This window comes from Mastigoproctus giganteus, chromosome 2 (assembly GCF_048544385.1).
Source record: "Mastigoproctus giganteus isolate SK-2022 chromosome 2, ASM4854438v1, whole genome shotgun sequence".
Lineage (NCBI taxonomy): Eukaryota > Metazoa > Arthropoda > Arachnida > Uropygi > Thelyphonidae > Mastigoproctus > Mastigoproctus giganteus.
In genome coordinates, this window is record NC_143576.1 from 72,642,040 (window position 1) to 72,897,496 (window position 255,457).

The 255,457-nt window shown below is 37.5% G+C and overlaps 1 protein-coding gene across 2 annotated transcripts; it reads left to right on the forward strand.

The window, feature by feature from the left end:
- The first annotated feature begins 552 nt into the window (after positions 1-552).
- Positions 553-185,490, forward strand: Smn (survival motor neuron). Of its 2 annotated transcripts, XM_090368511.1 has the most exons (7): positions 553-696; positions 30,529-30,606; positions 44,227-44,316; positions 95,877-96,095; positions 130,613-130,813; positions 142,293-142,421; positions 185,244-185,480. In XM_090368511.1, the coding sequence occupies exons 1-7, from the start codon at positions 652-654 to the stop codon at positions 185,322-185,324; spliced, it is 843 nt and encodes a 280-aa protein (XP_090224637.1). In that variant the 5' UTR covers positions 553-651; the 3' UTR covers positions 185,325-185,480. The 2 variants fall into 2 exon arrangements, with proteins under 2 accessions (XP_090224637.1, XP_090224638.1); XM_090368512.1 differs by lacking the exon at positions 130,613-130,813 and having other exon boundaries at positions 185,244-185,490.
- Positions 185,491-255,457: the final 69,967 nt, after the last annotated feature.

The following is a 255,457-nucleotide window of genomic DNA, read 5'->3' on the forward strand; positions in this document are numbered from 1 at the left end:
AAGGCAATGATCAGGCCAAGGGTTGAGTACTGCGTAGAACTCTGGAAGCCTGATTCTACGAGGCCTGATTCTACTGGACAGATCCTCAATTTGGATCTGTGCCCTCTCAGGTTCTTAACCTGAGCAAGCGGAAGTATCCCATGAGCATTGAGCCTGCTGTACGCATTGAAGGCCTTGTAACCCTCATTCAGATCACCTCGCAGGTGCCTACTCTCCAGATCTATTTATTTATTTCAAACCAATGGAAAGATTTATCTCTTCTTTTTTACCGGTATGCTCCAAAGCGATGCAGAATTTATTGTTTTTTTTTTTAATATTATTATTATTTTTAATATAAAGCTATATTTTATTTAGTGTATTTCTAAGTGCTTTTTTAAATTTTTGTTAAGAAATATTATGTATAGTTTAATTTTTTAATTTTATAATTTACTTCTAAGTTTCTGAAAATTACTGCAGTACTGTATTTGCATTATTATTGATTTTTTTTTTTCGCTTTTATTAGATAAACCATTTTGTTTTATAGAGGGAATTTACTTTCTAAATAGGAGGCGCTTGATGCAGTACTGTTTGGTGCTGTTAATGGTTTGTTTTGGTGGTGGTTTCTGAAATTTGTTTTACAGTGCTTTTAAATTTTTGTAGACTGAATCACTTATGGCATCTGATGATGGTGAAATTGTTTGGAGAAAGGGAAATAAGGTAACTGTATACATCTGGAAGTTTTTTATTTAAGTTTTTTTTTTTTTTTTTCATAGTTGTTATTACAAAACCGAATTTTAATGCATTCTGAAAAATTTCTTACTTGACTTCTTTACTTATATAAACTCTAAAATGAAGGTGATGAATCAATTTGGTCCGCATGATATCAATGGTTTGACCGTAGATGAACATTCTCAGATAGATGCCGAAACTAAATGGTATTTTGCATCTACATTCACACATGAGTTATTCAAGGTGGAGAGGGCATGATGTTTATCAAACTCTAACAGTGAGTTAAATTATTTTGTAATAGCCGAGAACAAAGTGGAGGAGAAATTGTTGAAGTTAAATATAAGAAAGGCACCTGTGGTAGATGGGATCTATCCAATTAGTAAAGGATGTAAGCAAACCCTTAGCCATAATTATGAAAGCATCCTTGGACTCACGTGAAGTCCCTAAGGACTGGAGATGTGTAGATGTGACTCCAATTCACAATGGGCGACAAGTAATTACAGACCTGTTACTTTGTGTTCTGTCCCAGGAAAAACATAATGGAGTCACTGGTTAATGAAGCATTGCAGGATCCTTTAGACAAGACTGCAGCAATAATTCAGACACAGCATAGATTTGTCAAGGGGAAGTCTTGTCTGACCAATTTTATTGGATACTATGATGTGGTCACAATGGAACTGGATGCAAAAAATAATTTTGATGTCATATACTTATATTTCTGGAAAGCTTTTGATACTGTTGCACATGGAAGACTACTTTACAAATTGGTGCAGTATGGCATTAATGGCAAGTTGCTACAATGGATAAAAGGATTGTTGAGTGGAAAAGGACAGTGTGGTGGTGAATTTGTACACGTAAATAACATTAGTCGACTGTATGTTATTGTGGACTAATGTTATTAGTGGTGGCCCTCAGAGTTCGGCCCACTGTTGTTTTGTATGATATTGATATCAATGATATTGATAAAGGCTTGATGTCGAAGTTTGCAGATGATACAAAGGTTGGCAGGGTTGTTAATGACAGTAATGGCAGTGTGCTACTGCAACAGGATTTGGAAAGGTTGGATAGATGGGCGAGAAGTGACAACTGAAGTTTAACATTAACAAATGCAAAGTCTGCATATGGGTAGCGGTAACCCCATAGAAATGTACCAACTATGTGGTGTTACACTCAGGGTACTGGAGAATGAAAGAGTCCTTGGGGTAATTTTGTAGTCAGATATGAAGTTTTCTGAGTAGTATAGACAGGCTGCCATTGTAGGTCATGGGGGTCTTGTCAATGATATACAGGAATTCTGTGAGCAGGGATAAGGATGTGATTATTGCCTTGTATAAGGCAACAGCTGCGAGACTTCTTTTCTTCTTTTCCTTGGTTGGATTACTGTTTCAAAACTTCTGATGTCAACGTTTGTTCAGATCATGTCAGTGAAATTATTCTTGCAGGAATGGAATCCTTTATCTCACACTCCACTTTAAAATCTTGTCCTTTATCTAAACCTTGGTTTTCCAATAAATGTGCTAAGGCTGTTCAAGAGAAGAATGTTACATATTGTAATTGGCTTGTTTCTAATTCTTCAGTTTCATTTTCTGCCTACACCAAAGCTCGCAACAGTTGTAAAGCAGTTATTAATCAGTCCAAGAGTTTGAACAGGGTAAGAGTAGAAAACTTGCTTCTTGCCCTAATGGTAGCTGAGCATTCTGGTCTCTTGCCAAAGCTATTGGCCGCAACTTTTGCCCATCTCTGCCCCCTCCTCTGTCCAAACCAGATGGTTCTGTTGTCACTTAAGGATAAAGCTGACCTGCTAGCATCCCATTTTTCTTCCAACTCATGTATTAATAACCTTGGTAAAACACCATTCCCAACACACTCCATTCAATGCCTCCTGTGGTCCTCCGTCAAAAGGATGTCAGAAGGATTTTGACGAATCTTGATGCATCAAGCTAAGATACCCAATGGTATCTTGATACCGTCGGGACCTGATGCTCCAGGTCCCGATGGTATTTCTCCACTTGTTCTCAAAACCTGTGCTCCTGAACTCACGTCTATTCTTTGCCGCCTTTTTTCACTTTCTTATTTCAAAGGTGTTTTTCCTTCTGCTAGGAAATTTGCTCATATCCAGCCAATTCGTACAAAGGGTGACAAATCCTTCCCATCCAATTATTGGCCCATTGAAATTACTTCTACTCTTTCTAAAGTAATGGAGAAATCAATTAACCGGCAAATCTTAAACTACCTAGAAACCTTCCATCTGATCAACAATCGCCAGTATGGATTCCGTCAGTGTCGATCCACTGGTGATATTCTGGCTTATGTTACCCATTTATGGACTAATTCAATGGAAAGGTTCAGTGAAACACAAGTAGTTGCTCTTGACATCTCAAAGGCTTTTGATCGTGTTTGGCATAAAGGTCTTCTAAACAAGCTTCCATCTTATGGTTTGCCAACTGTTTTTAGTAATTGGTTATCCAGTTTTCTCTCTGATCGCTCACTGAGGGTGATGGTAGATGGCTCTCTGTCTTCTAACTTCTCCACTAATGCCGGTGTCCCCCAAGGTTCAGTTCTTTCCCCCACCCTTTTCCTCTTGTATATTATTGACCTTCTTCCATTGACTGGAAATCCTATGCATAGTTTTGCCGATGATAGCACATTGCATTCCACTTTCATTTTGAGAAACCTTGTCCTGCTCAATCAGCTTCAACTTCTCAAAAATCTGCTACCAATTCCTTAAATGCTGATCTTTGCCAGTGGGGCAAAGACAACCTAGTTGATTTCAACTCTTCTAAAACTCAGTCTTGTCTTATATCTCGCAAAAAGGATTCTTCTGCTCCTATGCTTATCTTTAGTGACATTCCGATTTCTAGGAAAAATGATATATCTCTTTTGTGGATTACCCTGACTTCTAATCTCTCTCTTGGCACAAGCACATCACAAATATTGCTTCCTCTGCATCTAAAAAACTTGGTTTTCTTTTTCGCTCTTGGCGTTACTTTTCTTCCAAACAGCTGCTCACTCTGTATAAATCGCAAATCCGCCCTGCCATGGAATATTGTTCCCACATCTGGGGTGGTTCCCCCAAAATCTCTCTCAGGCTTCTTGATTCCAATCAAAAGAGGGCAGTTAGTTAATTATTGATTCATCTCTAACAGAGTCTCTCCACTCGCTGTCTCATAGACGCACTGTTTCTACTGCATGCCTCTTCTACAGATACTTTCTCCAGGTGGGAAGGAGCAGCAGTGCGTAGCACACGCTTCTTGATTAGACTGGGGTTCTAGCCCATCACCACGAAATGCGGAGGATGCGGAAAGGTCAGGGAATGACCACCGCATATTCCCGGAGCAATATGGCCTTAGTTGCTAATGCTCCTGAAAACCAAATAACAAACAAACATAACAGATACTTCCACGGGCACTGTTCTTCTGAATTGGCTTCTATAATTCCCGCTCTCTCTTTCAAAACAAACCAAACATGTTCCACCACCAGCCAACATCCATTTAATGTCCAACTTCAAACTCACAGAACCAACTTTTCATCTTCCTAATTTATTCATTCAACTGCCGTTTTCGGGAACAATCTTCCTTCATACATATTTCCCTGAAAATTACAGTCTACAGAAGTTCATGTCCAATGCCAACAAATATCTTCTTTCGTCTTCTCAACCTCCAACCCAAGCACGGTACTAAGTACTATAGGGTCTAATACCTCTCGTGTTTGGGGTTTACATAAAAAAAAACAAAAAAAAACAGTCAGGCCACCCCTTGAGTACTGCATACAGGTGTGGATGCCCCATTTTAGGAAGGGTGTAGAGTTGTTAGAATGAGTACAGAGAAGGGCAAGACTGGAGAAGGAAACAAAGGGGTGCTCTTAGGAAGAAAGGCTTAAGTTCTTCTAATTGCAGCTGGAAACTACTCTAGCTAAAGGTGCCTACCTGCGAGGCAACCTGATTGAGGTGTATAAGGCCTTGAATGGATTGAGTAGGATTAATGCTGATGGGATTCTTCCTCTTGCTTAGATTACAAATCTGAGGGAGTATAGATTCAAACTGAGGAAAGACTGTTATAGAATAGATGTGTGGAAGTTTGCCTTTAGCCAGTAGGTAGTTGATTGCTGGAACAAACTTCCATCTGTTGTTGTGTAAGTTGATAGCTTAAATAAATTCAAGGCAGAACTAGAGAAACATTTGGAGTGAAATGGGAAGGAGTTTTTTTTTTTTTTTTTTTGGCTGATGCTGTATAATCTTGCCTTCTTACATGTGCCTCTGATAATGCTAATTTGTTACAGTTTAAACTAATAATTAAAATATTGACGACACAACGTCAAATGGATTTATAAAAAAAGCCGTATTCTACTTGACTATATGTTGTTATTATCACGTTATATTTTTAATAATTGCGTCTATTGTGAAATTGCCTAAAAAAACAGAGGTTAGTGCAATTGAATCATGTCTCTATGCAATAAATTAAAGGAAGTTATTATAGTGGCTTCATTTCATTACATCTCATATCTTCACATTGAGTTGCCTATCATCTTATACCACCCATGTAATTTGGCCCTTCATTCTTGGGTGGGAAGGTACCCTGATGGTAAACAGCTGAAAACCTAGTTGTGAAAATTATTTCACAATATGAGAGATACCAAATGGTGTTTAGTAGTTTAATACTTAACAAAAATTTAAGGTCATAATAATAAGAGTATTATAATAAATTTGATCCATTTGTAGTATTGGTTAAGTCTTCAAATGCTGTTATAGGAAGATCAGAAACATTGCGCCACTGAGAAATAGATGTACAGTTTGAATACATGAGTATAATAACAAATAAATAGGCATAAATATTCATAATAATATTATTATCAATCTTTATTTATTATTCATAATAATAAATAAATAGGAGTAAAAATGGCAGCAAGGAGAAGAGAGGGAAAGCAGTGATTGGTGGGTGGAGACAATGCTCCTCGACTGCACGTTAGAGGCAGATGTCACACGACATGCAACCACTGATTCTTCCTCGCCCGAACATTACTAGACAATTTCATGAGCATTAACAATGAGTATTGTTGATGCATGTCAATAACGGTGCTTTTTTTGGGGACTGCCACCCCCATACCTTCGCTTTTGTGGCTTTCGCGTTATGGTTAACAACAACAGATGTAAGTTTGTTGAACAATCAAGCACCGCTGACTGAAGGTAAACTTCCACACATCCATCCTGCAACCATACTTCCTCAATTTTAATTTTCGTTTCCTCACATGTGAAGTCTCAGCAAGAAGAAAGCCATCACTATTGAGGTTGCTCAGTCCAATCAAGGTATTAAACACTTGAATGAGGGCGCCTCCGTAGCCAGGTGGGCAGGATCAGCAGTGCGTAGCACACGCTTCTTGATTAGACCGGGGTTTGAGCCCGTGACCGCCAAATACTGAGGATGCGGAAAGGTCAGGGAATGACCACCGCATACCCCCGGAGCAATATGGTCTTAGTTGCTAATGCTCCTAGAAACCAAATAACAACAACAACAACTTGAATGAGATCTCATTGCATGTGCCTAGTTTATAGATGCTGCAATTTTCAGAACTGAAGCCTCTCTTGGTACGAGCACCTTTTGTTCCCTTCACCAATCTTGTTGCCCTTCGCTGCACTTGGTCTGTCTAGCAGACCTACATCTTTCCTAAAACAAGGTCTCTGGACTTGAATTCAGTACTCAAAATATAACCATTGCCTTGTACAATGGAATAATCGCCTGCTTATCTATTCTAGCAGAGGTTCTGTACAACATTGACAAAATTTCATGAGTGGTCCTTTCATGCAGCTTATCTGCATGGCTTACAGAAATTCAAATGACTGCACAATTACCCCTAGGCCATTTTTCACTACCCTGAGTGTAGTACCACACAGTTGGTATGTTAATCTGGGATTACCGCACACCATATGCCAGTGTTTCCCATACTTTTTTGGTCACAGAACACTTTTCATCTCACAACATATTCACAGAACACGTACGAAACACAAGTTTATTGGAAGCCAAAGAACTGTTTGCTAATATTTTATTACATACAACACACTGTGCATCAGGAGCATCTTTATTTCCAGCACATGTAAAGCTGAGATTCAAATAACTGGCATTATACTTTCGTTTTGGTCTTTTATTAATTGATTCTTGTTTTTTCACTATGGATTTTTGGGGAACAAAAGGTTGCGATTGTTCATCGTCACTTTGAAATATGACATTATTGTGTTCGCTTTCATCAGTCACAGTTACACTGCTAGAAGTACTTTGCTTCTCATTTTAAAGTTCCTTTTTTCAACCTCAAATCCATGGTCACATATTTTAATAATAATATTTTGAAATACTAATAATTATCGAAAAAAATTTATACAAGGAAGTGAGTTTAGTTATGATATTGGTTTGCTTCCCCCTCCTTCAACCCGTGTATTCCAGGCTAAATCACATAAGAATGGCATATTAAATCACTAGATTGCTACTTTCGTAGATGTCACTACCTCTATGCAAAAGCCCGCCAAAATAGTGTTTAGTGGCCTATATGATTGTAAGTCTATGCCAGTATATTAATAACCAAAAAAAAAAACTGTTAAATATTATAATGATACAATAGTGGTGTATGCTATAAATATGCAAATTTTATTTTTTTAATTATTAATTACAATTTTTTATGGCACACTTGTTTACATCTCATGGAACACAGTTTGGGAAATGCTGCCATATGCAGTACCTTTCAATTGTCATTGTTAAACATCAGTTGCCTATTTCTCAGCCCATCTGCCTAATTTTTTTAGATCTTGGTTTCAGTAGCTTACCCTTATTTCTCATTAACCACCCTGCCAGCCTTTTTATCATCTGCAAACTTAGGCAGTAAGCTTGATATATCTTCATAAATATCATTAATAAATATAGAAAACAAAATTGGGCCCAGCACTGAACCTTTGGGAACTCCACTAATAACATCTTTCTAAGAAGAGCAGTGTTCATTGGTAACCACTCTGTCTTCTCCCACTCATCCACTCTTTTATCCCTAGTAGTAACTTGATCCTAATGCCACGCTCTCTGATTTGTACAGCAGTCTTTGATGTGTTTATACATAAAAATATTACACAATATTACAAAATATTACACATAAAAATATTTACTCTTTCCTGATTAGTACAATGTTTTTTTTTTTTCCCTCCATTATTCTACGGTTTCATTTTTATCACTGTTTCAGTTAATAAAACTTCCTTCCTTATTGTATATTTATATATATACATACAGTGGTACTTAAAGAAATTACTTCACCTCAATTTTTAGATTTGTCCTTATACTGGCAGCTAATCTTTTAGAACTATTTGAAAGAACATAAGTAATAATTATACACATGCAAAACTATTAAGTAAATTCTATAAACGCAGCGATTTTTTTTTTTTTTTTCATTACTTTGCTCGTAGTAAGATGACAAGCAGGTATATAACCAAATAAACATAATGAAAGCACATTGAAGGTCGATTCATGCTAGTGGTGCACTGAAGAGACACATCCTCAGGAAAAAAATAATTACTGTATTTTGAACAAGAGTATTCACACCAGAAAGTATTCTCCCTTCACGCTGCAGTGAAGTGAGTATACGCAATCGTTCAGGAGAATTCTTGAGTATCCTTGACCATGAGTGGAGTGCTAGTCTGAACAGGTTGATCATGGCGAGTGTGCGCGCCTGCCTTTCCCTTGGTTGCTGATTCTGGTTTTTTTTTTTTTTTTTGTGTGTTTTACCTGTTTTGCTTTTTCTTTAATGCCACTGGATCACTGCTATGGATGAAAAATTAATAGAGCTTGTCTGTGACAAGCCTGATCTCTGCTATATGGGATTTGCCAGTTACAGCGATAACATACATAAAAGTAAAATGTGGAAGGATAAAGGGAAAATTTTAAACAGAAAAGGTAAATTAACATTTTTATCTGGATACAATTTAGTTTAAAACCTTTTCAAATATTATCTAGTTGCCACAAAACAGATTCAGCTTCTCAATTAAAAGATTTTGTAAAAATTTTTCACACTTCAAAAGCCACCTCACTAGAATTACCTGCTTGCCTTGACAAACGCAAAGTACTGCATATGGGTAGCACTAACCCCAGTGAAAGGCCACCATTGTTTTTCGTATCAGTATAGGAGATACTGGAAATTTCTACCTAATTTGTAGCAGTGTAAACAGTGTCAGCAGAGAATTATAAACTATAAATTAATAATTTAACCTGTCTTGTAGATGTAACATACGACAATAATAACATTAGTAGAGCTTTTAGAATCGGTGATTTGGCATAGATAGCTGGCATCAGAGTTCAAATCACGTGGGTGGCAATAGATAGTTAAATTTATTACCTATTATAAATACTTCAATTTTACAAAGGTAACGTTTTAACTTTAATACATATAACCACTTAGATTTTACAAACATAACATTATAACTTAGTACATATAACTTAAACTTGACAGGAGACACGAAATTAATAAAACGTAATTTGGAAGGAGATAAAACTTGATACTGAAATATATATATAATGTTATAATATAACTGCATTGGGATAGAAGTTTAGTGTAATATTTTAATTGTATTAAATTTATATTTGATTTGTATTAAAATTGAATTGAAATAATGCCTCAGATCAGAGCAGCAAAGCAAAAGGCAGTGGGAGTGCCTTGGCCCAAGGAAGAACTGAGGGGGTAGTTGTCCTCTGAATCACAGCCTTTTGAAATGTACTGCTTGTGTGCTGTTTGTGAAGCGATCAGTAACAAGACATGATATTGCCAAGGGGAATGTCTTTGTGTGTGTTTGATGTAAGGAGCATGAGGAAATGAGGTGTCAACTCAGTGTTGTTATGGGCCTTTATGAGAGCTTGAAGAACAGGGTAGATGCCCTCGAAGGACTTAAATTGAGGGGGGCCTATCAAGCTCTCATCTGCCCATATCAATGCCAGAGCTTGCACTTGAACATCAGGCAACACAGTGGCAATTGCCAAGGCAGAATGCACTTGTCCCACAGGAACTAGTTGTTGTCAGTGACTCCATCATCAGGGAAACGGGGAATATAGTGTGCAAAAAGGATAAGTGGAACAGGGTATATCTGCTTGGGGCAAAAGTTCACTTTGTAGAGTAGATTTTTTTTAAGGGTGCAAAAGGTGATATTGTTGTACACATTGGCACCAATGATATTAAGAGTAGGAGAACGGCGGAATTACTTAGAAAGTACAGGTCAATGTCGAAAAAAAGCCACGAGTTAGGGTTGAATCTGAAGGTGTCTGCAATTCTGCCCAGACTCAATAGGAGGGAGAATATGATGAGACCCTTGTCAATCAATTTGGCCCTGGAGAGATTGTGCAAGGCTCATTGGGTAGACTTTTTTTCAGCCTGGTTTGTGCTTGTTAACAGGAGAGACTGCTTCTACAGGAATGGGATATACTTAAATAGAAAGGGTGCAAGAATATTTGCTGATGCTATCAAGGCAGTGTTAGGTGTGTCAGAAAACTGATAGCTTGGGATTCCCCAAGCTATCAGAGGTGAATGTGATTCTTGCATCGGTTCTATTGGAATGAGCAGCAGCAGCAGCTTGGAAAATAAGGTGTAGGTGCTGGGGATTTCAGTGACTGCTGGGATTTATTGCGGAACAAGTAAATACATGAGCTCTGTTAGGGTAGCTAAGAATAAGAACATGTGCATGTACACTTGCGTGTACACCAATGCTAGGAGTGTAGTAAATAAATTTGATCAATTTGAGATGCTGGTCAAAACATTAGTCAGATATTGTTGGGATATCAGAGACGTGGTGTCACACAGATATATAATGAAGAATTGGAATTTGGGGGCACAATGTGTACAGGAAGGGGGCACAATGTGTACAGTTGACATGGGTGGAGACAGTGCAGTGTTGAGTCAGTTTAGTGTGACATAAGCACTGGGAAAGCAAAATTGAGAGTAGGAGTGTGCTATAGGCCCAGTGACTCTGATGAGTTTAATGAACAGCTGTACAGGCAAATATAGTTTGCTAGTAAATCAGATGGTCTTATAATGAGGGATTTTAATTTCTCAGATATTGACTGTAACTTGTGGGTTAGTCATCATTCACACACTAGCAATTGTGGATATAGTGGATGATTGTTTCTACAGCAGCATGCTTGGGAGGCAACCAGAGGGAGTAATACACTTGATTTGATTATCAGTAATTATTCTTCATACATTAAGAATATGCAGATAAAGAAGCCACTAGGTGGCAGTGATCACAGTGTGCTGATGTGGGATTTACTCAAAGGGGTAACTACCAAAAGGGGTAAAGGGAAGAGTTTTGCTTTCGTAAAGGTCTGAGATACGGAGGTCTGAGACAGTTTTTAAAGTCTGTACAGTGGGACCAACTGATGAGGTTACCAACCGCATATTCTAAATGGGAAGCATTCAAAGGATTAATCTTGGAAGCTATTAGGCTTTTTGTACCAACTAAGAACTATTGTTCAAGGTTTAGACCTAAATGGATGTCAGATGAACTAATGAGACTTATCGCAGAGAATAAAAATGCATGGAATATTTATAATTTAACAGGTGACACAGAAGCCTATGGAAGATATAAGCTGGTCTGTAATCAAGTCACAAAGTAGGTTGGGCAGGCAGAGGCAGATTACCAGTAATCTTTGGCAAAGAATGAAAAGAAAAACAGCAAAGATTTCTTTACTTATTTAAATAAGTAAAGTAAAGAATGGATTAGATTGTTCCACTTGATATCGTTGGTCCAACTGTTAATGATCCTGCTCAGGTAGCTAACAATAAGGTAATAATTTACAGACGAGGGTAGTAAGCTCAGGTAGTAATTTAGACGAGAAGTTATTCACGGAGGGGAATATCAGAGGTGTAGTAAACTATGGTAGTGAGTTAAATGATTTTTTAATAACTTATAGAGCAAAGTGGAGTAGAAATTGTTGAAGATAAACATAAAAAAGGCACCTGAGGTGGATTGGATCCAAATAGTTATATTAAAGGAGGCGGCAAAGGAAGTAAGCAAACCCTCAGCCATAATTATGAGAGCTTCTTTGGACTCAGGGGAGGTACACATGGACTGGAGATGTGCAAATGTGACCCCAATTCATATTTGCACATCTCCAGTGTGAAAGGAGGATGAAAGTGAAAGGGTGACACAAGTAATTACAGACCTGTCAGTTTAACTTCTGTTCTGAGGAAATAATGGCAGCACTGGTTAAACAAGCACTGCAGGATCATCTAGACAACACTTTGGTTATAGTTTGGATACAGCATTGGGTTTGTTAAGTCTTGTCTGACGAATATGATTGGATAAAATGATGTGGTCACAAAGGAACTGGATGCAAAAAATAATTTTGATATCATATACTTGGATCTTAGGACAACTTTTGATACTGTTGTACATGGAAGACTACTATACAAATTGGAGCAGTATGGCATTAAGGGCCGACCGGGCTAGCCGAGTGGGTAAAAGTACCTGCCCGGCAACCCAAAGGTCGCGGGTTCGATTCCCGCCTCGGGCTTGGATCAAAGTACTGCAAAAACCTTGTGAGGGTGCAATATGGCCACAGAAGCCGATGCGCCAACAACTACCAAATCAAAAAAAAAAAAAAAAAAAAAAAAATGGCATTAAGGGCAAAATGCTGCTAAAGGGATGGTTGAGTGGGAGAAGACAGAGTGGTAATCAATGGACTTCATGGACTGTAGTTATTAGTGGAGTCCTGCAGGGTTTAGTGCTGGGTCTATTGCTGTTTTCTGTATTTATTAATGATATTGATGAAGGTGACCAGCTGAACCATGAGGCCGAAATCAAAAGCAGAATTGAACAAGCCAGGCAGGCATTCACCAAATGGAGAACCCTCCTCACTGACAGAAGCTTGAACATCATGCTCAAATTACGCACATTGAAATGCTACATCTGGCCAATACTGCTCTACGGTGTAGAAACCTGGACTCTAACATCAGCCACTACAAAAAAGCTCCAGGCCTTCGAAATGTGGCTCTACCGAAGAATGCTGAAAATTCCGTGGACAGCCAAGATAACCAACGCACAGGTCCTGCAGGACATGCACACGGAACGGGACCTGCTCAAAACCATCATCAGCAGGAAATGCAAATACCTAGGTCACATCGCTAGGAACCAACAAAAATATCACCTACTACCACTCATCCTGGAGGGAAAGATCGAAGGCAAGAAACGCCCAGGCAGACCGAAAATGGCATGGCTAGATAACATCAACACCTGGCTTCACATGACAACAGCACAAATTCTACACGCAGCGCTAGACAGAGAACAATATCAAAACGAAGTCGCAAACGCCATTCGGCAGCATTAAAGAAGAAGAAGATTGATGAAGGTATATCAGGCTTAATATCTAAGTTTGTAGATGATACGAGGGTTGTTAATGTCACTAATGACAGTACGCTACTGCAAGAGGATCTAGAAACGTTGAGTAGATTGGCTGAGAGGTGGCAACTGAAGTTTATATTGACAAATGTAAAGTATGCATATGGGTAGCAGTAACCCCAGAGTAACATATCAACTTTGTGGTACTGTACTCCAGGTGGTAAAGAATGAAAAGAACCTGGGGTTAATTGTGCAGTCAGATATGAAGATTTCTGGCATGTTGTCTTGTCAATGATATATATAGGAATTTTCCTAGCAGGGATAACGTGGTGATTATCCCCTTGTATAAGGCCACAGGTCACAGCTTGAGTACTGTATACGGGTCTGGAGGTCTCATTTTAGGAAGGATGTTGAGTTGCTGGAACGGGTACAGAGAAGGGCAACAAGATTAATGAATGAAACAAAGGATTGCACTTACGAAGAAAGGTTAAGATTTTCAAATTACCGTGTCTGACGACTAGGCACCTGCTTGATTTGTTGTTTGTTTGTTATTTGGTTTTTAGGAGCATTAGCAACTAAGGCCATATTGTTCCGGGGATATGTGGTGGTCATTCCCTGATCCCTCCGCATCTTCCGTATTCGGTGGTCACACGCTCGAACCTCAGTCTAATCAAGAAACGTGTGCTACGCACTGCTGCTCCTGCCCACCTGGCTACAGAGACTCCACCTGCGAGGTGATCTGATTGAGGTGTATAAGGCCTTGAATGGTTTGAACAATCTCAATGCTGATGAGATTCTGTCTCTTGCTCAGATCAGTCACCTGAGGGGACAAATTCAAATTGAGGAAAGACAGTTGTAGAATGGATGTGCGGAAGTTTGCCTTTACCCAGTGTGTGGTTGATTGCTGGAACAAACTTCCGTCTATTGTTGTTGAAGTTGACAGCTTAAATAAATGCAAGGCATAACTAGATAAACGTTTGGAGCGAATGGATGGGTAAATTGGAAGGTTCTTTTTTTTTGGTTGATAATATGTTTGCTTTCTTTTGTCATATGCCTCTACTAATTCTAATGCTAATGTACTGACTGTGTGGTACTACACTCAGGGTAGCAGGGAATGAAAAAGAACAAAGAACTGGGGGTAATTGTGAAGTTGCATATGACGTTTTCTGAGCACTGTAGATAGGCTGCCAGAGCATGTCATGGGGTTTCTTTAATGATATACAGGAATTTTGCTAGCAGAGATGAGGTGATTATTCCTTTATATAAGGCAATAAATAGTCAAGCCACATCTTGAGTATTACGTAGGGGTCTGGAGGGAAGGATGTAGAGTTGCTAAAATGAGAACAGAGAGAAGGCCAACAAGATTGGCGAGGGGAACAAAGGGGTTCTCTAAGCACCTGCGATTTGATCTGAATGAGGTGTATAAGCCTTGATTGGTTTGAGCAGGCTCAGTGCTGATGGGATTCTTCCTCGTGCTCAGATTACAAACCTAAAGAAAGATAGATGTAGAACAAATGTGCCAAAATTTGCCTTTAACCAGCAGATAGTTGATTGCTGGAACAAACTTCCATCTGTCATTTTGTAAGTTGATAGCTTAAATAAATTCAAGGAAGAAATGGATAAAAGTTTTTTAATGGATTGACGAAATGAGAATTTTTTTTTTTGTCTGATTCTGTGTAATCTTCTTTCTCGTATTGTATGCTTTTACTTATGTTAATATCTTAAATTTCCAGTTACCATTTATGTATTTTCAGAAAAAGTAGAAATTTCTGGCTGAATAAAATTGGGTAGAATATATATAGTTAAAATTACTTTATCAGCATATTCAGTATTTAATTTTAATCTCTGGTAGATTTAAAATTTTTGAGTAAAAATGCCAAATGCATATTTTGCTACCCTCCAAGCACAACATAACCTATAATTAAAGAGTAGACTGTCAATTGTATTTTCAATATTAGTGCAGGATATATCTTCAACAAATATTCATTGAAAAAGCTGGATCTCCAACTATGACATGTGGTGCTGTTTGTTACATTCTAGGAAGCGGTTTGCCTTCAAGAATTTCAGGAGTTGCATTTTCTAAACGTTTTTAATGTTTAGAAGTCGTGTAAATGCAACCATCTCTATTTCTTCCGTACGATCCAATATCAACAGTGATAAATGTGTAACTGGCATCAACGAATGTTAATTGAACTATGGAAAATGTTTTTTTATAATTAAAATACAATGGGCCAGTGTTTTGAGGTGCTTCTGTTATTATGTGCTTGCCCTCTAAAGTACCTAAACAGTTTGGGAAATTCCACTGAATCTAAAAATTATTAGCTGTATCTTCCCAAATATAGCTAAAAAATTCCTTAGCTATTAAATTTGTTTAGCTTTATCTTCCCATATAGCTAAAAAATTATTATTACCTATATCTTCTCAATCTTTTCTTTTGGCATAGGAATTCTTTCTCATAATAAATTTTTAATGATTGCTTCGCAATCTTCATGACCAATCTTCTGCACAGTAGAATGTCCAAGCCTGTAACTGAACGCAATCGCTCGAAATGGGACTTCAATTCCCAGAAACCTGCAAATGAAAATTGTCAAGAATTAAATTTTTGTGGTAACTGTTTAGAAAAATTTTTGTTATTTATGTATTTTCAGGAAAAACTGATAAATTAATGAAACATTATATGTTCTTCTTCCAGTCACATAGCTCCCTGAGGAGCTGCTGTGGCCACCAACAAATTACTCCAACTGCATCGATCATGTGCTATACGAGCAGCATCACAAAGTGTCATGCCCAGAAGTTCACTGATCTCCCATCCTTCCACCTAGTAGCAGGTCTTCCTCTACACCTCTTCCCCTTGGTTTTTTTTTTTTCATTATATTCTTCAACAGAAAATTTTCCCTTCTTACTATATGACCAAAAAACTTTTTCTTTTGTTGATTCTATGAAGAAGAAGAATTTTAGGCCTGCCAGTTTTATTCAATACCCACTCATTTGTTCTGTGATCCAAGTAGGAAATACACACTATTTTCTACTTGGATCTCCTGTGTTACAGGAGAATACTTGGACACAGTATTGTAACACAACATTTCAAATGCTTCAATTTTTTTCCTGTCAACTCTTTTCAGATTCCATCCTTCACATCCATAAGTGGCAACTGGAAAAATTAACGAATCAATGATTCTCAGTTTCATCTTTAGGGCCAGATCATGATATCTCCATAATTTTATCAGCTCAGCGACTAATGTTTTAGCCATTGCCTGTCGTCTCTTTACATCATTTGAGCAGTCACTATTTTTTTATTTATTCTTGACTCTAAGTAATAAAATTCATGAACTTCTTCGATATGGCGCCTCCGTAGCCAGGTGGGCAGGAGCAGCAGTGCGTAGCACATGCTTCTTGATTAGATTGGGGTTCGAGCCCGCGACCACCAAATACAGAGGATGCGGGAAGGTCAGGGAATTACCACCGCATATCCCTGGAGCAATATGGCCTTAGTTGCTAATGCTCCTAAAAACCAAATAACAACAACTTTTTCGATATCTTGCCCATTAACCCTCACTTTACTGGAATCAAGATTATCACCAACCACCATAATTTTAGTTTTACACACATTCAGAAACAATCTTTTTTTCTTACTTGCTTCACATACTCTCCTCAGAGTTCCTTTAAGATGACCCTTAGAATTACAAATTAGCACAGTATCATCTGCATAACGAAGGTTTTTTTATCTTCAGTCCTCTAAGTTCCAATTGATGCCAGTCTCTAAATCTTCCAGAGCTTCACGCATGATATCTTCGGCATAAGGATTTAAAAGGTGAGGTGACAAAATACAGCCCTGCCTGACACCGTTACCTATTGTGAAAAAGTCCTTGTTTCCCATGTTCATTCTCACAGTTCCTTCCTGTTCCTGGTACAGTAGCTTAATCAGCTGAATTATGTGGATTGGGAAACCCATAATAGTCATCGTTTCCCATATAATTTCTCACGCTGAACACAATCAAATGCTTTTGCATAATCTATAAAAGAACAAAACGAATGGAACATTGAATTCTTTGCATTTTTCAATAATCGATCTTAGGCTTAAGATCTAGTCTCTGTTTCCTCTACCTATTCTGAAACCTACTTGCTCTTCTGGCATTTCTTTTTCAAGTTTTCTTGAGATTCTGTTCAATATGATTTTAAGAAGAATCTTGCTAGCGTCAGAAATTAGGCTAACAGTCCTGTAATTCGAGCAGATTTTCAGATCTCCTTTTTTTGGTAAGGCGATGAAAAGTGATTTCTTCCAATCTGATGGCCACCGTCCCATTTCCCAAATTTTTACAATCATTTTTATGAGAAAACTCGGCACCCTTCACACCTGTAATGAATTAATGTAATGAATGGGAAGCATTAAAGGAAGTAATTTTGAAAGCTACTAGGCTTTTTGTCCCAACTAAGAAATACTGCTCAAGGTTTAGGCTCAAATGGATGTCAGATGAACTATTGAGACTCTTGGCAGAGAAGAAAAATGCATGGGATGCACATAACTTGTCAGACAACACAGAAACCTATGGTGGTTACAAGCTAGCCTGTAATCAAGTCACAAAGGAGGTTAGGCAAGTGAAGGCAGAATATGAAACATCTTTGGCAAAGGATGCAAAGAAAAACAGCAAAGACTTCTTTACTTATATAAACTCTAAAAGGAAGGGGATGAATCAGATTGGTCCACTTGATATGAATTCTTGATATCAGATCATTCTCTGATAGCTGCTGAACTATATGAGTATTTTGCATCTGCATTCACACATGAGGAGTTATTGAAGGAAGAGAGGGCCAGATGTTTATCAAACTCTAACAGGGAGTTAAATGATTTTGTAATAACTGAGAGCAAAGTGGAGGAGAAATTGTTGTAGCTAAACATAAGTAAGGCACATGGGGTAGATGGGATCTATCCAGTTATATAAAAGGAGTCAGCAAAGGAAGTAAGCAGGTGCTTAGCCATGATTATGAGGGTATCCTTGGACTCGGGAGATCCCCCACGGACTTGAGAAGTGCAAATGTGACCCCAGTTCTCAAAGGGGCATTGAAAGGTGATACAAGTAATTACAGACTTGTTAGTTTGACTTCTGTTTCAGGGAAAATAAGAGTCACTGGTTAAAGAAGTTTGCAGGATCATCTAGACAAGACAGCAGTAATAATTCAGACTCAGTGTGGGTTTGTCAAGGGGAAGTCTTGTCCGAACAATTTGATTGGATACTATGATGTGGTCACAAAGGAATTGGATGCAAAAAATAAGTTTTATATCATATATTTGGATTTCAGGAACGCTTTTGATACTGTTGCAGATGGAAGACTACTGCACAAATTGCAGCAGTATGGCATTAAGGGCAAGTTACTGGCTAAAAGGATGGTTGAGTGGGAGAAGACAGAGCGGTAATCAATGGATACTGCTCTATGTGGACTAATGTTATTTGTGGTGTCCCTCAGGGCTCAGTGTTGGATCCATTGTTGTTTTGTATATTTATCACTGATATTGATGAAGGTATATTAGGCTTAATGTCCAAGTTTGCAGATGATACAAAGGTTGGCAGGGTTGTTAACAACAGTGATGACTGTGCTGCTGCTGCAACAGGATCTGGAAAAGTTGGGTAGATGGGCTGAGAAGTGACAACTGAAGTTTAACATTGACAAATGCAAAGTACTGCAAATGGGTAGCAGTAACCCCAGAGAAATGTACCACCTGTGTGGCATTACACTGAGGGTAGTGAGAATGAAAGTGACCTGGGGGTAATTGTTCAGTCAGATATGCAGTTTTCTGAACAGTGCAAACAGTCTGCCAGAGTAGGTCATGGGGTCTTGTGAATGATATACAGGAATTTTGTGAGCAGGGATGAGGTGATTATCCCCTTGTACAAGATGTGGTCAGGCCACACCTTGCGTACAGGTCTGGAAGCTTCATTTTAGGTTGGATGTAGAGTTGCTAGAATGAGTATAGAGAGGGGCAACAAGACTGGTGAAAGGAACAAAGGAGTATTCTTATGAAGGAAAGCTCAAGTTTTGCAAATTGCAGCTGCTGGAGTCTAGGCATCTCTGAGGCGATGTGATTGAGGTGTATAAGGCCTTGAATGGATTGAGCAGGCTCAGTGCTGATGGGATTCTTCCTCTTGCACAAATTATAAACCTGAGTGGGCATTGATTCAAACTGAGGAAAGACAGTTGTAGAATAGATGTGCAGAAGTTTGTCTTTAGCTAGCATGTAGTTGATTGCTGGAACAAACTTCCATCTGTTGTTGTGGAAGTTGATAGTTTAAATAAATTTAGTGCAGAACTAGACAAACGTTTGGAATGAATGGATCAATGAAATGGTATGTTCCCCCCCCCCTTTTGGCTGATGCTGTATAATCTTGCTTTCTTGCATTGTGTGTCACTACTAATGCTAACTATAAATAAGTAAAGATACTGCTTTTTCTGCATAAGCTTAATAGGACTATTAAACAAAAGAAAAGGAAAGAAAAGGGTACCAAATAATGTTACAACCACACACTGTCCACATATGCAAGAACCTGTATTTGTCTCATCTGATTTTTTTTTTTTTTTTTTTTTTGTACATGTGAAGCTTTGTGGAAAACACTGAGTGATGAGGAGCTGAAAAGGCAACAGACAGGCTGGTTTCAACAGCAGGGTCAATATTTTTACCACAGCACATGTAAGTTGATAAACAAGGTGAGTATCGATAAACAAGGTGAGTATGTTATTCTGTGTAGTTCACCTTGTATTGATAAACAAGGTGAGTACGTAGAATAATGTACACATGATTCCCAGTTTTTGTTGTTCAATAAATGATATAACTTTAAACTTTATCTGTTGTCTTTGATACATCTGTGCCCAGAGGCATTACTTTTGGACCAACTGTTGTATAAATTGAAATTTTAACTTTTCTTGTTCTTTAATTTGTTTAAAATTATTAGTTGATTTGAGGGACCCAGGATGCTGTAGCACCCCCTAGCCTGTCTGTGCTTGTACAACTATGTAAAATATGATTCTATAAATAATGACCCAAGTATTTCATTACGATTCATTTTACTTTTAAAAGGTAATATATTGCTGAAGTTGAGCAAGAGTTTGTAAAATCCAGTTATGAATTCGTAAATCAGATGCAGTGTCTGAATTTTTTGTTGTTTGTAAATCAAATGTTTGCAAATTGGAACATAATTATGATAAATTTTTCTGAATCGTCAATTGTTGGACTTTTGGAGTTTGCTGTATTGGTTAGGATAGGACCCCTTCCTTATTGTATACAGAATTAGTCTATTTCATGAAGGATGTTGAACTGCTGGAGAAGGTGCTGCGAATAGCAACACATTTATTTACTGATATAGTGAAGCATCCAGCAAAAGAGACTTCATTTTTATGCATTATAAAGTCTTGAACAGATTTCATTACTTAATTGACTGAAACTTTTCAAAGCCTTGCATATCTTGGCTGGACCAAGGTGTTCAAGGCTTAGCATTAGTTGAGGCATAGGATGCAAGAAAGCAAGCTTATGCAGCATCAACCAAAAAAATAATAATTAAAAAAACCCTTCCCATTTCCGTATCTGTTCACATCAAATGCCTGTCTAGCTCAGCCTTAAATTTATTTTAGCTATCAATTTCAACAACAAGAGATGGAAATCTGTTCCAGCAATCAACTACCTGCTGGCTAAAGGAAAATTTCCACGCATCTGTTCTACAACTGTATTTTCTCAATGTGAATCTATGCCCCTCAGGTTCTTAATCTGAGCATGAAGAAGAATCCCATCAGCATTGATCTTGCTCAACCTGTTCAAGGCCTTATACACCTCAAACAGATCACCTTGCATGTGCGTAGTCTCCAGGCGCTGCAATTTGCAGAACCTAAACCTATCTTGGTAAGAGCACCACTTTATTCTCCTTGACAATCTTGTTGCTCGTTCTAGCAACTCAACATCCTTCCTAAAATGAGGCCTCCAGATCTGTACGCAGTACTCAAGGCATGGCCTGACCATTACCTTATACAGAGGGACAATCACCTCCTTTTCCCTGCTAGCAAAATTCCTGTATATCATTGACAAAACCCCGTGACCTGCCCTCGCAGCCTGTCTGCATTGTTCAGAAAACTTCATATATGACTGCACAATTACTCTCAGATCTCTTTCATTTTCTACCACCTTAAGTGTAGTACCACACAGTTGGTATGTTTCTCTGGGGTTAACTCTACCCATATGCAGTACTTTGCATTTGTCAAGGTTAAACTTCAGTTGCCACTTCTCAGCCCATCTGCCCAAATTTTCTAGATCCTGTTGCAGTAGAACACTGCCATTACTGTCATTAACAACCTTGCCAACCTTTGTATCATCTGCAAACTGCGACACTAAGCCTGATATACCTTCATCAATATCATTGATAAATATACAAAACAACAGTGGACCCAACACCGAACCCTGTGGGACTCCACTAATAACATTTGTTCATGAAGAGCAGTGTCCATTGATTTCCCACTCTGTTATCTTCCACTCAACCATCCATCGTAGCACTGCCCTTAATACCATACCACTCCAATTTGTGTAAGTGTTCCATGTGGAACAGTATGAAAAGCTTTCCTGAAATCCAAGTATATAATAACAAAATTATTTTTTGCATCCAGTTCCTTTGTGATCAGATCATAGTATGCAATCAAATTGGTCAGACAAAAACCTCCCTTTAACAAACCCAGAGCTGTGTCTTAACTATTATTGCAGTCTTGTCTAGATGATCCTGCAATGTATCTTTAACCAGTGATTCCATTATTTTACCTGGAACACAAGTTAAACTAACAGGTCTATAGTTACTTTTGTCACATTTTTAACCCCCTCTTTGTGAATTGGGGATACATTTGCATACCTCCAGACCATGGGGACCCCTCCTGAGTCCAAGGAAGCTCTCATAATTATGGCTAAGGGTTTGCTTATTTTCTTTGCTGCCTCCTTTAATATAACTGGATAGATCCCATCCACCCCAGGTGCTGTCCTTATGTTTAACTTCAACAATTTCTCTTCGGCTTTGCTCTCAGTTATTGCAAAATCACTTAGTTCCCTGTTAGAGTTTGATAAACGTCTGGCATTCCCCTCCTTGAATAACTCCTCATTTGTGAATGTAGGTGCAAAATACTCATTCAGTTTATCAGCTACCTGAGCATGATCATCAATAGTCAAGTCATTTATGTAGTGGCTCAATCTGATTCATCCCTTTCCTTATAAAGTTTTAGCATTAGCATTAGTAGAGGCATATGATGCAAGAAAGCAAGCTTATGCAGCATCGGCCAAAAAAAAAAAAACCATTTCATCTTCAGTCGTTCTAAATACCTGTCAAATTCAGCCTTAAATTTATTTATGCTATCAACTTCCACAACAAAAGATGGAAGTATGTTCCACCAATCAACCGCATCGGCCAAAAAAAAAAAAAAACCATTTCATCTTCAGTCGTTCTAAATACCTGTCAAATTCAGCCTTAAATTTATTTATGCTGTCAACTTCCACAATAAAAGATGGAAGTATGTTCCACCAATCAACCACCTGCCGGCTAAAGCAAATTTCTGAGCATCTATTCTATAACTGTCTTTCCTCAATTTGAATCTATGCTCTCTCTCAGATTCTTAATCTGAGCCGGAGGAAGAATTCCATCAGCATTCAGCTTCCTCAACCCATTCAAGGCTCTATACACCTCAAACAGATCGCCTTGCAGGTGCCTACTCTTCAGGTGCTGCGAATTGTAGAACTTAAGCCTTTCTTTGGTAACAGCATCCCTTTGTACCCCTCACCAATCTTGTTGTCTTTCTTTCTTTGTACTCGTTCTAGGAACTCTGCATGCTTCTTAAAATGAGACCTACATACCTGTACACAGTACTCCATGTGTGGCCTGACCAATGCCTTGTACAACGGGATAATCACCTCCCTGTCTCTGCTAGCAAAATTCCTATATATATCATTGACAAAACTCCATGACCTGGCCTGGCAGCCCATCTGCACTGCTCAGTGAACTTCATATTTGACTGCACAATTCCCCAGGTCTTTTTCACTTTCCATTTCCCTCAGTGTAGTACCACATAGTTGGTACATTTCTCTTGGTTTATTGCTACCCATATGCAGTACTTTGTATTTGTCAATGTTAAACTTCAATTGCCACTTCTCAACCCATTTCCCCAAATATATCCAGTTGGAGTAGCATACTGTCTTTACTGTTGTTAACAACTCTGCCAACCTTTGTATCATCTGCAAACTTGGAGATTAATCCTAATATTCCTTCATCTATATCATTGATGAATACACAAAACAACAATGGGCCCAACGCTGGACCCGGGGGAACTTCACTAATAACATTTGTCCATGAGGAGCAGTGTCCATTGATTACCACTCTGTTGTCTCCCACTCAACCATCCCTTTATCCATTGTAGTAACTTACCCTTAATGCCATACCTCTCCAATTTGTACAGCAGACTTCCATGTGCAACATGGAAACATTAGTAAAGAAGTCTCCGCTGTTTTTCTTTAAATCCTTTGCCAAAGATTTTTCATAATCTGCCTTCCCTTGCCTAACATCCTTTTTGTCTTCATTACAGACTAGCTTGTATCTGCCATAGTCTTCTGTGTTGCCTGACAATTTGTGTATCCCATGCATCAGCCTCAGTAATTCATCTGACATCCATTTAGGCCTAAACTTTGAACAGTATTTCTTAGTTGATATGAAAAGACTATCAGCCTCAAAGATTAAGTCCCTGAAGGCTTCCCATTTAGAATTCACCGTTGGTAACATCATGAGTTGATCCCACTGTATACAATTTAAAAACTGTCTGAGACCGCCGTAGTCTCCTTTGCAAAAGGCCTTCCCTTTACCCTTAATAGTAGTTACATCTCTAAGTAAATCTCACATCAGTACACCATGATCATTGTCACCCAGTGGTTCCTTTATTCTCAAATTCTTAATGCATGAATAATCACTGCTGATAATCAGATTAAGAGTGTTACTCCCTCTTGGTGCCTCTCTAAAATGCTGCTGTAGAAAACAATTATCCAATAAACCCACAAAAGCCTTGCTAGTGGGCAAGTGACCACCCCACATTTTCCAGTCAGTATCTTGGAAATTAAAGTCCCACATCATAACACAATCTGATTTACTCCCCAACTTTATTTCTTTGTATAATTGTTCATTGTACTTATCAGAGTCGTTATGCTTTTAACAAGCTCCTATTCTCATTGTTGCTTTCCCAATGCTTATGTCACACCTAAACTGACTCAACATTGCACTGGTCCTTGAGGTTGTCACAGACATTTTCTCAGATATGCCACTTGCTACATGGGAGTACTTGCTACATGGGAGTCTAAAATGCTGATGGAACTGATATTCAGGTGACACTCAAGTCAAGTGGACCCAATTTCGGCAAAGTCCGGACAGTCTGTGACAGCCAAATCCTATGCTTGCACCTTCACGATTGTGGGACTGTTAGTAATCCTCGGTATAACCTCCATGCACAAGTACATGGTGGATGACCACCCAGGTGTGAACCAACGTAAGCAGGGGTTGAGATGTGGCGCCCACACCACATGGAGGAACGCTGACCCTTTATGTTACCAGGCAGTACTAGGGGGTAGATGACTCTCATTAACCGGTGAAATACCACCACTTTGCTTATTGGAGGCTTGAAGTGGTGGAACCCATGTTTAGTCTCTAGAGCTAAGTTCCGGTCAACCCTTCCCTATCTCTTCCATCATGCAGTATGATTGATGACTTTTGAGGTTATGATGAACGTCGTGGCGAGATCCAATATTCCTTACATTTCGAGGGTACAGCTCTAAAACGGTGTTCGCAGGCCGGCCGCTAGTTAGTACACTGGTCCGAACCTATTAGTAACTCTCTAGGAGGCTTCTGAATCAGTTAGTGTATAATCTTGCTACGTTTACTCTGCCAGATAGTGACTGGAGGGAGTCCGAGTAGTGTGTATGTGGGAAGCATTGTCGAGGCCACGTTATGTCAAGGATCTAGGTATATTCTTACCACGTGTACGCCATATCCAAAACTTTCATTACTTCATACAGCATGTCCCACCCACTTTTTCTTACCATTGAATACACCATGAATTGTCAAACTAATAGAGCAAGCGTATCTGCAAAAAGATCTAAACCTCCCAAGCACTTCCTAATTCATTTCACAAATATACGTGGTCTCAATTCTAATCTCAACGATGTCCATTTCCACTTGCAGTCTGCCAAACCCCATGTACTTTTTCTGACAGAATCTCAGTTATCGGTTGATTCAGTTACTGCTCATCTCAGATACCCAAATTATTCGCTGTATGATTCCTTTCGCCTCAAAGGTGGTACTTGTGCATATGTCTGTTCTGATATTCCCTGTCAGAGACTTGGCAATTTGGAATCTCCTCTCTTTGATCTTCTCTGGCTTAAAATCTCTACCTCATTGTGTAAAATTCATCTGTTGTCTCTACCGTTCTCCCAACTCCACTAATCACTTGGAGCTCTTTGACATCCTCTCTTTGCAACTTGACTTTCTCCAGTCCAACTCTCCTAACAGTGAGGTAATTTTCCTTGGTGATTTTAATGTTCCCAACTCCAGCTGGCTTCCATTTTCTAGTCACACCGACCCAGCAGGTTGAGATGCTGAGGCTTTTGCAATTACTAATGACCTAGCACAGATTGTTCATTTACCTACAAGAATACCAGACAATCCGAATCATACAGCCAATACGCTTGATCTTTTTCTCAAAACAACCCTTCTAAGTACACGGTCGAAGTGAGAGCTCCTTTAGGCACTTAAGATCACAACTTGGTGATTGTCTCTTCTCCAATGGAACCTTTATCTCATGGCTATTCCCAACCTTGTGTTGTTTGGCATTACAAGAATGCAAAATGGGATGACCTGCGAGACTTCTTTTCCTTGGTCGGATTACTGTTTCAAAACTTCTGATGTCAACGTTTGCTCGGATCGTGTCAGTGAAATTATTCTTGCAGGAATGGAAGCCTTTATCCCACACTCCACTTTAAAATCTCGCCCTTTATCTAAACCTTGGTTTTCCAATAAATGTTCTAAGGCTGTTCAAGAGAAGAATGTTGCATATCGTAATTGGCTTGTTTCTAATTCTTCAGTGTCATTTTCTGCCTACAACAAAGCTTGCAACAATTGTAGAGCAGTTATTAATCAGTCCAAACTAGAGTTTGAACAGGCTAAGAGTAGAAAACTTGCTTCTTGCCCTAATGGTAGCCGAGCATTCTGGTCTCTTGCTAAAGCTATTGGCCGCAACTTTTGCCCATCTCTGCTCCCACCTCTGTCCAAACCAGATGGTTCTGTTGTCACTTCAGCCAAGGATAAAGCTGACCTGCTAGCATCCCATTTTTCTTCCAGCTCATGTATTAATGATCTTGGTAAAACACCTCCCACCATTCCCCAACACACTCCATCAAAAGGATATCAGAAGGATTTTGATGAATCTTGATGCTAAGAAAGCTCCAGATCCTGATGGTATTTCTCCACTTTTTCTCAAAACCTGTGCTCCTGAACTTACTCCCATTCTTTGCCGCTTTTTTCACTTTCTTATTCCAAAGGTGTTTTTCCTTCTGCTTGGAAATTTGCTCATATCCAGCCAGTTCCTAAAAAGGGTGACAAATCCCTCCCATCCAGTTATCGTCCCATTGCAATTACTTCTACTCTTTCTAAAGTAATGGAGAAATCAATTAACCAGCAACTCCTAAACTACCTAGAAACCTTCCATCTGATCAACGATCGCCAGTATGGATTCCGTCAGTGTCGATCCACTGGTGATATTCTGGCTTAAGTTACCCATTTATGGACTAATTCAATGGAAAGGTTCAGTGAAACACAAGTAGTTGCTCTTGACATCTCAAAGGCTTTTGATCGTGTTTGGCATAAAGGTCTTCTAAACAAGCTTCCATCTTATGGTTTGCCAACTGTTTTTGTAATTGGTTATCCAGTTTTCTCTCTGATTGCTCACTGAGGGTGATGGTATATGGCTCTCTGTCTTCTAACTTCTCCACTAATGCCGGTGTCCCCCATGGTTCAGTTCTTTCCCCCACTCTTTTCCTCTTGTATATTAATGACCTTCTTCCATTGACTGGAAATTCTATGCATAGTTTTGCCGATGATACCAGATTGCATTCCACTTTCCATTTTGAGAAACCTTGTCCTGCTCAATCAGCTTCAACTTCTCGAAAATCTGCTACCAATTCCTTAAATGCCGATCTTCATGTAATTCTCCAGTGGGGCAAAGACAACTTAGTTGATTTCAACCCTTCTAAAACTCAGTGTTGTCTTATATCTCGCAAAAAGGATTCTTCTGCTCCTGTGCTTATCTTTAGTGACACTCCGATTTCTAGGCAAAATGATATATCTCTTTTGGGGATTACCCTGACTTCTAATCTCTCTTGGCACAAGCACATTACAAATATTGCTTCCTCTGCATCTAAAAAACTTGGTTTTCTCTTTCGTTCTCAGCATTACGTTTCTTCCAAACAGCTGCTCACTCTGTATAAATCACAAATCTGCCTGCCATGGAATATTGTTCCCACATCAAGGGTGGTGCCCCCAAAACCTCTCTCAGGCTTTTTGATTTCATTCAGAAGAGGGCAGTTAGGTTAATTAATGATTCATCTCTAACAGAGTCTCTCCACTCGCTCTCTCATAGACATACTGTTTCTGCTGCATGCCTCTTCTACAGATACTTCCATGGGCACTGTTCTTCTGAATTGGCTTCTATAATTCCCTCTCTCTCTCTCTTTCAAAACAGTCCGAACACGTGCCGCCGCCAGCCAACATCCATATACTGTCCAATTTCAAACCCACAGAACCAACTTTTCAACTTCCTCATATATTCATTCACCTGCCGTTTTCTGGAACAACCTTCCTTCATACGTATTTCCTGAAAATTACAATCTACAGAAGTTCAAGTCCAATGTCAACAAATATCTTCTTTCGTCTTCTCTACCTCCAACTCAAGCACGGTACTAAGTACTATAGATTCTAATACCTCTCGTGTTTGGTGTTCACATAAAAAAAAAAAAAAAAACTGTCCACCAATGTCAACTGGATGTACTGCCTTAGATTTTGTTCTTAACTAACAGCAGAACCCCTCCCACCCTTTTTGTCTTGTCTATCCTTTCTGTACATGTTGTACTCCCCAAATTCCAATTCTGCACTGCTTATATATATATATGTGACATCACGTCTCCGATATCGCAGTAATATATGCCTTTGATGTCTTGACCAGCACTTCAAACTCATCAAAATTATTAACTCTACTTTTATCATTGGTTTACATGCAATTATACATGCACCTGTTCATACTCTTATTTTCGTTACCACAGCCCATGCATTTACTTGTTCCACTATGACTCCCAGCAGTCCTTGAAATCCCCAGCACCTTGCATTCCAGGCTGCTGCTGCTCATTCTAATAGAGGCAGTGTAAGAATCACTTTCGCCTCTGCATGTGGCCACTGTTAATCTTTTAGTCTGTGTATCCCCTCAAGCTAGCAGTTTTCCGACCCACATAACACTTCCTCGATAGCATTAGCAAATATTCTTGTGCCCCTGTCGTAAGTGTACCCAATCCCTGTAGAAGTAGTCTCTCCTGTTAAAAAACACAGAACCATGCTGAAAAAAATTCTACCCCCATGAGCCTTGCACACTTTCTCCTGGGCTGAATTGATTGACAAGGCTCTCATCATATACTCCCTCCTATCGTGTCTGGGCAGAATTGCAGACACTTTCAAATTAAACCCTAATTTGCGACTTATTTTAAACATTGACCTGTACTTGTTAATTAAATCTGCAGATCTCTTAATGCCATTAGTTCCAATTTGTACAACAATATCACCTTTTGTGCCCTTAAAGGATGAAATCTGCCCTACGTTCAACTTTTGTCCCTTGCTTTGAAAGGTTTGAGGTAAATTAAATAATGAGAATACAGTAAACCTCCGCTATTTGCGGCATCTGTATTCGCGGTTTCGCGGTCGTTGATTTAATATAAAATGAAACCTAAAAAAAAAGTGAATTTTAAAGTGCCGTGAACATTTTCTCCCATAAAAAAAAATGGGCGTGGCTAAAATTATCTTTCCTGGTCAAAACAGCGCTCAGTGGGTGGGGGGAGAGGGGTGACAAAATCGTGAGCGTGGATGTTTCTCGCTAATCCTTGTTCAGTATGTGTTATGCGCTTGTCATGGAAGGTTTCGTCGTTTGCTTTTAATTTATATGCTTATAAATTGAATAAATTTATCAATTTATAAATTGATATGTTTACAAAAATGATAAATCTACCGTTTTGCAGACTTTTGAGTGTGTTAACGGAACAAAGTGATTTTATTGTGGACAAGTTCTTTCTAACCCGTACAAAAATATGGCTACGAATAACAAGGGAAATGTGAAAAGATCAAAGAAGGTGATTACATTGGCGAATAAAATTGAGTTATTAGACAAAATTTCTAATGGTGAAAGTGTCTCCTCAGTGGCAAAACATCATAAAATCAATGAGTCAACGGTACGAAATCAAGAAATCGGAAGGAAAAATCCGCCGTAGTGTCCGTGAAAATGCGCTAATTGCTTCAAAAATTTCCTCTGTAATTCGTGATGTTAAATTAGAAAAAATGGAAAAGGCTTTAAATCTGTGGATAGAAGACTGAACTCAAAATAAAATTCCGTTAAGTTCACTCATCATTCGTGAAAAGGCAAAACTCCTTTATCAACGCTTTAGTGAAACTGGTGTAGTACTGGCGGGATAAGTTTTTTTTAGCTAGCAAAGGCGCTGGATTGAAAGATTTGTTTGAAATTTCTAATAAATATTACATTTAATATTAAATTGTTTCTTATTTTCATTTCGATGCCTTATGCTTGCATTTCAATATGTACTGTCTATGTACATATAATACATACATAGACAAAATTTTAGACTAGTTTTTCTTATATATTTCATACTTTGGAACGGAACCCTTTATATGGGAGCCATAACTCAGTATTCGCGTTTTCGGTATTCGGCGCATTTCTCAGGAATGTAACCCCCGCGAACAGCGGGGGTTTACTGTATATCTTTATTTCCTAGGTAACATATATACTAAGTAAATTGAATGAAGGATAGTTTGTGTTTGGATTTAAGAATTTTATTTTAATTATTATTTGGAACCTCTTGCAATGTAATATTGTAGACTGAGCTTCTCTAGATTTAAGGGAGGGGTTGAACAGGTATCTATATGAAATGAGATGAAAGTTTTTTAATTTTTTTTAAATTTAGTGTATTGCTAAATAATGCTTGCTCGCTTCCTTCCTATCATCACTTTTGTTTTATTTTATTAATATTAATGCATATGTATTTTTTTTTATAAAAATGACTAATGGAATAGAAATAGTTATAAACAGTGAGAGAAATAGTTGTATTTCAGTTACTATAAACTATTCTAATAATTTTTTCTTTTCTTTTCCCTGCAAAGCATGATATTGACAATGAAGATGTATGGGATGACACTGCTTTAATTAAAGCTTATGATCGGGCAGTTAATCGTGTGAAGGTAAGATGAAATTAATTTTTTTCTTACCAGCTAAATTTATACAGTTGATATTACTCTGAAACCCTTTACCCAATTTTATTCATTATTAACACCAGCTTTGTGGAAGTAACACCATATGGGATCCTGATTCATAAATACAGTGATTGATAGTTTAATTTCTTGATTGCCAAATGATTAAGTATGAATTAACATGAAGATATTTGAGTGCTGAATAAGGTCAAACCTTGACAAATTTCTTTGAGATCTAGGTATTGCCACGAAACATTAGTTATCAGGTGAGGGTGGACTGCATACTAAAAGGTCTTTCTTTTCGATGTCAAGTGGACCAATCAGATTCATCCCCTTCCTTTTAGAGTTTATATAAATAAAGAAATCCTTGCAGTTTTTCTTAGCATCTTTTGCCAAGAATATCTCGTAATCTGCCTTCGCCTGCCTAACCTCCTTTGTGACCTGATTACAGACTAGCTTATATCTGCCATAGTCTTCTGAGTCGCTTTATAATTTATATGCATCCCATTCATTTTTCTGTACATTTTTTGCTGCTTGAGTTGTGATGATGTAAAACTACCTGTTATGTTAAATTCAAGTAAGCTCCTCAAAGCTGCCAATATCAAACTTGTGCTAGCCCATTAATAATGAACATGTTAAAATTTCAGCAAGATTAGCTTTTATTGTATGTTAAATTAATTAAACTAGGTTATCTGGGGCAGAAACCTCCTAGTGACTTCTCCTTTAGATGTCTGCTTCCATCGACTCTGCAGTAGCTGGTAGTGCTGATAAGATCCTTTTTTTTCCCCTGTTATTATGTCAGCTTCATTGTTTATAGTGATCCTAAGAAGTTAGTTGGGATTTGCTTCTTCAGGCTATAATTAAGGCCTCTTGTAATTATTTCTAGGTCTAATGGCAGTTCCCCCTTCCAGGACCTGAAGCAGGTGTAGATGGTGCAGCATGCCTTTGTGGTAGTTAAGAGCATAATCCTCTGTATGAACTCTAGCTTCTTTTAATTTGTTTAGAGTGACTGGGTACCATACTCCTGTGCTGTAGGCAATGACTGGGAGGAAGATAGCCTTGTAGATAAGTACAAGTGGCCTCCTTTTTAGTCCCACCAGTCAGCGTGTAATTCTATCAATCAGACTAGCATAATTCATAAATTTTTTTTTAGCTAAGTTTGCAAGATGTGGGTAGAAGGTTAACTTATTACGAAATATTATACCTAAGTATTTCAGTGTACTACTAGAGCTACTCTCTTATCTGCTCTTTTAATCCTGTACACATAATTGTACAGGAACTCCCCGACTTATGTAAGGGTTGCATTCTGTGGAACACTACGTAAGTCGGAATTTCACCCCTGCTTGTGCAGCTCTTGCAACTGTGCTCGCTGAATTGTTCAAAACAGAAATGTTTGATGAACATGTAAATAGAATTATTTATTGTATTTATTCAATTTTTTATCTCATGTGCAGGAAAAATTACAAAAGCATGCAATTTAAAAAAATTTCAAAATTATAAAAAAAGAGAGAAGACAGGCATAACGTCAATTCTTGAGAGGTAAAACTTAGGGTTTTACCTCTCGAGCATTGTTGCCAGAATTGATGTCTTCAGCTGATAAGTATGCCGCTGCAGAGGGTAAGGGCTGTGGAGATTTAGAAGGGGTCGGCTGCTCAATCTTACGAAAGAACATATTAATGGATGACTGGACGGTAGCTTTTTTCTTTTTATTGTAGATTTCTTTGTAGCAAGCAAGCATATCATTCAACCCTCTGTTAACTTTTAAGAATTGTTTGCTGTCAGGATCTATCTTCTTAAACCTCTCCATTTCTGATGCAATTTCACAAAATGCGATTGCCATCTCTGGTGATGAAGCGTCTTGGCTCATCATTTGGTTCACTTGAGCTTTGTCAGCATTTTCTTCTTTCACTATCACTGCCTGCAAGTCAGTAAGTTTGTTAGATAATTCCTTCTCTTCCTCTATTAACTCCTCCACGTCTTTGGCAGCAACTTCCAACTGAAGTAGCTCTGCAACCTTTACAATCTTATCTGTAACCTCTTAATATGATTCATCTTTTTCAAATATTTCGAAGCCTTTTACTTGCCGTTGGCATATTTTCTTCCATGCGCCATTTAAACAACTTTTAGTAATTTCCACCCAGGTCTTATTAATGTTTAAGATGGCATGGTAAATATTGTAAGATTTCCAAAAGTCTCTTAACATGAAATTTTCTCATCGTCTACTCCAGACATTAGGTGCCTCCGTAGCCAGGTGGGAAGGAGCAGCAGTGCGTAGTACACGCTTCTTGATTAGACCGGGGTTTGAGCCCATCACCACCAAATACGGAGGATGCAGAAAGGTCAGGGAATGACCACCGCATATCCTGGAGCAATATGGCCTTAGTTGCTAATGCTCCTAAAAACCAAATAACAAAACAAACAAAACAAACTGCAGAAAATGCCTGAGTAAGTGTTGTGCACAAATAGTATGCTTTTAAATACATAGTATGAACCAGAGCCATAATGCTCAATACGTTCTACATTGATATCAATATTCGTAAAATAATAAGAGACGTTTACCTCAATATAGTACATAGAACACTTCCGTATGATACTCTACACAAGAATTAAAATGAAAAAATCGAAAAACTTAACATTAGAGTAACCAATAATTTAAAAAAAATAATTAAAAATCAATTTAACACAATTAAAAATAAGAAAATTAATTAAAAGAATTTAACAAAAAAAATTGCAAAATGATTTTCCTTCCTGAAGCTGACGCTTTTCGACCATTTGTCATGATCACAGGAATGAAAATGAATAGGGGTGAGTATGAAACTTAAATAGGGATACTTTGCGCATGCGCATAAAAGCCCATGAATCGGAAATGAGATATGGCCGACAAACATTAACAGAATTTTCGTGTAATTTAATTTCTACGGTTTCTGCATTTAATAGTTGCGTATTATTATGTTGGACACTAAGTATTTTGGTCTTGTTAAATAAAAAAGTGTGTTTTTCGTTAACGGCGTGAAAGGCTAATTCTGACGCTGCTGAACGAGAACCACTAACTGAGGCCGCATGTTGATTAATAAGAATATTCAAAGGAAAATGCATCGAACCCTGGTAAGACGAGTTGCAATCACCGCAAGAAATGTTGTATACCAGGTCATTAATTTGTGTTGCGAACAAGAAAAGGACTGAGTGATTATTCAGTATAGTGTGTAATTTCCGTATTGGCCTGGCCACAATTTTAAATTCGGTATCTTTAAATAATCTGTTAAGCTGTTTGTGTCACTGTTTAACATACGGGACAGAAATAAAGTATTTTTTGATATTACTATTGTTGGTTGGTGTAGTATTTTGTATCCTATCCTTAGCTTGTACCCTAATTCGGTTTATTGTAGCAAGGGGATAACCCCTGTTTAAGAATCTGCTGGTTAATATTTGTATTTCTGAGCCCAAAGCAGATTCCATCATTGAATATTTGTAGGCATTTAGAAATTGATTAAAGATAATCGATCTTTTGTAGGTGAATGGGCGATAGCTGCTATAATGTAGAAACATGCCGGTGTTTGTAGGTTTTCGATAGATGTTAAATTGGATTTTATTTGAGTCCTGAGTAAGTGCGAAATTTAGAAAATTTAATGATTTTTGTATCCGTATCCTCCCTTTCCAATGTAAATTTGAGCCTAGAATGAATATTATTAAACGAATGTAAAATGTCTTGGATAGTACTACTATCGGTAATAACTAGAACATTGTCTAAATACCTCCCATAGTATGTGATATGGGGTCGAAAAGGCGCCAAATGTATATGCTCAATTGTTGAGAGATTGATCTCCGATATTAAGCCGCTCAGGCTCAATCCCATTGGCAAACCAAAAATTTGTTTGTACACTTTGTCTCGAAAGGTGATATAGTTGGCCTCACTTAATAGTTTAATTAAGTGAAAAATTTCCTTAATAGAAAGCTTCGTATAATTAATTGGTATCTAGTTATTATTTAACATATCCCAAATAATATCTAATGTTTATTCAACGTTTAAATTTTTATATAATGAGGTAACATCTAGTGAGAATAAATTGTCATTGTTGCCAAGTCCACAGTCTTTAAGGTTATTAAATAATGTATCGTAGTTCTTAATCCCAAATTGTATCGCCTGTCTAAAGGGTTTTATAATGCTATATACATGTGTGGCTAAGGATGAAAATGCTGAGTTTCTGTAGGAAACAATAGGCCGAATAGGAAATTCAGTCTTGTGTAATTTTACCTGACCGAAAAGTGCAAGAATATTGTATGTTCTGGCCTTCAATTCCTTTAACTGAGCCATAGTAATGTAGTCGTTTTTTTCGATATGTGGTTAATGTTTTATTGTGTTGATTGACTAAATTGGTAAATAATGCTGGGTCAACTTCAAGATAAGTGGAGGTATCTGAAACAACTGATTCTAATGTATTAATATAATCAGGTTTATCGAGTATTACCACTGTATGTTCTTTATCTGCCCTCTGTATAATAATGTCTTTATTTTCCCGAAGTTCACGTAAAGCTGAACTGTCATGTGTACTCAATTTAGGAAGTCTCATTTCTTTTATGCTATTCACCCCTTGATTAACTTGTTGAATAAATAAATATTTTTGTGGAACCTTACAAAGTCCAAATTCAATATCAATTACTCACTGTTTTTTAGGTAGTTTTCGAAGTGCTAAATTATAATTTAATCCTTTGGATAAAAGTCCTTTGAATAAAAGTGACTATTGCTTTGCAATTTTTTTCGTTAAATTCTTTTAATTAATTTTCTTATTTTTAATTGTGTTAAATTGATTTTTAATTATGTTAATTGTGAGTTTTATTGTGTTAAATTGATTTTTAATTATTTATTTTTTAATTATTTGTTACTCTAATGTAAGTTTTTCAATTTTTTTTTTTCATTTTAATTTTTGGAGAGTATAATATGGAAGTGTGTTCTACATTGAGGTAAACTTCTTATTATTTTACAAAAGCTTTTAAATACGAAATAACACCCTGATCCGTAGGTTGGATGAGTGAAGTCGTGTGTGGAGGTAGAAATATGATTCTCACGCTCGAATTGAAATTATCTAGATGCATAGGATGTCTAGGAGCATTATCTAATAGAAGCAAAATCTGGAAAGGAATGTCGTTGTCTTTACAATATTTTTCAATCTCGGGAATGAAGCAGCATTGAAGTGGATTTATTGATGCCCTTAAACGCAAGATGATTTCCGGAATGGTACACAAGCAGTGGTTTTAATCTGCAATCTCCTGCTGCATTAGACCCAAGGAAAAGCGTGGCCCTATCTGTTGACGTCTTGAAACCTGGCAATGTACGTTTGATCTGGCATTTTTTTCCAATACAGAGCAGTCTCGTCAACTTTAAAAATTTGCTGGGTTGAATCGCTGCCTTCATCAATAATTTTTTCCAGAACATCGCAAAATTTCTTTGCAGCTGCAGAATCAGCACTGGCGACTTCACCTCATACTTTAATGTTGTGGAAACCAGCGCGATGCGTGAACCTATTAAACCACTCGTTGCTTGCCACAAACTTGGTTTGGGGTTCGCCGTACTTATCCTTAATATCTTTATAAATACTTGTTGCTTTTGGTTGAATGGTCATTAGACTCACTCATGGGCACTCACTTATGAATCTGATTTTCTATCCATATTATTAACAGCTGTTCCATCTTCGATATAGCACCTGAATGCTGTTTTGTGATCACTGTTGATCCTTTGACATGTTCTTTTATATGCTCACTGTCCTTTAAAATAGTATTCACTGTTGAAGCAGTGAGACCTAATTCCCTTGCAATAGATGACAAACTTTGTCCTGCTTCGTTCTTCTTAATAATTTTCATCTTCATTTCTAAATCAATTTTGTTTTGTTTCCTGGCACTACCACCACTTGCACTTTTCGTTGGTTGTTTTCCCTTCATCATTGTAATAAGTTGAATATTATGTAAGTCAACGAGTTCCTGTACATATCTGTTAAAGTTACCTTTTAACAGAAGTGATTTAGTTTTACTGCTGGATATTATTAGTTGTGTATACTTACCCATTTCTAGAAGGTATTGATTTCTAAATTGGCATGCTCTTCCAAAACAGCCCTGGTATTGGTTTAATGAGCAAGACAAGGTTATCACAAGGCTACCCTGGCTGTTGTACCTATGTCCATCCCAGGAATTTGTACAGTATCAGGTTTGAGAAACAGTGACCCAGCACCGAACCTGGGGGGGGGGGTGTCCTTTTGTTACTTTTTTGGCGATACCCTAGTATCTAGTGCTAACATAGCTCTTTGTCTGTAAGGTAATCTTGTATTATCTGGTACAGAATTTGTGGTATTCCAGCATATCACAATTTTGAAAATATGCTGGGCCACCATAGGGCATCGCAGGCTCTTGCAAAGTCTATTGATATGGCAAGTACTTAAGTTTCTTCTTTTGTAGTTGCTGTTTTGACTATGTAATTCATTGCATCCTTGGTGAAGCTTCCCTGTTTAAATCATATTGTCTGTCCACTTGTAAGTTTACATTCAGGTAGTGGATTTCTAACCTGACTAATACAGCTTTTCCAATACCTTCCCCATAACTGGCAACAAATCAATCAGTCTGTATGTTTTTGGTTTATGGCCATTTGTTTGGCCAGCCATAAATGCGGATATGTTGTGAGTTTTTCTGGATTCTTTAATATTAACCTCAGTGTTCTCCCCAGAAAAATTTGCCAGCTGGGTGGCATTATGAAGTAGCTGGGTGGTGAGGTGTAATACTTGGCAGTATTATAAAATTTTCTGTTAATTTTAAATGTGACTTAAGTGATCCAGAGCAAAAATTAATTGCATAATTTAATATGCTTAATAATATGCTCCTGTCGCATTGACCTCAATCACATAGTATGTTCGAATTAATATTGATCGAGATTAGTGAGCAGAACCATATGGTACCGCAAGAATCGCTTAAATTTTAGCTGGGCGGTTAGTTAAATTCACTGAGCGGTACCCCCCCATTCAGTAGGGCCTGGGGAGAACACTGAATCTTATGTTTTCCTGTTTCCATGAAGTTGGAAAAATCCCCCTTTGTAAATAGTTATTAAATAGCTGCAGTGATGGTGTCGATGGCTTTTGGCTAGTTCTCTTTCTATTTCTGTTTCAATTAGATTATTGTCTGAATATTTTTTGTTTTTTATTCTATCTAATGCTTCTGAGACTGAAAGGCATTTCAGTCTCCAGATTTTGATAGTTGTTTTCAGTGCATTTGTTGTACTGGTCTTCTATTGTCATTTATTGGAAATGGTGCATTAAGAATATTGCTGACTGTTTCCTCCCAGGTGTTGGTAGTCTGGCTAGCCTCATTGTATGTGGTGTTAACCACATCGCCTTTTGGTAGCTTGTTGGTAGCGATATGGAAAACCACTCCCCATGGGCAAGAATTATCAGTGGTACCAACAAGCACTTGCCAGAATCTTTTTTTTTTTTTAATGCTTTATTAGGATTGTGTATTAGTTCCTTAAGTTTCGGTATTCTTCTCTTCTGGCATTTACCTCTGCTGGTGGCAAATTTGTTCTGGATCTCAGGAAAGGAACCAGGCAAGTGCTTCGTTGCCTGGTTCACCCTTTGCTAGAGAGAGTATCCATCTCTGTGCACCACCAGGGAACTGCATAAGGTCTGGGCAGGGATGGAATGGCCATAAGACCTACTGGGGAAACCCTGGTGGGCTGGAGGCTAGTGTGACTTTGGCCATAAACAATAGTGTCAGGCTGCTACAAGTTTTTGCTGCTAAGAATTTTTGACCCAGTCTGCCTCTCGGTCTGGGTTTTTTTTGCTCATGGAGATGTCAGCTGCTCTGATAATAATATTTGTAAGTCTCTTGACCTGTTCATTTGGATGGACTTGGTTCTATTTTGGTGGTATCTCTGATAAGAGGAATCCTAGGGCTTCTTGATATTTTCACCAGTTTGCTCTTTTGATATGATATTGAATAATATCATATTGGTGGGGAGGAAGTATGATCCAGTTGGTGCACCAGCTGAAAGGTTATAGCATGGTGGTTGGATGTTGCCCATGCCTCTTGCACATGCCAGTTTATGAATTTGTTTGCTTTAGTGTGTGTTGCCATAGTATAGGCAACTCTCGGTTTACGAACGAGTTCTGTTCCAAGATGTTTGTTATACATTTTGTTCATTATGTGTACTTGTATTCCTGAGCTTTTATGATACGTATTGTATAGTTAGCAGCCATTTTAAAGCATTAAAACTATGCACTAAACATTGAATGGTCTACACAATATGTTTTAATATAATGTATGTATGCGTTATGGTTTATCCTATACCATACATAACATAAAATTAAATAAGAAAAGAATAAAAAAACAAGATATCGTACATTTTGATTTTAATTAAAAACATAGAGTTACAAAATAAAAATAAAGAAAATGAGTACTTACATAACATAATATATGTGGTGTACGTACATATGCATTCAACTTTTACTTGTCAATATCTTCATCAGAGTTCAATATTTTCCCCATAAGAGACACTAGGTGCAGATGAGGTAGATGGAAGGGCATCTGATAATGAAGAAACAGGTGGGTTTCCACTTTTTTAAAGAAGATTACATAGTTAGTTTCTTTTTTCTTCAAAAATCTCACTGTAGCATGCTAGACATTCACAAACACCTCTTTTCACTTTTGCAATTCTTTCTGTATTTAAGTCTTCTTCAAAGATTGCCAATCCCTCAGAAATCGATTTAAAAGCTGTAGCCATTTTCTGCCTTGTAAATGTTCTGGGAGGCTGTGGAATATCAGGTTCTTCTGTTACTTCAGAATTTAGATGTGTCTCTATTTCAATTATTTCATTGGTTGTTAATTCCTCAAAATGAGAGTCCAAAAGCTCCCTCACATCAGTGACATCAAGGTCGAGGTCCATTTTATTGGACCTCGACCTTGTGGACAAGTTTTTCCACACACCACTTTTAAGTTTGTTTCTTTCACATTCCCCAGGCACCAGCAATATTTTGCAGTGCATTATAAATGTTGTTTGCCTTAGTTTTCTTAACTGAGAACAGTTCAGTTTAATTATCATATAATAATTTTCTGATAATTATTGTAATAAATAAATATTTTTAAAGTTTATTTATTTAAATCTTACAATTATGTTCACTATATGTTTGACATTTCGTTTTATAAGGAACTCTATCTATTGGCGACTTTAAGAAATTTTGAATGAATTGCGACGTTTGTTACAGCAAATGTTTGTAAATCTAATGTTTGTAAACAGAGAGTTGCCTGTAATGTCAATCACACTTTCATGCAACGTACTGCTGTATGTTGGCAGATTGTGTGGCTAGTATAAGACTTTATGTAATGGAAGTTCTTGTCATATATGTCTCCTAGGATTTCTTTCCTGCCTTTACTTTTGTCAACACCAAAAATAGTAAAATTTGAGCCTTTAGTTTTGGGTTTATCTGTTCTTAATCGTAGGTCTGTTACTTCAGGGTTATTCCTGATATTATCAGCATCCTCCTTGGTTGCTGCTTTTTTAATTACACCAGTGTTGTGTATCTTCCTGAGACCTTTTATCTTGACTTTTTTTTTTAAACTGCTGTTCTCAAGGTTTTTAGTGATAGCTACTTTGACAGCTTCACTAGAGTCAAATTTACTGTCCATTATAGGTCTAAGTATTATGACATTCTTTCTTTTTTGAGTAGTAGTCATAGTCTGATTCTTGGTTGATATGGGTATGGGTTTATTTGCCTTTATTGCTTGATTGGGAAACAGTGCTGCTTCTCTTCTCGTTCAGATTCTTTAGTCTTAAGTTTTGCTTTTAAGATCTCATTTTCTGTATGTAGGTCTATGACAAATTGTACTACTGTTGTCCAGTATTGTAGTATTTTTTTCTTTGCTGTTGCTATAATCCTGCTAGTTTGAGTAGCTATAAGCTTCTCTAATTGAAGGTGAGCACTAATTACTTTGTCAAGGGCAGAGCCAGCTGCCTGGAAAGATTGCCCAGAATTCTCTGTAATTGTTTCTGTCATATTTGGTTCTGCTTGTTTATTTTACACATGTTGTGAGGACTCTGTTCTTGATTTTGCTTTTAAGCAGTTTCTCTTGCTGGAAACAGGTCCAGGTCTAGTATCCTTGCCTTCAGAATTATTCTGGGAATTGTTATTGCGATCTGTTCATTTTAGGTGAACTGTAGGCCTGCAGATCCTGAGGGTTAGCCTTAGAATCTGAGGTTATTTTCTCTGCCTTCTTTTTTTTTTTTTGTTCTTTGCACTTTCAATTTATTGATTTTTGTGACATATTTGGGTACAGATCAGGAGATAATTTGTTGAAAAAGTGTTAGCAGTATTTTGTGGATGAAGTGAGACTCATTATTTGGCAAGTTCTGGCCACTTAGGATAAGTTCACATGTAGAGAGGGATGGAACCTCCCACTAGTTTAGTTGTGTATGTTACTGAATCAAATGTAACAAACAGTGAATCAAAATGGCTCACTCTACGTTATTACAAGGTGCCTGAGACTTAAATCAATTTCTACATGATGGAAGGGTTATCCTTCACGTATACTTTCAGTTTTAGTTTGATGACATAAGCACTGGGACAACAAAAATAAGAGTAGGAGAATGTTATAGGCCCAATGACTGATGAGTATGCCAAGCAACTAAACAGAGAAATAGAGGGGGCCAGTAAATAAGAATGTCTTATAACGGGAGATTTTAACCTTCCAGATGTTGGCTGGAATTTGTAGGTTGGTCATGCACACACTAGCAAGACTTTTGTGGATTTATTGAATGATTGTTTTCTGCATGTTAGAGAGGCAACAAGAGGAAGCAGTACTCTTAATTTGATTATCAGCAGTGATTCTTCATGCATTAACGATCTGAGGGTAAAAGACCTACTGGGTAGCAGAGATCACTGTGTACTGAAGTGGAATTTACTTAGACATAACTACAGTAAACAGTACGATTTAATGCACTAATAGGGGAGGAGGGGTGTCCTTTAATCCAAAAGTCCGTTAAATCGAATTTAATCTTGGGGGGGGGGGGGGTATTTTTTATTGTTCTTAATGTAAAAAAAAAAAGCTTTAATACAATATACAGTACTGTACAATATAAAACGTTGCAATTTGGCCTTTAATTTATGGATATCAGAAACAGTTTGTTTTTTTACGCCATAAATTTCACAAACACTTGCTACTGAGATGCCTTGTTCTAATTTCTCAATTAGCTTTAATTTCTGTGCCACATTTAAGTTCACATGCTTTCTTTTAATTCCTCTATCACTTCATGCCATTTTAAATTGTAAGGATTGCAAAATTATTTAATAAATAAAGTCACAATTCAGAAATTACAGAAACACTCTGTATACAACCTGATCGCACGATAACTTAAGGCAGACTGAGACTGAAACAATGGGAGTCGGTAGACCTGCAGTTTAGTGTCCCTAGTCAAGTTCAGCCGCCTGCTCTTATCTGTAATCTGGGAAAAACAGCTATTTGAACACATTTTTAGAAAGAATAAAAAACAATTTCCTGAATTTGATTATAAAAATAAAAGTAAGTAATTAACAAAACAATAATGGAAATAGGTAATTATTATTAATTTTTAATTAATAATAACACTGAAGTTTTGTATAACCTAAAAAAAATAATATGGTCAAGATTAATATGTACATTACTGTATTATTATTATTATTATTTGTGTGGTCCGTTGTATCGGGGTCCGTTAAATTGAGGGTTTACTGTACTGTCAAGGGTAAAGGGAAAGGCTTTTGTTTTCATACGAGTTACTACAGTGATCTCAGACAGTTTTTAAATTCTCTGCAGTTTGACTAATTGATGATGTTACCAACAGCAAATTCTAAATGGGATCTATTCAGAGAAATAATTGTAGAGGCTACTAGGCTTTTCATACCAAATGTGAAGTACTGTTGAAGGCTTAGACCTAAATGCATATAAATTATCAGGTGATACTATGGTAGATATAAACTAGTTGTAATCAAGTCACTAAGGAGGTTATGCAAGAGAACAGCAGAAAAGACCTCTATGTTTATATTAGCATTAGACAGAAGGGGTTGAATCACAGTGGGACCCTAGATGTCAGTGGTTTAATTGTTGCTGACAAACTGAATATATACTTTTGCATTTACATTCACAAATAAGGAATTCTTTAGGACACATTAAGCTAAAAGTTTATCAACCTCTGATGGGGAGCAAAATCATTTTATGATAAATGAAAGGAAAGTGAGAGAGAAATTGTTGAAGCTAAACATAAAAAAAATGTGTCTTGGTTCAATGGGATCTCTCCAAATATGTTAAGGAGGCAGCAAAGGAGGAGCAAACCTTAGCCATAATTATCAGAGCATCCTTGGATTCAGGGAGCTTCTGTGGACTGGAGATGTAGGAATGCATCTCTAGTACAAAAAGGGGAATCAAAAGGTAACATGAGTACAAACCTGTTAGTATCATATCTGTTCCAGGGAAAATAATGAAGTCACTGGTTAAAGACATAATGCTGGACCATTTAGACAGGAACGTAATTATACTGCAGTCATAACCTGGATTTGTTAAAGGTGTGTTCTTGTCTGACCAATCTGATTGGATCCAGTAATGAAGTAACTCAATGCAAAAAATAATTTTGATTATATTCTTGGATTTCAGGGAAGCATTTGATAATGTTGCGCATAAAAAACTGCTGTTCAAATCGAAGCATTGTGGCATTAAGGACAAGTTACTGCTATGAATTAAAGGATGGTTAGGTGGGAGAAGACAGACTGGTTATCAGTGGACACTGCTCTTTATTCACTAATGTTATTAGTGGAGTTCTCCAGGATTCAGTTCTGGGCCCATTGTTCTTACTGAAAGTGTATGTCTAAGTTTGCAGATAATACAAAGGTTGGTAGGGTGGTTAATGGCAGTAATCATGGTAAGCTACTGCAAGGAGATATAGAAAAATTAGTGCTGCGAAGTGGCAGTTGAAGTTTAACATTGAAAAATGCAAGGTATTGCATATGTGAACCGTTAATCCCAGATTAATATACTAGCTGGTACTACACTCAGCACACTGGGAAATGAAAAAGATCTGGGAGTAATTGTGCATTCAGATATGAAGTTCTCTGAGTGGTATCCGAATACTTGCTGCATCCAGTGAGCATCGATTTACTGTCTAATTTCAAACTCAGAGAACCTTTCTTCCTCATTTATCCCTTCAATTTCTGTTTTTTGAAATTGCCTTCCTTCATATGTATTTCCAAAAATTACAATCTACAGAAATTCAATCAACAAGTATCCATTTTCTGATATTATCTTTCAAACTTCACCCTGTGCCTGGTACTGTAGGTCTTTTTTTATGAAAATCCAAACCTTTCACGTTAGGGGTTTCATAAAACAAATTTCATGTCAGCAAATTAACAAAATAATTATGCTGGGCTACAGCTTGCACCATTACCAAAGTAGTTGCTGCATTAAGGGTCCTTAAAAACTACCATTCACCAGACATAGAGTAAAACTATTGTTAACAATTATTTGATAATGTGATATGTTAGTATATTTAGTGTTTTTTAAACAGTTAAAAATTAGAAATAAAAATTAAGAAAACTGACTACTTGATCTTTTTTAAAGGATGAAATTGCACAACGAAACAAAGAATTTGTAAGCACCAGTGGAAAAAGTATCCAAAAGTCAGTAAAAAAAGGAAAAAATAAACTGAAGGTAATAATTTTATTTTGCTTTTATAATTAGTTGTACATGAATAGTGGCCTTGGACACTCTGGTCTTCATCTACCAAATGTCTTACCAGAAATGTTTAAAACATTTTAAGTAACTGCCAATTAAACTAAGGAACAGGAAGCAAATAATAGTACATAGAAATTTTTAAAAATGAAAACAAGTGCTTTTTTTACATTTATAAGTTTTTCAGTAACACAACCTGTTCTTTAATCTGTGAAACAAGTTTTGCTCTTGGAATGGACAAATTAACAATAAGCTTTTGGTTAAAATCTTTTGTGATATTCCTGTTCCATTCAATAATAGAATGTGGTGAATATACTTTATACCTGCAGTATCATATAGATTAAATGCCGAAGCAATCCAGTGAGATGAAATGATTTTGTCTGCCAAAAAAAAAGGTTAAGTAATCTTAGCTTCTAGTGATCTGAATAACATCTGAAGTGCTATAAAACTGGACAGTTTCATAATGAATCTGTGACAATAGCTTAAATCAAGAATTTCTGAAATTGACCACCACATACTTATTCTCACCCGTTAAACAAGCATTATGCAGATATTCTTGATGGTTTAATCTTCAATAATTTCTTCTAGCAGTGCACCACTGGAAGATACTGGAGATAATAAGTTGCTTTTTGAAACAAGCTATTCATTAAATGTGAAGTCACCTCAAAAAATATCAGTGAATAAAAAGTATGAGAGAAATATATATTCTGGAGTTTTGATAGTTGATGCTTTTTTACTGAAGCTGCACTTTGGTCCACTTTGTTTCTCCAGTTTGGTGAACCCTTTTCTCTTTGTTAAGCTTTATTACTGTAGTAATCTATGTTTTATGGTATTTAATTACTCTATTAAAATTATTAAATTTCAAAATATAGCAATATCTACTGTATTTCTGTTCAGTTTATTCTAGTTTTATTTAAAACTTATTTTCAAGCAATATCACCTATATTTCTGTTGTTCAGCTTATTTTAGTTTTATTTAAAATATATTTCCACCCCATTTCTCTAAATATTCGTTTCTTTTATAAAGTATTACATTTGTTTGTTTTTGTATTCTATCGTCTTAAGTGGTGTATTCCTTTGGTTAGACATTTCTCCGATTTATACTGTACATTCTGTAGTTATGGGTGTGCTTTAAATATTACTGGTAGTATTTACTGTTAATTGATATCATTTCTTTTTACTTTAGTCTTCCTTTCCTGGTTTAGCATATTTTATTATGTTTTATTGTATTTTCAGCATATCTCAAAAACATGATTATTAGAGTGCTTTTATTTGGCATTCCTATATTTTAAGTTATATTTTTTTTATTTTGGCATTAGCATTGTTAGTGGCATATGATGCAAGAAAGCAAGGTTATACAGCATCAGCCAAAAAAAAAAAAAAGAAATTGTGTCTGAAAAGAAAACGCAAGTTTAGTGAAACTTCTTTAGGCGAATATTTATCACTTGACCGAGGATCCCGTATTATCTCTATACATCAAAAAGGTTTTCCTCCAAGTGATATTTATTCAAGCCAATGGGAAAAGAGGGTGAGGCAATTGTGTCACTACAAATGCAATTAATTATTAAAAACTGCCTCCATAACATTCACCAACCTCATGCACGTGCTTCCCTGTCTAACATTTGATGTTCCGTTCTAATGTTTTTTTGTATATTAATGAATATTATGTATTTGTAAATATTTTAAATATTTGTATAGTTTGTGAATATTTAACTGAAATATTCACAAAGTCCTACTCTTTCGGATGCAACAATATTTCCATGCATTATGGAACCCGAAGCAAAAGGCCTTTGGCTAAAATCTATTATTTGGGTACCATTTCTCTCCGTGCAGTGGGCATGGCCGTAGAGCGGACTGATTGTACAGTTGAGGTCTGTGATTGGGTGGTTATTGTGAATGCGTTTTGTTTCTGATTGTTTTGTGTCATCGAGGAGGGGGTTGCTTAGCTTAGGTAGGGTGTCTATCCCCCCATCCAGCTGTTTTAAAATCAGAAAATGAGTTCCTGATTTTAAAACAGCATCAAGTGGGCGATAAATACCCTAGGCATGTCAACCTAGGAGGAAAGTGGGCAGGGCTAAACAGTGAGTGGCACCTGCCAATTACTGCCTTCCTTATTTGAAGTATGGAGTTGGTACCCAAGTTTTGAATTTTTTCCAGGCATTTTCCTAAGTGACCTATGTAAACACAGGTATACATAGTGATCACATAATTACTTAGTGATATTTATTCGACCTTGAGAATGTCATTCACTACAAATGCACAGGTAAATAATTACATAGGTCATTTCCTGAGTAGATATTGATTAGTGCATTTTGACTGGTGTCTTTTATATAGAAAAGATTTTACTTACTCTGTCATACCTCTACATATTACAATAGAAAAGCATGCGCAGGGGGTGGAGCCTCCTAGTTATTACTATTATTATTGGTCTTATATTATTGCTTCCTGATTGAAGGTTCCACCTCATGATGGGTATTGCTACCAAGGTACACAGGGTGGTTGTTGCTATGTTTAGTGTTATTGTTAGTTAAGGAACTCTCTGACTATCCTACAGGTGTTCAAGATTGTGACTTTCTGGAGTTCCTTGTAGATGTTTGCTGGGAGACCTATTGCTGCTAGGCTGTTGTTTAGGGTCTTTGTCGCTATACTGGTGGTTGACACTATGATCGGAATGGTCATTACTTGTTGCATATACCACATCTCTTTGATCTCCTTGCTGATTTTTTCCCCATGGGTTTTCTGCAGGTTGGCAGTGTTGGGTACAGCTGTGTCAATCAGATAGATAGCCTTTTCCTTCTTGTCCACAAGTCTGGACTGTTGTGCAGTATTGTCTTATCTGTTCTTACAGTCCCAGTACAGCTTGTGGGTTGGAGTCTCTAGTACTGTTTGGGGTTTGTACTTGTAGTACAGTGCACTTTCTTCGATCATCTGGTATTTCCTTGCCAGCTTATGATGCATTATCCTGGCTACTTGGTCGTTTCTATGAGTGTACTCAGTCTGGATGATCACCTTGCATCCTGCAGTGATGTGGTGGATCGTTTCTAAGGCCAGGTGGCATTGTTGGCATGTGTCATTGGACACTCCGGGCTACTTGGCAATGTGTTTCCTATAGTTTTTGGTGTTGATTACCTGGTCTTGGATGGCGAGCATAAATCCTTCAGTCTCTGAGAAGAGCGTCCCGCTCATGAGCCATGCATTGGAAGCAGTTTTATGTATGCGATCTTGATGGAGGTCATTATAGATTCTGCCCATCTTCTTTGCCCATCTTTCTAGCTTCATTTGGTGACTTCTGGAAAGGAGGGGACTCCTAGTTTAGATTGAGTGGGGGTATACCGCTTGTCTATATTCCTTATTGCCTGGTGATGGAGTGCTGCTGCTGTGTGTTTCTGCAAGTAATCCTTCTGGTGAGCAATCGCTGTTTTCTGTTGCGGCTCTTGGTCATCATTGTCCTTGTCTTTTTCATGATATCTTCCAGCTCGGTGTTAATCCAATCTATAATCCTGAAGGAGTATGTTAGCACTGGTACTGCATAGGTGTTTATGGCTTTAACCGTGTTCCCTCTGTTCAGTTTTTCTTTCAGTAGGCTTCTGAGTTTCTGATGGTATTTTTTGGTCAGTTAGGGCTTAATTTCCTTGTGCTGTAACTGCTGAGCCTGCATCATCCCCAGGTATTTGTAGGCCTCTGTCATGGCTTTGATCTCTTTACCAGTCTGCAGACAGTAGTTTCAGTTGACTAATTTTCCCTGGTGCAATCTGTGGATCTTGCATTTGTCTAGACCAAATTCCATCCTATTATCATTGCTGAATTCTTTGGTGATTCGGTGTAGTTGCCTTAGTTGCTGTGTACAGCTTTATGTCATTCATGTACATCAAGTGGGTGAGGGTGTACAGGTTCTTCCTTCCTTCAGGTTATATCCATACTTGCTGCTGTTGAGCATGGTGGCTAGTGAGTTAATTGCTAGACAGAACCACAGTAGGCTCAGGGCATCTCCCTGAAATATTCCTCTCCTGATAGGGATTGGCCCGGTTGTGATGTTCTTGACCTTAATGGTCCATTTTGCCATCGTTTCTCCTAGGAAGTTTATCACTATCGGATTGACTTTGTAGATGTTCAGGGCCTCTATTAGCCAGCTATGAGGCACAGAGTCAAAGGCCTTGCGGTAATCAGTGTAGGCTGTGTACAGGTTGAGTCGCTTGTAGGCTTGCTCTATAACTGCGGCCTCTATAGTTAATTGCTTCTTGCATCCTTTCTGCTATTCAGCTATTATGTTCTGGCTCTCCAAGTGGTCTGATATCTTCTTGGATATGCAACTGGTCAGGATCTTGGTCTTGTTTTTTTAGCAAGCTGGTTGGTAAAAATTTATGAACACACTAGCTATTTGTTTCTCAACCATAAACATCAGTTGGTTATATTTAACAAAACTAAACAAATAAACAGACCATCTTTAGGTCAACCTAACAAATAACAAAAGAAAAATAGATTTAACTAATGAGCAAACTTTGGTCTCTTGGCAGAGACGGGGACACCCCCACCAAGAGGAGGGAGTTTATATTATCTATTGCTCACAAATCTAATCTAATCAAACCTATTCTAGTAGACTATCACAACTTGAAAGGCCAACAGTAATGGACAATCACATTACCTTAAGTCCTCACACCACCAGACACTGTGGTGCTAACTGGTCATGACACTGTGTTAACAGCAATGGACTATCACATCACTGAAACAAAAAAAAAAATCATTTAGACCTACTGGCCAACCCCCAATGCTAGAAACCCCAGCCTCAACAACAGTGCAACCTCAGAGATGTCAACCGAGGCAGTGGCAACATGCTCTGGAGCACTACAAAGCCATTCTGATTTAGTGGCTTCTGACTTGCTCTCGCTTGGTGCTATTTGTTGGATCAGTTGTATGGTCAAGGATTGTGGCTGGAAGACTCCAGGTTCAGGATGGAGGATGCAGTGTTGTATAGATACCAGTTTCCATTTGTTACAGTCTTTCATAGCTCTAGTGAACCAAACACCATACCATAAGTAATGATGGGTAGAAATATTGCCGTGTATAGAAGATCTAGTGAGTGCTGGTTTAGTCCCCAATCAGTCTTGCTGATCCAGGGGATTAGGGCAGTGTAATTCCTAATTTTGTTATGCAGGTGGTTCAGATGGGGGTAAAAGGAGAGTTTTGAATCCAGCATAATCCCTTGGTGCTTTAGTTCTGTGACAGTTTAATAGTTTGTCCAGCAATTTTGATCTGTGGTTGCATCTGATTGCACAGCCAGATTAAGGAACTTGTCCAGAATGTTATTCCACAGGAAAGGGCCTAGGATGGAGCCCTGAGGGTTACCTCCCTGTTGATTGGGCAGGACAGTGTGAGATAGGATGAGGAGACCATGATTTTCCTGTTCAATAGGTAATCCTAGATGCATTTGAAGAGATTGTGTGGAATTTGAGCTTGGCAGAGTCTTCAGAATACACTGGACCAGCAGAGCATGTCAAAGGCACCAGCAAAATCAATGGTAATTACCAGAAATTCTTGGAGGTGGAAGAATGATAATCTGATTTAGGGCATCCTATATACAGTGATCCATGTGGAAGCCATGTTGCCTATCCATTAGCAAGGCAGCAGTGTTGTAGTGCCGACCGGGCTAGCCAGGTGGGTAAGGTGCCTGCTTGGCAACCTAAAGGTCGCGGGTTCGAATCCCGCTTCGGGCTTGGATCAAAGTACTGCAAAAACCTTGGGAGGTGCACTATGGCCACAGAAGCCGATGTGCCAACAACTACCAAAAAAAAAAAAAAAAAAAAAAGTGTTGTAGTGGAGCTGCAGGTAAAATTGAAAAGGGAGCATTCTAGGGTATTGCTTTTGATGGGTTCTTTAATATCAGCTGAACATTTATCAGTCTTCAGGGAAGGTGCCAGAGCTTAGACACTGTGGAAGTGTAAATTTTTTTTTCTTTTTATGAAAACCCCAAACACGAGACGTATTAGAACCTATAGTACTTAGTACCGTGCATGGGTTGGAGGTTGAGAAGGCAAAAGTAGATATTTGTTGACAGTAGACTTGAACTTCTGTAGATAGACTGTAATTTTTAGGAAATACGTATGAAGAAAGGTTGTTCCAGGAAATAACAGTTGAATGAATAAATGAGGAAGATGAAAAGTTGGTTCTGTGAGTTTGAAGTTGGACAGTAAATGGATGTTGGCTGTTGGCAGCACATGTTCGGACCGTTTTGAAAGGGAGAGAGAGAGAAAGCAGGAATTATAGAAACCAATTCAGAAGAACAGTGCCCATGTAAATATCTGTAGAAAAGGCATGCAGCAGAAATAGTATGTCTATGAGACAGAATGTGGAGAGAGAGACTGTTAGAGATAAGTCATTAATTAACCTAACTGCCCTCTTCTAAATGGAATTTAGAAGAGGGCAGTTAGGTTAATTTTTTGCAATTTGTACAGAGTGAACAGCTGTTTGGAAGAAAAGTAATGCCGAGAGCGAAAGAGAAAACCAAGTTGTTTAGATTCAGAGGAAGCAATATTTGTAATATGCTTGTGCCAAGAGAGATTACAATTCAGGGTAATCCCCCAAAAGAGATATACCATCTTGCCTAGAAATCGGAGTGTCACCAAAGATAAGCATAGGAGCAAAAGAATCCTTTTTGCAAGATATAAGACAGGACTGAGTTTTAGAAGAATTGAAATCAACTAAGTTTTCTTTGCCCCACTGGAGAATTACCCGGAGATCAGGATATTTGAGAAGTTGAAGCTGATTGAGCAGGGCGAGGTTTCTCAAACTGGAAAGTGGAATGCAATGTACTATTATCAGCAAAACTATGGATAGGATGTCCGTTCACTCGAAGAAGGTCATTAATATATAAGAGGAAAAGAGTGGAGGAAAGAACTGAACCTTGGGGGACGCTAGCATTAGGAGATGTTAGAAGATAGAGAACCATATACCATCACCCACAGTAAGTGGTCAGAAAGAAAACTGGATAACTAATTACAAAAAACAGTAGGCAAACCATAAGATGGATGCTTGTTTAGAAGACCTTTATGCCAAACATGATCGAAAGCCTTTGAGATGTCAAGAGCAACTGCTTGTGTTTCACCAAACTTTACCAAAAAGGAGCAAAGATGGACATAAATAGACATGCCACTTATGGATCTCATGATCCAGATCTCTCAAACAGAGAAGACTTAAATGCAAGAAATGCAAAACAGCAGAAAAAAGAAGGAACAGAAACCCCTGCTCCTCTTTTTTTGATACTGCATTCTTTGACTGACAATCCTTTGAGTAAGCTCTCCCCATTCTTAATACAGAAATGTCTTGAGAATGTGGCGGGCCCACCAAAAATGGTTCGAAGATTAAAATCCGGAGACCTTCTAGTGGAGATGAACGAGAATAAACACTCGGAAAAACTATTAAAAATATCGACGTTTGGTGGAATTCCCACAAAGCTTACCGCGCACGCCACCTTAAACTCCTCTAAAGGGGTAATAGCCGAGTGGGATCTCCTTAACGTATCTGAGGAGGAAATCGTTCAGGAATTAGGCGATCAAAATGTAATAAATGCCAAAAGGATAGGCATTAAGAAAGATGGGGTTCTTACTCCTACCCGAACGGTCATTCTGACATTTAAAACACTAATTTTACCAACAACTGTTAAAGCTGGATATTTAAGGTGCAAAATTCGACCTTATATTCCAAACCCAGTCCGGTGTTTTAAATGCCAAAAATTTGGACACTCACAAGCAGTCTGCAGGGGTGTAACCACCTGTGCCTCCTGTGGTTCAAAAGAGCATGTTCACACAGACTGCCCCACTGAAATACAAAGCTGCCCAAACTGCAAGGGGAAATCATTCAGCATTTTCAAAGGAGTGCATCCAGTGGGAGACTGAAAAGATTATACGAAAATACAAAGTGGAACACAAGGTGCCATACCAAGAAGCAAAAAGACTGTTTAATTTCAAATAAATTGCCATCTTATTCTTCAGTTGTAAAAAAGCAACGATCCATAACAGTACAAACAGATTGTTCAGTTCCGCCAAGCATCCCAATTTCTGATTGGGCCAGGTCAGTCCTCTCTATACTAAAAGAACAGCCTACCCAACAGCAATCAACTCATTCGGTAAACACACCATTGACAATACCGCCAGATAAAAATTCTGTACAACAGCCAGTTAATCAAACAAGCTCTGAAAGAAATAATCAAAAAACCAGTACTGATACCATGGACATAGAAAGAAATTCACACCGAGATGACCCACTTCTTGAACTTCATGCAGAAGAGGAGGACATGGACGTCACTAGACCAAATTTCCCAAAAAGGGAAAAAAGACTAGACAGGCGCAAACAGACCACATCCCGTAAGCAAACAGACACACCCGATAATCCTCAATAATGCGTAGAATCATTCAATGGAATTGTTGCCGACTCCAAGCTAACTTAGACGATGTTTATGACTTAATTACTGAATATAAGCCTGCTGTTCTTTGTCTACAGGAAACAAACCTGACCCCTAAAATAACTATGAGCATAAAACATCATATAATGCTTAGAAATGATAGGAACGACTCTAATACAGCACATGGAGCTGTAGTATTGCTAGTAAACTCCAGAACTCCTTTCAGACCAGTCCCACTGCAAACAACTTTAGAAGCAATTGCTGCTAGAGTTATGGTTAAGATAGCGGTAACAGTTGTTTCCATATACCTTTTGCCAAACTATTCATGCTCTCTAGCAGATTTGAATGATTTAATTACTCAACTGCCACCACCTTTCTGTATCTTGGGTGACTGGAATGGGCATCGCCCCCTATGGGGTTCCTCGCACCTTGATAAGAGAGGTCAGTTAATTGAAAAATTTCTTGATATGCACAACTTAACATTATTAAACAATGGGACTCACACGTACGTGCATCTTTCCTCAAGGTCAACTTCTGCAATTGATCTTTCAATATGCTCGCCAAACCTCCTTCCTCTTATTGATTGGACGGTCACTGATAACCAGCGAAATAGTGACCACTTTCCAGTAATATGCACACTATCGGCTAACTCTCCTCAAACTGAGATAAAAACTGTTTGGAAATTCGACAAAGCTAACTGGAAGAAATATCAAGAGCTGGCACATCTAGATATTCAGACTGTTGAGACCCTCACCATTGACTCTGCCGTAACTTACATAACTCAGCAAATGATATCAGCTGCAGAAACCAGTATACCCAGATCATCCATGAAAACTCGCTCCCACCCAAAAATATGGTGGAATGAAGCCTGTAGCGATGCGAAAAAAGAGAAGAATAGATACTGGAACTTATTTCGTAAATACCCAACCACAGCTAATCTCATACAGTTCAAGAAAGCTAGAGCTAAATCTCGTCACATACAACGAATAAGCAAAAAAGAGACATGGTCTAAATATGTCTCCTCTATAAACAGGACCACAAATATCAGAACTGTTTGGACTAAAGTTCGAAGAATTAATGGAAAATACCCACCTATAACCACTCCGATAATATATCTAAAAGGCAAAGAAATCTGCAATCCTCTCGATATTTCTAATACATTAGGTGAAACCTTTGAAAAAATCTCCGCTGTAACCGCATTTGAGCCAAGTTTCCAGGCACATAAAATATAAGCAGAAAAATATAATCTCAATTTCAGTACTTCACGACAGCATGCATATAATGTACCCCTTACCATGGCAGAGTTACGTAGCGCACTTGCAAGATACAAAAATAGTGCTGCTGGCCCTGATGGAGTGTACTATGCCATGATATATCACTTGAGTGAAGAATCCCTTTCTGCTCTGCTAAAACTGTATAATAGAATCTTTGGCGAAGACTACTACCCTACCAGTTGGCATCATTCTATTGTATTAGCTTTCCCAAAACCAGGAAAGGACCATTCAGATCCAGCAAATTACCGACCGACCAATAGCGTTAACTAGTTGTATGTGAAAAGCATTAGAAAAAATAATTAATGCCAGATTGACATGGTTCCTAGAGACTGAATGCATTCAAGTCAAAATCAATATGGATTTCAAAGAACTAGATCAACACTTGACCTTATGGTCAAAGCTGAAGGAAACATCCGAAATGCATTTCTCAGGAACGAACACCTAGTGATGATATGTCTTGACATCGAAAAAGCTTTTGATACAACCTGGCGGTATGGAATTCTTCACGATCTCTATGAATCCGGTATTCGTGGTCATCTTCCAAAATTTATCCATAACTTTTTGAGCAATAGGACCTTTCAGGTACGATTTCACTCTGCTCTCTCACAAACATTTGTGCAAGAAGAGGGGGTCCCTCAGGGTTCTGTGCTTAGTGCCACGCTCTTCTCTCTCAGGATTAATTCCATTACAAAATGTATTCCCGACACAGTTGAAACTTATCTGTATGCCGACGATCTGGCAATATCAAGCCACTCACAAAACATGCGTTTCATTGAAAGGCAGCTTCAAGGTACAATTAACAAGCTTGTTCAGTGGGCCAAAAATAATGGATACAGACTTTCAAAACAAAAAACAACAGCAATTCATTTTTGCCGTAAACAGAATTTACATCCAGATCCCGATTTACATCTTGATTCTCATCCAATTTCTTTTCAACAGAGTATTAGCTTTCTTGGACTAATTCTGGATAGAAAACTTAGTTTCTTAGAGCATATTAAACATATTCGTACAACCTGTCTAAAGAAGCTGAATCTCCTCAGGGCAATTTCCGCTATGTCATGGGGTGCAGATCGGTACATGCTGCTGCATTTATACCGGTCGCTCATAAGATCCAAACTAGACTATGGGTCACCTGCATATGCCTCAGCTAGAGAAAGTGTATTAAAATGGCTCTACCCAGTACATCACAATGCCCTCCGAATTGCACTGGGAGCTTTTCGTACATCGCCAGTTCAGAGTCTCTATATGGAAGCACATGAACCACCCCTATTTCTTCGTCGGCAAGCTCTGTTATTAAGTTATGCAGCAAAAATCAGAAGTTTCCCACATCATCGTATAAAACAGTATTTATTCACCCCAAAATGACATAATTTGTACCAAAATAAACCTTTGCAGAATAAACCATGTGGCATTAGATTACAAAGCATAACTACGTACAGGGAACTAAATATGAATGACATAATTCTAGATATTAGCACGGCTATGCCACCATGGCAAATACCTTTGGCCAATGTTGACCAACATTTCCAACAATGGGGAAAGAATGCACTTCCAAATTTCAGTATTCAGCAGATCCATGCAACTCACTCTTTTCAGTTCTCTAGTTTTACCCAAATTTACACTGATGGTTCCAAGACAAATAGTAAAGTTGGAGCAGCTGCAGTTCTACCAAACAATACAATATCCCAGCAGCTCCCTTTGGAGTACAGTATTTACACCGCAGAACTGTATGCTATCCTGATGGCTCTAGACAACATAAAACAGTCATTATATCCTCAAACTATTATCTACACCGATTCCTTAAGTGCTGTATCTGCTCTTCAGTGTAAATTTCCTTCCAGTCATCCGTTTCTACAACAAATTCAAACCAAGTTGGTGCAACTTCTTGCAAACAGGCAAAAATTAATTTTCTGTTGGATACCTGGGCACTCTGGAATCAGAGGAAACGAACAAGCGGATCTTGCAGCCAAGAACGCCAGTCACATAAAATCAGACATGCAGATACCTTACACAGATTTAAAACGCATCATACATACCAATGTTAGAAAAAAATGGCTATCCATTTGGCAGGGAGAAAAAAGCAATAAGCTTTTTCAGATTAAAAACGATCACAAGAAGTGGCTATCAAGCCTAAGAGGCAATAGAAAGGAAGAAGTAGTACTTGCTAGAATTCGAATAGAACATACTCACCTAACTCATAGTTATTTACTCACTCAGGATGACCCTCCACCATGCAGCAACTGTTAAACTCAACTCACAGTAAACCACTTGATCATTGAATGCTCATTATATCTGAGAGAACGAAAAACAGCTTTCTCTTCACATCTATATTCTTCTAATAAACTTACCTTACAACAGATTCTCGGAGACCGACAAGATATTAATGATGTTTATACATTCCTCAAATTGATAAACAAATATCACCTGATCTGAATCCTCTTATTTAATATAACAATCATGTATCAAATAAGATTGAAATAGGTGCATTATGGCTTTAGTAGCCCTTGCACCAATAAATCCAACAAACAACAACAACCAAACTTTACCATTGAATTTGTCCATAAATGGGTAACATAAGCCAGTGAATATCACCAGTGGATCGACATTGATGGAATCTATACTGGCGATCGTTGATCAGACGGAAGGTTTCCAGATAGTTTTAAGAGTTGGTGGATAATTGATTTCTCCATTACTTTAGAAAGAATAGAAGTAATTGCAATGGGAAGAAGGCGCTTCCGTAGCCAGGTGGGAAGGAGCAGCAGTGCATAGCACACGCTTCTTGATTAGACCGGGATTCGAGCCCGTCACCACCAAATACGGATAGGTCAGGGAATGACCACCGCATATTCACGGAGCAATATGGCCTTAGTTGCTAATGCTCCTAAAAACCAAATAACAAACAGCAATGGGAAGATAATTGGATGGGAGGAATTTGTCACCCTTTTTATGATAAGAAATTGAAGAAATTTTTATGGAATAAGAAAGTGAAAAAAAAGGTGGCAAAGAATGGGAGTAAGTTCAGGAGTACAGGTTTTGAGAACAAGTGGAGAAATTCCATCAGGACCTGGAGTTTCTTAGCATCAAGATTTGTCAAAATCCTTCTGATATCCTTTTGACAGAAGACCATAGGAGGCATTGAATGAAGCATGCTAGGAATGGTGGGAGGTGTTTTACCAAGATCATTAATACATGAGTTGGAAGAAAATTGGGATTCTAGCAGGTCAGCTTTATCCTTGGCTGAAGCGGCTACAGAACCATCTGGTTTTGAGAGAGGTGGGAGTGGAGATGGACAAAAGTTGTGGCCAATAGCTTTGGCAAGAGACCAGAGTGCTCGGCTACCATTAGGCAAGAAGCAAGTTTTCTACTCTTTGCCTGTTCAAAATCTTCTTTGGACTGATTAATAACTACTTTACAATTGTTGCAAGCTTTGGTGTAGGCAGACAATGAAACTGAAAAATTGGAAACAAGGCAATTACGATATGCAACATTCATCTCATGATCAGCCTTTTCTTGAACAACACATTTATTGGAAAAAAAAGGTTTAGATAAAGGACGAGATTTTAAAGTGGAGTGTGGAATAAAGGATTCCATTCCTACAAGAATTATTTCACTGACATTCAGATTAACCTGAGCCACTTTTTTTTAACAACTTCTGGCTCAGTGAGTTTGGGGCTGGAGCACTTTGTCTTTTGTTCCGTGGAGGGCTTTTTTGAATTTCATCAATGGTGAGTTATTCCTCAGTTTGCTGGTCACCATATGCCATTTAATAGGTAGCTTTTTCTTTGTTGGGGTGTTTTCAGCTCAGGTGGATTGCAGAAGAGCACATCCAGGATGCTAGCAGTAGATTGTTCCTATGTGTTTGTTATTTTGCCTTGTGGGAGAATTGGTAACTTCTCCTCTGGGGAGCATATTAGAGTTGATGCGATACACCACTTTGCATGGTGTATCACATCAATATTGCCAGTAGTAGTGACGAGCCTTCCCAGGATGCTTATTTGAATTGGCAGATAAGGGTGTGGGGGGGTGCAATGATACTGATCAGAAAAGCCATCAACTTCATCCTGCGGCGAGATAGAGCGAGCACATTCGAAAAGCTTTTTGAACAGTGTGTATACCAGAAAGGACAGACAGAACAGGAGGGCTGGGGTATTCTTTTAGTTAAGAAGCATATTAAATCTAAGGCAGTACATCCAGTTGACATGGGTGGCAAGTGCAATTTTGAGTCAGTTTGGTGTGACATGAGCACTGGGAAAACAAAAAATGACAGTAGGAGTGAGTTATAGGCTGAATGATTTGTCATGAGTACAGTAAACAGTAAATACAGAGAAATAGAGTGAACCAGTAAATCAGAAAGTCTTATAATGGGGGATTTTATCTTTCCAGATATTGACTGTAACTTGTGGGTTGGTCATTCACAGACTAAGCAAGATTTTGTGGATTAAATGGATAACTGTTTTTTACAGTAGCATGTAGAGAGGCAACAAGAGAGAGCAATACTCTTAATTGGATTATCAGAGATGATTCTTCTTTATTAAGAATCTACAGATAAAAGAACCACTAGATGGCAATGATCACAGTGTATTGATGTGGGATTTACTTAAAGATGTGTGTGTGTGGCGCCTCCATAGCCAGGTGGGAAGGAGCAGCAGTGCGTAGCACACACTTCTTGATTAGACCAGGGTTCGAGCCCCTCACCACCAAATACGGAGGATGTGGAAAGGTCAGGGAATGACCACCGCATATCCCGGAGCAATATGGCCTTAGTTGCTAATGCTCCTAAAAACCAAATAACAACAACAACTTAAAGATGTAATTACCATCAATGGTAAAGAGAAATGTTTTGCTTTCATAAAGGAGACTAAAGTAGTCTCAGACAGTTTAAAAAATATACAGCGGGACCAACAACAACCAATTCTAATTGGGATGTGTTAAGGGAAATAATCATAGAAGCTACTAGGCTTTTCATACCAACTAAGAAATACTGTTCAAGGCTTAGATCTAAATGGATGTCAGATGAACTGATGAAACTTGGTGCAGAGAACAAAAATGCATGAGATGCATATAATTAATCAGGTGATATAGAAGCCTATGGTAAATATAAAGTAGTCTGCAATTAAGTTACAAAGGAGGCTAGGCAAGCCAAGGCAGATTATGAAAAGTCTCTGGCAAAGAATGCCAAGAAAATCAGCAGGGACTTTTTTATTTATATTAAAGGTGGAAGGAAGGAGCTCAATCACATTGGTCTATTTATTGTCGATGGATTAATTGTTGATAATCCTGCTTAGATTGCAGGCAGGCTGAATAGATATTTTGTAGCTGCATTCACATATGATGAATTCTTTTGGGAGCGGGGGGAATTGCCAATAGATTTTCAGAATTTAACAGATTTTTGGAAAGTGGAAGAGAAATTGTTGAAGTTAAACAAGAAAAAGGCCTGGGGTGAATTGGATCTATCCAGTTATATTAAGGGATGCAACATAGAAGGTAGGCAAACCATTAGCCTTAATCCTGAGAGTACCTTTGGATTCAGAAGAGTTCACAGGGAACTTGAGATGTGTGTATCTCCAATTCACAAAGGGCGATCAATGCGTCATATGAGTAATTACAGATCTGTTAGCGTAGCATCTGGGAGCAGGAAAAATAATGGAATCCCTGGTTAAAGAGGTAATGTAGAGCCATCAAGGCAGGAGTGTAGTTATATTTTTTTTTATGAAAACCCCACACACGAGTATTAGAACCTATAGTACTTAGTACAGTTTTTTAGATGCAGAGAAAGCAATATTTGTAATGTACTTGTGCCAAGAGAGATTAGAAGTCAGGATAATCCCAAAAAGAGATATATCATTTTGCCTAGAAATCGAAGTTTCACCAAAGATAAGCATAGGAGCAGAAGAATCCTTTTTGCGAGATATAAGACAAGACTGAGTTTTAGAAGGGTTGAAATCAACTAAGTTGTCTTTGTCCCACTGGAGAATTAGATGAAGATCGGCATTTAAGGAATTGGTAGCAGATTTTCGAGAAGTTGAAGCTGATTGAGCAGGATAAGGTTTCTCAAAATGGAAAGTGGAATGCAGTCTGGTATCATCGGCAAAACTATGCATAGGATTTCCAGTCAATGGAAGAAGGTCATTAATATACAAGAGGAAAAGAGTGGGGGAAGAACTGAACCTTGGGGGACACCAGCATCAGTGGAGAAGTTAGAAGTCAGAGATCCATCTGCCATCACCCTCAGTGAGCGATCAGAGAGAAAACTGGATAACCAATTACTAAAACCAGTTGGCAAACCGTAATATGGAAGCTTGTTTAGGACACCTTTATGCCTGTGACGATCGAAGCTTTTGAGATGTCAAGAGCAACTGCTTGTGTTTCAACAAACTCTTCCATTGAATTTGTCCATAAATGTGTAACATAAGCCAGAATATCACCAGTGGATTAACACTGATAGAATCTATACTGGCAATCGTTGATCATATGGAAGGTTTCTAGGTAGTTTAAGAGTTGGCGGTTAATTGACTTATCCATTACTTAAGAAAGAGTAGAAGTACTTGGATGGGAGGGACTTGTCACCCTTTTTAGGAACTGGCTGGATATGAGCAAATTTCCAAGCAGAAGGAAAAACACCTTTGGAATAAGAAAGTGAAAAAAGGTGGCAAAGAACAAGAGTAAGTTTAGGAGCACAGGTTTTGAGAACAAGTGGAGAAATACCATCAGGACCTGGAGCTTTCTTAGCATCGAGATTCAGGTGCCTCCCTAGCCAGGTGGGCAAGAGCAGCAGTGCGTAACACACACTTCTTGATTAGACCAGGGATCGAGCCAGTGACCACCAAATATGGAGGATGCGGAAAGGTCAGGGAATGACCACTGCATATCCCCGGAGCAATATGGCCTTAGTTGCTAATGCTCCTAAAAACCAAATAACAACAGCATTGAGATTCGTCAAAATCCTTCTGACATCCTTTTGATGGAAGACCATAGGAGGCATTGAATGGAGCGAGTTGGGAATGGTGGGAGGTGTTTTACCAAGATCATTAATTAGTGAGTTGGAAGAAAAATGGGATGCTAGCAGGTCAGCTTTATCCTTGGCTGAAGTGACAGCAGAACCATCTGGTTTTGACAGAGGTGGGAGCAGTGATGGAGCAAGAGACCTGAATGCTCGGCTACCATTAGGGCAAGAAGCAAGTTTTCTACTGTTAGCCTGTTCGAAATCTATTTTGGACTGATTAATGACTACTTTACAATTGTTGTGAGCTTTGGTGTAGGCAGAAAACGAAACTGAAGAATTGGAAACAAGCCAATTACGATATGCAACATTCTTCTCTTGTGAACAGCCTTAGCACATTTTTGGAAAACCAAGGTTTAGATAAAGGATGAGATTTTAAAGTGGAGTGTGGAATAAAGGATTCCATTCCTACAAGAATAATTTCACTGACATGATCTGAGCAAACATTGACATCAGAAGTTTTGAAATAGTAGTCCAACCAAGGAAAAGAAGAAAAGAAATCTTGCAGGTCATCCCATTGTGCATTCTTGTAATGCCAAACAATACGAGGTTGGGAATAGCCATGAGATAAAGGCTCCATTGGAGAAGAAACAATCACCAAGTTGTGATCTGAGGTACCTAAAGGACCACTCACTTCGACCGTGTACTTAGAAGGGTTGTTTGTGAGAAAAAGATCAAGTGTTTGGCTGTACGATGAGGATTGTCCGGTATTCTTGTAGGTAAATGAACAATCTGTGCACGGTCATTAGTAATTGCAAAAGCCTCAGCATCTCGACCAGCTGGGTTGGTGTGACTAGAAAACAGAAGCCAGCTGGAGTTGTGAACATTAAAATCACCAAGGAAAATTACCTCACTGTTAGGAAAGTTGTACTGGAGAAATTCAAGTTGCAAAGAGAGGAAGTCAATTGCCTCAGCCATTTCTATAAATATGGCGTTGGAAGGGTATCCATGCTCATTAGTATCCTGTTTTGCAGAGGTTTAAGCATAGCTCCATGTGCTCAGTTGACACTAAGAAAAAAATGAAGGGCTTTCTACACGTGCTTTTGCTGATAAAATAGCCTGCCACCAGTCAACTGTATCTCGGGTGCTGAAATTAAAGCATGAAACCAGTAATGTGAAGAGAAGGTCTGGATCAGGCCGTAAGAGAGTGATTACGCCTTCCCACGTCATGCTTTCGTAATTGCCAGTCTAGTGCTCCTGATCTAAAACTGCACTTTGCGATGGCTCTGGTTGAAACAAGTGCACGAACTATTCAAAGATGGCTTTTGGAATGTGGTCTGCATGCCTATGAGCCCAAGAAGAAGAAGAAGAAGCCATTGTTGACCCAACAAATGAGGAAGAAATGACTTGCTTGGGCTAAAACGCATGTTTCATGGACAAAAGAGCAATGGAACACCATTGTATTTTCTGATGTATCGAAATTCAACCTGCATGGCTTGGATGGGAAGCGATATGTGAGAAGACAAAAATCGGAGGCATACCATCCTGACTGCATAACACCGACTGTAAAGTTCCTTGCCGGACAGATGGTCTGGGGATGCATAACAAGCAGAGAGGTGGGGTGACTTAAGTTTATTAACGGAACAGTGAATGCAGAAACCTATACTGCTATCTCGTAGGAGTGCCTGAAACCCGTTATTAGGGATCACCACACAGACATCCAAAACTGCATTTTTCAACAGGATTCAGCAGCTTTCCACACAGCAAAATTGGTAAGTTTTATACTATTTAGATTTAATGATGAGTTTGTCTTCTTCTCTCACAAGGCTTAAAACATACATAATGTTTTCCCTAGTTTTTCTACCTTAAGTTGCAGTCATACCTCAGAAATGCTGGCATTACAATGTTGCACTAGCCTGGCAACAGTCTAGATTTGAACCCTATTGAAAAGCTGTTGTCTAAAATTGTTCAGAATAAGCCAACAAGTAAGATTGAGCTGCAGAAGAGCATTGTAAGGGTGTGGTACCACGAAATTGGGCAGCCATTTATCCAGAAGTTGATTAACTCTATGCCAGATCGTTGCAAGACTGTAATTGTAATTGCAGCTCGAGGAGGAACAACAAAATATTTAGGACTTATTTTGCTGATTATGTTAAGTTAAAGTAATAGTATTGTGTACTGATTTACAGTACATAATACTATTACTTTAACTTGTCATTTCAGTTTTTTCAAATAAATGCAATAAAATGTATGTTTGGTTGTCATGATTGCCATTTGCATGATTTCTCATATTTCCATTAATTACGCATTTTATCCTTTGGGAAGTGTTTATGTCAATTACGTATATCAGTGGAGCCTTTTTATTGGATTTCATTCACAGAGATATCTATCTGATCAAATAAATGTGCATTTCGAAAATTTCTGCAACCAACAATGCAGCACAAAACACATCATTTGCAAAATTCAAAAGTGACGTAGTTTTTTTGTCCACCCCTGTAGGATAAGCTTGCTTTCTTGCATCATTACCCTTATTGTTAATTGGTAATGATGGTTACCCTTATTGGTAACCATCATTACCCACTGTTGCTACTTATACTAATACTAACAGGACCAAGGCATGAATTTAGTTATATGGCATTTGTGACATGGATTTGTTAAGGAGTGAACTTGTCTGACCAATGTGATGATATTATGATGTAGTAGTAGTAGTGGCATGTGATACAAGAAAGCAAGTGTATGAGCTTATGCCAGCATCAGCCAAAAAAAAAAAAAAATTCACACAACCATTCCCGCTAAATGTTTCTCCAGTTCCTCCTTAAATTTATTTAACCTATCAACTTCCACAACGACAGATGGAAGTTTGTTCCAGCAATTAACCACTGGCTAAAGGCAAATTTCTGCACATCTATTCTACATCTGTCTTTCCTTAATTTAAATTTATGTCCTCTTAGGTTCGTAATCTGAAAAAGTGGAAGAATCCCATCAGAATTCAGCATGCTGAACCCATTCAAGGCCTTATACACCTCAGTCAGATCACTGCGCAGGTGCCTAGTCTTCAGCCACTGCAATTTGCAGAACTTAAGCCTCTCTTGGTAAGAGCATCCCTTCATTCGCCTCACCAATCTTGTTGCCCTTCTCTGTACACGCTCAAGAAAATCTACATCCTTCCTAAAATGAGGCCTCCAGACCTGTACGCAGTACTCAAGGCGTGGCCTGACCATTGCCTTATACAGAGGGACAGTCACCTCCTTTTCCCTGCTAAAAAAATTCCTGTATATCATTGACAAAACCCCATGACCTGTCTCGGCAGCCTGTCTGCATTGTTCAGAAAACTTCATATCTGACTGTACAGTTACTCCCAGTCATTCATTTTCTACCACCATAAGTGTAGTACCACACAGTTGGTACGTTTCTCTCGGGTTACTTCTACCCATATGCAGTACTTTGCATTTGTCAAGGTTAAACTTCAGTTGCCACTTCTCAGCCCATCTGCCCAAATTTTCTAGATCCTGTTGCAGTAGCACACTGCCATTACATTAACAATCATTAACAACCCTTCCAACCTTTGAATCATCTGCAAACTTCGACATTAAGCCTGATATATACCTTCATCAATATCATTGATAAATATACAAAACAACAGTGGACCCAACACCGAACCCTGTGGGACTCCACTAATAACATTAGTCCATGAAGAGCAGCACCCATTGATGACCACCCTCTGTCTTCTCTCACTTAACCATCCTTTTATCCATTGTAGCAACTTACCCTTAATACCATTCTGCTCCAATTTGTACAATAGTCTTTCATGCGCAACAGTGTCAAAAGCTTTCCTGAAATCCAAATAGATGATATCAAAATTATTTTTTGCATCCAGTTCCTTTGTAACCATATCATAATATCCTATCAAATTTGTCAGACAAGACTTTCCCTTAACAAACCCATGCTGTTTCTGAATTATTGCTGCAGTCTTGTCTAGACGATCCTGCAATGCATCTTTAACCAGTAACTCCATTATTTGACCTGGAACAGAAGTTAAACTAACTGGTGTGTAATTACTCGTGTCACCTTTCGATCCCCCTTTGTGAATTGGGGATGCATTTGCACATCTCCAGTCCATGGGGACCTCCCCGGAGTCCAAGGATGCTCTGGCTAAGGGTTTGCTTACTTCCTTTGCGACCTCCTTTAATATAACTGGATAGATCCCATCCACCCCGGGTGCCTTTTTTTTATGTTTATCTTCAACAATTTCTCCTTCACTTAACTCTCAGTTATTACAAAATCATGTAGCTCACTGCCAGAGTTTCTCACCTCTGGCATTCCTCTCCCTGAAGAACTCACACGAGTTCTTCAGGGAGAGGAATGAAGAACTCATGTGTGAATGTAGATGCAAAATTCTCATCCAGTTTGTTTGCTATCTGAGCAAGATCACCAACAGTCGAACCATTGATATCAAGTGGACCAATCAGATTTATCCCCTTCCTTTTAGAGTTTATATAAGTAAAGAAATCTTTGCTGTTTTTCTTAGCATCCTTTGCCAAAGATTTCTTGTAATCTGCATTCTCCTGCGTAACCTCCTTTGTGACTTTATTAGTTTATTTGATAACTATTTAGGCCTAAACCTTGAACAATATTTCTTAATAGGTATGAAACTTTTAGTAGCTTCTGCGATTAATTCCTTGAATGCTTTCCACTTAGAATTTGCTGTTGGTAACATTATCAGTTATTGGGGGGGGGGGGGGGGGAATTGCTATAAAATCACGGCAACCAGATTGTGGGGGGGGGAGTGAATTGCTAGAAGAGTCTATAATTGTTATAAAGGCTGTCATTAAGAGGTGTTTGCATGATTAAATTTTCTCCTTAATCAGTAAACTTCCCCCCAACATAGTTATGGCTTAATCTGTGTGTCTGGTGGCTTTGTTTAGGACCAGATTTCGTATATCCTAATACATAATAGATGAGATGAATAATCTATTTCCTCTACTATGCATGCGATTTGAATCTGTTTCTTGCGTTGTGTAACTAAGAAAGAATTTAATTAATAATTTAATTAATTATATATATATATATATATATATATATATACATATATATTTCCTTCCTAGCGCAATATTTTTAATTGAACTTAATCAACCCCAGGTGAATACTGATGTGATCTGAAGTCAGCAACGAGGCAGTAATTGTAACAAAACAATCATTTAATAGAATATATATAAAACACATTACAAAAAGAAAATACACATATATATATATAACTCATTCACACTTTTATAACATTTCATCCTCTTATTAAAGATTAAGAAATTATTATCATTTGATTTAAACCATTTTTAGATTATACCATGATTCCTTATAATTATATTTCTCTTACAAGAGCCATACCATTAATATAACAATTTATACGATCCATAAACATATATATATATTTCTATTGACCTTTGTTGAATATCAACTGGGTACCATCGTCTTTTCTCCCCTTTCTCTTCTGTTTAATATTTAAGACCTTTAGTATTTGTGAACGTTTCAACATTTAAAACATTTATTATTTTAAGTGTATACATTAGGATATCAGATCTTTATGTTAACCAGTTAATATTCATGGTACCTAACTGTTGTACCGCGGCATGTACATAATTCATGGGTAACATATATAAAACATAGAAAGAAATCAATTTAGAAAGGAATCATCTTTTAAAAGCTGCGTCACCGTAATATTCCATTTAAACTATCTCTCGTTCTCACACATACATGATGAAACATTTTAGCTTACCGTTTTTCTGTATCTTCCCTCTTTCGATTGAGATTTCCTCCTTCTCAGGATGTTTCCCTCTGCTTGATTCTGCCGCTGGAATTGCTTGACTTTTCCACGATGACTTTCACGCACAATTCTACTAGGTAAGGTTTACACGACAGACAAAAGAGTCGCGACTGTTTGAATCTTCTAAGATGAACTATTTTCTAATTCTTTACTAATACTATACTATCAATTCTCTTTCATACGCACTTCTTCTCTCTCTCCCCTCTATTTTCTCTCCTTTGATTTTATATTGAGGGTCACATCCTTTGGGTATCTTTCCATCGCTCTCATTGGATGGTCTAATTCCAAGGCCAGAATTTTAGGTAATCTCAGTTGCTATGTCATGGTCAAAGCATCTGTTGACTCTTCTTCTAGACCACTTAACGAGCAGCAAACCTTATGTACGTCATGGCTACTTACACTGGTGTTACTTTCCTGACCATTTTTGGACAAGCGAGATGTTATTCAATATCACCATCATTCGGAAAGAACTCAAGGTATTTTGTTGTTTATGCGGGGAGGAACTGTCCTTCCCCTGTTATAGCATCTTCCCATCGTTGTAGAATGCTCATGTGTTTATAGGAGAAGACACTTTTCCCTTGACATCTTGACCCACCAACGGAAGTTTATACGGCCGAAACTGTACTGTATATACTTTTTCCAAAGCAAGGTTACGAGTGGGCTGGGCCTTTAGAGGATGTTTAATATTCTATTTCTAATTTCGAATAATGTTTACTTGACTTTACTGATTTCCGTCCTTGCTGATGATATTACAATTTCTATGAGTTTCAACACAATCCAAATATACATCAGCAACCAGGGAAATCAGACTTAATAATTACTTCATCCTTTACCGAATATTTAATTTATTCGAAAGAGAAAGGTGGGATTCATACCGCTCGTAACACAGTTGATCCCACTGTACAGAATTTAAGAACTGTTTGAGACCACTGGACTCACCTTTACAGAAGCAAAAACCCTTTCCCCCGATGGTAATTATATCTTTAAGTAAATCCCACATCAGTACACTGTGATCTCTGCCACTTAGTGGTTCCTTTATCTGCAAATTCTTAATACATGAATGATCACTATTGATAATCAGATCAAGAGTATTACCCTCTCTAGTTGCCTCTCGAACACGCTGCTGCAGAAAACAATCGTCCAATACATCCACAAAATCTTACTACTGTGTGAGTGACCAACCCACAAATTCCAGTCAATATCCGGGAAGTTAAAATCCCCCATTATAAGACTGCTGGAAGTCATTGCGGTACAAGTAAACACATGGGTTGTGTTAGGGTAGCTAAGAATAGAAACAGGTGCATGTATACTTGCGTGTACACCAATGCTAGGAGTTTAGTAAATAAATTTGATGAATTTGAGGTATTGCTCAAAACATCAAAGGCAGATATTGTTGGGATATCAGAGACATGGTGTCACACAGATATAAGGAATGCAGAACTGGAATTTGGGGAGTACAACGTCTACAGAAAGGATAGACAGGATAGGAAGGGAGGAGGGGTTATGCTGTTAGTTAAGAAACACATAAAATCCAAAGAAGTGAAGCCAGTCGACATCGATGGACAGGGCAGTGTCGAGTCAGTTTGGTGTGACATAAGCATAGGTAAATCAAAATTGAGAGTAGGAGTGTGCTATAATCCTAATTAGATATAATAAGATACTGTACAGGGAAATAGAATGGGCCAGTAAATTAGAGAGTCTTATAATGGGGGATTTTAATTTCCCAGATATTGACTGGAATTTGTGGGTTGGTCACTCACACACTAGCAAGGCTTTTGTGGATTTATTGGATGATTGTTTTCTACACCAGCATGTTCGGGAGGCAACAAGAGGGAGTAATACTCTTGATCTGATTATCAGTAGTGATTCTTCATGCATTAAGAATCTGCAGATAAAGGAACCACTAGGTGGCAGTGATCACAGTGTGCTGAAGTGGGATTTACTTAAGGAGGTAACTACCATCAGAGGTAAAGGGAAGGGTTTTTGCTTTCGTAAAGGCGACTATGATGGTCTGAGACAGTATTTAAATTCTATACAGTGGGACCAACTGATGATGTTACCAACAGCAAATTCAAAATGGGAAGCATTCAAGGAACTAATCTTGGAAGCTACCAGGCTTTACATACCAACCAAGAAATATTGTTCAAGGTTCAGGCCTAAATGTTTGTCAGATGAACTAATGAGACATATGGTAGAGAAGAAAAATGCATGGGATACATACAAATTAATGGGTGACATGGAAGCCTATGATAGATATAAGTTGGTCTGTAACCAAGTCACAAAAGAGATTAGGCAGGCAAAAGCAGATTATGAGAAATCCTTGGCAAAGGATGCAAAGAAAAACAGAAAAGAGTTCTTTACCTATTTAAACTCAAGAAGGAAAGGGATGAATCAGATTGGTCCACTGGATGTTGATGGTTCAACAGTTGAGGATCCTGCTCAGGTGGCTAACAATCTAAACAAGTATTTTGCATCTACATTCACACATGAGGAGTTATTCAGGAAGGGAAATGTCATAGGTGAAGTAAGCATTGGCAGTGAGCTAGATGATTTTCTAATAACTGAGAGGAAAGTGGAGGAAAAATTGTTGAGGATAAACATAAAAAAGGCACCCCGGGTGGATGGGATCTATCCAGTTATATTAAAGGAGGCAGCAAAGGAAGTAAGCAAACCCCTAGCCATAATTATGAGAGCTTCTTTGGGCTCAGGGGAGGTACCCATAGACTGGAGATGTGCAAATGTAACCCCAATTCACAAAGGAAGATCAAAGGCTGACACAAGTAATTATAGACCTGTTAGTTTAACTTCGGTTCCAGGAAAATTAATGGAGGCACTGGTTAAAGAAGCTCTGCAGGATCATCTAGACAAGAATTCAGTTATAGCTCAGACACAGCATGGTTTTGTTAAGGGCAGGTCTTGTCTGACTAATTTGATTAGATACTATGATGTAGTCACAAAAGAACTGGATGCTGGGAATAACTTTGATATTATATATTTGGATCTTAGAAAGGCTTTTGATACCGTTGCGCATGGAAGACTGCTGCACAAATTGGAGCTGTGTGGCATTGGAGGCAAATTGCTGCTATGAATAAAGGGATGGTTGAGTGGCAGAAGTCAGAGAGTGGTAATCAATGGACACTGCTCAACGTGGACTAATGTTATTAGTGGAGTTCCTCAGGGTTCAGTATTGGGTCCATTGTTGTTTTCTGTATTTATAAATGATATTGATGATGGTATATCAAGCTTAATGTCCAAGTTTGCAGACGATACAAAGGTTGGCAAGGTTGTTAAGGACACTACTGATGCTATGCTGCTGCAACAGGATCTGGAAAGGTTGAGAGGTGGCAAATGAAGTTAACATTAACAAATGTAAAGTACTACATATAGGAAACAGTAATCCCAGATCAACGTATCAACTCTGTGGTACTACGCTGACACTGGTAGAGAATGAAAAGGACCTGGAGGTAATTGTGCAGGGAGATATGAAGTTCTCTGAGCAGTGCAGACGAGCTGCAAGAGTAGCTCATGGTGTCTTGTCAATGATATACAGGAATTTTTCTAGCAGGGATAGGGATGTGATTATTCCCTTGTATAAGGCATTGGTCCGGCCACACCTTGAGTACTGTATACAGGTCTGGAGGGCTCATTTCAGGAAGGATGTAGAGCTGCTGGAACGAGTACAGAGAAGGGCAACAAGATTGGTGAATGGAACAAAGGGTTGCTCTTACGAAGAAGGGCTTAAGTTTTGCAAATTGCAGAGTCTGGAGACTGGGCATCGGCGAGGTGATCTGATAGAGGTGTATAAGGCTTTGAATGTCTTGAGCATGCTCAGTGCCGATGGGATTCTTCCTCTTGCTCAGAATAATCACCTGAGAGGGCATAAATTCAAATTGAGGAAGGACGGATGTCGGATAGATGTGCGGAAATTTGCCTTTAGCCAGCGTGCTGTTGGTTTGTGGAATGGACTTCCATCACTTGTTGTTGAAGTTGATAGCCTAAAGAAATTTAAGTATCAGCTGGACAGGTATTTCGAATGAACGGAGGGGTGAAATGGGAGTAGTGGTTGTGTGTTTTTTTTTTTTTTTTTTGCCTGATGCTTAATAAGCTTGCTTTCTAGCATCATATGCCTCTGCTGATGCTAATGATTTACTAGCCCACTCTATTTCTCTGTACAATTGTTCATTGTACTGATTCGAGTTATTAGGCCTATAACACACTCCTACTCTTATTTTTGATTTGCAGTGCTTATGTCACACCAAACTGACTCAACAGTGCACTGTTCAACTGTATCAACTGGATGCACTTCTCTTGATTTTATGTTTTTCTTAATTAACAGCATAACACCTCCTCCCTTCCTATCCTGTCTATCGTTTCTGTACACATTGTACTCCTCAAATTCCAATTCTGCATTCCTATTATCTGTGTGGCACCATGTCTTTGATATCCCAACAATATCCTCCTTTGAAGTCTTGACCAACATTTCAAATTCATCAAATTTATTCGCTATACTTCTAGCATTGGTATGCATGCAAGTATACATGCACCTATTCTTAGTTACCCTAACACATTCCATATACCCACCTGTTTCACGATGACTGCCATCAGTCCCTGAAACCCCAGCATCCCTCACTCCAGGCCACTGCTTATTCTAATAGAAGTAGTGCAAGAATCACCTTCACCTCTACCTTCAGCTACTTTTAAACTTTTAGTCTGTGAATCCCTCCAAGGTAGCAGTTTTCCAAATGTAACAAAGGAACTTGATACAAAAAAATAATTTTGACAACATATACTTAATTGAGTAAAGCTTTTGAACTTATTGCATATGAAGGACTGCTGGACATATTGGAGAAGTTTGTGGCATTAGGGACAAGTTTCTATTATTGATAAAGGAATGGTTTAGAGGAGAAGACAGAGTAGTTATCAAACGTCACCATTCTTCTTGGGTTATTGTTAAGGTTCATTGCTTTACCCATTGTTGTTTTCAGTATTTGTTAAGGATATTATTGAAGTCATATCAGATTTAATATCTTAATTTGCAGATGATATAAAGATTGGCAGGGCAGTTAATAACAATAATTAAAGTATGCTACTGCAACAAGATCTAGAAAAATTAGGCAGATGGCTTAAAAGTTGCAATTGAAATTTAACATTTACAAATGTGGAGATCTGTTGGAATGAGTGCATTAATTCCAGAATAATGTACAAACTGTGTGGTGCCACACTAAAGGCAGTGGAGACTGAAAAAAGTCTGAGTAATTATGCAGTCAGACATTAGGTTCTGTGAGCAGTGCAGGTAGGGGCTTCTAGAACAGCTCATGAGGTTTTTTCAACTATGTACAAGAATTTTGCCAGCAGGGATAAGGTTATATGGTTTTGTAATGCGAACCCAATAACATTGTTTTTTGGTAATTCATTCCAAGACCTCTAAAGTTTAAATTTTTGTTATGTAACTAAGATATTTATCTTTCTAAAAGGCAATTTTTATAATGGAAATTGTACCTATTGATTAAAACTAATATATTGATTAAAGCAAAAAAAAAAAAAAAAAAAATCAATTCAACTAAAGGATGGAAAAACAAAACACATGGCCAACATGTTTACAAACACTGCTATTGGCTGAGAGGAACGACCAAGTGGTCCAGTTGGAGACAATTGTAAGCCCATTGTAAAGTTAAATAAATAGGTGCCAGTTAACATGATCACTGATTAGTAGAATTAGCTGCTTTATAGAATCAAATTTCATAAAACCAATTCAAATCATTAAAATGCTCTACACTTTCATCCTTAAATGTTTGGTTACAAGAATCAATTTTAAATGCCTTTGTGATATTTTTCTAAAGCACATTTCTAGAGGTCACTACCATAAAACAATAAAAACAATTTGCATTTTCCAGTTTATTGGGCTTTACAACCAAAAAAAAAAACTATGTACGTAACCATAAATTTAGTTTTATTTGGCTAACCGTCGGAAAATATTCTTCCGATTTTCATGTATCATTTAATTTTGTTAATTGGCAAGGTAATAAAGTGTAAATTTGTGCTTCATATCTTTACTTTTAGTCTGTGGATAATATTCCTCCTATTTTTGCTTATTAAGAACCGCTGTTTAATAGAATTAAAATTCAATTCGCAAATGTGATCGCAATTATCGGCACTTTACATGTCGTTTAGCGAATGATATTTTATTATGGAGAATCCATTGTAAAATGGTTTGATCGTACAGTGAACCATTTGTAAAGCAGGGGTCCACTGTGTTAATATTAGTTTGATTACACATTGAGAAGTTATGGTGGCAGGATTTTCTATTTATTCCTGCATTATACTACTACTTATTCCTTTCATGTCATAAGCTTATATAAGGTGTTTCAATTAAAAGGCACCAGAGTCTAATTTTTTTAGGTTTTGGTTATTTGTCACATCAGGGCTAAAATTTTTGAATTGAATTTTAAAACCAGACTAAGCATTACCATTTAAGTTTTATGATTCTGAGCTTAAATTTTTCCGAATAGCAGCTTTTTTTTTTTTCATTCTTTAAAAATCTTAGTGAGGTGATTTGAAACAAAATCTGATTTGAACCAGTTTTATTTCAAGAAAAGAAAAAGGTGAAAAAAATGAAAAAGAAAAACATTGGTTACAAACATGTGGAGATGCAACATGTAACTGCCATCTTACTGCTAAAGATGTATATCGAAGACCAAACATTTCATAACTGATGCATGTGTGTTTTTTAATTCATATAAAATCAACTTGCATTCTTCTCAGGAGTACATCAATGATATCTTTAGACTAAACCAAGAACAGAGGGACAACTTTCCCATTAAGAAAAAAGCATTTGAATAGGCAAAATTTTTATTTAAAAATTAAAATATGAATGATAATATTTAGTCCAATTATAACATCACATTCAGATATTTCAACCCAAATAGGACAAAGAAAAAAGTACATATAGAAAATAGCCAAAACCTACAAATAAACAAGTAGACCCTGGAACCTTTTAATTGAAACATTCATATGTAAACCAACCTTAAAAACAGGTCAGTCAGTTTGAGTTGTTAGTTTGTTGTTACGTGTTATTAAACTCTTTCTTTAAAAATGTCTTGTCAGTAAATTAATTTAACAGTAGCCATACAGTGCAAGGAAGTCGAAGCTTTTGCTCTACTAGCCAAAAAAAATTTGTGAATTACCCTGAGAGAGAGAGAGAAAGAGAGAGAGAGAGAGAGAGAGAGAGAGAGAGAGAGAGTAGAAGGAAATCACCAAGAAAGGAAAGAATGATGGTATCCAGCTCAGGATCCTGGGTGTGCCAAGCGCATGCTCGCCAGATGCCCCTCGGGTGATTTTGTCTGTAGTAATTACACAATTAAATCTCAGAAATTTAATTGGGTAATATATAATGCCTCTATTAAAAAACACACATGAACTTCATTTTTGGCTGCAAATTGGGTGGTCAGAATTAGAAATGAATTCCTCATATATGCTGCACTAATTGTGCTTCGTGTCTCAGGGACTGTTTAAAAAAATAATCAAAGTATCACGCCATTTGCTGTTCATGTGGTGTGGAGGGAGCCCAAAAAATCATGCGAATGACTGCAGTGTTGAGTATCCAAATATCCTGTCAGGCCATTAGACCAATCAGTTTGCAGCAAAACAGAAAATCAACCTCAGAACACTCAATTTATAGACAGTATAAATGGAGTAATATGGCCATAGTTGCTGATGCTCCTAAAATCTTACTACAACAACAGCAAGAACAAGGAGCAATCAGTCACAGTGATGAACTACAGGTAATCCTGTTTAACACAGTACAGGCATACCTCGGTTAACGTTACCTCTGATAACGAAGCCTCGATATAACGAAGTCCGCAATTTCAAGCCCCATTTAACATAAAAAAATATTCCATTTTTGTTTAATCACCTGAAATCTAAACAAACTGAAGAAATTACGGAAACCTTTGGGGCTTCTCGTGGTTGGTTCGAGAAATTTAAAAAACGAGCCAGGATTCATAGTGTAAAATTAACAGGAGAAGCTGCAAGTGCAGATGTTGAAGCTGCAAATAAGTTTCCAGAAAAACTAAAGGAAATAATTAAACGTGAAAATTTTCCACCAAATTTGGTGTTTAATGTTGACGAAAGCGGTTTGTTCTGGAAACGGCTACCAACAAAAAGCTTCATTTCTATTGAAGAAAAATCAGCTGCTTGGTTCAAAGCAGCCAAAGACCGTTTAACGTTACTCTTTGGATCAAATGCCTCTGGCGATTATAAATTAAAATTGTTATTAGTTTACCATTCAGAAAATCCGAGGGCGTTAAAAGGTAACATAAAAATGAATTTACCTGTAATATGGAAAGCAAATAGAAAAGCGTGGGTTACCAAGGAGTTATTTACTGATTGGTTTGTTAACCACTTTTGTCCTGGAGTAAAACAGTATTGTCAAAAAAACAACTTTGAAGAAAAAGCTCTTTTGTTAGACAATGCTCCGGGACATCCTACTGATCTTAACACGTTGGACACATGCATTCCTGTCAAAGTTGTGTTTCTTCCAGCAAACACAACTTCCCTGATTCAACCATTGGATCAGGGAGTAATAGCATCATTTAAAGCTTATTAACTGCGTCGACAGTTAAAACTTTTTGGAAAAACTACACCATTAAAAACGCAATAGAAAGCATTGATAGTTCTTGGAAAGAAGTCACTAAGAAATCCTTAAATGGAGTTTGGCGCAAAATATGGCCAGAAGTTGTACTAGAAGAAGAAAATAACATCCAAGAATTAGAAATGAAGTTATCCAGATGGCTCAATCAAATAGGTTTCGAAAATGTCGATGAAGAGGATGTTAGAAATTTATTGAATGCAGAAGATGATGGTTTTTCAGTGGAAGATTTAGAAAGCCTTGTTAGCAACGAAGACGAAGATAATGAAGGCGAAGTTAAAGAAGTACCTGCCGAAAAAGTGTTAACAACCAAAGATTTAAAAAGGTGCTTAAATGATATTGAAAACGTTTTAAATTTTTTTAGTGAAAATGATCCTGACTTAGGAAGAAGTGATAATTATAGTTAAGCGATCAGTGTTAAATGCAATAACTCCGTATAGGCAATTGTTAAATGAAAGAGAAAAAAAGCATAAACAATCAACTTTAACCTCATATTTTAAAATGTGATTTCACTTTGTATGTAAGTTGACTGTTTATTTAATAAAACTTTTCTTTGTTCGAAAAAAAGCTTTTCATTTTCTTTACGTAGGAACGTATCCCTATTCTGGCCATAGTATTTTTACCTCTGAAAACGAAGTTTCGCTTAACGAAGTAATTTCGTGGAATGCATCCTATTCGTTAATCGAGGTATGCCTGTACATGTACTTCTAAACACAGTTTCGAAGTACATGTACTTCTAAACACAGTTTCGCTCTAACACGATTGATAAATTGCAGCAATCCTCGCACAACACGGTACTTCTACAACAGGATTTTGATCTAACATGGTTTGAGAATTGCTGGAAATCTCGCATAACACGGTATTTTTGAGCTTTTGTGCTGGGAAAACCCTGCTATTATGTTAGATGTAATTTTCAACTTTTCCATTCCTTTTTGTGAATCCTTGCTGTTGACTTGCTAGTCGTTATCACCTTCATGGTATTTTTCTAGAGCACTATTCTGGAGTTCACTACCATAAACAATAAAAACAATTTGCGGTTTCTGGTTTATTGGTCCTTTTCTGTTAGTGTAATTAATTATAAATGGATAGTAAACTCGATCTTGCATTTGCTATAGTACCGATAGCTGGAATTCTGTGGGTTTTCACGTTATTAAAATGTGTTTCCCTTTCACTGAAATATTCAATCAAACATAAATAAATTTTCAGAAACTCATTGCTCTGTATCTCACTTGTGCATATCGTGTTATTTGTTATTAATTTTTACTGTTTTAAATTTTACGACCAAAAAAAAAAAAAAAGTCAATAAATAGAAATATCAATTAGTTAGTATGTACATATTACAGTACATATTAATAAAGCTATATATGTAAACGTAAATTTATTTTTATTTTGCTAACTGGAAAATATTCTTCCGATTTTCACGTATCATTTAACTTTGTTAATTGGTTAATAAAGTTAGATTTGTGCTTTGTATCTAAGCGGGGGGTCCACTGCATTTTGTTGGGAGATCCCTGGGTTGGGTTCTGTGTTATTGAACTTGTGCTTGTTTGAGACCATAAAATTTGTAAAGTCGAAGCGTCCAGAAGGTACATGAAATCTAGATGCTGCAGAAGAGATTGTGCTTAGCAGCGATAAAAAGGAATAAAATTATATGAACATATAAGTATCACAGTATATAAGTGACATATAAGTATCACAGTTTGTAAGGTAAGACATTTGTTCAGTTAGTACTACTTAAGTTACTATTATTATAAAAATAAAGTTAAAATATTAAGTTATTACTACTATAAAAATGAGTTTCCGATAGTTATAAAAAAAAAAAAAAAAAGTGTAAATTTGTTAGCTTTTGGAACGTAACCCCCCCCACCTTTCGGTACTGGTTCTTAGTCCCGTATAACATGGTTTCGCATTACACGAGATTTTGTAGGAACCAAACTATCGTGTTATATGAGGGTTACCTGTACATAATACTCCAGAAACCTGGTCATTAGAAAGTCCTTACAAGCTCTGAATCAGAATGTGAATGAACAGACCCAAATTTGATGAGTCAATAAAAAGTCTCCATTGTGTAATAGTGTAACTAATTCCTAAAAAGTAGGGGACTATTCTCCTTCTCTGTGTCTGTACCATGAGAAAAAGTCCCATGTGCTAGAAGATTTTTTGACTTAAGTCTAGAACCAAGGATTTCTGTAGATTCCTTTGGTAAATTTAAATCTTTTACCAGATCATTGAATTTATGCTGTATAAACAATTGAGGGCTCGACTCATTGTCTTCAGGCATGCAGACTACAGTTTCACCTTCAGAAGCTTCAATTTCAGCACTCTCTACTGCTAAATTCTCCAATATATGTGGAGGGCATAGAATCGGCATGTTATCTCCATGTGGGACTGGTCTTATGGCAGATGATATATTAGGATACACAGTGCCCTGCTTACTCTTTGCATTGTATCTCTCTCTCTCTCTCTCTCTCTCTCTCTCTCTCTCTCTCTCTCTCTCTCTCTCTCTCTCTCTCTCTCTCTCTCTCTCTACATTAACTAAGCAAAAGTAAGTCATTACAGTTGTTTGTAGGCTCCTAACAAATCATGGGAATTACAAATAGCATAGCCTTCTTTTTATAATTTTTCCACAATCCCAATATTTCAACACAGGTTCGGTAAACTTTATGTGGAGCCCATTGTTTATGTTGGTCACCAAGTTTCACTCCAAAATAAGCACAATACACATTTTATACAAATTCTATAATATCTTGTCTTTGTTTGGGAATACATAACTTCAACAAATATAACAAAATAAGTTTGGATTGTTGAAGACTTGCATGAAGACATTTTACTCACTTCTCAGCACAAGTTTGACCTGATAACCTCAAAAATAACCTAGGCAGTGTTTATCAGTGTGATCTCACACTGCTCCATGAAGCTCTCAAGGTCAAGAAACAAATGACTGAAGGCAATGTTGCTAACATGCGAAGATTTAGTTTCCAAATTCCCAGCAGTTATCCTAACTTAATACATTTAATAATATAACTCATGATCAACTTAAATGATTGTGAAAAAACAGTACGTGGTAGGAAAAATGAGTAACATTTCTGAAATTAGTGTAAAAAAACTGAGTTAAAAAGAGCTATTAGTTTACAAACACTGAAAACCATGCAGAATAGTGTTATTATTTATTAACCCTTTGTGCAAGGTCCAACATTATTTTTGCTGTCTTCCCCATGCAGTCCAACTCTATCAGTCAAACAAATGACTAGTTGAGATGTAATGTTCAAAAATAATTTATTTTCGGGGGTTTACATGAGCTAATATATAAAACAGCATGACAAGACAGTTTAAAAACTGTAATTTAATATTTCTTCCTAGAAGCAAATATTCATAAAACCTTCCATCCGGATAATTGACAATGTTTTTTACTTTGATCCCCTATTCTGAATTGGATGTTTGAGTGAGCAGAGATGCACCATCCAAAATATCTGTAGAAATTTCTTCCTGCTAGATACAGTCTAGAAAAATATAATTCTTTCTGTCCATTCTTCAGACCAATATTTATATAATTTTTTTTCATTTAGTCTCATGTTGATAATAAATCCAAAAACCTCCTTTAGTTCATTTAGTGAAACCTAAACTGAGTTACATCATATGCAACAGTTGAAAATTATCTTATTTAAGAATTTCTTTCTCTCCCCCTCTCAATTTCTTCAGAATGGTCTGACAATTTCTCAATTTTTCCATGAGAAAGGCTCTTTACTAGATCTTGATGGTATGTGTAAATACTTCACTCTAATACAGAGTATAAATTACTTTGTGACTTTTACACAAAAAAAAAAAAAAATGCTGTCTTCTGTTAACAGTCGAATATAAACACCAGTAAATATCCACTTAGTTTTTTCAGATTATTTATATGAATTATAAATGGAAGCCGTACAGCAGGAAAAGAGATTTCATAATTGGAAACTTCAACAGCCATGCCTGTTTCCACATTGGACTTGAGAAGTGGTGGGGGGGTGAGAAAAAACACCTCATTTGGTTAACTATTGAATGTAAACAACCGGCTATTCGCGGTTTCGCGTATTCGGGGTCGCTGATTTAATATAAAATGAAACCTAAAAAAATGTGAATTTTAAAGTGCCTTGAACATTTTCCACCATAAAAAAACATGGGTGTGGCTAAAATTATCTTTCCCGATCAAAACAGCGCTCAGTGGGTGGGGTGACAAAATCGTGAGCGTGGATGTTTCTCGCTAATCCTTGTTCAGTGTGTGTTATGCGCTTTTCATGGAAGGTTTCGTCGTTTGCTTTTAATTTATATGCTTATAAATTGAATAAATTTATCAATTTATAAATTGATATGCTTACAAAAGTGATAAATCTACCGTTTTGCAGTGTAAAACAGACTTTTTCGAGTGTGTTAATGGAAGAAAGTTAAAATATGGCTACGAATAACAAGGGAAATGTGAAAATATCAAAGAAGGTGATGACATTAGCGAATAAAATTGAGTTATTAGATAAAATTTCTAATAGTGAAAGTGTCTCCACAGTGGCAAAACATTATAAAAATCAATGAGTCAACAGTACGATCAATCAAGAAATCGGAAGAAAAATCCGCCGTAGTGTCCGTGAAAACGTGCTAATTGCTTCAAAAATTTGCTCTGTAACTCGTGATGTTAAATTAGAAAAAATGGAAAAAGCTTTAAATCTGTGGAAAGAAGACCGAACTCAAAATAAAATTCCGTTAAGTTCACTCATCATTCGTGAAAAGGCAAAACTCCTTTATCAACACTTTAGCCAAACTGCTGATAGCACTGGCGGGATAAGTTTTTTAGCTAGCAAAGGCGCTAGTTTGAAAGATTTGTTTTAAATTTCTAATAAATATTACATTTAATATTAAATTGTTTCTTATTTTCATTTCGATGCCATATGCTTGCATTTCACTGTGTTACTGTCTATGTACATATTCATATTATGAAGGTACATATAATACATACATAGACACAATTTTAGACTAGTTTTTCTTATATACTGTATTTCATACTTTGGAACGGTACCCCTTTATTACTATTCACGGAATTTCTCAGGAAGGTAACCCCCGCGAATAGCGGGGGTTTACTGTATTGATTTAGTTTTTCAGATTGTTTGTATGAAGTATAAATAAATAGAAGTACACTAGGAAAACAAATTTCATAATCAGAAATGCCGATAGTTGAGACATTTGTATTTTGAGATGGACAAAAACAAACAAACAAAAAACTGCCTGTTTTTAACAACTGAATATAAATGTAGATTTAGTTTTTCAGAATCTTTATATGAAGTATAAATTGATGGTTGTACAATAATCGAGTCAGTACAGTGTGAAGACAAATTTAATAATCAGAAACACCAATGTTCTCAGTGTCAGCAACAATATTCAACTGAAATAGAACTAAAAAGCAACATTGTGAATGCTTAATAATTGAATATAAACATCAGTAAACATGGATTTAGCTTTTAGATTGTTTACATGAAATGTAAATAGATGTTAGTACATTAATTGTGCGGTACAGCTCGTAAGCAAATTCTGTAATTGGATACACTGTTTGGGGCGCTGGATGATATTAATATAAAAGTAAAATAACATTAATATAATCAGTATTAATTATAATTAATACTGGTTATATCAATTAAAATTAATGTAGTCAGAAAAGTCATCTGGGCACTTTACAGAGTTACCAAATTGAAAAGTGTAACAAGCAATGACTAATTACTGGCACTGACTTATGTTCACATCCAGTTCACAATTCAAAAGTTTTGAGAGTTGTCAAAGTAATTCCAGGCTATATCACAGGTGACCTTTTGTTATTAAAAAAATATTGCCGATTGCCAAATCAAAGGCAGCTGCCCTAGGTGCTATTATTGGAAGGTTGTTATCTGCAGCTGCAACATTTGACATCTTGTTCTGAATAACCTGAAAGCATGTGGGATTCCTTGTTCTGGTAGGACTAAAACTCAGAGTGGCAAGGGTATTAAAAGAGGAGATTGAGTGTGGTGGTAGTAGGCTCTCCTTATTAATTTGTGCACTGAAATGTGTTGCATGCCTTTCTGTAGGAAAGATAGATATAAACATATCGCTACCACTTATATAAGCATATATAAGTGGTAGGAAAGATAGATATAAGCATATCTGCTGCCACTTATATAAGCATATATAAGTGGTAGGAAAGATAGATATAAGCAATTTCAACTGATGCATTGTGCTGAAGTAAAACTAATTTTACAGCACATGTACACGTTGGCCTGCTTTGGTTGAATGTGTAACTAACTGGTAGAATAGTGGAACCTTTGAAAAATCTCTAGAAGGGATTAAAAGTAGTCAGGAAACCATCTGAGCACTTTACAGAGTTACCAAATTGAAAGGGGCAATGACTAATAATTGGCACTGACTTACTCAGATCCAGTTCATGATCCCAAAGTTTTGAGAGGAGACAAATCGATGAACTTAAAGAAAAGAACATCGAAAACATGAGATGATAATACTAGGCATATTATCCTCATTCGTGCAGAAAGTCTGTTCTTGTTTCTTTATTCTGGCTTGAATAAAGAATTTTGCTTCTTTTGAGACCTTTCTTTTTCATTTAAAAATCCTAACGTAGCTCTTAAATTCACTGTGCCTTAAATCCATATGATGAGGTTCTTACTCCTAGCTGTATTGAAGAATGTTATGCACAAATTTGTCTTGCCAACAATTTTTGATTCTTTCAATTCCATTTTGGAAGATGATTATCATAGCAAACTAAACAAGGATGAGTTTGACTTAGTCATAGATATTTCTACTGCCAAGATTGTGGAGAGTCTAATATAAGAGAAGTCTCTCTTATTTTGCTCAGTGAGGAAGTACAGAGGGATAAATCACTCCCTGTTTTTAATAACTTTGTTTTAATTTATTTCAGTGAAACAAGTGTTAATTGATAGGTAATTTATTGAAATTTTTAACACATCTTAAAATTCCACACGGTCCACAGCATTTTCAACACAATTACTTAAAGTTAATTGGAATGTCTGTGAGAACCTTGTTATATATCTTGTTATATATTCCTTGGCCCTCGCCCAAACAAGGAAATCACAAGGTGCCAGATCCAGTCTGCAGGTAGGCAATTCATGCACACCACGAATCTTCCAATGTCTGCCAATCCATTGCCCTGGGAAATGATTATTCTACCATGTATGAACATTTTTTACAGAATAAGGGCCTACTCCATCCTGCATAAAATTACGAGTTTCATTGTTGGCCCACTGTGACATAACTGGCCATACATGACCTACCTTGCTTTTATGGTTTGAAAGATAGTGGTTCTTCCTTGAGGATGGTCACAACTGCATAATGGAAGAATCTACTTCACGAGCTCCCACTGATTTCTTTGAACTCTTTGAGAACATCTCCTTACTGTCACAATGCAGTCTGGAGCCCATTAGGTTGATGGCCTTTCAATTCTTTTCCTATTGGTGACAGCCTATTCTCATTAATATCTGATGGAATTTTTTTTTATTGTTTTTACATCCAGTTTTATGTGGATTCCAAATTCAACCATCAACCACCTTTGAACTCTTATTAGGATCCCCAAACCTTGTAGCAGGCTGCAACTTTTCTTCTCTCTAGCACACTTAAAACTGGAAGCATGATTCATCTGTAAAAACTAAAATTAACTTTCATCAAAACCAGTTAAAAATTGAGGAAGTTAAAATAATTTAAAAATAGAATGTCACTTTATTGGAGGCCTGAAGTTGTGAAACCTATATTTAGTCTCTAGGGCAAAGTTTCTGGCATTCAAACCCCCCCCTCCCCCCAACACCTATCTCCTTCAACCCATGCATGGTACCAAGTACTATATGTTTTGATACCTTTTGTGTTTGAGGTTTTCATAAAAAAAAAAAAAAAAAAAAAACCTCATCACACACCCTGTAATTTATAGCTGTATGTGAATATGTGGTGCACAACTTCCCATTAAAAATGATGTTGTTATAAAAGCTGAAGTAGCATAAATATTGATGAAGGTATATCAGGTTTGATGTCCAAGTTTGCAGATGATACAAAGGTTGGCAGGGTTGTTAACGACAGTAAAGACAGTATGCTAGTTGGGCAAATGGGCTGAAAAGTGGCAACTGAAGTTTAACATTGACAAATGCAAAGTACTGCATATGGGTAGCAGTAATCAAAGAGAAATGTATCAACTGTGTGGTTACTACACTCAGCGAAGTTGAAAGTGAAAAAGACCTGGGGCTAATTGTGCAGTCAAATATGAAGTTTGCTGAGCAGTGCAGAGGGGCTGCCAGGACAGGTCATGGAGTCTTATCAATGATGTATAGGAATTTTGCTAGCAGGGTGATTATTCCATTATACAAGGCAATGGTCAAACCACACCAATGGGGGGGGGGGAATTGCTTATTCCTTCACAATGTTCATGCAGGCATCTTTTTCCAAAATAATTCTTTCTCATCAATGCCGAAAATTTGGCGAGAAGAATAACCTCCTTTGATTATATTGGAGAAAGCATTCATGAATTTGTGAGCAGCTTCTTTATCTGCTTTGGCAGATTCTCCAGTTGCTTATTCCTTCACTATGTTCATGCAGGCATCTTTTTCCAAAATAATTCTTTCTCATCAATGCCGAAAATTTGGCGAGAGAATAACCTCCTTTGATTATATGGGAGAAAGCATTCATGAATTTGTGAGCAGCTTCTTTATCTGCTTTGGCAGATTCTCCAGTCATTATAATATTATATAAACACGCCTTGATTTTGAACCTGTTGAACCAGCCTGAAATTCCAGAATATCAGCATTTCCTTCACCTAATTGTCTCTTCCAACCTTCATACAAACTGTGAGTCCCTTAGCTTGATGGATTGAAAGACTCACAGGGATATCTTTTTAATGCTAATCATCAATCCATGTCAAAGATCGTTCCAATTCTTCCTGCACCATGCCAAGACTTTTTGATAATCTTAGACGAAATGTTTTCAGCATTTTCTATGTATTTCTTAAATGTTCTTCAGGATTGAACATACTTTCGACGAGCATAAGTTGTGTGAACATCTGATTGAAGCAAAAGATTTGCTTCAATCAGACGTGACGAGTTTTTGAGATCTAAATATTTTTTCACTCGTAAAAACACTATAATCTTTTCATTTGTCATTCATGTTTATGAAATAATAAGGGTAAAATGCACAGAAATACTTCAAAGTTTAAATATAGGTTAAGCCTTGAATTCATGCTCGCAACATACACAGTACTATGAGTAGCATCCAACACTAGATTAAGTTGAAATTAGCATTGGCAGTAGTGCATATAGCACCATTGCAGTTGCATATGATGGTGCCGATATCAATAATTTGACTTCATAGGTTGTATTTAATTGTGAGTTTGGTGTACAAAACCTGATTTAGTGGTGTATGGTGTAAATGTATAATGTACGAAAAAGTGACTTGTACAAAAGTCAAACTTACAAAATTCGAGGACTGCTTGTGGTGTGGAATGAACGAAAAACAGACCTTCCATTTTTTCCAAATCAGTTAGAATTGCATGAATTGTTTCTCTTTTAATGTACAGCTTTTCCATCATTCAAAGAGTCATTTCATGATATGATGCAATTGTATGCTAACTTTTTGGCCATTTTTGGAGTTCATATCACTGTTGGACATACACGGGGACCATCATCTTCCCAGTCCTTATGATCATTCCAAAATCTTGCAAACCAGTGAAAAATGTATACCGATAACGAAGCAACATTATTGTTGTTGTTTGCAGTATTAATAAATAAACTTAATCCAGAAAAACTAATTTTTTTTTTTTTTTTTTTTTATTATTATGTAAACCCCAAACACGAGAGGTGTTATAACCTATGGTACTTAGTACCGTGCTTGGGTTGGAGGTTGAGAAGATGAAAGAAGATATTTGTTGACATTGGACTTAAACTTCTGTAGACTGTAATTTTCAGGAAATACGTATGAAGGAAGGTTGTTCCAGAAAACGGTAGTTGAATGAATAAACGAGGAAGATGAAAAGTTGGTTCTGTGAGTTTGAAGTTGGACAGTAAATGGATGTTGGCTGGTGCTGGCACGTGTTCGGACTGTTTTGAAAGAGAGAACAGGAATTATAGAAGCTAATTCAGAACAGTGCACATCGAAGTATCTGTAGAAGAGGCATGCAGCAGAAACAGTACGTCTATGAGACAGCGAGTGCAGAGACTGTTAGAGATGAGTCATTAATTAACTTAACTGCCCTCTTCTGAATGGAATCAAGAAGCCTGAGAGAGGTTTTGGGGGCACCACCCCAGATGTGGGAACAATATTCCATGGCAGGGCGGATTTGCGATTTATACAGAGTGAGCAGCTGTTTGGAAGAAAAGTAACGCCGAGAGTGAAAGAGAAAACCAAGTTTTTTAGATGCAGAAGAAGCAATATTTGTAATGTGCTTGTGCCAAGAGAGAGAGAGAGAGAGATTAGAAGTCAGGGTAATCCCCAAAAGAAATATATCATTTTGCCTAGAAATTGGAGTGTCACTAAAGATAAGCATATGAGCAGAATAATCCTTTTTGTGAGATATAAGACAAGACTGAGTTTTAGAAGGGTTGAAATCAACTAAGTTGTCTTTTCCCCACTGGAGAATTACCTGAAGATCGGCATTTAAGGAATCGGTAGCAGATTTTTGAGAAGTTGAAGCTGATTGAGCAGGACAAGGTTTCTCAAAATGAAAAGTGGAATGCAATGTGCTTTCATCGGCAAAAGTATGGATACGATTTCCAGTCAGTGGAAGAAGGTCATTAATATACAAGAGGAAAAGAGTGGGGGAAAGAACTGAACCTTGGGGGACACAGGCATTAGTGGAGAAGTTAGAAGACAGAGAGCCATCTACCATTACCCTCAGTGAGCAATCAGAGAGAAAACTGGATAACCAATTACTAAAAACAGTTGGCAAACCATAAGATGGAAACTTGTTTAGAAGACCTTTATGCCAAACACGATTGAAAGCCTTTGAGATGTCAAGAGCAACTACTTGTGTTTCACCAAACCTTTCCATTGAATCAGTCCATAAATGGGTAACATAAGCCAGAATATCACCAGTGGATCGACTCTGACGGAATCCATACTGGTGATCGTTGATCAGATGGAAGGTTTCTAGGTAGTTTAAAATTTGGCGGTTAATTGATTTCTCCATTATTTTAGAAAGAGTAGAAGTAATTACAAAGGGACGATAATTGGATGGGAGGGATTTGTCACCCTTTTTAAGAACTGGCTGGATATGAGGAATTTCCAAGCAGAAGGAAAAACACCTTTGGAATAAGAAAGTGAAAAAAGGCAGCAAAGAATAGGAGTAAGTTCAGGAGCACAGGTTTTGAGAACAAGTGGAGAAATACCATCGGGACCTGGAGCTTTCTTAGCATCAAGATTCGTCAAAATCCTTCTGACATCCTTTTGATGGAAGACCATAGGAGGCATTGAATGGAGCGAGTTGGGAATGGTGGGAGGTGTTTTACCAAGATCATTAATTAGTGAGTTGGAAGAAAAATGGGATGCTAGCAGGTCAGCTTTATCCTTGGCTGAAGTGACAACAGAACCATCTGGTTTGGACAGAGGTGGGAGCAGAGATGGTTAAAAGTTGCAGCCAATAGCTTTGGCAAGAGACCAGAATGCTCGGCTACCATTAGGGCAAGAAGCAAGTTTTCTACTCTTAGCCTGTTCAAACTCTAGTTTGGCCTGGTTAATAACTGCTTTACAGTTGTTGCAAGCTTTGGTGTAGGCAGAAAATGAAACTGAAGAATTAGAAACAAGCCAATTGCGATATGCAACATTCTTCTCTTGAACAGCCTTAGCACATTTATTGGAAAACCAAGGTTTAGATAAAGGACAAGATTTTAAAGTGGAGTGTGGAATAAAGGATTCCATTCCTACAAGAATAATTTCACTGACACGATCTGAGCAAATGTTGACATCAGAAGTTTTGAAACAGTAATCCGACCAAGGAAAAGAAGTCTTGCAGGTCATCCCATTTTGCATTCTTGTAATGGCAAACAACACAAGGTTGGGAATAGTCATGAGATAAAGGTTCCATTGGAGAAGAGACAATCACCAAGTTGTGATCTGAAGTGCCTAAAGGACCTCTCATTTCGACCGTGTACTTAGAAGTGTTGTTTGTGAGAAAAAGATCAAGCGTATTGGCTGTATGATTAGGATTGTCCGGTATTCTTGTAGGTAAATAAACAATCTGTGCAAGGTCATTAGTAATTGCAAAAGCCTCAGCATCTTGACCAGCTGGGTCGGTGTGACTAGAAAATGGAAGCCAGCTGGAGTTGTGAACATTAAATTCACCAAGGAAAATTACCTCACTGTTAGGAGAGTTGGACTGGAGAAAGTCAAGTTGCAAAGAGAGGAAGTCAAAGAGCTCCAAGTGATTAGTGGAGTTGGGAGAACGGTAGAGACAACAGATGAATTTTACACAATGAGGTAGAGAGATTTTAAGCCAGAGAAGATCAAAGAGAGGAGATTCCAAATTGCCAAGTCTCTGACAGAGAATATCAGAACGGACATATGCACAAGTACCACCTTTGAGGCGAAAGGAATCATACAGCGAATAATTTGGGCATCTGAGATGAGCAGTAATTGAATCAACCGATAACTGAGATTCTGTCAGAAAAAGTACATGGGGTTTGGCAGACTGCAAGTGGAAATGGACATCATTAAGATCAGAATTGCGACCACGTATATTTGTGAAATGAATTTGGAAGTGCTTGGGAGGTTTAGATCTTTTCGCAGATAGCTTGCTCTATTAGTTTGACAGTTCATGGTGTATTCAATAGTAAGAAAAAGTGGGTGGGACATGCTGTATGAAGTAATGAAAGTTTTGGATATGGCGTACACATGGTAAGAATATACCCAGATCCTTGACATAACATGGTCTCGACAATGTTCCCCGTATACACACTACTCGGACTCCCTCCAGTCACTATCTGGCAGAGTAGAGGCCTCCATAGAGAGTTACCAATAGGTTCGGTCCAGTGTACTATCTAGCGGCCGTCCTGCAAACTCTGTTTTAGAGCTGTACCCTCGAAATGTAAGGAATATTGTATCTCACCACTATGTTCATCATAACCTCAAAAGTCATCAATCATACTGCATGATGGAAGAGATGGGGAAGGGTTGACCTGAACTTAGCTCTAGAGACTAGACATGGGTTCCACCACTTCAAGCTTCCAATAAGCAAAGTGGTGGTATTGCACTGGTTGATGTGAGTCATCTCTTTTAGCATAAAAAATAATTTCATGAAATTTATTTTTATTATTTTTTTTTGTTTGTCTCTGTTAAACTTTTTATGCATAAGCCCAGCTGTTTATTTCCTCACTTAAATTAATGCAGGCTCTGATTGCTAAGTATTTTACTTGAACTGAGTTTTATATATGTTGTTTGTTTTTTAAAAAATAACAAGCTTCTTTCTCTCTTAAAATAAAAAGAAATGTGTAAAACAAATTATGTACAAGTTAAAGAGTGTATATAGCTGGTTTCAGCAAAAGCTAATATACTAAACTCTTCCGTATTCATTTTTTCTGATCTCATATAGTTGCTGTATATTTCTAATCAAGAATATTTTTCTACTATACTAGGACTTTGATAAACAACTAAACTCTTCTACCTTAATAATGAAAATTAAGTGTTTAACCTTAAGCTTGAAGAGCAGAAGAGTCTGCAAATGCAACATAAACAGTTTATTAAATTACTACTGTAGTTTCAGTTTCCAGTCTGAAACAACTTGGCATTATGGCATCAACAAAGAAGTAATATTTTTTGTTAGAGTTCCTTGTGATTTTAATAACTTTGCACATGATACCAGTAAGGAAAACGAAAAATGTTTTTATCCTATCTTGGAATATCATTTTGGATTCTGTTCTTCAAAACGACACGGCATCAATTGAAGCAGTCCTTGGTTATAAAATATTTCATTGCCAGTGAGTTAATTTTCATTTGCAATCTTGTGGTTGCATAGGCAACCACAAGAATGCAAATGAAAGATAGAATGCATTCATCTGCTGAACATAATTTGAACATGCATGGAATATTAAAAAAAAAAAAAAAAAAGTTTGGGTAACATATACAATTCATTACATTTCAGGCACTGTTCATTAGCAGTAGAACAGACTTCTAATAATGCTACAGTAGCAGAATTATGGTAATATTCACTTGTGAATTTTTCAACTTTTGCAACTTCTACTAAATTCTTAACTCACTTCTGTTATCCACTTTTTAAAAAATCCATTCTTTTCCCCTCTTCTGCCCTCTCTTTGTTACTAATGACCCCGTGATGTGTTTAACACATTATTATACAATTGTATTCTCTCACTCATAGATTGGGGTGGTGATTCTATGTATTTTGGGGTCCGCGTGTGCATTGGATTGTTGCTCTTGTCTTCGAGGGAGCGGAATACATGTAAATCTATTTGTATAATTATTCAACTACAGAGCATATCAGCACTGAAATGTTCTAGGAGGTAAATCTTCCTTTTCTAAACTAATTATCATACATCACGTGTCAGGTGCGAAACAATTCAAACAATATTTAAAAGCAGTAGCAATGTTTAGCATTAACAAAGGTGCATGATACAAGAAAACAAGCTTATATATCATCAGCCAAAAAAAAAAAAAAAAAAAAAAAACTTTATTTCGCCCACCCACTTGCTCCAAATGTTTGTCAAGTTCTGCCTTGAATCTATTTAAGCTATCAACTTCTACAATGACAAATGGAAGTTTGTTCCAGCAATCAACCACCCGCTGGCTAAAGGCAAACTTCCGCACATCTATCCTACAACCGTCTTTTCTCAATTTGAATTTATGCTGTCTCAGGTGATTATTCTGAGCAAGAAGAAGAAGAATCTCAATCTGTATTGAGCATGCTCAAACCATTCAAGGCTTTATACCCTTCAATCAGATCACCTCGCAAGTGCCTAGTCTCCAGACACTTTAATTTGGAAAACTTAAGCCTTTCTTCGTAAGTGCAACCCTTTGTTCCATTCACTAATCTTGTTGCCCTTCTCTGTACTTGTTCCAACAGCTCTACATCCTTCTTAAAATGAGGCCTCCAGACCTGTATACAGTACTCAAGGTTGGCCTGACCATTGCCTTATACAAGGGGATAATCACCTCCTTATCCCTGCTAGAAAAATTCCTGTATATCATTGAAAAGACACAATGAGCTACTCTTGAATACCGTCTGCACTGCTCAGAAAACTTCATATCTGCCTGCACAATTACCCCCAGGTCCTTTTCATTCTCTACCACTGTCAGTATGGTACCACAGAGTTGATACGTTTCTCTGGGATTACTGTTTCCCATATGTAGTACTTTACATTTGTCAATGTTAAACTTCATTTGCCACCTCTCAGCCCATCTGCTCAATTTTTCTAGATCTTGTTACAGCAGTGTACTGTCATTAGTGTCATTAACAACCCTGCCAACCTTCGTATTGTCTGCAAACTTGGACATTAAGCCTGATATACCATCATCAATATCATTCATTTTTATTTATTTTTATTTGTTTGGTAGTTGTTGGCGCATAGGCTTCTGTGGCCATAATGCACCTCCCAAGGTTTTTGCAGTACTTTGATCCAAGCCTGAGGCGGGAATTGAACCCGCGACCTTTGGGTTGCCAGACAGACACTTTACCCGCCCTGTAGCCCGGTCAGCAATATTATTTATAAATACAGAAAACAACAATCGACTCAACACTGAACTCTGAGGGACTCCACTAATAACATTAGTCCGCAAAGAGCAGTGTCCATTGATTACCACTCTCTGTCTTCTCCCACTCAACCATCCATTTATCCAAAGCAGCAATTTATCTCCAATGCCACACTGCTCCAATTTGTGCAGCAGTCTTCCACGTGCAGCATTATCAAAGGCTTTTCTAAAATCCAAATATATGATATCAAAGTTATTCTTTGCATCCAGTTCTTTTGTGACTACATCATAATATCCAACCGAATTAGTCTGACAAGAATTCCCCTTAACAAATCCATGCCGTTTCCGAGCTATAACTGAAGTCTTGTCACTAATCGATTTTAGATACTTTCTTAAAATCATCTTCTGCTTTTCTCTTATATGCTTTCTCAGATTTGAGCCTCATGGCTTCATGTCTCAGCGATAAGGCCTTGTCATCTTCATCATCAATTTTCTTCTTGCATGTGTTCTTTAAACTTGTATTTTTTCTCTCTGCCAAAGGTTTGTCATCATCATCATCGCTTAATGGTTCCTGTTTAACAGAAAGAGTCTCTTCATTCAAGTGGCTGGTATTTAACTTATTAGAATGTCCTTTATCTTTTCATTAGGTTAGATAAAGGAACCACCGCATATCCCGGAGCAATATGGCCTTAGTTGCTAATGCTCCAAAAAACCAAACCAACCAGTCACCTTTATGAAAGAAAAACCCTTCTCTTTACCCTTGATGGCAGTTACCTCTACCTCTTTGAGTAAATCCCACTTCAGCAAACAGTGGTCACTGCCACCTAGTGGTTCCTTTATCTGCAAATTCTTGATGCATGAAGAATCACTACTGATAATCAGATCAAGAGTATTACTCCCTCTTGTTGCCTCCCGAACATGCTGCTGTAGAAAACAATCATCCAATAAATCCCCAAAATCCTTGCTAGTGTGTGAGTTACCAACCCACAAATTGCAGTCAATATCCGAGAAATTAAAATCCCCCATTATAAGACACTCTAATATACTGGCCCACTCTATTTCTTTGCACAATTGCTCATTATACTCATCCGATTCATTAGGCCTATAACACACACCTACTCTCATTTTTCCTTTCCCAGTGCTTATGTCACACCAAACAGACTAAACATTGCATTGTCCACCCACATCAATTGGATGCACTTCCTTAGATTTTATGTGTTTCTTAACTTACAACATAACCTCTTCTCCTTTCCTGTTCAGTCTATCCTTTCTGTACACATTGTACTCCCCAAATTCCTGTTCGGCACTGCTTATGTCTGTGTGACACCATGTCTCTGATATCCCAACAATATCTGCCTTTGATGTCTTGACTAGCACTTCAAGCTCATCGAATTTATTAACAATACTTCTAGCATTGGTGTACATGCAAGTATACATGCACCTGTTTCTACTCTTAATTACCCTAACAAAGTGCATGTATTTACTTGTTCCCTTATGACTCCCAGCAGTCCTGGAAATTCCCATTGCCTTGCTTTCCTGGCTGCTGCTCAATTGCATCTCAATTGCATTTCAGTAGAAGTAGTGCAAGAATCACTTTTACCTCTGCCAGCGGCTACTGTTAATCTGTTAGTCTGTGTATCCCTACAAGCTAGCAGTTTTCGACCCACATAACTCTGCCTCGATAGCATCAGCAAATATTCTTGCACCCTTTCTATTTAAGTGTATCCCATCCCTGTAGAAGCAGTCTCTCCTGTTAACAAGCACAGACCAGGCTGAGAAAAATTCTACCCCTTGAGCCTTGCACAATCTCTCCAGGGCAGAATTGATCGACAAGGCTCTCATCATATACTCCCTCCTATCATTGGGCAGAATTGCAGAGACTTTCAAATTCAACCCTAACTCACGGCTTTTTTTCAGCATTTTCTTGTACTTAAGTAATTCTGCTGGTCTCCTACTCTTAATATCATTAGTGCCAACGTATACAACAATATCACGCTTTGTGACCCTTAAAGGATGATATCTGCCCTACAATGTCATCAACCTTTGCCCCTGGCAGACATACCTTGGTCCTGTTCCATCTATCCTTTTTGCACAATATGTTCCCTGTTTCCCTCACAATAGAGTCACCTACAACTAGTTCCTTTGGGACCAGCACATTCTGCCGCTGTGTTGCGTGATGTTCAAGTGCAAGCTCTGGCATTGATGTGGGCAGCTGAGAGCTTGATGGGTCCCTCAATTTAAATCCTTCAAGGGCATCCACCCTGTCCCTCACATAAACCCATAACAATGCCGAGTTGGTGCCTGATTTTCTCGCACTCCTTACATCGTGCACACACAAAGACATTCCCCTTGGCAATATCATGTCCCATTCCTGATTGCTCCAAAAACATCAAACAAGCAGTGCCTTTCAATAGACTGTGATTGAGAGGACAACTGCCCTCCTCGGTTCTCCCCTGAGCCACAGCACTTCCACTAGTTTGAGTCTTTTGCTTTGCTGCTCTGGTCTGAGTCATGAGTTTTATTCAAATTCAATAAAATTCCAATACAAAATATAACCCTAAACCTATATCCTAATGCAGTTATAACACTATATATATATATATATTTCAGTATCGAATATTTTCTCCGAGTTTCGTTGTATGACTTTCTTATCCCCTGTCAACTTATATGTATTAATTTATGAAGTTACTTTTGTAATGACTAGGTTGCTATATTTATTTAGTTAAAAAAGTACAATTCAGTTGACAATGAAATTTAATAAGATTATTAAATTTTACTGATTAATTGATACTACACATTGTATCGTATAACAATGGCGGCAAGTTATGAACGGTTAATCTATGGACATGAGGTATTATTTACTTTCCAAATTGTGCTATCTAAATTCAAAATAAACCACGGAGCTTGACTAGGTCTATAAGCTACTTATAGAAAATAATTTAATGTAACCATTAAGTCAATAAACAGCTAAGTATAATTAAAAACTTTTCGTTCGTGGGAGCTACAAAACCTGTCCACACGTGGATTCGATACCCTTACCGATATTAAGTAATAACCTACAAAATCTCTATCTAAATTCAATTTAAACTAAAGTATTATTACTAGGAATATAAAGCAACTCTAAAAAATAAATTTATATGCCAATTTAAGTCAATAAAAAAGCAAAAACTTCTCTATTTGCTGGAGTCGTAAAAACTTCGCCTGTTCACATGTACTCTCGCACCCACTCTCCATATTTATCAGATACATTAAAATTTGAAAAAAAGCAAATTATTTATACAGTGATTTTAGAGCATGTAACTTCCACATACATTTTAGAATAACAGAACAGAGTTCCAAATTTACAGCATAAAGTTCGTGAAAGGAATATAATATTTCTGAAAATTCTCTTTTGGCATTGTGCTTAAAAAACTATCAACAATTAGAAGTTTTACAGCCTTACACTTGATTTGCAAATTTGTAGGTTTCAGTTGCATTTTTCTCAAACTTAAAACAGAATTTAATGCTTGTTTTTGTTCGATCACTTACGCAAGTATCTTGACAATACTGCTCTAATGCTTTGACATGCATGCTGTGGACCCAGTTCTATAACTCTTTTTTTTTTTTATAATCCCAATCGCGAGAGGTATTAGAACCTATAGCACCTTAATACCATGTATGGATTGAAGTTTGAGAAGATGAAAGAAGATACTTGTTGACATTAAACTTGATTGCAAAACCTTGTATTTGATTTACCCCATAATTAATATTATGAGGTGTTTGAAAAGGCCTTGACACTGGCACTTCTTATATGGAATTAGAACTGTTCAGAGCATTTAAACAGCATAATTTTTGAAATAGTGGCCTTCTCAGGTAATTCACTGCTTTTATCATTCTCTCCACATCTCAAACAGCAGGCTGCTCTTTTGACATCAATTAATGTATTGGTGGTGACAATTTTTTATCCTATGTTGTTACTAGATTTGTGTCCTCTTGGCTCTCAAAAATCATATGGGATGAAATCCATTATGCGAGGTGAATGTTCTAGTGATGCATATCTGATGGCCATTAGTACTTTTTGTTCCACATGTTCAACATGCAATCTAGCATGTGGTGCATGTGCAACATGCTGTTATATTATCGTGCAACAGAAATTGCTGCTTATTAAAATGTCTGGCCATTTTTCTGAATTGTTTAAATCAGGTGATACTTCTTTAGTAATTGTATCACTTCTGAATTATCGGCCGTTGTTTGCTCATAGGATGCTAAGTGTTTCAGAACCCATCCTTTATCAGGAAAGAAGATTAGTATAACCTCTCCTGTGAAAAGAACACTCTCCCTAATGATCATCCTGCCTTCACCACCACTTAAATGTTGATGCCCACATAATGCATCCAGTTGATAAGCTTGTAGATAAACTCCTGCATCTCCTGATCACTTTTTTCTGCCTTCCCACAAAATTCAGTAGCACATTTACTTTCAAGATTAAAAAACATACTTTATTTTCTACACAAATGCAGTTAGATTTAATGACTACTTTTATGCTATTAATTCAGCATCTCTTCAACTGTCACTGTTGTTGTGGCATGCCTGCTGCCCCACTTCAGTCTCTTACAGTACAAAAGAGTGGTTAATCTCAGCACTTTCAAACACTTCCCATATTTATTGTTCATTGCAATTAATTTTGAATCCAAGATAATATCTTTAACCTAATTGCCTGATTTTAGAGAAACAGATTCACTTCAAATATTTTTAGAGTGTTTTAAGGTGAAGTTCCCTCCCTCCCCCTTTTATTTTCAGTGGAAAGTGGGAGATTATTGTCAAGCCATGTTTTCTGCAGATGGACAGTTTTATGAGGCCTGTATCACACATGTTAATGAAGCTGAAGGGTTAGCTGGAGTTCAATACATTGGCTATCAAAATGAAGAGGAAGTAAGTTTGGATGAATTACAGCCATCTCAAGGAAAGATTGCGAGAATTCATCAAGAAGAGGAGGCTAAAACTGAACTTAATACTGAGGTAAACCTCTTTAAAAAAAAAAAAAAAAAGCACATTTTTTAAAGAAATGTTTTGTCTTAACATTAACCCTGCAGTTGTGTCAAATTTTAATGTAAGTAATAATTTTTATATCTCTAATAGTTTTTTTTAAAGATATTTTCAAGCCTGAGTGTCCTTTTTGTATCACAAAGCTGTAGAATCCTGTCACACAGTGGTATTTAGTTCTCTCCCATAATTTCTTTTTTTTTTTTTTTTTTTTTTTTTTAATGTAAACCTCAAACACGAAAGGTATTTTTTTTATGAAACCCCAAACACGAAAGGTATCAAAACCTATAGTACTTCGTACCGTGCATGGGTTGAAGAAGTATGGGGGGAGGGGGATGCCGGAAACTTTGCTCTAGAGCAGGGGTGGGCAACTTTTTTCGTCAGCGGGCCGAATGAAATTTTCGCATCATGATGCGGGCCGAATGAAATTTTCGCATCATGATGCGGGCCGGAATAGTTGAACGATTTAATAAAAAAAATCAGAACCTAAAAAATGTTATATTACTTGAATTACCAAATTATTAATGTATTTTTTAAAAAAATATCTGAATGTCCAATTATCATTGAAAATGCGGCATTCAGCATCAATTTTTCTTTTTTTTTTAATTGGCTCATTTTATGGGCTATAAATTATATTAAATTAAAAATTGTAATAATTAGAAAAGGCATAAAACATAAAATATCTCGGACCAATATTATTTTTTTCAATAAGAAGTCAAACCCAAAGGAACTTCGTTCGATCGATGCTACAATAATAATTAGGAAATAACTCTTTGACGCTGCGTAGAATCACTTGGTTACTGTTGTACTGGCCGCGATTCTCGATTGAACCGAATTAAGCCGAACGTTTACGGCGAGTGTAGTCAGGTATGGATTTTCTATATTTATGCATTTACCGAGGGGGCCGGATTCAACATTGTCGCGGGCCGGATGTGGCCCGCGGGCCAGCTGTTGCCCACCCCTGCTCTAGAGACTAAACATGGGTTTCACCACTTCAAGCCTCCAATAAGCAAAGTGATGGTATTTCACCGGTTGATGGAAGTCATCTACCACCTACAATTAGAACCTATAGTACTTAGTACCATGCATGATTGAAGGTTGAGAGGATGAAAGAAGATACTCGTTGACATTATACTTGAATTTTGAATTTCTGTGGATTACAATTTTCAGGAAATTGAATGGAGTCTAGAAGCCTGAGAGAGGTTATGGGGACACCTCCCCATATGTGGGAACAATATTCCATGGTAGGGTGGATTTGCACAGAGTGAGCATCTGTTTAGAAGAAAAGTAACACTGTAAGCGAAAGAGAAAACAAACAGTTTTTTAGATACAGAAGAAGCAATATTTGTGATGTGCATGAGAGTTTAGAAGTTGGGGTAATCCCAATAGAGATATGTGATCTTGTCTGGAAATCTTAAGTATTGTCAAAGGTAAACAGCATATGAACAGAAGAAGAATTCTTTTTGCGAGAAATAGGATAGGCCTGAGTTTTAGAAGGATTCGAATTAATTAAGGTATTTTTTCCCCACTGGAGGATTACCTGGAGATCTGCATTTAAGGAACTGGTAGTGGATATTCAAGAAGTCAAAACTATTTATGTAGGACAAGGTTTCTCAAATTGGAAGGAGGAATTTTTATGAAAAAAAAAAAAAAAACCAAAAGAGGTATTAGAACCTGTAGTACTTGATACTGTGCATGTGTTGAAGGTTGAGGAGATGAAAGAAGATACTTATTGACATTGAATTTCTGTATTTTGTAAATTTCAGGAAATACGGATGAAGGGAGGTTGTTCCAGAAAACAGAAGTTGAAGAAAACAATCATGAAGAAGAAAAGTTGGTTCTGTGAGTTTGAAGTTGGACAGTAATAGGATGTTGACAGGTTGCAGCACCATGTTCAGACTGGTTTGGAAGAGAGCGCAGGAATTATAGAAGTAAATTCAGAAAAAACAGTGCCCATGGAAGTATCTGTAGAAAAGGCATGCAGCAGAAGCTGAATGTTTTTGAAACAGAGAATGGAGAGAAATCAATGACATTAGAGATAGGTCATTAATTAACCTAACTATCGTTCTTTTGAATGGAATCTAGAAGCCTGAGAGCGGCTTTGGATGCACTGCCCCAGATGTGAGAACAATATTCCATGATAGGGCAGATTTGCAATTTGTACAGAGTGAACAGCTGTTTGGAAGAAAAGTAATGCGGAGAGCGAAAGAGTAAATCCGGTTTTTTTTATTCAGAGGAAGCAGTATTTGTGATGTGCTAATGCCAAAAGAAATTAGAAGTCAGGATAATCCCTAATAGAGATATCTGATCATCTCTAGAAACCAGAGTGTCATCAAAGATAGCATAGGAGCAAAGGAATCCTTTCTGTGAGATTATGAGACAGGACTGAGTTTTAGAAAGATTGAAATCAACTAAGATATCTTTGCCGCACTGAAGACTTAGCCGGAGATCAGCATTTAAGGAATTGGTAGTGGATATTTGAGAAGTTGAAGCTGTTTTTGCAGGGCAAGGCTTCCCAAACTGGAATGTTGAATGCAATGTGCTCTCATCTGCAAAACTATGGATAGGATTTCCAGTCAGTGGAAGAAGTTCATTAATATACAAGAGAAAACTGTGGCAGAAAGAACTGAACCTTGGGGAACACCAGCATTAGTGGAGAAGTTGAAGACAGAGAACCATCTACTATCACTCACTGTGAGCAGTCAGAGAGAAAACTGGATACCCAATTGCAAAAAAAATTTCCGAAACCATAAGGTGGAAACTTATTTTGAAGAACATCTTTGTGCCAAACATGATAAAAAGATTCTGAAATGTTTTCAAACTTTTCATTAAACTTTTCCATTGAATTCGCCCATAGATGGGTAACATAAGCCATTATATTATCAGTGGATCGACACTGACAGAATGTGCATATGATCAGCAAAATTATGAATAGGATTTCCAATCAATGAAGAAGGTCATTAATGTACAAGAGGAAAAAGAGTGGGAGTAAGAACTGAACCTTGGGGAACAAGGGAACAAGAACAAGGAAAACTTTTAAGGCTGAGCTGGACAGGTATTTGAAACAAACAGAGGGGTGAAATGAGAGTGTTTTGTTTTTTTTTTTTGTTTTTTTGGCTGATGCTGCATAAGCTTGTTTTCTTGCATCATATGCCTCTGCTAATGCTAACACCAGCATTAGTGGGGAAGTTAGAAGAGACCCATCTACCATCGCCTGTAGTGACCATTCAGAGAGAAAACTTAATACCCAGTTACAAAAACATTTGGCAAACCATAAGATGGAAGCTTGTTTAGAAGTCCTTTATGCCAAACACAATTAAAAATCTTTGAAATATCAAGAGTGACTACCTGAGTTTCACCAAACTTTTCTTTTGAATTTGTCCATAGATGGGTAGCATGAGCCACTATATCACCAGTCAATCGACTCTGACAGAATCCATACTGGTGATTATTGATCAGACGGATGGTTCCTAGATAGTTTAGCAGTTGTTGGTTAATGGATTCCTCCATTACTTTAGGAAGAGTAGAAGTAAGTACAAGAAAGTGTAAAAAGGTGACACAAAACAGGAGTGAGCACAAGTTTTGAGGTAAAGTGGATAAATACCATCAGTACTTGGTACTTTCTTGTTTCGAAGTCCTGATGGTATTTCTCCCATGGATTTTTGTAACATGCGATATACATGAAATATCTCATCAGTAAATATTCTTTTTGTAGATATTAAAAATATAGCTGTTGGAGTGCATATAGTTTAGCTACTAATGGGATATTTACTGACAATTTTTTTTTCTGGTTAACGGTGCTATAAACAATAAAAAAAATAAATGTTAAAATCGCATATGTACCCTGTACTCACGAAGATGTTTTTTGTGTAAACATCTTTGATGACACCTACTAAAGTTCGAACAACTAGAACCAAAATCATGAACAATGTAATTTATGCTCATGCCCATTACTTACTCTCTAGCAATTCAATGTTAGTGATAAATAGGATACACATGCCCACTGCTTACTCTACGAAATCAACATTTGGAACAGGTTAGGCCAATAGCCTAATTACCCATTTGATTGTAGCCATTTATTGAATAGTATGATTGCAGCGATACAAGTACAGCAGACTCTCGATTTACCAGGAAGCGGATTAACCAGGACACTTCAAAGTTCCAAATTAAAAAAAAAATCAACCAGAAATCATAACATTCAAGTAATAAATAGAATAGGTATAAATGGATGTTTTTCAAGTCGTAAATAAGCGACAAGAAGTGGCGTTATAAGTCATCATTAAGAAATTAGTGTGCCTATTATCTTACAACCCCCGCTGTCTTCACACCCACCACTCAAACTCTCCCCTCCATGTTTAATTTGTTTTAGTGCGTCGCATCAATTGTCGTGTTCCATTGCACCGCAAAAGGACAAATTTTGTTTCGTTATGCATCTCAGGGATGTCGGAATTTTTTTTATATAGTAACTTTTTTTCCTTTTTTTTTTTTTTTTTTTTTTTTTTTGTTTAGAAATTGCAAAAATGATGGGCAAGTGCAAGAGTTGTGTTTTCATTTAAACAAAAACTTGAAATTATTCAAAAGTTTGAAAATGGTGCTTTAAATCTCTAAGGCCCGAACCATTATAATGTTGGTGACCAAACCATACGCGATATTGTAAAAAGTAAAGGGAAGCATCATATTGGCCATGCGAGTAGTGCATGGTAAACTCCATTTATCGCCATACTTTTTATGTAGGTTGCTGAACATTTTTCGATACAGTAAGTCAACGACTTATGTAGCTTTGGACTTTATGTTATTTATAATTTTTTTATATGATTGAAGATTTCAAGTGAAGGGGACACACATTTCACCATAATGTAACAACAACCCACAGAATTCAAGCTATCGGTATTATCGCAAATGCAATAAGATCGAGTTTACTACCCGTTTATAACAAATTGCACTAACATAAAAGCCCAATAACTCGGAAAGTGCAAATTGTTTTTATTGTTTTATGGCAGTGACCTCCAGAAACATGTCAGCTTGCATGGAGTGATAATAGTGAGTTTTCGCCTTAGCCCTGTGAAGTTCTTTTCAGAAAATTTCGTTTTGACTGTTGGTGCTTACTAAGAGAATAAGTGACAGCGGTAGTAGTAAATAAATCTATCAAGAAAAGGAAAGCGATTGAGTTGGAATTAATGTTTGGTAATTTTCATAAATCCTTATTTTAATTTTAAAATAAATAAAATTAAAATAAGGGTGCATGAAAATTGCCAAACATTAACAAGTATCACGTGGAATTCAGATTTGTCAGTGGCAATGGTGAACACAATAAAGGTGAAAGACAATACGAGAAACGGTCTGCACCAATGAAGGTCTACTATAATAATCAGGGTTACGAAATACATACCAGTTTTTACAGTACAATAACATTCATTTTTTTCTTCCTTTTATGTTTTCTTTTCTTATGTGCCACTCAGGCTACTTCACCGCTGGCCCCAGTGACAACTTCCATGTCATCCTTTATGGTTTGAGATACACTGAAATCATTCTACCTTATCACACACTGTTTATTCGTTGGAACTCTGAGATGGCAGATTCTTGGTGTGAGTAGTATTGTATATGCATGTTTCGAGTAGGTGACCTGGCATACCCAAATAGAATTTTATCCTGTAAAACTATAACAGATAATTATTTTGACCCCCCATTTTTGTTTCCTTTATCATATTCTACAGGGAAAACTAAAATGATAAGAAAAAATAAAGAATTTTCTAGCAGGGATAAGGAGGTGATTATCCCATTGTGTAAGGCAATGGTCAGGCCACATCTGGAGTACTGTATATAGGTCTTGAGGCCTTATTTTAGGTAGGATATAGAGCTGCTGGAACGGGTACAGAGAAGAGTAATAAGACTGGTGAGAGCAACGAAGGGGTACTCTTACCAAAAAAAAGGCTTCAGTTGTGTAAATTTCAGGATCTGGGGACCAATCACCTTCAAGGTGATATATGATTGAGGTTAAGGCTTTGAATAGCTTGAGCAAAATCAGTGCTGATGGGATTTTTCCTCTACTCAGACAATGCACATGAGGAGATATAAATTCAAATTGAGGAAGGATGGTTGAAGAATAGACGTGCAGACGTCTATTCTGCAATGGGTGGTAGATTGCAGGAACAAGCTTCCATCCATTGTTGTATAAGTGGATAGAGTGGATAGTTTGAATGAATTCAGGGAAATAGACAAATAGTTGGATGGGATGGATAGGTAAAATGGAATTTTTTTTTTTTTTTTGGCTCATGCTGTATAAAGTTGCTTTCTTGCATCATCTGCCACTACTGCTGCTGAGTGTAGTATTTACCAACTTTTGTGTACTTTAATTTATAGTGAAGATTAATTTATTTTTAATTTACTAATGTACAGTTGTTTTATTTTCATTAAATAAAAAAGATAGAATGCATTCATCTGCTGAACATGCATGGAACATTAAAAAAAAAAAAAGTTTGGGTAACATATACAATTTGTTACATTTCGGGAACTATTGGTATATCTTAAGTTAAATAAAAAGCAGTTCCACAGAGAGCAGTTATGAATGGACACTGCTGTTCTTGAACTAAAGTTATTAGATTCCCCAGAGTTCAATAAAATAAAATCTGGTAAAATCATTGACAAAATTTTACGTATAAAATCTGCAGAGTTTGCAGGTGATTCAAAGGTTGGCAGGGTAGTTAATGACAGTAATCAGGGTATGCCACTACAACAAGATCTAGACAAATTATGCAGATGGGTAAGAATGTGGTGGCAACTGACATTTAATATTGAAAAATGGGAGTAATAATCCCAAATTAACGTACCAGCTGTGTGGAGCATCTCTCACTCAAGTTAGTGGAGAATGAAAAAGACATGGGGGGGGGGGTAATTGTGTGGCCAGATATGAAGTTCTCTGAGCAGTGCAGGCAGGTTGCCGAGACAGCTTGTGGGATTTTGTCAATGATTTACCAGAATTTTTCTGCTAGCGATTGTGGGGGGGGGATAATTATCATTTTGTATAAGGCAATGGTTTGGCCATTTCTTTGTTGAGCATTGCTGTGATTAAGATGTTAAATTGACAGAAATATTGGGTTAGAAGTATGTTATATGTCCTTCACAAGAGTTAAAGCTTTGATTATTTACATTATATGACAAAGTATTTGGACAACCCATCCATAAATATTGTGTACTGTGCCAGAGATTCCCCATGCATTCATATAATCCGTATATAAGGCCGCTGTAGCCTAGTGGTCAGGCAAAAATAATTTTTAAAAATTTAGGGAAACGCATAGGATGATAGGCTTAATTTCCTTTATATTTATTTTTTATTTTATTTTATTTTTATTTATTAATTATTATTATTTAGTTATTTATTTTATTTATTTATTTATTTTTTTGTTTTTATCATTGTTTTGTTCGGATTTTTTTTTTTTTTTTGGCTGGTGCAGCATAAGCCATAGGCTTTCTTGCACCATGCAGCCGTTACTAATACTAATATTGGCTCACTCGTACTGATATAAATCTTGGTAATACTGGTACTGCACAAGGTTTGCCTGTGTGATGATAGCAGGACAAATCAAGCAACAATTTTATGGATGTACTCTGATGGTCCTTGTTGGCACTGGTGATGATGATGATGATGATGATGCACTCTTTTGAAGAAAGTGAGACTAGAGTTTAACTTATTAGTGATGATTGTGGTAGTCATAGGTGCATCTTCCCTCCCAAAGAGCATTTTCTTATATATAATATAATTGTATAGTATTGTGTGTTGATGCTTATAAAAGCACCAGTGTGGAACGTACACCTATAAGAATGTCTGTGACAACCGTCAGAATCCCTGAGCCTTGGCGTAGTCATTCTTACAGTTATGACAGCTAGGGATTCTAAAATGCTGATGGATCTGATATTCAGATGCCACTAAGTCAGGTGATCCAAATTTTGGTGAAGTCTAGTTGTTTTGTGACAGCCAAATCCTTTTCTTGCACCCTCAGTAACACTCCATGTGTTACTGGAAACCTGGGCAGTAGAAACAACCCCAGGGCTAAAGGAGTAGAAATGGATACAAATGGCTATCCACCACTAGAGCCAAAGTGCCCTCATCATATTGACACTCATGAAACTGATCATTATCTCTACCCCCCCCCCCCCCAAAGAGACCTAAAACTGATTTAAACAAACAGGAACCTCCAGCATTCCAGATAATATATGTATTATGAAATCAACTAATGGGGAAACTCCCTCTTTTTTGCCATATATATATATATATAGAGAGAGAGAGAGATGATTAGAAAACGTAAACAAACCATCGAAATGGTCAAAAGGCTTCAATTAAGTGACTCATTGATTGAAACTACATTGATTGTTTCCAAACTGAATGTTCAGACTACCTTTAAACATACACAGCTTTTAAAGCTCATATCATTAAGTGGGATTCTATTTGAAGTTTTTCCACATGCCACACTAAACTTCTCCTTGGGGGATTAGAAGTGAATGAGACCAGGTAAACTGTTCAGGCGAGAAAATAGTTCAAGAGCTACAAGGTCAAAAAGCTACACAAGCAAAGAGAATAATGATCCAGAAATATGGTAGCCAAATTCCAACAAACAAGATCATTCCAACTTTTAATTCATTGAATTTGCTGACCTCTGTTAAAGCAGGATACTTAAACTGTCAAGTTATACCCTACATACCTATCCCTTTGTTGTTGTTGGTGTTATTGTGATGTATTATGTTATGTCATCACGATATATACATTGTGATGATATGGTAGGTGGTAGATGACTTTCATCAACCGGTGAAATACCACCACTTTGCTTATTGGAGGCTTGAAGTGGTGAAACCCATGTTTAGTCTCTAGAGCAAAGTCCCCCCCCCCCACCCCCCAATACTTCTCCTCCAACCCATGCACGGTACTAAGTACTATAGGTTTTGATACCTTTCGTGTTTGGGGTTTTCATAAAAAAAAAAAAAAAGAGATCAATCAAAAACGATCATATAATTTTATCTGTTTAAGAAGGCAGAAAAACTCTTAACAGATTAGCAATGCTACATTACCTGTGATATGGTAGAGCATCAGAAGTTCTTTAAGGTTTGGTAGAAAACTGAATGAGACTTGCCAGATATGAGTGTACAAGGTATATTCAACAAGAATATGCTCCATTGTAAGCAGAGAGTTGCATTGTGCATGTTGTGGGAGATTATTACCTGTGAGAAGATAAAGATGAGTAAGCTGACTGTAACCAATTTGTGCTCTGGCTAAGATGACTTCCTCCTTTCTGTTTACATTGAAATTAGAGGCCCATGAACTGCAGTTCATGTTTCATTTGATGGAGTTTGTGTTTTAGCTTGCCATAGGAGTGTCCATTATTTCTTACATATTCTTTGTATACAGTAATACCCCGAAGTGACGTGATAGGTGGGGCCGACAAAAATCGCTTAAGTCGAAATCGCGTAAGTCGGGGTACAACTTTACATATAAATACATATAAATTTTGTTTAAATTGGGACCAAGGACTAACAAAAACACTAGTTTAGAAGAAAAATATTTAATAAAATTGCAGTTATTTATACATATTAATACAAAATATGTATTAAAAAAATAAATGGGCTATGTAAAAAAGTTATTTTGATGTCGATGGCTTCATAAAATCTAACAAATTGATCTGACGACAACGCCTTCTTTTTTTCATGCAGAATTTCTCTGTAGCAAGCTAATAATTTTTTTATTCCTTGCTTTGTAGCTATAACGCGTTCTTCATTGGAGTCTATGTTTTCTAAAATTTTTAAGCCCTTTTCAATTGAGCTGAGACCTTCTGTCAAGCTTGCAATTGTCATGTGTTTTTCTGGTGGAACTGGGTCTGAAGTGTCGGATAGTTCAGTGACGTTTTGTTCACACATCTCTTTGGGCTCATTCATTTTCAGCTGCTGACTATGTGAATCCAACAGCTCGTTGACATCATCACCACGGACTTCCAAATCTAATTGTCTGGAAAGATTAACAACTTCTATCACATGAGCGACATGATCAGTTTCTGGTGTTGTTTTTGTCTCGGTTTTGAAAAAAAATGGACAAAGTTACTTCCAGACATCATTCAATGTTTTTTTGTGAATTTCATCCCAAGATTCTTCAGTGATTCTTACGGCATCTAAAACATTGAATTGTTTCCAAAAGTCTTTAACAGATATCTCACTATTTTGTCTCATAGCTTCATTCAGATGTGCAAACGAACACCTAGTGTAGTAAGCCTTGAATGTTTTGATGACTCCCTGGTCGATCAGTTGAAGCAAGCTGGTTGTGTTTGGAGGCAAAAACACAACTTTCACACGTGGGTCGAAATTAATTAGGGTGGCAGGAGGGTGACTGGGTGCATTGTCAATAAGAAGCATCACTTTAAATGGAATCTGCAATAACATTCGACTTCGGGTATGAAGTGGTGACCAAACCAGTCCTCAAAAACGGAAGCTGTCACCCAAGCTTTATGATTTGACTTCCAAATCACTGGTAAGCTAATTTTAGATATACACCAAATGAAAAAATCAAGAACCGCATAACTCAGAGTTCGTAAGTCGGGGTATTACTGTATTAGATTTGTGGTAAAAATATGGAACATCATAATGCGACAAGTCTGTGGATGGCTGCATAGTCCATGCATTCATTTCCCAATATCCAAGTATGGCCTTGGATCCAGCAAAAGATGACCACTTGCTGGCGCTTCTGGATACACATCAGTTTAGATTTTATGTACTTTATTAAAAGATATGTAGGAGAGGAGGTATTCTGTAAGGGCTATAAGCGCACTCTGCAAGTCTATATATATATATCATGCTTTTTTGAATGGACGATTGGAGAATATTTTCTGGTGCAAGCATGATGGCAGCTGTATAGCTTCTGCATTCAGGGAAGTATTACAGCGATGGTGTTATGAGGGAAGACAGCTGCAGCACCCACTCCACTATCAGACTTTAGCATTAGTAGAGGCATTTGATGCAAGAAAGCAAGCTTATGCAGCATCAGCCAAAAAAAGGGAAAAAAAAAAAACCCACTTCCACTTCACCACTCTGTTCGTTCAAAATACCTGTCCAGCTGAGCCTTAAACTTATTTAGGCTATCAACCTCCACTACAAGGGATGGAAGTCTGTTCCACCAACCAACCACCCGCTGGCTAAAGGCAAATTTCAACACGTCTGTCCTACATCTGTCTTTCCTCGATTTGAATTTATGCCCTCTCAGGTGATTATTCTGAGCGAGAGGAAGAATCCCATCAGCATTGAGCATGCTCAAACCATTCAAGGCTTTATACACCCCTATCAGATTACATCGCTGGTGCCTAGTCTCCAGACACTGTAATTTGCAAAACTTAAGCCTTTCCTCGTAAGAGCACCCCTTTGTTCCATTCACTAATCTTGTTGCCCTTCTGTGTACTCGTTCCAGCAGCTCTACATCCTTCTTTAAATGAGGCCTCCAGACCTGTATACAGTACTCTAGGTGTGGCCTGACCATTGCCTTAAACAAGGGAATAATCACCTCCTTATCCCTGCTAGAAAAATTCCTATGTATCATTGACCATGAGCTACTCTTGCAGCCTGTCTGCACTGCTCAGAGAACTTCATATCTGCCTGCACAACCACCCCCAGGTCCCTTTCATTCTCTACCACTGTCAGTGTAGTACCATAGAGTTGATACGTTGCTCTGGGGTTGCTGTTTCCCATGTGTAGTACTTTACATTTGTCAGTGTTAAACTTCATTTGCCACCTCAGCCCATCTGCTCAACCTTTCCAGATCCTGTTGCAGCAGCATAGTGTCAGTAGTGTCCTTGACAACCCTGCCTACCTTTGTATCGTCTGCAAACTTGGACATTAAGCTTGATATACCATCATCAATATCATTTATGAATACAAAAAACAATAATGGACCCAACACTGAGCCCTGAGGGACTCCACTAATAACATTAGTCCACGACGAACAGTGTCCATTGATTACCACTCTCTGTCTTCTCCCCCTCATCCCCCCCTTTATCCACAGCAGCAATTTTCCTCCAATGTCACACTGCTCCAGTTTGTGCAGCAGTCTTCATAGTACAGCGGTATCAAAAGCCTTTCTAAGATCCAAGTATATAATATCAAAGTTATTCCCTGCATCCAGTTCCTTTGTGACTGCATCATTGTATCCAATCAAATTGGTCAGGCAAGACTTCCCCTTAACAAAACCATGCTGTGTCCGAGCTATAACTGAAGTCTTATCTAAATGATCCTGCAGTGCTTCTTTAACTAGTGCCTCCATTAATTTTCCTGGAACAGAAGTTAAACTCACAGGTCTATAATTACTTGTGTCAGCCTTTGATCCTCCTTTGTGAATTGGGGCCACATTTTCACATCTCCAATCTGTGGGTACCTCCCCTGCGTCCAAGGAAGCTCTCATAATTATGGCTGGCCGACCTGGCTAGCCGAGTGGGTAAAGTACCTGCCCGACAACCCAGAGGTCGCGGGTTCGATTCCCACCTCGAGCTTGGATCAAAGTACTGCAAAAACCTTGGGAGGTGCAATATGGCCACAGAAGCCGATGCGCCAACAACTACCAAATCAAAAAAAAAAATAAAAATAATTATGGCTAAGGGTTTGCTTACTTCCTCTGCTGCCTCCTTTAATATAACTGGATAGATCCCATCCACCCCGGGTGCCTTTCTTGTGTTTATCTTCAACAATTTCTCCTCCACTTTAATCTCAGTTATTACAAGATTCTCTAGCTTACTGCTAGAGTTGAATACACCTCTGGCTTTCCCCTCGCCAAATAACTCCTCGTGTGAATGTCGATGCAAAATATTCATTTAGTTTGTTAGCTACCTGAGCAGGATCATCAACAGTTGACTCATCGATATCAAGTGGTCCAATCTGATTCATCCCCTTCCTTCTAGAGTTTATATAAGTAAAGAACCCTTTGCTGTTTTTCTTTGCATCCCTTGCCAAATATTTCTCGTAATCTGCCTTCGCCTGCCTAACCTACTTTGTAACTTGATTACAGATCAACTTGTATCTATCATAGGCTTCCGTGTCATGTGTTAATTTTTATGTATCCCATGCATGTTTCTTCTCTGCCATATGCCTCATCAGTTCATCTGACATCCATTTAGGCCTAAACCTTGAACAATATTTCTTGGTTGGTATGTAAAGCCTAGTAGCTTCCAAGATAAGTTCTTTGAATGCTTCCCATTTTGCATTTGCTGTTGGTAACATCATCAGTTGGTCCCACTGTATAGAATTTAAATACTGTCTCAGTCCATCATAGTCGCCTTTACGAAAGCAATAACCCTTCCCTTTACCCCTAATGGTAGTTACCTCTTTGAGTAAATCCCACTTCAGCACACTGTGATCACTGCCACCTAGTGGTTCATTTAACTGCAGATTCTTAATGCATGAAGAATCACTGCTGATAATCAAATCAAGAGTATTCCTCCCTCCAATTGCCTCCCAACCATGCTGATGTAGAAAACAATCATCCAATAAATCCACAAAAGCCTTGCTAGTGTGTGAGTGACCAGCCCCCAAATTCCAGTCAATATTTGGGAAATTAAAATCTCCCATTATAAGACTCTCTGATTTACTGGCCCACTGTATTTCCCTGTACAGGTTCTTATTATACTCATCAGAGGCATTAGGCCTATAGCACACTCCTACTCTCAATTTTGATCTCCCAATGCTTATGTCACACCAAACTGACTCGACACTGCACTGTCCAGCGATGTCCACTGGCTTCACTTCCTTGGATTTTATGTATTTCTTAACTAATAGCATAACCCCTCCTCCCTTCCTATCCAGTCTATCCTTTCTGTAGACATTGTACTCCCCAAATTCCAGGTCTGCATTCCTTATATCTGTGTGACACCATGTCTCTGATATTCCAACAATATCTGCCTTTGATGTTTTGAGCAATATCTCAAATTCATCAAATTTATTTACTAAACTCCTAGCTTTGGTGTACACGCAAGTATACATGCACCTATTTCTATTCTTAGCTACCCTAACACAACCCACGTGTTTACTTGTACCTCAATGACTCCCAGAAGTAAACACATGGGTTGTGTTTACTTGCACCTATTGCGGTACAAGTAAACACAACCCATGTGTTTACTTGTACCACAATGACTCCCAGCAGTCTCTGAAATATCCTGAATCTTGTTTTTCAGGCTTCTGCTCATTCCAATAGAAGCAGTGCAAGAATCTCTTTCACCTCTGCCAGTGGCTACTGACCCATCAGTATATATTTTTGTAAATTGCAGATCATATTTTGTGTGGGCAATATGGAGTTGTATGTTGACATTTGCAAGGGAGTTCTTTTCGCAGTTTAGGAAGTAATAATCACAGATAGGAGTAACAGAGGATCAAGGGGCATCTAGACACTTTGAATCTTGGCGGATTTTGTTAAGATGAATATTCCCAGTTTGCTCTAGTTTATTTCTAAAGTACATTGTGGACTGTGGATCACTAAGTATTGGCCTACTGGGATGGATAGGTAGACTTCGAATTTTAGCTGTGTAGTTCAGAAGTAACATCTTTCTCCTGAGGCTGAGAGGAAGGTCATGTGCTTCACTATAAAGACTTTGTACTCCTCAAATTGTACTGGAAACATTCTGTAAGCACCTATAGCAATTCTGAGGGCAGAACGTTGAACAGGGACAAGCTGTGCTGGCACACTCTTCCTAGCAGGATTATACACCCGCATACCATAATCAAGGCAAGATCTGATTAATGCTCATTACCAGGGGTGTCAAACTGGCTGCCCGTGCCACCTCCATGGAAAAGAATGATGTTTCTAAGATGTGTCTACTTCTTTCCACTGCAGTCTGCTGCTTTCTGTGGTCATGCAATTTCCAGAGGCGACTCCGTAGCCAGGTGGGCAGGAGCAGCAGTGCGTAGCACAAGCTTCTTTATTAGACCGGGGTTGGAGCCTCTGACCACCAAATACGGAGGATGTGGAAAGGTCAGGGAATGACCACCGCATATCCCCGGAGCAATATGACCTTAGTTGCTAATGCTCCTAAAAACCAAACAACAACAATTTCCAGAATTTTCTGTTGTCTGTTTAAGCGATTGTTTCGTGCCCTGAAAGTTAGTTTTACTGCGGCTTTCATACTGTTCGAGTAGGCTACATCATAATGCGAGTGAGCTAATATTTGTGTTGCCGTTTCTATTTACTAGTCAGTAAGTTGTGTTGTGACTCTTATATACACGTGATGTCGCTTTTAAAGCCAACCAGAAGAAGAAGAAAGGTTGTTGATGACGGGAGACAATTCCAAGAAAGATGTGAATTGAGTTACTTTTGCACAGAGGCAAAAGGTAAAATTGTATTATTTGCAATGAATCGATTAGTATTGTCAAAGAGTACAATATTAAACAACACAGATAGAATTCACAAAGAAAAATTTTCCCGCTTCAAGGATAAATTCAGAGAAGAAAAACTAAAGGATATGAAGAACTCACTTCAAAGGCAGCAAAATGTAATTACAAAAATTAATGAAGGCAGCGAATCGGTAGTGAAAGACAGTTACAATATCATCTATTTACTGGGAAAACATCCCAAACCTTTCAATGAAGAAATCCTTGGTTAAGGAATGCTTGATAAAAGTGGCTGAAAACATCTGTCCCAGAAATATGAAAGTGTTCTAGGAAATTTCGTTGTCAAGAAACACAGTGGCTGAAAGGATAACCGAGGTAGCAGACAACTTGCATGAACAACTGCAGGAAGCATCTGCAACGTTTCAGTGTTTTTCAATTGCACTTGATGAAAGTAACGATATTCAAGACGTGCGACAAGTTTTTTATTTTTTTTATTTTTTATGTAAACCCCAAACACGAAAGGTATTAGAACCTATAGTACTTAATACCGTGCTTGGGTTGGAGGTTGAGAAGATGAAAGAAGATATTTGTTGACATTGAACTTGAACTACTGTAGAATGTAATTTTCAGGAAATATGTATGAAGGAAGGTGGTTCCAGAAAATGGCAGTTGAATGAATAAATGAGGAAGATGAAAAGTTGATTCTGTGAGTTTGGAGTTGGACAGTAAATGGATGCTGGCTGGTGGCGGCACGTGTTCAGACTGTTTTGAAAGAGAGAACGGGAATTATAGAAGCCAATTCAGAAGAACAGTGCCCATGGAAGTATCTGTAGAAGAGGCATGCAGCAGAAACAGTATGTCTATGAGAAAGCGAGTGGAGAGACTCTGTTAGAGATGAATCATTAATTAACCTAACTGCCCTCTTCAGAATGGAAACAAGAAGCCTGAGAGAGGTTTTGGGGGCACCACCCCAGATGTGGGAACAATATTCCATGGCAAGGTGGATTTGCGATTTATACAGAGTGAGCAGCTGTTTGGAAGAAAAGTAAAGGCGAGAGCGAAAGAGAAAACCAAGTTTTTTAGATGCAGAGGAAGCAATGTAATGTGCTTGTGCCGAGAGAGAGAGAGAGAGAGAGAGATTAGAAGTCAGAGTAATCCCCAAAAGAGATATATCATCATGCCTAGAAATCAGAGTGTCACTAAAGATAAGCATAGGAGCAGAAGAATCCTTTTTGCGAGATATAAGACAAGACTGAGTTTCAGAAGGGTTGAAATCAACTAAGTTATTTTGCCCCACTGAAGAATTACCTGAAGATCAGCATTTAAGGAATTGGTAGCAGATTTTCTAGAAGTTGAAGCTGATTGAGCAGGACAATGTTTCTCAAAATGGAAAGTGGAATGCAATCTGCTATCATCGGCAAAACTATGGATAGGATTTCCAGTCACTGGAAGAAAGTCATTAATATACAAGAGAAAAAGAGTGGGGGAAAGAATGAACCTTGGGGGACACAGGCATTAGTGGAAAAGTGAGAAGACAGAGTCTACCATCACCCTCAGTTGAGCAATCAGAGAGAAAACTGGATAACCAATTACTAAAAGCAGTTGGCAAACCATAAGATGGAAGCTTTTTTAGAAGACCATTATGCCAAACACGATCGAAAGCCTTTGAGATGTCAAGAGCAACTACTTGTGTTTCAAGGCACCTCCGTAGCCAGGTGGGAAGGAGCAGCAGTGCGTAGCACACGCTTCTTGATTAAACCGGGGTTCGAGCCCGTCACCACCAAATACGGAGGATGCGGAAAAGGTCTGGGAATGACCCCCGCATATCCTGGAGCAATATGGCCTTAGTTGCTAATGCTCCTAAAAACCAAATCACAAACAAACTTGTGTTTCACCGAACCTTTCCATTGAATTAGTCCATAAATGGGTAACATAAGCCAGAATATCACCAGTGGATCGACTCTGACAAAATCCAAACTGGCGATCGTTGATCAGACGGAAGGTTTCTAGGTAGTTTAAGAGATGCCGGTTAATTGATTTCTCCATCACTTTAGAAAGAGTAGAAGTAATTGCATTAGGACGATAATTGGATGGGAGGGATTTGTCACCCTTTTTAGGAACTGGCTGGATATGAGCAGATTTCCAAGAAGAAGGAAAAACACCTTTAGAATAAGAAAGTGAAAAAAAAAAGGCGGCAAAGAATAGGAGTAAGTTAAGGAGCACAGGTTTTGAGAACAAGTGGAGAAATACCATCAGGATCTGAAGCTTTCTTAGCATCAAGATTCATCAAAATCCTTCTGATATCCTTTTGATGGAGTGTGTTGGGGAATGGTGGGAGGTGTTTTACCAAGATCGTTAATACATGAGCTGGAAGAAAAATTGGATGCTAGCAGGTCAACTTTATCCTTGGCTGAAGTGACAATAGAACCATCTGGTTTGGACAGAGGTGGGAGCAGAGATGGGCAAAAGTTGCAGCCAATAGCTTTGGCAAGAGACCAGAATGCTCGGCTACCATTAGGGCAAGAAGTAAGTTTTCTACTCTTAGCCTGTTCAAACTCTTGGACTGATTAATAACTGCTTTACAATTGTTGCGAGCTTTGATGTAGGCAGAAAATGAAACTGGAGAATTAGAAACAAGCCAATTACGATATGCAACGTTCTTCTCTTGAACAGCCTTAGCACATTTATTGGAAAACCAAGGTTTAGATAAAGGACGAGATTTTAAAGTGGAGTGTGGGATAAAGGATTCCATTCCTGCAAGAATAATTTCACTGACACGATCTGAGCAAACATTGACATCAGAAGTTTGGAAACAGTAATCTGACCAAGGAAAAGAAGAAAAGAACTCTCGTATTTCATCCCATTTTGCATTCTTGTAATGCCCAACGACAACCACACGAGGTTGGGAATAGCCATGAGATAAAGGTTCCATTGGAGAAGAGACAATGACCAAGTTGTGGTCTGAAGTGCCTAAAGGACCTCTCACTTTGACCGTGTTCTTAGAAGGGTTGTTTGTGAGAAAAAGATCAAGCGTATTGGCTGTATGATTAGGATTGTCCGGTATTGTTGTAGGTAAATGAACAGTCCGTGCAAGGTCATTAGTAATTGCAAAAGCCTCAGTATCTTGACCAGCTGGGTCGGTGTGACTAGGAAATGGAAGCCAGCTGGAGTTGTGAACATTAAAATCACCAAGGAAAATACCTCACTGTTAGGAAAGTTGGACTGGAGAAAGTCAAGTTGAAAAGAGAGGAAGTCAAAGAGTTCCAAGTGATTAGTGGAGTTGGGAGAATGGTAGAGACAACATATGAATTTGACACAATGAGGTAGAGAGATTTTAAGCCAGAGAAGATCAAAGAGAGGAGATTCCAAATTGCCAAGTCTCTGACAGGGAATATCAGAACGGACATATGCACAAGTACCACCTTTGAGGCAAAAGGAATCATATAGCGAATTATTTGGGCATCTGAGATGAGCAGTAGTTGAATCAACCGATAACGGAGATTCTGTCAGAAAAAGTACATGGGGTTTGGCAGACTGCAAGTGGAAATTGACATCGTTAAGATTAGAATTGAGACCACGTATATTTGTGAAATGAATTAGGAAGCTTGGGAGGTTTAGATCTTTTTTCAGATAAGCTTGCTCTATTAGTTTGACAATTCATGGTATATTCAATAGTAAGAAAAAGTGGGTGGCACATTCTGTATGAAGTAATGAAATTTTTGGATATGGTGTACACATGGTAAGAATATACCCAGACCCTTGACATAACGTGGCTGCGAAAATGTTCCCCTCATACACACTACTCGAACTCCCTCCAATGGCTATCTGGCAGAGTCGAGGTAGCAAGATTATACACTAGCTGATCTGGAAGCCTCCTAAAGAGTTACCAATAGGTTTGTTCTGGTGTACTAACTAGCAGCCGGCCTGTGAACACCGTTTTAGAGTTGTACCCTCGAAATCTAAGGAATATTGGATCTCGCCACGATGTTCATCATAACCTCAAAAGTCATCAATCATCCTGCATGGTGGAAAAGATAGGGAAGGGGTGACTGGAAATTAGGTCTAGAGACTAAAAATGGAATCCACCACTTCAAGCCTCCAATAAGCAAAGTGGTGGTATTTCACCGGTTGATGAGAGTCATCTACCACCTAGTACTGCTTGGTAACATAGAGGGACGATATTCCTCCAAGTTGTGTGGGCGCCACATCTCGAACCCTACTTACGTTGGTTCACACCTGGGTGGTCACTTGCCATGTACTTGTGCATGGATGTTATACCCAGGATTACTAACAGTCCCACCATCGTGAAGGTGGAAGCAGAGGAATTGGCTGTCACAGACTGTCCGGACTTCCTCAAAATTGGGTACACTTGACTTGAGTGTCACCCGAATATCAGTTCCATCATCATTTCGAGCCTGCGATGACAATTTGAAAGTAACTGAAGAGTTTTTGGAAATGATTCCCATCCATGGAACTACTACTGGGGAAGACATTTGTGATGCTGTATGGAGCATTCTGGAGAAATAGAAGCTTCCTTTCAAGAGACTCGTAGCTCTGACTACTGATGGCGTTCCAGCGATGACAGGCAAATTCAAAGGATTTGTATTAACATTAGAAGCAAACCTGAAGGACGAGTATCCGGAGAAACAAAAATTTTCACTGCATTATTCATCAGCGGGTTCTCTGTTCGAATATACTGAAAATGGACTATGTGCTCAAGACTGTGAACTTCATCTGGTCCAGAGGACTGAATCACCACCAGTTTGCCCTCCTTCTTAAGGACTTGGAAAGTGAATTTGAAGGGCTGCTGTACTACACAGAGGTTTGCTGGTTGTCTTGCCACAACATACTAAAGAGGTTTTTTTTTTTTACTTTTAGAAGAAATAATACTGTTCCTAGAAATGGTCAGGATGTATCGCTTCTGAAGGCATCAGTCTTGGGTACAAGATCTGGCCTTCCTAGTGGATATTACATGTCATCTAAACATCAAACTACAAGGGAAAGATGAGTTGATAACAGACATGCATGATGCACTGGCTAGTTTTCAAAAAAGTTGATTGTGTGGCAAAATCAATTAAAAGAGAGCACTCTGACTTACTTTTCTATGTGGGAACAGTAGTAAAATCGGAGTAAAAGTTATACCTTTTCAAAATATTGTGACAGAACAGAAAAGATTAAAGACGAATTTGCTTTAAAGATTTCAAGGAGCACCAAGAAGATATTTCGCTTTTCACTGGTCCTTTTTCTTTTAATGTCGAGAGAGCTCCCATTTCCATACAACTGGAACTAATTGATCTGCAGAATGACTTAATTTTAAAAAAGAAATGCAGAGAAGTTGGGATCTCAAAATATAAGAAAGTTTGCCAAACAAATTCTGTGTTACTTTGGGAGCACATATTTATATGAACAACTGTTTTCGCATATGAAAGATAACAAAACAGCCCACAAATCAAGGCTAACCAGTGCCAATCTTTCTTCCATAATGGAGGTTGTGTCTTCTGAATCTTTGACTTAAAATCTCACAAAGCTGGTTGCAAGCAAACAAGAGTCAAGTGTCTTGCAAAAAGGCCTAGAGTATCTAATTTTGTGTATATTCCCCTATTGAAATATTGTATTATCTGGAATAAACTAGCATTTCATTATTTGTTCTGTTGTTTATTCAGACTTTTATTTCCTTTCAATTAGTTATTAGTGCATTCTCAGCTGCAAGTATCAATGAACAACAACTGAGAAATTAAAAAGCTTCTTTAGGCTTAGCAATGGCAAGGTTTGTAGCTTGTGTGTGGCCCTCACGAGGTACACTAATATGGGGAATGGCTTGTAGACCAAATGAGTTTGACACCCTTCTCTCTATACAAACGAAGTAAGCTGTAATGATCTGTACCCCATGATGTAGAAGAAATGTGTGTTTTTGCATTTTGGACAGTTCAGTGTTTTAGAATCGCAGTCTGTGTGCATATGTGCCTTTGACCCAGAGTTTGGACAAACTATCTCCTTGATAAGCCATTTGCAAATGACCAAATTTTTAGCACTTGTAGCATCTTATAGGATTCAGAATATATGATCCAGCTCGGCAGTTGAGATAGCCAGCTTTGACACTAGATGGTAAGATAGGTGTACTGAATGTCAGGATGATGTTGCTTGTGGGAATAAGATATCCATCTTTCCTGATCGTGATGCATTTGGCTTGTATAACTTTTTGGTTTTTCAATTTCTAGACCAGTTCATCTTCTTTTATATTGACCAGGTCCCACTCTGCAATTACTCCCTTTGAGGCATTTATAATTATTATTATTATTATTATTAGCTGTATGCTGCAAGGAAGCCTAAGGCTTATGCTGCACCAGCCAAAAAAAAAAATTCCCAAGTTACCTTGAGAGAGAGAGAGAGAGAGAGAGAGAGAGAGTCAGAAGCAGAAAGGAACCACCAAGAAAGAGAAAAACAATGATATCCAGCTCAGACCCTGGGTGTGCCAAGTGTTCCACCGGACTTGTTTTCTCTCTGTTATAGCGGAGACAATCACCAATCACAACTTGGTGATTGTCTCTTCTCCAATGGAACCTTTATCTCATGGCTATTCCCAACCTCGTGTTGTTGTTGGGCATTACAAGAATGCAAAATGGGATGACCTACGAGAGTTCTTTTCTTCTTTTCCTTGGTTAGATTACTGTTTCAAAACTTCTGATGTCAACGTTTGCTCAGATCGTGTCAGTGAAATTATTCTTGCAGGAATGGAATCCTTTATCCCATACTCCACTTTAAAATCTCGTCCTTTATCTAAACCTTGGTTTTCCAATAAATGTGCTAAGGCTGTTCAAGAGAAGAACGTTGCATATCATATTGGCTTGTTTCTAATTCTCCAGTTTCATTTTCTGCCTACACCAAAGCTCGCAACAATTGTAAAGCAGTTATTAATCAGTCCAAACTAGAGTTTGAACAGGCTAAGAGTAGAAAACTTGCTTCTTGCCCTAATGGTAGCCGAGCATTCTGGTCTCTTGCCAAAGCTATTGGCTGCAACATTTGCCCATCTCTGCTCCCACCTCTGTCCAAACCAGATGGTTCTGTTGTCACTTCATCCAAGGATAAAGCTGATCTGCTAGCATCCCATTTTTCTTCCAATTCGTGTATTAATAATCTTGGTAAAACACCTTCCACCATTCCCAACACGCTCCATTCAGTGCCTCCTGTGGTCTTCCGTCAAAAGAATATCAGATGGATTTTGATGAATCTTGATGCTAAGAAAGCTCCAGGTCCTGATGATATTTCTCCACTTGTTCTCAAAACCTGTGCTCCTGAACTTACTCCTATTCTTTGCCGCCTTTTTTCACTTTCTTATTCCAAAGGTGTTTTTCCTTCTGCTTGGAAATTTGCTCATATCCAGCCAGTTCCTAAAAAGGGTGATAAATCCATCCAGTTATCGTCCCATTGCAATTACTTCTACTCTTTCTAAAGTAATGGAGAAATCAATTAACCGCCAACTCTTAAACTGCCTAGAAACCTTCTGTCTGATCAACGATCGCCAGTTTGGATTCTGTCAGTGTCGATCCACTGATGGTATTCTGGCTTATGTTACCCATTTATGGACTAATTCAATGGAAAGGTTCGGTGAAACACAAGTAGTTGCTCTTGACATCTCAAAGGCTTTTGATCGTGTTTGGCATAATGGTCTTCTAAACAAGCTTCCATCTTATGGTTTGCCAACTGTTTTTAGTAATTGGTTATCCAGTTTTCTCTCTGATCGCTCACTGAGGGTGATGGTAGACTCTGTCTTCTAACTTCTTCACTAATGCCGGTGTCCCCCAAGGTTCAGTTCTTTCCCCCCCCCACTCTTTTCCTCTTGTATATCAATGACTTTCTTCCATTGACTCGAAATCCTATCCATAGTTTTGCGATGATAGCACATTGCATTCCACTTTCCATTTTGAGAAACCTTGTCCTGCTCAATCAGCTTCAACTTCTCGAAAATCTGCTACCAATTCCTTAAATGCCGATCTTCAGGTAATTCTCCAGTGGGGCAAAGACAACTTAGTTGATTTCAACCCTTCTAAAACTTAGTGTTGTCTTATATCTCGCAAAAAGGATTCTTCTGCTCCTATGCTTATCTTTAGTGACACTCCGATTTCTAGGCAGGGTGATATATTTCTTTTGGGGATTACTTCTAATCTCTCTTAGCACAAGCACATTACAAGTATTGCTTCCTCTGCATCTAAAAAACTTGGTTTTCTCTTTTGCTCTCAACGTTACTTTTCTTCCAAACAGCTGCTCACTCTGTATAAATCGCAAATCCGCCCTGCCATGGAATATTGTTGCCACATATGGGGTGGTGCCCCCAAAACCTCTCTCAGGCTTCTTGATTCCATTCAGAAGAGGGAGTTAGGTTAATTAGTGATTCATCTCTGACAGAGTCTCTCCACTTGCTTTCTCATAGACGTACTGTTTCTGCAGCATGTCTCTTCTACAGATACTTGCATGGGCACTGTTCTTCTGAATTGGCTTCTATAATTCCCTCTCTCTCTTTCAAAACAGTTCGAACACATGCTGCCACCAGGCAACATCCATTTACTGTCCAACTTCAAGCCCACAGAACCAACTTTTCATCTTCCTCATTTATTCATTCAACTGCCGTTTTCTGGAACAACCTTCCTTCATACGTATTTCCTGAAAATTACAGTCTACAGAAGGTCAAGTCTAATGTCAACAAATATCTTCTTTCGTCTTCTCAACCTTTAACCCAAGCACGGTACTAAGTACTATAGGTTCTAATACCTCTCGTGTTTTGGGTTCACATAAAAAAAAAAAAAAAACAATTAAGACTTACTGTTCTTGTATATTTAACAACCCTAACACAACCCTTGAAGTTTTTTAGTCTTGCTTCCCTGGAATTAGCGACCCGCTCACTTGAAACGTTTCTGCCCCCACAACATCTAGATAATATGTCCAGTTGGGGTTTCAGATAAGAACTCTTGAGGTTATGTGCAAGAGTTACTTTGACCAATATTATCAGATAAATGTGTGTCAGTATTACCCACATCCCCCCACCCTAACTAGCAGTTTCCCTGAACCTTTAAGGTATCCTCAATAATTCTGGCAAAAACTTTTTCACCTCCTTTGTTTAAGTATATCCCGTCTCTACAAAACAAATTCCTTCTAAGTACAAATGTGGCCATGCTGATAGAAATTTCCCCCTCTAAAGCCTTCCAGAGTCCTTCAAGTCTTGAGTTAATCTTGGGTAGAGAGGTTTTAAGCAAAAAAAAGATTGAAAAGAGGAGATTCTGAATTACTGAGTTTCTGACAGGGAATATCAGTGACTATGCACCAGTACCACCTTTAAAGCAGAAGGAATCATATGAATAATTAGGACAACTGAGATGAGCAGTTGTTGAATCAACTGATAATACATCATGCCCAACTAATTTTATTAGTTGGGATGCCCTTTCCATGTATACTACTTGTAATCCTCCAGTCAGAGGACTATAATCTTGCTGCTCTACTCTACTCTGTTTTCTGGCAGAGTAGAGCAGCAAGATTATACACTAGCTAATCCAGATACCTTCTAGAGTTATCAATGGGTTTGTTCTGGTAGACTATCTAGTTGCCAGCCTGCAAACACCATTTTAAAGGCTGCCGCCCCCAAAATGTAAGGAAGATTGGATCTTACCATGGTGTTGACTGTAACCTCAAAACATATCACGAGAAAAGAGGTTGCCACAGCATTGCTCTGGAGTCTGACCATGTTTCACCACTTTAAGCACCCTATAAGCAAATTGTGATGGTATTGCGCCACTAGATAAGAGTCAGCTAGTGGGAGCCAGACGTGTTCAAAGCCGCTAAGTGGATTTTTCTTATTTATTGATTTGAAATTATTGTTTTCTAAAACTTTTGATTTAAATTTAGTAGTATAGCATTATTTTGTGATTTTCTGATTAATCTGGTGTATTTATTCTTTACTCGGCCTTGTAATTGTATAAAAGTATCGTAAGGGTATCAAATCCACGTATTACAAGTTGTAGCTCCGCTGAACAAGAAGTTTTTTAGCCATATTTAGCCTCTTTATTGACAGTTTTTTTACATCAAATTATTTTCTATAAGTAGCTTATAGACCTAGTCAGGATCATTAGTTTATTCTGAATTGAGACAGCGAGATTTGGAAGTTAATTAATACTTAAGTGTCCATAGATTTAATGTTCATAACTTGCCACCTTTGTTATACGATACGTTATATTCCGAACTAGATAGTGATAGTATGGTATAGTATAATATTATTAGTTAATCAGTAAAATCTATTAAACTTGTTAAACTTCGTTGTCAATTAAATTGTACTTTTAACTAAATATATATAACGACTTAGATTACAAACGTAACATCTTCTTCAAGAGGAGTGTTTCCATTTACAATGGGTTTTCTCAGCCTACAAGTTATTTCTTGTTAGGAATTTTTTCCCACCATAAAGTGCGGTTCAAGGTGTCTTGGTCGGTTAAGCCTCGGGCTGTCATGCAACCCCGTACTCCATCCATCCCTGTCCTCCTAGGTCTTCCTCTTCTCCTTCTTCCAGGAGGGGTCCATTCCAGGATAGCCTTTGGATATCTGTTTTCTAGCATCTGTTTTACATGTCCATACCATGTTAGATGCTTTTCTCTGATGGTGTCGATAATAGTCTTTTTCACTTCCATTTTTTTCCTTTATGTCTTCATTCTGTTTTCTGTCTCTTCTAGAAGTTCCTGCTGAACGTCTCCAAAAATCCATTTCTGTGGAGAGCAATGTTTTCCGCTCGACTATTCAATGTCCAGGTTTCCGCTCAATACAGTAGAAGACGTTGTACAATCGTTTGAAATATAAGTTTCTTTGTTTTATGTAGGATATTTTTGCTCCACAGAACAGAGTTTAACATGCCGATAGCCTTTCTGCCATCTGTAATTCTCTTATTAATCTCTGCTTGGGATGATCCATCACTTTGTAAGATTGATCCCAAATATTTGAATTTATCGACTTGTTTGATTTTAAAACCTGCAATATTTAGAACGTGTCCTGGCCCTGAAGACAACATTTCAGTCTTGCTAAAATTGATTTTTAGACCCCATTGTTTATATTTCTCAAACAATTGACGACATGCATACTTTGCATCTTCTAAGTCTTGTGCTATCACAACCTGATCATCTGCAAAAAGTAAATTGTGAATATAGGTGTTCTTATTAATCGGCAATCCCATTTTATTACATTTTTTTGACCAGGATCTTAGGCAGATGTCGATATAAATTTTGAAAAGTGTTGGTGACATGCAACAACCTTGTAATAAGCCTTTTGAAGTGTGGAATTCAGGTGACAAAGCTGATCCCAAACAAACATAATTAATTAATAATAACTTGATACGGAAGTTATATAAAGGGAACTTGTAGATAATTAATACTTGATACTGAAAAATATATATACCATTATAACTGTGTTGGGATACAAGTTTAGGGTTATAATTTTGTACTGAAATTGAAATTTTATTGAAATTAAATCGAAATCATGACTCAGAGCAGCAAAGCAAAAGGCTCAAGCTAATGGGAGTGCTGTGGCTCAGAGGAGAACTGAGGGGGGGGTCAGTTACCCTCAGAATCAGAGCCTTTTAAAATGCACTGCTTCCATGATGTTTGTGGAGCAGTCAGGGACGGGACATGATATTGCCATGGGGGATGTCTTTGTGTGTGTGTGTGTGTGTGTGTGTGTGTGTGTGTGTGTGTGTGTGTGTGTGTGTGTGTGTGTGTGTGTGATGCAAGGAGTGAAACGAAATAAGGCAACAACTCAGCGTTGTTATGAGCCTATATGAGAGCTTGAAGGACAGGGTCGATGCCCTCGAAGGAACTAAATTGAGGGGGCCCCATCAAGCTCTAAGCTGTCCACATCAATGCCAGAGCTTGCACTTCTTCATCACGCAACACAGTGGCAACCCCCAAGGCAGAATATGCTGGTCCCACAGGAACTAGTAGTTGTTGGCGACTCTATTGTCAGGAAAACGGGGAACATGCTTTGTAAAAAGGATAGGTGGAACAGGACCAGGGTATGTCTGCCAGGGGCAAAGGTTGATGACGTTGTAGAGTGGATATCATCTTTTAAGGGCACAAAAGGTGATATAATTGCACATGTTGGCACTAATGATATCAAGAATAGGAGACTGGCAGAATTACTTAACAAGTACAGGTCACTGTTGAAAAAAAGCCGTGAATTAGGGTTGAATTTGAAAGTGTCTGCAATTCTGCCCAGACACGATAGGAGGGAGTATATGATGAGAGCCTTGTCAATCAATTCGACCCTGGAAAGATTGTTCAAGGCTCAAGGGGTAGAATTTTTTTCAGACTGGACTGTACTTGTTAACAGGAGAGACTGCTTCTACAGGGATGGGATACACTTAAATAGAAAGGGTGCAAGAATATTTGCTGATGCAATCGAGGCAGTGTTAGTTGGGTCGGAAAACTGCTAGCTTGTGGGGATACAAAGACTAATAGATTAACAGTAGCCATTCACAGAGGTGAAAGTGATTCTTGCACTGCTTCTATTTGAATGAGCAGAAGCCCGAAAAACAAGATGCAGGATATTTCAGAGACTGCTGGGAGTCATTGGGTACAAGTAAACACATGGGTTGTGTTAGGGTAGCTAAGAATAGAAACAGGTGCATGTATACTTGCGTGTACACCAATGATAGGAGTTTGGTAAATAAATTTGATGAATTTGACGTATTGCTCAAAGCATCAAAGGTGGATATTGTTGGGATATCAGAGACGTGGAGTCACACAGATATAAGGAATGCAGAACTGGAATTTGGGGAGTACAACATCTACAGAAAGGATAGACAAGATAGGAGGAGAGGAGGGGGTTATGCTATCAGTTAAGAAACACATAAAATCCAAGGAAGTGAAGCCAGTAGACATCGCTGGACAGTGCAGTGTCGAGTCAGTTTGGTGTGACATAAGCATTGGGAGATCAAAACTGAGAGTAGGAGTGTGCTATAGGCCTAGTGACTCTGATGAGTATAATAACAAACCGTACAGGGAAATAGAGTGGGCCAGTAAATCAGAGAGTCTTATAATTGCGGATTTTAATTTCCCAGATATTGACTGGAATTTGTGGGTTGGTCACTCACACACTAGCAAGGCTTTTGGGGATTAATTGGATGATTGTTTTCTACATCAGCATGTTCGGGAGGCAACTAGAGGGAGTAATACTCTGGATTTGATTATCAGTAGTGATTCTTCATGCATTAAGAATCTGCAGATAAATGAACCACTAGGTGGCAGTGATCACAGTGTGCTGAAGTGGCATTTACTCAAAGAGGTAACTACCATCGGGGGTAAAGGGAAGGGTTATTGCTTTCGTAAAGGTGACTACGGTGGTCTGAGACAGTATTTAAATTCTATACAGTGGGACCAACTGATGATGATGTTACCAACAGCAAATTCAAAATGGGAAGCATTCAAAGAACTTATCTTGAAGCTACTAGGCTTTACATACCAACTAAGAAATATTGCTCAAGGTTTAGGCCTAAATGGATGTCAGATGAACTAATGAGACATATGACAGAGAAGAAAAATGCATGGGATACATATAAATTAACACGTGACACAGAAACCTATGATAGATACAAGTTGATCTGTAACCAAGTTACAAAGGAGGTTAGGCAGGCAAAGGCAGATTACGAGAAATCTTTGGCGAAGGATGCAAAGAAAACAGCAAAGAGTTATTATGTAAACTCTAGAAGGAAGAGGATGAATAAGATTGGTCCACTTGATATCTATGGGTCAACTGTTGATGATCCTGCTCAGGTAGCTAACAAACTAAATGAATATTTTGCATCGACATTCACATATGAGCAGTTGTTCAGCGAGGGGAATGCCAGAGGTGTATTCAACTCTGGCAGTAAGCTAGAGAATCCTGTAATAACTGAGAGTAAAGTGGAAGAGAAATTGTTGAAGATAAACACAAGTAAGGAACCTGGGGTGGATGGGATCTATCCAGTTATATTAATCATCATCAGCCATTTTCAATCCACTGCAGGATGAAGGCCTCTCCAGCAACTTTCCATTTCCTTCTGTTTTGAGCACTGGCCATCCATTTACTACTCAAAAACTCATGAATTTCATCTATCCATCTCCGCCTTTGTCTTCCAGGTTTTCTTCTAGCTCCTCTTGGGTACCATTCTGTTATTTTCTTAGTCCATCTGTCATCATGTCTTCGAGCTATGTGTCCTGCCCAAGACCATTTTAGTTCTTTAGTTTTGATAAGAATGTCCTTTACTTGAGTTTGCTGCCTAATCCATGTGTTTCTCTTCTTATCTAACAGTCTGATTCCCAATATAATTCGTTCCATTCTTCGCTGTGTAGTTCTTAGCTTCTCTTCCATTCTTTTGGTGAGTGCCCAAGTTTCACTTCCATAAGTCATGGTGGGGAGTATACATTGATTCATTATTTTACGTTTCAGACAAACTGGGATATTGCTCTTCAGTATGTGACTATATTTCCTGAATGCCATCCATCCAAAATTTATTCTTCTCTTGACTTCCAGCCATTTATCATTATTACAGCTAATAACTTGTCCCAGATAAGTATATGACTCCACCTTTTCAATTACTGCTCCTTCAATCATTATTTCCCTTTCTGTGGCATACTTGTTCATCATTACTTTTGTTTTAGCCATATTCATCTTTAGTCCAAAATCCTTACTAACTCTGCATAACTGATTAAGATTTTCCTCTAATTCTTTGGGATCGTGGCTTATGACCACAATGTCATCTGCAAATCGTAAATGGTTTAGGTACTCTCCATTCACATTGACTCCTTTCTGCGACCAGTCTAATCTTCTGAAAGCTTCCTCAAGGGCAGCAGTAAACAGCTTCGGAGATATTGTGTCTCCTTGTCGAACTCCTTTCTCGATTTTAAATTTGCTACTGTCTTTGTCTAGTCTAATAAAGGATGTAGCACTCTCATATATTTTCTTCAAAATCATAATATATGGAGTATCTATGCCTTGTCTTTCCAGTGCCCGAAACATTGCCTTATGCTGTATGGAGTCAAATGCCTTTTCATAATCCACAAATGCCAGGCATAATGGTGTTTTATATACATTTGCTTTCTCCATTAGCTGTGATATTACGTGAAGGTGATCCATAGTTGAGAATCCTGTCCTAAAGCCAGCTTGCTCTTTCGGTTGATTCTCATCAAGTATTCTTTCTAATCTGTTAGTAATGACCCTTGTGAACAACTTGTAGATATGGGATAACAAGCTAATTGGTCTATAATTTCTAATTTCTGATTTATCTCCTTTCTTATGCAGCAAAACTATGATTGCATTATTCCACTGCTTAGGCGTCACACCTTTTCTAATGCACTTTGTGAAGAGCCTTGCCAGTTTTTGTGTTGTGTCTCTTGCTCCCAATTTTAACAACTCTACAGTAACTTCATCTTCCCCCGATGCTTTCCGATTCTTCATTTTCTTCAATGCATGTTCTATCTCATCAGGAAGAATATCGGGTATGTCGTATGTGTTGCTACTTTGCAATCCATGTTCCCCACTGCTGGTATCATTCCCTCGCTCCTTATATAATTCTCTATAGTAGTCTTCTGCTATTTGAATTATGCCTTCTCTGCTGTTTATAAGTACACCATCGCTATTCTTCAGTTTCAGTATCATTTGTCTTTCTGTATTACTGCTCATGGCTGCTGATTTAAATCCTTTGTTTTCCCTTAATGCTTGTTCTACTTTTCTTGTGTTAAATCTTCTTATGTCCTCTCTAAGTCTCTTTCTAATGGCTTTGCATAACTCAGTATACTCAATTTTCTCCCTGTCAGTGTTTTTCTTGCTCTTCATTTGTCGTCTTTGGTTCATCATGACAAGTGTTTCTTGACTAATTTTTTCTTCTTTGGATTTCTGTTTCCCTATAGGTTTCTTGGGCTTTATCACTTTCAGAAAGTTGTAATATTCCTCGTCGATATCTTGGTCCTGAGCAGTCTGCAGAAGCTCAAACTTGTTCTTAAGTTCCAGTACATACTGCTTTTTCTCCTCCTCTGTTATTTCAAAGACCTTTGTATTATTTACTCGAGTCAGTTTTTTCCTTTCCTACATCTATATCAAGTGTACATCTTACCATTCTGTGATCACTTCCAACATTTACCTTATTCAGGACGGTAACATCATTCACAATATATCTTCTGTTAGTGAGGATGAAGTCGATTTCATTAGTTGTTAATCCATTTGGACTCTTCCATGTCCACTTTCTGTTCACCCTTTTCTTGAAAAAAGTGTTCATTACTGACATTCCTTGAGATTCTGCAAATTCCACAAGTCTTTCACCTCTTTTATTTCTTTCACCAATTCCAAAATTTCCTATAGTTCCTCTTTCTGCACTGTTTTGCCTTTTTCCAACCTTAGCATTGAAGTCCCCCATAATAATAGTGTAGTGGGTTTTCTGCTCATCTAGAAGACTCAATTTCAGTGTACATTTCTTCAACCTCTTCATCATCATGGCTCGATGTTGGTGCATAAATCATTATAATCTTTAGCTTGTACCTCTTAGAAATCTTGAGTATTAGTCTTGACACCCTTGGTGATGTACTTTTGAATTCCAAAATGTTGTTTTTAAAATCTTTATGGACCAGAAACCCAACTCCACCTTCACTCCTTTCACTGTTTCCATTGGTGTACAGCAGATTTCCACTTGATAAACTTATAAGTGATTCATTTCTTCTTCTTGTTTCAGCCAAACCGATGATATTCCAATTCACATTTTCTAATTCCTTTTCCAGCTCTAATATCGTGTCTTCACCGATGAGTGATCGTACGTTATAACAGGCCAAGTTCAATTTCCGTGCATGGCAGCCTGGTCGTACCCAGAGATTCTTAGCACCCTCTGCTTCCACTCTGATCCTCTCGCTGCCGTAAGAGGGAGAGCGAAAGCTGCTGGGGACTGAGGGCCATTTGTATTGTTGTGCTCTCATTGCTGGAGGGTTTGGTCTTTTCCTCTTCATGCTGACCAGGCGTCTTGAAGAGAACCACTCTACACGTTCGTTGCCACCTAAGTGACGTAACAGGGCTTACCATCGAGAAGGTGTGCATGAGTGGATTTTAGGGAGGCAGGCCAACCGGACTTCTCCTAAATCTTTTGTAATGGAGAGATATTGGATCCATCAGTGTTTTAGGCTGAGTGTCTGATAACACACAGGATACCTGTTCCCCCTCTAAGCCCCTCCAGTTATATTAAAGGAGGCAGCAAAGGAAGTAAGCAAACCCTAAGCCATAATTATGAGAGCCTCCTTGGACTCAGGGGAGGTACCCACAGTGAGATGTACAAATGTGACCCCAATTCACAAAGGAAGATCAAAGGCTGACACAAGTAATTATAGTCCTGTGAGTTTAACTTCTGTTCCAGGAAAATTAATGGAGGCACTGGTTAAAGAAGCACTTCAGGATCATCTAGACAAGACTTCAGTTATAGCTCGGACACAGCATGGTTTTGTTAAGGGGAAGTCTTGCCTGACCAATTTGATTGGATACTATGATGCAGTCACAAAAGATCTGGATGCAGGGAATAACTTTGATATTATATACTTAAATCTTAGAAAGGCTTTTGATACTGTTGCGCATGGAAGACTGCTGCACAAATTGGAGCAGTGGCATAGAGACAAATTGCTGCTATGGATAAAGGGGTGGTTGAGGGGGAGAAGACAGAGAGTGGTAATCAATGGATACTGCTCATTGTGGACTAATGTTATTAGTGGAGTACCTCAGGGTATAGTTTTGGGTCCATTATTGTTTTCTGTAATTATAAATGATATTGATGATGGTATATCAAGCTTAATGTCCAAGTTTGCAGACGATACAAAGGTTGGCAGGGTTGTCAAAGACACTACTGACACTATGCTGCTTCAACAGGATCTGGAAAGGTTGAGCAGATGGGCTGAGAGGTGGAAAATGAAGTTTAACATTGACAAATGTAAAGTACTACATATGGGAAACAGCAATCCCAGAGCAATGTATCAACTCTGTGGTACTACACTGATAGTGGCAGAGAGGAAAGGAGACCCGGGGGTAATTGTGCAGGCAGATATGAAGTTGTCTGAGCAGTGCAGACGGGCTGCAAGGGTATCTCACGGTGTCTTGTCCATGATATACAGGAATTTTTCTAGCAGGGATAAGGAGGTGATTATTCCCTTGTATAAGGCAATGGTCAGGCCACACCTTGAGTACGGTATACAGGTCTGGAGGCCTCATTTCAAGAAGGCTGTAGAGCTGCTGGAACGAGTACAGAGAAGGGCATCGAGATTAGTGAATTGAACAAAGGGGTACTCTTACGAAGAAAGGCTTAAGGTTTGCAAATTAGTTTTTGGAGACAAGGCACCAGCGAGGTGATCTGATAGAGGTGTATAAAGCCTTGAATGGTTTGAGCATGCTCAATGCTAATGGGATTCTTCCTCTTGCTTAGAATAATCACCTGAGATGGCATAAATTCAAATTGAGGAAAGACAGATGTAGTATAGACGTGCTTAAATTTGCCTTTAGCCAGCGGGTAGTTGGTTGGTGGAACAGACTTCCATCCCTTGTCGTGGAAGTTGATAGCCTAAATAAATTTAAGGCTCAGCTGGGCAGGTATTTCGAACGAGTGGAGGGGTGAAGTGGATGTGGGTTTTTTTTTTTTTTTTTAGCTGATGCCGCATAAGCTTGCTTTCTTGCATCATATGCCTCTACTAAAGCTAATCTGCCATCCATTATTGCCTGGTGACACAGAGGCATTCCTCCATGTTGCGTGGAAATCACACCTCGACCTCTGCTAACTTTGGTTCATACCTTGGTGATCTCCTGCATTATACTAGCTGCAGCATATCAGGACTTGCACACTGGGGTTATGCTCAGGGTTACTAACAGTCCCACTGTCTCTTATGCTGCAGCAGCTTCCTTGCTTCTTATGGCATGTACTAATAATAAATGCTTTAGACATAGTGATAGTTTAACAGTATTGGTATGTAAACTGTTATTCAGTTTTAGTCACTAGAAAAGTTTTACTTGATCTTCCTAATTATTTCGAAAAATTATTAGGTCTAAAACATTTGAGGCTAGTGATCAGTTTCATTAATCTGATTTTCTTGTATTTCATCAGATTAATACTGGTAATAATTATGAAATTTCCTTAGGATTATAGCTTAAACAGTAGCAGAACAAGTAGTCCACCTTGTAAAAAGCAAACAAAGCAAGGGCAGAATCGAAGGTATCATAACATAGAAAAAGGAACCACTGCATCTTCTTACCATCACCGTTGGTTTCAAATTCCACCACCACCTCCTCCTCCTCCTCCAGTAGGACCTATGGCTTCATCAAATTATTCTCATTCTCATGTATGTATAAACTTTTAATCATTTCAAATAAGGCATTTTTTTATTATCATATGTTAGAGTATAAAAGTTAACATTCAATATTGTTTTATCCTCTTAGGATATAGCTATGATACAGTTAATACTACATTTGTTTGCAGTTGCTTACTGGTTGAAGTGGACTGGCTAATGACACCAAAATATTCAATACCACTCCAGTAGAGTTTGCCTAAATTCCAATTTGCTGTCTGGAAATTTTTGTAAAGTCAACTATTGTTTACACTGGAAAATTTACAGTTCTTTCATGATTTGTTTGTTCAAGAAATAGAAGTGTTAATGAGTAGTCTGCTCATAAGCGAACTGTTTGGCTAAATTATCTTTTAGTTTTTCAGATCTGTGGATAATACATATTTAAGATAAAACCTGAACTCTACAGAAATGTAGATCCTGTAACCGACATTTCTGCAGAGCTGGGTTGCCATTTAAATATATTATTAACTGACATAGTAATTGTTGGATAAAAATGAGGTGATTTAACTTTTTTGTTTTAATTCCACATGCTGTTTTATTATATTCTGATAAGTAAAAAATATTTAAAATAATACAGTTTTAAAATTATAAATATGAATACCATAAAAATAAACTTCAAAAGTATCATTACTTGGGTTTTTTTTATATATATTTTTTTATTAAAAATAAACTGGAAATGTTAGGATTCAAATATGATAATTATTGATTTCAGAGTTTGGTTACATAAATTTTAAATTTAGAACTCTATACAGGGTGTTTCAATTAAACGTTTCAGAACTTCTAAGAGGGGTAGGGTACATCCTGACAACTCGAAATCATATAGCAATGTGGGGTCGGAAATGCTTTCCTGAAGCGGTGTTGTACACAGAAGTCGTCGTGCGACGTCGTGCAGCACAGATTCGATTTTCGGTCAATGTATGGGCCGGTATTATGGGAGATCACCTCATCGGACCTTACCTGTTACCGTGTCGTCTAACCGGACCTATCTACTTGATCTTTCTGCAGCAAGTATTGCCACAACTTTTGAGAGATGAACAGATTTCTGCATCGACGCAACAGACAATGTGGTTCCAACACGATGGAGCCCCTGCCCATTATAGCGGAGATGTTCGTAACTACCTGGATGTCACATTTGGTCAACAGTGGATCGGACGTGGTGGTCCCGTGCGTTGGCCTGCTCGGTCACCCGACCTATCATGTCTTGATTTTTATTTCTGGGGTCATATGAAATCGCTAGTTTATGACACCCCTGTTGACAATGCTGAGGAGCTGGTTGCAAGAATCGCAGTAGCTGCCGAAGAAATTCGAAATTCGCCTGTAGTATTCCAGAATGTTCGGATGTCCATGCGTCGGAGATGTGAGGCGTGCATTGTAGCCCGTGGAAGAAACTTTGAACACTTACTTTAATCCGTGTACCTTTTGCTTCTTTTCATGTATTATTAAAACGATTTCTCACTTACGGTCTCTTTTCTTTATGGTGCTTCTGTGTACAACACCGCTTCAGGAAAGCATTTCCGACCCCACATTGCTATATGATTTCGAGTTGTCAGGATGTACCCTACCCCTCTTAGAAGTTCTGAAACGTTTAACTGAAACACCCTGTATATTCATGACATTCCATTCCATTTTCCATTTATTTGTACACACAATTATTACATATACAGGGCTGTTAAAATTAAAGTATCCCCATGTAGAGAGCTCTGGAGTGAGTTCTAAGGCTCGTACTGAAGAAAAATTTGGAAACAGGTACAATAAAGAATGCACTCGACATTTATTGGGCGAAAAAAATTAGTTACAAAATTTGTCACTATATGGCGCTGTGGCAATACAAAGCAATTGAACAGTGCCAGAATTGTTCAATATAGGGTATATGCCATCAACCCCAGGAGCCTTACTGACCTGTAGTCTTGAAAGTTTTTTCATTAAATAAACGTAAAATTGCAACTTCATTAATTACGTTTTTTTTTACCTTCACTCCAATAATATCTCATTGACACAAAGGGTTTTTCTTCTGTAAATATCGATGCAAAGTAACTGTTGAGTTCAGCTGTGGTATCTAATACTATCCCATGTCCATTACATAAGGGTCCAATCTGGTTTGTCCTTCTCCTGTTTGCATTTATATATGTCAATTCCTTATCCTCACTCTTTGCTAGCAATTTCTCATAATCTGCCTTTGCCAGCCTAACTTTTTTGTGGCTATTACAGATTAATTTTAGCTGTTATAGGCTTCAGTACTTTTTATTGCTATGTAACTGATCCATGTAGTCTTTTTCTGGTCAAGTAAACTGGCAATTTCCTTATTCTTCCAACTTGTAATCTTCCTTGTGGAGTATTTTTTTAATGGTATATTGGCATTCAAGGCTTCTGTGACTAATGTTTTAAAGGTATACTATAATTTAATTGTATTTGCTCTCTGTGAGATGTCTATCCAATTTATAAATGCCATGTAGCATCTTAAGGCATTGTAATTTCCTTTTCTGAAATAACTCATTCCTTTGCCTTTTACTACTGCTCTCTCTCTCTCTCTCTCTCTCTCTCTCTCGTCCACTGTAGAACTCTGTGATCACATCCTGCTACTGGTTCCTGTACTGTCAGCCCTATTATGTCATCTGGTTCAGTTAGAGGCAAATTAAAATCACCCATAATATGACATTGATGCTTACTTGCCCATTCCATTTGCATGTAGAGGTTCTCATAATAATCTTTGCAATCATCTGACCTGTAGATTACTCCCACTCTCACTCTCATTATACTGTTGCTTCCAACTATTTCACACAATACAGATTCTATACTAGCATGTGAAACGTCTGAATCCAGGAAAGCTTTCGTTGTGCTCAGGCTGCTTTTGATAAGAAGCATGACCCCCACCACCCCTTCTATTTTTCTATCCTTCCTAAATACATTATACGTACCATACTGAAACTCTTCACCCCCCTATCTCCGGGTGGCACCACGTTTCCATAAGCCCTATTATGTCAGCGTTACTTGTCCTAACCAGCAGTTCGAATTCACTCCTTTTATTGACAACACTTTTGATATTACTCTATAAACAATTAAGACCTAATGTTCTTGTATATTTTTACCCTGACACATCCCTTAAAGTTATTTAAGCGTACTTCCCTGGCATTTGCCACCCGCTCATTTGAAATGTTTCTGCCCTCAGAATGTCTTGCTGATATGTTCTTTTACAGTAACAAACAAGAACTCTTGAAGTATGTGCAAGTTTTACTTTGACCAATATTATCAGATAAATGCATATCCTGTATTACCCTTGTCCCCCTAAACTAACAGTTTCCCTGAACCATTAAGGTATCTTCAATAATAATGGCAAAAACTCTTGCACCACCTTTGTTTAAATGTATTCCATCTCTACAAAACAGATTCCTTCTGCCTATAATTGCTGGCTAAGCTGATAGAAATTTCCCCCAAAAAGCCTTGCTGACACGGTTCGCCCTAAGTTGTGCGCATGCACAGCTGTGCACTGATTTCTATGAAGTTGCACAGGTGCTTTTACTTCCCCCGCACACAGCTGACAGATGGCGACAGGAGTATTAGTGGAAGAATGGATATAGGAAGGGGGAATAGCTCATGCCATAAGATTTGCTATTGCACATCTTTTATTTACAAATACATAGTGCATAGTTATGTGTTGATTTTTATTTATATGAAAAAAAATTATTACATTACAAATATATATAAAGGATAGTAGTGGTTGTAGTTTATATTGTATGTTTTTAAGGTGAGTTTATTGTTATAAAAATAATATAAATACCACATAATATTGGAAGGTCAGCATTTTTACCTTCCGTCCACTCAACCACACGCATGCACAGTATATGTAGGGGTAGAGTGTATAAGGAATGTATCATGGAAATTTTCGAAGTTGAGTTTTTTACGTATTAATTTTTACTAATTAATATGTAAAAATATGTGGGCGGAATGTTGGCGGATCTACCGATCCAAATTTTTTTTTATGTATAACTATTTATACATAAACAGTTATACATTTTATGTAAAAATACATAACTATTTTATTAAAGAAGGTAAAATTATGAAAAATTAAAGTTTTTTTATAAATTTTTATAAACTATTTAATGATGCATTAAAAATATGGGATTTTTCCTAATATTTTATAATAACTTCATTTACAAAATACAGAGAATTAATAAAATTCTTTAATTTTAAAATTTTTCAGATAAAAAATGTCCAAAAGAAAAATTGAAGATGTAAATACTGTAAATAAAAAATATTGCAAAACATTTAAAAAGGATTGGCTTGTAAAATAAATTAATGCTGAAATTCCATCAACAAACAAAACGCAAAGCCTAAAACTAGGAGATATTTTTCAATACAATGAAGAAAATGGTGTCTTGTATACTTTTTTTTTTGTACAGAAGCAGAAAGTACAGGAAGAAAATGGGAAGAATGGAAACTAGATTATTTAAAGTGGCATCTAAGTCAGAAGATACATATAGATGCAGTTACCAAGTTAAGTAATCTGAAAAAAGGTGGAGTTTTAAGTATTTTGACAGAAACTGTAGAAGTATTTAACATAAAAAAGGAAAGTGAACGATTGAAATCAAATTTTGATATGGTTATGGCTTTAATTAATGATGTGATATTAGCCATAAAAATTAATGCATCAATGAACTCTGTACAAGACATTCATGAACACATGGAAAAATTTATAGATATACCAAAAAATTGGAGAAGCAAAAATTATTCATTTGAATTTGTTGAATATATAAATTCTGTTCTCTTAAAAAATATCCTGAATGAAATAAGAGAATCTGCTTTCCACACGCTAATTGTAGACGAAAGTACTGATATTTCAGTACAAAAAGTATTAATTTTGTATTTTAAATTTCAAGTGAAAAATGAAACATATTACAAAACAGTATTTGGAGGTATTTTGAAGCTTACAAACTGACAGTGTCATTTTAGAAAAAATTTAATTTTTGTACGACGAATATAATCTTTATATTCAAAAGATGGTAATGTTCACATCAGATGGAGCAAGTGTTATGCTTGGAAGGAAAAAATGGAGTAGCAGCAATTCTCAAAAAGGGAATATTACATCTATCTGAATAACATTGTGTTGCACACCGAGAAGATTTAGGATTGGACAATGCATGGAAAAATGTATCTATTATGCAAGATATAGAGATGTTACTTAGAACTGTATACACAATGTTTAGCAGGTCTAGCATAAAAAAAAAATGAAAATGAGAAGAATTAGCCCAGGTTACAGAACACGATATTGTATCTTTTAGACCATTAAATGAAGTCAGATGGTTATCTAGACATTTTGCAGTTGATGCTTTAGTAAAATATTATGAAATATTAATCAAATATTGCAATGAGCAGGTTAACGAATGTAATGATCCTATTAGTAAATACTGTTTACAAATTTTGACAAATTCACAATATCGTGGCATTAATTGCACTCAATGATGTATTAGGAGTGCTTGCATCGCTTTGCAGATATCTACAAAAAAGTTGTTTAAACATTATTGATGCACATCAATATGTTAAAGCTAAATTAAACAAATTAAGAAGCCAATATCTTGGAAAAAATATTTTCTGGAGCGAAAATGTGAAAGGAGTATTATCAAAAATTCAAAGTGACGTTGACACTGCAGCTGTAATTCGGTTTATCAAACGTGTATGTCATCACTTAGATAACAGATTTCCTGATGATGAATTAAATGATTGGAAAGTATTTGATATTAATGCTATCACAAATGAAAGCAATAATTTTGACTTTTTGAAGCTTAATGTGATACACTTTGCAAAAAAATATTCAAGATTTATTACAAATAACGAAAATGATGTTATTTATAAAATATCAGAAGAATATTTAGAATTAAAATTTTTAATTGCCGAAAAAACTAAAACTGGAACATTTAAAACTTTCAGTGACACTTTAAATTTCGTACTTACAAATTTAGAGTTTTGTAACATATCCAGCCTGGCAACCCAAAGGTCGCGGGTTCAAATCCCGCCTAGGGCTTGGATCAAAAGTACTGCAAAAACCTTGGGAGGTGCATTATGGCCACAGAAGCCGATGCGCCAACAACTAACAAAAAAAAAAAAAAAAAAAAAAAAAGTAACGTATCCATTCTCTATGATATTATGGGAACATTTCAAGCATCAAGTGCAGACTGCAAGCGAGGATTTAGCACTATGAATTCAATTAAAACAAAAAATCGAAATAGAATACATGAAGATCATTTAAGTGACCTTATGAGAATCAAATTGCATTTAGCTAATGGTGCAACAATAAATGTAGAAAGAACAGAAGGGAAAAATTCCAAGAAAAATAAATAACTAACTGTAAAGTCAGGTCGGCAGGAGCAACAGTGTGCAGCACACGCTTCTTGATTAGACCAGGTTCGAGCCCATGAGCCACCAAATATGGAAGATGCGGAAAGGTCAGGGAATGACCACCACATATCCCTGGTGCAATATGGCCTTAGTTTCTAATGCTCCTAAAAACCAAATAACAACAACAACAGCTGTAAATTTATTGTTAACATTTTTTTTATTATTATTTATGTTCCTACTTATAATTAAAACAATTTGTAAAAATATTGCACATATTTAATCTTGGCTGAAAATGTTTTACTCAGGTGCATTTCTGCACTGTGCAGCTATAAGAAAAATTAGAGGGAACATTGCTTGCAGAGTCCTTCAAGTCTTGAGTTAATCGACAAGGCTTTCAGCATATAATCCCCCCTATCGTGCCTGGGCAGAATTGCCGACGGCCATTGTGACCTAACTCGTGGCATTTCTTCAGCATGGTCCTATATTTGTCTAACAAATCATCAGATGCTTAATGTCATTAGTCCCCACCTGAATAATAATATTCTGTTTATCCCCCTTAAAATCTGACAGGCTGTTGGTGACATCATTAATAGTGGTTCCCGACAGACATACCCTGTTTCTAGTCCACCTATCCTTATTACAAAAATATTTCCCGTTTCCCTGACAATGGAGTCTCCTAATAGAACTAAGTCCTTTTGAACAAGAGTAGTAGTGTACACTTCTTCTGGGGGCCCGAATCGGGAGGACATCACTTGGTAGGTTACTAGAGTCTTGAGTCCCTGATGAGTTCCCAGTTACATTATTCTTGATGGCAAGCACCCATTTTTTCAATGACTCAAATTGTTCTAGCAATGCACCAAATTTTAACTTAAGATCAGTACACTCCTTACAACGGTGACAAAGAAAAGAATCTCCAGGTGAGCTGTGATTATCTAGGTTGACCTATGAATACGCGCCACAGGTTCTGCAAAGGATAAAATCATGACTCACCCAGAAATCTGGCTATTTCCATATGAGTCATGGTACCCTCTGACGAAGTATTCAAGGTGGATCTTGTAACAACCATTGTAAATTTTATTAAATATATCAATAAAAGAAACTTTCAAAAATTATATTCATAATATTAAAAACAAACTATTACAGGGAAAAAGAAAACTTATAAAAATAAACTTTACAAATGTAATGAAAATTAATAAAATATACTAGGGGTGATCATTTAATTTGCAAACTGGTGCAAAGTTTTATGTTTATCCCGCAAACTTTTCATAACTCCCACTGGAGGTGCTGCCAGTACTTGTCGAGCTAGTGTTGCGGGAAGAGAGCTTTTTTAGTTGTGAGTCACTAACGATTGTTTTGAAGCAATCGTTTGTGATTGCTTGAAAGATGGAACAGTGATATGTGAATCATTATTGTGTCAGATGGGGCTTAAATGAATCAGAAACAGTTAAAGAAATGAATGAAGCTTACAGTAATGAGTGTCTTGGTAGGACGGCCATATTCTGGTGTGACTGAACTTTCCTGTTTTAAGTGGTTTCTCCATCAAAACAGTGCCAGGCCCTGTATGGCTAATATTGATCACTGCCATATGTGTTCAGGTTCTACCACACCCCCTTATTCACCGGACCTAGCCATGTGTGATTTCTTCCTGTTTCCACATCTAAATAAAGTGCTAAAAGGCAAGCATTTTGTGTCCGACCCGACAATGCCCACAGAGCCACAGTGGAAGCACTTTGCAGTCTTTCGAAAAATGGCTTGCAAGAAACATCTAATGCGTGGGTCAATGGTGGTGAAAGTGTGTAAAGTTCAAGGAAGAGTATTTTGAGAAGAAAAAATCTACAGAAGATTCAGATGATGACAATTAAAATAAGATCTTGCACCAGTCCACGAATTAAATGATCACCACTTGTATATACAGAAGATTGCCAGACATATAAAGCTGGAGGATCATGGGGATGAAATAATTGTGTTAATAAACAATATGTCACAACCTTTAAAAGTGAATTTTTTTGTGGGGGGGGGGTGATAAAATAGGAAAGAAGAGCAAGAAGCAAACTGCTACATTGGAAAAAGCTTATTGGTCACTGTTTTCTGTAGAACTGTATGTCTCTGCACAGCCATGCAGTAGCACTACCTATGATCAGGTTAGAATCACCCTTCAGATTTAGTCTGCTATAGTAATCAATTTTCAAAAGGGAAGCGAAAGATATAAGAATTGTTGGTTTAGCAAATTTACACATTTCATTGAAGAGCTAAAATCAGATCTTAAAATGCTGGCAAATCATCACAATCCAGAGGAATAATTGTAACATGGTTACTCATACTGCATTTGAAAGTGCTCATATTTTTTTTATTTTATTTCTAGAAAAAGGTTTTTGTATTCAGTTTGTGAGGGTATACCTATGTTTTGACCATTTATTAATGAATTTTAATTTTTTTTAATATAATTTTTTTCTGATGAAAAATTTGACTATTAAAAGAATTAAAAATACAAGGGTTATCCCCAAAGTAATGCAGAAAAGTGGCCAATTTAAAATGCATTTATTTTATAACAATTTATATTAAAAACCTTCAGTGAACTTTGACTTCACACCTTATGACTGCTTCTCAACAAAACTTCTCAAGTAAAGTTTGAATGCTGTTTAACTGTCTTCTGAAGTAACCTGTTTGATACATTTGGTAGCTGTACTTATTATGTCTGAAGTCAAATTTTTGTCCATGTAACAGTATCTTGATGTTGGGGAATAGATCATAATTGCAAGGACTCATATCAGGACTATGGGAAGGGGTACTTTCCACTTGCAGTGAGTGAATACAAACTTACATATTGTGTGATATGAGGCCTTGCAGTTTCATGTAGTACAAGCACACTATCATCCAATTTCTTTGTCTGTTTCTGATGAATTTTCAGGTTGCGTAGTAGTCTCCAATTACTGATCTTTCAAGTGGCACATGATTGAGCTGCGGCAATAATGCCTTCATAATTGTAGGTCATGATGACTATTTTTTTCACCTTTTATTTTTGCTATGACATTTAGAGGGATGTGGCAAAGGTGGATGCTTCCACTGAGCTGATTGTGACTTCAGGTTCAGACTTGTGTGGCAAAATTTCTCTTGCTCGTGTCTCATCAATGTGTTTTAAAAACTTTACCTTCTTGTCAGTAACATGTGAGTAACTGTGTTGCAATTCCTTTATACTTTGCTTGTTGTTTATCTCACAACAAGTGTGGGATTCATCAAGCAGCAACCTTTTTTTTTTGGCAGGTCATATTATCTACAGAGAAGGGCAACAAGATTAGCGAATGGAACAGAGAGAGTTGCTGTTACCAAGAAAGGCTTAAGTTCTACAAATTGCAGCATCTAGAGACTTAGACACCTGTGGGGTGATCTGATTGAGATGTATAAGGCCCTGAATGGTTTGAGCAAGCTCAATGCTGATGGGATTTTTTTCTATTGCTCAGATTACTCACCTGAGGGGACATAAATTCAAATTGAGGAAAGACAGGTGTAGAATAGATATGCGGAAATTTGCCTTTAGCCACCAGGTTGTCGTTGGAACAAGCTTCCATTTGTCGTAGTGTAGGTCACAACTTAAATAAGTTCAAGGCAGAAATAAACAAATTTGGAGAGAATGAGAGAATGGGTGAATGCGAAGGGTTTTTTTTTTTTTTCTTTTTTTGGCTGATGCCGTATAAGCTTGCTTTCTTGTATCATATGCCTCTACTAATGCTAATCTATCTTCCTCTAAAATGGTGGTATAATAGTGACTGCTGATGTGTTGTCCATTGGTCTATCTCAGTGCTTCTTGTCTTGAACACTGCTCAGATCTTGGCAAAACTTTGGAGATCAACCTGAAATTGTGCTGTCATCTACTTTGACTCACTATACTTCCCATTACATTTCATAAATTTGTTCAGCGGTCGACCACATGGTTTCAATTTTGAAAGATCTTTAGATAAAACTCCAGATCTTGGGTACAAGTCCATATTTCGACTTACGGTCAGATATAAAGCAATGATTGGGAGATGCCACTCACTGCTTTCCCCACCCACATGTAACACACCAAAAACATCGTAAAACATCGAAGTCTAAATAAAGATAAGGAGAAATGGCAATACGGAATTAAGATGTGAAAATAATTACAAATTTTACGTTTTTTACTTAAATTACTCCCGAAGTCGCATAAAAACTAATCTTTGTTAAAATATCTCTTACCACTGTTTTTAAATAGGGAACTTGTTTTCCGTTGCAAAAACAGTGGTAAGGCAAGGAATAAACAGCCTAACTAAGACTAAAGATAGCGAGGGCATTCACAATAATCACCCAATCACAAAACTTGACCGTACAATATCTCTGTTTAAGACCACGTACAATATCTCTGTTTAAGTACAAGTTGTGAAGAGACAACTTGTACCCAAAATCTGGAGTTTAGCTGATCTTTGATCTGAAACTGTAATCTGACCTGTCATGATATCCATTTTTCAATGCAGGAACTCCATTTAAAGCACTAATGTTGAGTTAAACTTCAGTTTATTATCTTGATCAATGTCATTTGCACAGGTATATGAAATGAGGAAGGATGTGCACAGTATGCATTACTTTTGGGATAACCTCATATTATACATGATCTTATTTTTATTGCAAATGTTAATATTTTAGTGGTTAATATTTTTCATGTCAAGCTTTATTTGCAGAAAGTGTTCAGATCAGTGGTTTTCAACTAGGGTGCCGAAATAACATTCCAGGGGTGCCACGTAATTTGGGTTTAAGTTATGTAAATCTATTTTTTTTAAATTTAAGTATTTATTTCATAAAACGGTACATCTTTATAATTATATTATTACAATATAACTATCATATAACATTTTTTAAATATTTTGCACGCGCGCGCACACACACACACACACACACACACACACACACACACACACACACACACACACACAGATCTGACAGGCAGAAAATTGGGTAGGGGTGTCACTACTAAAATAAATTACTTAAGGGTGCTATTATTAAAAAAAGGTTGAAACCACTGGTTCAGATCAATAGAATAATACTTGGTATATTGATGATTTTACTAATTCTGCCACAAATTTCGAATTCTTTTGACTTTTTTTTATTATTATTATAATTTTATATTATATAGTTAAAAATACCACCACTGCCACCACCTCCAATTTTTCCTTCTGAAAATGGACAAGTATCTGATGATGAGGCTTTGGCATCAATGTTGATGTCCTGGTATATGACTGGGTATCACACAGGTTATTATCAAGTAAGTTGTATTGTTTATCGGTGGAGTTTTTTTTTTTTTTTTATGAAAACTCCAAACACGAGAGGTATTAGAACCTATAGTACTTAGTACTGTGCATGGGTTGGAGGTTGAGAAGACGAGAGAAGATATTTGTTGATGTTAGACTTTAACTTCTGTAGACTGCAATTTTCAGGAAATATGTATGAAGATAGGTTGTTTTAGAAAACAGCAGTTGAATGAATAAACGAGGAAGATGAAAAGTTAGTTCTGCGAGTTTCAAGTTGGACAGTAAATGGATGTTGGCTGGTGGCAGTACATGTTCAGACTGTTCTGAAAGAGAGAGCGGGAATTATAGAAGCTAATTCAGAAGAACAGTGCCCATGGAAGTATCCGTAGAAAAGCCATGCACCAGAAACAGTACATTTATGAGACAGTGAGTGGAGAGACTCTGTTAGAGATGAGTCAAGAATTAACCTAACTGCAGTCTTCTGAATGGAATCTAGAAGCCTGAGAGAGGTTTAGGACACACCGCCCCAGATGTGGGAACAATATTCCGTGGTACGGCAGACTTGCGATTTGTACAGAGTGATAAACAGCTGTTTGGAAGAAAACTAATGCTGAGAGCAAAAGAGAAAAAAAAGGTTTTTATATGCAGAGGAAGCAATATTTGTAATGTGCATCTGTCCAGAGGGATTATCAGTCAGGGTAATCCACAAAAGAGATATATGAATTTCCCTAGAAATTGGAGTGTCGCCAAAGATAAGCATAGGAACAGAAGAATCCTTTTTGCGAGATATAAGACAAGACTGAGTTTTAGAAAGATTGAAATCAACTAAGATGTTTTTGCCCCATTGAAGAATTACCTGGAGATCGACATTTAAGGAATTGGTAGTGAATATTTGAGAAGTTGAAGTTCATTGAGCAGGGCAAGGTTTCTCCAAATGGAGAGTGGAATGCAATGTGCTATCATCAGCAAAACTATGCATAGGATTTCCAGTCAATGGAAGAAGATATTAATATACAAGAGGAAAAGAGTGGGGGGAAAGAACTGAACCTTGGGGGACACCAGCATTAGTGGAGAAGTTAGACAGAGATCCATCTACCATCACCCTCAGTGAGCGATCAGAGAAAAAACTGGATAACCAATTACAAACACAGTTGGCAAACCATAAGATGGAAGCTTGTTTAGAAGACCTCTATGCCAAACACGATTGAAAGCCTTTGAGATGTCAAGAGCAACTGCTTGTGTTTCACCAAACTTTTTTATTGAATTTGTCCATAAATGGGTAACATAACCCAGAATATCACCAATGGATCGACACTGATAGAATCCATACTAGCGCTCGATGATCAGACTGAAGGTTTCTAGGTAGAGTTGGGGTTAATTTATTTCTGCATTACTTTAGAAAAAGTAGAAGTATTTGCAATGGGATGATAACTGGATGGGAGGGATTTGTCACCCTTTTTAGGAATTGGCTGGATATGAGAAAATTTCTAAGCAACAGAAAAAACACCTTTGAAATAAGAAAGTTAAAAAAGGTGGCAAAGATCATGAGTAAGTTCAGAAGCACCAGTTTTGAGAACAAGTGGAGAAACCATCAGAACGTGGAGTTCTCTTAGCATCGTTTTTCTAAATCTTTTTGACATCCTTTTGAGGAAGACCACAGGAGGCATTAAAAGGAGTGTGTTGGGAATGGTGGGAGGTGTTTTAACAAGAAAATTAATACATTAAAATTAATTAGTTGGAAGAAAAGTGGGATTGCTAGCACGTCAGTGTGGGGGGGGGCATTGTCGAGGAGCTGAGTATATTCTCTCCCCCTCTGCAATTTTTCTTGTTATTGAATACACCACGAATTGTCAAACTAATAGAGTAAGCTTATCTGTGGAAATATCTAAACCTCCTAAACACTTCCTAGTTCATTTTGCAAATATGCGTAATCTCAATTCTAATCTCTATGATTTCCATTTCCACTTCCAGTTTGCCAAACACCATGTACTTTTTCTGACAGAATCTCACTTACTAGTTGATTCAACTACTGTTCATCTCAGTTGTCCAAATTATTCGCTTTATGATTCCTTTGGCCTCAAAGGTGGTACTTGTGTATATGTCTGTTCCGATTTTCCTTGTCAGAGACTTGGTAATTTGGTATCTCCTCTCTTCGATCTTCTCTGGCTTAAAATCTCTCTACCTCATTGTTTCACTTTCATCTGTTGTCTCTACTGTTCTCCCAACTCCACTAATCGTTTGGAGCTCTTTGACTTTCTCCAGTCCAACTTTCCTAACGGTGAGGTAATTTTCCTAGGTGATTTTCAGCTGGCTTCCATTTTCTAGTCACACCGTCCCAGCTGGTCGAGATGCTGAGCCTGTTGTAATTTCTAATGAGCTTGCACAGCTTGTTCATTTACCTACATGAATACTGCATAATCCTAACAATACAGCTAACATAACATGCTTGATCTTTTTCTAACAAACAACGCTTCTAAGTACACGGTTGAAGTGCGTGGTCCGTTAGACACCTCAGATAACAACTTGGCGATTATCTCATAGCTGTTCTCAACCTCGTGTTGTTTGGCATTACAAGAATGCAAAATGGGATGACCTGCGAGATTTATTTTCTTCTTTTCCTTTGTTGGATTACTGTTTCAAAACTTCTGATGTCAGTGTTTGCTCAGATCATGTCAGTGAAATTATTCTTGTAGGAATGGAATCCGTTATTCCACACTCTACTTTAAAATCTCATCCTTTATTTAAACCTTGGTTTTCCAATAAATGTGCTAAAGCTGTTCAAGAGAAGAATGTTTCCAATTCTTCAATTTCATTTTCTGCCTACACCAAGGCTCGCAACAATTGTAAAGCAGTTATTAATCAGCCCAAACTAGATTTTGAACAGGCTAAGAGTAGAAAACTTGGTTCTTGCCCTAATGGTAGCCAGCATTCTGGTCTGTTGCCAAAGTTATTGGCTGCAACTTTTGCCCATCTCTGCTCCCACCTCTGTTAAAACCAGATGGTTCTGTTGTCATTTCAGCCAAGGATAAAGCTGACCTTCTAGCATCCCATTTTTCTTCCAGCTCGTGTATTAATGATCTTGGTAAAACACCTCCCACCATTCCAAACACACCCCATTGAATGCCTCCCATTGTCTTCCGTCAGAAGGATTTTGATGAATCTTGATGCTAAGAAAGCTCCAGGTCCCGGTGGTATTTCTCCACTTGTTCTCAAAACCTGTGCTCCTGAACTTACTCCTGTTCTTTGCCGCCTTTTTTCACTTTCTTATTCCAAAGGTGTTTTTCCTTCTTTTTTGGAAATTTGCTCATATCCAGCCAGTGCCTAAAAAGGGTGACAAATCCCTCCAATCCAGTTATCATCCCATTGCAAATACTTCTACTTTTTCTAAAGTCTGATATCGTCGAGATATCAGAGATGTGGTGTCTCCCTGATATTAGGAATGCAGAATTGGAATTTGGGGAGTACATTGTGTACAGAAAGGATAGACAAGATAGCAAGGGAGGAGGTGTCATGCTGTTAATTAAGAAAAACATAAAGAAGTGCATCCAGTTAATATAGATGAACAGTGCATTGTTGAGTCAGTTTGGTGTGACATAAGCACTGCGAAAGCAAAAATAAGAGTGGGAGTGTGTTATAGGCCTAACGACTCAAATGAGTACAACGAACAGTTTTACAGAGAAATAGTGGGGTAGTAAATCAGAATGTCTTATAATGGGGGAATTTAACTTCTCAGATATTGACTGGAACTTGTGGGTTGGTCACTCATACACTAGTAATACTTTTGTGGATTTATTGGATGATTGTTTTCTGCAGCAGCATGTTTGAGAGGCAACCAGAGAAGGTAATACTCTTGATCTAGTTATCAGCAGTGATCATTTGTGTATTAAGAATTTGCAGATAAAGGAACCACTAGGTGGCAGTGATCACAGTGTACTGATGTGGGATTATTACTTAAAGATATAATTACCATCAGGGGTAAAGGAAAGGGTTTTTTGTTTTCGTAAGGTGAGTACAGTGGTCTCAGACAGTTTTTAAATTCTGTAAAAGTGGGATCAACTGACGATGTTACAACAGTAAATTCTAAGTGGGAAGCATTGAAGGAATTAATCGTGGAAGCTACTATAAGTTTCATACCTATTAAGAAATATTGTTCAGGCCTAAATGGTTATCAAATGAACTAATGAGACTCATGACAGAGAAGAAAATTGCATGGAATGCATATAAATTATCAGATGACACAGAAGCCTATTGCAGATATAAGCTAGTCTAATAAAGTACCAAAGGAGGTTACGCAGGAGAATGCAGATTACAAGAAATCTTTGGAAAAAGATGCTAAGAAAAACAGTAAGGATTTCTTTACTTATATAAAGTCTAAAAGGAAGGGGATAAATCTGATTGGTCCACTTGATATCGATGGTTCGACTGTTGATGATCCTGCTCAGAGAGCAAACAAACTTAATGAGTATTTTGTATCTACATTCACACATGAGGAGTTGTTAAGGTTTGAAAATGGCAGAAGGTTATCAAATTGTAGCAGGATACTTAATGAATTTGTAATACCTGAGAGCAAAGTGGAGGAGAAATTGTTGAAGTTAAACATAAGAAAGGCACCTGGTGTGGATGGGATCTATCCAGTTATATTAAAGGAGGCGGCAAAGCAACTAAGCAAACCCTTACCCTTAATTATGAGAGCATCCTTGGACTCAAGTGAGGTTCCCACGGACTGGAGATGGGCAAATGTATCCCGAATTCACAAAGGGGGATCGAAGGGTGACACGAGTAATTACAGACCAGTTAGTTTAACTTCTGTTCCAGGTCAAATAATGGAGTCACTGGTTAAAGATGCATTGCAGGATCATTTAGAGAAGACTACAGCAATAATTCAGCCACAGCATGGGTTTGTTAAGGGAAAGTCTTGTCTGACAAATTTGATAGAATATTATGATGTGGTTACAAAGGAACTGGATGCAAAAAATAATTTTGATAAATGGATGGTTCAGTGGGAGAAGACAGAGAGTGGTAATCAATGGGTGCTGCTCTTCGTGGACTAATGTTATTAGTACTAATGAGTCCCATAGGGTTCGGTGTTGGGTCCACTGTTGTTTTGTACATTTATCAATATAGTGTCGAAGTTTGCAGATGATACAAATGTTGGCAGGGTTGTTAATGACAGTAATGGCAGTGTACTACTGCAACAGGATCTAAAAAAGATGTGCAGAAATTTGCCTTTAGCCAGCGGGTGGTTAATTGCTGGAACAAACTTCCATTTGTCGTTGTGGAAGTTGATAGGTTAAATAAATTTAAGGATGAACTGGACGGGCATTTGGAGGGAATGGTGTGTTTTTTTTTTTTTTTTTTTGGCTGATGCTGTATAAGCTTATACACTTGCTTTCTTACATCACATGCCACTACTACTACTTCCTTCTATCCAATCAATGATCTCCAGAATGAATTCCATCAATGTCGATCCACTGGTGATATTCTGGCTTATGTTACACATTTATGGACTAATTCAACGGAAAGGTTCGGTGAAACACCATTAGTTGCTCTTGACATCTGAAAGGCTTTCGATCGTGTTTGGCCTAAAGGTATTCTAAACAAGCTTCCATCTTATGGTTTGCCAACTGTTTTCTGTAATTGGTTATCCATTTTTCTCTCTGATCGCTCACTGAGGGTGATGCTAGATGGCGCTCTATCTTCTAACTGCTCCACTAATGCTGGTGTCCCCCATGGTTCAGTTCTTTCCCCCACTCTTTTCCTCTTCTGTATTAATGACCTTCTTTCATTGACTGGAAATCCTCTCCAAAGTTTTGCCGATGATCTTCAGCCAAGCTTTATCCTTGGCTGAAGTGACAACAGAACCATCTGGTTTTGAGAGAGGTGGGTGCAGAGATGGGCAAAAGTTGTGTCCAATAGCTTTGGCAAGAGACCAGAATGCTCGGCTACCATTATGCAAGAAGCAAGTTTTCTACTCTTAGCCTATTCAAAATCTAGTTTGGACTGAGTAATAACTGCTTTACAATTGTTGCAAGCCTCATGGTGTAGGCAGAAAATGAAACTGAAGAATTGGAAACAAGCCAATTACGATATTCAACATTCTTCTCTTGAACAGCCTTATCACATTTATTGGAAAACCAAGGTTTAGATAAAGGAAAAGATATTCAAGTCGAGTGTGGAATAAAGGATTCCATTCCTGCAAGAATTATTTCACTGACACAATCTGAGCAAATGTTGACATCAGAAGTTTTGAAACAGTAATCCCACGAAGGAACAGAAGAAAAGAAATCTCACAAGTCATCCTATTTTGCAATGTTGTAATGCCAAACAACACGAGTTTGGGAATAGCCAGGAGATAAAGGATCCATTGGAGAAGAGACAATCACCAAGTTGTGATCTCACTTTGACCGTATATATATATATATATATAGAAGGGTTGTTTGAGTGAAAAAGATGAAGCATGTCGGCTGTATAGTTAGGATTGTCCGGTATTCTTGTAGGTAAATGAATAATCTGTGCAAGGTCATTAGTAATTGCAAAAGTCTGAGCATCTCGACCAGCAAGCTGGGTCGGTGTGACAAGAAAAAGGGAAGGCAGCTGGAGTTGTGAACATTAAAATCACCAAGGAAAATTACCTCAATGTTAGGAAAGTTGGACTGGTGAAAGTCAAGTTGCAAAGAGAGGAAGTCAAAGAGCTCCAAGTGATTAGTGGAGTTGGGAAAACAGTAGAGACAACAGATGCATTTAAGAGAATGAGGTATAGAGAGATTTTAAGCCAGAGCAGACCGAAAAGTGAAAAGATTCCAAATTACCACATCTCTAACTGGGAATATCGGACCGGGCATATGCACAAGTACAACCTTTGAGGCGAAAGGAATCATAAAGTGAATAATTTTGGCAACTGAGATGAGCAGTAGTTGAAACAACCGATAACTGAGATTGTCAGAAAAAAGTACATGGGGTTTGGTTGACTGCAAGTGCAAATGGACATCGTTGAGATTAGAATTGAGACCACATGTGTTTGTGAAATGAATTAGGAAGTGTTTGGGAGGTTTTGATCTTTTCGCAGATACGTTTACTCTTATTAGTTTGAAAATTTATGGTGTATTCAGTAGGAAGAAAAATTGGTGGGGGGGGGGGTCATGCTGTATGAAGTAAGGAAATTTTTGGATATGTCATACACATGGTAAAAATATACCCAGATCCTTGAGATGATGTCGCCTCGACAATGCTTCCTGCATTCACACTACTCGGACTCAATCCAATCACTATCTGGCAGAGTAGAGGTAGCAAGACACTAGCCATTCCGGAAGCCTCCTAAAGAGTTACCAACTGGTTCACTCCAGCGTACTAACTAGCGGCCATCCTGTGAACACCATTTTACAGCTGTATCCTCGAAATGTAAGGAAGGTTCGATCTCGCCATGATGTCCATCATAAAGTCATCAGTCATACTGCATGATGGAAGAGATGGGGAAGGGTTGACTAGAACTTAGCTTTGGAGACTAAACATGGGTTCCACCACTTCAGGCTTCCAATAAGCAAAGTGGTGGTATTGCACTGGTTGATGAGAGTCATCTACCATCTATCATTGCCTGGAAAACAGGGATGGCATTCCTCCATGTGGTGTAGGTGCTGCACCTCGACCCCTGCTTATGTTAGTTCAGACCTGGGTGATCACACACAATTTGCTTATGCATTGGGGGTTATACCCAGGATTACTAACAATCCCACATCGTGAAAGTGCAAGCAGAGGATTTGGCTGTCACAGACCGTCCAGACTTCGCCAAAATTGGGTCTGCTTGACTTGAGTGTCACCCGAATATCAGTTCCATCAGCATTTTAGACTGCCAGGTAGCAAGTACATCTTTTGTGTCATATCTGAGAGAATGTCTGTGACAACCTCAAGGACTGAAATTAGAAAAATTCTGGTGTAAAAATTGTTGATCGTATTAACCAGTCTTCAGAAATATTTCCTCCCTTCCTCCCAATTCTTAGTAAGTTATAACTCAGGCTTCATAATTGTGCATGCAAAGAACAGCAGTTAATTGAGATATTTGGGAATAAGCTATACTTTTTGAATATGCTAAACACTCAAGTTAATTAATGGTATAAAACATTATTTAAGGATCTGTCTGCGTGTGTGAATGTTCACTTTATTTTTATTCACTTTATTATTCAAATTATTCACTTTATGCGTGTGTGTAAAAACTATTCCAGTGTTTATTTCCTGTTGAACATAGAAACACATTTAGCTAGAGTTATTTTTCAAATGTTTAGAAACATTTTCATTATAAAATAATGTTATATTAAAATGTAATGTTACAAAAATAATATAATTTGAAAATCAGCTTCTGGTGTAATCCTTTATTAACTGTTGATAACTGGATTTTATTATTGTATTTTTTTGGATAAGTTTAGTACTATTGCTTTGGTTTTTAAGTCATAAATATTTGGCTCAAATTCTAGTGCTTAATCAGTTCATTTGAATATAGTGCCAGTCTGTTAATTCTCTTTGGCACCAGGCATAGCATACCAGATTTAGGACTTATAAAAGCAATTTGGAAGTATGGTACTGGGGAAATTTGTCAGAAGTTAACCAGAGGAGAATAAAAAGTTTAGCATAATTTTTCGGATACTCTTTACCAACATCACCCAAACTCACTCCATGATATGAGACCACACAGCTTGTGACCAGTGACCAAAAAGGTTAACAGCATTTAGGGAAAAAAAATTAAAGGCTCTAAAATTATTTTGTTTTATAATTAAAATTATAAAGAGTATAAAATTATACTCTTTATAATTATAGTATAAAATTATACTATTAATTATTATATTTTATTAAATTATGAAAATATATTTAAATTTTTTTTTCGGTAATTACAAAATGCTTTTTAGATGTATAGTTTGAATTAGGGCTTACAATACCGGTCAAAATCTTAATACCAAAATATCAGTATTCCAAAAACAAACATTTTTCTCAATAAATTTTGATGACAGTTAGGTGCAATAAAGTAATGAAAAAGCAAGTACTGTAATTACTTGATTACTTGAATGAAAAAGCAAGTATTGTAATTACTTGAATTCAAGTTTTAAATAAACATTTATTGCAATAATAAATATTCTGAAAAAAATCATTAAAAATACAGTTATTCTAAAAACAAAAAAATACATATTGTTACTGCAAAGTTTAGTTATGTTTAAGCATCCACACTACTTGTCTGAATAAAGTGAGCTCTTAAGAAACATAAGCAATCAATAGTATGATCGTTTAAAGTGGATCTAATTTTGGTACATATTTGATTAGCAGCAGAAAACGCCCTTTCGGATTCTATTCTGGTACTGTTGTAAGGAGATAATTGTAGACGATCTCAGTCCATATTTTCTAGGCTTTGAGTTTTTTTAGAAAAAATAGTTAAAAGTATTTCATTAATTTCTGACTCATTCATCTTTTAAAATCTCATTGGAGTCTGACAATTTCTTATTATGGAAAGAATTTGCAGAACACTGATGTTCTGTTCCATGTTGGTCTTCCATGGTTGAATTATGTTCATCATTTTCTGAAGGAGAAAGACCTTTTATTAAGCGAAGTATAATTTTAGCTATAGTATCTTTACTGAGTCTGTGAGAGATCAAATAGTGGGGATAAGGAATAAAGAGAGCAAACACATATAAATGCAAAGAAGAGAAGGACAAATCAGATCGGACGCATATGTAATTGCATAGGATAGTATTAGATACCCCAACTGATGTTGCAGATGAACTCGACAGTTACTTTGCATCGATATTTACAGAAGAAAAACCCTTCACATCAATCAGAAATTATGGGAGTGAAGTTGAAAAAAATGTAATTAATGATGTTGAAATTTCACATGGTGATTTAATGAGAAAATTTTTTGCCCACAGGTGAGTAAGGCTCCTGCGGCTGATGGCATGCCCCTGTAATCTTAAAGGATTATAGTTGGCAAGTGAGTGCATTGAACCATTAAGGCTAGTTATGAGAGCATCACTGGACAGGAGAGATTCCGTTGGATTGGTGTAAATTGGAACATAAAGGGGGGTTCTAGAAGTGTAACAGGAAATTACCGACCAGCCAGTCTAACTTCAGTAGTAGGAAAATTAATCATGGAAGCAATGATCATGGGTGGAATTCAGAATCATTTAGATGGAAATGGAATTTTGTAGGATACATAGCATGGTTTTGTAAAGGGAAAATAATGTTTAACAAATCTGGTTAGCCATTTTGATGGTTCACTCGTGAGCTGGATTTAGAAAATAATTTCAACATTGTTTATTTGGATTTCAGCAGAGAATTTGACTCAGTCCCACATGAACGGTTACTTTATAAGTTGGAGCAGGCTGGAATCATAGGGAAAAATCCTTAGATGGCTAGCACGTTGAGGGCACCAGGCAGAGAGTTGTGATAAATGGTTATTCTTCAGATTGGGTTAATGTAAGAAGTGGGGTTCCCCAAGGATCAGTATCGGGACCACTCCTGTTTTTGATCACATTAAATGACATCTATGAAGGGATATAGGGTGTGATGTCTAAACTTGCGGGTGATGTAAAGATCAGTAGAGTAAATGAATGCTGCCAAGCAGAGCTTCTTCAGGGTGACCTAGAGAGACTTCTGGGATGGTCAGAAAAGTGGCAGCTATATGCTTTAATTCAGCAAAATGCAAGATCTTACACCTGGGGAACAGCAACCCCAAAATAACGTATACACTTGGTGGAGTTGAACTAGTCAGTAGTGCAGGAACGGGACTTGGGAGTTATGATACAGTCAGACATGAAGTTATCCGAGAATTGTGGACAGGTTGCAATGTTGCATGGTGTCCTATCGATGATTTATCAAACATTTGCTAGAGATAAGGACGTCATAATCACATAAAGGTGATTTTATAACCTTTATGTGATTAAATTATAAACTTTTTTTTTTTTTTTTTTAATTAGTACCGAAAAACCGGTATTTTTGTATCAATACCTGTATTTGAATACCGGAAAAAAATGACCGGGATCTCAGTATTGTAAGCCCTAGTTTGAATGACATAGTTTGGCAAAAAAGGGGATTGAAAATATGGTTGTAATAGTAAAATAACTGCTTGTAACAGAATAAATATTATGATGAATATATTAAATGAACATAACATGTGAGGGATAAATTTAATTGAACTCCTGGTTGTATGGTTGACAACTGCAGCAGTCAATGGCCATATATTAGCTGAGGAATTAATAATTACAAAACACTGTAGTGGATCATGGAAGAAAGCCATGAATGAAATATAAGGATGTGTTTGTATATACAGAGATGCCTAACTACCTTCTTTGCTGATTAATTGTGAAACGTCTGGTATCTTATTATAGCTTCTATAATGATTTAAGTGTTATCTATTCTGATAATACGTACAAGGTGTGATTGAAAATTTCACTAAAGAAAACTACATAACTTACAGATTATTACAGGTTGCCACTTCAGTGTAGTCACCTTGAGCTTCACAATGATTCCAGAAAAGTTTTCACTTTTGAAAGCATTTCTATAAGTTATCTTTTTATTTCAGAGCATTGAGGCTGTTTTCTTGGATCACACACCAGCAATTTTAAATCTTGTACATTTAGAGTAGCAGTTTTATTTATGAGAATAAATAGAAATCAAGAAAGGATCTCTTAAGAACAAAATGACTGCATGTGCTTTAGGAGCCATACTTTTCATTTGTTACAGCTCCTTCCATATTCTCATTAATCATTACTTTGCACCACTACTACACATTTTTCCCAACTAATTTAATGTTTTTCATAAAGTTATTAATGCAGTTGAATATGTCTTCATTTGTGTTGCTTTGTAGAGATTTACACAAGAGCTGGTCCTCTTCAGTAGATTTATCAAATCTGTAATGGACAAATGCAGCACAGCAAGCCCCTCCCCCACTTAGCAACTCAATAAGTCCACTACAGCATTAGTGGACTCATCTGTGAGCAGTTGCCACAAATACCATCACAGATTTTCATTCAGCAAGCCATCTTCTTTTCTATGTCAGCAGCAAGGTTTTGAATACAGTGTTCAGCAGTAATGTTTGATGGGTGTACTGTATCAATTATTTTACTAGATTCCTTATTAAATATGCACATTTTGATATCTTTAGTGCCTAGCTTGACATGTGTTCCTGGGTGATATTACTTCTCTGAGTACAATACAATAACTTACTTGGTGATTCTTTCATCTTTGTTGTCATCAGTTGGATTGAGGGTGTTTTTCAATTCTCCAGTCATTCTCTGATGTAACCTTTTTGGAAATTCCTCTCTGGTGAAGAAAAAGTGAGGACCTCAGTCCGATAATGCTGTCTCTTCAGCAGCCTCCTTAATACTTTAAGGGAGGTTAAGACTAAACAAGTGGTGCTTCCTTCACAGTGGATTAACAATGGCTCTATGAATTGTTGCTTCTGGATTATCCCCATTCACACTCTGTGGTCTAAAGTATTGCTGGTCCTTACCTAAATAGCTTTGTTTTGTGGTGAAAGCTATTTAGGTCCTTACCTAAATAGCTTTGTTTTGAAATGAAATGGCATTTTTATTTAACCTGCAAGAGTGACTGTAATTTCCAGATTTTCCACTCATGGAACAGAATATCTGTTTATTTGAATTCTTGTTGGAACAACTGAAGTGGCAGGTGCATGCATTGCTAGGTTCTCCTTTTGAGTAAGAAAAGTGATCTTGTTGACTTGCAATTTTCTGATCTGTTTATCGCTTTGAGTTTGAATCTTGAGATCAGTAACAGACTATATCTGCTCTGTTTTCTTGTTTGGATTTTGTTTCCTTATGACTGTTAGCAGATCTCTTAGGCTTATTTTCAAAGTCAGAATTTTCCATTTCCTTACAAATATCTAAAGCTTCCTCAACAGTTATCTGAATTACAATTGAATATTTGTAAACTCATCAGATCCTTTATTCCTACAGTAAACTGATGGAAGATGAGTTGGTGATTAGTATTGGCCATACAGTCAAGGAAGCCATATAGTTATGGCTTCCTTGACTGTATGACTACAAAATATATATATTTTGTAGTGCAACCAAAGCCATAGGCTTTGGTTGCACTACAAAAAAAAAAAAAAAAAAAAAATAGAACAAATTATGCATTTGCATCCTCACACAGATAACCATCCAGTTTACCTTAGAATTACCTAAAATTGCCAGACAACTCACATTAAAATAAATCTTTCAACAAACTAGTCTACACACCCCTTCTCCTGTAATTTGAATTTACATCTCTTAGCTCTGGAATTCTTTGTAACAGTCAAAATTTTGCCTTTATTCCTTTTACTATCCTCTCTCAAAGCCTTCTAGACTTTCAAAATCTTTTCTCATAACATCATCCTTTTCCCTTCTCACCACTAGTTTCCTGTCTTTGTACCCTTTCAAGAAACTCAATGCCTTTTTTGATTAGGTCTCCATACCTGGATACATTATTCCAAGTGTAGTCTTACAATTGCCTTATACAGTGGGATTATGACCTCCCCCATCGCCACAGGTTATTGTTCAATAAATCATCAATGGGACACCATGGGCTTTCCCACCTGCCTGTTTACACTGCTGAGAGAACTTCCTATCTGCCTGATATTCACCAAGTGGAAGACCTTTCCTTTTTTAGCATTAGCATTAGTAGAGGCATTTGATGCAAGAAAGCAAGCTTATGCAGCATCAGCCAAAAAAAAAAAAAAAAAAAAAACCACTTCCACTTCACCCCTCTGTTCGTTCAAAATACCTGTCCAGCTGAGCCTTAAACTTATTTAGGCTATCAACCTCCACCACAAGGGATGGAAGTCTGTTCCACCAACCAACCACCCGCTGGCTAAAGGCAAATTTCCGCACGTCTATCCTACATCTGTCTTTCCTCAATTTGAATTTATGCCCTCTCAGGTGATTATTCTGAGCTAGAGGAAGAATCCCATCAGCATTGAGCATGCTTAAACCATTCAAGGCTTTATACACCTCTATCAGATCACCTCGCTGGTGCCTAGTCTCCAGACACTGTAATTTGCAAAACTTAAGCCTTTCTTCGTAAGAGCACCCCTTTGTTCCATTCACTAATCTTGTTGCCCTTCTCTGTACTCGTTCCAGCAGCTCTACATCCTTCTTGAAATGAGGCCTCCAGACCTGTATACAGTACTCTAGGTATGGCCTGACCATCGCTTTATACAATGGAATAATCACCTCCTTATCCCTGCTGGAAAAATTCCTGTATATCATTGACAATACTCCATGAGCTACTCTTGCAGCCCGTCTGCACTGCTCAGAGAACTTCATATCTGCCTGCACAACCACCCCCAAGTCCCTTTCATTCTCTACCACTGTCAGTGTTGTACCACAGAGTTGATACGTTGCTCTGGGGTTGCTGTTTCCCATGTGTAGTACTTTATATTTATCAATGTTAAACTTCATTTGCTACCTCTCAGCCCATCTGCTCAACCTTTCCAGATCCTGTTGCAGCAGCGTAGTGTCCTTGACAACCCTGCCAACCTTTGTATCGTCTGCAAACTTGGACATTAATCCCGATATACCATCATCAATATCATTTATAAATACAGAAAACAATAATGGACCCAACACTGAGCCCTGAGGGACTCCACTAATAACATCAGTCCACAATGAGCAGTGTCCATTGATTACCACTCTCTGTCTTCTCCCCCTCAACCACCCCTTTATCCATAGCAGCAATTTGCCTCCAATGTCACACTGCTCCAATTTGTGTAGCAGTCTTCCATGTGCAACAGTATCAAAAGCCTTTCTAAGATCCAAGTATATAATATCAAAGTTATTCCCTGCATCCAGTTCTTTTGTGACTGCATCATAGTATCCAATCAAGTTGGTCAGGCAAGACTTCCCCTTAACAAAACCATGCTGTGTCTGAGCTATAACTGAAGTCTTGTCTAAATGATCCTGCAGTGCTTCTTTAACCAGTGCCTCCATTAATTTTCCTGGAACAGAAGTTAAGCTCACAGGTCTATAATTACTTATGTCAGCCTTTGATCCTCCTTTGTGAATTGGGGTCACATTTGCACATTTCCAGTCTATGGGTACCTCCCCTGAGTCCAAGGAAGCTCTCATAATTATGGCTAAGGGTTTGCTTACTTCCTTTGCTGCCTCCTTTAATATAACTGGATAGATCCCATCCACACCGGGTGCCTTTCTTGTGTTTATCTTCAACAGTTTCTCCTCCACTTTACTCCCAGTTATTTCAAGATTCTGTAGCTTACTGCTAGAGTTGAATACACCTCTGGCATTCCCCTCGCTGAATAACTCCTCATGTGTGAATGTCGATGCAAAATATTCATTTAGTTTGTTAGCTACCTGAGCAGGATCATCAACACCTGACCCATCAATATCAAGTGGACCAATCTGATTCATCCCTTTCCTTCTAGAGTTTACATAAGTAAAGAACTCTTTGCTGTTTTCCTTTGCATCCCTTGCCAAGGATTTCTGCCTTCGTAATCTGCCTTCGCCTGCCTAACCTCCTTTGTAACTTGGTTGCATATCAACTTGTATCTATCATAGGCTTCTGTGTCATGTGTTAATTTGTAAGCATCCCATGCATTTTTCTTCTCTGCCATATGCCTCATTAGTTCATCTGACATCCATTTTGGCCTAAACCTTGGACAATATTTCTTAGTTGGTATGTAAAGCCTAGTAGCTTCCAAGATAAGTTCTTTGAATGCTTCCCATTTTGAATTTGCTGTTGGTAACATCATCAGTTGGTCCCACTGTATAGAATTTAAATACTGTCTCAGTCCATCGTAGTCGCCTTTACGGAAGCAATAACCCTTCCCTTTACCCCTAATGGTAGTTACCTCTTTGAGTAAATCCCACTTCAGCACACTGTGATCACTGCCACCTAGTGGTTCATTTATCTGCAGATTCTTAATGCATGAAGAATCACTGCTGATAATCAAATCAAGAGTATTACTCCCTCTAGTTGCCTCCGGAACATGCTGATGTAGAAAACAATCATCCAATAAATCCACAAAAGCCCTGCTAGTGTGTGAGTATCCAGCCCCCAAATTCCAGTCAATATCTGGGAAATTAAAATCTCCCATTATAAGACACTCTGATTTACTGGCCCACTCTATTTCCCTGTACAGTTCCTTATTATACTCATCAGAGTCATTAGGCCTATAGCACACTCCTACTCTCAATTTTGATCTCCCAATGTTTATGTCACACCAAACTGACTCCACACTGCACTGTCCAGCGATGTCGACTAGCTTCACTTCCTTGGTTTTTATGTGTTTCTTAACTAATAGCATAACACCTCCCCCCTTCCTATCCTGTCTATCCTTTCTGTAGACGTTGTACTCCCCAAATTGCAGTTCCGCATCCCTTATATCTGTGTGACACCACGTCTCTGATATCCCAACAATATCTGCCTTCGATGTTTTGAGCAATACCTCAAATTCATCAAATTTATTTACTAAACTCCTAGCATTGGTGTACACGCAAGTATACCTGCACCTGTTTCTATTCTTAGCTACCCTAACACAACCCATGTGTTTACTTGTACCGCAATGGCTCCCAGCAGTCTCTGAAATACCATGCATCTTGTTTTTCAGGCTTCTGCTCATTCTAATAGAAGCAGTGCAAGAATCTCTTTCACCTCTGCCAGTGGCTACTGTCAATCAATCTTTTGCGGCATTAAAATGTAGCTCCCACTTTTCTGATTGATTTGAAGCCCGTTGAAGTCATTCTGAAGGAGCAGTGCTTGGCACTGATCATTAATCTCTCTCTCTCTGTCATCTAAAATTTTTACATCACATCCTTTGTTCTTGGTCCATCCAAGAACCGATCTGCTTCTTTTGTTCCACCAATCTAAATAATATCCACTAATTACAACCCTCTGCCTTGAAGCCACTCTGCAATCTTTCCATCTTAGAATCTTCCCAGTAATACCAGTGTATTCCAGTTTATACAATAACCTTTCATGAAGAACTGAGTCAAATGCTTTGCTAAAATCCAAATAAACTATGTCGAAATTGTTCCCACATCCACTCATAAGTAACTGTGTCAAATAGCTTTTAAGCATGATTCTCCTTTAACAAAATAATGTTGTCATTTTTATCTAAATGTTCCAGGATTGCACTCTTAATCATTGCCCCTTAAGATTTTCTCTACCACTGAAGTCAGACTAACTGGTCTGTAGTTACCGACTTAAAAAGTCTTTCATCAGTAGAGATCAATGGGAAAAACTTTATGTATTGACAATATGTTGGCATTTCTCCACTCCCAAGGAATATCTCTTTTGGAGTGGAGAAACGATGCCCTCATAATTAATCTCAGTGATTCAATACACTCTGGCCCCCTCCCTCAAAATTACTGAGTATATGGGTATTCCAGGAGACCTGCTTGCCCTTAGATTTGAAGGTTTTTCTAATAATCTTCTAAAATTTCAGTATCACTAATTTCATGCTCTTCAGCTTTACTCACACATCTGCTCCTCACCATGAAAGGTCTTTCATCCTTAAAGATCGATGTTATATATATATATATATATATATATATATATATATAACATATATATATATATATATAGAGAGAGAGAGAGAGAGAGTCTGATCTAATGGGAAGAAAACTGAGTAGAGGTGCCACAAAATAAATTTTTTTAATAACGGCCCCAGGTATGGGCCGTTATTAAAAAACCCACTGCTTTAAGCTTTCATATTTGCCTAGCGGAAAGTTGAATTTGTGCTGAATCTGCTAAAACTCTTTGAAACAAAATCATATTAAAGACATCCTCTTTTGCTGTATCCATCATGCTCACGTTTTACTAAAGCTTGTTTCTGGAGGTCACTACCATAAAACAATACGAACAATTTGCAGTTTCTGTTTTATTAGGTTTTTCTGTTAGTGCAATCTATTATAAATAGGTAGTAAACTCGATCTTATTGCATTTCCAATAATACCAATAGCTGAAATTCTGTGGGTTTTTACGTTATTAGGGTGTGCCCCCTTCACTGAAATCTTCAGCCATACAAAAAAAAAAAAAACATAAATAAATTTTCAGGATCTTCTCTTCATTCCTATTTTTTAAGCGAAAACTTGTAACTCCATATCTCACTTGTGAAATCTGTGCATACTGTGTTTGTTATTAACTGGTGGTTTTTTTTTAACTGTTTTAAATTTTACAATTCTAAAAAAAATTTACTTAAGACCGAATTTATATAACTCGGACTTATGTAAGTAGGAGACTTACAGTATATGAAACAGCCTGATACAAGATCGTGTGAAAATGCTTTCTTATCAAGACCTGCTCTATATATACAGGGTGTCTCAAAAATATTGGTACAAACGTTTAGGGGAGGTAGGTAACATCTAAAGGAATGTGAATCGCATAGGAACCCACACCTGGAAACGTCACGGGAAAGTAGTAGCAGAGGCACAAGAAGCAGAAATAACACAAGACAGTAATTAGTGGCAAACATTTATTTGACATAATATTAACAGTGGAGTGCGAGACGGATGCATTTCATGATGTTACAACAGATGCTCGAAGGTTCCACCATGAGACACGATGCATGCGTGACACCGATGCAGCATGGATTGGCGGACATGGTCGAACACACCTGGAGTTTCTTTGGCAGTAGCAGCAGCGCAGACGAGTCTCACCGCGAGATCCATTTCCATCTCCACAGGTGATTCGTACACGATAGATTTGAGGCCCCCCCATAGAAATAAATCAAGACTCGATAAATCAGGCGAGTGTGGGGGCCAAGCAACGGGCCCACCACGGCCAAACGATCGACGCCCAAAACGCCTTTACAAATGGTCACACGCCCCATCATGTTGAAACCAAATGTTGCATCTCACATTTGCTGGAACATCGTCAAGTAACCCTGGTAGAACTTGTTCAAGAAAGATCCGATATTTAGCGGAGTTCATCCGGGATGGTAGCAGATACGGGCCTACTAAGTAGTCACCAACCATACCTGCTCACACATTTATTGCGAAGCGATGTTGTGCTGCATAGGGGCACACGCACCGTGTGGGTTGTCGTGAGCCCACATATGAGCATTATGCTGATTGAATAAGCCTTCCCGAGTGAAATAAGCCTCATCCGTGAAAAAACATAGGCTGGAAAATTCAAGTCTTGAACACTTGTTTGGAGAAACCACTGCTCAAAAGCCACACATGCAGGATGATCTTGGGGGAGCAGTAACTGAATCCTTTGGAGATGAAATGGGTGTAAGGAATCATCGGACGAGACACACTGTACACTGCAACGAGACACTCCTAAGGCAGAGGCAACGGCACGTATACTGGTAGTAGAATTATTTTGGACGGCATTCAACACACTTTCTTCCATGGCGGGAGTTCGCGTCGAACGTATCTGCTTGCGCTACTCCTGTTACCTCTAAATGACCTATAATTGCACAAATTTTGATGCACACGTGCAAACAAACGGTGGTCGGTACATGAAAACTCCGAACACAAAAGATATTAGAACCTATACTACTTAGTACCATGTATGGGTTGAAGGTTGAGAAGGTGAAAAAGGTACTTGTTGACATTAGACTTGAATATCTATAGATTGCAATTTTGAGGAAATATATGTTAAGAGATTTTGTTAACAGGATAAATGAGGAAGGAGAAAAATTGGACAGTAAACGAAAGTTGCAACATGTGCAACGTTCATTTAGTGTCCATGTGTTCGAACTGGTTTAGAAGTGGGGGGAATTACAAAGACACTTCAATAGAACAGTGCCTATGGAAGCATCCAGCAGAAACAGAAGATTTATGTGACAGAGAGGCACTGTCTCAGATGTGAAAATGGTATTTCATGATCAGGCAGATTTGAGATTTGTACAGTACGAGTAGCTGTTTATAAGAAAAGAACACCAAGAGCAAAAGAGAAAAACCCAGTTATTTACATGCAGAGGAAGCAGTATTTGTGATGTGCTTATGCCAAGACACATTAAAAAACAGAGTAATATCTAATAGAGTAATCTTGTCTAGAAATCAGTGTGTCATCAAAGATAAGCATAGCAGCATAAAAATCCTTTTTTTGCGAGATATAAGACAGGACTGAGTTTTAAAAGGACTGAAATTAACTAAGTTATCTTTGCCCCACTGGAGAATTATCTGGAGATCAGCATATAAGGAATTTTTAGCAGATATTTGAGATGTTCCAGCTGTTTGTGCAGGGCAAGGTTTCTAAAACTGGAATGTGGAATGCAATGTGCTGTTATCAGCACACTGGAATGTGGAATGCAATGTGCTGTTATCAGCACACTGCATTCCAGCAGAAATAGAATGACCTTTTTCCATTGACTTGGAAATCCTATCTATGGATAGGATTGAAGAAGTTCATTAATAGACAAGAGGAAAAAGAGTGGGAGAACGAAATGAACCTTGGGGAACATGAGCATTATTGGAAAACTTGGAAGACAGAGAGCATCTACCATCACCTGCAATGAACAGCCAGAAAAAAACTGGATAACCAATTACAAAAAACAGTTGGTAGCCATAAGATGGAAGCTTAGAAGACCTTTATCCCAAACACAATCAAAAGCCTTGAAATCAAGAGTAACTGCTTAAGTTTCACTGCATTTTTCCATTGAATCTATTCATGGGTAACAAAAGCTAGTATATCACTAGTGGATCAACACTGACAGAATCCATATTGGTGAATATTGATCGGGCGGAAGGTTTCAAAATAGAATAGGATTTGTTGGTTAATGGATTACTCCAGTGATTTAGGAATAATAGAAGTAAGTGCAACGGAATGATAATTAGATTGGAGGGATTCATTACCATTTTTAGGAACTGTCTAAATTTGAGCAAATCTCCAAGCAGAATAAAAAATAGTGGGAATAAGAAAGTATAAAAAGGTGACACAACAGGAGTAAGTTCAGGTTGACAGGTTTTGAGATCAAGTGGAGAAATACCATGGCAACAAGGTTGGTCAGAATACTTCCTTTTGATGGAAGAGCATGGAAGCCATTGAGTGGAGTGTACTGAGAATGTTAGGAGGGTTCCCAATATAAATGTTGGAAGAAAAGTAGGATGCTAATAAGTTGGCTTTATGTTTATCTCTGGTGGCAATAGAACCATCAGGTTTTAATAGAGGGAGGTACTATGGGCAAATGTTGCAACCAAGAGCAGGCTAAGAAGCAAGTTTTCAACTCTTGACCTCTTCAAAATCTAGCATTGACTGATTAATAACTGCTTTTCTTTTGTTTTGAGGCTTCATGTAGACAGAATCTGTAGGTTTGGATGCAAGCCAGTTGCGATGTGCAAAATTCTTATCTTGAACAGCCTTAGCACATTTATCGAAAAACCAGGATTTCAGATCAATGGTTCCCAAAAAAGAGTAATACTGGCTATTGGGGTCCTAAGAGGTGTTGGGTGAAACATATTCGTCTCTTCAATTTAACTTTTTACTGCTCATCACTTTAAAGCAAAGAAATCAACTCTAGATTACTAAATATGGTGATTTAAGACTGCAAAACTGGTATCAGTTCATTGAGCCCATTCATTACATTAAGAATTAATTGAACAATGAAGTAATTACTAAATATGGTATTTAAGATACTTGCTATACGACTATCAGATCATCAAACAAGCTGGTATCACTGGATCAAGTTCATCGATTTTGTTGAATTAGTGAAACTAAAAAGTTTTGACTTAATTTTTAATAAATGTACAATTAGCATAGCATTGGCATATGATGCAAGAAAGCAAGCTTTATACAGCATCAGCCAAAAAAAAAATAAATAAATAAAACCCTTCCCATTTCACTGATCCATTCATTCCAGATGTTTGTCTAATTCTGCTTTGAATTTATTTAAGCTATTAACTTCCACAACAACAGATGGAAGTTTGTTCCAGCAATCAACTACTTGCTGGCTAAAGGCAAATTTCCATGCATCTATTCTACAGCTGTCTTTCCTCAATTTGAATCTATGCCCCTCAGGTTCTTAATCTGAGTAAGAGGAAGAATCCCATCAGCATTGATCTTGCTCAACGCGTTCAATGCCTTATACACCTCAGCCAGATCACCTCGCATGTGCCTAATCTCCAGGCGCTGCAATTTGCAGAACTTAAGCCTTTCTTCGCAAGAACACCCCTATGTTCCCCTCACAAGCCTTGTTGCCCTTCTATGTACTCATTCTAGGAACTCTACATTCTTCCTAAAATGAGGCCATCGGACCAGTATACAGTACTCAATGTGTGGCCTGACCATTGCCTCATACAAGGGGACAATCACCTCCTTATCCCTGGTTGCAAAATTCCTGTATATCATTGGCAAGACCCCATGACCTTCTCTGGCAGCCTGTCTGCACTTCTGAGAAAAAACTTCATATCTGACTGCACAATTACCCCCAGTTCTCTTTCATTCTCCACTACCCTGAGTTTAACCCCACCCAGTTGGTACATTTCTCTGGGGTTACTGCTACCCATACGCAGTACTTTGCATTTATTGTGCTATTATCTTCCTTAGTGCATTATGCAAACCGCTAATCTGAATAATGCTTTTTATAGGGTGGGGGCTCTGGGGATGAGTTTAAAGAACCGGGACAGTGGGCGAAAAAGTTTAAAAACCAATGGTTTAGATAGAGGACATGAATTGAAGATGGCGTGTGGAATAAAGGATTTCATCCATTCAAGAATAATTTCACTGATATGATCTGAGCAAACATTGACATCAAAGGTTTAAAACGGTAATCCAACCAAGGAAAAGGTAAACAGAAATCTCAAAGATCATCCCATTTTTGTAATGGCAAGCAACGTGAGGCTGAGAATGGCCTTGAGAGAAAGGCTCCATTGCCAAGTTGTCATCTGAGATGCGTAGAGGACCACTTACCTCAGCCATGTACTTGGAAGGACTATTTGTAAGAAAACGATCAAGCATGTTGGCTATGTGGTTAGCAATGTCTGATACTCTGGTAGGAAATGAACAGTCCGTGCAACATCATTAGTCATTGTAAAAGCCTCAGCATCTCAATCAGCTGGATCTGTGTGACTAAAATACTGAAGCCAGATATAGTTTTAAACATTAAAATCACCAAGGAAAATTACTTTGCCGTTAGGAAAGTTGAACTGGAGGAAGTAGAGTTTCAAAGAAAGGAAGTCAAAAAGTCGAAAGTGATTAGTGGAATTGGGAGATTGATAGAGGCAACAGATGAATTTGACAAAATGGGATAGACAGATTTTAAGCCAGACTAGATCAAAAAGAGGAGATTACAAATTAATTTCTGACAGGGATATTCATGTGTTGTTGTGGCAGACCCCAGAGTTCCTCCAATTAGCCGTTATTGTACTTCTTGTGTTGAAGCTTACGCCAAAACCAGCCATTTGCATGTAGTATGTTAGGAGTGTAAATGTTATATGTTCTGTTGTTATATTGTCGGCCAGTACCTGGTTCTTAGCAGTTGAGAAGCAGCAACACCTGGTCACCACATACCACCCCCATCGCTGCCACATGGAGCAGCCAGAATTTACTATCATCTTGCTGATCCATACCAGGGTAAAACCCTAGCATAGATCAAATTTAGTGAATGAAAGGAAAATTGGATACAGTGAGAATAGTATGGGATGGTAGGGGAAGGAAAGTATAGAAAAGCGGAGGATTAAACAGAAGAATCTGCCAAAGAAATGGAAGTTACAGAAGAACAAAGATTAAAGACATAGTCGGAATTGGAAAAATACAGATCTTTCAGGAGAAATTTTCCTTGAGAAATTCCATCCCAACATACTACAAACAGCGCATTCGAAGATCTTCAGCAAGTTAAAGTTATCTTCATGATCCGATTCTCTTGAGGGAATGAAGAAGGTTGATGTACCACATCAGTCCAGAATTAGCAAGGTAATTTCCTCTTCTTGGTCCATCCTTTTGAAGAAATACAGAATGAAGTTGATAGTCTTCAACAAACCAACAATGATATGGAGTAGAGTTTCGTCCCGAGTCCAACAATGACACAGTACTGAATTCAAGATATCGCACAAACATTAAGATTAAACTTGTTATTCAGTTAATCAGATTTCACCCTGTGAACTACTCCACCAATAAAATCCCAGGAGAACAGTTAGGAATTTCACATCCCAAGAAATGAATACTTGATATACAGTTTATATACAAATATACAAGTCAATCAACATAGTTTATCCAAACAAGTTTTCAGTGTAGGTGAAATTTTAAAACGCCAGGAAATAAGTTTATCTGACGATACAACGTAACAGAGATCTGTAGCATAACAACCAAGTAAATTTCCACCTAGCCATCAATCACTTCAATGACAGAATTCAACATGTCAATTGCTAGTTAATCAGCCATAAGAGACGATCTAAGTTCCATTCTTCTCTGGAAATACGCATAGTGAATAAGTTGAATGCCTTAAAAGCATCTAAGGTTCGAATCAAATGTGCCTTATTATCACTAGAAAAGACACCTGTAGGTTCATTTCTAAAATCGCTATATATTATTATTTATTTTTTTTATGGAAACCCCAAACACGAAAGGTATCAAAACCTATAGTACTTAGTACCGTGCATGGGTTGAAAGAGAAGTATGGGGGGAATGCCGGAAACTTTGCTCTAGAGACTAAACATGGGTTTCACCACTTCAAGCCTCCAAAGATGGCAATCCACAAGATTGTGATTAACATCTTCCTCGAGCCTACAAATACATAATGGAGTGGGAGACAATCCTAGTTTATAGAGTTTACTATTCAAACTCCCATGTCCAGTCAGTAAATAAGATCCATACAGAGCAGGGAAAAATCAAAAGAAATTCAATGATAGTAGGAATGAATTCTCGTTACCTTACCAAGCAGAGAAGTGTTCCGGTCATCTTGCCATTTGTTAACAAAAATGGATTGAAGACGTTTCAGCTCTGTAGAAATTGAAGCATTTAAATCAAGTTGTATATTACTGAGAGAAGAAGAATATCCCTTTTTTTAAGTTATATTTAAAGTACCTGTATTGTACTTCATAATTAATAGGCAACCTTGCTGTTAAAACTTGAAGTGCCACAGTTGTGGTAGTCCTGCAGGGCCTGGTCATCATGAGAAGGTCTGTTCACTGTGCTTGAAGGAGTTGCTTGACGATAGCTGTCTTTGTGGCTCTATATCCCAAAGCACCAGTGCCATAAGCATGGATGGAAAGGAAGACACAATTGTAATATAAACATAACGTGTGGCCCTTCAAGCCCTACTCTTTTCTGGTAACTTGACGCAGTTTAGATAGAAATGACTTGCATTTTTCTTTGATAAATTTTGCATGCGGGATGAAGCTCTAGCATAATTCCTAGATCTCATAAAGGCCCATAACAACTCAGCATTGTTATGGGCCTTTATGAGAGCTTGAAGGACAGGGTGGATGCCCTCGAAGGAAATAAATTGAGGGGCCCATCAAGCTCTCCGCTGCCCACAACAATGCCAGAGCTTGCACTTGGTCATCATGCAACACAGAGGCAGCCCCTTAGGCAGAATGCGCTGGTCCCACAGGAACTAGTAGTTGTTGTTGACTCGATTGTCAGGGAAACAGGAACATGCTTTGTAAAAAGGATAGGTGGAATAGGACCAGGGTATGTCTGCCAGGGGCAAAGGTTGATGACGTTGTAGAGAGGATATCATCTTTTAATGGCACAAAAGGTGATATAGTTGTGCACGTTGGCACTAATGATATTAAGAGTAGGAGACCGGCGGCATTACTTACAGGTCACTGATGAAAAAAAGCCATGAATTAGGGTTGAATTTGAAAGTGTCTGCAATACGGGCCAGACACGATAGGAGGGAGTATATGATGAGAGCCTTGTCGATCAATTTGGCCCTGGAGGGATTATGCAAGGCTCAAGGGGTAGAATTTTTTTCAGCCTGGTCTGTACTTGTTAACAGGAGAGACTGCTTCTACAGGGATGGGATACACTTAAATAGAAAGAGTGCAAGAATTTTTGCTGATGCTGTCGAGGCAGTGTTAGGTGGGTCGGAAAACTGCTAGTTGAGGGGGATACAAGGACTAATAGATTAACAGTAGCCACTGGCAGAGGTGGAAGTGATTCTTGCACTGCTTCTATTGAAATGAGCAGAAGCCTGAAAAACAAGATGCGGGATATTTCAGAGACTGCTGGGAGTCATTGCAGTACAAGTAAACACATGGGTTGTGTTAGGGTAGCTAAGAATAGAAACAGATGCATGCATACTTGCGTGTACACCAATGCTAGGAGTTTAGTAAATAAATTTGATGAATTTGAGGTATTGCTCAAAACATCAAAGGCAGATATTGTTGGGATATCAGAGACATGGTGTCACACAGATATAAGGAATGCGGAACTGGAATTTGGGGAATACAATGTGTATAGAAAGGATAGACAGGACAGGAGGGAAGGAGGGGTTATGCTATTAGTTAAGAAACACATAAAATCCAAGGAAGTGAAGCCAGTCGACATCGATGGACAGGGCAGTGTCGAGTCAGTTTGGTGTGACATAAGCATAGGGAAATCAAAATTGAGAGTAGGAGTGTGCTATAGGCCTAATGACTCTGATGAGTATAATAAGATATTGTACAGGGAAATGGAGTGGGCCAGTAAATCAGAGTCTTATAATGGGGGATTTTAATTTCCCAGATATTGACAAGAATTTGTGGGTTGGTCACTCACACACTAGCCAGGCTTTTGTGGATTTATTGGATGATTGTTTTCTACATCAGCATGTTCGTGAGGCAACAAGAGGGAGCAATACTCTTGATCTGATTATCAGTAGGGATTCTTCATGCATTAAGAATCTGCAGATAAATGAACCACTAGGTGGCAGTGATCACAGTGTGTTGAAGTGGGATTTACTCAAGGAGGTAACTACCATCAGAGGTAAAGGGAAGGGTTTTTGTTTTCATAAAGGCGACTATGATGGTCTGAGAAAGTATTTAAATTCTATACAGTGGGACCAACTGATGATGTTACCAACAGCAAACTCAAAATTGGAAGCATTCAAGGAACTAATCTTGGAAGCTACCAGGCTTTACATGCCAACTAAGAAATATTGTTCAAGGTTTAGGCCTAAATGGTTGTCAGATGAACTAATGAGACATGTGGCAGAGAAGAAAAATGCATGGAATACATACAAATTAATGGAAGCCTATGATAGATATAAGTTGGTCTGTAACCAAGTCACAAAGGAGATTAGGCAGGCAAAGGCAGACTACGAAAAATCTTTGGCAAAGGATGCAAAGAAAAACAGAAAAGAGTTCTTTACCTATTTAAACTCAAGAGGGAAAGCGGTGAATCAGATTGGTCCACTGGATATTGATGGTTCAACAGTTGAGGATCCTGCTCAGGTGGCTAACAATCTAAACGAGTATTTTGCATCTACATTCACGCATGAGGAGTTATTCAGGAAGGAGAATGACGTAGGTAAAGTAGACATTGGCAGTGAGCTAGATGATTTTGTAATAACTGAGAGGAAAGTGGAGGAGAGATTGTTGAGGATAAACATAAAAAAGGCACCTGGGGTGGATGGGATCTATCCAGTTATATTAAAGGAGGCAGCAAAGGAAGTAAGCAAACCCCTAGCCATAATTATGAGAGCTTCTTTGGACTCGGGGGAGGTACCCATAGACTGGAGATGTGCAAATATAATCCCAATTCACAAAGGAGGATCAAAGGCTGACACAAGTAATTATAGACCTGTTAGTTTAACTTCTGTTCCAGGAAAATTAATGGAGGCACTGGTTAAAGAAGCACTGCAGGAGCATCTAGACAAGAATTCAGTTATAGCTCAGATGCAGCATGGTTTTGTTAAGGGCAGGTCTTGCCTGACCAATTTGATTGGATACTATGATGTAGTCACAAAAGAACTGGATGCAGGGAATAACTTTGATATTATATATTTGGATCTTAGAAAGGCTTTTGATACTGTTGCTCATGGAAGACTGCTGCACAAATTGGAGCAGTGTGGCATTGGAGGCAAATTGCTGCTATGGATAAGGGAATGGTTGAGTGGCAGAAGACAGAGTGGTAATCAATGGACACTGCTCAACGTGGACTAATGTTATTAGTGGAGTTCCTCAGGGTTCAGTGTTGGGTCCGTTGTTGTTTTCAGTGTTTATGAATGGTATTGATGATGGTATATCAAGTTTAATGTCCAAGTTTGCAGATGATACAAAGTTTGGCAGGGTTGTTAAGGACACTACTGATGCTATGCTGCTGCAACAGGATCTGGAAAGGTTGAACAGATGGGCTGAGAGGTGGCAAGTGAAGTTTAACATTGACAAATTTAAAGTACTACATATGGGAAACAGTAACCCCAGAGCAACGTATCAACTCTACTGTACTACACTGACAGTGGTGGAGAATGAAAAGGACCTGGGGGTAATTGTGCAGGCAGATATGAAGTTCTCTGAGCAGTGCAGACGAGCTGCAAGAGTAGCTCATGGTGTCTTGTCAATGATATACAGGAATTTTTCTAGCACGGATAAGGAGGTGATTATTCCCTTGTATAAGGCAATGGTTAGGCCACATCTTGAGTACTGTATACAGGTCTGGAGGCCTCATTTCAAGAAGGATGTAGAGCTGCTGGAACGGGTACAGAGAAGGGCAACAAGATTAGTGAATGGAACAAAGGGTTGTTCTTACGAAGAAAGGCTTAAGTTTTGCAAATTACAGAGTCTGGAGACTAGGCACCAGCGAGGTGATCTGATAGAGGTGTATAAGGCTTTGAATGGTTTGAGCATGCTCAATGCCAATGGGATTCTTCCTCTTGCTCAGAATAATCACCTCAGAGGGCATAAATTCAAATTGAGGAAGGACTGATGTCGGATAGATGTGTGGAAATTTGCTTTTGGCCAGCGGGTGGTTGGCTGGTGGAACCGACTTCCATCATTTGTTGTTGAAGTTGATAGCCTAAACAAATTTAAGGCTCAACTGGACAGGTATTTTGAACGAACGGAGGGATGAAATGGGAGTGGTGTTTTTTTTTTTTTTTTTGGCTGATGCTGAATAAGCTTGCTTTCTTGCATCATATGCCTCTACTAATGCTATTTGGTACTAGAAGTACAGTAAACCCTTCCTAATCTGGAGTAATGGGGGGGGGGAGAGATCAACTGGAATAAGTGATCCAAATTAATGAAGCAAAAGATAGCCCTAAAAGACAAAAAAAAAAAAAAAACTTAGAAACAAATAAATGAAAAATTAATGATAGCTAGCACTGAGGAAAATAAATTTGAAAAAATGTATCACTGAAAAAAAATGAATAAAAAAAAATATATCACTGTAAAAACTATGTCCAGACAATACATTTATTCATTTATAGATGAATAAATGTATTGTCCTTTTATACATTTATCAGGTGGTGCTGGCATCACACTGCCAATGCCACTTGATCGTTGCTGGGCATATCACTTCTTCCAGAATAAAGCTTCTTCCAGCAACACTTCTTTTAGCTTTTTTAATATCTGTCTATTTGATACACTGATTTTATCACTCCCCACATGAATTTTAAAGGAAATGTCTTTATAGATTCTTTTTGTTTTTTTTAATATCTGACACAGCCTTTTGGCCAATACCAAATTCTTTGGCATTTTTTTTTCCAAGAACACCATTTTCATGTTGTTCTATCACTTTGAGCTTATTAATGATAGTTAAGTAAAGTGTTTTCTTTTTATTTCACTTTTTAATTATTTAGAACCAATAATTATATAAAATATGTTATATAATTATTGGTTCAATCTATAAAGAAGTATGCAAATGAAGCTATATAAACAATAACATCCATCCTACTCAGAGTCAACAATGATAGTGAACAACACACAAGACAATATAATGTATGTTCCATCCCTCTGTGCAGTCAATCAGAACGCAGTGAGAGTTACTCATCTGCCTTCCTAAGTCCCATTTGTCTTTCAAAGTACTGAACTGTGAACAAAATTTTTCATATTTCGATCCAGATTATCTGACATCCGGATTAACTGTAACCGGATTAGCGAGGGTTTAGTATATATTTAATTGGTTGTCCATTATATCTGATCACAGCAGGATGCCCTTTATCCAATCTGCCTTTGAGCAACATCTGTGATATTTTTTCATTAGACACCTGTAGCATATGAATATCTGACCAGCTGAAAGTTCTTTGAGGATATGATTGGCAACGTCTTCTAGTGACTTCCTAGAATTACCATTAATCAGGATTGTGATGTCATCTGCATATGCTATCATGGCAGTAGCATCAAACCTTTTAGACAGCCATGAATAAAACACTAAATTCCAACACAAGAACACCAAGATGGAACCCTGTGGACAGCCTCTGGTAACATTCCATAAAGAAAAACAGCTTTTCAATGGGTTAAACAGAGGTAAAGAAACTTCAACTTTCCAGAACCTCTCCAGGGCACTTTGCCACCCTTTGGTGGTAAAGTGCCCAGGAGGGGCCTTTATCAAAAGTCCCTTTGAAGTCCACAAAGAGGCCAAGAAGGTATTTTGATGTACATTATATTGGAGAGCCAGTAAGGAGGCAAAAGCATCTTCAGTACCTTGTCCTGGACAAAGCCAAATTGTGCAGATGATGATAATCCCCTGGAGCTGTACGCATTTAAAAGCCTGGAAGCAATGACTATCTCTAATGCCTTGCCCAAGATAGGGAGCAAGACAATAGGACGATAAGAAGCTAGATCTGAGGCAGGCTTGTCATGATTTTTGAGTAGTATCTTCGGATTGGCAACTTTCCAAACAGCAGGGAAAGTACCGTGTGCAAGACATGACATGATTAAACAAGGTTAGAAAAACAACAGGAACAACCTTCCAGACCCTCTTAATAACTTTGACCTCTATGCTGCCATATCCCGGACACTTACTGGAACATGTAGTCTTCAAATCAAGGTCTATTTCATCAGATGTAAAAACAGGTTCTTCCGAAGAGCCAGAATATTTTGAATTCTTACTTTTAATTTCTTATTGTAGCGGAGAAAACTCTTCACGTTCTTTTTGTATTATAACGTCTAGTATCCTTCTCATGGTTGAAACCTAAGAAGTGGTATCCTTATTTGTAGTCTTGACAGAAGTGAAAAATTCTCTGGCCAGAAATTTATTGTTTCCCTAGGTGTCAACCAGGCTCTCCCATGTCGCTTTCTTGGATTGATAAATTTCCTGGTGGTATTTCCTTCGAGCATCCTTATATCTAATTTGTAATATAACTACATGAATAACGGAGGGAAACCTATCCCGCTTCGCACGTTGATATTCTCGTCTTCCGCTTCTGAAATTTAATTGATTGTTCACAAGCAGCGATATTATTTTGAACAAATCTTACCTGCTCCTTTACACTGTGTTGTCAGTAAATTTAAATTTTCCTGAGAATAGAATTCCCAATCCAGCAGCGAGCATTTCTACCAGAGCCAACCATAATCGGATCCGATTGAATTACCGTATATTGGGTAGGAAGGCCTTTGATCAAACCTTTATAAGAATAAGGCTCTTGAAGAGCCATAATATGAATCTGGTTTTCTTGTGAAACTTTAATAAGATCATTAGTGACAGAGATAGACCATTGGCAGCTTAACTGCCAAAATCTGAGCTTATTGTGTTGCAAACTTCCTGTAGTTGTATTAGATATATTGTAGTTATCCATAATAGGTTTTGGAACGTACTGCTTCAATGGCCTTCAAATACTCCTGACACTTGGGATCTTTATATGAATGTGCACTGTTTTTCTTTCTTTTCTGACAGGGCAATCCAGGGTTTTTCTTTATTTGGACTGTCTGCATAATTGTGGTAATATTGTCCACAGTGACCACACGTCTGTTCTTCTTGAGAGCAAATTCGGGCTAAATCTGCTCCCAAGACATTGGAAGCATCTGGGAACAATGGTATAATCCTTGACATATGCGAGGTCCATCCTAGATAGACTAGATGAGATGTCAACAACCTTGCAAATATCACCTGTAACCTCAAGGATCCCGGTTGACAATAGATTTATTAGGCTTAGCTCTAGTAGCAAAATGCAGTTTAATTTGTTCCTTTACATCTTCAAGAGTGTAACCAAAATCTTTCTGTTAGATGTCTTCCAAAATATCATCAATTTTGCTGTCTTTCTATATATCATAACAATGTTCGCGCCTAATTTTCTGGGCAACTGAGGTTTGAGATCACAATTCTTCAATTCAACACAGTTTTGAATTTTATGTACATCATGAGATATTGCCGTTTCAGTTAATACACTGTTGGCCACAATTTTCTTCATTTATTTTATTTTTACATCTTTTATGTTTGTTGTCAATTTTTTTTAAATTTTCTGTTTAACTTCCTCACTAGTTGAGAGAGAGCTACCCTCCTGTGTATTGATTAAAACAACGTGCTTTGTAGTATAGGCTTACCCGAGACACCGTTGATACCAATTTTATGCGCTGGAGTGTGTGTGTGTGTGTGTGTGTGTGTGTGTGTGTGTGTGTGTGTGTGTGTGTGTGTGTGTGTGTGTGTGTGTGTGTGTGTGTGTGTGTGTGTGTGTGTGTGTGTGTGTGTTGCATAAGATAATGTAGGCACAGTTGGTGTGGGATGAAAGTCGTGATTTACCAGAATTTTGTAATAGTTTGTCTATTTGAAAATAATTTTCTTCCAGTTTGAGGTGTTCATTCTTCTTAATTACATTTGATAGACTCTGTTCCATGGTGGACCAGATGTTTTGGATATCTGTGGTTACTTGCTTGGTGAGTCTACCACCTTTGGATATAATGCCAGATAGAGCAGACCTGAGAGAAAATTTGCTCCATGTGAACACCAATAACAGGATTTGTCAACTTCAGATTGGTCTGTAACTTCAGACAAAGCCTCTGTGGAAACAACACCCTGATCCACAGGAGGGAGTGGAGGAATCTTCTTAGATAACCCCAGGGACTCATCTGGTGAGTATGGGCTTGGCACATCCAGGGTCCTGAGCTGGATATCATCATTTTTCTCTTTCTTGGTGATTCCCTTCTATTTTCTCTCTCTCTCTCTTTCTCGGGGTAATTCAGAAAATTTTTTTTGGCTAGTGCAGCATAAGCCTCAGGCTTCCTTGCACCATATAGCTAATAATAATAATAATAATAATAATGGCAAATCCTTCAGATAAAGCTGAGAAATTTGTATCATGGCTTCTTTACTTATAGCACTTATTCTGTTTACAGAGTCCTCTATCCTCAACAACTTGAAAGGAAGAAGGCACCATAGGAAAAGTATCCAAAAACTCATTTGGTCCATTCGAATCCATGATAGTCTTAAAAAAGATTTCAATTTTATATAAATTTTGAGATATTGTGTAGATTTTTAACCAAATTTTATGCGAAGTAATGAATTTTTAGCTCATTAGCTAGTAGCCCAACTCGAATAGGCACAATAGATTAAAGAATCTTGTAGAAAGTTACATTAGGGTAAGAAATAAAAGTTTTTATGCATTCTTCAAATTAGTCAATTTCAGCAATCCATTCCAGCCATTGCTCCTGTGGCTTGAAAATAGGGTGTTGGCTAGAGGTAAAAAAAAAAAGTAAAAGTAAAGTGCAGCCATTATCAACCCACTGCAGGATGGAAGCCTCCTCAACAATTCATGCTGAGGGAAATGGACCATAATCTGCCACGCTGGTCCAGTGCGGGTTGGCAGATCGACCGTATTCAGCGGTCAGGGGCTTGAACCCCAGTCTACTCAAAGAGCGTGTGCTACTGCACTCCCGCTCCTGACCACTCGGCTACGGAGGCCTTAGGTAGCAGTGAGAAAAGCACTTTGTAGGGGAGGAGAACAATAGCCCAGGTGGATGAGAAATCGCCTTTAAGCAATCAATGGTCAGCCTTGTTTGTGTCATTGTCTGATAGTAGGCAGTAAGAGAAGTGATTTGATGAGTATCACTGTGCATACGATAGTTATACTAAAAATTTTAAATAAAATGTACTTAACTTGGGAGTCTTGATTCCATTGTTATCTCGATAGCTTTTCCAGACTTTGGCCAGTTGCTGTGATGTATTAATAGGTTCACAGGTTCCAGAAACCACTATTTTTGATAATAAAACACAGAGGGAAAAAAAAAATCACACATCTTACTAGACTGGCCCTCTAGCCACACTAGTCACCAATTTTTGACAGGGAATATCTGAGTAGACATATGCATAAGTGTCACCTTTGAAGTGAAAGGAATCATACAGCGAATAATTAGGTAAGCTGAGATAAGCAGTGGTTACATGAACCGATAATTGATTCTGTCAGAAAAAGTAAGTAGGTCTTGGCAGACGAAGCGGATATCATTGAGATTGGAACTGAGATCATGTATATTTGTGAAATAACGGGTTTAGATCTTTTTGCAGACCTTGGTTCTATTAGTTCGATTATTCTTGATGTATTCAATAATAAAAGAAATACTTGGGAGGTGGGGATGTATGAAATAATGAATTTTTGGATATGGCATATACACAGCAAGAATATACCCAGCTTCTTGACATAACGTGGCCCTGACAATGCCCCCTGTATATACACTGCTTGGACTCCGTCCAGTAACTATCTCATGAGATTATACACTAGCTGATCCAAATGTCTCCTATAGAGTTACCAATAGGTTTGGCCTTGGTGGACTATCTATCCATCAGTCTGTGCATACCGTTTTTAGGCTGTACCCTTGAAATGTAACAAAGATTGGATCTCGCTGTGATGGAACAAATGTGGGGTTGCCCAAGCTTTGCTCTGGAGACTAAACATGGGTTTCACCACTTCAAACCTCCAATAAACAAATCACTGGTATTGCACCAGTATGAGAGTCATTTACCACTTAATATTGATGGTACCACAGAGGGGTGGCATTCTTGTGTGCTGTGGATGCCTTACCTCAATCCCTGTTTACTTTGGTTCACACCTTGATGATCACCTTCAGTATACTAGGTGCAGTATTTCAGGACTTGCACACTGGGCTGATACCCAGGGTTACTAACAATCCCACTATCATGAAGGTACTGTACAAGCAGAGGATTTGGTTGTCGCTGAATGATCAGACTTAACCAAAATTTAGTCTTGTTGACTCAGTCATTACCTGAATATCAGTACTATCACCATTTTAGACTTATAGGTAGCAAGCCGTACTTTGTCATACCTGAAAATATCTGTGATAAACATCAAGGACCATATGATGTGTGCATCATTACAATGTAGAGCAGTAATTCCCAACAGGGTTGATATTGAGCCTTGGGGGATCAATCATTGCAAAAGAGGAGTCGAATGGTATTGACAATCAAATTATGGAAAAATAAATATAAAAAATATAATATATGATTTAAAATATAACTATGAACATTGGCCTTCTAAATTTTCAGTTTTAGCTATTTGATATGCAAATTCTACCGCTAGGCAGCAGAACCATAATCTAGTGAATGGCAATTTATCGTGATACAGATGTCATGCTGCAAGTAACAATGATTAATGGCTGCCAGCAGTTGACTGACACATCTCTTGCAGTGATACCGTCTGAACAGTTCATAAATAGGTATATTACATATTTTTAAACACTTTTGTAAGTTATACTATGTTGCTCCCAAAAAATAGAAGTGCTGTTTGTATTCACAAGATTATTTAACATTCAGATTTATTTCTTGGTCTGGCAACAAATCTATACCACTATGTATTTTATATGAGAAACATTTCCGAACAATGCTATGAAACCATCAAATATAAAAGACCACCTGGAAAGGATGCATCCTGGTGCAAAAGACAAGGATATTGAATATTTCAAATGTCTTTAAAAATAAATTTATAAAACATTCTCCAACAGGTTCTCCTTAAATAAAATGCCTAAGGAGGATTAGAAGCTTCTTATATCACTTTTAATTGCAAAACATACTGCCATCAGTACAATAAATTATAAGCTCTGTCATGAGAATGGACCTGAATCATATTAAAAAGCATTCTGTAACAACACAATTCACATCATATTGTTGAAATGGCTGAAGATATCCAAAACAGTGTATTTTTTTTTATGTAAACCCCAAACACGAGAGGTATTAGAACCTGTAGTACTTAATATGGTGCTTGGGGCGGAGGTTGAGAAGATGAAAGAAGATAATTGTTGACATTTGACTTGAACTTCTGTAGACTGTAATTTTCAGGAAATACGTATGAAGGAAGGTTGTTCCAGAAAAAGGCAGTTGAATGAATAAACGAGGAAGATGAAAAGTTGGTTCTGTGGGTTTGAAGTTGGACAGTAAATGGATGTTGGCTGGTGGCGGCACGTGTTCGGACTGTTTTGAAAGAGAGAGTGGGAATTATAGAAGCCAATTCAGAAGAACAGTGCCCACTGAAGTATCTGTAGAAGAGGTATTCAGCAGAAACAGTACGTCTATGAAAAAGCGAGTGGAGAGATTCTGTTAGAGATGAATCATTAATTAACCTAACTGCCCTCTTCTGAATGGAATCAAGAAGTCTGAGAGAGGTTTTGGGGGCACCACCCCAGATGTGGGAACAATATTCCATGGCAGGGCGGATTTGCGATTTATACAGAGTGAGCAGCTGTTTGGAAGAAAAGTAACGCTGAGAGCGAAAGAGAAAACAAAGTATTTTAGATGCAGAGGAAGCAATATTTGTAATGTGCTTGTGCCAAGAGAGATTAGAAGTCACGGTAATCCCCAAAAGAGATATATCATTTTGCCTAGAAATCAGAGTGTCACAAAAGATAAGCATATGAGCAGAATAATCCTTTTTGTGAGATATAAGACAAGACTGAGTTTTAGAAGGGTTGAAATCAACTAAGTTATCTTTGCCCCACTGGAGAATTACCTGAAGATCGGCATTTAAGGAATCGATAGCAGATTTTTGAGAAGTTGAAGCTGATTGAGCAGGACAAGGTTTCTCAAAATGAAAAGTGGAATGCAATGTGCTTTCATCGGCAAAACTATGGATAAGATTTCCAGTCAATGGAAGAAGGTCATTAATATACAAGAGGAAAAGAGTGGAGGAAAGAACTGAACCTTGGGGGACACCGGCATTAGTGGAGAAGTTAGAAGGCAGAGAGCCATCTACCATCACCCTCAGTGAGCGATCAGAGAGAAAACTGGATAACCAATTACAAAAAAACAGTTGGCAAACCATAAGATGGAAGCTTGTTTAGAAGACCTTTATGCCAAACACGATCGAAAGCCTTTGAGATGTCAAGAGCAACTACTTGTGTTTCACCAAACCTTTCCATTGAATTAGTCCATAAATGGGTAACATAAGCCAGAATACCATCAGTGGATCGACACTGCCAGAATCCAAACTGGCGATCGTTGATCAGACGGAAGGTTTCTAGGTAGTTTAAAAGTTGGCGGTTAATTGATTTCTCCATTACTTTAGAAAGATTAGAAGTAATTGCAATGGGACGATAATTGGATGCAAGAGATTTGTAACTGTTTTTAGGAACGGGCTGGATATGAGCAAATTTCCAAGCAGAAGGAAAAACACCTTTGGAATAAGAAAGTGAAAAAAGGCGGCAAAGAATAGCAGAAAGTTCACGAGCACAGGTTTTGAGAACAAGTGGAGAAATACCACTGGGACCTGGAGCTTTCTTAGCATCAAGATTCATCAAAATCCTTCTGACATCCTTTTGACGGAAGACCACAGGAGGCATTGAATGGAACGTGTTTGGGAATGGTGGGAGGTGTTTTTCCAAGATCATTAATACATGAGTTGGAAGAAAAATGGGATGCTAGCAGGTCAGCTTTATCCTTGGCTGAAGTGACAACAGAACCATCTGGTTTGGACAGAGGTGGGAGCAGAGATGGGCATATGTTGCGGCCAATAGCTTTGGCAAGAGACCAGAATGCTCAGCTACCATTAGGGCAAGAAGCAAGTTTTCTACTCTTAGCCTGTTCGAACTCTAGTTTGGAGTGATTAATAATTGCTTTACAATTGTTGCGAGCTTTGGTGTAGGCAGAAAATGAAACTGAAGAATTAGAAACAAGCCAATTACGATATGCAACATTCTTCTCTCGGACAGCCTTAGCACATTTATTGGAAAACTCAGGTTTAAATAAAGGACGAGATTTTAAAGTGGAGTATGGAATAAAGGATTCCATTCCTGCAAGCATAATTTCACTGACACGATCTCAGCAGACGTTGACATCAGAAGTTTTGAAACAGTAATTCAACCAAGGAAAAGAAGAAAAGAAATCTCGCAGGTCATCCCAATTTGCATTCTTGTAATGCCAAACAACATTTCATGGCTATGGCTTTATCTCATAGCTATTCCCAACATGAGGTTGGGAACAGCCATGAGATAAAGGCTCCATTGGAGAATAGACAATTACCATGTTGTTATCTGAAGTGCCTAAAGGACCTCTCACTTCGACCGTGTCCTTAGAAGGGTTGTTTGTGAGAAAAAGATCAAGCGTGTTGGCTGTATGGTTAGATTGTCCGGTATTCTTGTAAGCAAATGAACAATCTGTGCAAGGTCATTAGTAATTGCAAAAGCCTCAGCATCTCGACCAGGTGGGTTGGTGTGACTAGAAAATGGAAGCCAGCTGGAGTTGTGAACATTAAAATCACCAAGGAAAATTACCTCACAGTTAGGAAAGTTGGACTGGAGAAAGTCAAGTTGCAAAGAGAGGAAGTCAAAGAGCTCCAAGTGATTAGTGGAGTTGGGAGAATGGTAGAGACAACAGATGAATTTGACACAATGAGTTAGAGAGATTTTAAGCTAGAGAACATCAAAGAGAGGAAATTCCAAATTACCAAGTCTGACAGGGAATATCAGAACGTACATATGCACAAGTACCACCTTTGAAGTGAAAGGAATCATACAGCGAATAATTTGGGCATCTGAGATGAGCAGTTGTTGAATCAACCGATAACTGAGATTCTGTCCGAAAAAGTACATGGGGTTTGGCAGACTGCAAGTGGAAATGGGCATTGTTGAGATTAGAATTGAGACCACGTATATTTGTGAAATGGATTAGGAAATGTTTGTGAGGTTTAGATCTTTTCGCATATAAGCTTGCTCTATTAGTTTGACAATTCACGGTGTATTCAATAGTAAGAAAAAGTGGGTGGGACATGCTGTATGAAGTAATGAAATTTTTGGATATGGCATACACGTAGTAAGAATATACCCAGATCCTTGACAATGCTCCCAGCATACACACTACTTGGACTCCTTCCAGTCACTATCTGGCAGAGTAGAGGTAGCAAGAGTTACCAATAGCTTCGGTCTGGTGTACTAACTAGCAGCCGGCCTGTGAACACCGTTTTAGAGCTGTACCCTCGAAATGTAAGGAATATTGAATCTCGCCACAATGTTAATCATAACCTCAAAAGTCATCATTCATACTGCATGATGGGGAAGGGTTGACATGAACTTAGCTCTAGAGACTAAACATGGGTTCCACTACTTCAAGTCTCCAATAAGCAAAGTGGTGGTAGTGCACCGGTTGATGAGTCATCTACCACCTGCCTGGTAACATAGAGGGGCGGCATTCCTCCATGTGGTGCGGGTGCCACATCTCGACCCCTGCTTATGTTGGTTTACACCCAAGTACATGGTTGGCAGGAGCGGGAGTGCAGTAGCACACGCTCTTTGAGTAGACCAGGGTTCAAGCCCCTGACTGCTGAATACGGTCGATCTGCCAACCCGCACTGGACCAGCGTGGCAGATAATGGTCCATTTCCCTCAGCATGAATTGTTGAGGAGGCTTCCACCCTGCAGTGGGTTGATAATGGCTGCACTTTACTTTACTTTTTTTTACATGGTTGTCAGCCACCATGTACTTGTGCATGGACGTTATATCCAGGGTTACTAGCAGTCCCACCATCGTGAAGGTTCAAGCAAAGGATTTGGCTGTCACAGACCGTCCGGACTTCGCGAAATTGGGTCCACTTGACTTGAGTGTCACCCGAATTTTTTTTTTGTGCTTTAGCAGAAGACATGATTTTTTTGTGCTTTGAAAAATACTTACAGGAAATAATATTCCTATTACAGTCAGTCCTAGTATAGCACGGTAGTTGTGTTCCTAGAAACCCTTGTGCAATATACATAACAGGCCTTGTGAGAAAAATAGGGTTAGGTGCTGACCATCCGAGATTGAAAACACATTTGTAACCAAAACATTACCAAGTGCAATAAATAATCGTGATAAAATACTTACATATTTTATTATGATTTTTATGTAATAAAATATTGCTTTTATCGTAAGCAAACTTGTTCCTGATCTCTTTGTTTGATCTTCTATCCAAACAGATAGCAGATGTTCCATCTCTTGCAGTTCTTTGTGATTTGATCTAATGTCTTGTTTCACTTTGATTTGTTCCTGCTATAAAAGTTGCTTTTATTTTCTCTGTATACTTTCTAATTATTCTCAGCAGTTAGATTATGTTATTTCACATAAAGGTTAAGTTAGGAAATAAGATTTCCTAACCAAGGGTGGCTTGTTGATAGGCACTGTGGAACTGCAACAACCCGCAGCCTTTTAAATCTAAATGTATATAGTCAATGGAGTTATACGAAATTTTGTGAAGAACAATTCAACACAATGAATATTTTTATTAACAGATCCCACATATAATATACTCATCTTCTATTTCCAATAATCATTTCAATAATAAAAACAGTTGAAATCGTTTTCAACTTTGAAGTTTAACTGTAGATGAAACTGTGTGATACACAGTTCGGCCCCAATGGTTGAGCCAATGCCTAGTTGACAAGTTGCCAATATGCATTTTTTAGAGGTGATAAAACTAGTCAAAGGAATTGTGGAGTGAGCAGTGCCGATTTTAACAGTGAACCAAACTTGAATGAAAAAAGTTAATCTATTTTCAACTAATAAAAACCGAAGAATGGATTTTATTTTTAAATAAAATTTTGAGATTACCCAAGTCTGTTAATGGAAAGTGCCATGTCAATCAGTATATCGTTTTGGACTTCCACCGACACTACCGATCACATTCACAGTCTATTTACCGAGAATGCAGGGAGAAACTGCAGTAGCAACAAAACAGTTTTTCTGGCAAATTCCCGTAGTTTGCCATGGTTCTTGTGTTGGCTTTCTTTACCTTAGCCGCTTTTCTTTTTCTTTCTGAACTTGCAGTACCAGCATGCTTCCTTTTCACACTGTTTTCAAGTATATTACTCATTTTTAGGGAATAAAGCATAATTGCAGTATAAAAAGAACAAAAATGAGGAGACAGATTTGATAAACACAGAAAAAGCATTGCACGGGTAGCAGCTAAGTAAACAATGCAGTAAGTGCATTCAGCTGTTATGGTTCCGCTGCATTTGATTGCCATTTCTTGTAAACGTAAAGCCAAATCGTGCATATTTCCCTATTTATAAATCGTATATGATTGAATTCGTGTAGTGTAAATGCATGTTATACAAGGACTGACTGTAATTTGTAGTAGATGCTTCTGATAGAGCACCAGCAATGGTTAGTAAATATAGATTTTTATTATTTTTTTAAAATATCTATATAATATTGGTGTAGATACACCGTAGGCATCTCTTAAAGAAAAACTACGATAGTAATGTGAAAGGCATTTCATCTGTATCTCATATTGTGCTCATCTTTTGTGAGTTGCCCATGCATTGCATTACCTTGAATAAGTAACGCTTTTCTAATAGACTATTGTGCTCATCCTTCACATGTCTTCATTATTGGAATAATGAAGATATATGCAAAATAAATATCATCAATTTCAAACTGCAGCAGAACCGCTTTTGTTAACTTTCCCCAGTTCTTGTCTATTGAAAGCTGGATTCAGCCATATCATAAATTTACTGAGAAAAAGAAGAAACAGGCTGAACATATCAGAACATGGAACATTTGAATGTATGGATCAGATTAAGTAATTTTAGCCGACACAGCTTATTACAAATTATCAGCAACAACTGTCTCATTAACAATTAATGCTAATGATTAAAATGGATATGTATTGGCCCGTAGTTTTTACAAAACTAAAATGGCATAATAAACCAAATAATTTTTACTATGTTTTTTTGTTACTTAAAGTAATTGGTAAGTAACCACAAACCGATCTTTAATAAATAACTATTATTAACATATTTTTCTTAAAATTCATCTATTAAAATGTATGTATATTTTGGATGAAGGAGTTGATGAGGGAAAAATGAAATTTTTAAAGGGATCGGCAGTTAAAAAAGTTTGGAAACTCATGATGTAGAAGAATAGTTGCTTGAATAGTTAGAAGTCAATCTTTTATAGGTGATTCAGTTTTATTAAACACTGCAAATTGCAACTTCTGGGCCAGGCACCTCCGGGATGATCTTGATTGCAGTGTTTAAGGCTGTGAATGGATTGAGTAAGCTGAATGTGAATGGCATTCTTCCTCTTACTGAGGCTACATGCATGATGGGGCATCAATTTAAATTGCAGAAGGATGGTTGCAAGATATCTGTGAAGCTTGTTCGACAATCAGCCACCTGCTGGCTGAAGGCCAGCAGGTGGCTGATTGTTGGAACAGGCTTCTGTCCATTGTGGAAGTGGATGGTTTGAATAAATTCAAGGAAGAACTAGACAAATTTTTGGAGGGTATGGATGGGAGAAGTGCATAGTGGGTTTTTTTTTTTTTTTTGGCTGATGCTATATAAGCATGCTTTCTTGCATCATTTGCCACTACTATTCTGTGTATATACAAAAAATAAAGGATATTCAGCAATCATAGGATTTTAGTTTGTCTCTTTTATAAATTATTTTGTATTGTATGTATTTAAATGCTCTGGAGTTTTTTTTTTTTTTTTGGTTGAATTAACAATAACATAAATCCTTTTTGATTTATTAAAATGAAACAGCAGTTAAATTAATTGGGTGAGTTTTTGCCAGTATTTTTACATTTAATTTTAAAATATAAAACTTAAAAATGACTCCTGATTTGTTCTTTCCAGGGCCTGCAACAAAGTCAGATCAGAGAAGCTAACCCTTCATCCAGAATTAATAAGCCAAAATGCTGCAGCTGTAACCATTGATAATTATACACATTTTCTTCAGCTGTTCTTTCTTGGAGAGAGAGAGAGCATGTATAAAAGTTTGTAGTTTTCTTTATTAAAACATAACAGAAGAAAAAACAAACCTTCAAGATGTTAATTAAATATTTTACATATCCTTTCCCATAAAGTCTTAAATTCATAGTAACAAGTTTCCAATCTCAAATCTAGATAATTTTATCAATAAATGGATCATATCACAAATTAAGTAGGGAACTCTCATCTTTTGTTGACAGTGCAGTTTATTCGGCCCCATAATATAACTTACGCTCTCTACACTTTTCCAAATTAAAATCTCTGAAGACCCTTTATTGACTTAAGGTATCAGTTGTAATCTTCAAATATCCTATGGCTGAGATTTAACATAATTAATTGACATGTGTAATACTACTTTGATATCTCTACTTCTAGAACAGTGCTCTACATATTATCATTCTGGTGAATGAATATTATGTAAGAAATGTTACTGAATCATATTTCAATCCTTTAAACTCACTAAAATTCAAACACGAATTCACATCTACAGCAGGCCTTCATTATAATGCAGTTCACTCTACATGATTCACTATAACACTGTTCTTATATTATAACTGATATCTCACTATAACGCTCTTTAACCAGCATATAGATTAAATTTTTGGCATGTTTAACGAAAACATTTCATCTGATGTAGTCGATAGCTTGTAAATGAATAGCAAAACAGCATTAAAAAGTTTCCCATGCTCGGTGAAATTTTCTTCCACACTAATTTAATTGCAGTACGGTGGCTTGTTACATAGTTCCGAGATCAACATTTTAAAAAATGATCAAGCATATTTCTTGTAATATTTGCGTTATGTGCATTTATCCGAAGGCAAGTCATCACTTAGTACAGTTAGGTAACATACTTGAACGTTGTATAATAATTGTATAATAATTAATAATTGCAGTGGAACAACATCTTGACGTGGTACAAAGCCTACTAAGGTAAGAAAAAAGACTGAATTTGAAAATTAAATTATATGTTTTGAAGCGAATTGATTATGTTCAACGACAAGTGGATGTGGGTAATTATTTAGGACTGGCAGATTCAACTGTAAGAACAATTATAAAAAATAAAGAATTAATTTTAGTAGCAGGAAAGACAGCTGTTCTACTGCAGGCAACTAAATTGGTTATGGCTAGGCAGGCTATTATAATTGAAATGGAGAAACTTCTAAATAATTTTATTGAAGATAATATCCAAGCAACAATTCCGTTGAGTTAAATATTAAATAAAAAGCGATTAGCCTATATGATGATCTGAAGAAAGCTCACCTTTAAAAAAAAAAAAAAAAAAAAAAATGTGGAACCATTTAAAGCTAGTAAGGGCTGGTTCAATAGATTTAAAATTCAGGGAGAAGCCATAAGTGCAGATCAAGGAGGAGCCGAAACTTTAGAAAAAAAAACTTAAAATTATTATACTTCTCAACAAGTTTTTAACATAGATGAAACAGGACTTTTTGGAAACAAATGCCTAAAAGAAGTTTCATATCGAAAGAAGAAAAAACATGCCAGGCTTCTAAGTGGTGAAGGATGAGTTGACTTTATTGTTGAGTGGTAATGCTGCAGGAGATACTAAAGTAAAACCCCTTTTAGGTTACTAGGAACAGGGCCAAAATCGACCGAAGATACAAAAAGCCCAGGGCCATCGGATTAATAGATTCATGATTTTAATTGGCATTTTAAGTTTAATTTTGATACCTAATGTAGTTATTTACCACAAATTATGTGTGTGTAACAGAGAATATTTTATATGTACATATTTTTAATATTAAATATTTTGACCGACATTTGGTGTCTTTTCACTACCGTTTATTTTTTGTGAGACTGCAACCCACAAATACATATGTTACATTATGGGAATACAGTAGTCTCTTAGCGCTGAGTTTTTAAGGAAAGAATTATCAGCATTAAGTGAGGGTCCCCTGTATATTAAAAAAAATAACATACATAAAATAACATACATACATTCGTTTCAAGATCTCAGAAGTTGAAATTTTCGCTGTATAACGAAGCTATTTATCTCTCTAAAATGTCATTTTTAAGGTCACGAGCATGACCTTAAGGCCATATAAGAGGTCGTGAGCTTAGTTTATAAATTGAATTAGTTACCAATTCAAATCATTAAAATGCACTACACTTTCATTGTCATCATATGTTCCGTTATAAGAATCAAATTTGAATGCCTTTGCGATATTTTTCTAAAGCACATTTCTGGAGGTTATGACCATAAAACAATAAAAGCAATTTGCACCTTCCGGTTTATTCGGCTTTTCTGTTACTTACTTGAATATGGGTTGTAAACTTGATCTTCTTGCAGTTGAGAAAATACCGATAGCTGGAATTGTGTGGATTTTTACGTTATTATGGTGAAATGTGTTTTCCCTTTACTGAAATATTCAATCGTATAAACACAAATAAATTTTCTGAATCTTCTCATTTCTTTCTTTTTTTTTTTTTTTTTAAAGCTTCATAAACTTGTTACTCGATGCAAATTGTGTTAGTTGCAATTCGTGTGTGCCGTTAAAAAATGCTTATGCATGCAATTGTGAAATTTATAATTAAAAGAGCAGATTATCTTGGAAACAAACTCCTCTTGAAACATTTCTGAAGACGAAATGTTTTTCGAAAACCTATTTCTCGTACTATAAACTATAAATTTATAGTACGAGCACGATTCTTCATAATGTAACTGTATCACACAATACATAACTCAAAATAACATAGAAAGTACTGCTGCTGAATAATGAAGATATAGTGTAGCAGTATTGTACTCGTATCCAGTGGAGTACCCAGGTTTTTCCTTGAGGGGGAGCAAAGGTGACAAAATAGACACTTTTACCGTCTGTAATTTGTTCTATTTCCCTGTCAAGAAATTGTGCACCCTTCCATTTAAGGCAAAAGTCTTGCAGGGGTAGCAAATGCTTCCCCTTCACCCCCCTCCCAGCTATGCTATTACTTGTATCACTTAGTTTTGTGTGATATTCCTAAATTACATTTAGAATAGAATCATACCTCAGACTAGAGCAGGGAAGGAAAAATTCCAAAAGCAGTAGAACTGCTGACTATAGTTCTCCAACAAATCATAATCTTATACAACCACTCCCTGACTTACATAAGGGTTGCGTTCCGCAGAACTCCAAGTCGAATTTTACGTGTCAGAATTTCCCTAAATGATTATGCAGCACTCGCAACTGTGCTCGCTGAATTTGATTGAAGCAAAAAAGAAATGTTCGAAGAACATATAAATAAAATTATTTATTTAATTTGTTTTATCTCATGCACAGGAAAAATTACAAAAAGAGAGGGGCCAGGCATAATGTCAGCAAATTTTACCTTTCAAGCATCGTTGCCAGAATTAACTTTCCAGCTGATAAGCAGGCTGCTGCGGAAGTTGAGGGCGTTAGAGATTTAGGGGATTTCTTCCAACTTATCACAAAATTTCTGTGCAGCTGCAGAGTTGGCACTGGTGACTTCAATGCATACTTTGATGTTTTGGAAACCAGCATGATACTTGAACCTATTAAATCACGTGTTGCTTGCCACAAACCTGGCTTGGGGTTCGCTGTACTCCTTATCTTCATAAATACTTCTTGCTTTTGCTTGAATGAATGGCCATTGGACTCAGGGACACTTGTTTCTGAATCTGATTTTCCATCCACATTATTCATAGCTTTTCCATCTTCGATATACACTGCTGTGCAAAATTTAAGGACCAGTCAGGTTTTCATCTGTAGCTTCTCATAGAAGTGGCCTGGATATTGGAAAGCATACCAAATGAACCTCGTGAGGTACAGAAATGATGGAGGAAACAACACTGACATAACAATGGGAACAGAACGGTACAGAGGGACTTTATTCAAAAATGGCAACATAGCACTGGCTGCCATGATACAGATGCATCAGTGGCAAAAGTGGAACAAAGGGAAGAGGTGGTCTTCAGTAGATATGGCCACCCCTAATGTCGATGCAGGCCTGTCCATAATTAGAACAATGTTGTTGATAAGTTCTTGCAGTAACATCTAGCACACGCTTCTTGATTAGACCGGGGTTCAAGCCCGTCACCACCAAATACGGAGGATGCGGAAAGGTCAGGGAATGACCACCGCATATCATGGAGCAATATGGCCTTAGTTGCTAATGCTCCTAAAAACCAAATAACAACAACAACAACAGCAGTAACATCATCCATTCCTCTGTCAGCAGCATCTTCAGCTGATGAACATTTCCTGGTGGGTGAGGATGTGTTGATAGGTGTCTCCCCAGAGCATCCCATATGTATTTGATGGGATTTAGATAGGTGGAACGGGCAGGCCAATCGATATGAACAATGTCCTCACTTTCCAAAAGCATATCAACAGCTGCAGTGCGATGGGGTGTGGTGTTATCATTGATAAACACGGGCTCTGGGCCAATGGCACCTCAGAACAGACGCACATGGGGAAGGATTACCTCAGTACAGTACTGCCCTCCAGTATCTGGAATTGTGTACGTCCATCCAAGATAATGCCTCTCCAGACAAGGACACTTCGACCACCATATCGATCCCTTTCAGTGATGTTTGTGGAGTAATACCGTGTGCCACCCTCTGTCTCCAGATTAGCTGACGTCCAGAATCGCTGCTGAGACTGAATCTACTCTCATCAGTAAAGAGTACCTTAAGTAAAGATTTTGTGGTTGTAACCTTTAGAAATAGTGTTGGTCCTTAAGATTTGCACACAAGTGTAACACCAGAATGCTGTTTCATGATCACTGTTGATCTTAAATGCATTGATACTTTAACGTATTCTTTTATATGTGCACCGTCCCTTAAAATAGTATTCACTATTGAAGCAGCAAGACCTAATTCCATTCAATAGATGACAAACTTTTTCCTGCTTTGTACTTCTTAATTAATCATCTTCATTTCTAAATCAATTTTGTTTCGTTTCCTAGCACTTGTACTTTCCATTGGTCCCTTTCTCTTCACCATTGTAATAAGTAACTAGGAATGAAGAGAAGATTCTGAAAATTGAAGATTTCAGTGTAGGGGAACTCATTTCACCATACAGTAACGTAAAAACTCACAGACAGTTATCAGTATTATCGCAAATTCAATAAGATTAAGTTTACCACCTGTTTTTAATAAATTGCACTAACAGAAAAGCCCAATAAACTGGAAAGTGCAAATTGTTTTTATTGTTTTATGGTATGACCTCCAGAAATGTTTTTTAGAAAAATATCACAAAGGCATTCAAAATTGATTCTTATAATGGAACATATGATAATGATGAAAGTGTAGTGCAATTTCCATTATAAAAACAATCTTTTAGATAGAGAAATCCCTTAGTTATATAGCAAAAATTTCAGCTTCTGAGGTCTTGGAATTAATTACCAAAAAAATGTGTTGTTGGGTTCACATTACAATATTTTCACGATACCTCCATTTATTTCTACAGAATGGAAAATATGTTTCCACGATTATTTTAAGTTTGCACTGGCTGGCAGAAACTTATGTAAGTCGAGTATTATGTAAGCCAGGGAGTACCTGTAGTATGCTCTACTTGATACCTCTTTACAAAGCTACCTTTATCCAGACTTTATCCATTTGATAATCATAAAGCTAAAGGAGATACTGTGGTGTGTTCTTTGTAAAGAGTATGAGATTAAGCACAAATTTAGCACCCTGATATCCCTATATGGGTGCTTTAAAAACAGGGTTGATCCCTCAAATGAATACAAGAAAGGGATCCATGAAGCACTCAGCTGCCCAAATCAACACAGCAACCCATGCTTGAGCATCATGCACCCACAGTAACATCTATGATAACAGAGATCTCTGGTCCCATGTGAGGTGGCAACTATTGGTGATCTACTTTTAGGGAAATGGGAATTATATTGTGTAGAAATGATAGGTGGAATAAGACCTACTGATGTCGATCAGGGACTGAAGTTGATGCCAGTGTAAAGCAGCTATAATCTTTAAGGGCACAAAAGGTGATATTTTTATAAGCATATCAAGAATCGATCTGATGAGTTACAATTGCAGGGCAGTGTTGACAAAAAAAACCAAAAAAAAAAACCTGCAAGTTAGAGTTAGAATTAAATTTGAAGGTGCCTGCCTCTTTGCCCAGACATGATAAGAGAGAGTATGGGAGAGAAGAGAGTCTTGTAAATCAGTTCAGCTCTGAAGGAACTATGGAATGCTCATGGGTTAAAATTCTTTTTTCATTATGATCTGTGTAGTTAAACAGGAGACTTTTTTTACAGGGATGAGATAGACTTAAATAGAGGTGGTGCAAGAATATCCGGTGATACTATTAAGACAATGTTGAAAAACTGCTGCAGGGGAGGGTGGATACACAATAATAGATCAACAGCAACCACAAGTAGAGGTGAGCAGTGATTCTTGGTACTGTTCTGTTGAGACATACAACATCCTGAAAAGCCAAGTGTTGGAGATTGAAACATGTTGGGGGGAATCTTTATAGGACCAGCAAATACATGGAATGCATTAAAGCAAAAATAGGTGCATATATAGTGTAAACACCAGTGCTAGGAGTATAATAAACAAATTTTAGAATTTGAAGTCCTGGTTAAGTCATCAAATGCACACATTGTAGAAATAGCAAATACAAGGTTTTACCGATACATAAGGGATGCAGAATTTGAATATGGAGAGTACAGTGTGTAAGGGTAGTGAGGATGGTGGTGCAGTTGCACTCTTAATTAAGAATCAGATAGCATCTAAGATAGTGCACAAGTTGAATTGGGTAGCCAGTGCAATGTTGAGTCACAGTAGTATGACATAAGCATGGAGAAGACAAAAATGAGAGACTGTCGTAGGCCTAATGACTGTAATGAATATAATAAATTACTAGAATAAACTATAATAAACAAAAGAATAGAGAGGGCCCGGAAATAAGTATGTTTTATAATGGGGGATTTTAACTTTCCAGATATTGACTGGAACTTGTGGGTTGGTTATTCACACAGTAGCAGGACTTTTGTTGATTTATTGGATGAATGTTTTCTACACCATGAACAAAACAAAAGAAAGGAATAAACCCTTCTTTTGATTATCAGCTGTAATTCTTCGTGCATTAAAGATGTGCAGATAAAAGAACCACTGGGTGGCAGTGATCACAGTGTACTGATGTGTGCTTTACGTTAAACACAACTGCTGTCAAGAGCAAAAGGAAGGGCTTTTGCTTTTAAAGGTCAGTACAGCGGTCTCAGGACGATTTTCAAATTCTAGTGGGACTGACTGATGAAGTCACAAACAGCAAATTCTAAATGGGAAGCATTCAGAATTGTAATTGTAGAAGCTACTAGGCTTTTTACATCAAATAAGATGATCAGTCTGCAGAAGTCAAAAGAAAAAAATGGGTTTAGACAATCTAGGGCAGGTTTCAAATCCTCTGGAAAATAATGCAAAAGCATGTAGCAAAGGCTTCTTTACTTATACGAATGGTTTAACTGCACAAACTGAATAGGTATTTTGCATATACGTTTACACATGAGGAATTTTTAGGGATGGAAATACCACAAGTATGTCAACTTGTAATAGAGCTGAATGCTGTTACGACAACTGGGAATAAAGTAGAAGAACTGTTGAAGCTGAAAGTAAACAAGGCACTTGAAGCTGATGGCATCTGTTCAGCTATATTAAGAGATGCATCAAAAGAAATATGCAGTCCTTTGGCCATAATTATAAGAGCATCTTTGGATTCAGGTAAGTTCCCTGTAGAGATTTGAGGTGTTCAAATGTCACTCCTATTTATGGGAGAGGGGGGGAATCAAAGAGTGAAGTAAGTAATTACAGACAACTCGCCTTGACTTCGGTTCCAGAGATAATAATGGAGTCACTGGTTAAAGCAGTAAGGCCAGACCATATATCCAGTATCCAGGAATAGATTTGTTAAGGGATAGTCTTGTCTGACCAATCTGATCGGATATTGTGACACAGTAACAACGGAACTGGGTGCAAAAAATAATTTAGACATTATTTATTTTAATTCAGAAAAGCCTTTGATACCATACCACATAAAATTTATCTGTACAATTTGGATCATTGTGGCATTAGGGCAAGTTATGGCTCTATGGATAAAGGGATGATTGAATGGGAGGAGACAGTTGTTAATTGGCACTAATCTTGGACTAATATTATTTGTGGAATCTCCCAGGGTTCATTATTAGACCTATTATTGTTTTTCAATATTTATTAATGAGCTTAATTAATCAATTTATTAATATTAATGATATTAATGAAGGCATAATCAAGCTTATTTTCTAAACTGTCTAGTGATTCAAAGGCTGGCAGTGTGATTAATGACAGGAATCAAGGCATATGACTGCATCAAGACCTAGAAAATTAGGTGAATGGGGTGAAAAGTGGCAGTTGAGGCTTAACATTGGTAAATGCAACGTAATGCAATGAAAAAATTATGGGGAACCACAGAAGAGGGATACTTTCAACAGGACATATCCACAATGGCAAAGCAAGGTTCTGAGATTCTTCCATGATGGCATATTACTGTGGATTTCTTAAGAGAGAAAGCAATATGGATATAAGGAAAACTGAGTGGCAAATATTTCTGAGGAAATGGAATGTATATAATACATTATATATTTGATTAAAGAATTTTAAAATAAAGATCTCATTTTTATTATAGCATATTTAATATTGTATATTTGAAATTGATCTATATCTTTCCATGGGACATGAAAAAGACATAAAACTTTGGTATATTTGTAATCAGGAGATTGATTTTCTTATAGAATCTTCAAATTTTCTAGAGGTATGAAAAATAATTTTTTTCTTCCTTTTTTTTTGTTGGCAAGTATGCTTTTTACTCTGAATACTCCTTTTTATCTTTCCCCTCGTACATTAGTATGAGGAGAAAGTAAAAAAAGAAAAGAAAAAAAGAAGTCATAACAAAGAGAAAAATTTTAAAATTATAAATATACAGGGTGATTCACTACCAGTGCGACAAACTTGCAGGTGTAGGGGGCACAAAGACGAATCGGAATCACATAGCATTGCTGGGTCCAAAATGCCTTCGTCATGCGGTAGAGGACGTTGAATGGGAGGTCGCGTGAACAGCGATCCCGCTGGAAGTCATCATTTGGGAACCATTTCTGTTGAAGAAACCAAGTAGCAAAAGTCCTCCGGAGTGGATAATCCGCAGGCTCCAATGAGTGGACGTGTTGCAGATGGTATGAACTCATTTGGTTTGTCGACAGTATCCTCCATAAAGTGGATTGGGAAATACCCAATCGTTAGCCTATCGCTCGAGTACTCGTACTCGGATTGCCTTCTGCAAGACGTAGTACATTCTCCTCATTCTCTGGCATCCTCGTCGTTCGCTCTCAATTCATGGTACCTCTTGTGAAACAACCAGTCTCACGTAACCTTCTGTGCACACGTGCGAAAATCATATGATGAGGAGCACGCCTGTGCGGGAAACATTCCTGGTACAAGCGCAGAGCAGTGTGCCTGTTACAGTCAGCAGCTCCATACGTGAGGTGATGTTGGCCAGTTCAACATTTGAATACTCGTCCATCTACTGCCTCGGGAACTGGTTCACAAATGCTGACTTCCAGCGGGATCGCTGTTCACACGACCTCCCGTTCAACGTCCTCTACCGCATGACGAAGGCATTTCGGACCCTGCAATGCTATGTGATTCCGATTTGTCTTTGTGCCCCCTACACCTCCTGCTAGTTTGTCGCACTGGTAGTGAATCACCCTGTATTTATACTTGTATTTAAGTGTTCAAATTATGGTTATGTTATATAAAAAATTATTATTATTATTTTTAAAATAGTAATGGTGTTAGTCCAGCCGAAGCCCTTGTGAAAACCACTTTCTACATGCAATGTTTAGACCAGTGGTTTTCAACCTTTTTTTAATAACGGAACCCCTAAGTAATTTATTTTATTTTGTAGCATTCCTACTCAATATATATATATAATATTAAAAATATAAATATTATATAATATTTATTACAATAATATAATTATAAAAATTACATTTCATAATACAAATTATATATATACAGTATATAATTTTATCCTTTATGAAGAGGTACTAAGTAAACATCAATTATAGATGACCACAAAATTAAAAAGATATTGTACACCTTTTTATAATGAAATAAACATATAAATTAAAAAATAATAAGTTTAAGTAACTTAAACCCAAATTATGTGACACTCCTGGAATGTTGTTGCGGCACACTGGTTGAAAACCACTGGTATAGACAATAGTTTTACAAGATCCAGAAACTTGTGTAGCTATTGAGTTTATCTACTGATCCCAGCTGTTTGAAGCATTTCTGGAATTTCTGTTTTGCAGTGCTGACCAACACTTAGCATTAGTGAAGGCACATGATGCAAGAAAGCAAGCTTATATAGCATCAGCAAAAAAAAAAAAAAAAAGAAAACCTAATTTCACTTATCCACTCAATGCAAATGTTTGTCTAGTTCTGCCTTGAATCTATTTAAGCTATCAACTTCTACAATGACAGATGGAAGTTTGTTCCAGCAATCAACCACACACAGCAATCAACCACACACAAATTATATATATACAGTATATAATTTTATCCTTTATGAAGAGGTACTAAGTAAACATCAATTATAGATGACCACAAAATTAAAAAGATATTGTACACTTCCACACCTCTAACCTACAACCATCTTTCCTCAATTTGAATTTATGCCATCTCAGGCGATTATTCTGAGCAAGAGGAAGAACCTATCAGCATTGAGCATGCTCAAGCCATTCACGGATTTAAATGCCTCAATCAGATCACCTCACAGGTGCTTAGTCTCCAGAAGCTGCAATTTTTAGAACCTAAGCCTTTCTTCGTAAGAGCAACTATTTGTTCCATTCACTAATCTTGTTGCCCTTCCCTGCACTCGATCCAGCAGCTCTACATCCTTCTTAAAATGAGGCCTCCAGACCTGTATACAGTACTCGAGGTGTGGCCTGACCATTGTGTTATACAAGGAGATAATCACCTCCTTATACATGCTAGAAAAATTCCTGTATATCATTGACAAGACACCATGAGCTACTCTTGCAGACCATCTACACTGGTCAGAAAACTCCATATCTGCCTGCACAATTACCCTCCGGTCATTTTCATTCTCTTTCACTGTCAGTGTAGTACCACACAGTTGATACGTTACTCTTGGGTTACTGCTTCCCGTATGCAGTACTTTACATTTGTCAATGATAAACTTAAGCCTAAACTTAAACCTAAGTTGCCAACTCTTAGCTCACCTGCTCAACTCTTTTCGATCCTGTTGCAGCAGTGTACTGTCATTAGTATCATTAACAACCCTGCCATCCTTTGTATTATCTGCAAACATGGACATTAAGCCTGAATAACCATCATCAATATCATTAATAAATACAGAAAACAACAATGGACAGAACATTGAAACCTGAGGAACTCCACTAATAACATTAGTCCATGAAGAGTACTCTGTCTTCTCCTACTCAACCATCCCTTTATTCATAGCAGCAATTTGCCTCCAATGCCGCACTGCTACAATTTGTGCAGCAGTCTTCCATGTTCAACAGTATCAAAAGCCTTTCTAAGATCCAAATATATGATATCAAAGTTATTCCCTGCATCCAGTTTCTTTGTGACCACATCATAGTATCCAATCAAATTGGTTAGACAAGACTTCACCTTAACAAAACCATGCTATAACTTAAGTCTTCTCTAGGTGATCCTGCAGTGCTTCTTTAACCAGTGCCTCCATTAATTTCCCTGGAACAGAATTTAAACTAACAGGTCTGTATTTACTTGTGTCACCCTTTGATCCTCCTTTGTGAGTCACATTTGCACATCTCCAGTCCATGGGTACCTCCCCTGAGTCCAAGGAAGCTCTTATAATTATGGTTAAGGGTTTGCTTACTTCCTTTTCTGCCTTCTTTAATATAACTGGATAGATCGCATCCACCCCAGGTGCCTTTCATATGTTTATCTTCAACAATTTCTCCTCCACTTTAATGTCAGTTTTTACAAAATTATCTCACTCACTGCCACAATTTAATTCACCTCTGGCATTCCCCTCTCTGAATAATTCCTCATGTGAATGGAGATGCAGTATCATCAATATCCTGCATCTCCATTGAACCATCGATATCCAGCGGATCAATCTGATTCATACCCTTCCTTCTTACATAGGTAAAGAACTTTTAGCTGTTTTTCTTTGCATCCTTTGCCAAAGATTTCTTGTAATTTGCCTTTGATATTGCCTGCCCATCCTGCTTTGTTACTTGGTTACACAGATCAGCTTATATCTGTCATAGGCTTCCATGTACCCATTAATTTATATGTATTCCATTCTTGTAATTTGCCTTTGCCTGCCCATCCTGCTTTGTTACACAGATCAGCTTATATCTATCATAGGCTTCCATGTACCCATTAATTTATATGTATCCCATGCATTTTTCTTCTCTGCCACATGTCTCGTTAGTTTAACTGACATCCATTTAGGCCTAAAAATTTAACAATATTTCTTAGTTGGTATGAAAAGACTAGTAGCTTCCAAGATTAATTCTTTGAATGCTTCCCAATTTGAATTTGCTGTTGGTAACATCATCAGTTGCTCCCACCATATAGAATTTAAATATTGTCCCAGTCCATCGTAGTCGCCTTCACGAAAGCAAAGCAATAACCCTTCCCTTTACCCCTGATGGTAGTTATCTCTTTGAGTAAATCCCATTTTGGCACACTGTGATCACTGCCACCTAGTGGTTCCTTTATGTGCAGATTCTTAATGCATGAAGAATCACTACTGATAATCAGATCAAGAGTATTGCTCCCTCTAGTTGCCTCCCGAACATGCTGCTGCTGTAGAAAAGAATCATCCAATAAATCCACAGAAGCCTTGCTAGTGTGTGAGTGACCAGCCCACAAATTCCAGTCAATATCTGGGAAATTAATCTCCCATTATATTGACTCAACACTACACTGTCCAGCCATGTCGACTGGCTGTACTTCCTTAGATTGTGTGTGTTTCTTAAGTAATAGCATAACCCCTCCTATCCTGTACACATTGTACTTCCCAAATTCCATTTCTGTATTCCTTATATCTGTGTGGCCACATGTCTGATATCCCAACAATATCTGCCTTTGAGGTTTTGACCAACAAATTTATTTACCAAACTCCTAGCATTGGTGTGCACACAAGTAAACATGCACCTGTTCCTATTCTTAGCTACCCTAATACAGCCCATGTGTTTACTTGTATCGCAATGACTACCAGCAGTCTCTGAAATCCCCTGCATCTTATTTTCCAGGCTGCTGCTCATTCCAGTAGAGGTAATGCAAGAATCACTTTCACCTCTGCTAGCGGTTACTGTTAATCTATTAGTCTGTGTATCCCCTCCAAGCTAGCAGTTTTTCAACCCACCTAACACTGCCTTGATAGCATCATCAAATATTCTTGCACCTTTTCTATTTATGTGTATCCCATCACTGTAGAAGCAGTCTCTCCTGTTAACAAGCAGAGACCAGGCTGAGAAAAATTTTACCCTTTGAGCCTTTCTTGCTAACAGGAGAGACCGCTTCTCCAGGGCCGAATTGATCGACAAGACTCTCATCATATACTCCATCCTATCGTGTCTGGGCAGAATTGCACTTTCCACAAATCAGTCTAAATCTCTAAAATGTCTTCAAATATTTGTCTTTTTAATTGGATTTTCATTTTCAAGAAAAGAAAGTCACAGGAAGCTAGTTTATGTGAATGGGAAGGATGTGGGACTGGCATGTTGTCATGCTGCAGTAACAAAACCTAAGTGTGCCATTTTGTTTTCTCCTGACAGCTTCCCTCAAATGCCTTTAGGACCAACTAAATTGATGATTTAGTTTGGCCTGATGGAAGGAACTCCTGGTGAAAAATTCCCTCATTGTCAAAGAAAACAATCAGCATGCTCTTAACATTTGATATGATCTGTCTTGTCTTTTTTGCTTGTGAAGATGGATTTTTCCACTGGGGGCCTGCTGCTGTTTCTGGGTCATAAGCATAAACCCAACTCTCATCCCCTGTTATGATCTGGGAAAGGAAGTCTCTGTCCTTTACAGCCTGTGCTTGCAGGTCCCTGTGCACACACACACACACACACAAAAATTTTGCTGAAATTTGCCTTGTTAAAATTTTCAGTTGAAATGCATCGCCATGTGCCATACAATTGGCCATTGTGTTCTATCCACCAAATGCTTGTTGAAGCTTTCATAAGTCCCTGAAGCTGTTTTTACAGGTTTATGAAAAAATGATATAAATTTGCTGTTCCTTAATTCTGCCGTCTTAGTTGTCCAAAATCACAAAACACACTCGGTAGAAACAAACCAATTGTACAAAAATAGTGTCCTATTAGCATAAAACTCGCCACACTAACTTTCAATAATTTAGTTCAGTAGTGTATATCAACACAAGTTCTACCTTCAGTTAGAATCTCAAACAGCCAGTCTGGAAAATTTTAGCTTGAACCTTGTGTTATTAATTATTCTTATTACCAAAGCCCATCAGATAAGGCATTTTGTATGCTGTTTGTCATTTTGAGCTCCTAGACATGATTTATTGCTTACTGTCAACATCATATATGGTTTTTCAAGTAGGTGGCTTTAAGGGATTAAATATTTTCTCATTCTGAATTTAAGTTGTTTTGTTTCATAAGTTAACTTAATTACTATTTATATAACACCATGACACTTCATCCTCATATCACCTGGAGGAATAAATGCAAACAAAGGTAGTTTTAATGATATTAAGTTTTTAATGATTTTAATGATATTAATTTGCGAGAAGAAAATACAGCAAAATTTCAGGAAAAGTAATATTCACTTCACCAGAAGGCTGTATGTTAAATGTAGTAAGCTGAACTAATTTCACGACACTCAAATTCATCAGTCAACTTGAGGCACACGCACGTTTGGAGAACAAGTTTTCTGTTGCTATTATTAACGACAAAATCAGATTTGGCTGTGTAAAAACTGTGGGTGACAGACAAAAAACTGACATGATGACATTGAAGGGGAGATAATTTAGCATTCTGTGGATTAAACAAATACCCAACACCATGTGCACCTTCATGATCTTAAAGGCATCAGGGAATTTTAGGCAACATTTTCCAGGGTGGGGGGGGGGGAGTAGAAGAAGACAAAGTTGTTATCAATGGGCACTGCTCTTCTTGGACTAAAGTTATTAGTGGAGTTCTTTAGGATTCAATGCTGATTCATTGTTGTTTTCAATATTTATCAATGATATTGATGAAGTTGTACCAGGCTTACTGTCTAAGTTTGCAGGGTGGTTAATGACAGTCATCAGTGTGAGCTACGACAACAAGATCTGAGAAAATTCAGTTGAATGGCAGTTGAAGTTCAACATTGACATTTGCAAGGTACTGCAGATGGGCAGCAGTAACCCCCAGAGCAGCTTATCAACTGTGTGGTACTATGCTCAGGGTAGTGGAAAATGAAAAAGATCTGGGAGTAATTGTGTAGTCAGACATGAAATTCTCTGATCTGGGAAAAAACTGTGCAGTGCAGACATGCTGCCATGAAAGCTTTGTGTTATTGTCAGTGGTATAGAGAAACCTTGCTAGCAGAGATAAGGCAGTTTCCATGTATGAGGGCATAGTTAGGCCACATCTTGAATACTGTGTACAGGCCTCACTTTAGGAAGAATGTAGATCTGCTGGAATGGATGTAGAGAAGGGCACAAAAGGGTGCTCTTATCTAGATTGGCTTCAGTTCTGCAAATTGCAGAATCTTGAGACCAGACACTTGTGGGGAAATCAAATTTAGGTGTTTAAAGCCCTGACTGGATTAAGTAACCTGAAAGTTAATGGTATTCTTCCACCTGCTGACACTACACACACGAGGGGGGGGGGGCATAAATTAAAGTTGAGGAAGGATTGTTGCATGATAGATGTGCAGAAATTTACCTTTAGCCAGTAGGTGGTTGATTGTAGGAATAGGCTTCCATCTGTTGTTGTGGAAGTGGATGGGTTGAATGAATTCGATGGAGAACTAGACAAATTCTTGGAGGGCACAGATGGGTGAAGTGTTTTTTCATTTTGTTTTTTTGTGGCTGATGCTATATAGGCTTGCTTTCTTGTATTATTTGCCATTACTACTATTTATGTAAACACTAGAAGGAAGGACCATTCAATTTTTCCACTCTATATTGATGGTTTGCTGTTAATGATTCAGTTCGTCATCAAGCTGTGCCTTGTTGACGAACTAAATGATTATCTGCATTACATTCACACATGAGGAATTCTTTAGGAAGGGTATGCCATAATTTATCAAACTGTAATAGGGAGTTATGATTTCTTTTGGAACAACTAAGAGGAAAGTGGAATAGAAATTGTTGAAGTTTAAAATAAGAAAGGCATTTGGGTGGATGGGATCGATCCAATTATATTAAAGGAGGCAGCAAAGAAAGTAAGCAAACTCTCAGCCATAATTATGAGAGCATCCTTGGTTTCCTGGGAGGTTACTGCAGACTGGAGATGTGCAAATATATTCCTAATTCACAAAGGGGGGATCAAAGAGTAATTGTTGTTGTCGAGTTTAACACACATAGGCTGCTAGGGCCATATTGTGTCTTTCTAATGGTGAATATGAAATATTAGCTTAATTGTGATAACTATATTTTCCTATACGATTTAGGAAAGTAAATAGTTCTTTTTCATTAGAATCAGCTCCCAGAATCTGTAATAAATTTATTGATGACTGTGTATTAGCTATTGATTTAAAGGTGTTTAAGTGGGGACAGTCCACTAACAAATGGTGAATGGTCAGTTGTACTTGACATGATGTACATTGGGGAGCACTGTCATTAGTTAATAGATACAGGTGAGTATGCCCAATCCTTAGCCTTCCTAAAATTATTCCATCTCGCCTGTTTTTTCGGAAGCTGGAGTGCCACAGCTTTGGTTCCAGTTTTATTTGGTAGAGTTTATTTCCTGGATAACCTTTCCATATTAATGACCAGCTATTATAACATGCCTTATGGATAATGTATTTGTAATCTGTATATGGAATTTGAAAAGTCTGCGAAATAATTGTTTTTGGTTGTTTGGCTGCATGATCTGCTCTTTCATTGCCAGCTATTCCAGAATGTCCTGGGATCCAGCAGAATCACAGTTCGGTTCAATTCCTTTCAGGCAAGTAACTTAGAATGAATCTGTTTTATTACAGGGTGAGAGGAGTTGGTATTACTATTTATGGCAGAGACAGCACTGAATGAGTGCTGTCTCTGCCATAAATTCGTCAGTGTATATTAAAGCAGACGGATTAGATGTTCAATAATGTGATCCAGAGCTAAGTTTATAGCATAGAGCTCAGCAGTGAAGATACTGCATTCTATTGGCAATGAGACAGAAGTGCTAAATGACGGGAAGATTGCAGCAGCACCTACTTGGGTCTCGGTTTTTGATCCATCTATATAGATTTCACATGCGTTTGAATTAGAAAGAGTGTAAGTTGCGTGTAACTGTGCGATATTGGAAGGAGACAGCGTGTTCTTTCCCCACTGTTGAAAGTAGTCATCATATATTGCACAGATATTTTTCCTGGGTGGATCTGGTGGTGTTTTGTCCTGAAATATATTTCTGATTACTATATTCCATGATTGAGCCAGTTCATTAAATCTAAGTGGAGCAGATCGCTTTCCTGAAATCCAAGTACATGATATCAAAATTATTTTTTGCATCCACTTCCTTTGTTACTACATCTTAGTATCCAACCACTGGTCAGATAAGGTGCCCTTATCAATTCATTTCTGTGACTGAAGTATAACTCCATTCCTGTATATGTGGTTCTGCATTACTTCTTTAATCAGTGACTCTCCATTTTTTTTTTACTCTGGAACAAGAAATTAAGCTAACAGTTCTGTAATTATTCTTGTCATCTTTTAATCACACTTGTTCACAGGGGATGCATTTGCACATCTCCAGTCTACATGAACCTTCCCTGAATCCAAATATGATATGATAATTATGGCTAAGGGTTTGCTTACCTCCCTTAATATAATTGGATTAATCCTGTCAACACCAGGTGCCTTTATGTTTAGCTTCAAAATTTCTGTTCCACTTTTCTCTTATTTTAGCTCCCTGTTAGAGTTTGATAAAGATCTGGCCTCCCCCTCCATAAAGAATACCTCATGTCTGTACATAGATGCAAAATATGTATTCAGTTTGTCAACAACCTGAGAATCATTATCAATTGTTAAACCATTGACATCAAATGGACCATTTTTTTTTAATCTTTGGCTTCAACAGTTTCCTCTTTAATTTTAATAGATAGTTTGATTAATGTCTGGCATCCCTTCACTAAAGAATTTCTCATATGAATGTAGACGTAAAATATTTATTCAATTTGTCAGCAGTCTGCGGAGGGTCACAGTAGATAAACCATTCATATCTAGTGGACCAATGTAATTCATCTCCTAATGTTTAAATAAACATTAGGAGATGCATTCTCTATCAGAAACATCTCATAATCTGCCTTAGCATGTTTAACCTCCTTTGTAACTTGATTTCCCACTTACCTCAACTGTAAGCTTCTATATCACCTGATAATTTATATGCATTCTTGCTCTCTGATATCCATTTAGTTTGGAGCTTTGAACAGTATTTCTTAGTTGGTATAAAAAGGCTAGTAGCTTCTATGATTACTTCTCTGAATGTTTTCAATTTAGAATACTGCTGTGTTAAATTTAAACTGTGTGAGACCCTTATAAAAGCAAAAGTCTTTCCCTTTACTCTTGACAGTAATTTTGTCTTTAAGTAAATTCCACATCAGTACACTGATCACTTCCACCCAGTGGTTCTTTTACCTGCAGAATGCATGAAGATTCACTGCTGCTAATCAGATCAAGTGTATTGCTTCCTCTTGTTGCCTTTCTAACATGCTGCTATAGAAAACATCATCCAGTAATTCCACAAATGGTGAATTGATATACAATTTACTACTTCAACAATTTTCTTATAATTATTTATTTTTATTGCTTTTCTTTTTAACCATTTGAGTTGTTAATTACTGTTCTAATTGTTTTTTTTATCTTTCTTTGTGGTTGTATATATATTATTATATCTAATGTGCATTATTAAGGCACAAGAAACATTAGGCTTTAATAGAATTTTTAGTATCTTTTTTGTTAAAAGTGATCTTAAATGTAGAGTATAATTTGGATATTTGGAACTTAGCTTTTGAACAGTAAGGTTAAAATTAAGAAGATTAGCAAAATAGGAAGCCAGATCTTTATTTCAATATTGGGGTCTTATCTGGTTGTTACCCAGTTGACAGCTTTGAGGACTACTTTCAGGTTTCCCAAATTTTTGCTTCTGGCAAATATTTAGTTATTTCTAGATTATTTTTAGTTACTGACATTATTGTTCCAGATCCAAAAATAATTACTCCTTTTCTTGAAGCATTTCCGAATTCTTGCAAAATAAGATGGAAAAACATTTTCTGTTGTTTTTGTTTTTGGTGGTCACTCAAATCTAAGCAACAGAGATATTCATTTTTAAAATCTCATCTGTTAATTATGCCTCCATATTATGTAGAACTATCAGGGACTTTTTTTTTTTTTTTTTGCTTGGCACCTGTAAAAGTAGCAGAATTGTTTGGACAAGGTTGTCTCAGAAAACATTATCAGAGGGCTGTTTAGTAGTAGTATATTTTTTAGCACTGGTAATATGTCCAACTTTAAAAAATGTACTATTACTAACCAGACAGAAAAAGATATTTAGCTAATTAACTAAGGGCTCTTTGTGCTTAGATAATTTATCTTTAATAGCTAAATATATTTTTCTTCCACTCCAGTCTACTATTTTTCTGCTTAGTAATTTGATTACAGCTTATTAACCAATTTCATTAAAAGCAGAAAACTAGTATTCTGGTATTTTGAATAATTAGCTGATTTGTTTTGTGTACCAAATTTATCTGCTACTTCACAGTCCAGTTCGCTTTTGTAAATTTGAAAGCTGTTCAGGTTATCCAATTTGTTGTATATTGGAGCTAGCTGTAGATGCACCTTTATAATTATGTTTAATCCTGAAATCCTGCAATTCCAGTAACACTGATTCAAAGCAATATCCTAGATATCAAAATTTATTACTTTGCAAGTTGTATGTGAGAATATTTGTTTGTCCAAACTGTAATTTCTCTCTTACTGATTCTTTAAAATTAAATCATACCCCAGAAAAATTAAATTTTTTAAACTCTCCTTTTTTTTTTTTTTTTTTTTTTTTTTTTTGCCAAAAGTTATAACACACACACACAAAAATGTGCTTGTAACTATAACACAAGAGCCATGTTATAAAGTTTCAGAGATAGCAGTTACCTGAAGTAGAATGCTCTAAATGCCAAATCATGTTAAGTCAGCAAATTTTAATTTACATTTGTTAAATTAATTTTGGCTTAAACTCAGTCAGTTAAAATGAACCAGTTTTTTATCCATCACTTAATTGATTAGTTAATTGTTTACTTTTATCAATTAGTATATCTGTAACATTTTCCTTAACTATATAAAGACCATTATTATGCAACATTATTAAACTCTTTTTAGTAAATCCTTTAATACTGTGTAAAATATACCACCTCCAGTATGTGATTATATACACATGGATAAACTTTATAATATAGCTGTTTTTATTGCGAATCATTTATGTAATACCATATTTGCCAGGCCATAAGACACTTCTTTTAAGAGTACATATTTAAAATATTGACTAAAATTCCCTTGTGTTTTGTGATCTAAACACGTCAACTCTGTGGCATACCTAACAATGTAAAAAAAAAAATGATTTTTTTTTTAAATCATAAATTAATGTTATTTTTTAAACTCTTCTCTTTTTTTTTGCCAAAAGTTATAACATGGATTTCAGAATATCTCTATTGGGGATTGCCCTGACTTCTGATCTCTCTTGGCATAAGCACGTCACAAAAATTGCTTCCTCTGTATGTAAAGAAACTGGGTCCTCCTCAAGCATAAACTTCCACCACTCATACACACTTCAGATATTACCAAACTACTCAATTACAGAAAAGTCTCGGAATGGATCTTCACCCTCCGCTTACTCGTCTCAATTAAAATGATAGACAGGTGAAATCAATACGCCAAGTTTTTGGCAGATGTGTAACTAGAGGGACCCCTCCCCTCTTTGCAATCTGTGGCGGGGAGTCTCAGGATAGGCGACAGATTCTTACCCATGGAGATGCTCTACACCATCCAGGAGAGGAAAGTCGACTGCAAAAAGTTCATAGAGGACAAATCATGAGGGAACAGCTTTCGTCTTCAGGTGAATGACTGCCATCTTTTTTTCATCGTGCTGTGTGTAGTATGGAAAAAAAAAAGTTTTTTTCATTTCCCATGTTAATAATTTGTTTTATGTAATTTTTCTTGTGTTGGTTAATTTTTATGCTTAACCCCCTAGCACTGTCACTGTTATGGGCATTGCATTGGGCATCCATGTATCTAGTCACTGATTGCAATAAAGATATTTATTATTACTCACTCTGTACAAATCTGAAATTGCCCTACTGGAATATTGTTTTTACATCTTGGGTGGTGTCCTGTAACTTCTCGCAGGATTCTAGACTCCTTCCAAAAGCCGACAGTTAGGTTAATTGATGACCCATCTCTTACAAAATCTCTCTGCCTTATAGATGTTCTGTTTCTGCTGAATGCCTTATCCATAGATATTTCCTGGGCACTCTTTCTGAATTGGCTTCTATAATTCACCCTCTTATTTACAAACCAGTCCAAATGCATGTTGCAACCAGTCACCATCCTTTTACAGTTCAACTTCAAACTCATGAACCATCTTTTCTTCCTCATTTATCCCTTCAGCTTCCATTTTCTGGATCAACCTCCCCTCATACACATTTCCTGAAAATGACAAGATACAGAAATTCAAGTTTAATGTCAAAAAGTATCTTCTTAATCTTCAACCCACACATACTGTAGTTCTACCTTTTGTGTTTGGGGATTTCATTACAAAAAAAAAAAAGAAAGAAAGAAAGTAAGAAAGCAAGCATAACATATTTACCACTGGCATTAATTTGATGCACATAAGGCATTAGTGGACTCCTCATGACATTGATTCTGTAAGGACAAATATTTATTAGCTAACCTATATGTTAAATTTATTTCATAAACAAGATTATTTCATTTTTTATTATAAGCACTTAGTGTATACAGTAATTCTTTATCTAGTTAAGAACTGCAACAATAAGCAGGCAATCAGTTTCAAATTACCTGTATTAGTAATCATTTGTTTGACCTTTATCCATTAATAATCAGTAATTCCCTTCTATGTCAGTGTCACTAGTTCAGAGAGAAAAATCTCTCTTTAGTAGCTCATGTTTCTCTGTTTTCTGCAGTACATTACTTTTAATTCTTTATAAATTTTTCATCATAATGAAATGGGTACAAGGAAGAAGAGACTTTTGTACACAAAAATGGCTTCAAATTGAAGGTGTTAAATTATGCCATAGAACATGTAAGCAGGGCAGCTGGAAAATAATCTGGAGTCTGACTCAGAAAGGGATTTGCAGACTCATGCAAGATCTTACCTTAAGTATCATCATCTGATTTTTCTGTGGATTTCTCCTTCTCGAAATACTCTCCCTTGAATTTTGTACACTTTTGCCACTGTTGTAAATGCTTGCAAGCCATTTTTCAAATGACTGCGGAGTGCTTCCATTGTGGCTCTGCAAGCATCATTGTTGAACCCAAAACACTTGCATATCAGAGCTTTCTTCAGACTTGGAAACTGGAAGAAGAGGATGTTGCAGAACCTCTGCACCTATGGCAGTGAACACTGGCTGCACAATATTAGCCATATGGGGCCTGCCATTGTCTTGATTGAGAAACCACATCACACTGGAAAATTCTTGATGTTTCTCGTCAATGGCAAGGTAAAGTTTGACACAAAGAACCTCCGAGTCAAAACTCCTCCTACCCTTCAAATCCTGTCTATCCTTTCCATGCACATTTTACACCCCAAATTCCAATTCTGCATTCCTTATATTTGCGTAACACCAAGTCTGATATCTCAACAATACCTGCCTTTGATGTCTTGACTTCCACTTTAAATTCATCAAATTTTATTTACTATCATTGGTACACATGTGGCTGTTCTTACTCTTTGTTACCCTAACATGGCCCATGTATTTACTTGTTCCATGATTACTCCTAGCAGTCCTTGAAATCCCCCAGCACATGGCTTTCCAGGCTGTTGCTCATTCCAATAGAAACAGTACAAAAATCACTTTCATTTCTGCCTGTGGCTACTGTTAATCTATTGGTCTCTGAATTCCCCAAAGCTAGCAGTTTTTCGACCCACCTAACACTGCCTCGATAGCATCAGCAAACATTCTTGTGCCCTTTCTATTTAAGTGTATCTCATCCTTGTAGAAACAATTTCTCTGTTAACAAGCACGGACCACGCTGAAAAATATTCTACCCCATGAGCCTTGCACGATCTCTCTGGGGGAAAACTTATTGAAATATACATTGAGTGGACAGAAATAATGGGATACCTAGTAACAGGTAGGCCCGTCTTTCGCCTGGATAGGGGCAGTCACATGGCGAGGCGTTGATTCCACTAGTTCACAAAAGTGTTCCACGGGTATTTCCACACTGCTGTTCATAATGCCATCACATTCCTGAGTGGAAGATCCCAAGCACGAACGAACCTTTCCACAGCACCCCCAAAGATGCTCCACAGGGTTCTTGTCCGGTGAATGAGGAGGCCATTCCACGGTGGTAAAATCTGCGGAATGTTCATCAAACCATGTTCTAATCACCATAGCTCTGTGGGTGCACGATGACCATGACGCATTTACAAGGGTTGCAGATGGTCTGCAAGGATGGACATGTAACCTGGACCATTCAGAGGTGCATCTAGACATACCAGAGGTCCCGACGTGTGTAAGCTGAACACTCCCCAGACCACTGCCGACTGTCCACCTGCCTAAACGGTTCTTTGTTGACATGACAGGTGCATAGCTTTGTACTGTTTCTGCCAGATACCCCCCCCTTGTCTGCTCGAAATAACTGGAAACAGGGCTCACTGGACCATGAGACCCATCTCTAAACATCCACGATCCAGCACCAATGTTGTTTTACCCAGTTGAGGCGTAGATCCTTTGTCCTGGTGTTAGCAATGGGACTCTGGTGGGTCGGTGGCTCCCATAACCTATTGCAGCTAATGATCACCTGATGGTCTTGGTGGAGATGTTTCTGGCACCTCCCTTGTTGACGTCGGCAGTAATTTGTGCCATTGTCACTCTCTGGTTGCATGAAACAATGTGAGACAGATGTCGATGACCACGTTCATCCACCACCTTTCTCTGCGCACAGCTAAATCATTATTTCTTAATAAAGCCTTTGTTCAAATCCTAACATAGCATATATCGGATTTTCATGTGAACAAAGAAATACTGTTTAAAGCTTAGAACTAAACTAATTAGACGTGGCAGAGGACAAAAATGAAAAGGTTACATATAAATTATCGGGTATCTAGAAGCCTATGGTAGAGAAACTAATCCGCAATCAAGTCACAAAACAGGTTAGGCATGCCAAGGCAGCTTACAAGAAGTCTCTGCAACAAAAACTCCACTTGATATCGATGGGTCAACTGTTGATATCCTGCTCAGGTAGCTAACAAACTAAATGAATATTTTGCATCGACATTCACACATAAGAAGTTATTCAGCGAGGGGAATGCCAGAGGTGTATTCAACTCTGGCAGTAAGCTAGAGAATCTTGTAATAACTGAGAGTAAAGTGGAGGAGAAATTGTTGAAGATAAATACAAGAAAGGCACCTGGGGTGGATGGAATCTATCCAGTTATATTAAAGGAGGCAGCAAAGGAAGTAAGCAAACCCTTAGCCATAATTATGAGAGCTTCCTTGGACTCAGGGGAAGTACCCATGGACTGGAGAAGTGCAAATGTGACCCCAATTCACAAAGGAGGATCAAAGGGCGACACAAGTAATTATAGACCTGTTAGTTAACTTATGTTCCCGGAAAATTAATGGAGGCACTGGTTAAAGAAGCACTGCACGATCATCTAGACCAGACTTCAGTTATAGCTCAGACACAGCATGGTATTGTTAAGGGGAAGTCTTGCCTGACCAATTTGATTGGATACTATGATGCAGTCACAAAAGAACTGGATGCAGGGAATAACTTTGATATTATATACTTGGATCTTAGAAAGACTTTTGATACTGTTGCACATGGAAGACTGCTGCACAAATTGGAGCAGTGTGGCATTGGAGGCAAATTGCTGCTATGGATAAAGGGGTGGTTGAGGGGGAGAAGTCAGAGTGGTAATCAATGGACACTGCTCATCGTGGACTAATGTTATTAACGGAGTCCCTCAGGGTTCAGTATTGTTTTCTGTATTTATAAATGATATTGATGATGGTATATCAAGCTTAATGTCTAAGTTTGCAGACGATACGAAGGTTGGCAGGGTTGTCAAGGACACTACTGACACTATGCTACTGCAACAGGATCTGGAAAGGTTGAGCAGATGGGCTGAAAGGTGGCAAATGAAGTTTAACATTGACAAATGTAAAGTACTACAGGCAGATATGAAGTTTTCTGAGCAGTGCAGATGGGCTGCAAGAGTAGCTCCTAGTGAATTGTCGATGATATATAGCAATTTTTCTAGCAGTGATAAGGAGGTGATTATTCCCTTGTATAAGGCAATGGTCAGACCAAAGCTAGAGTACTGTATACAGGTCTGGAGGTCTCATTTCAAGAAGGATGTAGAGATGCTGGAAAGAGTACAGAGAAGGGCAACAAGATTAGTGAATGGAACAAAGGGGTACTCTTACGAAGAAAGGCTTAAATTTTGCAAATTACAGTGTCTGGAGACTAGGCACCAGCGAGGTGATCTGATAGAGGTGTATAAAGCCTTGAATGGTTTGAGCATGCTTAATGCTGATGGGATTCTTCCTCTTGCTCAGAATAATCACCTGAGAGGGCATAAATTCAAATTGAGGAAGGACAGATATAGGAGACGTGAGCAAATTTGCCTTTAGCCAGCACGTGGTTGGTTGGTGGAACAGACTTCCATCCCTTGTTGTGGAAGTTGATAGCCTAAATAAGTTTAAGGCTCAGCTGGACAGGTATTTCGAACGAACAGAGGGGTGAAGTGGAAGTGGTTATTTTTTATTTTTTTTTTTTGGCTGATGCTGCATAAGCTTGCTTTCTTGCATCAAATGCCTCTACTAATGCTAATGCTGAAAAGCAGTAAAACTTTTTCACTTATGTTATCAGTAGAAGGAAGGAGCTGAATCACATTGTTCCACAAGATTGAATGGTATTAGCCATATTGATGAATCTGCTCAGATTGCTGACAAGCTGAATTTCGCATTTACGTTTACACATGAGGAATTCTTTAGGGAAGGGAATGCTGCAAGTTTATCTGTCTAACACAGAGCTAAATGACTTTATGATATTGAAAGAAAGAAGAAAAATTGTTGAAGTTTAACATACGACGGTGGTTCAATAAAGAAACTGCCCTGACCTAGCTGCAGAGGTGCTAGCCTGTTGATTCTGTCTAAATCTGCACGGTGGATACTATGTTGTGTCTAACATAGCCACCATGCAGATTTACAAATTTTTCTCATCAATGGAGGCTACGGATACCATTTTTGTAGGTGGTGAGGTTGGTCTTTGAATAATGACTCTGTTGCAGAAATGAGTGTCTTTTTTGTCAGGGAATTGGGTCCCCCTAAGAAATGATTTGAGAGAAGGAAACAAGAAGATGTCTGATGGTTAACATTACCATAGTTTGGCGCACTATGGCCTTGCACCGTAAAGCCCACAAACAAACAAACAATGTCCGATGGTGCTGAGTAGGCTGGATGGGGCAGTATTTCATATCCACAAGTGGCCGCTTGTGTTGTTGCAATTTCAGAAGTGTGAACTGGGGCATTATCTTGAGCATTGTCTAGGGCATTGACCTTTCCTGCTCACGCTTGGACCCTTGCCTTCTTTGGGGGGGGGAAGAACCATGATGTCGCCATTCCATGGACTGCTTTTTACTTTTAGGGTCGAAATGGTGTATTCAACTTTCATCCTGAGTGATCAGACAGGAGAAAAAGTCTTCCTCATTCTTTTGGCACAGGGCTAACAACTTGTGATTTCCGTTGTCAGTCAGCCTTCTGGAAACCAGTCAATAATCGGGGAATCCATCTTGCACTCAATTTCCGTTAATGGAGTTAGCCATGAAGGACTGTTTCAACAGAGCCCACACTAATCTTCACCTCCTGGGACAATTCACGCACAGATATCCGGCGATCTTCCATTATTAACGACTCCACTTTTCTGATTGTGCTGTCATCAATGGCTGAATGGGGACGACCTGGAATGGGCTCAGATTCTACTGACGTCCAACCACACCTAAACTACCTATGCCAGTGCTTCACAATGCCTATGATGGGGCTTCATCCTTATATACAGCAGTCATCTCCTCGTGGATTTCTTTAGATTTCCCCTTCAAGAACAGATAACGGATTACAGCTCCGGCTTCAACTTTGTCCATGATAACTTTGTCACACGTTCAGTCTGTAAGAGAAAATCAAATTACGACACGGGGCTGAAATTTTACACCTTTAGTACAGAGATATGGAAGTAGGTGAGGGTGATTCTTTATTGAACTACCAAATGGAATTTGGGAATGTATCTCTAATTCACCAAGGGGGATCAAAAGTTGACATTGAGTAATTACAGACGTGTTAACTTCTGTTTCAAGCAAAATAATGGAGTCAGTGGTTAAAGAAGCGGTACAGAACCATCTAGACAGGAATACAGTTATATTGCAGCCACAGCATGAATTTGTTAAAGTGGTGATCTTGTCTGCCCAATCTGATTGGATACTATGATGCTGTAACAAAGGGCTGGATGTAAAAAATAATCCTGATATCATATACTTGGATTTCTAGGAAAGCTTTTGATACTGGTGCACAAATTGGAGCAGTGTGGCATTAATGGCAAGTTGCTGCTGTGAATAAAGGGATGGTTGATTGGGAGAAGACAGAGTGGTAATGAATGGACACTGCTCTTCGTGGACTAATGTTATTAGCCGAGTTCCTAGGCGTTGAGCCCATTGTTGCTTTCTGCATTTATTAATGATACTGATGAAGGTATATCAGGTTTAATGTCAAGTTTTCAGATGATACACAGGTTGGTAGGGTGGTTAATAACAGTAATCAAGGTACACTACTGCAACAAGATCTAGAAAAATTACACAGATGGGCTGAGAAGTGGCTTTTGATACTGTTGCACATAAGACTGCTGTACAAATTGGAGCAATGTGGCATTAAGAACAAGTTACTGCAATGAACAAAGGGAAGTTGAGTGGGAATAGACAGAGTGATTATTAATGAACACTGCTCTTTATGGAGTAATGTTACTAGTGGATTCCCCTAGGGTTCAGTGCTGGTCCTATTGTTTTCTATATTTATTAGTGATGTTGATGAAGTATATCAGGCTTAATGTCTAAGAGTTTGCAGATGACAAAGGTTGTCTGGGTGATAGCATTAGCATTCGTAGAGGCATCTGATGCAAGAAAGCAAGCTTATGCAGCATCAGCCAAAAAAAAAAAAAAAAACCCACTTCCACTTCACCCCTCTGTTCGTTCAAAATACCTGTCCAGCTGAGCCTTAGACTTATTTAGGCTATCAACTTCCACTACAAGGGATGGAAGTCTAGGATTACTAGGAGGGATTACTGCCAACAATCTAAAAAAATTAGGCTAATGGGGCTGAGAAATGGCAATTGAAGTTTATCAATTGACAAATGCAAGGTAATGTATATGAGTAACAGTAATCCCAGAGTAACGTATCAACTGTGTGGTACTATGCCCAGGTAGTGGGAAATGAAAAACCTAGGGGTGCTTGCGCAGTCCAATATGAAGTTCTCTGAGCATTGCAGACAGGCTGCCAGGACAGCTCATGAGGTTTTGTCTATGATATACAGGGACTTTGCTAGCAGGGATAAGGAGGCAATTATCACACTGTACAAGGAATTGGTTAGGCTGCATGTTGAGTACTGCATATAGGTCTGGAAGCTTCATTTTAGGAAGGATGTAGATCTGTTGGAATGGATGCAGAAAAGGGCAACAAGATTATTGAAGGGAATAAAAGGGTTCTTGTACCAAGAAAGATTTCGGTTCTGAAAATTGCAATATCTGGAGACTGGGCACCTGTAAAGTGATCTGATTCAGGTGTTTAAGGCTTTGATTGGGCAAGCTCAATACTCACTGCATTCTTCCTCTTTCTCAGACTAAGGAGGCATATATTCAAATTGAGGGAGGATGGTTGCTGGATAGATCTGTGGAAGTTTTCCTTCAGCCAGCTTGTGGTTGATTGTTGGAACAAACCTTCGTCTGGTGTTATGGATGCGGGTAGTTTGAATAGATTCAAGGAAGAACTAGGCAGTTTATCAGAAGAGATGAATAGGTGATGTGAGATTTCTTTTTTTTTTTCTTTTGCCAGTGCTGTTATAATCTTGCTTTCTTACATTATTTGCCACTGTTAATACTGTATCTTCTGAACTGAAAAGTATGTTTTATAACTTTTATCTAATTTTACCAAAAATCTTCCTATAGATGAGTTATCATCAAATATAGTATAAGTTGCTTGAATCAAAATGATGTTAAAAAATTATAAACAAAATCCATTTCATATACAGCCACTCTCTGACTTACATAAGGGTTGTGTTCCGCAGAACTCTTATGTTGTTGTTGTTTGGTTTTTAGGAGCATTAGCAGCTAAGGCCATATTGCTCTGGGGATATGTGGTAGTCATTTCCTGACCTTTCCGCATCCTCCGTATTTGGTGGTCACGGGCTCGAACCCCGGTCTGATCAAGAAGTGTGTGCTACGCACTGCTGTTCCTGCCCACGGAGGCTCCAGAACTCTTATGTAAGTCGGAATTTCCCTCAATACCTATGCAGCACTCACAAATTTGATTGAAGCAAAAAAGAAATGTCCAACAAATATGTAAATAGAATTTATTAAATTTTTTTATCTCGTGTGCAGGAAAAATTACAAAAATTATAAAATTACAAAAAGAGAGAGGAGACAGGTATAACGTCAGCAAGTTTTACCTTTTAAGCATCTTTGCCAGAATTAACTCTCCAGCTGATAAGCACATTGCTGCGGAAGTTGAGGTCTGTGGAGATTTAGAAGGGGTTTTTTCCAACACATCGCAAAATTTCTCTGCAACCTCAGAATCGGCACTGACGATTTCACCACATTCTTTAATGTTTTGGAAACCAGCACTATGCTTGAACCTGTCAAACCACCCATTGCTTGCCACGAACTTGGCTTAGGGTTTGCCCTACTTATCCTTAATATCTTCATAAATACTTCTTGCTTTTGCTTGAATGGCCATTAGACTCAGGGGCACTCGCTTCTGAAACTGATTTTCCATTCATATTATTAATAACTTTTCCACCTTTGATATAGCCTCTGAACACTGTTGATCTTAAATGTGTTGATCCTTTAACATGTTCTTTTATACGTGCACTGTCCCTTAAAATAGTATTCGCTCTTGAAGCAGCGAGACCTAATTCTATGCAATAGATGAGAAACTTTGTCCTGCTTTGTACTTCTTAATTAATCATCTTCATTTCTAAATCAATTTTGTTTTATTTCCTAGCACTGCCAGCACTTGCACTTTCTGTTGGTCCCTTTTCCTTTACCGTTGTAATAAGTAAATAGGAATGAAGAGAAGATTCTGAAAATTTGTTTTTTATATGATTGAAGATTTCATTGAAGGGGAACTCATTTCACCAATATTGTAATGTAAAAAAAAAACACAGAATTCCAGTTTGCGCTAACAGAAAAGCCCAATAAACCAGAAAGCGCAAACTGTTTTTATTGTTTTATGATAGTTACCTCCAGAAACGTGTTTTAGAAAAATATCAAAAAGGCGTTCAAAATTGATTCTTATAACAGAACATGATAATGATGAAAGTGTAGTGCAATTTCCATTATAAAAATGACCTTTTAGAGAGATAAATTGCTTAGTTATATGGTGAAAATTTCAACTTCTGAGATCTTGGAACAAATTACCAAAAAAAAAAAAAAAAAAAACCCCAATGTGTTATTGGGTTCACATTACGATAGTTTCACGATACCACCATTTATTCCTGCAGGATGCAAAATAAGTTTCGAAAATTTTTTTTATTCTTGCACTGGCTGGCAAAAGCTGAATTTCCATAAATCGAGTATTATGTAAGCCAGGGAGTGACTGTATATCATTGGAAATATATGAAATATATTCCGATATGTGACTGTCAAATTACTTAAAGTGATTTTTATCATAATTGCCATCTATGTTATACCATGAATAAAAACCAAACAACAATTGCCATGTGTCAATTTTGGTTAAAGCTACAGGTAACCCTCGATAAACATGGTACTTGAATTCGCTTTTACACGATCAAAAAAAAGCAACCATTTTTGTTTTTAATATGTTCAAAATACTTGGCTTTACACAGTTGATGGAGTGCTCCTTAGTGGGCTGAAGATATCAACACAAAGTACACGCATGTTTTTACTGAGATACTATGTAGCAATTACGACATATACCAAAGACATTAATGAGTAATACAAGAACCTTCTGAGATAATGTGTCAAAACATTCACTATCAGCATAAAAATCAAATCATTGGGTGCTGGGCTTTAGTTACATTATGCAGTAACTGACTTTCATGTGTGTACTGTAATTTTTTCATTAGTGATTATCTTTAGAAGTGGTTATTGTTACTTTAAAATACATAATGCCAGTTAGATGAGAACATCTTTTACTTTTTGAATGAGATTTAATTCAGTTATAAATGTCTGTGGTAATCAATTTTTCTAAATTTTAGTCTAAAAGATGCCAAGTATAAAGTTATAGAATTCTTATGGTACCGTGATAATAGACTAAATATAAAAATAGCGAAATGCTTAAAGTGCGGTACTCACCTTGAATATAATCTGCAATAGTTTTATGAAAAGACTGATGGCTAAATATAAGGTGGAATGGTTAAGTTAATGCATTAAGGTGGGATGAAATTTAATTTAACGGAATTTTAAAATAAGCGCAAGGAAGCAGAAGTGCAATACTCCATCCCTGGTTGTCATAAAGTAGAAAATAGTTAATCTGGAACATAAAAGAATTGATATTGCCAATAGTCGTGACGACAGACTTTCGTTAAGTTATAACGTCTTCAGTTGGCGGTGTTAAATGAGAAGTAACGCGTGCTGTATTTTATGGAATTTTCTATACTGTTATATTGGTAGTACTACTACCAAAACCTCCAACACTTGCACATACTACCACTATAATAGTCTTAGATCGGGACAAGCTAGTACAGAACTCACAATTCATGCGCAAACCCACAATCACACTCCTTTAATTGACTCCGCTATCACCATTATAAGACTTAAAACCAGCCACAAAATTCTTCAATATGAAGCCCTCATTATCGAATGGTTTTGACACAATACTAATCTCAACATCCTAAACGCAAAACTTCCCTTTCACGTTTCCTCGGCTTGGAATCTCTCACATCTGAGATTCCCACGTGTCCCAAAAGAGCCTCACGAGAGTATAGAAAATTCTTTAAAATACAGCACGCGTTACTTCTCATTTATTGCCGCCAACTGAAGATGTTGTAACTTAACGAAAGTCTGTCGTCACGACAGACTTTGATATCATTAATTGATATCAATTCTTTTATGTTCCAGATTAACTATTTTCTACTTTATGACAACCAGGGATGGAGTAGTGCACTTCTGCTTCCTTGCGCTTATTTTAAAATTCCATTAAATTAAATCTCACCCCACCTTAATGCATTAACTTAACCAATCCACCTTATATTTAGCCATCAGTCTTTTCATAAAACTATTGCAGATTATATTCAAGGTGATTACCGCACTTTAAGCATTTTGCTATTTTTATATTTAGTCTAAAAGATGCCTATTTTAGATCATGTAAAAGATGGCATCACTTTGTTTAAACCTAAAACTTTGACAACTATTATTGCCAAGGCTTTAAGTTTAAATGAAGTAACAGTTTGGTCTGTAGCATAGTGAGGAAAAAATAAGAACTATGTTTCAGCAGTACCATCAGTGCAAAAGAAGATGTCATATGGGAGATTCAATTATGGAAACAATGGAAAAGTCCCTTATGATATGGATAGAGTACAACACCCAAAAGCAGGTACCCTTAAATACCACTGTAATGAAGGCTGTAAAGATTAACAAACTTCGACAGGAAACCAGGCAATCCTCTTTCAAACAACAGTTGCACGTTCATGAAATTTCTGCCTGTAAAGGCTGATTTGAAAATATCAAGCACGCAACTTTTGTTCAGAAGGGGATTCATTTTTGCCAATGCTGGAAATTTCCTTTTTATCAGACAGTGTAAAAGGCACAAAGAAATTTTCTGAAGCACTGGCAAAAATTATACAAGAACAAGACTATGCTACAGACCACGTTTTCAACACTGAAACTGGACTGTATTAGAGCAACAAAGAACTTTTATCTCAAAAAATGAGAAAACAGCATAGGATTTTAAAGCTGCTAAAGATCAAATAACCTTGATCTTATGTAGTAATGCAGCTGGAGATTCAATGAAACCAATTATCATTAATTGATATTTGAATCCTCAAGAAATTGTGAAATTGAAAATACACTTGACATCTTAATTTCAAGTGTGTATTTCTTTTGAATAATTCCGGAGGACATCTGCAAGACCTAAATAATCAATATTCAAGTAGTTTATTTTCCTCCCAATACAACTTCTCTGATATGGATGTATAATTAGATGTATAATATCAGCAATTAAGACTCATTACATACAAAGAACTTTCCAAGTAATTTTGGATTAAGTTGTATTAAGATTCTTACAGTCAGTCAAGTTAGGAGAAATTTCACAATATTAAATTGTGTGGAAATTGCTAATGGAATAAAGTTTACAGAAGAACTGGCATATGACAATTTTAATTTAGTGATTAATATAGATTGCAATCATGGAAGTAATTCAGATGAAGCAGTCCCAAATTTTACTTACAAAACCATAAAAGAAGGTCTAGATAGAATGTTATTTTTATGCTTAATTTTGAAGAGAATTGCATATTAGGAATTCCTGGTGTGGAGAGTCCAGCCTTGAGCGGACTGAGCAAGTTATTTACTCCAAGCCAATGGAGCTAATTGTTCCCATTGGCTACTCCAAGAACTCCACAGGAAACCCTAGGAATATCCAGCTAAAACTAAATTAATTATTGTATATTGTAAAATATTACAATTAACAGTCATAATAGTTCAAATGTTATCAAATTGCCTATAAAGAATTAATCTGTAACACAAATATCCAAAGTTAAAACCAAGCAACTAACCCATCGCTAAATTCTATAACTTAATTAAATTAATTATTTAACATAATTAGATTATTAACAGAATTATGGGAAACTTTTCTCCAGGTGTAGCCTTTCTTGTCTATTTCTTTACTGTATAAGGACTACCGTTCTGCAGATCATCATTAAATTTTATAATTTAATTTATTTTATTATATATTATGGGAAACAGAGTTCCCGAAACATACCCTTTCTTGTCTTTATTTCTTTACTGCATAAGGGCAACCATTCTGCAGGTCTATTGCTTTGGCAGGCCAACAATATTTGTTAGTTGCTATTCGTTACATAGATTTGTATAGCATTTATGTTTATCACACTTAATTATATCAATAGACATTAAGGTAGAATGTATGTATAGTGTAAATTTACAAATTAATTTTAAGAATTATAAAAGTACCATGTATTTTATGAATTTAATTATGATTAATTACTGCCAAAGGAGGCAATAATACAATGGACTAATATACATGTAGGGTAAAAGTTAATCACTAGTAAATAAGATGAAGAATAAGAGTTTTGGCAATGATTATGAATATAACATATTCACCAAAAATACTAAATGTATGTATAACAAGTAAATAGTATTTTAAAATTGTGTTCATATTGATTTTATAAACTGGAAAATGGAATCTGCTGAGACTGGGGCTCCTGAGTATGAGATTGCCATCTGCTAGTCTTTGAACTTCAACAATATATTTTTATGTCCCCTGGTACAAGATAGCTGGTATACATACACTGCTCTTGCACACCAGTGGATACGGGATTTTTTTTTTTTTTATTCTTTTACTTTTTTGATTGATCCCAAAATCGCTATGAGTGCTGGGAGGACCTTGTTATTCATGTCTGAGATTGATTAACTCAGCCACAGAGTGAAAGAAACCCATAAACGTTTCTCACATTCTTGTCTATTTCTTTACTGTATAAGGACTACCGTTCTGCAGATCATCATTAAATTTTATAATTTAATTTATTTTATTATATATTATGGGAAACAGAGTTCCCGAAACATACCCTTTCTTGTCTTTATTTCTTTACTGCATAAGGGCAACCATTCTGCAGGTCTATTGCTTTGGCAGGCCAACAATATTTGTTAGTTGCTATTCGTTACATAGATTTGTATAGCATTTATGTTTATCACACTTAATTATATCAATAGACATTAAGGTAGAATGTATGTATAGTGTAAATTTACAAATTAATTTTAAGAATTATAAAAGTACCATGTATTTTATGAATTTAATTATGATTAATTACTGCCAAAGGAGGCAATAATACAATGGACTAATATACATGTAGGGTAAAAGTTAATCACTAGTAAATAAGATGAAGAATAAGAGTTTTGGCAATGATTATGAATATAACATATTCACCAAAAATACTAAATGTATGTATAACAAGTAAATAGTATTTTAAAATTGTGTTCATATTGATTTTATAAACTGGAAAATGGAATCTGCTGAGACTGGGGCTCCTGAGTATGAGATTGCCATCTGCTAGTCTTTGAACTTCAACAATATATTTTTATGTCCCCTGGTACAAGATAGCTGGTATACATACACTGCTCTTGCACACCAGTGGATACGGGATTTTTTTTTTTTTTATTCTTTTACTTTTTTGATTGATCCCAAAATCGCTATGAGTGCTGGGAGGACCTTGTTATTCATGTCTGAGATTGATTAACTCAGCCACAGAGTGAAAGAAACCCATAAACGTTTCTCACATCATTGAGGGAATTTGAATCGGGGCCTTTTCTGCCAAATGTAGGGAGGACATGATTATAAACACTATTATCCACATGGCCAGAATACAGTGGACCCCCACTTTACTATTGGTTCACTGTACGAACAAATCACTTTATGATGTACTCTCCAAAATAAAATTCTGTCCACTACAATATGTAATAAGTGCCGTCATTACAATCGCATTTGCGAATTGAATTTTAAATCTATTAAATGCCGATTCTAATAAGTGAAAATAGGAGGAATATTATCCACAGGCATATTATCCAAAGTAAAGATATAAAGCACAAATTTACACTTTATTACCCTACCAATTAGAAAAATTAAATGACATGTGAAAATCGGAAGAATATTTTCCACAGGTTAGCAAAATAAAAATTAATTTACACTTACATAAAGGTAAAGTGCAGCCATTATCAACCCACTGCAGGATGGAAGCCTCCTCAACAATTCATGCTGAAAGAAATGGACCATAATCTGCCACGCTGGTCCAGTGCAGGTTGGCAGATCGACCGTATTCAGCAGTCAGGGGCTTGAACCCCGGTCTACTCAGGGTGTGTGCTACTGCACTCCCGCTCCTGACCACTCGGCTTACATAGCTTAATTAATACTGTAATATACACATACTAACTAATTGATATTTCTGTTCACTGACATTTTTTTTAGGGTTATAAAGTTTAAAACAAAAAAGATAAATGATCAATAACAAAACATGGCACACATAAGAGAATTGCAGAGTAACAAGTTTACGAAGCTTAAAAAATAGGAATGAAGAGAAAATTTTGAAAATTTATTTGTTTTTCATATGATTGAAGATTTCATGAAGGGGAAACACGTGTACCATAAAAATGTAAAAACCCACAGAATTCCAGCTATTGGTGTTTGCAATAAGATTTGAGTTTACTACCCGTTTATAATAGATTGTACTAACAGAAAAGAGCAATAAACCGCAAACTGTTTTTTTTTTTATGGTTGTGACCTCCAGAAATATGCTTTAGAAAAATATCAGAAATGCATTCAAAATTGATTCTTATAGCTGAACATATGATAACAATGAAAGTGTAGTGAATTTGATTTGAATTAGTTTTTTGAAATTTGATTCTATAAAGCGGCTGATAACCGCTTTATAGAATCTACTAACCAGTGATCATGTTAACCTACTTATTTCACCTTACGATGGGATTACAACTGTCTACAGCTGGACCACGTGGTCCTTCCTGTCAGCCAATAGCAGCTTTTGCAAGCACGTTGGTTGCATGTTTTGTTTTTGCATTCTTTGGCTAAAGTGATTTTTTGTGATAAATTTACTGTATTGAATTCATTTATGTACAACATTGTGCAAACTGATAAAAAGCCCATAAAGTGTGCAGTAAGAAAAAAATTTCAACTTCCGAGGTCTTGGAACACATTACCAAAAAACAATGTTATTTGGTTCACATTACGATACGATGGTGTCTGTGGAACGGATTAATATTGTAAAGCAGGGGCTCACTGTATATAGCCAGGCTGATTCATCCAAGTTGGTATTTTAAGTTGTGAATCTAAGTCATAATAGTTATCTTGAAAGCATTACTAACCTGCCACCAGTCAGTCTGGACGAAATAGCTCTTTGCTTTCCATGTGAACTTGGGCCTAGCATCATCCATAGAGACAAAATTTGGGTTCCTCAGACCATCGTAGCTTTCCTATTATAGCTTTTGTTAACATTGTTCTGTTCATGAGACCCTACTTCACATATATCCATGTCTTGCATTGTTTTATCAGAATTGCTGGTGAATCCTTGGTTAACTGTTTGTAGCAGTTCTCATTTTGTTTGAAATCATTTTATGTTATTAGATACAATATTCTTTGCAGATCACAATCACTTAGCATGTTCTTTCGATCACAACTCTCCCTCTGATTTCTGGTTTAGCTAACACCATTCCTTAAACTTTTTTTTTTTTTCTGAAACACTGGTAAATTCAGTTACGCCTTTGATGTCCTTTAGACTTGCCAAATTCTATTGCTCTTTTTTTTTTCCCTACTCACTAATATCTTTTCTGTGGCCCCATCTTTGTTTTTTGGAGGAATTATTTGCTTTAGTCACAGCTGGTATATCTGTAAATATAGAAAACGGGTTATCCTTAATCTAGTTTCATTGCTGTAAACAAAGCGTAGAAGGTACACGTGTTCAATATTATTATATGCCCTAAACATCATGGCCAACTAATTTACATTATTTGTATATGCCTTCAGATCTTGGCTTCCTTTACACTGTGGAGTTCCTATGCAAAATTTTTTTGTATTGCTGCAAATATCTGTCAAATAGCAGTTATAGATTTGAATTCAGCTAGCCAGAGATGCATATCACTTTTTCTTCAGTTGCATCCATATTCAACCACTTATTCTGAAACAGAAAAAAAATAATTTAATTAAATAAAATGTAGTGTTTAAGTACCATCAACATTACAAGCTAAAATTGCAAATAAGTTTAATTAGCAGTATAAACTAGGACAGTATATCACAATAGCATGTCTGGTAGAAACCAAGAGATGATGAGTACAGATGAAATTTGGCCAAACAATAATTAATAGATTTGCTTCTGGAAGTAAAGGTAGTGCAAGGAATGTGTGGCAATAGCTTTAAAACTAGACTGGGAAAAAAAAAAAGTTAATAGCCTAGAAAACCTATGTATAATTATAAAAAAACAACCATAACCTTTATTTCTTTGTATTGTATATGCAGGGTGCACAAAAGATATATAATCCATATACAACAGAGATACAAAAAATACCACCATAGCCAGGTCAGGTCCTGACAAATACTAACGAAGAACATAAAAAATGCATAAAACATAATATGCAACAATTTTCCGTAAATATAAATAAATTGGGAGATAAATACAAAGCAGAAGATATACAGGTATTTAGACATAAATAAAGTGAAATATTCACAAACAGGTTGTCCCTGGATGCAGATTGCTCAGCAAGAAATTCCATATCAGTTTGTGTGCGGGAAAGTTCATCAGTATGCAAGAGGTGGCTTTTTTTTGGCCTCAGATGGAAAAGAAGAGACGTCATTTAGACAGCAGACATTAAAGGCCTGAGCTGGAATCCCATCAATGAGGCAAGAATTTTTTTTTTTTTTTTTTCCCTCAGTCTTCTCAGGTAAGGGTTACATAGTTTTTCAAGGAAAATTACAAAAAATGGCAATTACAGTAACAATAGACTGTCTTGCAGCTTCAGATGTGTAGGTGATTAACATTGCCACCCATATTCAATATAGAATTAACAGAAGAGCAGCATGAGCTCAGCCTGTAATTGCAATCTGACACAAATTTTTCCGACAAGGTTCCAAAAACATTACCTAATTGTACAGTAATTTTAGTCCATAAGGCTAAATAAATGAAATAAAAAAAAAAAAAACATGTGCAAGTTGTTATTTAGAGAAAAATTTCAAAGACAGTGATAATACCAACTGTGCTACTCACGAGGGCTACCCATATACACCACAGCTTTTGCTACACAGTGCCATGCCGCATACAGCTGTTATGCAAATTTTGGCTGCCTCTCAGTCCAGCCTTGAACCAATGACTTTTTTCTTTTGGGTTTTTTTTCAGTTGTTCCACAAGGAACAACTCTTTCAGAGGCCAAACAACAAAGCTTGCCACATTCACAGATTTGAGAGCCACGACTGTGCAGATGTGTTGCGAAATTGAGAAAGTGTGTTCCCATCATTACATTGGTATATGCCTTTAGGAAATTGTTTTCCAAAACAGAGATCATAAGCCAATCCTTCAGGAGGTTACATTCCCCAAAATTTGTTGCACCTGGGCCAAAATTTAACAAGAAGTCATTCAGTTCCCAGTAAGGACCTGATAGTCCAAGCTTTGTTACACCCAGGCTCCCTAATCTCTAGGACCAGGTTGGAAGATATATTGATCATGTGGTAATAAGAATGATTTCCAGGGTTCTCACAAGAAAATTCATAATGGTTACAATGTATAAATAAGTTTTTTAAATGTGCCAAACTGCACAAACACAACAGTACACACCTTTCTGGATGTTTCTAAAGTTCTGCATCATCACCAGTTTCCATTGAGCTCCCTAAGTGATATAAGGGTTTGTGCAGAAAGGCTCGTGACAAATGAGAATTTAATTTTAAAAAAATTTCGTCAGCAGGTGTGAACAACATAATTGTAAAACCCAAAGAATGAGGGAAAACAGATGGACAATGGTTACATATTATCATTTTCTAAGGGACTGTCCACAAGGTTAGACCAAGACATCAGTTGTACCAATATACACAATACCCCCATAGCACTGATAATTGAAACAGTCTATAAACAAATTATAATAAATCTATAAACAATCTACCCTTGATAGCCAATTAAAGGATTTGAAATAAAAAATATTGCAAAAATTTTATTAATGAAAAGATAACATCATGAGAGATGAGAAAAAAAAAGCTTTGTTTATTTAGGTATGTCAATAATGAAGTCTGGTGATGTCTCTTCTTTTTCTCAGTGTGCAAGTCTTTGTAGCATTGAATCCCATCTTGTAAAATTTTCCGTTTCTTGATGCTAAGTTCAACATCTTTCCCTATTCTTAATTGCCTCGCAGACCGTGTCAACCCCCCCCCCCCCCGAAAAACTATCAGATTCTTCTTTTGAAAATTCTTTTGGTGCCATTTCAATGTTCCCCACTTCAGAGTTGTTTTCCTCTTCATATGCAGTTTGCTTGTCAATTTCAAGGAGAGTTGCATCATCTAAGTCATTTGTATGTGTGTCTATGCAGTCATGTACAGTGGCAGTATCAGTGTCCAAAGTTTCAAAGCCCAAGTCTTTTCCGATCTTCACGTCTTTGTTAGTCAGTCTCAGACAAGGATGGCATGATTTTGCTTCAAGAAACTCGTTTTTCTTCCAAAAACAGTAAAATTGACCATAGGACAATTTACAAACAGTACATATATGGAGCAATATGGCCTTAGTTGCCGATGTTCCTAAAACCCTATTAAAGTAGCAATTATGGATGGCCAGATCAAATATTCAGTCTATAAAAAAAGTCATTGTATCAAGGCTACCCCTTCCTTTACCTTAAGTACAATAAGAGTTCTCTAATGTATTTGTTTCATTAAATATATTATCCTGATAATAAATTTAATAAACTCACAATGGATTATTCAAAAATTCTTCACTATAGTGAAGAATTTTTGAATAATCCATTGAGAGTTTTTTAATCTTCTCTGCATGGAACATTCTTAGTGACCATTCTATGATATCTGTGGGGTGCCTGAAAAGTTTGTAGCCCGAGTACAGTTTATTTGAGGAGTCTGGTAAACCTTACTTTTCAAAATAGTCTCCTTGGGAGTCATTGTGCTTTTGCCACTGATGCTGCAATGTGTTGATTCCGGCTGCAAAGAAAGTTTTCTCTTGGGGCCCTCCAGGAATGCATCCAGTGCAGTACTGTCTGTGGAAAAATGGATGCAAGCCAGATATTTTTTCAAATTAGGAAAGTGGTGGAAATCCACTGTGAATCATGGGAGGGGAGAGATGATACTTGTATTGCTATGACTGCAAGAACTGCAGCCATAGCAATACAAGGCTTGTGAGCAGTATGTTGCCTTGGTGAAACAAGTCTTTTGCTGGATTTTCTTTGATGTTTTCACTTAAATGCCTCAAGGCCTGCATCATATGTCCCAGTAACAGTCTCTTTTCTGAATGCATTATACTAGCATCCTGATTGCCATCACCTTACCAGCAGAAGGAACAGACTTGGCTTGCTTTGGAGGGGAAGAATGGCTGTGTTTCCAATGTTTGGACTGCTTCTTTGTCTGTGGCTGAAAATGATGGACCACATCTCATCCATGGTCACTAACCTTGCAAGGAAATTTGCTGGATATTTAAAAATGATGCATATGTTCACTTGACATGACAACTTTGGGACACCATGTTCACACCTTTTTCACACCAAGAACTTCTGTTATATGGTATACATGTTCAGATGAGAAGCACGACACTGGCAGTGTACCAAACTGGCCAATCAATTGTCACCAGATCATGCATACCATTAACTTTTGGAGTGTGGGAAGACTTTCTGGAAATTGCAATTCCATTGGTATCAAAGCATTTGCACAGCATTGTATCTGTCTGTCAAGTGCTTCCCATTCAGAACCTTCTATAGCTATCACAAAAATTTTGCTGTACCTGCCTGCATATTTAAAAATGCATACAGCTTAATTTAATAACATTTTTAAAATGTTTACGATACCCTTCTCTGTATTTAAAATGTAAATAGTTTAATTACAAGTTCACTTTTAAACAATATACTTTAAAAAACATTTAGGCAACTGTTTTCAACTATTTTGACATAAATCGTACTAAAAAAAAGTATAAATTTTTTACCAAAGACCACTTGTTTTTTTAATTTGTTGCCTCTGAAAGGTCATTTTTCAGAATTTGTCTATTTTGTACAGAGAAAGAGAGTAGCCTAAAATTGTCAAAAAATATGGTAATAACATAATGATACATTATGATTATTATGTATTTGTTATAAGTCAAACATCTTAAACAATCCTTACTGAAACCATCCATACCAGTAATGCTTGCATGTCTTCTGGATCTTGTTTTCCCTGTCGTCGATGACTGTTGTTCAGTTGCTGAACTTTGAGACTCAAGAAATTCCTAACGCCTATGCTTCTCTTTCCTAAAGGTGCAACGTTTAGTAGAGGTCCTCCATTTTCTTTTCCTTTACAATTTGGTCACTACAGATTTCAACATAATTTGAGCATTGCATAGACAGTATAAGCTTTGTATAACGAAACTCTACTTGGTTTCATTGTGTTAATTTTTACTGTTTGAAGAAGGGCGGGACTTATCTCAGTCATCCAATCAGGATATTTTCTCAGAACAATTTAAATTTAAAATAAAATGCAGATGATTTATTCAATCAAATTTTCTTCACATTAACTTTGTGTATTTCATATATGTACGAAATTCAGACTTTCATGCTTTTCAATGTCAGTTGTCCAGCATTCCATCACAAATGCAAAACTGCTTTTTCGGGAAGGAGCATCAAAACTTCATTAAAATTGAACAAAAGGAATAACTGTTGGATTTCCAAACATCTTAAACAATTTAACAAACTTACAAACAATTTTAAGTTTGTGATGTCTCTACAAAATTAAAATTTTATAATTATAATATCTGTCTCTTTCTAAGAGAGCTAAATATAAAATTTCACAATCGTCCACTTGGAAGTGAGCAGATGGATAAAATGGAGACAACAGGCACTTTACACACATGAAAACATGCCTAAAAAGCCATGTTTTCATATGTCCTCGCCAGTATAACAGTGAATATAAGTACCTTCCTCCACTACACAAGATGGAAAACGACCAGGTTCACGTCATCAAATTCATCAATGACGTGGAGCATTTTTCACAATATGGCTAAGTTAGTCAGAGGAGGATTGGCTTTTTTCTCCTGAAAAACTCAGTTTTCCATTTAGTGAACAGCCAAAATTACCACTGAACATGCAATTGACAGCCATATTTTTATCACACAATATCTTAGTCGCTGATGCACCTAATTCTACAAAAGCATCTAACAAAACTAACATACACACACACACGTGATACCATGAATCGCAAACTCATGCTACACTTATTTTATTATAGTTTCTATTACAGGTGACTCCATTAGCATTAGTAGAGGCAAATGATGCAAAAAAAAAAAGCTTATACAGCATCAGCCAAAAAAAAAAAACCTTCCTGTTTCATTCCCTCCAAAACTTAGTCCAGTTCTTCCTAGAATTTATTTAAGCTATCAACCTCCACAACGACCGATGGACGCCAATTCCAACAATCACTAACCTGCTGACTGAAGGCAAATTTCCACACATCTATCTTACAGCTGTCTTTCCTCAATTTCAATTTATTCCTCCCTCAGGTGCATAATCTAAGCAAGAGGAAGAATGCCATCAGCACTGAGTTGCTCAAACCATTTAAGGCCTAATACGCCTCAGTCAGATCACTATGCGGTGCTTAGTCACCAGATGCTGCAATTTTTAGAACTTATTTGTTCTTGGTAAGAGCACCCCTTTGATCCCCTCACAAATCTCATTGCCTTCTCTGTACTCAACTAGCAGCTCTGCCTCCAGACTTGTATGCAGTACTCAACTTGTGGCCTGACCATTGCCTCATATAACAGAACAATCACCTCCTTATCCCTGTTAGCAAAATTCCTGTATATCATTGACAAGACCCCATGCTGGCAGTCTGTCTGCACTGCTCTGAAAACTTCATATCTGACTGCAAAATTACCCCAGGTCTTTTTCATTGTTCACTACCCTGAGTGTAGTGCAGCACAGTTGGTATATTACTCTAGGGTTACTGCTGCCAATATGCAGTACTTTTTTTATTTGTCAACGTTAAACTTCAGTTACCACTTCTCAGCCCAACTCTTCTAGATCCTGTTGCAGCAGTGTACTGTCATTATCAACCCTGTCTGCCTTTGTGTCGTCTGCAAACTTGAACATTAAGCCTCATATATACCTTCATCAATATCACTGATAAATATAGAAAACAACAATGGGCCAAACACCGAACCCTGGGGGACTCAACTTATAACATTATCCACGAAGAGCAGTGTCCGTTGATTACCACTCTCTTTTCTCCTACCCAACCATCCCTTTATCCATAGCAGCAACTTGCCCTTAATGATATACTGCTCCAATCTGTACAGCAGTCTTCCATGTGCAACAGTATCAAAATCTTTCTGGAAATCCAAGTACAGTTAGTACCTGACTTATGTAAGCGACTTACGTATTTTTTTTTTGTATGTACATACTAACTGACTGATATTTCTGTTCACTGCCATTTTTTTTTTTTTTTTTGGATTGTGAAATTTAAATTTTAAAACAGTAAAAAAAAACAATCAATAACGACAAACATGACACGCACAAGTGAGATACCAAGTATCAAGTTTACAAAGCTTAAAAAATAGGAATGAAGAGGAGATTCTGAAAATTTGTTTTTTATACCGATTGCAGATTTCGTGAAAGGGGAAACATATTTCAGCATAAAAACCCACAGAATTCCAGCTATCGGTATTATCGCAAATGCAATTAGACTGAGTTTACTACCCATTTATTATAGAATTGCAATGACAGAAAAGCCAATAAACCGAAAATTGCAAATTGTTGTATGGTAGCGACCTGCAGAAATGTCCTTTAGGGTCATTCCATGTCAAGTGGCCTAGGGGTCCCTGCTCAACCATCTTCAGTTTTGTTGAAACTTGGTGTGGATGTTTAAACAGGTTTCAAACGAAGCTGTGCAAAATTTCAGTTCAAAATATAGTATGCTTGAGGCACCAGCACCTTTTTTTGTGGAGGTCACTTGTGTTATGCAGAATAAATTTTAAAAAATTTTCAAAGTTTTAAGTGTTACTGTTGCACAACGATGAGATTTACTGCTCCAAAACTTGGTATACCTAGTTAACTTTTGGCAGAGAATGCAAAACGTTTGGCATCCAGGCTCAAAAAACTTAACATTTTTTACAATGTGGTCTAAAACTGGCACCAAAAATTTGTAGAAACAAATTTAAGCAAGACTTTTGAAAGTCACAATTTTGAAATAAAAACCTTTGGTACCCTTCTTTGGACCACTTACCAACTGCATGAATTCAGCCTAACTAAATATCAGCTCTTATACTTGTTTTCTGACTGAGATATTTTCCTTCAAAGATTGACTCAAAATTTGAAAGTCAAATTTGACCTATCTTAAGGGCAAATTTTAATATGGGACACCTTCAATTCTCTCGTTTTTGCCACCAATGAAAAGAGCAGTTTCAGCTACAATGATCATGGTTTACCTGTCTTGTGTCTTTGCACTTAAAATTAAGGCCTTAAAAGTAAGCCTAAACATCAAGTAGTTTTATGTGCCATATTGTTATTTTATGAGATCTTTTTTGTTGCAGAATACTTCCTTAATCCTGCCTAATGTTTAGATTAATCTAGAAATAGAGTATATTCTAGAATTCTGGAATATTCTAGAACAGGGGTGGCCAGTGAGTCAATTGCGGCTTTAATTTCGGTCGATCACGAATTTTAAATATACAGTCATCCCTCGATTTGCGCAGTCAGGTATACTATCAAAATTTTATATTGCGCAGCAGGTTTTGCTACCTACATGTTATTTTTTTTATTTTTACGAAGCTTCAAAAATAGGAATAAGAGCAGATTTTGAAATTTTATTTTTATTTTTGCATGATTGAAGATTTCATTGAAGGAGAAATACATTTCATATAATTAATAACGTAAAATCCCCCAGAATTCCAGCTGTCGGTATTATTGCAAGTGAAATTAGATTGAGTTTACTACCTGTTTATAATTAGATTGCACTAACAGAAAAGCCCAATAAACCGAAAATTGCAAATTGTTTTTTAGTCGTGACCTCCAGAAATAGTTTTAGAGAAATATCAGAAAGGCATTCAAAACTGATTCTTATAAGGATATAACCAAACAGAGCAATAAATGGTGGTGTGTTTGTCTGGTTATTTTGGAAACAACTTCCTCGTTCGGGAATCCTCTTCATCAATTATCCTACGTTAGCTGTTCAGACAGAATATTTTTCCAGTTTACGCAATGCAAAGTGTTTTAATCGATAAGCATTGCTTTTGCTGATTTAATAACTGGATAGTACTTATATGTTAATTTAATACCTTTTGATTTAAAATGAATACTGCCAAAAAGAGTAAAACATGTCATTTTCATCAAGAGTGGGAACTAGAATACTTTTTTGTAATGGTGAAAGAAAAATGTTGCTGTTTGATTTGCAATGCTTCTGTGGCTAGACCCAAAAAAAGAAATTTAGAAAGGCACTTCAATGCACTCCATGGTAAATACCAATTGGATATTCTGCTGAATAGTGAGAAAAAATAAATTAGAACAACTTAAATCCAGATTATATGACACCTAATTTACCATTTAAAGCAGTAACTGTAGCATCATTTAAAGTGTCATTTCTTGCAAAAAAATGCAAATCATTTTCTGATGGTCAGTTCACCAAAGACGTATTTTAAGACGTATGCAAGATCATTTGCAAAAAATCCTGTTTTTGAATTTAGTAGTGAGAAATATTTTTCTGAAATTGAGAATGTTGTGGACGATTTTGAAACCAGATTCAGTGATTTTAAAACAACTGAAGACATTGTTCAATATATTTCTTATCCATTTAATGTCGACTCAGATAAGAAACAAATTGTAGAAAAAAAATCGCTGAGATTTTTCACATGAAGAAAATATTACTTGAAAACGAAATTATTACATTGCAAACCGATATCTTCCTAAAAGCCAGATCATCAGAAGAAGACTTCTGGAAATATATTTGCCAAGAAAAGTACCCAAATATAAAAAAATGCAGTGAACTTTTAAATTCCTGTTTTGGTTCCACATATCTATATGAATGGGCCTTTTTGTATTTAAAACAGACAAAGACAAAGAATTGCTCTCCTCTTATGGACATGCATACAGAAGATTCTTTACCGTTGGCCTTATCACATCCCCGATTTTAAAAGCTTGGCAGATGACATGAAGACACAAACTTCGCATAAATTAAAATTTTAAATACGTATGAATTTAAGATAAGAATTCTGAATTGTATTTAATTTTAAAATTTATAAACAACATTTTTCAATATGTGTTGATTAACTTTTTTAACCATGTGCAATAAAATCCTTGAGATGGTAGATCGCGGCACATTTTGAAGGAAAAAAGTAGATCGCATCACAAATTAAGTTGGCCACCCCTGTTCTAGAAGAATACCGAAGAATTATAGAATATTTTACAATTCTGGAATATTATGGAATTCTAAAATATTCATGAATTCCAAAAAAAAACTGATGAACATTCTAGAACTCTGGAATATTCTATAATCATACAAAAAACGTAAAAATAACTGATATTTGAACCATGCTGTTATTAATGTGTTTATCTTCACGATGAACAGTTTGTTTATCTTGCTCCTCTATTTTTTATTGTTTGGCTGTAATAAAGTTAAGTTTTCATTGCTTGCAGAAACGTCCACTTATTAGTCAGCATGAAAGCCATGGAATCAGAAGATTTTGCTGGAGATAAGCTGGACTCGTGCACCATCAGTCATATGGATAATTCTACTTATCATGTGCTATCCTATACATGAAAAACTGGGTTAAAATTATTTAAAGAATTTGAAGAACAACAGCTGATAGTTCGACACTGTGGATTAAAATTGGGTGAAGAAGACACAATTTGTCTACATCACGAAGCTTTGCTTTTGACAAAATTTGAATTTTTGCAGCGTTCATGTTGCAATCCTTTCCAGAAGAAAAATCATATGGTGAAAAAAAGTTTACAACTAATTGATTTGTCTATGGCAGACTACCTGAAAGACCTAACAAAGGTAGACATAAAACCAGGCCAGAAGCTGTGCTCATCATGCCGAAAAGCAGCAACAGGAACATCAACTTCATCTGGATCAGACCATGATGACACAATGCATGTGACCGAAAGCTTGAACACAAGTTTGATGGCTATTGGTATTTGTCTTCTTAAATTTCAGCGAATGGCTAAGATAGACTCACAAGGCTTTGCCAAAAGGAAGGCAATTCAAGTACAAGATATAATTGCCAATAACATTGCATCTACTGGTGGCTTGGATCCAAATGACATCATGGAGCCAAGTGCAAGTCATCAGTGTGGAAATTGCTTAGATTACAATGAGCTGCTGAAAGAATTGAAAGAAAAGTTTATGGTATGAAGTCATTCAAAAAAACTTCAAATATTAACACTATCTCCAGTTAGTTGGTCCATAAAGAAAACAATTGAAGAGTTTAGTGTCTCAGAAAGAATGGTCAAGGAAGCTAGAAAACTTAAAGCAGAAGGAATCATGGCCATACCTGGAAAAAAGCAAGAGAAAAAAGCTTTCTGAGCAAGTAAAGCAAAAGGTGATGGAATTTTTTGAAAATGATGATGAATTTAGTCAGATATGCCCTGGAAAGAAAGATTACATTTCCATTAGAAATGCGGATGGAATAAAAATGCGAAAGCGACTACTACTCAGCAACTTGAAGGAAATGTTTATAACTTATCAAGATAGAAATGGATCTGACATTGGATTTTCTAAATTTTGTGAACTTTGATCCAAGTGGTGTGTCATAGTTGGTGCACAAGGAACACATTCTGTATGTGTATGCACAATCCATCAAATGTCAAGTTAATGCTAGCAGCAAGTCCTGTTGAATGCGATTACAAGGTTCTCATTGGTAAAACAGTCCGTGATTTGGAGTCAAAAGATTGTATTCTTCATCGGTGTGAAAAATGTCCAGGAATAGATGAATTAAAAATGTCTCCAGAGAATATTTTTGAAAATAATGAACCAGAAGATATTGAATTCAAGCAATGGATACACACTGACAGAGATACAATGGACACAAAGCAATTAACAACAGAAGATTTTATTAAAGAGTTGAGTACAAAGATATTTAACCCTTCCTGTCAACACTACAGCGCTAAACATCAAAGCTACCATTTGAAGTCAACAAAGGAAAGCCTAATGACAGGAGAATTGGTCATCTTGATGGATTTTGCAGAAAATTATTCATTTATTGTGCAAGATGCTGTTCAAGGGTTCTACTGGGAGAATTGCATCCATTTGTCATTTATTACAAGGATGTTGAACTTCACAATATAAGTTTCTGCATAATCAGTGACTGCCTTCGACATGACAGTTGCAGAGCATGTCTTTCTAACCAACTTAATTGAATATTTGAAGAGTTTCATGACAGAAATCAGGCACATTTACTACTTTGGTGATGGTTCTGCAGCTCAATACAAGAATTTCAAGAATTTTATTAACTTGCGTCATCATCAGAAGGATTTTGATATCAGTGCTGAATGGAATTTCTTTAGCACTAGCCATGGCAAGTCACCATGTGATGTAATTGGTGGAACAATAAAATGATTGGTAGCACGTGCAAGTCTCCAACGCCCAATTGAAAACAAACTCCTGACACTAAGAAACAGGTTTGAATTTTGTGACAATCATGTGACGGGAATAAAAAAAATTTTGTTTCTAAAGAGGAAATTGAGCAAGTAAGGCCATTTCAAGAGAAAAGATTCATAGACGGTCATACTATTGCTGGAACAGGAGAAAATCATCACTTCATTCCTATTGATGCAAGACAGATTCGTGTTTGCAGAGTATCAAATGACACACCATCATCATTTGTAGCTCATGTAGATCAGACTAGTGAAACCAATATTCAGTATGTGCCAATTGTTAATTTATAACCTGGCTAATAGTGCAATGTTTGCTCAGATCGTGTCAGTGAAATTATTCTTACGGGAATGGAAGCCTTTATCCCACACTCCACTTTAAAATCTTGTCCTTTATCTAAACCTTTGTTTTCCAATAAATGTGCTAAGGCTGTCCAAGAGAAGAATGTTGCATATCGTAATTGGCTTGTTTCTAATTCTTCAGTTTCATTTTCTGCTTACACCAAAGCTCGCAACAATTGTAAAGCAGTTATTAATCAGTCCAAACTAGAGACTGAACAGGCTAAGAGTAGAAAACTTGCTTCTTGCCCTAATGGTAGCCAAGCATTCTGGTCTCTTGCCAAAGCTATTGGCCGCAACTTTTGCCCATCTCTGCTCCCACCAGATGGTTCTGTTGTCACTTCAGCCAAGGATAAAGCTGACCTGCTAGCATCCCATTTTTCTTCCAGCTCATGTATTAATGATCTTGGTAAAACACCTCCCACCATTCCCAACACGCTCCATTCAATGCCTCCTGTAGTCTTCCGTCAAAAGGATATCAGAAGGATTTTGATGAATCTTGATGCTAAGAAAACTCCATGTCCTGATGGTATTTCTCCGCTTGTTCTCAAAACCTGTGCTCCTGAACTTACTCCTATTCTTTGCCGCCTTTTTTCCAAGCAGAAGGAAAAACACCAAAGGTGTTTTTCCTTCTGCTTGGAAATTTGCTCATATCCAGCCAGTTCCTAATAAGGGTGACAAATCCCTCCCATCCAATTATCATCCCATTGCAATTACTTCTACTCTTTCTAAAGTAATGGAGAAATCAATTAACCGCCAACTCTGAAACTACCTAGAAACCTTCTGTCTGATCAACGATCGCCAGTTTGGATTCTGGCAGTGTCGATCCACTGATGGTATTCTGGCTTATGTTACCCATTTATGGACTAATTCAATGGAAATGTTCGGTGAAACACAAGAAGTAACTCTTGACATCTCAAAGGCTTTCGGTCGTGTTTGGCATAAAGGTGTTCTAAACAAGCCTCCATCTTATGGTTGGCCAACTGTTTTTTGTAATTGGTTATCCAGTTTTCTCTCTGATCGCTCACTGAGGGTAATGGTAGATGGCTCTTTGTCTTCTAACTTCTCCACTAATGCCAGTGTCCCCCAAGGTTCAGTTCTTTCCCCCACTCTTTTCCTCTTGTATATCAATGATCTCCTTCCATTGACTGGAAATCCTATTGATAGTTTTGCCAATGATAGCACATTGCATTCAACTTTCCATTTTGAGAAACCTTGTCCTGCTCAATCAGCTTCAACTTCTCGAAAATCTGCTACCAATTCCTTAAATGCCGATCTTCAGGTAATTCTCCAGTGGGGCAAAGACAACTTAGTTGATTTCAACCCTTCTAAAACTCAGTCTTGTCTTATATCTCGCAAAAAGGATTCTTCTGCTCCTATGCTTATCTTTAGTGACACTCCGATTTATGGGCAAAATGATATATCTCTTTTGGGGATTACCCTGACTTCTAATCTCTCTTGGCCAAGCATATTACAAATATTGCTTCTTCTGCATCTAAAAAACTTGGTTTTCTCTTTCGCTCTCAGCGTTACTTTTCTTCCAAACAGCTGCTCACTCTGTATAAATCGCAAATCCGCCCTGCCATGGAATATTGTTCCCACATCTGGGGTGGTGCCCCCAAAACTTCTCTCAGACTTCTTGATTCCATTCAGAAGAGGGCAGTTAGGTTAATTAATGATTCATCTCTAACAGTCTCTCCACTCGCTTTCTCATTGACGCACTGTTTCTGCTGCATGCCTATTCTACAGATACTTCCATGGGCACTGTTCTTCTGAATTGGCTTCTATAATTCCCCGCTCTGTCTTTGAAAACAGTCCGAACACGTGCCGCCACCAGCCAACATCCATTTACTGTCCAGTTTCAAACCCACAGAACCAACTTTTCATCTTCCTCATTTATTCATTCAACTGCCGTTTTATGGAACAATCTTCCTTCATACATATTTCCTGAAAATTACAACCTACAGAAGTTCAAGTCCAATGTCAACAAATATCTTCTTTCGTCTTCTCAACCTCCAATCCAAGCACGGTACTAAGTACTATAGGTTCTAATACCTCTCGTGTTTGGGGTTCACAAAAAAAAAAAAAAATTTGCTTGTATTTATGACAATAATTAGTGGTTTGGAAATATTTGTGAAATTTCATTTGAAGAACATGATGTTTTGGTAAATTTCATGCATCCTCATGGAGCAGCTCGCTCATTTCACTGGCCTGCTAGACAAGATGTCTGATGTATTCGTGAACAACAAATTATTGCCAATCTTCCAGCTCCAAAAACAACAAAATTGGGACAACAATATAGCTTGCCTGAAGTAGTAATATTAACCATCAATGAAAAATTCATCTTCACACTCACTTGCTTATTTCAAATTATATTGTGCTTTAAATAAATTTTGTTGCAGTTATAACTTCTTTCAAGCTTAAAAACCACCAATAGAACATCATCTTTATGCTAGGAATCCTAAATAAAGACCACTTTTCAGGCTTGGGAACTTGCACTAAAGAAACCAATGGAATTTCTTTTCTTGCTATTTGCACCCCCATTGTAAAAAATGCAGATCTTTTTGTGCAGTGGCAATGTATCATGTCTCCTTAAACTAAAGGGCAGAGTAATTGCAGAAATTTTCACTCTTATAAATGCAATAGTTCTGTTCTTATTGAGATGTGAAACTTCACCATCAAATAAGTATGCAAATATTGTAAGTAAGCAAACCCCTAGCCATAATTATGAGAGCTTCTTTGGACTCAGGGGGTTACCCATAGACTGGACATGTGCAAATGAAACCCCAATTCACAAAGGAGGATCAAAGGCTGACACAAGTAATTATAGACCTGTTAGTTTAACTTCTGTTCCAGGCAAATTAATGGAGGCACTGGTTAAAGAAGCACTGCAGGATCATCTAGACAAGAATTCAGTTATAGCTCAGATGCAGCATGGTTTTGTTAAGGGCAGGTCTTGCCTGACCAATTTGATTGGATACTATGATGTAGTCACAAAAGAACTGGATGCAGGGAACAACTTTGATATTATATATTTGGATCTTAGAAAGGCTTTTGATACTGTTGCACATGGAAGACTGCTGCACAAATTGGAGCAGTGTGGCATTGGAGGCAAATTGCTGCTATGGATAAGGGGATGGTTGAGTGGCAGAAAACAGAGAGTGGTAATCAATGGACACTGCTCAACGTGGACTAATGTTATTAGTGGAGTTCCTCAGGGTTCAGTGTTGGGTCCGTTGTTGTTTTCGGTGTTTATGAATGATATTGATGATGGGATACCAAGTTTAATGTCCAAGTTTGCAGATGATACAAAGGTTGGCAGGGTTGTTAAGGACACTACTGACGCTATGCTGCTGCAACAGGATCTGGAAAGGTTGAACAGATGGGCTGAGAGGTGGCAATTGAAGTTTAACATTGACAAATGTAAAGTACTACATATGGGAAACAGTAACCCCAGAGCAATGTATCAACTCTGCGGTACTACACTGACAGTGGTGGAGAATGAAAAGGACCTGGGGGTAATTGTGCAGGCAGATATCAAGTTCTCTGAGCAGTGCAGACGAGCTGCAAGAGTAGCTCATGGTGTCTTGTCAATAATATACAGGAATTTTTCTAGCAGGGATAAGGAGGTGATTATTCCCTTGTATAAGGCAATGGTTAGGCCACATCGTGAGTACTATATACAGGTCTGGAGGCCTCATTTCAAGAAGGATGTAGAGCTGCTGGAACGAGTACAGAGAAGGGCAACAAGATTAGAATGGAACAAAGGGTTGCTCTTACGAAGAAAGGCTTAAGTTTTGCAAATTACAGAGTCTGGAGACTAGGCACCGGCGAGGTGATCTGATAGAGGTGTATAAGGCTTTGAATGGTTTGAGCATGCTCAATGCCAATGGGATTCTTCATCTTGCTCAGAATAATCACCTCAGAGGGAATAAATTCAAATTGAGGAAGGACGGATGTCGGATAGATGTGCGGAAATTTGCCTTTGGCCAGCGGGTGGCTGGTTGGTGGAACAAACTTCCATCACTTGTTGTTGAAGTTGATAGCCTAAACAAATTTAAAGCTCAACTGGACAGGTATTTCGAATGAACGGAGGGGTGAAATGGGAGTGGTGTGTGTTTTTTTGTTTTTTTTTTTGGCTGATGCTGAATAAGCTTGCTTTCTTGCATCATATGCCTCTACTAATGCTAACTAATTATGTGGAAAATATAAAACGTTTAAGGCCATTTTTTAGGCCTTAAGTAGCAAGACACATCTGAAAAACCATGATTCTTGTTGCTTAAAACCTTCTTTTTCCAATGGTGGCAAAACAAAAGAATTGAATGTGTCCCACATTAACATATTTACTCCTAAAGATGGGTCAAATTTTGAGTCTACCTTTGAGGAAAATATCTCTGCCAGCAAACAAGTATAAGAGCTCATATTTGTCATACTAATAGAGCAAGTTTATCTGCAAAAAGATCTAAACCTCCAAAACACTACCTAATTAATTTCTCACAAACATACATGGTCTCAATTCTAATCTCAACGACTTGCAGTCTGCCAAACCCCATGTACTTTTTCTGACAGAATCTCAGTTATCGGTTGACTCAACTACTGCTCATCTCAGATGCCCAAATTATTCGCTGTATGATTCCTTTCGCCTCAAAGGTGGTACTTGTGCATATGTTCGTTCTGATATTCCCTGTCAGAGACTTGGCAATTTGTCAAGTCCAAACTAGAGTTTGAACAGGCTAAGAGTAGAAAACTTGCTTCTTGTCCTAATCGTAGGCGAGCATTCTGGTCTCTTTCGAAAGCTATTTGGCTGCAACTTTTGCCCATCTCTGCTCCCACCTCTGTCCAAACCAGATGATTCTGTTGTCACTTCAGCCAAAAGATAAAGCTGACCTGCTAGCATCCCATTTTTATTCCAACTCATGTATTAATGATCTTGGTAAAACACCTCCCACCATTCCCAACACACTTCATTCAATGCCTTCTGCGGTCTTCCATCAAAAGGATGTCAGAAGGATTTTGACCAATCTTGATGCTAAGAAAGCTCCAGGTCCTGATGGTATTTTTCCACTTGTTCTCAAAACCTGTGCTCCTGAACTTACTCCTGTTCTCTGTCGCCTTTTTTCATTTTCTTATTCCAAAGGTGTTTTTCCTTCTGCTTGGAATTTTGCTCATATCCAGCCAGTTCCCAAAAAAAGTGACAAATCCCTCCCATCCAATTACTTCTACTCTTTCTAATGTAATGGAGAAATCAATTAATCATCAACTCAAACTACCTAGAAACCTTCCGTCTGATCAACGATCGCCAGTATGGATTCCATCAGTGTCGATCCACTGGTGATATTCTAGCTTATGTTACCTATTTATGGACTAATTCAATGGAAATGTTCGGTGAAACACAAGTGGTTGCTCTTGACATCTGAAAGGCTTTTGATCGTGTCTGGCATAAAGGTCTTCTAAACAAGCTTCCGTCTTATGATTTGCCACCTGTTTTTTGTAATTGGTTATCCAGTTTTCTCTCTGATTGCTCACTGAGGGTGATGGTAGATGGCTCTCTGTCTTTTTACTTCTCCACTAATGCCGGTTCAGTTCTTTCCCCCACTCTTTTTCCTCTTGTATATTAATGACTTTCTTCCATTGACTGGAAATCCTATACATAGTTTTGCTCCTGTTTTTGCTCAAAAAGGATTCTTCTGTTCCTATGCTTATCTTTGGTGACACTCTGATTTCTAGGCAAAATGATACATCTCTTTTGGGAATTACCCTGACTTCTAATCTCTCTTGGCACAAGCACATTACAAATATTGCTTCCTCTGCACCTAAAAAAACTTTGTTTTCTCTTTCGCTCTCAGCGTTATATTTCTTCCAAACAGCTGCTCACTCTGTATAAATCACAAATCCGCCCTACCATGGAATATTGTTCCCACATCTTGGGCGGTGCCCCAAAAACCTCGCTCAGGCTTCTTGATTCCATTCAGAAGAGGGCAGTTAGATTAATTAATGATTCATCTCTAACAGAGTCTCTCCACTCACTGTCTCATAAATGTACTGTTTCTGCTGCATGCCTCTTCTACAGATACTTCCATGGGCACTGTTCTTCTGAATTGGCTTCTATAATTCCCCCTCTGTCTTTCAAAACAGTTCAAAAACGTGCAGCCACCTGCCAACATCCATTTACTGTCCAACTTCAAACTCACAGAACCAACTTTTCATCTTCCTCGTTTATTCATTCAACTGCCATTTTTTGGAACAACCTTCCTTCCTATGTATTTCCTGAAAATTACAGTCTAGAAGTTCAAGTCCAATGTCAACAAATATCTCCTTTCGTCTTCCCAACCTCAAACCTAAGCACGGTACGAAGTACTATAGGTTCTGATACCTCTCGTGTTTGGAGTTAACATATAAAAAAAAAAAAAAAAAATTAGTTAGGCTGAATTCATGCAGTTGTTAAATGGAATGCCCAAAGAAGAAGGTACCAAAAACATTTTTATTTCAAAGTTATGACTTTCAAAAGTCTTCCAAAAATGGAAGACTTTTGAAAACTGGCACCAAAAATTTGTAGTGATAAATTTTTGGTGCCAGTTTACAGACCGCATTGTAAAAAATGTGAAGGGTTTTTGATCCTGGACCTGAAAAGTTTTGCATTCTCTGCCAAAAGTTAACTTGGTATACCAAGTTTCATTGAGAGGTAGTGTTGTGCAACAGTAACACTTAAAACTTTGAAAAGTTTTTGTGGTTTGCTCTGCATTACACAAGTGACCTCCACAAAAAAAGTGCTGCTGCCTCAAGCATATTTTTTTTTTTAACTGAATTTTGCACAGCTTCTTTGGAAACCTGTTTAAATATCTACACTAAGTTTCAACAAAATTGAAGATGGTCGAGCCCGGACCATCTTCAAAATTCGGCCACTTGACATGGAATCACCCTTTAGTAAATTGTGAGCTCACGTAAGGTGACAATAGTGTTTCCGCCTTAACCCTGTGAAGTACTTTAGAGAAAATTTCATTTTGACCATTATCATGGTGCTGACTAAGAGAATAAAGTGACAGCGCTACTAATAAATCTACCAAGAAAAGGAAAGTGATCAATTTGGTTCAGAAAATTAAAATAATAAGGATGTATGAAAATGGTCAAACATTAACAAATATTGCACGGAATTTAGATTTGTCAATGTCAACAGTGAACACAATAATAAAGGACAAAGACAGAATACATGAAGCATTGAAGAGATCGGCACCAGTGAAGTCAACTATAATAACCAAGGCTAGAACAGGACTAATAAGCTAGATGGAAAAGTTACTTATTGTGTGGAGGGAAAACTAGATCCAAAAACACATCCCTTTAAGCCTCCACCTAATCAAAGCAAAGGAAGAGCGATGATACTGAAACCACTTTTGTTGCAAATCATGGTTGGTTCAATAGGTTCCGTAAGAGAAGTGAATATCATAATGTTGCCACAGCCATAAGTGGTGAAGCAGCAAGTGCAGATGGTGAGGCTGCCAAAAAAATTCAAGGACAAATTGAATGAGATTATAAAAAGTGGTGGTTATTTGCTACAACAAATATTTAATGTTGATGAGACTAGCCTTTTATGGAAAAAAAATGCCTAGTAGGACTTATATTTCTATTGAAGGAAAGTCGATGTCTGGGTTTAAAGCTTCCAAAGAGAGGGAATGCTCTTTGTGGATGGTAACAAAAATGCGGGTTATAATGGTTTATCACTCAGAACACCTGCGGGCTTTTAAGGGCATTGACAAGAAATCGCTTCCTGTACACTTAAGGGATAACTCAAAGGCCTGGGTGACAATAATCATGTTCGAGGAATGGTTTCTAAATGTGTTCATCCCTGAAGTTAAAAAATATTGCTTACAAATGTCAGTGCCTTTTAAGATATTAATGCTCCTTGAACGCTCCTTGGTCATCCAAAATCTCTAGATGATCTGCATGATAATGTCACAGTGGTATACTTCCCTCCAAATACAATGCCTTTGATTCAACCAATGGATCAGGGAATTATCCGAGCAGTCAAAGCTTATTACATATGGACAACATTTTCTGAGACTGTAAATGCAACAGAGCAAAAGATGGATCTACGGCAATGTTGGAAGATGTTTACATCCTTGATGGAATGCACAACATTTCAAGAGCCTGGAATGATGTGATAACTGGTATGAGCGGAGTTTGGAAAAAATGTCTAAAACATTCTGGGCTTAACAATGAAGGCTTCAACAAAGATAAGTCTTCTGTTACCAAAGAAATTGTAAACTTAGTGCAGGAGTTGCAGCTGGTCCTGGAGGACGAAGATGTAGACAAAGAAGGTGAAGATTTAACAACAGAAGACCTAGCCCAGTTGAATGCGCAAAGAGTTGAGGAGCAATGGAAAGCCAAATCCTTTGAGGAATCGAAGCAACCCAAGAAGCAGTTTAAATTAAAGGAAATGGCAGAAGCATTTCGTAAAATGCAGGAAGGTCTCTCTATGTATGGGGATACATTTGCACATCTCCAGTCAGTGGGGACCTCCTTGGAATCCAAGGGTGCTCTCATAATTATGACTAAGGGTTTGCTTACTTCCTTTAATATAACTGGATAGATCCCTTCCACTCCAAGTGCCTTTCTTCTGTATAACTTCAACCATTTCTTCTCCACTTTGCTTTTAGTTATTACAAAATCATTTAGATTCCTGTTACGAGTTTGATAAACTTCTAGCCTACATTTCCCCACAGAATTCCTCATGCATTAATGTAGATGCAAAATACTCATTCAGTTTGTCAGCTATCCAAGCAGGATCATCAGTCAATCCATTGATACAAAATGGACTAATCTGATTCATCCCCTTCCTTCTAGAGTTTCCATAAGTAAAGTCCTTGCTGTTTTTCTTTGCATTCTTTGCCAAAGATTTCTCATAATCTGCCTTCACTTGTATAACTTCGTTTGTGACTTAATTACAGACTAGCTTATATCTATCATAGGTTTCTGTGCCACCCAATAATTTATATGCATCCCATGCATTTTTCTTCTCTGCCACAAGTCTCATTAGACTTCTGACAGTCATCCAATTCTTTGACTTACATTCCTGTTCTGTGTCACAAACTTGTTTCTATCAAGAACAAGTGTGGACTCAGTAAACTGTTATCCCTGAATTTGGCCACTACAGATTTCCACATGAATTGAGCATTGCTTATATAAGCTTTGCCCTTTCAGTGAAACACTACTGCTTGTTTTCATCATCTTAAATACTGGAATGTTATTGGTTTTTGTTTTCCAGTGGTATCATTTGATTATTTCTTATTGTACAGTCAACAGCAACCATTTGATAAAACTGACAAGTGCCAATTACAAAATGCATGTGTAAAAATTCATATCACTTTTAAATAAAACGATTGCTAAAAAATTTGAACAATTGATCAAATTGAATCATCTGTTGGCAACTTGCTCATCCATATATTGCTCTTTCCAGTTTAATATCAGCACATTTCATCATGTGCTCTCTCCAAATGATCAGTAAGTCTGTTATATAACTAGTATTGTAAATGTGGCCTTGACCAGACTCTATATGGAGTTAGTATAATAATCAGTGGTGGCGAAATGATTAAAGCTTATACAGCCACAGCCATACAAAACATTACTTTATTTTCCTGTCCCTTCTCATAATTTGTCCAATCTTTTCAATTCATTCACACTACCCACTTCCAGTAGTTTATTGGAATAATCAGTGGTTGTTGAAAAATTTCTGCACATTTATCCTTACTGCCCCTTTTCAAATTTAAATTTATGACCCACCCTCTCCTTCATGTACATCTCTAGTATAGGTTATCATATATGATCACTATTTTGTTGATTTTAGGGACATTAGTGATTTAGGTCATGTCGTTCCATTGTATGTGTAGAAGGGCATATGTGTGAGGCAGCTTGCATATCATGCAGGCTGTAAAGCCTGAAATAAGCCTGATTAGGAGATGGGCAGAATTACTTAACAAGTACAGGTCACTGCTGAACAAAAGCCGAGAATTAGGGTTGAATTTGAAGTGTCTGGAGGGAGTATATGATGAGAGCCTTGTCGATCAATTCGGCCCTGGAAAGATTGTGCAAGGCTCAAGGGGTAGAATTTTTTTCAGCCTGGACTGTGCTTGTTAACAGGAGAGATTGCTTCTACAGGGATGGGATACACTTAAATAGAAAGGGTGCAAGAATATTTGCTGATGCTATCGAGGCAGGGTTAGGTGGGTCGGAAAACTGCTAGCTTGGGGGGGAGACAAAGACCAATAGATTGACAGTAGCCACTGGCAGAGGTGAAAGAGATTCTTGCACTGCTTCTATTAGAATGAGCAGAAGCCTGAAAAACAAGATGCATGGTATTTCAGAGACTGCTGGGAACCATTGCGGTACAAGTAAACACATGGGTTGTGTTAGGGTAGCTAAGAATAGAAACATGTGCAGGTATACTTGTGTGTACACCAATGCTAGGAGTTTAGTAAATAAATTTGATGAATTTGAGGTATTGCTCAAAACATCAAAGGCAGATATTGTTGGGATATCAGAGACATGGTGTCACACAGATATAAGGGATGCAGAACTGCAATTTGGGGAGTACAACGTCTACAGAAAGGATAGACAAGATAGGAAGGGGGGGAGGGGTTATGCTATTAGTTAAGAAACACATAAAAACCAAGGAAGTGAAGCCAGTCGACATCGCTGGACAGTGCAGTGTTGAGTCAGTTTGGTGTGACATAAGCATTGGGAGATCAAAATTGAGAGTAGGAGTGTGCTATAGGCCTAATGACTCTGATGAGTATAATAAGGAACTGTACGGGGAAATAGAGTGGGCCAGTAAATCAGAGAGTCTTATAATGGGAGATTTTAACTTCCCAGATATTGACTGGAATTTGGGGGCTGGTTACTCACGCACTAGCAAGCCTTTTGTGGATTTATTGGATGATTGTTTTCTACATCAGCATGTTCGGGAGGCAACTAGAGGGAGTAATACTCTTGATTTGATTATCAGCAGTGATTCTTCATGCATTAAGAATCTGCAGATAAATGAACCACTAGGTGGCAGTGATCACAGTGTACTGAAAGTGGGATTTACTCAAAGAGGTAACTACCATTAGGGGTAAAGGGAAGGGTTATTGCTTCCGTAAAGGCGACTACGATGGACTGAGACAGTATTTAAATTCTATACAGTGGGACCAACTGATGATGTTACCAACAGCAAATTCAAAATGGGAAGCATTCAAAGAACTTATCTTGGAAGCTACTAGGCTTTACATACCAACTAAGAAATATTGTCCAAGGTTTAGGCCAAAATGGATGTCAGATGAACTAATGAGGCATATGGCAGAGAAGAAAAATGCATGGGATACTTACAAATTAACACATGACACAGAAGCCTATGATAGATACAAGTTGATATGCAACCAAGTTACAAAGGAGGTTAGGCAGGCGAAGGCAGATTACGAGAAATCCTTGGCAAGGGATGCAAAGGAAAACAGCAAAGAGTTCTTGACTTATGTAAACTCTAGAAGGAAAGGGATGAATCAGATTGGTCCACTTGATATTGATGGGTCAAGTGTTGATGATCCTGCTCAGGTAGCTAACAAACTAAATGAATATTTTGCATCGACATTCACACATGAGGAGTTATTCAGCGAGGGGAATGCCAGAGGTGTATTCAACTCTAGCAGTAAGCTACAGAATCTTGAAATAACTGGGAGTAAAGTGGAGGAGAAACTGTTGAAAATAAACACAAGAAAGGCACCCGGTGTGGATGGGATCTATCCAGTTATATTAAAGGAGGCAGCAAAGGAAGTAAGCAAACCCTTAGCCATAATTATGAGAGCTTCCTTGGACTCAGGGGAGGTACCCATAGACTGGAAATGTGCAAATGTGACCCCAATTCACAAAGGAGGATCAAAGGCTGACACAAGTAATTATAGACCTGTGAGCTTAACTTCTGTTCCAGGAAAATTAATGGAGGCACTGGTTAAAGAAGCACTGCAGGATCATTTAGACAAGACTTCAGTTATAGCTCAGACACAGCATGGTTTTGTTAAGGGGAAGTCTTGCCTGACCAACTTGATTGGATACTATGATGCAGTCACAAAAGAACTGGATGCAGGGAATAACTTTGATATTATATACTTGGATCTTAGAAAGGCTTTTGATACTGTTGCACATGGAAGACTGCTACACAAATTGGAGCAGTGTGACATTGGAGGCAAATTGCTGCTATGGATATAGGGGTGGTTGAGGGGGAGAAGACAGAGAGTGGTAATCAATGGACACTGCTCATCGTAGACTAATGTTATTAGTGGAGTCCCTCAGCGCTCAGTGTTGGGTCCATTATTGTTTTCGGTATTTATAAATGATATTGATGATGGTATATCAAGCTTAATGTCCAAGTTTGCAGACGATACAAAGGTTGGCAGGGTTGTCAAGGACACTACTGACACTATGCTGCTGCAACAGGATCTGGAAAGGTTGAGCAGATGGGCTGAGAGGTGGCAAATGAACTTTAACATTGACAAATGTAAAGTACTACACATGGGAAACAGCAACCCCAGAGCAACATATCAACTCTGTGGTACTACACTGACAGTGGTAGAGAATGAAAGGGACTTGGGGGTGGTTGTGCAGGCAGATATGAAGTTCTCTGAGCAGTGCAGACGGGCTGCAAGAGTAGCTCATGGAGTATTGTCAATGATATACAGGAATTTTTCCAGCAGGGATAAGGAGGTGATTATTCCATTGTATAAAGCAATGGTCAGGCCACACCTAGAGTACTGTATACAGGTCTGGAGGCCTCATTTCAAGAAGGATGTAGAGCTGCTGGAACGAGTACACAGAAGGGCAACAAGATTAGTGAATGGAACAAAGGGGTGCTCTTACGAAGAAAGGCTTAAGTTTTGCAAATTACAGTGTCTGGAGACTAGGCACCAGCGAGGTGATCTGATAGAGGTGTATAAAGCCTTGAATGGTTTAAGCATGCTCAATGCTGATGGGATTCTTCCTCTAGCTCAAAAAAATCACCTGAGAGGGCATAAATTCAAATTGAGGAAAGACAGATGTAGGATAGACGTTCGGAAATTTGCCTTTAGCCAGCGGGTGGTTGGTTGGTGGAACAGACTTCCATCCCTTGTGGTGGAGGTTGATAGCCTAAATAAGTTTAAGGCTCAGCTGGACAGGTATTTTGAACTAACAGAGGGGTGAAGTGGAAGTGGGTTTTTTTTTTTTTTTTTTTTTGGCTGATGCTGCATAAGCTTGCTTTCTTGCATCAAATGCCTCTACTAATGCTAATGCTAACTCATAGGCAAAATTCTAGTCTGTTGAACTGAGATTGGCTAACCACAGCCTTGGTTGAAGAATGCTAGAAATTCATTCAGTCAAGGCGAGAATCGAAACCAGACTAAAAACTCCATAGGACATATTGTGAAGCCATATTTGCCAAACTCTCCCTTATGTCACTTGCATTCATACATCAGTCCTAGAAGCAGCAGGGTATATGCCATTGTTGCATAATTAGCTGCATAATTGTTCCTGAATAGAGCAATCGAACTATTTGAAATTAGTACCCATCTGCAACTGATCCAGCAGCATCCAAACATGTGAAAATGGTGAAATCACTATACAGCCACTCCCTGACTTATGTAAGGGCTGCATTCCACAGAACTCTACATAAGTTGAAATTTCCTTAAATGCTTATGCGGCACTCGCAAATTTGATTGATGCAAAAATGAAATGTTCGACGAACATGTAAATAGAATTATTTATTCAATTTTTTTTATCTCATGCGCAGGAAAAATTACAAAAGTGTACAAAAATTTCAAAATTATAAAATTACAAACAGATAGAGAAGACAGGCATAACGTCAGCAAGTTTTACCTTTTGAGCATCGTTGCCAGAATTAACTCTACAGCTGATAAGCATGCCACTGGAAAGTTGAGTGCTGTGGAGATTTAAAAAGGCTTTTTTCCAGCACATCACAAAATTTCTCTGCAGCTGCAGAATCAGCACCAGCGACTTCACTATATACTTTAATGTTTTGGAAACCAGCACGATGCTTGAACGTATTAAACCACCTGTTGCTTGCCACGAACTTCGCTTGGGGTTCACTGTACTTATCCTTAATATCTTCATAAATACTTCTTGCTTTTGCTTGAATGGCCATTGGACTCAGGGACGCTTGCTTCTGAATCTGATTTTCCATCCATATTATTAATAGCTTTTCCAACTTCGATATAGCACCTGAACGCTGTTTTGTGATCACTGCTGATCTTAAATGCATTGATCCTTTAACATGTTCTTTTATACGCACACTATCCCTTAAAATAGTATTCACTGTTGAAGCAACAAGATGTATTTCCATGCAATAGATGAGAAACTGTCTTGCTTCGTACTTCTTAGTTAAACATCTTCGTTTCTTAGCACTACCAGCACTTGCACTTTCCGTTGGTCCCTTTCTCTTCACCATTGTAATAAGTAAATAGGAATGAAGAGAAGATGCTGAAAATTTATTTATGTTTTTTACATGATTGGAGGTTTCAGTGAAGGGGAACTCATTTCACCATAATACCGTAATGTAAAAACCCACAGAATTCCAGTTATCGGTATTATCACAAATACCCATTTATAATAGATTGTGCTAACAGAAAAGCCCAATAAACCGGAAAGTGCATATTCGTTTTATGGTAATGACCTCCAGAAATGTGTTTTAGAAAAATATCACAAAGGTGTTTAAAATTGATTCTTATAACAAAACATATGATAATGATGAAAGTGTAGTGCAATTTCTATTATAAAAATGACCTTTAAGAGAGATAAATAGCTTAGTTATATAGCAAAAATTTCAGCTTTCAAGGTCTTGGAACAAATTACCAAAAAAAAAAAAAAAAAAACAATGTGTTATTGGGTCACATTACAATATCTCCATTTATTCCTACGGGATGCAAAATACATTTCCACAATTTTTTTTAGTTTGCACCAGCCTGCAAAAACTTACATAAAGTCAAATTTCTGTTAGTCAAGTATTATGTGGCTGTACTGTCATGGAGGACATATGATCACCTATATCAGTTGTGCTGCTATGAGCTTCTCAATAATACAGTTACCACACCTCTGGTTTCCGGGAACAGACCAAAATATTTATTCGCTCTCCTCAATTTTTTGAATGTCCCTCCCCCACCCTAAGAAAGATGATCTACAAGAACTGCATATCATCCCTTACTTGTGACTATCCTTTTTTTTTTTTGAGGTTAGTCTTTTGTACATTAAGTCCGCTCAAAATAGTGAATGATAACATATCCCCTTGTGAATGTGAGTGGCATAAATAAGGTTGTGGACATATCCAGTTAAAGAAAAGAATCACGAAAATTGAATTTTATTTTAAAAATGTGACTATGAATTTCATTATCTAAATCAATTATCATAAAGTACAGTGCTTTTTAAAGCTACACATTTGGATAATTTAATAATTGTTAAAAAAAAAAAAAATGCTAAAAGCTTTTGCCTTACTGAATTACTGTATTACCTAGAACAGTGTGTCCAACCTTTTCCGTTTCCGTATTCAAAGTTAGATTTGTTTCGCGGGCCGCATAGAGTGATTCAAGAAAAAATTGTGTGTCACATTTTCTATACCTTGTTACTCGCAAAAGGAAGTTTCTATTTTCATGTTACCTTTTTTCTTTTCAAGCTATATATAAGAAAAATGAAATTCCCAGCACTTTGATGTGCAACAAATCTGTGTCATACATTTTTTACATTTTATTAAAATTATAAAAATATGACTTTTGTTTGTTTTTTTTTTTTTTAAATACTTTACTTTTGTTTCTGTTTGAAATACTTCACTTTTGTTTAAAAAAACTACTTCACTTTCGCTTTTAAATGTTCATTTTAGAAAATTTACAACCTGAAAAGGTTCACTGCTTTTCAATATTAAGGTGAATAAATAAATATAATGATAAACCTAAAATTGAAATATTCGAAAATTTTATTAAGTACAATAAAAATAACATTTATTAGTCAAAACTTAACATTTAATGAGATGATTGAGGCTGGATATTTTTAAATAATTGTTCAAAATTTGGTTGCAAATTTGTGACAACAATCTCAATACATAATGAAGATTATGTCCTGATGGTATTTCTCGTTGGAGCTCCAGGTGTCTTGATGGTATTTCTCGATGGAGCTCCAGGTCTTGATGGTATTTCTCCACTTGTTCTCAAAACCTGCACTCCTGAACTTACTCCTGCTCTATGTCACCATTATTCACTTTCTTATTTCAAAGGTATTTTTCCTTCTGCTTGGAAATTTGCTAAAAAGGATGAAAAATCCCTCCCATCCAATTACTTCTACTCTTTCTAAAGTAATGGAGAAATCACTTAACCATCAACTCTTAAACTATCTAGAAACCTTCAGTCTGATCAACGATCATCAGTATGGATTCCGTCAGTGTCGATCCACAGGTGATATTCTGGCCTATGTTACCAATTTATGGACAAATTCAGTGGAGAAGTTTGGTGAAACAAGCAGTTGCTCTTGACATCTCAAAGGCTTTCGATCATGTTTGGCATAAAGATCTAAATAAGATTCCATCTTATGGTTTGCCAACTGTTCTTTGTAATTGGTTATCCAGTTTTCTCTCTGGCCGCTCATGGAGGGTGATGGTAGATTGCTCTCTGTCTTCTAATATCACTACTAATACTATTGTCCCCCAAGGTTCAGTTCTTTCCTTCCATTCTTTTCCTCTTGTATATTAATGACCTTTTTCCACTGACCGGAAATCCTATCCATAATTTTGCCAATGATAGCACTGCATTCCACTTTCCAGTTTGAGAAACCTTGCGCTTCTCAATCAGCTTCAACTTCTTAGTTGAAGACAACTTAGTCAATTTCAGTCCTTCTAAAACTTGGTCCTATCTTATATCTCACAAAAAGGATTCTTCTGCTCCTATGCTTATCTTTGGTGACACTCTGATTTCTAAGCAAGATGATATATCTCTTTTGGGGATTACTCTGACCTAATCCCTCTTGGCATAAGCACATTACAAATATTGCTTCCTCTGCATCTAAAAAACTTGGTTTTCTCTTTTGCTCTCGGCGTTACTACTCTTCCAAACAGCTGTTCACTCTGTACAAATCACAAATCCGCCCTACCATGGAATATTGTTCCCAAATCTGGGGCGGTGCCCCCAAAACCTCTCTCAGGCTTCTAGATTCCATTCAGAAGAGGGCAGTTAGGTTAATTAATGACTCCTTTCTAACAGAGTCTCTGCACTCTCTGTCTCATAGACGTACTGTTTCTGCTGCATGCCTTTTCTACAGATACTTCCATGGGCACTGTTCATCTGAATTGACTTTTAAAATTCCCGCTCTCTCTTTCAAAACAGTCTGAACACATGCCGCCACCAACGAACATCCATTTACCGTCCAACTTCAAACTCACAGAACTAACTTTTAATCTTCCTCGTTTATTCATTCAACTGCCGTTTTCTGGAACACTCTTCCTTCATACGTATTTCCTGAAAATTACAATCTACAGAAGTTCAAGTCTAATGTCAACAAATATCTTCTTCCAGCTTCTCAACCTCTAACCCATGCATGGTACTATAGGTTCTAATACCTCTCGTGTTTGGGGTTTTCGTAAAAAAAAAAAAAATAAAAATGCTGATCTGTTATTCTGTTTCTTTTTAAATATTTATCTGATTTTACGATTGAAAAAAATCTGCTTGGAAACATGTTGATTCGAACAAAGCAGCCATTTTCATGGCATTTTCTTTTATTAGCGGAAAATCTTCAGATGGGAAAGCCTTGTAGAATTTAAATAGTTTATTTTTGCAGTCTTTATACTTATTTTTGAATCATATTTTGACTTGAAGATCAATAATTTCAAGTTGCAATCTGGGATTGTAGTTTTCAGCCATAGAAGTAAATTGGTTCTCAAACAAAAGCTTATGTTTTTTCATGGGATTTTATATCAGAAAATCGATTTTCAAACTTATCAAAAAGTAAATGTAATAACGAAAGGCAAAGATTCTTTGGAAATGTGCTTCTCCCTTAGCTCAGTACAACATTCAAAGTGAACTAAATTGTCTTGCTCAACTGTAATTTAAACAATAATAACTTATTCTGAAATGATTTGATGTCACCAAACAAATCAGACCAATTTTCCTTTCCCTTGTAGTTTTAAATTAAGAGCATTTAAATGACTAGAAATGTATGCGTGAACTGTAAGATCAAACAGCCACTCCATATTTGATAGTTTTTTTATTGGTTTCCCTTTTTCTGTGTTGAAACATTCGGTGATGTTTCAACAGCCACATTAAGGCCATGTGATCTTGTAAAATTTACAGTTGAAATAACCACTTGCATAATGGGTTGGGGATCCTTTCCCATAAATAGCTTATGCACAATGCAGTGAATTCCAATCTGAGTTTCAGCTCCATCATCTTCTTGATTATTCTACCCATAAGCCCAAAGTTTTTACCAATCATATTTTTTGCACTGGCAGTTGTTGACTCCTACCAGATTTTTAATATTAATCCTAACTTTTCGATAGATTGGTAAAGATTTTCACCTGTAGTTGTTGTGCACATACTCTGTAGATCAGCTAAATCTTCAACTGGTACAAAATCATCATTAATTCCACTTATGAAGATGATGAGTTGGGCTGTGTCATTTACATCAGTATTGTCATTCAGTGCCACAAAATATTTCATTTGTTTTGTGATTTCAAAAAGTTGTTTGAACAAATTCTTTCCAATATTTTCTACTCTTCGCATAATTGTTTGTAGAGACAACCTAATGCCTTGTATCATTGTTCGTTTCTCCGGACAAATTTCTTCCACAACTTTTAACAAACATCACTTAAATTCACCATCATTGAATGGTTTACTTTCAAAAGGGATCAAAATGTGCAACTTGATAACTGGCATGTACAGCAGATAAATTTCTTGACTGATAAATTTTTCAGTACGTTTTGTTGTTTTCTAAATTTGTTTTATAACTTTGAACACTTTTCTTTTTGCAGCACTCCTTTATGTTGATCATAAGATTTATGATGGAAATCAGTGTTATATTCTTTAAAAACTCACACAGTCTTCTGATACACCAAACACACTGCTTTTTTGTGGTAATCAATGAAGAAATAGTCTTCAGTCCACACTGGATCAAAAACACGACACTCCAAATCGATTTTCCCCTTTTGGAACATTTTTAAAGAATGATTTTTTTAAAATTCAATACAAATTAATAATTAATTCAATGCAATGAACAAGCGATATCAAAATACATAACTGTATTTAGCGTACATATGACTGCACTGAACCACATGTACATGTTTGATACAGTCGAGCTGGATGCTTGCATGCCTATACACGCAGTGGAGATCAATGCTGTTTTAGTTCACTTTCCGCGTGAGCCATAGGTTGGACACCACTGACCTAGATGATAAGACAATAGATTTTAGAAAGAGAATTTTGTATGCAAAAAATACTTGCATTGCATATATTTGAATATGCGATATTGAAATATATATATATGTATGCCCTGCCTTGTGGCAT

Excerpts from the sequence above, each read along its gene's own strand:
- Smn (XM_090368511.1), top strand. The coding sequence starts at position 652 with ATGGCATCTGATGATGGTGAAATTGTTTGGAGAAAGGGAAATAAG. Across the intron at positions 44,317-95,876 it reads AAGGAAAAAATAAACTGAAG|TGGAAAGTGGGAGATTATTG; the intron begins GTAATAATTTTA and ends TTTTATTTTCAG. Across the intron at positions 130,814-142,292 it reads CAAATTATTCTCATTCTCAT|TTAAAAATACCACCACTGCC; the intron begins GTATGTATAAAC and ends TATATTATATAG.